At 47.1% G+C, this 255,820-nt stretch overlaps 1 protein-coding gene across 6 annotated transcripts; it reads right to left on the bottom strand.

Moving 5' to 3' along the window:
• Positions 1–12,325: 12,325 nt before the first annotated feature.
• On the bottom strand, positions 12,326–217,255 carry NTRK3 (neurotrophic receptor tyrosine kinase 3). Of its 6 annotated transcripts, XM_008491959.2 has the most exons (20): positions 216,997–217,244; positions 184,704–184,778; positions 183,525–183,596; positions 165,387–165,455; positions 158,144–158,301; positions 155,758–155,900; positions 155,007–155,148; positions 152,515–152,811; positions 149,137–149,160; positions 148,202–148,272; positions 146,305–146,407; positions 104,089–104,277; positions 51,252–51,382; positions 47,125–47,297; positions 43,095–43,338; positions 38,101–38,127; positions 37,800–37,806; positions 31,106–31,110; positions 15,363–15,521; positions 12,326–12,511 (listed from the first exon to the last, which is right to left on the bottom strand). In XM_008491959.2, the coding sequence occupies exons 1-20, from the start codon at positions 217,242–217,244 to the stop codon at positions 12,326–12,328; spliced, it is 2,523 nt and encodes an 840-aa protein (XP_008490181.1). The 6 variants fall into 6 exon arrangements, with proteins under 6 accessions (XP_008490181.1, XP_008490180.1, XP_008490182.1 ...); XM_008491958.2 differs by lacking the exons at positions 31,106–31,110; positions 37,800–37,806; positions 38,101–38,127 and adding an exon at positions 32,155–32,229; XM_008491960.2 differs by lacking the exons at positions 31,106–31,110; positions 37,800–37,806; positions 38,101–38,127.
• Positions 217,256–255,820: the final 38,565 nt, after the last annotated feature.

The raw sequence follows: 255,820 nt of genomic DNA, 5'->3' as shown, positions 1-255,820 counted from the left end.
GCACAGTGCAGCCCCTATAAACATGATCCCAAACACAATCTGAAGGCCTCAAGATGGCCTTCACCCAAGCTTGTGCATCCTTAACCTTTACCTGAGGAATCCTTGCCTCTTTGCCTGATCCAGGAGACGCAGAAGGAGCTGCAGTACTCACTGTAGTGCTCAATGTCATTCCTTGGGCTGCACAAAATTCCTTTGTTTCTACTGAAATGACTTATGTAAAATAGTACTTTGCTGACAAGGGGGGGAGGGGAGGTATTAAGTGTAATTATTTATTTATTTTCATTCTGCTTTAAGCCTATCTATACGAAGCTCTCATGCAAGAAATTGCCTCCCCCTTTAGCTGAAAATTTGAAGGACACTTCTGAAAAACAAAACAAAAAAAGGCAATTCTCCTTCACACGGGGAATTGACTGAATGGGGGGAGGGGACGAGTAGGGGGAGGGCAGGTAACTAAACCAATCTAGCTTGCTTGTACGGAAACCGGGGCCATCAGACAGCAGAATAAACACAGCAACAATTAGGGTATTTGTAAGTGTTTGAAGCAGAAAAGGTGGGCCTGGGAGAAGCCCAGTGAGGCTGAAGGTTTGAAGAAACCTTTAGGACTCAGCTAGATGAGCACACCCCACTTTGTAGTAATTGTTTGCTCATATCCATCATTCTACCCTTACTGGGACTCTGTTCTGCCTCACCACAGCTCGTATCTGACTTTTGCTATGCGCATGATTGCCAGCTCCTCTCTGTGAATAAGTCCTTGCCCATTTCCTTCCTTTCCCTCTGTCCCACTGGGCTCCCTTGAAACCTTCTCATAGCACCATTTGGTCTCTGAGCTCTTTAATAAATCTTTGATATCCCCTGCAAGATCATTCTCTCTGGCTTACAGATGTCCCTAAACATCAGAAAACTGGCCTTATTTTTTCATTTTCAGTATTGTTACAAGTTTGAGGCCCTGTGTGTCAGGTGCTTCCCAGTTCCCATTGTGGGGGGGGTCCAGATGTCCCATAGTACTCACCGCCGATCACAGCTGGGAAGTATGTGGCAGATGGGATACTGAGGAAATGCTTCCAAGAAACATGTGTTGGGGTGGGAGGGAAAACCCCAGATTTCTGGCCTACTTTTCTTGCTTTAGGGGTTCAGGGGATGCTCAGCTCTAAGTTACGGGTGTATCTTCCTTAGCATGATCCAGGAAAACAAGCAGGATGAAATCCCAAGGATGCAGGCTGAGCAAGCTGAATACTGAAGTACCTGCCTTTTTTGTATGTGAGAGATGGCTTCTCCATTTGGAGCTTTCCTTTTGGTGCCTGCTCTCCCCTGCATGGCTCTTCATCTTTGGCTGACTCTTTTTTACTGACAACTCTCTATTATACAGCAATGTGGCTTTTTTTATGGATTGATATCACACTAACTTTCAGGGGCCACAGTGTCATTCATAAGCCTCCTTCTTAGAATTTTCCAAGAGATTTTTCTATTTACCCTTTACCAACAGTACATTCAGTGGACAGGTAAAGCTGAATCATATGGTGCTGCCAATAAAATAAATACTGTTTGCAAAGGGCTAGTAGCACAGTATTTCTCCATTTGTCACCTGTCTTGAATGAGAATATAGGAATGAATCCAAAGATAGTCCAAATTAGAAATGGAGCCTTCAGAGATGCAACACCAGTGCAGGAAGAAGTGGGGCAGAGAGTTTATTTATGGAGGAAAAAGGGTTCTCCCTCGCATGGGATTGATTGCTCTGTGGTTTAGACCATTCCCTCTCCAGAACTTGAAAGCACAAAACCACCTCAGGATTTCACATTAGGAAAAATGATGGCAGGAAAGAACGGAGACAGCTGTGCCCTGGCCAATGTGAACATAAGGTCCCTTGTTCCTCCCAAACTCGAGTGAGTTCTTCCCAAACTGGGATTCTTACCAAACTGGAGTTCCTCCCAAACTGAAGTTCCCAGTTCCTCCCCCGGCCCCTCACTCCCCGCACTCCCCGCACCCCGGGAGCTCCGGCCGGAGGCGGGGCGGGTGGCGCTGTCCGCGGTGCTGAGCGCAGGGCGGAGGCTCCCGCCCGCTCTCTGCGCCGAAATCTCCAGCTTCCTGCTGGCGGCTGCTTTCTTGTTCTTACTATGAAGAATATTCTTCTGAAGTGATTTACCCTCATAGCCACACTACTTGCACCGAATATGTGCTCTATTGAAAAAAAAAAAAAAAATAAAAAAGAAAAAAAAAAAAAAAGAGGAAACTTAAAAAAAGAAGTTTGTAGGCAGTTGGGAGGAGGGGGGAATGCCAGGCACTTGCTGCTGAGAAGCTGTTTTATCATCCAGGAGAATCTCGTCTCTTGCTTCCTCCCCCAAATTAGCTTCTTACCTTAATTTCTGTTTTTAAGAAAGCCATAAGCTAGGATTTGTTCTGTATTAGCAGAAGAAGGAGAAAAAGGAAATTAAAAGTGAGAGGAGGTTTGTAGGATCAAGAGCTGCCCCTGTCCTGATGGCAATGTTCTCGTTGTTCTTTGCTGCCGGGGTGAATATTCTGAGTCTATTCCCATGGACAGCAGTGGATTTGCTTGTATTCTAAATGAACCAATGGCTTTTCTAATGCAATATTTGGGGGGAGGGGATTCTGAGGGGGTTGCTTTTTGGTTTTGGTTTGTGTTTTTCTTCTTCTTTTGGAATTTCTCTTCTTCTAGCATTCTGTTCCTAACATCATAGTGATCCTGAGTGCCTCTCAGTATCCACAGTCTTTACTGACTTCAGACAAAGTTGTGGGTGTTCAGCCCCTTCGAGGTTTAGTCTGGTATTGCCCAAGAAAGTTTAGTTACACAGAAACAATAATTCAGTCCCTTGCTGATTATTTCTATTGTCTCAATCTAGCTACTTAAGAATGAGGCTGGACTCAAACAGATCAAAGCCTGAATCAATCCCAACCATCTCTCTAGCAATCAGAATAACCTGCTGGGAGCTGAGTAACAGCTGAATTCTTGGGGAGAGAAATTACAGACATAAAAACAAAATCAAATAGACTCCTTGTGCTCATTCAACATTTCAAGGCAAATTTATAGGTACTGCTGCCTGGCATCTCAAATACCTGAGTTTAAAAGGAAACTGGATCACTCCTGTTAAAGAAAACAGTTTTTCTGTTCTGTCACCTTCACTATCTTTGCCCTTGATGAAAAAGAGGGAGAAAAACACTGAGTTATCCACTCGCTCAGCCCCTGTCATCTCTCCTTTGAGCTGTCTGGATACCCCTGAGATGGATCTGTGAAGATAAGGAGATATGAAGGTCATGTGAAGGTCATTCCTCAGTACTGGGGTGGAAATGAGAGCTGGGCAGAAAGCTGCTCATGAAAAGTTGGGGGTTGCTGTATGAAGCTTGCAAGAACCTAGCAGATGAACAGGTGACCTTGTAGTCTAGGTCCTGGTTGAATACTTTCCTCAGACTGTATTCCTCTTCCCCTGCTCCCAAGTTTTGCTGTCACTGGAAAGAAAAGCTGTAAAGAAATCTAACAACTGATTAAAATCCCTACATAAGGGAGATAATTCCACTTTGTTTTGTCACTTCAGCATTCAAGAAGACATAAGACTTGGAAAGAGCATTTTTTAGATATTTAAGAGAGAGAATGTTCCTCCAAAAGGTTCACAATTGAAAAATGTATCAGCATTCATTAAGGAGAGGTGAGGCAGAGTGCCTATAGCTGCCAAGGCCAGTGCTCTTTAATGTTCTAGGAATTAAAACACCAAGCAGCTAATAGTATTTACCTTGGGAACAGTCATCAGTGAGCCTCGGGTGGGGAGGAGTGTAGGAACCGAGCTAAATCAGCAAATTCACCATCAGTCCAGAATCAGAATGAGCTAGAACTCCTCTATCACATGCCTGAGACTCAAGTGCTGTTAAATCTTTGTGACATAGACATCTAGGAACCCTTGTGGCTAGCAGAATGGCTGCTGAATGGTGAAATTAGATAACAGATTCTGGGCAGTGCAAACCCAGAAGACCTCAGAACTTGATCACAAAAGTCAGTTCTTGAGATTAGATTAAATCAAACCAGGCACTTAAGCAGAAGGGAGTCACACAATATTGCACAAAGCCAGATGCAGGAGGGCTCTTACAAAAAGCTCCACCTTCCTTTGTCCCCCAGTACACATATACACATAGTGCCACATACAGCAAAAAACTATCATGGTTATGTGTTTCCTGAAATATAGTTAGCAGGATAAATACACTTACAGAGAATTCTTCGTAAAGCAATAGCAGAATGAGTAGCAGTGCATCACTACCATGGGAAATAAAAAGAAAAGTAACCCAACTGCAATTCAACCAGAATCACTCCAAACCCCAAAGGTTGGCCTCTCTTTTTTTTCTTTTTTTTTTTTCTTTAATGTGTCTGACATTTTATGGCATCAATAATGCAAACAAAGAGGAAATCATATTTGCAGAACACTAATGCACGGATGTCTAAAGCGAAATACAATACTGATTACTTTTTAAATGAAGCCACCAGGTTTTGATGTGCTGTGGTGGTTAAATTGGTCCATCAAATTCCTTCCAAAGCAAATTCCAGTCCAAAGCAACAGCTTGACCTTCTCTGTAACCTTGGGTAGCCTTTTCAGCTGTATTCTGATTGAGGGTAGTAAATGTTAGTTTAAAGCAATCTTCCTGATGGGCCTGATTACAGAAATCCCAGGGGCACACAACCCCATCTGAATATGAAGGGAAACTATAGGCATGTCCTCTCTTCATAGGCCTGAGCTGTGGGTGAGAGGATGGGTGGGCTCCAAAAGAGATTTCGAAAAGTATTATTGAGATTTTGATCTTAGGGTTAGTGGCTAATGTGTTTGGCACCTGAGAGTGTGTTTGCCTAGAACTTGCTGCAAATGACTGCAAAGCAATGTCTGATTATGAAAATAAGTGTATGAAAAAAGTGTGGCAAAAACATACAAACAAAAAACCCAACCCTTCCCCTTCGAAGTGCATCTCAGAGATGCATCCTGAGAACCCCAGACAGGATTGTCTCTACCCACACAAGAATGAAGAAGTTGTGCTTCTGCCTGGGGACTCATGCTGCTCAACATACTCTTACAGTAAAAGCCCAAGGGGCTTGGGGTCTGGACTGTGCTTCCAGCTTTACAGAAGGGAGGCATTAAGTTCAGGAGCCAAGAGATTTCTTATGTGATGTCCTTTGACTGTGTGAATTTCTTTAATTCATGCAGTTTTGCTTGGGTAGACAGAGTTAACAGTGTGCTTGTGGGTAGGATTGGATGCCGTAGTCTCACACTAGGAGTTTGTCTGCCATTTAGTGCTGGATCATGTCTGGCCAGAGCATCATGTGTGGGGATTGTGTGTGTTGGAGATACACAGTGGAAGCAGCTAATTGCCACTGGATAACTGGTGTCTTTTAATTAGGGTTGTGTTGCTGGGTGGATACATGAAGGGAGCTGTTTGTCACTGGCAAAAAATGTCAGCCTTGTGATGTAAACCTCTTGGGGGACTTAGGAAAAAAACTCAGGCTGGAGCTACTGTCACTTTAGCACAGCAGAAAATCAGTTTCAGCAGAACTGGCCTGGATGAGGTTAGAGTCACGCTTTGCTGGGGTCAAAAAATGATAGCAGTGGCTCCCCGACCCTTTCTCCTGTGCAGGAGGGTGGGACACTGTGGGCTTCAGCTGGCATTTACAGGAGATACCCCACATGCATTACAATGAGCTTTGCTGTAAAATTCACTGCACAGAGGTTAATCTAGATGTCAACACTGTCTGACAGCAGTGAAATTACTCCGGGGCAGTGCTCCTTCTGAAGTCTTAATATAACAGTCAATTCCATCCTGCCTGCAGGAAATGAAAGTTTTCTGCTTTGTGTGCGGAATCATTCGGCGCCAATTTTCTCACTGTTTGAAGTCCAAACTGTTTTTGGTCTTGGGATTCACCTCACATTAAGACTTTCACTTCATTTAAAAATCTGCTGGTCGAGTCCTGAGAACTGCGAGGACAGGAGCTGTGCAGGGAGAAAAATAAAGAGGACAAGGGAGAAATCTTATCTCACCTCAAATGGTTTCACCAGCTCTGTGCTCTGAAAAGGGAGTGAATGCAAAAGCTCAGCTATCTAAGTATCAAGGAGCAAAGACTGGGGAGGTTGGAAGCCAACAGAGAGTGAGAGAAAGTCTGCAAGAAGACATTTGGACCTCCAAGAGGTATGATTTTCTTCAGAGAAGTATGTCAGTCCTTCCCTGCTGGGGCCTTGTCCTAAGAAGCCAGTTCAGCAGTTAAACACCCTCTCAGAACAACTGCTTGAGTTTTAGGATTAGTCACTTGTGCTGGGTGGGAGATCAGTTCCCATAGAGGACTCCTGAAAGTGTGAGGAAGTGATGGTTAGTTCTGTTGTGTCTCCTTTCCCCCTGGGGAGATGCTGAAATTATGGGACTAGAAGAAGGGAGGAGGAACAAGTCTACTTTAGACTGAAAGGAAAGTGTCAGATTGGGTCTGTGAGAAACTCAAGTCATGGAGGTAAGACCACCTCATTTAGCTCAGCTCTTGAAGAAAGCTGTAAGTTTGTGTCCTTCTTTCTCTTTGGTCTCTTATCTTGTTCTTCAGTTTTTCAAAGTTGCAAGCAATGGGACTTCTATCACTTCTCTCAGGGAGCCGTTCCTGGCTAAGTGTACTGGAAAGGAATAAGAGGCACAGGAGAAATGTTGTGCTCCTGCATTTCTCTTGGAGCAGTGACTGACATCTCTGCCTGTGTCATTTATGACACTGCCAGCCAGAACGGATGTTTTCAAAACATCTACTTTCTCCAGGCTTGGAAGTCAATATCCTTGCTTGCAAGGAGAGCAGCAAAGGAAAAAGATTTTTTTAGGACTTACAAGGTAGTTTAAGAAACATGGAATATGTATTGACTTAAGAGACACATGAGGGCAGGGCTGAGGAATGCACCTTAGAATTAAGCAAATTTGTCTACTCTTGGAAAGCAGTGCTGAGAAGGGAATTTTCTCTTTTTCTGTTCTTGGTACTCATTTGGAGACAGCACTGTTATGCCACGGCTCCAGGACACTCCTGTACATCAGAAAGCCACTCCAGCTGAATGGAGAACAAGCCTTTTGGGTTGTGCCAAAGCATGACCATGGCTACTGAGTCTCATAGCAGAAGAGTTGATGCCCATAGTCTTGCAGCTTTCAGAGCCACATACATATCACAGCCAGGATCTCATTTATTCAGCTTGCTTACCCTCACCACTGCCATACAACCAGAGAAAACACCTACAGCTGTTACAAAAACACAGGATATGAGATGTGGCTGTAGCAGTTCAACTGATTTCTGGTCAGATCAGGAAGCAAAAATGGGCAGAGGGTGAACCAGAAATTCAGCTACTTGCATTGCCTTTTCATTAACCATTGGGAGTCACAAAGGATGTCAGCACTCCCTGGGGGAGGAAAAATGAGAAAGATTTTTAAAAACTTCTTAAGATGGCAGTCCTGAACAAAAAAAATACTGTCTGTGCAGACTGGCACATGAATGTCTGCTCATTAAAGTGTTCAGAACCACCTCTGGTTTTGTGGGCTTGCAATGATCCAAGTCTGAATTCTTCAACCTGTATACTGAGCTCAGGGAAACTCATGAATTTGAGTTCTGGGAAATAAAAGCCTTTCACATGAAAGGAAACGGGTTATGTAGTATTGTACTTCTGCCTGTGCCCTTGAAAAAACATAAATTTTCAGGCCATCTTTTAGTTGCATTTTCTTATAGAAAAAAAATGACCAAAGAGCACAAACCCTGGCATTTTTTTTTCCTGCCTGGATAAATGGTCCCTTGTTTTATTGGTTTCTATTTCCTTTTTAAACTAGTACTTTTCCATCCTTCTAGCTAACTTTTCCTGAAGCTCCAGTATGTTGCTATGTTCTTTTGGTTTTGCTTCTTGCCACCGTGCCACTTAAAATTCTATGCCACACTCTCAAAACCAGTTTTGATTTCCCAACCCAAGACACTCACTTGCCTTCTAAAACTGGCCTTTCCCTTTCCTTGGTTTTTTATTTCCCCACACATTTTCTCACCTTGTTCCACCCACTCCTGGGGACAAGCAGGCAGCTCAAAGCTAATGATTTTAGTCAAGAAAGCAGCCTCTAAAGGCATTCCAGATTTTTCACATTGGTCTGTGCAGCACATGTTCCCAGAGGCACCTGCCTGCAATTCAGCATCCTGTGGACTCAAGGACATGCCCGAAATGAGCCAGCCCAGGCTCTTTTTCACCCCCAAAATACATTCCTTGAGGGACATTAAAAAGAAGACCAGATATACAAACTTTAGAGGAGATAAGGTGGTGGCCTTTCAGTCTTGCTCTCAGTTTTCAGCTTAGGCATGTGATTGCCAACTGTACCATGCACCAAAATATCACCTTCACCTCCAAGGAAACATCATTTCAGTGATGCTCTTGGGTGACTGAGTTGTTGCTAACAGTTATAAGTTTTAGGGATCAGGATGTAGCTGGGACAGGTAGGACCCCATGGCCCTTTCTCAGTAGTGCTCAGACCAACATTCCTCCCAGCTCCCTTTCACAAGCCTCTTGAGAAAAATGCTGATGCAGGAGGCTGGGTGGTGGGAATGTCTGCCTGGGCAAGCAGTCCTGGCTTGTCCCAGAGGTGGGTGAGACCTGTTGGTGCCCCCAGGCAGCAAGGATTGGTCTCTCCTCTCCACAGAGGCAGGACAATAGAAAGTCTCTCTCCTGGAAATGGAGAAAGAGCATGAACTTATGTCTCTTTGCCTCCATACAGTCCTCACACTCAGGTTTTATGAGAGTTTCCCTCCAAATCTGCTCTTCTTCCTCTCCTCATGTGCAGCAGGGCCACCCTACAGCCCATCTTCCTACAGGGAAGTGCACCATCACCTGTGCTGCTGGGCAGCTCTGCTTCTAGTCCAGACAAGGTTCTTCTGGAAATGTGGTCTCAGGGTGTTCACCAGGAACTCAGCAGAACTGTTTTCCCTCTTCCCCTTCAACACTGTAATGCCAAAAAAGGGATCCAGTGGCTTCCATCATGTCTCCATAAACAAAACAACCTCCTCCTCTCCCCCCAAGAAACCTCCATCCAGCACCAAGAGACCAAGAGGCATAAAGCAGCAGCAACAGCTGGGGAGACATGCAGCAGAACTGCAGCTTCTGCTCTTCAGAGCAATTGTTCACAATTAACTTTGACACAAGGACCTTTTTCCGAGGCAGTCACTGCACTTGGTAGGACTAACAGTAAAGTGGTCAGACAGCCTGAACCTTGGTCTCAGCCACTTCACATCTTCTGGGGACCCATGTTCTTGCCTTTCCTAGACCACTTATTCCTAACCATGTGGCACCAAGGCCTGACGTCATGCTGGGCTCCTGAGCTTGCTGTGCTGTTGTGACACAAAGAGGTGGCAAAAGGGACAGGGTGGTGGTGGTCTTGGGGAGGAGGGGAGGGAGGAGAGAAGGAAGGAAAGTAGGGTGTAGCTGTTGTGTGGAATGGTGACAGGGGAATAACCTCAACCATGGGAACGCAGTGTCTGTAGGTGATTTGATAGTGTAAACTCTTGTGACACTGGCCAAAGAGAAACGAGGGTGAGAGAGAAAGAGGTGGACAATCTGGCACAGTGCCTGGGAGCCACAAGAGCAAGAAGGTATTTGATGTAAGAGCCAGGTAGTCCCAGAGAAGGGTTTTCTTTTGGAAACACTGGACCATTAACAGCTGTCGTTTGTTCTCGCCACGCACAAAGCAGCCTGCCAAGGAAGCCAGGCCAGGGCTAGCAACCTTTCAACCAATCTTTTTCCCTTCCAAAGGAGTATGCATATAGGCAGATGAAGAAAACTAGATGCTCTCTCCCACAGGATTAAGATCTTGCTATTGAGAGGTGGCATGGCCCATGGTCCACTGTTGCTGTGTGCTGACTCCTGGTGCCAGGACACACTCTTGTCCCTGACCATGCCATCTTTGATATCCATGCTGTGAGCTGCTGGTGCCTGCTCAGTGGCAGCCTGTCCAGCCTCCATTGGCATGAATCTGTCCCACCATCTCTCTAACATACACAGAAATGTGACATCCTTACTCCCACATGGTTACTGTCACCCATCATCTCCAGCTTGCACTGTACTTTACACAAGCACGGAATAAAACCACAGCCACTGCTGCCACCACAAAACTCCTTGTAGCAGCGTCCCCTGCCCTTTTAAGCCCTAAGCCAGATCATCGGTGGGAGGCAGAGACTGGCAAGGGACAAGGGGGATGAGGAGAAGATGCAAAATCTTCCCCTTTCAGTAGCTGTCCATAACCAGGTCTCTGTCAGCCACTCATCTCCCCTTGCAGCCTGGCCATGAATGGTGCTCTGGCCATGGAGACAGAACCAAGATTGCTTCTCCATCTCCTTTTCTTCCATCTGCATTCCCTTCTAGGCAAGCACCACATCCGAGCAGGCTATTTTTGGGCTGCAGTCGTTGTCTTCTCAAAATTGCCTTGACAATGCCTGTGGCACCCACTCCCTGCCTCCTGAGAGCAGCTGCCAAGCTGAGGTTCCCCCTCATCCTCGATTAGCCACAGGAAAAAAAAGGACCCAGAAAGATTTTGCATTCTTAGACTGGTCTGGACAGATGGGTTTCAGCCTGTGACTCAGCTTTTCCCCAGGTCAGGATTATTTCCTGCTCGAGGGTGATGGGCTACAGGGAGGATGCTTCTGCCTCCCCCTCACTGTCCCTACCACCCCCTGTCACTGCCTTTATCCTCATTGAGATGCAAGGCTGGCCACTGCGGCCATCCACTGAGCTGTCTGCTCCTGAAGGCACCTTCCCCTCCTTCCCCCCCTTCTCCCAGGGCTGCCTGTGGAGCTATTCTTCAGCCTCTGCATTTCACAACAGCTCAAAGGCAGATGCATCAATCCTTTCAGGGGACAGAGACGTGAGGAGAATGGCAAGGGGGTTGCAGGCAGGTGTTGGTAGGTTCCCAGCCATCTTGCAAGCCTTGTCCCCCTCCCTGTCCCCTTCTAGCTTGTGCCTGAGGCTTGGACTGAGGAATGGGGAAGGGAGGAGGATGGGAAGGAAAAGTACTGGGATATGCTGACCCCACCAGGATGCAGGCATGTTCCCAGCCATCTGCACACTGCAGCTTTTCCCCCATCTGGGGGAGAGGGATCCAACCCTGCCCACTCAAGTTTTACACCAGGGACCAACTTGACCCTGATGCAAACAGTTGAGGGAGGGGGAACAACCCCATGGCTGCCAGCAAACGTGAAGGGTGAGAAGAGAAGGGAGAGGTGGGGATGGGAATTGTTCCTCTCAAAGTCACCGCCCGTACTGGGGGCTCTGGATGAACAGCACTACTGGCTCACACGCTGAAATTGGCTGGGGATGATCCATGACTGGGTCTCCAGGACCTCCCCCTTGACTCCCTCACACAGCTGCTCCCATCCTGCTGCTCTCCCATCCCTGGTGTGGGGCAGGGAGGTCCCCCCAGGAGGGAGGTCTGGGTCCAGCCGGGTCACCAACTGTGGGAGGGTGGCTGGTTCCTGGTGGATTTTTTACCCGTAGGTGCCACAATCCTTTGACTGTGTGTTTGAAAGCCTTGAGTCTATACATTTAAGAATCAGCAAATTAGAAAAATTGTCCTGAAATGTTGGAGGGAGGAAAAAGGCAGGAAGGCAGAGAGGGTTGGGGAAGGATGTAGAGGGAGGGAGAGAGGGATGGAGTTGGTAAAAGAGAGTTCATCCAGGGTCATTGCCCTGGATTTGTGCCCATCACCTGTGGGCTTGGAAGGAGGGAGGGAGGCAAGGGTGGAAAGGGAGGACTGATTTAGGACTGATTTCACACATTCAGTGCATATCATACAACCAGGGCAAGGCTTTCCTCCCAGGATGGCATGGCTGCCATAGCCAGTCTAGGGCCCTGCCCAGCAGCCCGAACCATATTCACAGCAGAGTTCCAATTCACTGCTTCCTTGCTCAGGGGAAAGATACCTTCTCCTTTCTTTTTTTTTATATTATATATATATATTTTGGTACTTTTTTCTCCCTTTTTTGTTTCTTTTTTTTTTTTTTTTTTTTAAAGTCTTAATAATTTTCTGTAACAGCAGCTTCTTTCCATATTGGTGTGGAAATTATATATAGAGAGATATCTATAAATATATATAAGCCAAACTGCCTTACAGGTGTTGTTCTGTGGGATTTTTCTTGTTTTACTTCTTGTTTTGTTTTGTTTGCTTTTTTTCAGTGTTGTATGTGTAGCAGGCACTTGAGTTTATATGAAGATGTTTGCTGGGGAGCTGAGGGACAAAGGTTTTGGGAGGGGATAGGGAAGGAAGGAGGGAAGGAAGGAAGGGAGGAGTGGGGACTTTCAACAGGTGGCCACTGCTAGCCAAGGATGTCCAGGTAGATTGGTGTGGCCTTGCCCAGAGCATGAAGAATCTTGTAGATCTCCTTGATGTTTAGCCTTTGCTGAGGTTCTCTCTGCCAGCAGCCCAACATGATGTCATAAACCTCCTTGGGGCAGACCCGAGGCCTTTCCAAAACTCGGCCTTGAGTAATGCACTCAATGACCTGAAAGAAAAAAAAGAAAAGAGACGCTGAAGACCACTTGGGATGGTTTGGAGGATGTCCTATCCCAGCCACTTCTTGGCTGTTGTGGGACCCTTAAGAGAAGGGGAGCACTTAGAAGCCAAGAGGCTGCAGAGCCCCAGGGCTAACCTGTTAATCATGATAATTTTAGAGTGGAAAGTTTGTCTCCAGCTGCAATCTTGCAGCTCCCCAAAACCTTCCCCACTTGACACCTAAATGCCTCAGTGCACACTCCAAACAGGAGGTCACAAGAATAATGAAATATTAATTTATTATGTCAGTTTTTCCTGCTAACTGAAGAAGGGAAAAAAGCCTTAAAATCCTTAAAGTAATGTTTCACACTGCTGAAATGATATTTTTCTCCCCTGAAAATCTAGTCATTGCAAACCCAGGAGAGTTCTCTAAGGGAGACTTTGGAGTATCTTTTTCTACCTCCATCTCCAAGGGCAGATTTGCCTCATTTTGACACAGAAAAGCAGCTGAAAGCATGAAATTTCATCTCAAATAACATCTGTGATGGAGAAAAAAAAAACTGCAGAGCTAACACTCTGTTCTGGGTCAGGTCAGTGCTGCTAATGAGAAATGCAAACCCTTGGACAGCCTTAAAGTCTCTTCAGAGGGATGCCAGTGGAAAGGACTCCCCTGGTTGTGCTGTGCTCACTGGAGGAATGGATGCAAAAGGAAGAGGGGTGTGAGTTGTCAGAGCTGCTATTGCTGTCTGGGCCCCTTGGTTGGAGATACTGAGTGCCAGCATTGCAGCGTGCCAGTGACCTGCCACACTTTGCAGATAAATACAGATCCTGAGCAGTGTGTTGGGGGAAGCCACCCAGCAAGGGTTGTTTGGAATTTATCATTTATGAATAGTAATGGGCCTGCCACACAGCTCAGTGGATACTTATTGCTTTGCTGTTTGCATATAACTACCAAGGGGAGAGATTAAGACCTGCTGAAAGCTGGGGGAGGAAGGGAGAGCCTGCAGAGGAGCCTGCATTGCCATAAAGCTGCTGGCAGTGTGACCTGTGGGAGTAACTGAGTTATGGTTTCTGCCAGGACATCCTGGACATGCACAGGAGCCCTGCGTTGAGACTTTTCCCTACAGGACAAAGGAAGGGCACAGACAGAAGTTAATGGACTGGCTGAGGCTTTCAGATGAGGTGGTGCCCTGCCTCATCCCTCTGCTCAGGCAAGGTCTCAAACAAAGCTGTTAAAAATGCTATGGGGATATGAGGCCATGTGGATGCCACGGGCAGGAGCAAGCATCCCACCCCCAACAAGGGCAGTGCTTGGCCAGCCTGGTGACTGCTCCAGCTCCTCTCCTGGCAGCAAAGCTCAGCACAGACTCATTTAACTTGACTCTCCATGGGGCTCTGCAGCCAGGCTGACACTGACATTTGCTCTGACACCTCAGCATCCAGGAGGTGGTGGAGTGTCAGTACCCTGTGATCACCCAGGTTCTGCCCACCCCTCCACAAATTGTGAAAAATGGGCCAGATGAGAGCTAATGTGGCTCCATCCCACCAGGAAAATGTGGTCTGGGATGTTCTTAAGCTCGCAGAATCAAGTGGATACAGCGACAGGAAAGGAAAAGATAGAAGAGTTTTCCATGGATGGTAGAAAAGCCAACACAGCTGTATCTGTGTAGATTTGATCCAGCCCTCCTCCCCCAAGCTTAGGGGTGACAGTTCTCAGTCCTATTGCCCTGACACGGAAACTGAGACAGAAAGCATGGGAGCAGCTGAGCTGTCACATTCCAGCATGCCTATCACCCATGTACAAGCTACATGTGTTCATTTATGTGTGTTTGTATTTACCCTCCCAGGGAAAAGCAAGAGCAGCTCATTAAGTTGCGTGACAAACAACTTCTGTCGCTGTCGATTCCATTGTTTGTGTCTCTAAAATGTTTGCGTGTGCTACTTTGGGATACACAGTCAGGCCCCATTGAGCACACGAATGGGCAAGTATTAAAGCTGTAAAGCAACACCTTGGATTTGCCATCTCTGCAACTCACTTAATTAAGGGATCTGTATCCAGAAAGCAGAAAATGCACATTTCTCATTATAAAAGGGGAAATTTCTGAAATCCATTAGATACACAGTAGGATAAAAATGTGCAAGGTTCCCACACACTGCTATGTCAATGCGTCTTGTTCCTCTTCTATAATACCCCCTGCTATTCTGAGCAAAAATCTTCCAATGCATTTCTGCTGATGTGCCTCAAACCTCAGCTCTGACACTGCTAATCCCAACCAGCCTTCCCTCAACATTTCTACAGCACAGCCCTGTACTGATGGGCTGCAACTTTTGCTATTCAAAATAAAAACGAGGACAAACTAACTCCTTGAGGCCCTCCCTCAGTGAATGGGGCAAATCATGTAACAGATATCTCTATGGAAAGAAGCCCCCCAGAAATGTGCTGTGTCCTATGTAACAGGATTCAAACACTGTCTCATATACTGAAGGCTTCAGTAAGAGCCTCAGCTATAAGGTGAGGAGAAGCAGAGCAGAAGAAATGTAGGGCATGGGAGTAACTTAGATCCCAGCAGTAATTTAGGTGTCCTCAGTTCTGGCAGCACCCCAAGAATTTATTGGATATGGCTGCTATGAAGGGATGTCAGGGCCTTAGAAGGGAGAGCCTGAGGATGTGCCAGTAGAGTACATGGCTTTGGCAGAATGCTTTTATTCCTTCATGCCTCAGTTTCCCCAGTTCTCAAACAGAGCTAATGACACTTCTCTCCTGATGAACCATCTAAGTACAAAGAGTTTTGCATGCAATCTGGAAAGAAGAGATGATAATAAGTACAGTTTCCAGCTGAGGGGTCTCAGCACTGTTGTACCTCTGTATTTGAGAGCTGAAACCAGGGCTGCTTCCCATAGGTGAAGATCTCCCAGAGGATCACCCCAAAGCTCCAGACGTCACTCTCTGTTGTGAACTTCCTGTACATGATGCTCTCGGGAGGCATCCAGCGGATAGGCAGCATGGTGTGTCCTCCAACCTGGGTGAGGGCAAAGGCAGAAGGAAATCTGAGTGATGAGGAAGGAGTCAGCCCTGTCGTGATGTGGACAAACTCAGGGCCTCCCTGTGAGCTACATCAACCAGGAGCTGCTCAGAGAATCTGGGCTGGCTACTGCCTCCCCGACCGCCCAGGGGCTCACCTGCCAATCCCACCTGATTAACATGACAGATAGGGAATGAAATGTATCAAAATAAATTATGTCCTCTCCTCCCAAAAGGGGCTTGGAAAGAAAGCAAATGACAAAATACCAAGAGCGTGTAGTCCAGCACTACAGCCTGATGAACCAGGAGGTAAGGCAAGAAACAGTGGTCAGCAAAGTATTGTGCTGAGTTCTGCAGGGCCTCAGCACTCTGAGAAATACAGCATGAGGTCTGTCCTTCTTCAGTAAGCTTTTTTAAAAGCCATGCACAGGCATCTGCACATCACCTAGTTGCATGAAAGATTCTGTGCTCATAAAACACTGCTACAGGCCTTTTCAAAGAATTCTTTGAATATGTAAATGACTGCAGGACTGTACTGCAATAAGGCAGTCTGGTTTTAAAGAACAGGCTCTTAGAGGCAGGGGATGCCCAGTATTTAATGGAAAGCCATCCCCTTTGGAGAGCTTGGAAATGGAAGAGCCCATGGGCAAAGTCCCTTTGGGGTATTCTAAGCCAGGGAAAGTCTTCCTTAGTCAGGTTCTAACTAGGGCATGTGAATCCAGAAGGTACACAGCAGGTTTGCTGGATACATGCTGTTTGACAGCAGGTGGATTTACCTTTGGATTCACTGCAGATTTCTAAACAAGTGTCTCTGAGCAGGACAAGTTTTCCTCTGTTCTATTCTTCTAGATCAAAAGCACCATCTGTGGGGAAATAGCTAATTGATAAGACAAGCTGGTGCTGGAAGCAGGATGGCTGTGACTCTCCAGCCATTTACCCACTCATTTCTGCAGTGGGTAAAGTGTCCAAGGTTTTACTGATGATGAGAAAGTGAGCACTGCAACTGAATCAAACAGGCAAAAATCTCTCTGGTTTTATGAGGGAAGAAGGCATCTGGTATTTGGGTTTCCAGTGTATGTATGGCTATCTAAAATAATGAGATTGTTGCACTGGCTTGGATGAAAATGTTTCTTGTACAAACAGAAGCTCTCCTCTTAGCCTCCAGTTTTCCCAGGCTGCCACAGGTTTCTTTGCCTGATCAAACAGAGCGAGTGCAGGGAAGGGTCAGTACAGAGCCACCCTGCTTGGAAGCAAGAGGGACAGTGCAGGGGAGGTGTGTTGGAATAGGGTGTGAAATGGGTATGATGCTTTGCAGGCTTTCTGCAGGGAGGGTGTGGGTCAGGCTTCTCTGGGATTTGACAGAATTTGGACAACTGGGCTTTCGGTGTTGTCCTCTGAGGTCAGCAAACCAGCACTTTTTCCTACTCTGAAACAGCCTCTTCCTACAAGAAAGTGAAGGGATTTGAGGGTCTCAGTAGCATCTTCCTTTCCTAAGTGCAGAGGTGCTCAGAACTGTGATGCATGAAGATAAAAAGATCATTGCAGCTCTACACCTCCTGTTTGGAAAGAGCTTGACTGGCCTGTTCTCAGTTTGCTGCTCTGAAATCCCAAGAATGTTTTTTTATAATGGAAATAGAAATATGCTTTTCTTTCTTTGTTCCTTTGAAAGCCTGGCTGCAATTTTAGCTCTTTCCTGCATTCCCAGCTTTTACAAGTTGTGTTCACAAGCTCTTGTGAAGGGCTCTGAGGAAATGTTATCGACAGAACAGGGCATACATCAAACTTAATTGCTACAAAAACTGCTTTGTGCTAATGCTTTTTTTGTTCTCCTTTAAGTAGCACTAACTCTTTAGTTTTTCAGCAAGCTTAACATGATTACTTATTGCAAAGCACTCTACAATATCCAGAATCTTGCAGGATTATTTGAGATTACATATTGAGCATTCTTAAGGCCCTTTTGAACAGGTTTTATGACAGTTCAGAGACTATGAACCAAGTCCTTAGATTACACAAACAGTATTACAATAATTTTGGTTGAATGGGAGGGCCCTGATTTACACCTTTTGAGAAACTGGACCAGAAGACAGAACACAATAGCCAGTAGTCCCAACTCAGTTCTTTGGTGTCCTCTAGACACATCCTGGTGAAGAACTGCCAGTCAAGTGACATACACAGTCATTTGTATGACTTGTCAGAAAGCCATCCTCTCAGCTCTGTATGACATGTGAGACACATATTTTACTAAAATCTGATAATAATCAATAATCAAACTGATTTTTGGAGTAAAAGACACAACAAATATAACCCCGAAATGTGTGGATCAAAAAATATGGCTCAGCTATGCTCATAAATAAGGAGGTGTTTTTTGCAGGGGTATTCTTTGCATCTCAAACAAGATGCCACATTTTTGACAGGAAATGTGAAGTCTTACACTCACTAGGTAGCTATAATCAGAACAAGCATCAATTAAACTACCATAAAACCACTCCAATGTCTAGCTTAGCACATAAGGCTGACTATTACATTTTTAAGCATCACCTTTGACTATCCATTCTATGGTCCCAAACTGCTCCCCTTGCAAACTGATTAGGATTAAAATTCCCATTTAACAGATGAGAAAACAGATGCAGGAAGGCAGGGAAAGGCCTGAAGCTGTGTGGCAAGTGAGCATTAGGTTGAGCCTTCCTGTCTACTCTTTTATTTGCTGATGTAGCAAAATTATTTAGAGCTGAGTGTAGAGGGATTCTGCTACTGATGCCATAGGAAGCTGAGTGTGTCCAGGGTGACAGAAATCCTTTGCATAACATGTAGTGGCCGTGGTTTGTGCTGCACGAGCATCAACTTGGACGTGATTCCAACTGCTACACACTTCTTTTACAGGAGCAGCTGTTGCCAAAAGCTTAAAAGCAAAATGATGCTATTAAATCAGGCTAAAATAAGAGGCGGCTTTTTTTATTTTTTCTTTTGCAAAGCTAGTTCACATGGCATGTCCTTGGCTCTGGGAAGAATCGTTATCATGTCTTAAGAGAGAAGATGAAAGAAAGTTTCAGCCCCTGTTTACTCACAGCTGGGCCTGGCAGGTTTCAGATATAAGTGGCCAGGCAGGACTGATGCTTGTCAGGACCATGCTACTTCTGAGACTTTTCTAAGACAGTCATCTTCCCACCCCACCCTCCTCTCTTCCCTTTGGGATCCAGGGATGGGGGAGCCCAGCTGTCATGAGGTTCATCTTCTACAGCCTCCTAGGGGTGATATGTCCTCAAAGAGCAGCACTGCAACATCTTCCCTGGAAACACTCCACAACCTGGAAGAGGGATTTGCATTCAAGCAAATAAGAGAAGTAAATCCTCTTCTGTTCCTCCTTTTAAATCCTATGATGCTGCCAAACTTACCCTTTCTCCTTGTTATTTAAATGCTTCATAGACCTGCAGACTGGCCTCTTTATCCCACTGCCATGGCTGTCTGGGTTTGCTTGACATTTTTAGTTGTAACTGTTTCTCTCTATACCAACTCCCCACACCCACCCTGGCATCTTACTCCAGCTGCTTTGCTCTTTTCGTTTGCAGCACTGTCCTGGTAATAAATAGAGCAATCACTGCATATCCTCTGAGCAGCTGAAGTTTCCTTCCTCAGTCTCCCTTTCAGGATCACAGTATCACCTACTTGTTTCTATCCCTTTCTAATGGATACTGCCAAGTTGTGGCCTGCTCTAGAGCCACGTTTCTGGTGCTCCAGGGTACCTGGCCTCTGCTCTGAACCCTCATTACACATCCAAGCCCATAGACTTGCAAGATAACCAGACACTCCCTTTGAACAGCTTATTGCTTATTAGATATGAACCTCAGGGAGCTGGGGGAGGTTTGTGAAAGGCCACCATTAATGACCATTAGGGAGAGAGATAATTACTTAATGCTAGTACAGCACTTTGACGATGTAAAGCTATATAAGTGCTACGTACAAGTAGTATTATAAGGCTCAAGGTTTGTCTGCTACCAAGGAAAGCTGATGTCTGGGGGAAAAAAATTCTTCTTGTCCCAGCTTTCTGAATGACGTCCAGCTGATTAGGAAGGGAACAGATGACTTGTTATCCCCAGTGAGTGCAACAGCAAAGCAGCAGGTAATGGAGCAGCAGTGTTCAGTGAACACTGCAATATGCCCACAGTCTGGGCCACTAACAGAGATAGATACCATGAAAATCAAAATCAGAGGAGGGCTAAAAAGCCTCATGAGAACTCTGGACTGGTGAGAATCTAGATCCCAGCATGTTGAAGCCAGTTCTTGATGAGCAGCTCTGTTTTCCCCTTCCTGGCCCACATCCTAGCTCCAGGGCTGTAGCCCAAAGTAGCATTCAGAGAGGAGCTACTGAGCCATCCCCTCCATCCTCACATCTGAAGGTAGCTTCATGGATCTCAACTAAAAATGAAGTTTGGTCTCTGGAATACTCTAAGGCTGCTTTATTTTCCCTTTTGGGCAGTTTCCTTCCCAACTTTGAAATCAGTTAAATAAAACAATGCTTTTGTTTTCCTTGGTCTTTTGACATTTGCTTTCCAAGATCATTTGACATCTTTCATCCTGTTCCCTGCATCCTGACATATGGAATATACAAGGCAGTATGGCAGGAGGTTTTGCTCCTGACTTGGGAAAGTCACAAGAACCACTGTAGATGTCTTCATATGGTGCAGCATTATTTGAACTTCCTCCTGCCTGCAGGAAGCTGAGACATCTGCGTTTGTACAGGATGATGGAGCAGTAGTGGAGACCTTGGCACTGTTTCTCTCCAGAAAAATTCACCCAACACTCAATCCACAGGACCTGGTGATAAAACACATTCTCTGATTGCTGTCCCTACCCCTGCTGCTGTAGGTAGGGATGACCTGGGATCTTCTTTAATTGCAGACCTGGCTGTCATCCCAGCCAGAACATATGTCCTTTAGACCTCAGCTCTTAGAGGTGGGTGATCCCTGTAAGATACTGAGCTCTGAGTCTTTCCCCAGCAGCCAGATGTATGTCCCCATCAGAACATATTAATTCCTGCTGTGGGCAGGATGTGTTATTCAGCAGTTCTGGACAGCTTTGTATGAATAAGAGCTGCAGGTGGTTGGGTCACCCGAAAGAACACAAGGACCAAAAAAACCACAAAAAACAAAAAACAGGAAAGCAGGAAAAGCTTCTCTGTTTGGATAAGTTGAGCTTGTTTGGCTAACAAAACTGCAGTAAGCATCTTTGTGACTTGAAGTGTGTCAGATCAGGCTGGGGCATGTGAAGGTGGCTTCTCAGGGGCAAGGCAAAGAGCAGTACATGCTCGTAGCTGAGTCTCCAGGAGGAGACATTCCTTCCTTGCCTTCAGTGCTGGATCCAGCAGCACAAAGAATCATCTCTCTACAAGATGTGTCAGTATTTTGTCTGTGGGAGTCCTGACAGATTCCTGGGCACCTTTTGCAAAGCAGAGGGATTAACTCTGACATACCAGACAGAGTTGAGCTTTGCTGCACATTAGCTGTCCTGTTCTTCATAGTTTTAATCATCACTGTACTAGTCTCCTAAGTACCCAAGCAGTTTACATCAGAGGTAGCTGAATTTAAGTGCAAGCTGTGACTGGATGTTATTCCCAAGTATTGTATCTGTAATTTCCTTTCAGCTTTCCCAGAAAACAGTGTGGCAGCTATATTCGAGACTGCACCATTGCCTGAATTACTCAAGAAATCTCCAAGGTGTCCTCCTGCCTGAAAGGCATCATGCATTATGGCCTTACCACCCCCAGGCTGAGCTTCTTCCAAAGTGATTCAAAAGCCATCACTGCAAACTCAGGGTAGCCCTATCCTTGCCTTCAGGTCTTGTGCCTTTGCTGTCCCTGCTGTTACAGCCAGTGCTGAATGTCAGCTTAAAGCCAGTCAGCAAAACCCAAAACACTTCTGACAAATATTTTTGTTTCACATGACTTCTTGTGTCTTCACCACACAGCACATCAGGTGTGTCTGCTCCACTTTCAGGGCATGGCAGGTCCTCTCCTACTCCTCACTCTCTGCACCTAACCATTGCTGCAGGCTCTGGCAGTGGCTGAAGACATTTCACAGCAGTTTACAGGGAATCACAGAGAGGTTTTGGAGCTTTTACAGAATACGAAAAGCAACAAGTAGCCGTTTCTTCTACTTGCATGCAGGGTGTCCCACCCTTCTCCAAAGCAGGGGGATGCAGATCACCTGCTGCCAGAAAAGAGGATGAGAAAAGGAAGCAAATGTCCTTGTCGTAAGGTGATGTTAAGGAGCCAGATGGACCTGCTCAGGAGCAGGAAAGATTGACCAGGCAGGGTTAATGTGAAACTGAGAAGGGGGTGAGTCCTTCCTGCTGTCAGTAGGACTGTTTGGCAAGGGACTGTTTGTTCCCCCCCAGGTGCACATACTGTGTTAAAGCACAAGTCTAAAAATAAAGCCTGCCATTGACATTGTTTTTCCTTACTTCATTTAACAATCTCGTTGCTTTATGACCTCTCATTCTGGATCACGTTGAATCGAGTGGTGTGATTTGCAAGCAGGGACTATGGCCTTTCTTCCCTCTTCCCCTCATCTCTGCTCCACTGAGTATGCTTTAATCCCACGGTTTTCAGCATTCCTAATGAGCCATTAGCTAGCTGCCAATTACTTATGCAAATGAGGGGGGCCAGACATGGAAGGGGGGCTATAGCTAGAGGTAAATTCTGCTACCACCAAACGGCCTGAGATAAATCACTGCTGCTCTAAGAGCTGCCTGTACCCAAGAGCCCTCTCGGTTATGTTATCTGCCACCTAAAAATGCCAGAGGTAGTGCAGAGGATGGCTACGAAAAGGGAAACAGAGGGGTAATTGCATATATATTTTTAATTATGTTTGCCAATAATCTACTAACTCAAAGCAGCAGCACCCCACTGCTTGGAATGGGCTGCACAACCAGCCTGCACGGGAACAAAGGCCAGTTTCTCACTGTCATATAAGTGCTCCAAAAAACATTGATTTCTAACACCAGAACATAAACTATGAGAAATCCCACCCATGGATCACGCAGCTGGGGAGATGTGGGAGTAGAGCAGCTGTAGTTCACAAAGCTCCTAGCAAAGAGATCAGAAAAGCCACCACCAGGTCCTAAAACCCTGTCCTAACAGTTGCTGCTAGAGTTTTTCCAGGTGAAGGAGAGGGGACTGGCCTTCTGATCCCTTGGCCCACTGTCTGAAAGCTTTTTTGGTCCATAACAACAAGACAGCACATGGATCTCAGCAGAGGAAAGTGATAGCACTGGGGAAGGATGTGGGAGACTCAGTGGCTTCCCAGGATTCTGATTGCTTGGGTGTGGGTTGGCATCTTTGAAGAGGCGTGTGTGCAGAAGGTGGCCTCTATGGTCTTCTGAATAATAGCCACAGCATAAGCATCACACCTGGGCTGTTCAAAAGCTACCAACTGAGCTGCCTTTCTCCTGGTAACTGCACAGATGACAGAAGTGGCTGAGAAGGACATTAAACCTATTCAAACTACAGCCATCAGAGAGCTTATCAGGCGCTGTATGGATTTACCAATTTGTCTCCACCAGGCTGGAGACTTTTATACCACACCACACTTTTTTACAACTGGCCTGCTCAGAGATATGCAATACCCATGAAGCAGCACAGCTGCCTGCTGGTTCCAGCCTCTAAGAGGATCTGTAGTGTGCAAAAACTGCATATGCCAACAGTCCAGGACTGATCTGCACTATCATTTTGCAGTGAGTTGGTAATACTACAAGAAGTGTTTAACAGCTCAAAAGCTAATCAGATGGAGGCCAAGTTAAACCATCATGATGCACGAAAGGCATCCATCAGGATTCTGCTCTTTTGGCAATGCAGAGAATGAAAATCAGTTCAGTTTCTGGCTTCAAAAAAAACCTAGGAAGCTTTGCCCAATAAATCTTAAGCTGATGATGGCAAAGTCTCCAAATGGCCTGAGAAATGCAGCTTAGGAAATAGAACCAACAATGCACTTGCATGTGCAACCACTCCATGCTAAAATGCTTTCAGATTGCTATCTCATAATCTGCCTTTCAATCGTCCCTCTCTCTCTGTCCTGACAGTGACTGCCTCTGGGTACCCAATAAGGCTCTGTCTTTGTCTGCAGCCAGAGCCATTGCTGACTGAGGACTACACATGATTTAGATAAGGCTCCATTACTTAACTTCTGGATGCTGGATAATCAGTTCAACTGCCTTGGCATTAATCATAATAATATTCAAAATTTATTAGGCTAGATTGTTTGGAAATTCATTTCTTGTTAACGTCAGATTCACTGAGCATAGGCTTGGCAGGGTATAGTCAGACATTTAATAAAACTCAGGGCACAGGAACTTTCTTTAAAATCCCTTTCTGGATGTGCAGCTGGATCGTGATCTGGCAGCTCACGCCTGGTTTGTCATCTGTGACTCTTGCTAAGGAGCAGTGACACTGTGAGACGCTACCTCTTGGCTGATCGAGGGGCACCTGTAGAAATAGATAGCTGAGTACAGAGTTTTAAGGGGATGGGAGTGGTTAGATGCTCAGATCTGCACACACAAATCTTAATAGGATCTTTTTATATCTGCAAACTTGGAAGGCAACCCAGAGACTTTTATGCACAATCATGGTATAGAAGTATAAAAATGGAAAGTCTTTGTAAAATGGAAATCAACTCCTTGCTTTCCTGAAAACTCAGAGTATTTTAAGTTAGAGGATGGGGCCTTAGTGCTTTACCAAGATGAAAAACTTTTAGCTATAAAATAGCTGGATGGTTCCTTCTAGCCACTTTCCTTCAGGCCAATCGAGGACGGGTCCCAAAGGTGTGCTTCTTAATGCTTTATTTGGCCTCTTTAAGCATTTTGGGTGATAGTGCTTTCCTTCAGGTACAAGTTCTCACCCTCTAGTTGAACAGTGGTTTCTCAGCAGGAACACATCACAGAAATTCAGAGCAACTTCAGAAGATGCATACGATTTCTCTCCTAATGAAGGCAGTGCAAGCACAGATGGCATCTCAGACAAACACACTGCAAGCCGTGTTAAAATAAAGAGCTCATCATCGGAGGCTGCAGTGTCACACCTACTAATGATGTGATTAAACTCATCAGTGCCGGTGGGAAAGCTGTGCTGGCTCTGGCTCTGCTGAGTGGAGAGCTGCATTTCACAGCAGAGGCAAACCCCACACCCACCCACCCCACCCTCAATGAGTTAGGACACTGCAGAGACACGGTGATTATATGATGCTAATTGCTAAAGTTCCCCAGACCTAAAATAGGGGAGGTTGCCCTGGAAATGCCCTTCCCATCCCTGTCAAAAGGTGGTGTGGCACGCAGAGGAAAAGCTGCAGATGGTGACAAGAGCCGAAGAGGGACAGGCAGAGGAGAAGAAGGTGACAGCACCCATCTGAGCATGGCTGTGATGGGGGAGCAGCAGCAGCAGCAGCTCTGGGAGGTGGCAGAACTAAAACCAGCCATAGTCTCTAGTGGTGGCACATGAAGAAGGTGAGGCTGAATTCAGGCTGCAGGATTTTGCTGGAAAACAAGCTGACTTGGAAAATTTGAAGGGATCAAGCATTGAATCCTCTTCTACTCTACTTTTTTTTTCTACCTGAGTCTCTCTGTGCATTGAAGTTTCCTCCATTCTGGATGCCCTTGAGTAGGACAGAGTTGCTGGAGTCCCATGCATTTTAACCACTGTGTTAAAATTCTTCCTCCCTACTCATTTTAGCCAGGAGCGTAAATAAATAAGCAAGAGCACAAACACAGGAACTGGGTTCCCAGATGCCATTAGAGCCCTCAAGCACTAAGTGGCCACTGCAGATATCACTGAATGTCTTCTGGTCCCCTTCCTGCATCTGGCTACATGCTTCACCCGTGAGTCCTGCTGGGACCATTTCACAAACCCAGCACTTGGTAGCACACATCTGACTGGGTCTTTTTGCCATAATATGGGAGTGCTTCTAGATGGTCAGCTCTCTAAACTGGGCCAGTTTTCCTAGATGAGTCTCTAGACACCAGCTCTCCATTAGGGTTAGCCACAAGAGGAAGGACGGAAGGAGCAAGCGAGTCTAAAGAAACCACTAATGTTCTGCAGAGTCTGAGGGGATAAATGACCCCTGTAGACATATGCTGAACAGACAGGGCAGTCTTCAATTATGTCATTGCTGGAGCATTTAGTTCAAGGAGAAACGTGACTACAAACACTGGCCTTAAAGCCTTGGCTGGCTTTGCTGCCTCTGGATAAGCCTCTCTAGTCCAAGAGTGTGAGCTATGTGTATGCAGCAAGCACAGGCAGGGACATGCATGTCTGTCTATGAAGCAGTTTTACAGTCCAAAGAGTAGAGCTGGAAAAAAAAACCTTATTAAATTCCGTTCTGCCCTCTTTCCTTTGCCAGGGCCCTAAAGGATTTGTTAAGGTACTGATGGGTGCCAATCCAGCCATCCCAGAGGGCCACCCACGTCCTCCCTCAGGAAAACACAAGCAAATCTTGCCTACACGCTGGAAATTTCTTGCTTGCCAGTCTGATTTTCCCCAGCCTCATCCTCACAGTATTAGCCCTGCACTAACTTCTGTGTACTTCTCTCAATGTTTTCTAACCTTCAGGCTCAAAATTTTGTAAATATTTGCAATCAGGCCGCACATCTCCCCACTCTGGTCATTCTTTAGAGAAACTATTTATATATGGTTCTTTCTACCTTCAGCAATCAATTGCTTCACACTGGCTTTGTTTCTGCTGCACCTCTCCAGAAGCTGTCAACCTATACTCTTCGTGGGGGTGAGCTGGGGACATGTGGGTGTGCAATAAAGAACTATTTAAAATAATGATTGCTGTAGAGGTACACGCTTTAACTTGGGTTATTTACACCAATGGCTTCAGGAAAGAATTTGTTGCACTGGCACAATGAAAGCCACAAGCTTGCTGGGGAGTTGTCACCCCACAAGGGACTGTGCTTGATTTGATGAGGACAGGGTTTATAAAGACAAAATGCAACGTGGCCTGGGTGGGCACAATCTCAGTTTACAGTAGTATTTGCTGTATATTGATCAGAACCAGTTCGGTGCTTTATTAGCCACCTGAGAGGTGCAGTGAGCTGCTACTGGAACTTGTGCTTGATAATCAAAGGCATTTGTCATTCTCCGAAATGCTCCATGAGTAGGTGTTTGATTTGGGTGTGTGTCAAAAACAGGGGGTGGCAATCTGGAGCAAGAGGCAGGGAGGCAGCAGGCACGGGCAGGGTGTCCTGCCCACCTCTCCTCCTGACTCCCGGGCTATCCTCAGTGTGGCATCCCCCATGGAGACAGCATCCCATGGGCAGGAGCCAGGAGCCAGGCAGCTCTGAGGCTCAGCAGAGTTCTCCACCCCTGGCAAAGCTCTCACTGATGAAGCTTGAAGAGCTGAAGCCATTGCTGCTGTTCACTCCCCAGCTACCTGGCACTTGTAGCTGCCTCAAAGCCCTCTTTTCTGTTTTGGCTGCCTTGCATAGTTTAGACAAACTGCCCTACTTTTTTCCCCTTCCTCTCACTGACAGGTACAGCTGACCTTGCTGCCCTCTCATTGCACCTCCCCCAGCTTGAATTTTAAACAAATGAACAGCTTTAAATGCACCTAATAAGATTTCACTCTGCACTTTGCTGCCATCCCTCTGCTTCTCTGACACCGGGAAGAAGAGTGGTTTGGAAACCTATTGTGGATTTCCCTGGGTTGGAGGACTAATTACATGGTAACTGGTGACCTTGTAAGTACAGGGTAATCTGCTCTGTAATGCCAGGGTAAATTATCCCAGTACTTCTGTCTTTTCCACTGCAGCGATGAAAATACAGCCAGTTAAATGATAATTAATCTTTGAACCACTTGACACTTGCCTAAGCCAGTGGAGAGTAATCAAAGAGGCAAGGGACCGGCTCAGGAGCCACTGCTCTGGGAGTGTCTGGTGTCATCTGGCCAAAGCAGGGGCCACTTTGTCACCCATCTGCTCTGGGTGTCAGCTGCCTGGGGAAGCAGTCATGGGCTGCTTTCTCAGAGCTGGATGCAGCTGCCTCCTGCCTGGCCTGCCTTAGGCATTGGTTATTCTGAGGGACCCATCCAGAGTCAACTGCCAGAGGGAGAGGGCACCAGGGGGATTTGCATGCTGGAGGGAACAGGAACCCAACCTTAGCAGGATGGGGCCAGAGGCTCAGAGTGGCTCATCTGTGATAGGGGTCAGTTGTCTAGAGCCCTTCCTTGCCCTCACTGTGAGGGAAGTGCATGAGAACAGCACCAACACCTTCTTCTGAAACCATATAAACCAGCCAGGCACAGCCCCAGGCATTCACCCTGCAAAACTCCAGGAAAACCAGCCAGGAGATCCACTTTCTCCCTCCCCATGCTATGGGATGCACTTTGTTCCCTCCCACACTAACAGCCTCTTGCCCCAGGGCTGGGGGCTTCCTGTCTGATCCCTGGTACCTTTATGGCAAAGAAATATATTTGCACACCTATATTTTAGACCTGCTGACATCATTCTCTCTAGAGAGCTTTTTATAATAAACATGGTAATGATTTTCAGAATATCGACTAAAATATTTTAATTTGCTAGTAACATTAAGGTGGGCACGCTCAAACTCTCATGACATTCAAATAGTGCTTAAAAAGAGGGATGGTTGGGGGAGGAGAAAGGGGAAGGGGTTCTGAGTGTATTTCTACTCCAGGCATGAGCACTGAAATAGAAAGTCAAAATCCCACACACTGGTACCAAAATCAGCTCTGACACCTCCCCTCCACGCCTGTTTCACTTGAATACCTGCCAAGTTAAATAAGCAAACATGGGATTTTGGTGTCCTAGTTGCAAACCTGCTTTTGTCAAGTGATCCCTCCTCCTCAGTCACTCAGTCTGATTATACTGTGTGGCAGGGACCTTATCTAGGTAAGCATGACTCCTTGTGCCCTCTATGGGCTGGGTCACAACTAATGGATGCTCCATCACAGCAGTTTTCCACCTCTGCCTATACTCATCTGTTTCTTCCCACCCCACTTCTTCATTGTGCTCTCTGATTAAATAACTGGACAGGACTGTAAAGCAAGCAAGTCATGGACCTAAAGCATCCCATCATTTCCATGGCATGCAACATCCACTGTGTGCCAGAAGGAAGGCTGCTGAGCCAGTCCCTCTCCTCTGGCTGGGTGCCAATTGCACAGCTTGCAGTGAATAAGACTGCAGTGAATAAACCAGGGACATTTTGGGAAAGGAAAGTTGCTCTTGTAGCTCTATGGTCTGATATGGCTGATAGCCCTTGTGCTTCATTTCCCACCCTGTAAAATGGGGCAGGGTAACTCTCTGACTTCTCAGAGATGCTGTGCAGGTAATGGCTTGTACAGGAAAGTAATAAATGGCATGGAAAAGCCTGCCAAGAGAGGGAAAAATAGTAAAATGTTTAGTTCTATCTGGCAAGAGACTGAGGGCTACACACAGCATATTATGGAGAAGTTCCTTTATTCTGTGAGCACTTTCTCCTTGTACCTCAACTGGATCATGGAAGATTAACAGCAGGTGATGATGTAAAGTCTGTACTACAAGGCAGAGGCAAGCATGAGCTCAGGCCTCCCCATTATCATTACCTGACCTTGCATGGTTCCTTTTGCAAGCTCAGCATATTTTTTTGGATATGATTTCTGGGTGGTTATTTTAAGAAAACTGTGTTAAATTCCTTGCTTCTGTGCCAGATACCTGCTGTTTAGCCAACGGGCCATGACTAAGCATAGACTGGAAATTAGAAACATCTACAAGTTAAAGCAATGAGATTTTGGGACTGTCTTCCCTTAGGAGAACATTTAATAGTGGTGCTTGATTATGAAAAGGATAAATCTGATGTGATTGATGTAACAGGGAATAGGATTTGATAAACCAGGGAGTCTCTTCCAGCTCTCCCTAATTATAATGAATTTATTTTTTAAGGATGGGGAGAGATGCAGTGCTCTCCTGATGGGGAAGCTGCTGATGTTTAGAGGGTCTCCAACCCCAGAATTAACCACCTCCCACAACAGAGAAGGTGGACCAGGTCTCTCTCCTGGATCTTCCCAACCTGAACATAATAAGCAGAGGGGTACAAGGATCCCATCTACTTCCCTCTTTACATTTTCCAGCTACTGAGGACTTCCAAAATTCATGCTCCTTGAACCAGTATCACAAATGTCTCAGCTCACAGGTTTCCTGTGTATTCCTAAGGCACTTACCTGTCTGCCAACACCATAATGACTGAGTCCCTTGCAATCATTTTTTTTTCAAGTGAATCTCCTCAATGAAGATGAGCAGAGTTCACCTTTTAATAATGGGAAACTGAGGCACGGAAGGACCAACTGAATTTCCTATGGTCATGAAAGACATTGGTAGCATAGAAGAGACCTACGGCCCAGTCCAAGGCTGGGATCTCACTGCTGGACTCTTCTTTTCAATACACCTAACTGAGCTCTCCCTTTCAGAAGAGTAATATCAAGAGCAGAAAGTGTTTTTCAGTTCCGTCTGGAATTCCCATTTGTCAAACCAAGGGGGCTGAGCTTAGGGTTTCTGAGGGCACAGTGCAAGGTTTTTTCAGAAGAGATGCAAGGGGAAAGTGGTTATGTTCCCTTTTTCCCTCTGAGTAGTTTTAATTCTTTAATTCCTACTTGCTAATAAGATAAAAGGCTGTGATTTCTGCAGGAGCAATTGGTGCAGGATAAGCTAAGAGAGTTTACTAATTAGTAGGCTTTCAGGGCTGGGAAAAAAATAGTAAAAAGAAGCAACACAGTTGTAGACGATAGCTATAAATATGACTCAAGCATTATTATCTACCATGACATTTTAGCCAAGGGGAAGCTGTCATGTTAGTGCTGGACATGGCACTTTGATAGTGAATAAAAATTATAGGTGAGAGGGCAATGCTTTCTCTCCAAAATGTGGCTATTCACAGACATGTGCTACATTTCTCCAGGCCTGATCCTGAAAATAATACCAGGTATGGCACTTCTGTGTGTGAGTGCTCCTCTGCCTTCCCCAGGGGTTGCTTGGAGCAGGGAGTGCTAAGCCCAGTGGTAAATGGTAGCAGGATCAGAGTCATAATGTGCCAAGTATTGAATAGAGCTATAAAGAAGTCACATATTATTATGTCACATTGCAAAGGTCAACCCCAGTATTTGTTCTGTCATAAGGACATGATTGAAAGGCAAAAAAACAGTGTCATGGCACAGGGGAGAACCATTTTTCAAAAACTGCCTTTGGGGCTGAGGGTACAAAATGACATCAGTGCTTCTAACTAAACTCCCATCCACACCCTGCAACTCAATTTTGGCTAAGAAAGGCATATACATAACAAAAATCACCTCTCAGTGACACCTCTGCTTATCTGTTGACAATATCCCCTGTAAAATCAGGGATATCTAAACTCACATTCCCGTGTGATTCTGGGAACAGTCAGGGACTGCCAGAGCTCTGCTCTGTCCACAGAACCCGGGAGGGCTTTGTAAGATCCACTCAGCTGATTTACACCAGGTTGCTGTGGCTGTAGAAGGAGTGGTGGGGAGGCTGGGGGGAGGCTGGGCTGCAGAACAGCTTTTCCCTCAACACCTGGCCAGGAGCACACACCTCACCTAGCAGTGGCACAGGGTGGGTAATTGGACCCAGATAAATAATCCTAAACACAAATACTTTGGAAATATTGATGCCCATTTCTCTGAGCTTGCCATCACAGGGAAGCTATTGAGAAGTGTGGAAGCCACCATTTTCCTGCTTTAACTTATGAGGGATCATTACTGCTCTGCACAGACAGTATCTTTGGGTGGATTAACTCGATCCATTTCTAAAACAGACTCAACCAAAGGCTGCCCGACCTTCTGGATCAAGCATTTCCTTGTGTGAACATCCCTACACTGAAGCTCCAGCATGCAGTGAGCACAACAGGACATTGGTGCCTGTGGAAGGAAGGGAAGGGTGAGCAGAGGTGACACCAGCCCTCCACTGGCTCACACAGCTTCCATCAGCCACCAGCTTGGACGACCCAAACTCCTTTGTGCTGCCAGAGCATCAAATCTGCATCCACCTCTCACTGCCTCCGTGCCAGACAAAGAGGGGAGGAAGAGAGGGGAAGTGAGGGGTGACATCTCTTCTGCTGCAGCTGCAAGCACCCAACCTGTCAGACACCCAGGCTGTGTCCAGACTAGCAGACAAAAGGCTCCAGGGCTGGCATGTGACAGTCCAACTGTTCAAATGGTCTGGTTTTAGTCCACGCTAATTTGGCAGCATCCAAGCAACTGGTGAGAGGACAAACAACTTGAGTACAGTTCCCAGCAAACAAAGCAAATGCCACCCTGCTTGGAGTCTGGCATGGAGCTTCAAGGGCACAAACCACCCTGTGCCCATTGCCATCAGAGCCAGGGGACAGCCCACACTGCCCACTAGTGCAGACACAGCCTGACCACCCATGGGGGAGGACAGTGCTAAGGACTTTTACATCCACCCCGCGTTATCTCAGCATCCAGCCAAGCCCCAGAGAGCTGCTACGGGAGGAACATGTACAGTTTCCATCACACACCAGAGCCCCTTGGCTGCCAAACTCACTCCACCCGCCCTAGTCCCAGAGCTGCTCGACCCCAGGTCTCCATTTCCAGCTGCCCCAGGGGTCGGGATCCACTCACTGTTGCAGCTGCCGGCGGTGCCAGTCTCTGTCGCTGCCACGCTGCGCTGAACTGGCCCTTCGGACGCGGCCCTTCCTGACAGTGAATGGGTGAAAAGAAGGGAAGGAGACAAACAAAAAAGAAGGGAAGGGTGAGAGAGGGAAGGGAGGGATGGGATGGGGGGATGAAGCAAGGGGACAAGAAGGGAAAGGGTGTGTCTTTAACCCAACCATAGGTCTTTCACTGGCTGCAACATCCCAACGCTGCACAACCCCTGCTGCGAGGGCACGGGGCGGGTGAGACCCCCTGGCCCTGGTCACCATCACCTTGCTGCCCACACCGGGGTAGAGAGAGGGTGAGGGGCAAGGATTATTGCTCAGTGAGAGTCAAGGGGAGCTCTGGCCTCTTGAAACTCCTCCTTGGACTAAGAAGCCACATCCCCTAGGGGACATGGTGTCCCTCTTTGGGCAGGAGTAAGTTTTAGGAGGCTCGAGCCATTCCTCTGTATCTGGTGCTTAAGCATCTTGCCCATCGCCAGCCCTCCTAGGCATAGTGCAGGGACTCATCTGCCTCTACCAGCAGAACAAGACCTAGGCCTGATGTCTTCACTCAACCAGGCTTGGGCTAACCAGAATTAAGGGCATCATTGGCCAAATGTTCCAGTAAAGAACCTGGTACACCACCCTACACTCCTCCAAAAGTGTTTATCCTATCAGTACTGTTATAGGCTAGGAGAGGAAGGAAAAAACCTGATCCCACAGCTTCTTATCACCAACAAACCTGCCAGCACTGGTAAAACTGAAGCTCGGGAGGGGAAAAAGGAAGGGACATGATGGAGCAGAAAACACATCAGTAGGTTTTCCAGTGTATCAAAGCAGAAAAGATTTAGTGAATGGAAGAGAGGAGAAGGGATAGGAATCTCAGTGTGAAAATCAGGAGTGGAAGCAGAAGGTCTGCTGTCTTTCCAGTAATGTGTTTGTGTTCCCATCAGGAAAGGAGACAAAATCCCAAGATGACAGAGCAGCTGGTGAGCATTGTGGTTTGGGGTGGGGGACACTTCTGGTATTGCTATGGAGGAGCTCAAGCTGACAGCTGCCCAGGGAATACCAAAAGTACAGCCTGAGGGTGTGTCCAGACTGTCATCACCCTGGGCGTTGTCCCACCCTGCACCAGAGGTGAAAATGGAGCTGCTAAATGGAGCTGACAGCTCATTCTGCTTGGGGAATTGCCCCATGAATGACTGACTCATCTCCCTTCCAAAACCCCCCCAAAACAAAAAAAAAACAAACAAAAAAAACCAAAACCAAAACAAAACAAAACAAAAAAAAACCCACAAAAAAAAAAACGAGGTAGGAAATGGGTGGGGGAAAGGTTTAGAAAATTGTTTCATGATGGTTGGTTAAATTGCCTTTGCATTACAGTGTTACAGCTAGGGAAAAAGGAAAGAGCTATCTATGCCATAAAGCAGCATCCTAAAGCCAGCTGTGGCAGAGGTATGGACATTGGAAAGAAGCAGAGCAAATGAAGTCATCCAGCAACGGGAAAAAAACATCAATATAATATAGTGCAGAACAAAGCAAATTCTACCTCAAATGCAGAGCTGAAAGAGAAACATCTTCCTCTGTCAGATCTATTAGCATGCATTTATTCCTATAACAAATGTCTAACCCAGAGAGTAACCCAAACCTGATTTATTCTTCCATCTAAGTAAATATGAAGAGGCAGCTGAATCTGACTGTAAAAACCACTGATCTCATATCTTTTCCTTGTATGTATTGGAAAAAAAATAGGAGTGGAGTTGCTGCCTTGCTGCCAGGGGACGCTGGCAAAACATTTGAGCTATAGATACTGTATCTTGTCACTAATGACTGCAGGGAACTAAAAGGGATTTGGATTTTTTTAATGCTTCACATTAATTGATAATTTGGTCTCAGAATCCACAGTGGAACACAGGATTTGGTATATTGGATCAGTCTAGTGGCCCATAAAATCTGGCGTCTTGCCTCAGTGACACTCAGGAAAATTATTATCCCATGTCTTTCCTTATAAGATTGCTGGCCATTTCTGTAAGGCCATACAATTGTAACAGAGGAAAGGTCTCCTGGCCTTCACAGGAATCCTCTTTAACACCCCATTACACCCAAAAGCTGTATTGCACTTTTTTTTTTTTTTTTTTTTTTTTTTTTTTTTTTTTTAATGCAAGAAGAAACTCTAACTACAAGAAGGTGAACTTGTGTTTTCAGAGGGTAAATGAGAACACGACTGGGGCCAGAGGCTGGGGGGGAGATGCCTTGAACTGAGCAGAACAATATTGATTAGGCAGTGTAAAGATTTCCTTCCCTAATTCCTCTAGCAGTCTTATGTGTGGCCTGCATAATTGGATGGGGTAGAGAAAGGAGGAATCACTTAAGCATCCAAAGTTCAACACACACCAAGAAAGATTCCTGTTTTGTGTGTGTGTGTGTGTGTAATTTTGTGTATCTTTGCCCCTTGATTGTACATTGAACGTCCTCTCTTTCACTGCCTAGCCCTAAACAGCCTGTTTATTACACAGCTGCTTGCAAGTAGACGCTTTCTCCATCCAGCTGGCGTGGAGAAGGAGCACACTGTGGCTGTGAGAGAAACCAGACTATGAAACAGGGTGGGATCAGGAGGAGAAAGCCTGTGGAAACTCTGACTATGCAGGAATCAGCAAGCAAAAAGAAAGACAATGGTTTCTTTCCACACAAACATCTCAGTTATGGAGGACAACGAAGACATTTGCATCTCAATTTTTCTAGGGAGGTCTTCAGTTCATTTTGAAGTAAGACGTAATTCCTCAATGCTCCCCCTGAACTGGCTTATACTGTCTCTCCCTCCAGTTCTTTTCTTGATCATATTGAGGGCTGGGGATGCTCCCCACCTTTCCTGACCAATTTGTGAACTCATTGCTGTCCCCATGGTAAAGGAAAGCTGAGATCATGGTCCTGCAGATCCGCTGGCCAGCTGGGATGCAGTGAGGAAATGAATCTAACTACACAGAGAAGGTGGGAGAGGGTTTTACACATCCAAGTCTCCTTCGACTGTAAGTGGAAGAGCTCCTTCTAAAGGATGAAGAGTTCATTTCCATATGCTCAGGACCACACACTCTCTCTCTGGTCCACCTGGGGATACAATGACAAAGCTTGCTGGCAAATTGGTCTCCACCTTCTGCTCTAGCTACAGTTTAAATCAGGCCACCAAAGGACTGAAAAAAAAAACCAAACTATTGAACAATGGGTGAGGCTCACCCTTTCTGGATCTGTTGGCTGTACCCAGGGAGCACTGAAAATGGAAGAGTCCTGCTTTCCCTAGTTAAGTTTTATGGGAAGAGAATAGCTTTGAAGGAAAGGGCCCTGGAATCCCTGTGGGAGAATTGCTGCCTCCAGTTTTCACAGCAGAGTTGGCCGGGTGTGGGTAGTTTTGCTCTGTTGAGGAACAATCCCAGCTTTCTGAACTGAACTGAATCCTGAATTCCTGGGAATGGTGTCCCTACCCCTCAGCTGGGTCCAACATTTGACAGATCACTCCCAGTACTCTCCCCAGCTCCCAGTAAAGCAGAGATTAGCCTGGACATCTTTTTAGAGAGGTCAAAGCCCAGTCAGCTGGAACACTGACCACAGCCAGAGATGCAAAGGGGAGAATATGAAAATAGAAGAGCCTACAGCCATCTGTCCCAGAGTATCTTCTGGTGCTCAATAAACAGTGGCACAGGGATTCCCTGAAACAAGGGAGCTATTTTGTGACTGATAGGCTCTGAGACATTATTTTGCTTTTACAAATCTGTTCAATTACTTTTTCAACCCATCTCAGCTTTTGGCACCTACCATCTCCTGAGAAAAGGAGTCCCAACATTTTACTACCCATTGTAACATCTCCATCGGATCTGAACCTGCCACAAACAACTGCAGGTCTTTTAGGTCGAACAATAAATAATTCCTTTCTATTTGATTACATCTATGATCTCTGCAAATGGAAGGCCAGGAGTTAAAAAACTAAACTGAAGCCAAACTGAAAGGTTTTGAACTCCCAGCTCTCCAAAGCTCAGTCCAATGGTTGGGAGAAAGCAAAAGCCTCAGATGACACGGCTGGGATTGGGGTTACATAGGAACTGGGTGAATATTGAGACTGTAAGACAAGCTGTGCCAAATGACTTGCAATGCAGCAACAAAGCATCCCAAGCAGGAGAAGAGGTGAGCATGGGGGTCAAGTACCATAGCAGGGAGTTTTTATTTCCCAAAAAACAAACTGCTCTTTTGTTGTGTCTGTGCTTGAAAGAAGATGTCACCAGATTGGAAGAGCTTTCCACCTGCCACATCCATCTCATTATTGAAATGAAATAAATGGCAACAGCATGAAAACAGCAACTCAAGCAGGATAAAGACAGGTAGACAGTGAGGAAAAGGGGAGGGAGGAACAGGGTGTGGGTGGAGGTCTTGGCAGGGTGGAGAATTAGGGCAATTACCATTTCTGAGAAAATGCCAGAAATACAACACAACCTAATTTCCTCAATTAATTCCTCAGCACTTGAGCTTCTTTATGTGAAGGGCTCTTAATGTTTCAACAGGAAGAAGGGGAGAAAAAAAACCCCTCAATATTTGTTTTTCACTCAGTGTAGAAATGGGGAAATGTTGAGGAAAAACGACTGGTTAAAACATAAGATGATGCTCTTACATCTTCCTTTCAGGAGCTAAGAAGCTATGCCACCAATTCAATTTGCAGAGGTTTTTATGGGAGTCACAGAGATATCAAAGACCAGCACGTTCATATCACACTGACTTTTCCTGCACACAGAACACACCAGGACAGGCAGAGACACTTAATCCATGTACCCACATCGAGCGGTTCCCTCCCCTCCCCTCTTTCCAGACCTACACAAGTTAGGGGGAAATTGTTTCTTTTGCCCCCAAACCACCAGTCAGAGCAGTTGTGAGGCACCAAGGCATGAGCTGTCCACACTTCATGGGACATGAAGGTGTCATCTAGAGGGAACAATGAAAATAAATAACATATTAGGGATTGGGGTGATGGGTCACACGGGGTAAACAGATGTAGAGAAGGGGGTGTAATTCTTTCACCATCAGACATGGCTTCTGCATATAGAAAGACCATGGCTCTGCCTGGTTGGCCCGCCTGTGTCAGTACTAGGGGTCTCCAACTTACATCTCCAGGTCACTATGAGACTATTTTGCCCTTACTAATGTAGGCATGAAAAAACAAGATATGTTCTTCAGGATCCCACTTAATACAGGAGAAAATTACGATAATTTTTACTTCTAAGTCATTTTCTTGGTGGAACATACATTTTCAGATATGAAACCTGCCCAACACCCAAGCAGAAGGGATGTAGAGAGAGTAGCACCTTGTGGTGCTCATCTCAGAGAAGAGGTAGAAGGGACAAAGGGCAATGTTCAACTTGCTCAGCATCTGCACAGCACTTAGATGCTGGAAATGGTGCTGATGTTGGAAGCTGAACACAGCACACATGTTGTACCATCTACCCAAGACATCCCACAACAGGCAGCCTGGCCAGGGACCGAGTTTGTGTCTTCCACCCACCCACACTGAAATGGAGCCTGAGCCCATGATGAGGGTGCACAGAGCCTGGCTTGCTCTCTGTCTGGAGCTGACTACTCCTGCCAGCATACACCAGACCTACTGTGTAACCTGAGAATGGCAGCTTTTTTGCCCTCAAAGTGAGTCTGTACCATAGCCTGGAAAAAAAATCAAAGTGAGTTTTCCTTCCCTCTGCTTGTTGGGCAGATGGTGCAGTGCCGAAGCACGCTCATTGCAGGGCTCCATCCTGGGCAACAATTTCCCTCTGCTAGGATCAATCTTCCATGCTATAAAGACACCACATGAACTGGACAGCACAGCAACAAAGAGAGCATCAGGGGACACCAAAGGGGGTGCTGCACAGCTGAAAGATATACCCGGGCATTAAGGAACACAAAAACTGCTGGTGGGAGAGAACAGCTAAACCTCTGCAGTGAGGTGAAAGCTGGTGAGAACAGAGCACCATTCAATTATGGTGTGATCATTTAAGGACCTTCTATCTAGGAGAGTGTGGCTCAGACTAAATCTACTTCCAATATAGGGTTTGTCTATTCCTCTTATCTACCATGCTTAATGAGCCTCCACAGGACCATGACCCAGGCAGCTGCTGAACTATTTCTTGTGTAGAAACTTCACTGGAAAAATAACTACTTGTACCCAGGAGAAAAAAAAAACCAATTTTGAACTCTGGAGAAGAACTAAAGTAAGAGACTTTCTAGATGGCAGATGGTCATAAGAAAGTAACCTGAAAACAGGTACTGAAAATTATAAGGAATGTGGCGTTTTTGCAAGTCATGTTAAAGAAAGAGAATAAAGAAAATGTTTACATAGTAAACCTTCATACTTTAGAGGAGGAGGCATCTGTCAGAGGGATCCTAGACTTTTTAAAGAGCACTGACCTAAAGCCAAAGTCATAAAAGTCATAGCAGAAATGTTCTCTTGGCTCCGGTGGTCTAAGGATGTGAGAGAGAAGGCTGATGGGAAGAGAAATTAATCTTTTATTAAACTAACTGATACTACTGAAGGGGAAAAAAAAAAAAAGGAAGATCAGAGAGGGCCAATGTATATAAAATTCATTCTCTTTTCCTCTCCAACAATATTGTATGTTCTAATAAAAGATATTACTTCTTCCTGCAAACCTTCTCTCTCCCAAATCCAAACAATGCTCCAGAGTGGCTCACAGAAGCAGGGACCATATTTTTGTTATTATGTTTAGTTCTGTGTTGCTAGAAATAGAAATATATTTTCAGAGCCCTTTGCAAATCCTACATGTGCCTTTTTTTTGACAAGCAGGTGTCCTCTGTGATGAAATGTGACTCAGGACAGCCTTCTGGAAAAGGATGGAGCTCTATCACCTAGATGTTTCAAGCACAGCCCAGGACTGGGGGCAGGATTCTGGCAGGGTAGGATATAGAAGCCCTGGTCAGAGGGATGTTAAGACATGAGGTTTAATGCCTACATAAATCTATCCTCTTCTCCACATGTGTCTTCATTACTGGGTTCCCACCCAGTGTCAAGACATTACCTTGGAAATTATTAAGGACTTCTAACTTTAAGACTTTTTTTCTTCCAAAGATGAAGAAATCCTGCCCTTTCCTGAGGAAGATGCCCATGATTCTGTTTTGCAGTTGAATTAAGCGTTTTGGGGAAAGAAAAGAAAACTATCTGGATTTTAGTGGAGCACAGGATAGTTCAGTGCCACAGAGGGGCTTCAGGAGCAGCTCCCCCAGTTTGCTGGCTGAGAGTCAGGGGTCTTAGGGCCAATCCCAGTGACCCCCCCACCCGGCTCTGGAAAAACACACCAGTCACAGTGACAGCTTCCACCTCCCTGGGAAGCACTGGGCAGGCAACATGTGCCCAACTTACTGCAGTCTCCATGGCACACTCAGCTTGGCTGAGGCACAACATTCCTGACATGCAGCGTCCCACCACCTGCTGTCACAGTCCTGAGTCATACCTTAAAAAAAATTAAATCACCTACTCACAGGTTTGGGGTTTTTTTTTTTTCCTTTTTTTTTTTTTTTTTTTTTAAAGCAAACAGCAAGGAAAACAAAATCAGCCCAAATCTTTTCCCTCCAGTATGGATATATCCCATCCTGCCTTCCCACAGAGACCCACACCAAAGACTGCAGAGCACATTACACAACACATCACAGAAATGCATCTTCAGTATCCTCGCCTTTACTCTTCACACAGAAATTGGGCTTCTTCTCCACACTCCCTCCTCTTTCCAATGAGATGCTGTTTCACCTCTTCCCCACCACCCATAGCTCTATAACCATCCTCTCTCTGTCCTGTCTTTTTGACAGAAGGGTTAAGGGCAACAGCTGACAGGACCCCTGTGTGATGCACAAGGAAAAGGACAAATCTGTCTTCAGGCAGAACATGGAGAGCCTCTTGGAGAGGGGAAACAAACCTCTCTGATGCTTTTGTTATCCAAATGTTTGTTTTCTGTATCCAAATGTGTAACAGGAAATTAAGCAGTTCACCTTTGTTAAAGCACTTCTTGCATCCCACAAACGCAGGAGCCAGATGGTGTTCTTTCTTTGTTTTAAAAGATTAAAAATGGGAAAGAAAGGAAATGGCTAGGAGCTAATCCTCAGCCTGGAACACGCTCACAACTCCACGTGCCCAATTATCTGTGCTCATGGGGGCTGAGCAAACACGGGGACCCAGCAGACTGAAGTGAGTCAGCTTGCAAAGAGCTCCAGACCTGTTATTTGGTGTCAGCTTTGAGGTGGAAACCTTCACTATGCTCCCAGAAAATGACAAATTACAGTATTCTCCCTGGGCTGCAGCTTGAACACACCAAGCACTATTTCCTAGAAACCACCTGCAGTAGAACTCTGCCAGGTCTTACCACCAGGAATGTCAACAGGGATGTCACTGAGGGAGAGCTGCTGTGCACAGACACTGAGAATCAGACTTGGGCATTTCACCAAGCACATTGTAGATGTGACCAGGGACAGCACAAAAAGGTTTCGACATTCAACTCTTCAGCTACAACTCCACCTTCCATAGGTGAGACCCAGGAGCAGTTTGGTTCTCACACTTGGGCCCATTTGCTCTCTGCATCCAGTAAAAAATCCTCACTTAGGGTGGAATTTATGATAGGTGTGAGCACTCAAAAGGATTGTCTCAGGAGCCTTGAAGAGCCAGCCCTTATCAGGTTTCTTCTCATATGCCAGGGAAAGTGGCTGTAGCTGAAGGAGGGATGAAGGACATTGGGTTCCTGGATTTCCACCAATCCTCCTGGATTTTTGCTGGGGGCAAATATATGGCCTGAAAAAATATATGGCCTGGATGGGCTTCCCAGCTAAGCCACTGAATCCTGCTTTTGCCTTGGGGAAATCACATAAATGCACTGCCCCTCCACCACCAATGTAAATATGGGCAATCAGGACCTTATCTTGCTAGGTCTCCTCTTCGGATAGTAACAGAGCACAGGTCTCTGTGCATGCAGAGCATGGACTTACTGATCAAGAGTTTTAGAAGTAGCAAAAGTCATTGAAACAATGAAAGGAAAACCAAATAAGAACAAAAGGCTGTACTGGTCTGATGCTCAACTCTTGCTCTAGTCAACAAGTGGTAATTAGTTATTGCTTTGGTCATGTATGACACTTTGTGTTAGCAGAGAAAAGTCCCCAGTGACACTGCATGAGATAGCATGGAGCAACCCTCAGCAAAGCATTTTGAGCAGACAGGATGAGGTCTACAGGACACCACCACAGAGAAGACAAAAAATCTCACAGCTGTGAACTGGCCCATGGAGATCTTCTCAATTCATGTTTTTTGGGAGCCCTCCCAGCTTTTGCGTGGCAATAGCAACAAATTCTCCCTTTGCAGAGAGCTCTCAGGAACAGAAGCTCAGCTGGGATTGTCTCCAGCGATGTGGCACTGACTGTTTTTCACAGAATCATGGAAGGGTTTGGGTTGGAAGGGACCTTCAAGATCATCCAGTTCCACCCCCCCTGCAAGGGCAGGGACACCTCCCACTCAGCCAGGTTTGAGGTGGATCTAACACAGCTGAAGGAAAGGAGCCAGACAAGAATGTGGGTTAATACACAGGATTCTTACCATCCTCCCTTGGGCTCTTCTCTTCCCTACTCACTACTTACTGAAACTTCTGCAGTGCTGGGACCATAGGCACATCTCAGCCCTCATCACTGCCCATGTTTTTCCAACTCAAGCTTTTGTGCTACACTGTGAAGATTGGTTCCTTCACTATTAATTAAACATAGTAATAAGCCAATGTCCTGGGCTGGGAGAGGTGATATCTCTCAGCAGGAATCCAATCACTTTTTTCCTCCTGCCCAACACACTAACTCCACTTGGCACATAAACAAAACCTTCTGAATCAGATCAAGACCATACATTAACCCTTTCTCAGACAGCTGATAGAAATCATCCTCAAAGCCAAACATCCATGTTGTAACCAGAAATAAAGCAACAACACTCCAAGCCTCAGGCTAGAAACCACTGTTCCACAGCCTAAAAATCCCATCCCTGCTGGTGGGCAGCCCAGCCACAAAGGCCAACTCCAGTGTCCTTCAAACTCTACACATCACAGCTTCTCCTGCAGCTAAGGAAGGGTGAGAAACACACTGTCCCCTGCAGGGAAGCTGTCAGCCCAGGCAGACAGGGCAGTGCAGACAGGTACAGAGGGAGCGTGGGAGACAAGGGGACAGTGTGAGCACAAATCACAGAAGCAAAGACTGCAGAGGCACTCCTGACTCACTGAGCCTGTCCCCAGAGATGAGTGCAGGATTAGCCTCAGCACTAAACCCAGGCGTTTTTATCTAGTTGCTTCCTGAACTTCTTTAATAACAGGCCCTCAGCAACCTACCTCTGGCAAATTATTCCATTGTCTAAATGATGACCCTGCTGGAAAAAGAAATGTTTTGAGGTCAAACTTAAATTGCCTATTATTTTCTATTCCATATTTTATGCACTTATCAGTCAGTCTTTCCATTGCCTTTTCTCTAGGTCTCTGTATTAAGTTTCTTTAATCTAATAGCAGAGGTCATAGCCTGTAGTTTTTGTCATCTCTTTGGATTACCTTTAATTTAACAAGGTCTTCAACAAAGAGGGAGAAAAAATAGGAAGGAAGGCAGAATGGGATGACTTCAGAGCCACCCCAAAGCATGTGACTGTGTACTGGGGTATCACAGAGAACTCTGCATGTAGGCATCTGCATGGATGTCTGAACTACAAGCATACCTAGGGCTGAAAAGGAATGAGGACAGTGGCTCAGGGATGCCTGATGGGCACCTTTTTTCAGTAAGGGAACAACCAAGCAAGTGAGCCCAAGAGCTCCAAAATCAGAATTAATGTAACATTTCCTAGTCTCCCTTTGCTGCGAGCATCTGCAGCTGGAGCTGCCTTACCCTGTAGTAATCAGTGCTGTAGACATCTCTTGACATCCCAAAGTCTCCAATCTTCACCAGCAGGTTGGCTCCAACCAAGCAGTTCCTGGTGGCCAGGTCTCTATGGACAAAATGCTGGGAGGCAAGGTACACCATTCCAGAGGCGATCTGGCTGGCGATGTGGAGCATCTGGGATAGCCCTAGCTCCCCTTTGGCTTGTCGAGGCTGCCCATCCACGAGGATCATAGCATCTGGGCCATGTGCCCTATAGGGAGGAAGAAGCAAAAAGCACAGAGTTGGGTCTCAGAAGTGACCAGGAGATAGGAATCCCACACGGATGCTGCTCCTGCTGGAGTGGGGACTCGACCTCAGTTCTGCACTATGAGGATGTACACACAGTTCCAGTGGAAAGAAAAAAAAAAAAACAAAAAAAGCTTTAAGAGGATAAGAGGTTGGGGAAAAATTTATTTGGTGTGTGTCATACAGCCTTCTGTGACCTCTACTTGTCTGCAAGCAACCTCTTACGGACACAGATGGAGATGGAGTGTCAGGACAGAAGGACCGCTGGCTTGATGCAACATGGATATTCTTCTCTGGCAAGACCTGTGCAAAACTAATGAGCCTCCAGATATTTACATGTTCATTCCAATTAATTCTTACACCTTGGAAGCCTTCTGAGGGGTAGAAATATTGCCCCCTCTTCTTTCACAGCCATCATATACTTGCTACCTAGTCTCTTTATTAATCCCAAACAGCCTCCTCTATTCCTTCCAAACATCATAATCACCAAACAGCTTCCTCCTGTTCCATACCAATACAGCCAGAGATCACAAAAAATGTTTCAGAGGAACTCCAGCAACTTCATCCCTGGATAATATCTTTTATCCTTAAGCTATCCCCATGGTGACACTGTGAAGTGTGAAGGTATGAGAAGAGGTGCAAAGATTAGACCTGGATGTCAGCAGATGCAGAGAATATCTTGGGCAACAAAAGGAAATCTATTGCTGAACCAAGTGCCCTGTAAATGCAGAACTTAAGGTTATTCTCATTCCTGTCCTGTCTCCTTTTAGTCCCTCTCTTGCTGTGTACCAAAAGCTTGTCTTTGCCATGCTACCTCTATGATGTCTCTTCCTCTGGAAGAGCTCACCCTGTGGGAGCCTGTATGAAGGTGGAATAACAAAAGCCCTCATATTTAGGGAAAACAAGAGATTTCACTGTGACCTTCTTCCTTCTGACTAAGATAACAATGCAGTGTTTTCTCCCAGGCCTTCATACTGTTCTCTTTGAAATGATTCTTGGCATTTCACCCCTGTCATCAGCAGTAACCCCATGGAGAGCTGTCAAATTGAAATCGCAAGTATAGAGTTTTCCCTCCTTCTTGACGTGAGACTGAACAACTCACAACAACATCCAAACTGTTTCTCTCCTTTGTCTCTGTTCCCCAATTGCTTTGTTGGGCTTCGGGTGTACCAAGGGATTTGCATCCAGATATTTGGGGATCAAACAATAATTTTTCAAATGCCCTTGTCTTCAGCTACCTTCTGCTGCCCTGCCACTGGGAACATGGCTATAAAGATCCCTTCCTGGTTGAAAAGACAGAGGGAAGAGGAGAGGAACTCTAGAAATCAGCACTGACAAGCCAGGATTGGTTTCTGGGAGCCAGGAGTGGGTGATGCTGTGGTGTGTGTGGGATGAGCTGGCTGGGAGCAGGCAGCAGGTCTGGGGCTGCTGAAGGCATCTTGGAGGCTTGTGGGCATGGTTGGGAACAGCAGCCCACTGGAAGAAAAGCTGAGGGTAAGGAGGGGGCTGCAGAAAGATGTAGCTGCAGAAATGACTGCTTAATGTCTTATTTCAACAACCCACAGACAGGTTTACCCCAGGAAATTACCTGGTGGTGACAACAGATGTCAACAGAAGGTAAAGCTGAGCCAAGACTGAGCAGGTTACTAAAAACAGCAAAGGAGGACAAACAAGAGCTTCCAAAACTGTGCTGGACAGTTTGTACCAGTCATACCTTGCAGTTACACCATATTTAGCTGCAGCTGATACCTGTTGTCATCAAAGGTAAATATTCCTACATAAAAAGTGAAGGCTCAGGCACTGCCATTAGCACTGCATCTCCTGAAACACCATGTCAGCCCAAGGCAGGGTTCCACACCTGTAGGCAGAGGACCCACTGCTGCTGGGAGATGGCTGAGCCCCTGCAAGGCAGGAGAGGGTCCCAGGGTAACCAAGGCTGCTCCCCTTTGACTGTGGGTTTGAGGACCTTAATAAAGCTAGAGTAGTCCTTGTAGTAGTATTAGTAGTACCATTTGTAGTAGTACTACTTGTAGTAGTCCCTAAAACTTGTCCTACCCAGGCAAGTATGTCATAGAATCGTAGGATGGTTTGGGTTGGAAGAGATCTTAAAGATCATTTAATTCCAGAGCCTGAGACAGAGCCTGACCTTTAAAAACATACTCAAACTATCTACAACTATGCCAAAATGAGGAAGGAAACAAATGTAGGGATGTTTCCAGCTCAGGCACTGCCCTGCAAATGTCCAGGGAACTAAAAGACAGGTTGGCATTGTTTGGCAGTGGTAAGTAACCTTCTGAGTCACTCCTCATAGCTCTCCTGGTGTAGGTGATTACTTAGGAATGAAAACCTCAGAGAAGGACCTGTGTTTCCTAGTCAGGCACTGACTATGATGGTGGAAAAATAATCACCAAGTGTATCCCAAACCCAGATCTAGACCTGCTGTGCTCAAGCTTCTTGTTCCTGCTGCAATCATGTTCTCACTTGGCAGCCAAAGCAGGAAAATATCAAGGGTCCAATTTTCTAAATAAAACTCCTAATTATTTCAAGAGGTAAGTACCACTCCACTTGCACGCAGGTTTCAGAGCATAATTTCTCTATCAGGAGAGAACAGCACCACAAACATCCTCCCACAGTTCCTCCCTGCCCCTCACCACTGGCAGATTCAGGGCACACAAAGCTCTGCCTCATGCTGATGAAAGGGATGGATGACAGGGGGAGGCCTCCAGCAATCTGCATCTCTCTAGAGACAGGGAAGACAACTATGGCCCTTTCTGAGGCCTCTGCTTGAGGCCTCACCACCTTGAGTAGTGTGGTGCCACAGGGCAGGAGATTTTGTACCTCAGGCAGCACCTCTGTTTGATAAAGCTTAGGGAAAAAGAACCAGGGATGGATTCCACTGGCACTTCCTGAAGCCTCTCCAACATTTCTCCAGTCTTTTCTGTTTATAGGAAGGAGAACTAGAGATCAGTAAATGGCCAGGATACCAATCAGAGCAAGGACTCCAGCAAGTGTCTCAAAGGAGTAGTTTGCTTTTGGTGCAGTTGAACCAGGAGTAGGGTGACACGGGTGGGGAGTGAAGGCCTTTCCCTTCAGCAGGACATGGCTGTGGAGGTGGAAGGGACTCAGAGCCACTGACAGCCATGGCATCACATCCTTCTGTCCCTGCAGGGCAGAGAGGGATGCAGCCATGATTCCTGCAGCTTCAGGTTTGCTGGTGTGGGAGAAGAGTCTGTTTTCCATAGCTCACAGGGACCACCCCGGGGACTACTTCAGAGAAAGTGTTGGGTTAATAAAGCATCAAATCTGATGAGGGCCATCATCTCTGACATCTCTGACAAATCTGGCATGGTCTTCAGCTCTGCCAGGGGAGGTTTAGGTTAGATATTAGGAAAAAAATTCTTTACAGAGAGCATGAGTAGGCATTGGAATGGGCTGCCCAAAGTGTTGGTGGATTCTCCATTGCTGGAGGTTTTCAAAAAGAGACTGAATGTGGCACTCAGTGCCATGGTCTGGGAACCAGAGTGGTAGTGGATAAAGGGTTGGACTTGATGATCTCAGAGGTCCTTTCCAGCCTGGCTAATTCTGTGATCTCCTACAAGCTGTCCTTGGAACAATCATTTCTCACAATCCAATCCCACCCACCAGAATCTGCAGGGCAGTGGTGTCACTGGTGCACCTTGGGGCCACACTAAACCACACCGAGCCTGTGGAGCAGCTGTGCAGCATCTCCCATGCCCTCCTTCTCATTTACCTCAGAAACTTGTTCAGGTCCCCATGCTTCATGTACTCAAAGACCATGATGAGTGGGTCCCCATCCCCACAGACACCATAGAACTTGACAATGTGCTCGTGCTGCAGGTTGGTGAGCAGCTCTGCCTCCCGCTGGAAATCCTTGCGGGCTGCCAAGGTGGGGTCCTTCAGTGCCTGAAAGAAGAAGGCAGAAACACACACAGGGTGGGCTCATGTGGAACAAATGGGTTGCAGAACTGCAGAGGAGCTGACAAGTGAGGGAGGGAAGGGAGAGGAATCCCTGCCACTAGAACAGTTGCACTGGGAGGACTGGAAGTAGGTACTGGTGGCACCACCTCAACATTTTCTTCATGTAGGTACCAGCCCACTCGGTTTCCCAGCTCATTTCCCAGGCAGCAGCAAACATGTTTCAGAGGGCAATAGCTTCCAATTATTCCCAGCTTGGGCAGGATTTGTACTGGTGACCTAGGGGTGAATGGCTTCATATCTCATTATTATTAAATTCCTGAGCCAGCCAGTCCTCGCTATATGCCTTTTATTTTGAAATAGCTGACTGCACTGCCTTTATTCAGAAGATGGATCTACTTGGCTGTGCAGTTATTGTGCGGATTTTTCAAACTGCCTCTGAAGAAGGACACTGTCAAGTCTTTTCTCATAATTTTTCAAATCATGTTCTTATTCCCTGCTGTTTATAACAACTCCCTTGGCAGACTGATGCCAAAATCGGTATCCTTATTGAGAATATCTCCTCTTCCACATTGCCATTGCAGGGTAACTTGCAGGTTCCTGGCTGTGTGGACCAGCTCAACGTTGCAGGGTTGCTCAGAGATGTTTCTGTGGGTTCAGCTGGTGATTGGGAAGGATTCCCCAGGGCTTGAATCTGGATTGTCTGTGCATCATTGTGCAGTTGCACCAGAGAGCTGGTGTGAGAGCAGCGTGTGGGCATGCCAGGGTCTGAAGGGAGAGCACTTTGTCAAGAAGTTCAAGCCCAGAATAGTAACCAAGATGGGCATGAGAATCAGCATGGTCTTTGCAAAGATTTAAGAAAATGAAAAGAAAATTCTGGTTTTGAGTTGTAGGGTCTTGGTTATATTCCCTCTATCCATGCCAGGGTTGTTCAGTAACAGCCTTTTTCAGTACCTGCTTTAAAGATGCAGTCAAACAGGAGTGGAAAAGGATTCAAGGTGACTTGTTCCAGTTACCTCCAGATTCAATCTAATGCATACCAGACCCCCTCAGTGGTGGGGACACTGGGTAGCCCCTGCTGCCCCCTTATCCCTATGCCCTGAACCTCCCCTTGCTGGCAGAAGTGACATCAAACGGTGCAGTCTCCAATTTATGTGCAAAAAGGGATGTTCCAAGGATGAGAAAGTTGTGCATAGAGCAGACTGCAAATGCACCCTGGGCTGGTCCGTGGCCTTGCTGGGTACAGCACTGAGCCCTCCAGAGTAGCTGCTTGATTTCACCCAATCCTTAGGACACTGCCTCTTCTCCTTCTTCTACCCCCAAACTCCTAGTCACATAGCATAAATTTATTTTAATTCTATGTCTTCTGGGATAGCTTGACTAGAGATATTTAGATGGATGCTAGTTACACTGTGCAGATGGCAAAGCATCCATCCTTATCTCAGTCACTCAATTAATTTTAGTCATTTAATATCTTCATAATGTTGATGCTACCATGGTTTTGCCCTGGAAAACACGTACCACCCCACCACTCTTTTCTCCCTCTCTTCCTGTAGTTGCCTCTAATATTTGAAGCATCAATGAGTTTCAGTTTCCTTTCCTCCACAATTATTAAAGGAAATTAAAATTAGGTAAAATAATTACTAAGATTGCATAGGCAGGCATTTATAAATGGGGAAAACAGGAGCTAGAAGTAGTAGAGCAGAGAAAGACGATGAGGAACCAAGGAAGAAAAGAGATGTCTCACCAAAACCACTGGAATGCCTCTCCTAAGAAGGTTTGAGGTGGACTGTGTTCCTCCATCACATGATTCTTAAGTGATGCCTGGCAAGTCACTCAACATCTGCACTCTGCAGGTGCTGGCAAGAAGTGTCACTTGTCCCAACATTACCTGGGAAATCTCCACTCCTGCAGCATCAGGGCTAGGGCTGCACAAGCACCACGTGTTGGCTGCATCAGCAGGACTCAGCCTGGGTCTGGTACCTGCTGCCCCCGGGGCTGCAAAGGCAGGGCAGTAACTCCATCTTCCACCTAAGTGCATCCTTTTCAGCTTGGTTTCCTTGCTCTCCACTTGCCCTCTGCAAAATGGGGATGTGATCCAACCCAGCAGCTCACTGGGAGGCTGTGAAAATGAGAGCACTCACATCTGAGGAGCTCTCAGCCACAGGAGTGAACATCACAGTGGAGCAGTCCATAGAGGAATGAAAAATATGCACTTGGAGGCTGTGCCCTGGATAGCAGCCCCTCCAGCATTTCTAGCATTTGACTTTTTAACCTCAACACTCTCCTGCTGAATACGGGTTTTGTGCATTTCTGAGGATGTTTTTAGAAGCAAGCTGAATAAAACAAGAAGCTTGTCCATGCCATCACATCAAAACTCAGCTTATCTGCAGGGCTGCAACCTTTAGATGGGCTGAAAATCTGAGTCCATTTAAGTGAGGGAGTAACACAGCCACTTTCCTTGGCCCTGGGAGGGAGCAGAGCAGAGGCAGGCTCTGGACCGTGGACTCAGCTGCCCTGAGCAGTGTGTCCTGCTGCCTCCCTGCAGTGTGTCCCGCTGCTTCCCTGCAGTGTGTCCTGCTGCTTCCCTGAGCTGCAGGGACCAGGGAGGCAGCTCCCAGCCTCTGTCAGGAGCAGTAGATCTTCAGGAAATGCTGCCAAATCTCAACTTAATAGAGAAAAGCTTTTTTTTTTTTTTTTTTTTTTTTTTCTTCCAGCATCTCCTAACCCCTCCTCAGAGTTATAATGTGACCCAAATTAGAGGGATTTTTCCTTGCCCCTCCCAGAGCTGGCAAGAAGCCAGATTCCCAAGCCCTGCTCCAAAGCTGTGTGATCTTGCAGGATGAAAGGCACTCTGGAGATGTAAGCTCATCATAGCAATTAACAGAAACAAGTTGGGATGCTGTTTCTGCCTACATGCAAATGAAACTCAGCAGAGACTTGAGAGCCAGGATGGGATAAGGGGATAGCTGACACTGATAGGCAGGAACCAGCCATGTAATCAGGCAATTAATCATATGGGTAGCTGGGCTACCTCATCTTTAACTAATCTCAGAGGTGAAAGGTGCAATCTTGCAGTTCACTTAAGAGCATAAGGGGACAAATGAGCTGAAAAAAAAAACAGGCTTGAACTGCCAATGATTAGCACAACTCTCTAGTAAATGCATGCCTCCAGCATCCTAGAGAGCTGGAACCATCCTCCCTGTGGAGTGCTGTTTCAAAAGCAGATCTTCTTCCAAGGAGTTAGGAAGCAGCAATTAACTCCCAGGGCTCAGACTAAGTGTAGCTGCCAGGGGAACACAGTTTGGTACTGAGTGGACTCCTCTGCCCAGAGCTGTTGATGGGGCACAGCTCACGACAACCCTCACAAGGACAAGACCAGCCCAGCACAAGCCAAGCTGAACTTGTGTTGGCTGAAAATCACTGGAAGTGCAGCCATCAGTGGCTAGGCAGGAGCTGAGTGGAGTTGAGCTGGTTCCTTTGCCCATCTTGCAGCAAGTTGATCCCAACAAATTGGTTTCTCATACTTGGCTTTGAAATGCTCATTTTTTGATGAGGATTTTTTTTTTTTTTTTTTTTTTCCCAGCTTCTGTCTGTTTCACAGAGAAAATCCAGGAAGAGAAAGGCTCCACTCCCTCATGGACCACACTGCCATGGCTGCAGGGGATTGAGCTTACAGCTTCCAGACCAGTTTCTCTTCCCTGTCTCCTGGATGCATCGTCAGGAAAAGAGGCTTTGGCACTGGTGAGAATAGACGCCCTTGAAGCAAAACACTGAAACTCTGTGTGACTAAGTGGATTTACCATGCTCTTCAGTATCAGATAAAATCTCTGCCCCTGTCCCCCAGCCCTCCCCTGCTTCCCTTTCCCATGCAGGCTCACCCAGGCTGGCTTTGCTGGCCAGTCCTTGCCCTGCTCTCTGCCATTCACCCTTGGGATTTACCTTCACTGCCACCAGCATTTTGTCATTGGTGGGGCTGAGGTTGTAACACTCGGCCAAGAACACCTTCCCAAAGGCACCTTCTCCCAGCTCCCTCTTCAAAACGATGTCTCTCCTCTTAATATGCTGGACATCTGTTGGAGGGAGGGGAGGAAGAGGGAGAGGGTTGAGGGAAGAATGAATCAGGGTTAATTCAGGGAATGGAAAACAACTAATTCAATTTTCTAGCAAGCTGCAAAGGATCTGAAATTGCTTTGCAAAAGTATCTACAGGGATCTTTTTACCCACGGAATGCAGCCATCTCTGGGATGGAGCTGGTCTCATGCAAAACATCTGCAAGGAAAGTATTTGATGTTCATAGTGTTTTCACTGCAAGCTCATGCCAAGCTTGTTCTCAGGAAGAGGAAACTTCAGGGTAAAATCTGCTACAAAGACGTGAGTCTCTTTGGAATGATCCTGGAAATTACCCATCTCTTGTGAGGCACAGCAAAGGTCACATACTCCCAGTGCCAGGCCAGGCAAGATTGTTGAATTTTACATATTAATCAGGATCAGTTTAAACCCAAACATGGACAGATTTTGAGGCTGAACCTTGGCAAGTCAAAGCACACCCAAGGAGAAGAAGAAAACTGAGCCCTATGCACCTAAGGGCACAAGCAGGAGCTGGCTGGACCAAGTGCTGCTTCTCAACAAGACCCTTACCCTGCAGCCATCCCCTGCACAAGTCTTCCTTCAGAAACAAGGTCATCCCTGGATAAAGTCACTGGCACAACAGACAAACTCAAGCCATTAGTTTCAATGTTCCTTTCCACTGACATTTAGGATGGAGAGGACTGACAGAGAACAGCAGCTGAGGTTTCAGCAAGAATGAAAGAGCAATAGCTGTTAATTTAACCACGGTACAGAGCCTATGAATATTGGACTGCTCAGGTAACAGGATCATTCTTAAGGGCTTGATCTACCCAGGTTCTAAGCATCTACAGAGGTGATTACCAGGATCTCCACAAATGCTGGGACATGACTAAGTGTCACTGGTTGCTGGGAGGCATTGGGTGTCTCTTTTGGAGGACACTAGGGCACAGGTATTTGCTGCCAAAGCTGTAAGCAGGTTTCAGCTATCACAGCACCTGTACAGCTCCTCTGGCAATACAAAGAGGCTTTTTTTTTTTTTTTTTTTTAATGACTGGAATGAACTTTGGACACTCAGCTACCACAGCATTGTCTGGAGGCACAGTCCCCCAAACTGGAGCACTGTGGTAGCACAGAGCACCCCCTGCTTCTCCGGAGCTTGGTGAGCAAAAGCTGATGCTCTCCTCAAGCAGAGGCATTAGATGGGACAGTGCTCTCTTCCCACCCCTCCCCTGGGGCCTTCATAACTTGTCCCTGCATCTGTTTGCTCACAAACTGGACTGCTCTTGAATCTTTTCCATCTCTTCCATGTGCCACAGGAGTTGTACAGGTAAGCACCCTTCAGTTCAGTTGCATTTCCCTTGGGACACTGCAGATGCAGCAAGTGGAGATGACAAACACCTGGCTTCAAACTGGCCCCAGGGAAGCTTCACTAACAGCAATCACAATCTGCCACCACCTCTTACCACCCAGACACCAGCGTAGGCATTTGTATTAACCCAAGAAAGAATATGCACCGTAACACAGGAACCACTTAATGCATCAAAAAGCCAATGGATTAAAAGGCTAACATCCTAATGGCTTTCATACAATTAAGTTTTTTTAATTAGAAGCTCACAGGCAGCCTTAAGGAGCTGCTGTCTCTGGCCCTGTTGCTTGTTTGGGAAGATGGATGCTACAAGATAGGATAAGCAATGGGCCTTGTAATGAACAACACCTCTACAGAGAATGCCTGTTGACCTTTTCATTAATTGTTCAATAGACTGAAAACTGTTAGTTACCAATATTAATAAAATTAGTGGCATTAAGGCATGGGATGGCAAACACATCCAAAATGACCTGGGTTTTAAATCTGCAGTGACAGCCAAGGAGAACAAATCACACGTGGACTTTGCCTTCTCCACCTGGTTTAGTTGAGTGTTTAAGGAGTACCTTGAGAAATCTGAACTATTATGCATTGAAATGTTAAGTGATGCACTTGGGTGACGAAAGTCCTAATCTAAGAAAAGCTCAAATGGCACCAATTTACTTAGTAAAGTAGAGAAAAAGGGGTTTTTTTCCTCTTTCTCTTGGCAAGCATCTCCATAGCACTCATCACTACAGGACCTAGGATTTGCTGGATTGACAAACCACATATTTACATTCCTGGCCTCCTGAATAGCAGCAGTCTAAGAAAGCTGTGAGGAAATGATCTTGTATTAAGAGGAGCCCAAGGGTATTTTAAAAAACTCAGAATCCCAACAGAAATGTAGCAATTGCAATATGATTGCCCGATTTGATGTGAGATAAAGCTAAAAGGAAACTGTCTCAGGATAACTAATGATACTATTTGAGATTACTTACACTTCTGTTGAGTAAGCAGAAACATCATGAGAACTGAAGCAAACCTCTCTTTCTGAATTCCCCAGGGTTTTGCCCAAAATTTTCAGCTCCCAATTTTTACTCCCAACAACATCTTAATAAATGATCTGACATTTCTGAGAGCCAGCATCCAGACTGTGTAATTATGCCTGCATTATTAAAATAATACCCCATCTGTCTTCAAGACCAGATTTCATAGCAAGTTGTTTGGGTCACCTGAGAAGCTTTAGGGAAAAATTATGTGAAGAATTTAAGGAGATATTGTGGCCAACAGAGTTGAACTGAGGGAGGAGCAATCCTTTTGAAGTAGTGGACTCATGCAGCACTGCTGGATTTCAAGTAAACACAGATAGTCATTAAAAAAAAAAAAGTTCATGAAATTAAGCAGTCTGACAACAACTGGACAATCTTAATGCAGAGTAAGAAAAGTACTTTTGCTGATAGCAATTTCTCTCAACCTCAAATGGCCATAAATTTTGCCTCATGGTATTTAAGGCACAAATGGAATACTAAGTGAGTTATAATAAATTGCTTTTTCACATGCTTTAGGCTTAAAATACTGAAGTTTACATCAAATTCTCCCATTCACAGGGAGATCAGCATTACGATTAATTCCACATTACTATTAAATATGGGTTTGAACATAAAGAAATGACAAACCTCTCTGGAACTGTGGGATGGCTGTGTTATTGTGCTAACCTTGCATCTTTTGGCTCGTCTGCCCTGGCTGTAACTCATCAGGAAGGCCGAGTAGCCATGAAAGATGCTGTGCTGCAAGGGCACCTGGGAGGTTCATCTCCATAAATCTGTTTACCTCCTCCTGGAGAAAGCCAAGCCCTGTCTGATAAACAGCTGGTGTTTATTTGTTTTAGGAGGCAGTGGTGTGCTAATCTGTCTTGGCTGTGCTGCCTTCAGCCCCTCTGACAAGGTGTATGCAAACTGCCTTCCCGTAAGTACCAGTCTTTTTATTTCCTTCCCCCTGTACCATTAACTTATAAAAACAAGCCAACAAGATAATTCAAAAGAAGCAGCTATGCAGGAGCCACAATAAGACCAGACAGGAAAATAACCTGACTTGACAGTATGATGGGAAGCCATTCAAGGCCACGCTGTACCTACAGGAAGGATGTGAGCACACAAGATTGAAGTCATTCCAGTTTTAAATGAAACATCTTGCAAACCTTGTTATAGGATTACCACGTTGCTGTATGACACAGAAGGAGAGTTGGGCAGATACCCCACCTTCCTTCTTGTCCATCAAGATGTAACACATAGAGAATGTGTTTCAAGCTCTTGCCTCTGCTGTTGCTGCGAGTAACACATGAACCACATCAGAAAACACTTGACCTGGTTGGAAATGCCCTATAACCTCAGTTCAGTGATGGTTAACATAGAGCTAAGCAAGAGTTTCAGCAAGAGGGTAAGCCTGGGACACTGCACTCACCTTTACAAATTGCCTCCAGAGCAAAAAGCTTTCCTTTTCTCTGGAAGAATCAAGGCAGAAGGGTTGCAGCTTTGCATCTGTGATAGGATCTTACCTAACCTCCTCTGAACCTTTTGCAGGATGGCTGACCTGATCTGTGCTTAAAGTGCACTCAGTCAGAAAAGTGGCTGTCTAAAGCCAGCAGCTTCTTCCTCCTGGTGTTTGCTTCCCTGTGTCCCTTAGTCATGTCTGCTCCTCTCCCCAATACAAGCATAATCTCCTTTGCTAACCTCTCACCCATGTGATACAGGGCAAGGAGAGGGAACAAAACTAATTCTGCTTTCCTCCAGTATCCTATGTATGCTGTGTCCTAATGGGTCACTTCTGCAGGGGCTCCTGGGATGGAGCCTGAAAAAGCCAGAACTTTTTCATTTAAATCACTGAATTATTTGTTGCCCATCTTTTACACCCATATTGCAGAATCTCTTTTGCTTGTGACAGGGTCAAGGCAAAAAGACTCCAGTTCAACCTCCAAATCCCAAGTAGTGAATACAGAGCTCGTAACAGAATGCAACAAAAACAGCCTTCTAATAACCATCACATTTCAATCACACGAGCAGGAATCAGGAAGTTGCATGGGTACAGCTCATGAATCTAATTTTCCAATTATTGCCTCACTTCCAAATCAGTCCTGGGGGTCAGGTGAGGAAGAGGTGGGTTCAATGACACTGTAAATTTTCTCTTTCAGATTCCCATCACAGCCAGCATCCTTAAAACCATGCTTTGATAATACTCTTGAAGCCTGGAGGCATATGATGAAGTGTTTGGGCACAGATGACTACAGAGGGAGGTAAATGAACAAATCAGACTCCAAAGAGAGTAAACCATGAGCAGTGCCAGCACTTAAGTTACAGCAAAATGCAAAACTATTTCTTAAGCTGGAAGTACATTTACACCAGATCTGAAATCCAAACTTCTTCAAATTTTTTTCAAACTCCTGAGCAGCAGTCTATCTGGTTTCTGCATTTCTAGTGGGTTTCCTGTCCTTGGACTCTTAATTCATGAACAAGATGTAGAGCCCTGGCAAAACAGAACAAATCTATAGAAATTTTTCCTTTTACTTTTGCCACCCTCTTTATCAGCAGCTTTCTCTTTAGCCTAGAAAAGGTCAATATCACTTTTCTATCAGTTTCTTTTCCACTTGTTGCCCTGTGTTCCCTAGAGGTGGGTCCTTTCCAGCATGTGTCCAACACCAGCCCTTCCCTCCCTCAGTTTTGTCACTTCATGTGATTTTTTTTTTCTTCTTCTTCTTCTCTATTTCTTTTCCCTCTTGCTGTTCAATCCCTGTTTTTAAACTGACTTCTTCTAGACATGTTTTTAGGTTGTCCTGATTTGAGTCTGATCCCGGGCTCTTTGGTAAAGGTCTTGATTTTCAAAAGCTTCTAAAGCCTCATTTGCATCAACAGCACTTAATAAATTATAACAACAATGGCATTTTTTCCATAGCAGCTGAGTCATTTTCTGTAACAACTAATTTATGCCAAAGAGTTCTCTTTTTTCTTTATACTTAAGTTGTCCATGAAAAAGTAGCAAAGTTCTCAGTCAATATGATTTGTTCACTTCTTTCTTGACTTACTGCTAAAATAATTCTTATGAACAAAATGTTCATAGCTCCCCTGCTCTGTGACCACTAAAATAAAACAAACAAAACTTGCAATTTACACTTGAAAATCTTGTCATTAATAGATGTAACTACCAACAGAGTGCCTTTCATGTCAGGCAGTCGATTGCAACCTGGATATCAACCAGACATGTCAGTGAGTTACCTGATGTACCTGATCAGAGCAAAGTGTGCAGATCAGGTAAGAACAGATAAAAAAATTCTTTCTGCTGGAGGGCTGATAAGTCATGCTCTCACAGATCTGTCTCACAGGGAGAGGAGATAATGCATAGGCCAGCTGCATGGAGTCTGAGGCTCCCTCCTGGCCTGGTGCAAATCCATCAAAATCAATGAAAGGTATTGATTTCAATTACAGACTGCTGTGAAGTACACGTAAACAAAGGGAGAATCAGTCCCATATAATCTGAAAAAAAATGGAGACATAAACAGCCTCCAAGTAGGAAGCCTTCTAGTTCTGGGGGCTTCTCTCTCAGTTCTGACATGAGCCACCTCTGGGAAAAGGTCTGGATAGTCACTTCAACAGCTGGGCCCTGTGACCTGATGCTGGTTCTTTACCAAGTTCCTCTGACAAGGCACCCTTCAAGGACTCAGCTTTCAGAGCTGTGACTATAAACATCAAGCAGTTCAGACAGTCCTTTCAAACAGACCTCAAATCATGAAGATTTTTGTAAAGCACCTCTGTATCTCTGAACTTTGTGGAGCCCTTGAATGAGCCACCTGGATTCCAACACATGGATGCACCAAGGCCCTTCCCACCTACTTCCCACCTCACTCAGGCCTTTCTCTTCAAGCTGGGGTCAGTATTTCAATTTCACTAATTCTGCACGACACTTCTAATAGCCTTTAGTGTGTATGTCCACACAAAAAAATGGAGGGAGACTTTCTCATGCCTCATCCATCTCTCCTTTGGCCTCGATGGAAAGCCCCTGAAATGCAAAGGATTATCTCCCTTTTAGTGTGTTGCCCTCTCTTTGCATCCTTTCAGAGGCTTTTCAGTCTCCAACATACCAATATACAGCATTGCCTTCAGAGCCTCTCTTCAGACTGCTTTTCATGTCTTGAATCTTATCAAAATGCTGGCAACTTGCTCCCAGGAAGCCCCTGGTGCCTGAGTACATTATCAAACAGTTGTGATCATACTCATTCAAAAAGACCTTAAAAGACAATGACTTTATGTTTCTGCAGTTCCTAGCATTTTCTAACCATTTCCTTCATTCCCTGGGAGCAGCTGCAAGGCCTGAGTGCAGGTCCCAGATATGAAGGAAGCATCACTGCCCAGTTGACCCCGCAGACCCTGAGCAAATGCAGTACATGCTGCTAACTCAACCTTGGTAAAAATTGCAGGCCTTGACCTGTTTAGCAGGATAATCTGGGCTATAAAAATATATCCAGGAATACAAATCTACACCAGGAGCTGACACTCAGTGTAATCAAGCTCAAGAAAACATAAGAGCAACCTCTGCAACGTCCACCCCTGCCAAGCATACCTCCAGAAATGAGGACACCAGCAGCTCCTCTGGCTTTTGCTGTTGTAAAAGCAGGTGGTGAGGAAGGAAGGCCGGACCCAAAGGGTTGCCTTTCACTCACCAGTTAACACCAGAGAACTGCTTTTCTGCAAACCAGCCCTTGAGCTCCACAGAGCACTTTGATGAGCAGCAATGGAGCGAAGGGATTAGCACTCCTGAGCTGCTGGAACTTGAGCTGCTCCATCTCTGCTGCAGCACCAGCTCCAGGGTCAAGCACACAGCAGCCACCAGAGCTATAGGTAGGTGTAAAGGAAGGAAGAACATGTTCCTGCAAAGCTTAAAAGCAAACCAAATCAAATTCTCATTTTCTTAATAAAAATTTCCGGAAAATAACCACGTTAGAACATTCTTGGCACCACCCCACAAATGCTTTTTAAGCAAAAACTACTGTCCCACCTTGAAACCACCTGATGCTCTTGAAAAACAAACCATGATTTCAAGCTCTTCTATCCATTTCAGTCCCATAAATCTGAGTAGTAACCACTTCATAGTTATTTTATGAAGAGAGCAACGTACAGTGTCCCATTGCTGCTGAGTGCTGCAGCCTCAGCTGGGACACACAGCACTGCATAGTCCTGTGGCAGCACAGCCATCCTGAGGACATCTGAAAGAAAAAGAGCTGCAGGCTCCTGCACATCACCCCTAGCACAGGTTTGACAAGAAAAAGAACCAAAGAAAAAAAAAAACATCTAAGACATCTGAGCCTTGTCCAGCAGCAAGCTCTTGCTAACTTTAAGACAGCATCCATCTCCTCCTCCTTCTGCAGATTTGCAACTTAGCAAAATTAATCAAGCAAGAGCACATTATAACAACAGGAACTTTCCTTGATCCACCAAGGTAAATCACTTCATGTATGTTCTTGTCAATGGCTTTAGTACAGAGCCCTGGTAGACTTCTCAAAAGATATCCAATGCTCCCAAATATCCCTGCAGCTGCTGGGCTTGGGGTTAGGGAGCAGACACACAGCTGAAAACAGGTTCCCAGTTGTGCCTCAACCCAGATTCTGCCTTGGCCCAACCCACTTGTGCCCAAGGCACATATCAAGCTCAGGACAGACACCCTGGTCCCCCCTGCTGCTGTCACCTCTGCAGAGCCTGGGTGCAGGTTCACCAACTCCTCCTCAGCTGGCTCCCAAGGGAACACAAACCACTACTGTTGGGACAAAAACTTATTATTAACATTCCCAACAAAAGACATAAAAACAGACCAGTGATTCCCATTGTCTGCTGAATCTTCTCAAATAATTCCTGGGTGACACTAGGCTGCAAAACCAAACTACCTGTCTGCTTTCAGCAGTCTCTCCTTAGGCATCCAGCACCAAATTTGCATCCCAAGGGGATACTCTGGCTCTGTCTTTTGTACACAAGGATTAACTACTCAACTGAGCTCTGCTGAGAAAGGAGAGTAAGCTCATCAGGAAGCAGACAGAGGAGGGATGGAGTGGGCTGCAGAGGTCTTTGCATTGGGTGAAATGCTCCAGAGCCCCACGACAATATATCACAAAAGGGACCTTACCAAGCATAGTGCTCAGCCACTCCCTGGTACACTTCATCAGCTCTTGGAAACAGGGACTGGGATTCTTGGCAGGGTGGGAGGAAAAGGGAAAGAGAGAGGGGGAGTCTTTCTGGTGAACGTGTTTTCCTTCCACCAGCCAGGCCCCTAAGTCCCCTGCTGCCAAAGCACTCAGAATAAAACATTAATTCAATACCACACATTTAATTACACATTATTTGAAAGTGAATTTATTTAACAGAGGAAAATAGTCTTCAGAGAGCGTCTGCCTCCCTCAGACTCATGCGTCTGCAGGGAAGGGGCTTGGAGAGGAGATAGGAGGAATAATGGTGTGTTTTACATCAGCAACCAGTGCAGTTCAGTTCATCCCTTCAAAAGGAGAGATTTAAAGAGATAGAGTTGCGTTTTGCAGGAACTTACCAGCTGATCTGATTTTCCAGCTAGTTTTCACTTGATTGCAAAGCTCTGCTGCAGACAGATATCGCTTGTCATTCTTTTTTCTTATTTTTCCAAGGGAAGGGAGGGATTACTGGGGAAGGGATGGAGGAAGGTTGGCTGCCCCTCGAGGGACCATGCAGTAGTCAGATTCCGGGCTTAAGGCTTTAACAAGGCAGTAATCAGACACTTAACAGCATCCTCATTGCCCAGATGGATAAGCAAAAGAAAGCTGTAAGAGACCAGGTCTCAACAGCAGCCTCACAGCTTTGAGACCATCTCCCACCAGGAGGAGGGAGGCTTACCTTCTGCGCCTGAGGTCTCAGAGGCTCTTTACTACTGGTTTCCTCAGCCTGGGAGTTCACTGCCACATGACACTGCTTTAGGCAGCATCAAGCTTCAAATTTCTCCAAAGCTCCACTGTAGAGAGATGGGGACCCACTCCATTGCCTGGCACAGGCAGCAGTCCCTGCTCACCTCTGTGTCAATCATGCTAAGATGCCACCTCATAAAATCACATCATAGGATCATAGAATGGTTTGGGTTTGGAAGGGACCTTAAAGATCTTCTAGTTCCGACCCTCCTGCATGGTCAGGGACACCTCCCACTAGACCAGTTTGCTCCAGGCCCTGGCTGTGAACATTTTCAGCAATGAGGCATCCACAAGTTCTCTGGGCAACCTGTGCCACTGCCTCACCATCCTCACAGTGAAGAATTTCTTCCTAATGCCTATTAAAGCTACCCTTTTCCAGTTTAAAGCCATTACCCCTTGTCCTATCACTACACATCCTTCTAAAAGTCCTTCCCCAGCTTTCTTGTAGACCCCCTTCAGGTACTGGAAGGTCACTCAAAGGTCCTTTGTACAGTGGAGTTTATTCTCGGTGAACTCAGCCTCAGCTTTCCCCTTTGCTGTCCTCAACAAATTGCAGGTTTTGGCACCCCTGCAATGACACCACAGGAGGATATCACTCAGGGCTGGGTTAATTGGCTCATGCCAACATATAAGCCTTTCTCCAAACCCTCATCCCTGTGCTGGGTCTTCCTCCCACTCCTTAATTTGAGAGCAGCACCAAAATCATCTTCATTTTTGCAACAGCTGTGATTAGACTGCAATATCAAGACAGGCAGGCACAAAAGGTGCCATACATCACCCCTGCTAGCACCCAGTGCTCTCTCCAGTGGGTAACAGGAGAGTACCCCAGTTAGTACTTACCCCACAGCAGGGATGTACATCTCTGACCAATCTTTGTTGGGTGCATCAGCCAGATCCTGCTGGTGCCAATCTGGTTCCAGCAGTCAACCTCAGAACCACCCTGCAGTTTGCTTGCACATTCAGGTAGATGCTGCAGCCCAGGTCAGATCAGGTTACAGCATTAAGCTTTTTCTCACAGTTTTGAGGATTTAGGGTGTTTTTAATAGTACTGTTTCAATACTCTTCAGTCTCTGGCCTGATCCATGTTTTGAAGGATCTAGCCACAGGCACATGCTGCTTCCATAGTTCAGCTCTGTTGTCTAACAGCTTCACTTCTGATTTTAATGTGCCCCCACCATAAATGCCAAAAATTCCCAGGTATATTGAATATCTTCTCAGGACTATGTGACTATTAGAAGGGTGGCAGGAAAGAAAGAGAAATGCTTTGGAAATGGTTTGAGTGCCAACACACAGCTGTGGTGCCTAGTGCAGAACCCACTCTGAACATAGTAAGAACTGGCCCCAAAACTGGGTGCAAAATAAAAAAGTATTTTTAGAAGGAGCTGAGTTCCCACCAGATGTAGAAGTGTGGAAAGACTTCCAGAAAATTCCGCTGTCACAGAATTTCTGGACTGTCTCAAAGCAGGAAATTTGGTGAGAAGGCTTGGTCTTCTATATTTTCCAGTGAGAGCTCCATGGAAGCTGGAAATGTTTCTGATTATTGCCAGCCTCACCACTGTCCCAAAGAAAAAGCACAATTTTGGACAAAACATAGTATTTTCTGCTCTTTTTTTTCTTTTGCTCCTGGGGTCTCTGGGTACCTATGTCTTTTCTTGCCTCACGCCAAGCATTCTCCCATCAATTTCTTTTGTTGGTCATTAAACAAGTGGCTAATGCAGCCAAACTTATGGAACAAGAAAATTCCAGAAGCGAGGCCATATGGAGTGAAAACATGAGGTGTTGAAAGACAGATCTCAGGCTCAAGTCATGATTTCATTAGAAAGCCTCTCCAATTTGCCCTATTTCCATCTCTCCCTTTCCTTCCCGCCCCCTCCAACTCCCATCCTCACAGGACCAACACAGGAGGTATGCTTACATCTATGGCTTGATGAGGTGTTCCCTTGGACTCATGTTTTCCTAACACCTCAAAGGGACCTTGTTCCATCTTAGTTTCTGCCTGAAGTTTCCTTGGCTTTTTCCCTACTTCTTCTGTCCGCACAACCCCAACCCTTTTTCCATCTTGCCAGCTTCTCCTGCAGAAGAAAGCCCCTGAAGGACGAGTAACACGAGACAGCTCTGCCTGCTGGGTTCTAAAATTACTGTGGTTTGGGTGATTTCAGCTATTGTTATGAGGAATAGAATTATACAGAGATGAATAAAGAGAAGGACGGATCCTACAAGTGAATTACCTAATCTGATGGGGAGAGCAGCTGGTTCTTGCTTAGCTCTCAAGGTCTGTGTGGAGCTGGAGCTTCCTGTAGTCCTTTGGTCTATGTCTGAGTCAGTCACAGGCAGGATGCAATAAGTTTTGGACTGGTGCTCTTGTGATGCATCCCATAAAGAGAAATCCACCTCTCACCTCAGGTCTCTCTTTCTGCTGAAATGGGCATGGTAAGAGCAGGGTGGCTCTAAGAAAGAAAAAGGAGTCTACTGGTACACTGAATCCATCCTACAGAAGACCTCTGAAGGGCAGTGTTTGGCAATGAATTAACTCCAGAGCTGCTCCACAGAGGGATCTAACGCTGGCTGAGCAGAGGCAGAGGTGCCAACACCATCTTCCCCTCCTTGTTAGAAATGGAGTGCTTTGTGGAGTGAGAGGACAACCAGAAAAAGTACTCCAAGGCTTTGGAAAATCTCTCATCATCAGAACTTCAGGACTATTTAAGGAATCTCTTGTTAGGACATTGCCCTTCCTTCCCTGCTGGAACTGCTTTCTCATATCCTCCCCACGTCCTGCCTTTATTACGATTATAAAGGAGAATCCGTCTTGGTTTATTGCCTCTGACACTCCCAGTATGGGGAGAGTAATAAAACTCTGTATTTTTGTCCATTTTGACCAGTCTGTCATCTTTCAGCAATGTCTCATGTCATTATGAGCCAGATGGTAGGGGTGAGTTTTCACAGAAAAACATCAGAAACTTCATTGCACACAAGAAGGTAAAAAAACCAAAAGATCTTACAGTTTTCTCCTGTGGCAAAACATTAATGTCTGCACTTGGGGAAAAATACCCAGTTAATTTTTCTTAAGGGCCCTGGTGAGACTCAAGAAAATCCTCTGCAGTGCTGGTAGCCTCAGAAGACATGATTAATTGCAGATGGTGAAAAGGTGCATGTTCAGCTTAAACCAAACTCTGTGTGAGGACTGGATGATTGCTAAATTGGTATTCAAGACTCATGGGGAAGGCAAACTACAATGATCTTCAGCAACAAAACTGAGATTGTATATTTATATCTACATATATAGATATACATTTACATATATATCTTATATATGGTTTAGCAGCTTCAATTTAAATTTGTATACTGATGTGAATAAGAACATCCTGCTAATGGAAAGGACCAAAATAAGCAAGATTGATGAGAAAGGAGGGAAAGGAAAATAATGTTTTGTAGTTAGCTCAGAATGCTAAAGCATGAAGAAGCATCTCCCAAAGCTGCCAATAGCAATTTGTAGATGAATACATATGTGTGCCACTGCAAAGCACACAGCAGGGAATAATGGTGGAAAGCTCTCTGATACACAATTAGCTGCTTCTCCACACCAGGGTGTGGGTCTCATTTAGGGTGGGTCTCATTTACTCAGAAAATGTCTTGAACAGGAGTATATACGTTGCTTTCCTGAATTCTCTCAATTGGAGAGCCCTCATCAGATATTGGGATGGTAACATGGAAAAATCAGAGGTCAGTAAATCCTGTTTCATTACTGCAATCTGAGCCTGGAAAATTACTCCAAATTCAGCTTGTATTTTAAAGGTCTCCTTGATGTCTTTTCTTTATCAATCAGAGTTTAGATCAAGTCACTTAACCTTTTCCCAGGACAAATATTTTTAAAGCAGGTAATGGGCAAACCTACCCAGATCAATATCTGAGTGAAAATGAGCACCTGAAGTTCAAAACTTCAAACTTCTTGCCGTTGCACAACCTGGCCATGATTCACCACTAACACAGCTCACATCAAGTCATCTGAGGTCTTCAGACTAGAAACTGGACTTGTAGAGAAAGCAGACAAAATTTAGAAACAATGAAGGAAAAAAATAATTACCAAGCTGGTCAAAATCACATCTTCATTTCTGGAAGGAGTTTAATGAAGGAAAAGATTCTCATGCTGTCCAGTTTGCTTCGTTTATCCTTTCTTCACAGATTGCACTGTGTGTTTGTTGCAATAATTGCAGTCTCCCCGTGCCATGTCTCCTCTGGTCTGGGTGCTCCCAGTATTGCAGGAGGGTTCAAGGGGGCCTCATTCACACTCCAGTTCTCTTCTGTTGCTTCAGGTTCCTCTCTGAAACACCTCCCAAGTCAGGAGAGGCACTGGGAACATTTGGGACCTCGGCCTTTGGCAGCACTGGTGAAAAATGACCCATGTCCATGGTGTTATAGCAGGAATGACTCTGACTCCTGCTTTTCAGTGTCTCCTTGTGGCTTGTTAGCAGACATTACAAAGAACACAGATGAATTAGGACTGACCTCCAGGACACATCACTTTCAACCCTTTCCAATTGGAAACACTTTTAGCAAGAGCTCCTTTGTGTCTCATACTCTTAGGGCTCTTACTTTAAATCCTACACCACTGCTTCTACCTCCAGTCATTAATCTCTGGTGCTGGTCCTTGTCAAATACTTGCTGAAAATCTCAGTGTAGTATATCCACTGAATTTCCCTTATATGTAGTGGCAGTCAGCTCCTCAGGGAACACCAGTGGACTAGTTGAGTGTGACCTCCCACTCCTTCAAGCCACATAAGTTTGGCCTTCATGGAGCCTTGACTCAATGATTCTTTTCCAGGTTTCTCCCACAACACCCCTTAAATTGTAAGAAGATTTAAAAGAATTTCTCAAAACAAACACTGAACTTACTGGTCTGTCTCTTGTCCCTGTTGTGTGAATCACCTTCCAAGTTTCATCTATCTGCCCCATTTTAGGCAAGCAATTGAAAATATCAGCAAAGAGCCTGGAAAATCATGTGTATGCCCACAGTTGTGTATGTTATGCGATGTACCTGTAGAGGATGCTCACCTTGTCTTTTGCCCTTCAGTAGCTGGCCACTGATATGGGAATATCTTTTTCTTCATCCTCTGTAAAGCTGGATGCAACTTTGGCAGATGAAAAAATATTTAATAATCCGTCTCTCCTCTTATCACTGATACAAGCTGACTTTTGTTCTCTGTCGCCAGTCTGTGTTCTCCATATATCACTCTCAAGATAAGCATTTTTTCCTCTGTATCCTCAACACCAGCTCACTGTTCTCAGAACTCTAAACCCCTCCTTGCTCTGAGGCCAGCTTCATTGACTCTCAGAGATACTTATGTGCAAAACAACCCTGTCTGAAATACTCCTTCAGCATCCCTTATGGAAGCTGCTTTCCATTCCCTTTTATTTTTTTTTTCCTTTTTCTCCTTTTTCCTCCTGCTTTCTTTTTCCTTCTCTCTCCTTTCACAGTGATACTTCAAGCAGTGCCCCATCACAGTCTCTATTTCTTCCTTAGCCAGCCTGGCTTATGTCTCTCCTTTCACCCCTTCTTTTATTGTCTTTATTTTTACTAGACTGAATCATAGAATCATAGAATCATAGAATTGGCTGGGTTGGAAGGGACCTCAGAGATCATCGAGTGCAACCCTTGAACCACCGTTGCGGTTGCTAGACCATGGCACTGAGTGCCACATCCAGTCTCTTTTTAAATAGCTCCAGGGACGGAGAATCCACTACTTCCCTGGGCAGCCCATTCCAATGCCTGATCACTCTCTCCGTAAAGAAATTCTTTCTAATATCTAACCTAAATTTCCCCTGGCACAACTTAAGACCATGCCCTCTTGTCTTGTTGAAAGTCGTCTGGCAAAAGACTGGCTACACCTGGCTACACCCACCTGGCTACACCCTCCTTTCAAGTAGTTGTAGACAGCGATGAGGTCTCCCCTGAGCCTCCTCTTCTCCAGGCTGAACAGCCCCAGCTCTCTCAGCCTCTCCTCATAGGGTCTGTGTTCGAGTCCCTTCACCAGCCTGGTTGCCCTCCTCTGGACCTGCTCCAGGACCTTGATATCCTTCCTGAACTGGGGGGCCCAGAACTGGACACAGTACTCGAGGTGTGGCCTCAGCAGGGCTGAGTATAGGGGCAGAAGGGCTGAGTATAGGGGCAGAATGTTTAGCTCAGCCTTCCCAATTGTATCTTAAAGACCTGTATTAACACCTAGCCAGTTTTCTTCAACTCATTTTGCATTCCCTGCAAGCCTGCTCCCTGAAAGGCCAGTGGTTTTGTACCAGCTGCCCTTTCTGCAGACCCTCCTCAGCACTCCAGCTCTGCAGGGAATGTAATCACAGCATCCTAGAGGCTCTTCAGTTTCAAGTGTATTTATTACTGCTGCTCAATTTCCTTTAATCTGTCGTTTCTCCTTCTCCTCCCCCCCCAACTCCTGCCTTCTTTTCACTGAACTGTAAGTGAACTGAAGAAGGATTCCACCTCTGACCCTCTGGCCCTCCCAGCTCATCCCTGCCCTGACTCAGGTTGGGTGATTTGGCCATTGATTATCACTCGTTACCCTTGGGGCTTAACGAATGCACTGGGTCCTGTACAAACAAGTGGAAATGTCACAGACAGCACCATCCCACTGGTGACCCCTCGGGACTAATTGAAGAAGAGAAGACAGCATTTCATGCACAAATTGCCTGTATCATCAGCACCAAGATGGAAATAAAGAGTGGGAAACTCTCACAGGCCTGTCTGAGAGAAGGAAACCTTAATGACAGAGAGTGCCCCTGTCTGCCAGAGTCTTGTGAAAACAGCTTAATTTGGGGGAGTTGAACCATGTTTTTATGTAGAAGATGAATGTCCCTGTGGTGACAAGGTTGAGTCTAAAGCCTCAAACATCTCTTTAAAATGAGCTGAAACATACAGAGAAGCTCCAGCTGACGTGAAAGACACCAGAGTGCCTGCCTGTACATTAAGCTGTGTGAGCACACACACACCTTGAGGTTTAATTGGTGTATTAATGTATTAAAGCACTGACACAAACAAACAGGGACTGCTTTCATAAGCTACAAAATCCTTACATACAATTGTAATTAGCTGGGTTTGTTAAACCACTTAATAAGCCATAAATAGTATGTGCCTGATGCCCCCATGCCTTGGCTCATTTTGAAAGACAGGCAAGTGCTCAAACATGAAATCAGTTCAGTTCTTTGATGAACCCTTAAGAAACATCAGTTCAAGTTCCCCACTTGCCTCAGTTTCCCTTCCTGAAAAGGGCCTCCCAGCCACAGCCTTAGCCACAGCAAGTCTGACTGATCACTGACTGCAAAAGTGCTCTAAAAACCTTCCAGAAGGACAGGTACAGAAAAAGGGAAGCAAGGCAGTGGGATAAGACACTGTAGACAGCATTTCTCAGAAGATTCCAAAGCTGTACAGACTAACTGCAGATTCATAGGAGTCCATTCTTCTTTGCCATCCTGTCCTCCCAACTCACTACACAACAGTTTCAGAGGAGCAACCTCACCCCTCAGCCTCAAGTGGAAGGGGATGGGGGGAAATGCATCTCCCTGTACTTACCTGGGTTAATTATCTGGGCTCCAAACCTGGAACCTGCTGGAATGGTGAGTGTACAAAGCTCCCTGAGGAGATGCCTGATATGGTGAGAAAAGGGGAAGAGGTTTTCACATCCTCACTCCATGACCTGACAGCTCCCAGGCTGCATCTGGTGATTTCCAAGGAAAGGTGGGAAGGGAATGCACTGGGAGCATCAGGAAGAAAGCACCATGTCAAACACAGGGAGGGTTTACCTTCTGAAATATTAGGCTTCTTTCCTTGCATTCTTCTTTTGGGTATTCTGGGGAGGAAATACCTGAAACTGGAACCAGGTGACTGAGCAGAATCAAGAATTCAGCAGTGTCTGAGCTTCCAGAATGTCAGTTTAGATGGAGTATGGAAAGAGGAATACACTCATATACAACATGGGTGCTACCTCAACTTTCACCAGCTCATGGAGTCAACCACAGTAGCAAGAGCCAGGAAACCACCCAAATCATAAACCAAAAAGCTTTCTGTCTAAGGATTATGCTGTGATCACCTTTTCTTCACTCCTTGAGCGGTCCCAGGAAAAGGAAAAGTCAGCACAAACACAACCAGAGCAGGTGAAGACATCTCTAAGGTTACGCAGTATCTCTGAATGAGGAACAGGCACCCAGTGCCTCAGTTTTATCCCAAATTCCAGCTTACACCCACAATGCCATCACCAATCCACACACTCCCATGCAGTCCAGCTGGCTATTCCAGTACCCCCTGAACTCTCCCCAGCACATCCCCACGCACACCACCAGCTTTCAGAAACCAGGCAGAGAAGCTCCCTTGAACACCTCCTCCACTCAAATCCACCACGGGCACTTGCAGCTCTGCAGTTATGCCTAGATCCCAACTAGATTTTTCTTTTCATCTTTGTTCTGCCTACAATTCTAGTGCTGAACACCAGGTCTGCTGCCTTGGAGCTTCCTCCAAATGCTGCATTCATCCATTTTTAAAGGTGACCTTCCAACTTTAAAGGAAGTTAGCAAGTCTCACTGTCTTCATTTGCCCTCTCCTTCTTTTCAAGTTTGCTCCTTATTATGAATTAAAAAGGGGCCTGAAAAGTTTCTCTATTAAAAAATAAATAGAAACAGCATGTTTTCAAACAATTTCTCTCCCAGTTTTTGCAGCAGCTTTCTTGGGTGTCATGGTGCTTGTTTGCTGCAAACTATCTGCTGCCAGCTCTGATGGTAGAACCTGCCTGGGGATTTGGATGCTACCCCTATGGGCATCTGCCATCCCCACCCCACCAGTGGCTTCCCTCTCCCCTCCTGTTGTCACTGCTGTTTGGCAAAGCAGTGCCCTGAAATGTTCAGAGTGAAAAATAATCTTTGAAGGAGAGCAGGGGTGGAAGTGGATTTGTTTTCAGCTTGGATCATAGTAAATTCCCAGGTTAGACTGTGGCCTCATAAGCTCTTGTGCTGACACAAATGAAGAGCAGCAAATAAATGAAGTTCTCTTTATCTCACCTTGTTGCCAAAGCAGCCTCTTACAAGCCCTGGGGCAATGGAGAGGGAAGGTGTCTCCAGCCCTTAGCAATAATATTATTATTCTTGCCAATGAATTGGTCAGAGTAATTAAAAAGGCATTAACAGAGCAACATGATAGTTTCCTGCTGCTGTGGTACAACATTTTGCTATTTAATCAAGATAGTCAGGCCCTCGATTTTTACAGCAATACAACAGAACTAAGAAAGGAAAGTAGGATTCTATAAAATGAAAGCTCAACTTCAGCCCTTCTTTTAAATTACAAAATAAAACAAGCAAACAAGCCACAAAGTAAAACCAACCAACCTCTCTTCCACAAGTGTTTTTGCTTTTTTGGCTGAGTTCTGGTGCTATTCAGGCTACTTACACTGAATATTTCCTTTTGCCAAGAGGTCAGAAGACCCCAAACCAATGCCATGCAGCCATGCTCTTGATCAGCATCATCCCCTGTCCCAGAATCACAGACATTTTGTGTGCTGTGGACATTTGGATGCCATGAGCCAGTCTGACATCCACAAACTCATTTCATGCTGACCACCAAGTGACCACAAACAAGCAGGAGCTCTTATTCAAAGCTGGCACAAGCCTGGAAGTGCCAGGCTCAGTCAGAAAGCAGCCAGCCTCTCTTTACAAACCATTCAATTACATTTCCCCTGCAGCTGTTTGCCAGACCCAATGACAACCCTTCAACCCTGCTCAACCCCAGAGAATACCTAAGACTCCTCCAGCCAAGCCAAGCTGCCTGTGTCAGTCCCAGCAGCTCTGCTGTGCTCTCACAGTCTCACTAGGACATAGCCTTTACTCCTTTAAAAGACAGACATCAAGATGCAAAGCAAGGCAAGCAGCTGATTAGGTTCTTGCTAAAATTATCTGGTGAAAGTTAGAGAGTATTTCAGATTTTTAGGAGAAAGGAGAGCTTCCCAAAGCAAGGCAGAATCATGAAGAGAAGGTGCTACCAGGTCAAATTTAGTACAATAAATAATGGAAGGTTCCTTGCCTCATACCCTCGACTTTTCCTTAGTTCTGATGCTTGGTTTCATCTTTGGGCTATGAATGATTCATGGAGCCTTAAAATATATATAATCTATATCTCCTAGAACAAAGAGTCTTTTTTCAGGGTGTTGTGAGGGAGCAAGGAGCAGCATGTGTGCTGCCTGCACTTGGGCTGGAATGTCCCTTGGGGAAGGATCCTTGTGGCTCCCTGCTTCTTTCCAGATCCAGAAGCTATTCTCAGTTTGAAGCTGAGCTCTGCAGAGTACCCCAGCTCAGTCTCTGTGACACAGAGATGTGCTTGCTGTTGAGGGGCTGAAGAATTGGCTTCTTTAATCATGCCCAGGACCAGCTAAGAGCCAGGCTCTTCTCATTCACTCTTGGCAGCCAGAGTGTACAAATACCACCAGGCACTGTGAGGGATTTAAATAATTTATGCACAATTACAGATGAGGAAGATGCAGCAAAAACTTACCTGCATGTCACTGCCTTATCTACTGAAGACTTTACCATCCCGACTTCCAGATCTGCCAAGGGCAGCAGATCACATTTAATGATTGTTTCTTCCCTTGGAAATCCAACACCACCTTTCCACCATCAATATTTCATTCCTACTGTGCATATAAACACAAACATACACACAGCCCTCCAACTGTGAACAGCAAACATCTACTTACTTTTCCAGGCAAGAACATCTTTTCAGGTAATTCCGAGGATGTTTTGTCAAAGTAACATCCTTCCCAACTGAAGAGACAGCCTCCTCCTTTGGCAAGAACTTAAGCACAGGCCTGGATAAGATCTGGTGAAATCTCCAAGCCCGTGAAAATCCATCTTTAGTCAGAAGGAAGCTCAGAGCAAGAGAGGGAGAGGTCTCAGACAGGGAAGGCTTGGCAGCAAAATCCTCCATGGCTTGTGTCCAGCAAGCTATGGGCTGCTTCCCTCCCCATGCTGGCAGACCAACATCCCAGGTAGCAGCAAACCTGAGCTTCATGGTGCCATAAACCAGTGGCACAGACATGCCCCAAAAGGCTGAACCATCCCTTCAAAGGATCACCCAACTCTGTGCAGCTGATTTGCTTTCAGTGGAGATCCAAGTTCCAGTCTATGCTGTGTCTACAGCTCCTGAGCACCACATTTCCTTTCTCCTTGGAATCTTAGAGATCTTCTTCCTCAGAAGGGAAAATGTCAGTCCTTACCCATTTGAGTAGTGTACCTGATGAAATCTTTTATGCTCAAGCATCTTCTTTATTTCCTAAGGGTGACTCTGGGTTTTGGCAAGAATATTCTCTTTCTCTTGTAAGTCTGCTATTGATACCAAACTGCCCATTTTCTTTGAGGTTCAGGCCAGCACCACTGAATCCAGGGAAGGCAATCTGGCACAAGATTAGATGCTTCATGCATTACAGTCATGCAGAGGAGCTTAAGGCCCTAAAAAGAATAGTACCCAACTCCCAGGAGTCCCCTCTGAGGTTAACAGGATTAAACTGAACTTTCAGTCCAGTCGCAGGACAGCATTTTCATCCAAGATGCACTGTTGAGAATTTGCTGCCTTCTTCTGAAGCCGTGGCTACAGATCTTCTGTTGAGATTGAGTGCCAAGTGTTTCATGTGGCTGCAAAAGAGGCAATCCATCTGAAATCCATGCTCTGCTGGCACCAGACAGAAGAGGTAAGGCACATCTGAGCCTTTTTTTTGCTTGTTGCCCACAAAAATGAGAGACTAGAGCTACCCCAAGCAGCCCCCCATCTTTCTAAAGGAACCAAGAGTCATGCCAAGCACCTCCCACACTTCTACCAAACCTGTTGGCACTCCATCTGCCAGCCCTGGCCTGGGTTGTCAAAGAGGAGTGATGGTGGGGGTTAACCTCAGTCTCCAGCAATACTTGGCTCTTCTGATTTTCATCTTTCACATGGTGCCAGAGCTGCAGCACTTCCAGAAGAGCCTTGCTAGTTCCTGAGCAGGGGCTGACAGATTCTCACTGATACTGTCTGATGCAGTCAGTTATCCTTTTTATGCATTTAGAGCAGATCCATCAAAATAATTCCTGCTAGAGGTCTGAATTTGGCATATTACACACAATAGATCCCTGGAAGGAGAGAAAAAAATGCCACTTACCTGTCTTTAAGCGGGTCCTTTCTCAGTCGCTTGCAACGTCTGAGCACTGTGAGATGTGATGGCTTTGGGGGACGTGTACCTCTGGAGTTGTTCTAGCAGCACTGAGCATATGACTGGAGCTTAAACACTCTTAAACTTGCAACCCCCTCTGGCACCACTTGATGAACAAATGTGGTTCAGGAAACACAAAACAAGCCTGCAGCCACCTTCAGCAGCCTCCGGCGGGGCTGAATCAGGCACTACCAAGCAAGAAGTGACTGTGCACAGCTGCTCCTGTCATCCCTGTGTATTGCTTGGTACTGATGCAGCAAACCCAAAATACTCTTTTGAGACAGAATATCCCTTAAATTACCAGGTAACAAGGCCCCATGAGAAAATCTAAGCAGAAATACAAACTCTTTGACCTGGCAAGATGAGCTCACCTTGGTGATGGTTGAAATGTGCATACTACATTATCATGATGGCACCTTATGTACCTGCTATTGGTATCAGAAGCTGAATACCCACAGGACCAGGCTCTGGGCACATGTAGAACATCAATTTGCAAGACCATGAGCTCCTCTCGTGTACCAAATGTTGCATTACATACCATCACCTCAGCCCTCTAGTTTATGGACTGCAAGTATCTATCTCCCCATTATCATAATAAACATCCCGGGCACATCTCTGACTCACTTAAGATAATGATGACCTGGCCATGATTAACTTATTCAGACATCTTGCCAGTTTACTGAGCTTAATGCAACTCTGGTCTGGCTCTTTCTGACTTCTCAGAAAAGAGGATGACCTCCAGCAGTGGCTGCACTGCAACCAATGGATGGAGACCCACACACACAGGCTTCTCCTAAAATTCAGGCTGGAGCCATGAAGGCTACTTGCTCCAAAAACAAGCTCTACTCCTGAAGCTTGGGGGACAGCAGTTTGTCTTGACTGTAAGAGACCTGATGGGGTGGTACCAGTCCCAAGATATGAAACAGAAACAAGGGTGTTAAGCACAAACCCAAATTACAGATTACTGAAGAGCATCTCTGCATATTAGATTGCTGGCTGCACATCTGAAGCATTCACTCGCTCAACCTGAGAGCAAAAGCAGCACCAGTCAGCCAGTCACACAACATGAATATTTGAAGCAAGCCTCGGCAGAAAAAGACCAAATAGTCTGAAATCACAGGCAAATCCTTACAAAAAGTCAACTCATCTGCAAGAATTGGGCACAGGTCACAAATGACTCACTAACAGCAGAGCAAATCATTTAACCAGGGCTTGGAACGAATCGTTGCTTTGCAAAGCACAATCAAAATTTATATTCCTGCTGATTAGTCAGAGTTACACTCACAAGTTGAAAATTTATATTAAAGTTCAAATATAATAGTCTCATTCTTGCACTCTTGCTTTAAGGCTGGAAAGACCGCCAGCTTCACTTAGAGAGGAAATCATCCCACATTTTTTACTGGGGCTGGGAGCATGGGTTGAGATTTATTTTAGTTCTTAACTTGACAGACTCAAAGACTGAACTCCATCTCAGTGCTGTTAACACACTCTTGTTGATTTTCTGTACTGATTGCAGTAAGACACCACATCTCTGGAAACTAGTTACCAAACACCAATAAGGAAGACAGAAAAATGACCTCTAAAACTCCAATGATGCATTCAAGGAGCTGAAATTCAGAACTGAAGAAGGATGTCAGAAGCTGACACAACCAAAGCGAGCTCCCAGCAGAAGCAGAAAGGTGCTGGATCTGCACCCCTAAGCCACCTGTGTCTTTCTTGCATGTCAGTTTACAATAAAGACAAAGAAAGCCCCATTAGACAAATTAACTTGTTTTAAACATAGGGTTTCTTATGGTGTTTTTTAGGCGTCAAGGCAAAGCAGTATCTGTGTGGTCCCCTGTGGTGTGTACATGGGGTAGGATGTCCTAGAGCCTGCAGTGCACTCCTGTGGCACAAGAAGCTCAGGACACCAGAGATGGAGCCTGCCACTGATGCTCTGCAACATCAAACTATGTGCTGGCACCACCAAGGACCTTATCTGTCATGAGGACAGTGTGAGGGGAACATCAGAGAAACCACAAAAGATGCAAGCAAAGCAGAATGCACCACAACAGCAGAGGAAGATTCATCACTTCACCAAGTAAAGCACCTTTTCCAACTCGGTGTGTGCTGGTCTCCTGACACACTCTATGTGCATTCCCACTGCTTGTTAATTTTTTCTGTCAGTTGATCAGGGTCTGCCAGTCCTGGTAAATACACAGCTAATGAGGCCTCTTTGGCTCATTGCATAAACCACACCAGAAGTACTTCAAAACATTTAGCAAAAATGAAGACACCTGGCATTGATTTCCTGCATGTTCTCTTTCTGCTGCTACTCCAAACCTGTGGTTTTTAGCTCTGTCATTGTGTCGAGGCCTCTTTATCCTCTGCTAATGACAGGGCTTAACCCTGAGAATCTGTAGCTTGTGCTGGGTACAAATTAGAGCAGAAGAGCTTCTGCAGCTTTCTGAAAAAGCAGAAGCACCTTTCTCTGACTGTCCACAGCTCCTGGGACTTTTGCCCCACCACCCTGGTCACAGACACAGGCTGGACAGGCCAAAGACATGGTGCCAGAGAAATCTCCCACCTTCAAAGAAGCTCCAGCTTCTTGAGAAGGGCTGTCTCTGGAAAAGCACATCTAAATAAACAAGAGAGCAGTAAAACCATCAAGACATCCTGTACAACTTGGATAAGCACCTCTAGAGACTCAGGATACCCCAGCTGTGACCTACAACATCACACACAACAAACACCAGTGGCAAGTCCAGTCCTAAGCTCCCATCAGGCCACATTTCCATCATGCAAAGAGGTTTCATGCCAGAATCATAATGCACCCATCACACTCACTCCAGGCATGAACTAAAAGAAATGTAACTCCATCTTTTTAGAGTCAAAATACAAGGAAACACAACTTTCTTTGCTTGTTCACATGCAGGCTCCACACCATACAAGAGCCAAGAAGGCAGGGTTGTGATTCTCAGGAGGAGCTGATACATACCACTGCCTGCACCCTCCCAAACCAGAACTACAAAGCTCCCTCTCTAACAAGCTCTGTACACAGCTCAAGATTAATTTGAAACCAGTGATGCAGGGGAAAGCAGGGAAGCAGCAGCAACTCAAGGTCCAGTTGCCTCAAAGAGCACAGGGCCTTCATATGGGTAGTTCAGGCAACAGAGTCAACCAAGAAGCAAGCACAAAGAGAAACAAGTGCCCAACCCCTCTCCAATCTATGTCAGACCCCATGGGCATAGTTCCCAAGCTAGCTCCTTGGGAACTGGAAGCATCAAAACCATTGTGGGAACTCACATGTAAGGAATGAGTTGCCCCGAAATGCAAAGAAAAATGAACTAAGACTGACCACACCAGCAGCCTGAGTGATTAGCTCATCAAACCCCTGCTTGCAAAGTGTCTGGGCTGTGAAACCTGACAACAGACCTTGGAATAAAGTGGAGGAAAATGCAGAGCTTCCAGCACCTGTGCTTGTTTCCCACACCTCAGAAAGGAAAGGGAAATAGAGATGAAATCCAATGCAGCCCAGTTGCCCATCCAGAGTGTAAGGTTATATGTCAGGAGACAATCATTTGTCTCAAGGATCACAGATGTGCCTGGAAAGGATCCTGTGAGCTGCAGCCCTCAATCAGTTCTAGCAGCATACTCATTAGAAGGGAATAGCATGCAGAAATTCACTCATAGCATCATTTGGAGACATTTGTTTGAAAGACATGCCAGGAAGTTATAGGAACAGAAGGATACTGGAAAACATGTTTCTATTTTGCTCATCTAAACTCTCACCAGGTTTTCAAAGAGGGTTCCAGCACCATCCACCAATTTCAGCTCAAACACACCCCCAGCCTTATGCCCACAGTCACCTGCAGGCTGGCACAACAGCTTTAGGTCACGTAAATAACATCTCCCTTTAAAGATACTGAGACAGAGCCATTACAACATGCTGAGACCCCCACAAGCTGCAGTGTGGCTCCTTTCTCCTCCTGGAGTAACCAACCATCCTTACGTGAACTCCTAATGCGTAAACTGAGGGCAGCACTCGCTGGTACCCCACCACCACTACATCACACACATCCTCACTAGCTTAATAGGAGGCTAATTGTCTCTGATGAAGGGCCAACAGTCCAACACCCAACAGGAGAGCAATTTGCACAGGCAAGCAGAGACACCTGCAACAACAGCATGGTTTGAAACAAGAGCACTGCAGCTAGAACAATCTTTCAGTGTCAAGCTCCCCGAGAGGTAAGGCTCCTAATAAAATTCCTCCCATTAAGAAACTTAGAAACTTGTCTTGGCAAATCGTGACACCATTTCCCAGCAGCACTACCTTATCCCTGAGAATATGACCATGCAGAGCTACAAAAAACAACAGGTTATCAACAGAGATCAGCAGCAGCTAAGCTCTCAGGCAAGAAAAGGTCCTTGTGCCTGATGAAAGTGACAGAAGCAAGGGCTACACCTGAGCAACATTCACGTTACAACTGTAAATCCCACCCTCTGCACCCCCACTGAAGAAGCAAACAAACCAGACTCCCCACACATGGACAATCTCAGGAAGAAGTGGACTATAGGATGTGTCATTCGGAATGTTTATTTATTTTGTCTTCAAAGAAGAGACCTGATGCAGCTGTTTCGTTAGAAAATAAAGTGTTTATTAAGAAACTAGACATTGAACACCCCTATAGTCTCTGTGAAAAGGGACCGTCCCATTTCCCATTAGCACAGGATGATAGTTATGGCAAGATAAGAATGCTCAAAGATGGAGGAGTCTCATTGACATAAAATGAGGTAATGATTTACAATAATTAAAAATAAAATAAAATTAAAAAAAAATAACAAAACATCCTTAGACTTGCTACTTAAAGCCACCAATTGCAAACGGCCATGACTGGTTTTTGTTTTCAGCAGTGAGGAACCAGAGACTTTAATTGGTGTTAAACAAATTGAGACATCGATCACAGTGGGGAGAACTGCTTTAAATTATGCTGTACGGTCCAGAGGTTGTCTTCTAAGCAGAGATGGACCTGAGCTGTAAAATTCAACCCTTCCTCTGCTAGGGTGTTTGGATATAGGCTTCTGGTCCAGGCCCACGGCTGTATCTCTACGAGTGATACACACAGTTGAGAGCAGAGTCCCCTGAACAGTGCTAGGGAGAGGAGACAGTTCAGACAGACAAGACATCCCCAGGTCAGGTGGGTGACTTCCAGGAGATGGGGAAACTCAGTTCAGACAAGCACCCAGTGATTCACACCCTTGGTGAAGCTCCTCCTCCCTCTTTGAATCTGCAGAATTGAGGTGTCAACAACACATGGCCGCAGGTCCTCTCCGGCAGTGCATCTCTTGCATTTCCAGCTCCGATGTGGGCAGGAAACATTGTTGGGAGTTTTGGTCATGGTTTCTGAAGCCATCCAACCTGAGCCAGGCCTCCTCAGCCTAAGACAGATGCCCCCTTAAGGCATGTCTGTTAACTTAGAGCAATCTGCTGCCGTTTCTCCTGTACTCTTCTATTGCACTTTACCTTTTTATGTGAGTGAACCAGGAGAAGAAGCAAGAGAATGGAATATTCCCAAGGACACCCCATGGGAAAACTGATAATAAAACCTCCCGGCAACCTCCAGGGTGGTTCATGCAGGTCACTCGTAAAGGTAGGATGAAGAAGAACATCCCATTCTGAGGCTTCTACCCAGTTCTGATGATGGGGGACTATGACTCTTTCCAGTGGCAGTGACCCTTCAGGGCTGGTGATTGAGAGACATCCCTGGTGAGATATCATCATCTTGGGCCACCGAGAAGGCAAGCAGAGCTGAGTGGCTGGTAAGCAAGCTCCTGGTTCAATACTCCTCTCAAAAAAGGATCTGGCCACACCTGAAACTTTTGGAAGGTTTTTTTTTCCTCTAGAGAAAAATCTACCTTGCTTATTGGTTATGACAGACATGCGTGAGCAAACCTGCATTTCCCGTACACGTGATGTCCAGAGTCCAAGGAAAGCCCTGCAAGTTGCCACAAGGGCAGCTGGCTTCTCTTGAGGACAGGATCAAAGGGTTTACTTTTCCATCTGAGAGGTTTTGGATGAAGTAAGACAAAAGTGGGATGAGAGAGGGGGAGAGAATACGAATATCGGCCAGAGACCAGGATCAATACTCCTGTTTATGCCAGAGAAGAAGCAACAGAATACTTATTCTTCCTCCCCTTTAGTCAGTCCGCCTCGAGCTGATGGTTCTGGGTATGTGACTGGGTTACAATCAATCGCTAGCTGGGTGGGAATACAGGGGAGAGCTAAAGGGGGCTGGAAAAGGCCCAGCAACTGGGACCTGTGTGCATCTGATATGCTTTTCCACTTTGCTTCCTGCTCTAGTCCTGTCAAGGACACGGAGCCTCCTGAGCTATGGATTCTCCATCCATGCAGGAAGTCCAGGCAACGCCTCAGATAAAGCTCATCATTCAAGCAGCAGGGAGAGACCAGAGGACAACAATGATATAGTCAGATCCAACAAGCCGCTCTAACACACACAGACACACAAACAAAAAAGCCTCCTAGAATATGTGCACTTCAAAGATAACCACATTCTCTTCCTGTCAAGAGAAGAAAAATCTTTTTCTTTTCTTTTCTTTTTTTTTTTTTTCCTTTTCTTTCCATTATTATTCCTTCCAACATTATTTTCTGTGCAAGAACTGGGAGCGGGGCTGCCTTTGTTCTTACCAAAAGTCTTCATTCTGCTTTAGTTTCTTCCAGGCTCATCTCTCTCTGGGAGACCTCCCATGGTGCTGCCACGTAAGAGGTGATGGTGGCATTCACTGGGTGTTGCGAAGACACAAGCTTACAAGGAAAACTCCAAGCAGGGAGGACATGACTAAAGATGTCAGTTTGGTTGGCTTGGTTGGTTTTGTTTTGTTTTGTGTTTTTATTTTAAAGCAAAAGTACAATTATTAACTCTGTTATTAGGATGACTCCTTTCAATTGGGTTTTAATTCTCTTTATTTGCTCTCATTGCTGCTGTTGTGCCTTGCAGGAATATTTAACGAACACAGCGACCATTGGAGGAAAAGAACAACCCTGTTATCTGGTGACAGAAAACCACAGTTTCGGTTGGCTTTAAGGTGTGTACAGGCAGGGCTGTAGAGTCCTATTAGGAGGAGACCTCAATCCATACAGACCACGCTTACTGCTTCCCACCATTTTGAGGGCACAGCCTATAAACTTGACATCAGAACAGGGACTTTTAAGGAGTTTTTAAAAGCCATGACGTCCTTTGCTGAAATAAACACTGACATCCTCAACATAAATGCCTTGGTTAAGAGGTTTGGAATGTCCAGGGAGGCTTATTGGATTCAACATAATTTCTCTGAAACCTAAAGGGGGAAAAAAAACAGAAAAAAGAAAAAAGCAAAATAAAGTAAACGAAAAAACAAAAAAGAGCAAAACTAGAAAAAAAGAGAGAGATATTGACACACATGTAATTATTAAAAAAGAACCAAATGAATAACCAGCAAACGGCTGCCATTAAATTAAAGCCAAAACACCCTCTCCAGGCAGGGTAACCTCACTCTACCATAAAGAACAGGCAAGCTTTTCGTGTGGTGCGTGCAGGCACAAGTGCTCCAAGGACAAGGGGCATGCAAACAGTCTGGATGTACAACAGGGAACAGCTTCCAGAGGTTCCCACTGACCAGGGATGGAAAAGTCCTAATTCCTGCCTAGTCCATCTTTCACCTGGGGAGGGAGTGAGGAAAATAGAGAAATCTTCCTATGTCTACTTTTCTCTCAGGATTTATTTAGTCTGGCTTAACATTTCTGAAGCCAAGGTGTGCTGTTGCTGGGCTGGGGAGACCTGGACTCTCATAACCCCATAGACTTCCTTAGCTCCAGCTGTCCCTCCTACACTGACTCCTGAATGCTAGAAGCATCTTCTCCTTTAACAACCCCACCTTTTTTCAAAGCCATTTTACTAGACGAAATATTTCTGATTTGCCAGAAATATTGGCCAAATGAAAAGGAAAACTAAGTGGAAGAGAAAACATAGACATGCTCCTTCCTTCAGTCCCAATGAACTTACTGGGATAACAGGACATTTCCAAGGGCTGTATTAACCTTATCTGTAAAATGCCCCAGTAATGCTAATAACTACTAGCCTGTATCTAATATAAAAATGATTAGCTATTAATTACTGTAACTGAACATTATTCTCTGAAGCTAAATAAATGCAAATATTCAGAACTTGTCAGAGAACAGATCTCTGGAAGGAGAGAGCAAACCTGTAGTGGAGCACTGGATGGGAGCTCCAGGAGGGAATCCTGCTGAGACATCCAGTCCCACAACCCTCTCCTCAAGGTCTGACTGAAGGAGAGCACTTTCTGGTTCACTGTTAGGACACATCCTGATGTTTAGCCTAGATTGCCCTTTCTTCCTGACGTGAACCCCTTTATTCTGTGATAATTCCTGTCACATTATTTGCAGCTAAGGACATGCACTTGTCTTCAGGTGTCAGCTCCTCATTTTGTACCATACTTTCTCAGACACCCATTTGTGTCTGCATTTCTACAACTGAGGCTGTCCCAGTGAAATGGAGAAAGATTGCAGGGATAAGCATAGGTCATGGAAGGCAGCTGCTAAGATTGCAGTGACGTTGCTCTTAGCTCAGAGCAAATGTGGACATAAAAGGCCTCTACACCAGCTTCCCAAAATCCCCAATACAGATCCACCAAGTTGACATAACCAAGACATGCATGGCAGGATCCTGAGGATTGTTTTAATGTCTCAGCTTCTCATAGGCCCAAAAGGGTTTCCCAAGAATGTTATTAGGATGGATTGGCTACACTGTTGCTCTAAGATCTGGAAAATACTCCTTCTCCTCATACTGCCACAGGATTATCAATACATCAGGTAAATTAGCCCAAGTCTCGAGCAGTCTGGAGCATCTTGGATGCCCTTGTGAACTGAAAGGTGCTCTCCTCTAAGCTACAAACAGAAATTTTCTTATCTTGAAAATACATCAGCCAGATTCTTTTTCCCCCCTTTTTCTTCTATTTTTTTTTCTTTTTATCTATTTTCATTTCTTCCCTGCACTATCTTATTCTGTCTGCTCATGAAACGCATGCCTCTTTTGATAAACATGAGGATGCAGACAAACCTGCCTGTTTGGTTTGGAACTGTTTAAATCCGTTTGGGGGAAAACTATCTGCTATTCTCAGTGGCCCCAAAGACCTGATCCCCATGGGAGAGTAGGCCAGGCTCAGCTTCAGTTCACGTGTCATAAACAAAATTCATAGGGAAATTCCAAGTGCTAAAGTATCATCAGTGGTGAGAAAGAGCCCAGCTCGACTCTCAGGGCCAAAGCAGAGCTTAAAGTGCTGATACTTGGAAAAATGTATGTAAACTATATCCATTTCTTATCAGTCACTGGGAGACAAATAAACGTGGCATCCCTGAACATCGCTATTTATCGTGTTTTGGTCTCTGTAATATAAATATATTTTATAGCCACCAAAGGATAGCTGGGAAAGTCTATACACAACAATACCAAGTATCTCCAAGGAGCACTCCTGTCTGCTTCATTTTCTTTGCAGTTCTTAGCTCTGCTAATTTAAAGCAATTCCACTTCTGCCAGACCACATCCAACAGACCCAAAACCCCACCAGGGACACATAGGCTCAGCAAAGGGACATCTGAGACTCCAGGCTGGGGAGGCCGAGGGCTTTGCTCTTTGTTTTCAGTGCTATTCTCTGCACCAGCTGCAGATGTCCCCACTGACAGCAGGGTCTTTGCAGAGCAGGACTGCAGCAGGGCTCACCCGTAGCTGACAATCTGTCACTACTGAGGGATGATGAGGGATGTGGCAGGAGGACAGCCTGTGCTTGTGAAGCTTAGGGGCTGGACCACTGATTTGGGAAAAAAATGTGGCAGAGGTGATTTTGGCATCCTCTCCTTCTGATTTATTAAAGTTCCCCAAAAATCTGAAAAAAAACAAACCCAAACTTCTTCCCTGACTGTTTCTCTCTCTCTCCTCACTACTGTCTCCCACATTGTGCTGCTACCTTCAACCCCATTCTCTTGTATGGAGCAGAAACCAACAAGGCTTTTGCTAGGTTTATGTCTTTGCTGTCAGAAGTGAGATGGATGATGTTCACTGAGATGTCCAGGGTTAAAATGGGTGAATCTCAACAGGTTCAGAGTTTGGATGCTGCTAGGGCAATTGTCATCATTCTACCATCAAAGCTATTAACAGCTGAAAAAAATAGCTTGGAGATGTCTTAAAGAAAAGTGTTCACCTTCTTAGAAGGAGTTGGGGAAATCTTAAAAACAATTCCTTTGTGAAGCTTCACATTTTTCAGTGTCAGCTGGAAAATGGAAGGAAAAATACTATCTTTGATGTTGGTTGTAGACTTGGAGGGAAACTCTTATATACAAGGCTGAAAATAGTAAGGAGATAAAAAAAACCCACTGTGTAGATTTAAAGCAAAAACATCTCCAGAGACCTACAAAACTGACAAGGGTCTGACAGATTAAACTTTGTGCTTTTCCCTGTTCTAGTGAGGCATTTTAAAATCAAAACATGATATTGTCTCTACTAATAGCCATGGTATGGTAGTGGGATAAATGTATGGAGAGTGTTGGAGAACAGGGAAGGAGGAATGAGCTCAGATTTGCTGTGCAGCTCTAACAGCTTGAGATGGGGAGGGGGCAGATGAGGCATTGCTCTAAGCAGGCTGGAAGGACGTGGCAATGAAAGGACAAGAAGGCAGCCTAACCACGCAATCAGCTTTTGTCCTCAACCTTGGCCATCCACTTAGTCCTCCAGAGCTGTCTTGTGTTTCCCAACACCCTGGGGCCAGTGGATCTCAGCCACTCTGCCCATGCATGTATCTCATTCAGCCTACAGGCTGCGAGGAACACCCTGACTCCACTGAGAGTGAGCAAGGCTGAGGAGACAAAGCAGATAATTTCACTCTGCCCTCACTGTTTGCCTCCCAGTAAAACTGCAACAAACCAAACACATCATGCTTCTAGGGCTTTTGAGATCTGAAGCTGCTCCAAGTCATATGAAAAGAGGAGCAAGGAATGTGACATGGGGAGGGATCGACGCAGAAAACGATGCACTCACTACTCAAGGCAGCCCCATCTACCACAGCAGGAGCCCAGCTCTGAACCCCAGGGATGGAAACTGCTTCTAAACCAGCAGCCTATATTGCTGTGGGAATGGACAATAAAAGCAATGGGATGCCAGGTAACACCTGGCAAAAATGGGTTAAACAAAAATAGCAAATTAGGGGTAACCAGCTGGCCAAACATAGCACTGCCATCCACACAGCCCACGTTAGGCTCCAGAGCTTTGATCTCCCTTCTGTGTTAAAGCAGAGTTTATGATATAAAGGAAAAGCAACAGGAGACTCCAACAACAGTGCACATTTTATCTTTCTCTATGCACAGATATGAAGTATGAATAGCATCAAAGAAAGCATGAAAACCATCAAGCCTGGCCCACATCCAGAGCAAAGGAAACAGCCATCCATCTAGTCAAAGCCAGGACAGATATGTCTATATCTAAGGGGAAAGCAACACAGCAATCCAGGTTTCTTGTCACGGATGGGTTCATCTGCAGGGCTATGATATAAACCCCTTTTTTTCCTCTTCCCTCCAACACAGCAGGGTGAGATCCAACCCAGTCTGAAGCCTCACTTGCCACAACAAAGCTCAGCAGAAGCACACTGTGAGGTTCTCCCTGATGCTCTCAGATGAAGATGAGCACATCATCTCTATCATCCAAGGTAAAGTCAAAAGGGCCTGGCCCTCCCCTCATTAACACCAGCACAACACTGTTGACTACAACAGAGAACCACAAGCAAATTCAGCCCACAGATGAATTTCACGCTGATACACAAACTTCAAGCAGATATTCATGTAGATAACAGCTCATTAAAGATTCATAGAAAGGCTCTGAGTGCTACAGAAAAGTTTATGGTTCTTCATTTTCATGGGAACAAGGTCTTTCTCCCCCTCCACAGCAGCTCACCTTGTATCTTTGTTCATTTCCATGGTTTAAGTTCAGGCATTAGAGTTTCCTACTTCAGTCAACGAGAGTTGAGATGTGACTCAAAACTTCTTGGGAATGCGCTAGATATATTTCTAGCTACAGTTTGTGGCATCTTCATCTTCTCCACAAGCCAAAAATCACAAATAGGGGATTCCAGCATTGCTTGAGTTTTTGAGGGCAGGAAAGGGAAGAGATGGGCTGAGAGCAGCACAAGCAAGTGGGTCTAGAAGATTCTACTTCCACACAAATTTCTCTCATGCTTTACTAGAGCAGAGGAAGGGGTAGGAGAACACCACAGGAACTCAAAAGCTGAGCAATGTTTCTTGAGAAAAGGGCAGTGTTCATTTTTCCAGGCAGTGAACTCTTTAAGGCTGTGTAAGATTCATTAAGCCTTTGGTCGGAAGAATTCCAGTATCCATTGCATTTCTACTGTTGCCGCTGTTACTGTGGGCCATGTCCATATTAGCTGGGATTAGAAGTTTGTTTTCTCTGGAACTCCTTCATGGATGGAGTAGTTCCAAGATACTAAATGATGTAGCCTGATAGCTCAGGAGGCAGAGCTCCAAGATTCCCCATTGATCCCCCTTAGGAAAAGCCCCAGAGTAGGAAAACACTTACCAGGGTATAAAATGAAAAATAAGAAGGAAAAAAAAAAACAACCCACCCCAAAACATACCTATTTGAGACCATGGACAAAATGAAAAGGCTATTTTCAGGTCTTGAGATGCCTTGTGATTTGAGTCAAAGTTATCCTCCCTGTTCAGAGGCAGAGCCAATGCTTTTCTCCAGACTGCACTGAGGTACAGCTATTTAAAGCCACTTGGAGGCCCACTGCATGGTGGAAAACAGCCAGATCAGTTGGGCCTCATCAGTTTTGTTTTCATTAGATTGAAGCCAGAGTATGTGGAATTATTTGTAAGAGGACCAGGGAAGGGGGAAGGAGTGGGTACCTAGCAGTTTCACCCACTAAGTACTGAGTCTCTGCCTCATTTAAATCATGCTGGTCAGAAAGGAGGTACCTGAGCAAAGAGGGTGGCTTGATTTGGACCTTGCAACACCCACATCTGTGCCAGGGTGCATGGTAAAACTCTTGGTCAGACATTAAAACAATCTTCCCAAATTTTTTTCAAAATGACTGAGATTTTGGGGATAGCTGACATCCTGGGCTACTGCCTGCCTCTGTCCTGCTGTGTGCTTGCACCACAATGTCCAGGAGCCTTCTCCTCAGCAATTCTCACTGCCTGGAGCAACACCCACATCTTCCCACCTCCACAACTCCCCATTTCTCACCACTGTGCATTCTGCCTGCCTCTGCACTCCAACAAAACCTGCAGGACCTGACACAAAAGATCTCATCCCAACAAGTAATTAACCATTTTCATCCCCTTGGTTTTTAAATGTATTCTTTTGTCAATTTTAAAAATTTATGGAGGTTTGGGGTTTCTTTTTTTTTTTTTTTTTTTTTTTTTTTTTTTTTTTATTTGTTGTTGTTTTGTGGTTGGGCTTTTTTTGTTGTTGTTGTTTGTTTTGTTATTTTCAGCAGCCTTCAGAGGGTTGCCAATTTAAGCACTCTGCCCAATGTTACAGGAGCTTCTCACTTCCACTTTGCCTGACAGGTATCTGCATCCCTCTGCCACCGCCTCTGCTCCCCAGCCGCTTCAGATAGCAAGAGTTCCCTCTAAGCATTTTACACTGAGTTACTGAAACCACTGACTAATCTGCTCAGAAATTAACATCCACTGAGAACGAATCTAGTTGGCCTCATGTTCCTTAATTGCTGATTAATTCCAATTATGGTACAGCTGATCCACCAGTACCACAGATCACCACATCAAAGAACCAACCAGCAAAGGAAACCTGTAAGTTAGAAGAGAAACAGCCCTGTTGCAAACTTCTTTTCAGCCTGAAAGTGCTTCATAAACATTCATTTGTTATGCTTTGCTCATTCCCTGGGGAGGCAGGAGCTGGTCCATTCCTTATGCAGATGGCAAAATGGTGGCATGAGCAGGACCATGGTTTCTCCAAGGTCCCTGGAGGAACCGATGCAAATCATGGGGACTCAAGAGGGTATAGCCCCAGTTCCCAGGCTCCCATCCTCTCCAGGAGCAATGGGGTTAAGAAGGGGACTGAAGCAATTGGTGAAGCCAGAGGGCCAAGATATGAAAGCAGACACCAAAGGAGGCACACAGGATGGATAGGAAAGCACACAACTGCTGTGTCTGGGACCTTCCCTGCCCAGGCAGTGCTAACAATGCTCTGCTGCTCTTCGGAAGAGCTGATCAAGGCCCAGGATAAACACTTGTAGCTCCAATCTCTTTATTCTGACATCTGCTCCAGCAATACCTTATGTCATCTAGAAAGGCCACAGCTGCCCTCCAGGAAGCCCAGGAGCAGTACAAGCCTGAAAACCTGAAGTCTTGGTAGCTGCATCCTGTGGGGAAATGTGATTTAGTGGAGTTTACAAGCTGAGGAGCACAGGAGAGCTCCACAGGCAAGGAGGCACTGAGCACTACATGGGAGTTGTAAATGGGAACAGGAAGAGCTGAGGGCAAAAACAGAGAGAGAGCAGTGGGAAGCCTTAAGGAATGAGGTTTTGTTGATTTATTTTTTTTTTTTTTTTTTTAGGATGTTGGGATGCTGCATTGCCTGGAATCACTGTCCTTCACCTGTGTCTTTCCAGTACTCCTATTCTGCTGATTGTTTTGGAAATGAAGGCTGCCACCATATCTCTTCTTCTCTTGATAACTGCCCCACTAGATGGTTCTCAAAATAAGTTGCCTTCTGCCCAAAAATATTTCAGAAGAATGTAATTAATCTTCCCAGGGGAGAGCTCCTGCCTTCAGATTTTGTTTTGAGACCATGCTTTCTTACCTGCCTGTGTGTGGCAAGCTCTAAAACACACGCCCCAAGGCATAGGGAGGGCTGTGCTTTCCCCAAGAGGGAGGAGACAGCAAGCAGAGGAGCACAGCACTTCAATCTTATTTCACACCACATAATTCTACAGAAGCCTTTGTGTCTCTTTGCCCCACTTATGCCTTTCGCATGTGCTGATCAAAAATCAGGAGAGCTGAGGGGCAAAGAAGGAGGCTGAGCTTCCAGGCCTCTGGATGGGGAGGCACTGCAACATGGAATCATACAGGAACACAGTTGCCCAAAACCCATTTTTCCTCTGCTAGAGGATTTCAGCCTTGAGAAGAAGAATTTTAAAATTAAGTTCTTTCTTCTTCTCCACTGTCTACTATCAAAAGTCTTGCCTGCACCCACAGCCAGGTGTCCTCCTCTATGTATGCTGCTCCTTGAAGCAAGAGCTGCCCACACCAGGGCAAAACCCTGCAAAAACATACACTTCTAATGGCATTTTCAGTTTTGTACATGGAACTAGATATAAGAGATCACAGTCCACAGCTATAAATTCAACCTCAGTGTCAAAAAACCACCCTCGCACAGAGGAAACCGAGCTGAGAAGCAGCCGAAGTGCCAGCAGAAAGCTGGGAGAGCACGCACACAACCTGCTGCGTGTGGGACACGTGGGATAGCCAGTGGGGAAGCATGTGAGAGAAAAGCAGAGAGTGATGCTGCAGCACAGAGCACGTGGCAGGAGCAGGGGAGCGATGGAGAGGGGCTGGAGAGTGCATGAGCGCACACGTGTGGGGCTGGGAGAGCAACGCTGCTGAGCGTTTCCTCTCACTTTACATTATGGGTTTAATGGCTTTTAACAGGAGACTTTGTAAGTGATCAGGAATTGGAACAAAAGGAGCTGGGGGAATAATTATTCTAACCAGGGGAGCTAAAGAACATGGCAAAATCGCGTGCTGAGCAATCATGCTAATTAAACACACCCAGAAGAATCGGGATAGAAATGCCAAATGGTTTTCACTTGGCTGCCCTGATCCACTAACGGCCTCCTCACTTTGGCTTCCCCCAGCTGTGGGAAGGATGGCTCTGGGTGACTCAGTTTGTAGCAATGAAGGATGGAGCTAAACAAGTTACACAGAGGGATCAGTCCCCCCGGGAGTGGGCTGAAGCGATGCTTGGCCTGCCAGAGTGAACAGTGGCTGTTTTGCACCTGTAGCCTGGGAGGGACTAAATGCCTCCACAGCCTTCAGCTGAACAGCAAGGATCCAAACACACTTCCCAGAAAGCAGAACAGCTGCTGGCAACTACCAGCATGAGGCTAAACACATCCCCCAGCCACAAACCAGGTCCTTTCAGGCTGGTCAGCCCTGCTGCATGATTGCCTCTGCAATTAGCGGTGTTACTCACTGTGCTGCACCCTTGCCTGCACAGCTTTGAGCATCCACTCATGTTGGTGCAGGGGCTTTTAAAGGTAAGGACATTTTCTATGCAGTGAGCAGTGTCCTGATCCTCTACTTCTTAAAATGCCAGCTGGGGTTCATGCAGTGATAGAATCAAAAAAGCAAGAACACTGAAACATTTGCAAATTTTCACCCATAAAAAGCAAAGACTAGGAAAATGTCCACATTGTAGGGAAAAGAAATTGACACAATATTGCTCCAACAGACTAGAGGAGTTACAGATCCTAATAAAAGCTCCCATGCACTCAGCCTGGCATAAGGCCCATGACAGACTACTCATGGAGCTGCTGAGCCTCGACCTCTCAGGGATGTCAGGAGAAAATCTTCCTTGGACATTGCTGAGGCCCAGCAGGGCATTATATGGGTGCAGAAAACACAATTAACAGAAGATACACAGTGGTGAAATCACATGCTGAGTACAAGGAAGTCTCTCTCTGTCCTTTCCAACCTCTAGGAAAAGGTCCACCTCCAGCAACTGCTTGGGATGAGAATCCTTTTCTCTCCAGCAGTGCAGACCTGGGTTTTGTTGCACCAGTTGCCTGCACTGGCACAGAGTGAGAGCTGCACCTAGGGGAGGTGGGACAGCAGAAAAGCAAATAACCACTGCCATCAAGTAACAGCTTTGTATTTAAAAAGCAATGGTTTGTTTGTTAATCAACAGGTCCATTAACACAGAGCAAACGCCTCTCTAATGGATACCCACAGGATCACAGGCTGAACTATTTGTGTGCAGCATCTTTTGATTGATTCAACCTAAAGATCATCAAGTAAATGAGAGAGGATGTAATATTTCTGCAGGAAACATTCCACAGCAGATACATTGATTGTGACACTCAGCCAGCTGCTGTGTGCCAGTCTCTTCTTAAAGAGACTTTATATGTGATTCTCTGATTAAATATTTTGATACTGAGAAAAAATCAGAAGCATTGCCTCAACCAAGCCAGGCACTTGACCCATGGAGACCTGGTACCCTGCCAAGGAGGATGGCATGAGTGGCTGATGTCCAACCTGTCCCCCTCTTCCTGCCCTCAAGGCTCACAATCCTGTTCCCTTGGTCCTTGCCTGGTAGCACAAATCCCTGCCACTCTGCTGCCTGGCCTCTTCCCACCCACCCCTGAATCTTTGACCGAAGCCAAGGGAGCCTGTTTGGTGGCACACCAGGAACAGATCTGTTGACTCATTTATTCAACTCCTACTTGCAGCTAAAGCTGCAAAATCATGATCCATTTTGTCTGCCAGTGCCTCCCTGACTCCTTTTCTATCACCACAACAAATCCATTTTTAATCCAAAGGCCACTGAATGGGAGAGGAGGAGGCAAGGCTGAAAATAAGGAATACCCTGAGAACAAAGGAAGAAAAGTTGAGGACCCATAAGAAAAAATGCTAAGGAAACCATCCACTGAATAACTTGCCACACGTCTCTCCCAGCCAGCAGAGATGGCCCAGGAGCCAGAGCTCAGGGCTTGCTGCAGTCTTCAGTTTGCAAAGGAGATTCTTTTCTCCACAGACCAAACACTGGCCTGACACCTCCTTTATGAGCTGTTGAAGAAAACACCATTTTCTGCATGAATTCTACAAAAACACAGGGACACTTCCAGTTTACAAGCAAGCCCTGCCACAGCTCACCACACTGCAGCCTTGGAGCTGTCAAAGCCACCCTGAACGAGACCAGTGAGGCCAGGAGACCTGGGCTGCTGCCATCACCACATGATTATTTCACATGCAAATGAGGCAGACAAATTGAGACCAGACCCTCCTGTTCCCCTCTGAGCTACTCATAAATAACACAAGTGTGAGGCAGGTGAGAGGAGTCTCTGAGGCGGGTGAAGCACAGAGGTACAAAGGACCAAACATCCAATTGGAGACAAAAGGAGAAAGCTGAACACTCACCCAGGTCCCAGAGAGACACAGCTAACCCTTCCCTCTTGGAGATAAGCTCCATCAAGAGGGCATCCAGCCTGTTGGAATAATGACTCCTCGAGGCAAATCCGAGGTGTCAGCAGCTACAAATGAGGGTCTTTCTCTGCTGTAGCTTCCATCCTGTCTCCCCTCCAGTACCAGCAGGAAAAATCAAATAACAAAAAGAGCCTGCAGGTCCCATTAAGGCTGAACTACATGTGGCATCGCAGCCTCAGAGCCAGGCAACAAGGTAAGAGAGCTGCAGGTATAAGCTTGGCCATGGATGTTGGGCTCCTGCCCCCATATCATTTCTTTTCAAAGAAGATAAAATCAAGTTTGTATCGACTACTGAGAAAACAAGACAACATTATACAGGACACAACCCTCCACAATCAAATTAGGGCATTGCAACACCATAACCAGCATGGAATATGTAGCCCTGATAGCATATAGGATCAAGAAGAATGATTTTATGCAGCAAACATTAGAAGACAAAAGGAAAATGAATCATACCAGGACATCAAGCAAAACCAGAGTGTGAGGTAAGTTTGGGGCAGCAGAAACAAGCAGTAGCTTTATCTTGAGGCTTCCCTCCCAAGACCATCCTGTATCTCCAAATCAAGCTGGCCTCCCACTTCTCAGAACTGGTCATTAAATACATGGCAAATGTTGGGAAAAATCTTTGTCATTTCCTGCAAAGCCTCCTGGCTTCCCCATCCCTGGAGCTCTGACAGTTTCCAAAAGTGTAAAGCCACTGTTCATAGAGCAGGTTTCCATCCATGGCCCTCCCCATGTCAGCAAAATACCCAAAGCCACATGCTCAAGGTGCTGACTTCAGGCGGGCTGAGATCTGTTTAGATAGGGGACTTAGTGTCCTACTTTTGCTATAAGTCACCACTTCTGTGTCTATATATAACTTGCACACAGATCATCAGAAAATAAAACCCAAACACACTGTTGAGCTCTGCAGACTTTTGCCATCATGGTTTGTCATGCAGCTCTCCTTCCAATCCTCTCCCCCAGATCACATCTCTCAAACATCTCCTGTCCACGCCCCCCTTCATCAGCATATCCCTAAACAAGTCACCTCCCATCCCAGCTCTCATCACCCATGCAATCACCAGCCAAGACAAATCCATAAATCTCCTTCAACCCAAAAATCTATAAGAAGGAAGGGAGGTTTGCAGTGGCCCAAGTGCACCTGCTGGTAGGTACTTACGGTGATGTGGAAGTCACCACATGTGGTGGAAATGTGAAGGTGGGTTAGTATTAGCTGTAGCAGCATCACTGGTCATGATTACACCAGGACTGGATGCAGAGCCTGGGCCCTGCATGGGCTGGGAGGTGAGAACTTCCACCCAGACAGGACAAAACCCAGCTCAGTACAACTTCCCAGTGCCTGTTTAACTTAATCAAATGTAGAAATACACAGCCAATACATCCATCCTACTACATGCAGGAAGGAGGACACAAACCTTCCTAAAACCTTTGACTTCTCTAGTGGTCTGTGGCAGTGGGTTCCCAACTGCGTAATGAGCACATTAACTTCAGATAAGCTGATTCTCCAGAGATGAAGAGATGAAAAAGAATAATCGAAGTAAACTGTGATAGAGTTTTTGATTAAGCAGCTGATGATCAATAAAAGTTATCTGCAGGGCAGGGAGTGTTAATGAGCTACCATTCACACAGCAAAGGAACATCTGAGCCCAGGCTCCCCACTCCACACAGCCCAAAGGAGCAGGGCTCCTCCAGGACTGACAACACAAGAATATGGGCTACCAGGGCCTCAGGTGTCCCCTGCCCTCATTCTTGTTAAAAGGGCAATGGTGGAAAAAAGAAAAGAAATCACCTTAAAGGGGAACGTGGCTAGAAATAGAGGAATGAAAAATATTAACAGCCTGACTCGAGGCTTGAGATGCTATGTCTGAGAGCAGAAAAAAAGTAAATTGAAAATGCCTTCATAACCTGCTCAGAGAGCTCCAGGAATTTAAAGAGGCCTCAGAGCCCTGCAGCTATAACACAGCATCAAGCCTGGAGCAAGAAGGACCAACCAGGTGGGCTACCAGCCCCCTGCAAGCAACCAGTGGCTGAAGACACAAACACCCACAAGCACACCCCACAGCTACTATCCCTCTGCCCCTTCCCCCACAGTGATGTCATTGCAAAAAAGCATTAGGTGTTAAATTTTAATACTTATTAATATCTTAAATTCATCCCCAAAGATTCTGAGGCATTAAAGAGTGGACTTTATAGAGACTTTCTCATACTGATGTAGCCACCTGTTTAATAGCAAAGCTGTGCATGGGTTTCAGAAAGCAAGTGGAAAGGAGAGCTTCAAATTAAAGCTACAGAGAAGAGACAAGACTCACATCATCAGAGACATAGCATATCATTACCTCTGCCTGAATTTAGCTATTTTACTGTAACTAATCATTTTACTTTTCCAGAAATGTCCAGAGAACTGTTAGTGACCGCAGGGAGCTGCTACAATCTCTGTATTACATTTCCTCCCAAAGTTGCCTCCTCTGACAGCCCAGCCCAGCCCAGCCTGCCTACAAAAGGGATTTGTTTTCCCAAAACTCACTTAGCTCCCCCAGTCCTTGGAGGGTCTAGGGAAAGCTGAGAAAAAATCAGCAGACAGGATACTCTTTCTGGAGTGTCCCACAGGGAACAGAGAGGATGAACAGCACATTAGGATTTTTTTCCCCCAATTTCTCAAATTCTCACGGAACTGGGGTTTGCAATTGCCCTCTGCAGAGACCGTGTCAAGACAGATCATTAATACTGCTTGACGCTGAGGATCTTTTGTATTAAAAAAAAAGCACTGCAATTACTTAGTTCAAATAACTGTATTATTCATAAGATCCATATCTATCATGGATACGGTATTTACGCTGCTATGGGGAAATGTAATAAATAAGGCAATAAGAGCTTCCTTCCTCCAGGTCAAGATGAAAGTCTGCATCTTGGAGAGCAGAGCTTTCCATGGGCAGTGAGGTTCATATCCCAGTCTCCCCGCTCAATTCCTTCAGCCAGGAACTAAAGCCAAGGTAAAATAAAAATCTTCCTCTGAGCCCAGCACTCGGGCTCCAACCAACTTCAGCTCCAACCAAACAGGCCAGGAGGCAATGCCCAAGTGGAATGAGGCTGGAGGAGCTCCTAGGAGGTGGGCAAGGAAACATCTCTTCAGAATTAGTCAAGAGAGCCAAGCAGAAACATATTAAGACTATAGCATAGCCTCCATAAAGATGAAAGGAGAGAGTTTGATCTAAACTACCCAGTAAGGAACAGAAAAAACTCAGAATTGTCATTTTGTGGGATCATACTACACAGCTGACAGCTCCAAGAACTTGTTCATCTAAACACCTGACTCCAAAAGTCTGGCTATGAAAGGACTTCAGGTGGCAAATCATAAACACACAACACGGTCCAATGGGCTGAACATGGGCCAAACTGCTAGCTGTCAGCAACCTGGTGTGACCTTGAGTAAATTGATGCCTTTCCAGCTGCCTCTCCTCATCCAAAAAATAGAGATGAAGATGCTTGGCAGCCCCTTGATGGGTTGGAAGGAGAAATGAGTCTTTCTAGGAAATCATGGAGGTACAAGATGCCAGGTTACTTCTTCGTGTTAAGAAGAAGATAAAATATTTCCCATCCCTCAAATATTCAACTGCCTGCTGTGCTCTCAGTAAGGTTCCACTGACATTTGGGCTTTGCTGGGATTTGGCATGAGAACAGGACAGTCCCACCCCATCTCTGGAAGTTTCCCAGAATTTATTTTTAGCACAGTCCTCAGCATGAACATTTCTGTTGGTTTTGTATGGACTCATGCTGATCTCCGACTCTGAGCTAGCTGCACCAGTAGCCAGGACCATCAGGGGAACAGACAGCACAATCTCCCCACCCTGAACAAGGTGTCTAACACGGGGCAGACCCAAAGCATCCTCTTTTCCTCCCACATGTAGGATGGAAGCTTTGGGCAGCCACCTGAGATGGTAGCCAGTTCTCCTGCTGTCTAGGAGAAATTAACTTATCCTAGTAAGTCAAGAGAGGTTCTCCTCCCCCTCTATTCTGCATTGGTGAGGCCGCACCTGGAGTATTGTGTCCAGTTCTGGGCCCCTCAGTTCAAGAAGGACAGGGAAGTGCTTGAAAGAGTCCAGCGCAGAGCTACTAAGATGATTAAGGGAGTGGAACATCTCCCTTATGAGGAAAGGCTGAGGGAGCTGGGTCTCTTTAGTTTGGAGAAAAGGAGACTGAGGGGTGACCTCATCAATGTTTTCAAATATGTAAGGGGTGAGTGTCAGGGAGATGGAGTTAGGCTTTTCTCAGTGATGACCAGTGATAGGACAAGGGGTAATGGGTGTAAATTGGAGCATAGGAGGTTCAAGTTGAATATTCGAAAAAATTTTTTTACTGTAAGGGTGACAGAGCCCTGGAACAGGCTGCCCAGGGGGGTCGTGGAGTCTCCTTCACTGGAGACATTCAAAACCCGCTTGGACACGTTCCTATGTGATGTACTCTAGGTGGCCCTGCTCTGGCAGGGGGGGTTGGACTAGATGATCTTTCGAGGTCCCTTCTAACCCCTAGGATTCTATGATTCTATGATTCTAAAGCATGACACACCAAACAGGGCCCTAAGCTGGCCTTAAAGGACCTTTCAAAATCATGAAGCCCTTTGCCAAGCTCTTCACATCTTTTTGGGGTTGGATTGTGAACTCAGTAGCCCACCTGAGAGAAGACTTGAATATGAGGCTGCAACTTTCTGGTATACCAAGACCTCAGGTATGGCTTGAAGCATGAGGTCCTTTGCTTTTGTAAGCACCTAATGGCCACCATCTCCCCTTGCACAATGCTGCACATCAGTTACAGTGCAGAGCTGTAAAATGACTGATACTTCTAATACAAAGGGGCTGTCATTTATTTATTAGCTGGCGACAGGCCCTGCAGTCCAGGATGGATGCATTATAAATCAACTGCATTTCTAATCATTAAAAATTCATTCAATTCATAATGTAGGACACTCGTAATTTCCTTATTAGTGTTGAGTGTGAAGGATTTTTCTTTCTCCTCCCTTGGTTTTATTTTGCTTCTTTGCTTTCCCAGTGATCTTGATCATCTGAGGATTACTTGGGCTTAATCCTGCAAGAAGGAGGCGGAGGGGTGGGAAGGGCTGAGGGAAGACAAGGGCTCAAGTAATTTTGTTCCAGTGTTTTCTTCTAATTGCAAATTTGCCATATATACTTAGGAGACTGAGCTGCTTTGTCTCCCAGTCACACCTACAGGAGCCAGAGAAACTGCTCATCCTGAATTTAAGAGATGCTTGTAGAGAAAAAAAATAACAGGTCCCTTTTCTCTCACAAATAGGAAAAAAAGGAGATACTGTGATGGGACAGGGAAGGATGATGTAAAACCTGTTAAGCTGTATTACCAGGATAAGAACTGTCCAAACATTATAAAACAGTACATTTCCAATAGATAAAATACATATATGATATATATACACACACACACAAATAGGTAGGCATAGTAACCTTCCTAATAGTGCTCCAATTCATTGAGGAAAAATAGGTTAGTAGGGCTGAAAGGTGTGAAACTTTTGCAGACCCACAACTGTGACAAAGAACCACAAGCACTGCTGAAGGTTCAGCCACAAATAGGAACTTGGAACCAACATCAGGGAAAGCTGAGTCTATACAAAGCTCTAAGTCACGGCTCAGTTTGAAAGCTGCATCCCATACTGACCACGCTTGACTGCAGACAGCAGGACAGCCCCATCCCTGATGCACATGCAGAAATTTTCATCCTTTCACTGAGTTTCAGTTTATTCCTGTCTCTGAAATGGAAGTACCCAGGTGGGGCCAGGAAGTGTGTGGGGAGGGGAGGGAACAGATTTAAGCAGGGTTCAGCATTAGGTAACTTGCAGTCTGTTTAGGAATGAGCATCCAGGAATCTAAAAATGGATTATGCAATAAACCCTGCTTTAATGGGAGACAAGCCTGGGCATTGAGAGCACTTCTAACATGCTGTGAATTCAATGTACTTTTCACCTCAAGATGCTTGCATACAAATCTTACATCAGCTACACATGGGAATGGGTTTGCTGAGTTCTCAGCCACTGTTCACTTCAGTAAATCAGGCCACATTCAACAAGGCATTGAGTTTGCACTTAACCATGGTGTCAGACAGGAGCTTCAGGCCAGGGCTTCAAGAGCACACCTGCAGAAGTGGTGCTTCCCTTAGCAGCAGCATCTTCCTTCCTCCCACCAACCCCACTGGAAGTAAACCCAATCTTTCCCTATGCCCACCAGAGCAAGACAGCCAGAAGGATGCTGAGCTGGTCTGAAGTGTTCAGCAACCAAGAATGACAAATTCTGCATTTTTGTTATATTACACATGAAGCAATTGAGCTTCACTGGTCTGCACTGTTCTGCCTGGGAGGCACCAGCCACCACCTCCTGCACACACCATCTCCCCCAAGCCAGTCACCACGCTAGGTTGGGACACAAAACCCCCCTTTGACATGAGAGGCTCTTTAGGCAGAATATTTTTTTAACATGGGCCTTTCGCCAGCTTTCAGGACAGAATGGAGTATTTTGGGCTGTCTAGCCCCAAAACAGCACTCAAGATAGTTTTTTATTTTTCAGCCTCTACTGACATACAGTTCCTCTGCTAGATCCTGGGCTGGACTTCTTGTCCCACAGGACAGTGCTACTAATAATGTTCTAATAAATGCAGTCATGCAAAACTGTTCCAACTCCTGAACAATAGCAGCTCTTTTAAATTAGGAATTGTAATTTAATCGGACAAAGCACAAACAACAAGATCCTGCCATCTTCTAACCAGAGACACAGCTCCTGTCTGATCATGAATCCCCACGCACTTCTGAGAGCTAGATTTGAAACATGGAAGCCAGCGGTTAGACTAAAAAAATTCCAACACAAAGTCCTTGCAAACTCTGGAAGCCCCCCCATGGCCAGGTACCATGGGCACATCTCCCTCATCCCAGGAATGCAGAGGTTCCTCAGCCTCCAGACCCTTCCCCAGCAGCCCAGCACCAGGAGCTACATTAGACTCACTAAAAACAAGACAAAGGTTTTATTGATGGCCTAAAGAAACCAGTACCACAACTCTATCCACATGCACCAGCTATTTTTAAGGTGACCCACAGCAAAATTTCACACAAACAATAAGGGGGATGCTCGTGAACCCCCTTCCTTACCCTGACACCAGGGCTGCCTCAGGCTATGCACTGTGTCACTACCCTGCAGTGATGAAGGGATGAAGCCAAGGGCATGAGGAGCATTGGCTGGTGGACAGAGCCCTCCTTTCTTCTGGCAGGGACATTTTCCTCAGGTTTAAGAGCACAGTGGGGTCAAGAGCACTACTAAGTGCAACGGGATATGGAGAAGCACAAGTACTTGGACGTGAAGTCACTAATGTAGGGAATGACAGCTGCTTTATGGGGCAAGAGGATGAGAAGGTGATGCTGGGCACAAGGAAAGTTCAGTTCTGCTCCAGCACGGGGACAGGAGCAGTAATTTTAGTCACTTACACTTTTCTGTAGAGAACTACAACATCTGCTCTGGAAGCAGCCAGCCAGAGCCTGTAGGGTTTCCTCAACATCCAAATCTTTTGCAGGATGTTCACATCAGCACTTGGAGCTCAGAGGAGTTTCTATGAGAGGCAACCACAAGCCAGAAGGAAGGGAAAACTGGAGACAGAAGGACATTGGGGGGACCTCCAACACCTTCCACCTGCTAGCAGCTGAGCATTGAGGTCAGGGCTTTTTGCACAGATTCAAGACACAAACCCAGGCTTTGCTAGGACAGAGGAGACACAGAATGGAGTAGTAAGCCACACATAAATGGTACTCACATATCCTCATTAAATCCCCTAAAAGGATCTCATATGGGTTGACTCAGAAGGACGAGACTGTAAGGCAGAGAGAAGCCCCAGTGCAGACGAGTGTAAATCCACAAGTTCCTAATAAGTAAAGGGCACTGGGTACTGCTGGAGAAGAGTTGGGAGCTTTTGATTAGAGAAGAGTAAAAGAGAACTTCAGAGAAACAGCCGAGATCTGTGGGAGGGACTGAGGCCTGTAGAGGTGGGCACTAGGCAGCAGAGTGATGCTGTCACTGCTCACTGGGCTCCACATTTACATTGCCTGAAAATAATATTTGACACTTCTTCCCCTTATGCCTGGGGGAAGGGGAAAAAAAAAGAAAATTTTCTCTTCTCCACTACTAACAGCTTTACTTTTTTTACTTTTTTTCTTTAGCCAAATAGAATTGCAAGCGTTTATGGCTTTATTTTTATGCTGTTGTTGTTTCTGGCAAAAATCAGAATATAAAATGACCAAAAATAGAAATGCTGCATACTTTTTAGCTTCCCATGGCCAGGATGAACAAAACACATCAGACAAATAAAAAGAATCTACAGTGGCAAGGATATTTATCCTTCCCATCGTTTTTTTTAAGACCTATTAGAAACAGAGGTAAGGAAATCTATTTGTTAAAAAATGATTTTTGAAATGACCACAATGTTCCTGTTAAACTGCACTGCAATACAAGATAAAGACAATGTACTGAGAGAAAGAGTGCTGATGGCACTTTTATTGTGTGATTTGCCTTGGTTTTTTTCAAAGTACTTCTTTTTAGCCGATTACCATGTATTTACAGTTAGTGTAATTATATCTAATTACTTAATTAGCATGAATACATGTAATTACTAACTTCAAATATGTAATTATGTCAGGGCAGCCTGTAATAAATGCGGTTGAAAAAAAAAAACCCTCATTAGGACTCTATGGAAGGATGACTGCTCCACCCATGTGGAGAACGCATCCCAGTCCCCAGGCTGTGCCAGTCCTGGAAAACACAGCCAGCTCCAGGCATGTCTGGCAACATCCTCCACCAAAATCAAACCACTTCCCCCAACGTCTATCTTCACAGTGCTGGTGGGAACTGATCATCCACTGATGGGAGGCAGAAGGGGAATCTGCCCCCCCAAATGAATCTTTTATACAGGGGGTTGGATTTTTTTTTTTTCTCTGATTTGTGTCATTCTTGAGAAAACCTTTTTGGTCAGAGAAGAAATAGAAGGGAACAGAGCAACTGCAAAACTGTACTGTGACATTTGAATCAAGATTGAGAGATCATATCCAGGAACTAATCTCCAACTGATGCATTGTGCTGATAATAAATTACTACTATTAAAGTAAAACAATTTTCAAAAATGTTTCTTCTGAAACATTACCAGTCTTTCACCACAAAAACCTTCAGCTACTCATAATTACCCAATCTGCAAATTTGAATCCTGAATATCAGGAGATGGAGCTAAGGTTAAAAGTTGCTGTTACTGACAAGAAGCCTAAGTATGAAAATGATGTCCCTACCAAGAGCATCATGAACTTATTTCAAGCTGATGGACTCTTTTTTTCCACTAATCAGGAACTGTCCCTTATAAAAAGGTGATTTTTCCTCCCCATGACTGATAGCCATTTCCTGGACCTAAGTAAGGGTAGACTGGATCATGTTTTGTATTACTAAAACCCCTAACCACAGGTGGAAGTCATCTGGTCCTACACTTTATCTCTTCATCACACATTCTGTCCACAGTGCTTGCTCCAGAACAAATCCCATTCTTCTCATCTGTTTATTTCCAAATACAGAGAGAGAGGTGCAAACGTGGCAGAACCTGTGACTTCCTCCTGATGACATCCGCCAAGCAGATATGCCACTTGGTTTCTCTTCCATGTGCAAAAGATCAGGAGAAAAAGACTTTGTCAGCTTATTATTCTGAAATTTATTTCTTGGTGGACTGTCTTCATTGCCAAGCCCTTCACTTAACCCTCCAGGTAGGGCTGAGGGTGGCTGAAACACAGATTGGTTGCAAACTCTAGTGCTGCCCAGCGTGCCAGGGAAAAAATGGAAATGCCCAGTGCAAAAATGGGGAGAACATCTTAAAGACTTGATGCTTCCTTACAACAAAACAGGGTGATGATGCTGTTTCTTCCATGACTCTTTGAGAAGCTCTCAGCCAGGAAGGGAAAGAGGACCCTGAGCCAAGCTTGTCCCTCCGGCTTCTCTAAATCAGGCAGCAGCAGGAAGGGTGTAGGAGACAAGTGCAAAAATCCCTGAAAGTCAGAAGTGAGAGCTAACTCCTGCACCCTGCATCCCATCGACGAGAGGAAAGCACAACCAGGAACACCTCTCTTATCTTCTTGAGGACACATCCATGAGAAGAGCCCACAGGACAACATTGCCCAGCATGTGCCAGAGAGCCTGCAGCTCCACAGGAACTGCTCTCCATATTTCAGCTACAATTCCATTATGTGGAGCTAAGTGGCTGGGAATAAACATCCGTCATCCCTGCGTGATAAGCAATGCTTGCTGGTATAGAGGGTGACAGAAATCTATATCACATCAATGTACTATTAATACTGCATTAAGCACATAGAGTTTGCTCTCCTCATTGCAGCACCGTAATGGGTATCGGCATGTCCTCAGCCCAGGCAGCATCCAAGAGCACAGGGATGCTCACCAGAGGAAGGAAGGGGAAAAGCTTCAAGATGGAGAGAGAAATTGCTCGATGAAGATCTACAAGTGACAGCAAATGAAGACATGTTTGTGTCCAAGTTCTGCACAGGGGGAAAAAAACCCCTCCAGCATGAGAGCCAAGGGAAGTATGGGCACAACAAATATTCTTCAGCTCAAGTTATAGTTGAGCAGAACACATCCCATCAAACAAACCCCTTACAGCAAAAGGTCCCTAAAGCACAGTTAATTTAAAAAGTGAATTATGAAACTTTCCAGCCTCGAGCAAAGCCACCAGTGAAGTCAGAAGTTTCACCCAAGTGAAGTCCTGGGAACTAAAATACAAGGCACACCAAATCCAACCCTGCTGGAGGTTGTGAAGCCCAGGTTTTGCCCCATGACTGAAAGCAAATTGAAAACATAGAAGAGCTTTCAGCCTTCCATCATCCAGCTGTGCTTTGCCTTTTGTCAGCACCCACAGGGAACGTGGGGTTTGGGGTTCAGCCCTGTTGCCTTGCAGCTCTGGGGTACCACAGAACTCAGAATTAGAGATTTGCTGTGGATTTCCAAGCCACTTGTCACTAGTGCTGCATTTCTCCCCTGTGGCTCCTTCCACAAGAGACATGGCTCCAGATACCACCCCCAAGCATCTCTGTGAACTCTTCAGATCCTAATCAAATAGCCAGGTGAGGCCAAATCTGGCTGCGAGTGACTTTCCCTGCAACCCACAAGCACTGACAAGCCCCACAGGGCAAAGGCTCCGAGCACAACTTAATCCTTTGAGGTTTAAGCTCTGCCACAGCACAGCTGCACCAGCACCCACCCGTGGAAATGGTCAGAACACAGATGAAAGAGATTGAGAAAAGGGGAAAAAAAAATAAAGCTGGGAAGCCCCACCCCAAGCCATCAGGAGTTTGTAAATCAGTTTGAGATGAGGTTCTATAAGAAATGTAAAATGTATAATTAATGGCACAGAAAAACCACACTACATTCAGCTTCTCCGTTCCCGCCTAATCACCACCCTCCTCCTCCCCTCTCTACAAACAGACTCGATTTAGCACATTAAAATGAAAATCAAAGGGATGTTGGGCAATGTTCATTGAGTACGCCCCAGAGCTCCAGCAAGAGAAGCAGTGACAGCAGCTCAGACACCTGCTCTCACAGTGCTCCAAGGGACTGTCCCAGGGACACTTCCATGGGAACGGTGGCTGTGGCTCCCCTTCCCCTGACCAGAGGGGTGGTGGCCAATGGGCAGTGTGCTCCTGCCCAGCTGACAGAGTTTCTGCAGGTTGGGAGAGCAATCTCCTCCCTGTTTCCATGGACTGAGATGTCCCCTACGCTCATGAGTCAGCAGCAGCTAAGGAAGGAGCAGAGGTGACTCCAGTGCAGCACTCCCTGCTTCTGGCTGGACCACACAGATAGCACAAGGTTGCTACAATCCCCACAAAGTTGGGGTTTCTCCCTCCTTCCCTCCCACCCACCCCCCCCCCCTTTTTTTTTTCCAAAATTTTTATTTTATCCAGTTCTCCCTGGAACCAAGACACACCAAAAGGATGAGCAACAACAGGAAGGGAATGGTATCTGAACCTCCTGCATTGCTCAGCTCATATGTCAGGGCTGGTGAGAAGCCTGGGAGAGTTCAACTACAGGCTGTGAGCCACATGCTGGACAGGCCTGCACCTCCCAGAAAAGCATCCTTTACCCAATGCTTTTCTTTTACCCTCAGCATTCATGGACACAATACAGAGAGGACCAATTGATCACCATCTGCTAGTCTACTGAGCCCAGTTCACAGCCTGGATCTATTATAAGGAAGATGCAAAACCTTTACAGAAGCCCATGGAAACAAGACATCCAGTATCTAAGCCTTTATCTCCAGTTCTTCATCTCCATGCATCTGTCCCATGTACAGCAACATCCTGAGCTCCTCCCTGGCCTGGTGAGGATCCAAGGAGGCAGCCACATACTGGGAAACTGCTGGAGGAGAAAGGGGAGGCAGGTCCTTTCCCCAGACAGTCAGGGGTCATGTTTGTCCCCATGCTCCTGGATGGCTCTTGCTTAGACCTGGGATCTCATGCTCAGAGCCAATGAGGCAGAGCCCAGCCACTTTCATGACACTTTCAGGTAAGGGGAGGGGGGGGGGGAAGGTGACTGGTGGGTGGCAAAGGGAGGGTGAAGGGAGGTGAAGGTGAGGGTGGAAAGCCTTCTCTGGAAGCATCTACATGTATGTTGTGATTTCTGAGACCTGAGATTCATTATGGTTTCTGGACCATACCAAGACTCACTCTCCTCAAAAACCTCCTTCTCTTCTTCCCCATCTTCTTAAACTCTTCTTCCTCACCCTCCTTCCCTTGCCCCTCCCAGCCCATCCCCTGGTTCCCACGGGGTGTTCCATCCGGATCGGGCACTCACACGTGTCTGGCTTGTGGCAGTTGTGACCTTGTCGGAAGTACTGGGGGTTCTCGATGACAGGAATTCGGGTCATGCCGATCACCACCGTGTCTGGGCCAGCATCCAGGGACGAGGGTGTCGTGATGCCATGGTTGATGTGGTGGAGGGGACTGGCTGAATCTTCCTCTCCGCTGATCACTGCCACAGGACCTGCAAACACCAGACACATCTGTCAGGCACAACAAGGGAGACACAACCTCATCACTTGGGTAGGGATCACTGTGGGTTGGCAGTGGATCCCGGGACAGGATCCCTGTCCTAGCACCCCTGGCAGCTGGCCCATCCCCAGGCAGCTCACAGGGCAAGGAAGACACCTCAAGATTTCTTCCCTAGTTTTTGGGTACTAAGCTGACAATGCTGCAGGTGACCCCACAGCAGAGATGAGCACTGCACACAGCTGCACACAGTCCCCTCCCAGGGCTGTCACAAGGTAGAGCAGTCACTGTGGTGCCTGTATACCCTTTCATCAGCAGCCTGGCTGAATACATAACTGAGCTTAGACTGGAGAAACATCACTCCCAAAGAAAATATATTTTACCCCAAACAGATATTCATTTTATTTCTCTTGCCCAATGGGTCTGCCCATCCGGTTCCATCTCCTCCAGTTTCACTCAAGCACACACATGGAAACCTTCAGACAGACTGATACCTGCAGGGACTGTAAGATGCCACAGATGGCAACATCCCCCCTTACCCCAAAAAGCTCACAACACATTCAGACAGGCAAGGAAATGAGGCACAGTAGACACCCATCCAAGATGGGAGTAATGGGACTCTCTGACCCTTCCACAGTCTCTCTGGAATTTATTATTTGCTCTCACAGGGACAAGGACTCTCTGCACTGACCCCTCATGCAAGAGAGCCAAGGTCTGCTTCCCACACAGAGCTATTTCACAAGATTCAGGTGTTCCTTAATTTTTGGCTTAAGCTTTATTTTATTTTTAGACTTTCTAACTTCAGCATTTGCTACCAGCTGCCAAAGCCTAAGACCGCAGCAGACATAAGGCCCTAATCCATTACTACTCACTTACATCTTCCCTTCCCCATCCTAGGGTCCAACCTGCCAGTCAACATCACAACCTCTATCATGAGCCAAAACCCTTTCATCCACACTTCATTGTGGATTCATGCTATGTAAATACAGGATCCTGAGGAGCTAAGCAATATGGGGACTACACTGCCACATTCCATGAGGACCTCCCCTGGATATTCACATGGGAAGAATAACCAAACTCAACTAGAGATATTCTTTCTCTCCTGTACAGATGTTACCAGGGGCCATCAGAAACTCATGAAAAAATGTGCAGAGACACAGCATTGAGGCTCCAAACCTACTCAGAGAAACCTGTTTTCTACCTACGTTGCATAGAAAATACCTCTCTCCCATTGGTAATATACCTCTAATTGTACAGTTACTGTATTACTTAGCACTAGCAAAAAAAGAGGAGAGTTTTCAAGACATTTTACTCTCCAGACCTTCTGGGAGGACAGGGTGAACACTGGCTCTGTGCAGTCATTCTGCCTGCATTAATATAGTCTAAAGGCTGCTCATTTTTGGAGCTTCAAGAATCGTTCTTCCAGGAGGGACATAATAAAGTTATTGTGTAATTAGCAGCATCCTAGTAGCTGTGACAGGTGTTTTAGTCACAAGGAAAAAAAAAAATTCTCCATTATTGTGAATTCTTTCTGGCAGGTTCTGGCTTTTTTTTTTACGTTACTCTCTGGCCCCATGTGACATCCAGCTTTTGAGACACAAAAGCAAAATTCAGCTCTTGCCGCAAGATGCCTCTGTTGGGACATGATATTCCTCCAAACACAAAAAGCAAACAGGCAATTTCATTTTGAATGACTTTTGTTCTTTTATGATGACAAGTCTTTGCATGCAAACCAGGAGGACTAGGATTTGCATGGTGCTCACATCCTTTTGGCTGTACCCTGAGCTGCTGGCTGGTCCGGCTGTGGTAGGAAGAGGAGACCTCTGCATTTCAAAATGCAGTTCACAAAACAAGTCATAAAGATATCAGCTGGTATAGACTGGTATAAATAATCTGAAGAGGGACCATAAAGATTGCTCTTGCAGTGGAGTGGTGGGAGAGGCTGTTGAGGGCCTATTGGTTTTCCTAAGCATCCAAGGCATTGCTTTAAAGGAAGGTACCTAATCAGTGAGATGTAAAAGGCCTCTCTAGGGAATGATATGAAGTGTTTGCTGTCCTCTACTTTGAGAGCAAAAATCCCACCTCTGTAACAATGAGCAAAGTAGACATCTTCTACAGCATTAGTACTGGAGGGAGATGGTTGGTTTCAGGTTGGATGGAGCTTTGAGCATACTACTTGCTGTAGTAGATGGTGTTCCTGCCCAAGGTAGAGGGGTTGGAACTAGGTGATGTTTAAGGTGATATTTAAACTAGGCTATGATTCTGTAACCAACCATGGGATATATTCCTATGGCTGGCACAGACACTACTGGGGACTTCTCAGGGGCTCACAAAGCCATGCCAGCAAAAAGCCCCTTCCTGTCATCACACAGCACTTCCTCAATATTAAGAAACGTGGGTGACAGCAACGTCCCTCTGGCACAAACAGGTTAGAAGGACACGGCTACACCTAGAAGTGTAGGTCACAACCAAGAAGGTCAGGCACTTGTGAAACTAAGCACAGCAAGCATCCCTTCCCCCAGGTTGTGATGGCAGTTTCCTTGGCAACAAACAGATCCAGAGCCTGACCTTTATGCCCCGCAGGTTGTTTTCTGAACCTCATTTTTTAGGAGGACTTTATACATGTGTTATCCCAAATTTCATCCCCCAAACCTGCTTCAGATTCCTTGTGTAAGAGGCAACCATGTCTCATTTGATATACAGCTGTGCTCCCATACCCTAACAAACTGTGAGTCCTGTAAACAGATTCAGCCTCTTGGTCACCCAGCCCAAGATGATGCTGCCCAGTCTAGAAGTTTACAAGATCTACCAATCCTCAAAAGCCTTGGAGCCAAACTGTGATTCTCCATGACCATCTCAATACCTTCACGTTTCTGCACAAGTCAAAAACCCAAAGAATTCTCAAGGCAGCTGCAGCCTTGACAGCACAGGGTCAGTACACTACATATATTCCACACTTGCTATAATCAAGGGTCAGTTTACTGCCTCAGAATGATTTTCCAGGTCTTGAAAAAAAAACAAACAGAGAAGCATATTCTCCAGAGTTTGAAGGAACACACCCAACGCATGCAGTGCACTGGCTTTCAAGCTTTCAGAAAAGTTTTTGATGACAGCCACTGAGCTGGCAGGGATTGTAACATCATGGGCCAATTCATCCCAGTATCATTCACAGGGGATTAGAGACTTGATTTCCAGTTGAGGACTTCAAATTTCTCCTATTAACTTTTGAGGTGGAGAGGGAGGTAGTGAAATCTGGACGTTAAGCCCTACAACAGTCAAGTCTCTGTATCACTGTCATTCTTTCATTCCCATCTCCTCTGGTAGGCCACGGTGGAGATTCAGGTCCCTCTAACTATCAGCCAATCTGTCACCCCACAACCCTGAGACAAACTTTAAAATCATCACTGATATCAAGCAGTCACTGATCACTTTTATAGGTTTGACTATTGCTCTGACACTCAACATATGTACTGCCATTATCAGCTCCTGGGAATAAAGCAGCTACCTAGACTTCAACTTTTTTAATCTATCCTGGCAATTGCATGTATTTTTTTGCTGTTGAGTGGATAAACAGTTTAAGTTTCTGGTCTGTAATGCTGATGAATGACTTGCTTTGGAAGAATTCTCACCAGCTTCAGCAGTGTGTTTTCCAGGTAAGGTTAGAGGAAAAAGTGGACTAAAAATCTGTAATCTCTTTTTTTTTTAAGATTTAGGTTTACCTTCCACCTGCCAGAGAAACAGGCAGAGGGGAATGGAAAAGAAGCCAGGTTTGTACTATAGAAATGCAGACTAATAGTCCAGGGTAGCCTGGGGTAACTCATGTTATACCATCCTTTGATCTTAAAAGACAACATAAAATATTTTTGAGCACCTCTGAAACTTAAAATCTAAACAGTAGCTGGTTCTCTAAATAACTCTGCCTGTGCTATGGACAAACATACTGGGGATATTAGCTATTTGTTAATACTTTAAGAAACCTTTGTTCAGAGCATTAAATGTGTCATATCTGTACTCTGAAGGGCTTTATATGGTTCTTCTTCCATCCAAGCAGACAGCAGCATCCACACTGCCCACAAGGACAGAGTTCAGCTGTTCTCCATGCTAAGCCCATGCAGTTCTCCTGCCAGGGAAGCAATGTCAGCAGCAGTGATGGAGCCACAGAGCTGCAGGGAAAGGCTGGAGAGATATAAAAGATGCCCCAGGGCTACCTCTGGGTGAAGAGGTACTCCAGCCCCTGCTCCAGCCCAGCAGTACAGATGCTGTCATCCTTCCCCTTTGCAATGCCAGCAGGAGAGTCACCTCTGATGACCAGAAAATGCCCTCACCAAAGAGCACTGAGGCAGCTTGGAAACGTTGCTTTTGGAAACACTGCAAGGAGGTCCCTTCCATCACTCATCTCCTCTACAGCCAACTCCTCTTTCCCAAGAAAGATGCCTCATTAATACACCACCATCCTCAGCTTCATCTCTACCCTCTTTTCTCCTGGTCAGGCTGTGCTCCATCCATTCCAGCAATGTTCCAGCTCTTGCTTTACATCCATCCTGATCCTATTATCTCTGTGTTTGCAGTATATTGCCCCAAAATCTCTGTTTTGCAGAAAATATCCCATCGTTCTCTATTCAGCACCCTTCTCTGCAGCTAAACTGGAGTTGTGATTGGTGTTTTTCTTTATCTCCTTGTTTATCTGAAAGCTCTGTGAAATAGGATACACCTTTTAGTCCATGTCTGTGGATCACCTGGTTCATTCACAGTGTTACATGGACATCTTGTTACTTAAGAAAAATAAAGTAAGTAATAATAAATAGCTCAGGGAGCTCCTATTTGCATGATCATATCATATAATGGTAAATTATTTATCAAGGCTAAGAGCTATACTTTCTGAGAAAACATAGGCTCAGGAATATAGGGTACTTTAAAAATAATCACATATTAGAGAAGATAAGATAATAGTCACTTCATACACATCTGTAACATAATGAATGCTCCAAGGAAGAAAGGTGAAGAAACAACAAAAACTCCAGCTTGCTATTACAGTAACCCCTCTAAAGCAACAAAAATGATTGAAAGTGTAGCAAACATGACCTCCAAGGGAAAACTGACAGAATTATGCTTTGTGTGGTGAGAAGAGTGAAGGGACACGTGATAACAGCCTTCAAATATGTAAAAGGTTGCAGCAAAGAGAAATATAATAGCTGTTCTCTATGTCCACTGGGGATAACACATGAAATAATAGGTTTAAATTGCACTGAGGGAGATTAGGGTTTGAATGTTTTCACTAATGCCTAGCAGCACAGATGGTTGAGCACTGGACCAGATAACTCAGGGATGCTGTGGGGGCTCAGCCACAGCCAAGCTGGGGAGGGAAATGTTAAAGAAACTTCTTTCAAGGATGGTTTAGCTACAGAGCCTGACTCAGAACCCCCCAAGGCTACAGCACTTTTCACCAAACAGCCCAAAGCAAAGAGGCTCTTCCCTGTTTGCTACTTCCAAACTAACTCCAAATAGGGATCACACCAGCACTGCAGATCAGGTTTGGGCAGCATCTGATGGCAACACTGTGGATGCAGCACTGGAACAGGATGGAGATGTGGTCTCTCCAATGTGGTTTCAGAAAGGACAAATCCACTCAGAGAGTTGGGGTTGTTCAGCCTGGAGAAGAGAAGGCTGTGGGGAGAACTTATGGTGCCCTTCCAGTACCTGAAGGGGAACCTACAAGAAAGCTGGAGATAGACTTTTTGCAAGAGCATGTAGTGATAGGACAAAGGGGAATGGTTTTAAGCTCAAGGAGGGTAAATTTAGATTAGATATTTGGAAGAAATTCTTTACTGTGCGGGTGGCAAGGCCAAGTTGCCCAGAGAAGTTGTGACTGTCCCACCACTGGAAGTGTTCCAGGTAGGATGGGGCTTTGAGCAACCTGGTCTAGTGCGAGGTGTCCCTGCCAATACAGGGGGTTGAAATTAGACAATATTTAAAGTCCCTTACTACCCAAACAATACCATGATCCACATCCCAGGCCACATGCTAAGGACAGAAACCAAGTTTGCTGAAAGGGGAGCAATGAGGCGAGTGCTCAGGGCTGTGGGACAATCCCCCTCCCACCACCTATGCCTCTGGGAGCTTTCACTCAGAGCATAATTTTTTGATCAAAAATGATCACTGCAAGAGCTAATTGTGCCATCCACATTTGTCTGTGTAATATAAAGGAGCCATATAATTAACCTACTTAATTAGGAACTGTATATGACCCATAACTGGGAAAAAAAAATGTGCTCCTAGTAAAGTGGGTCATCATGCATTGTATAGCAAGTGCTGAAGCAAACCTCATTAAACTCTTATGTATATTATATATAAAATCCCCTCCTCCTCTTGACTTCAAAACTCTGTTAGAGCTTCTGTATTTCCCTGATTTTAATCTTAAATGCTGTTCTTCAAAGGGTAATATCACCTACTTGCAAGAAGATAATTCCAAGGCAGGATCTCTCAGCCTAGCTTTACAACTCTGAGTGATACATGAACACATGCACGTTTATTTTTAATGCAGAGAGAAAACTAACCCCAAACTTCAGCTTGTCAAGAAAACAAACAAAAATGTTTTTAAAAAATCCCAACCTTTTGCTGGAGCTGAAATCAAACCATCCCCCAGGGCTGATCTCTGCACCAGCAAGGAAGAAAACTGAAGCTCATAAAACAATAAGCAAAAGCACAACCAATACAATTAAAAATCTAGCCATGCTCAGAGCAAGATTGCATTTACTGTCTCATAAAGAGAGCCTCATCCTGTCAGGCAAACAAAAGGAAATCAATTTCTTAATTTTTATTGGCAGATGTGGGCACGGGGCCAAGCCAGAGCTGGGTGCCTACACAGAACATGTGTGGAGCCAGCCTGCCATGGGCTCCAGCCTGTCCCCTGCCCTCTTGCAGTGGGAAACAGCCACTTCTCCTCATCCCCAGGGCTGCCAAGCCCAGGCACGGAGTGGTTCAGCATGTTGTGCCTCTTCCCCTCAGCCAGAGCAGATCCCTCAGCTTGTACTCAGTGCTGGGCTTTAACCAGAGACATTCCCCCTCTAATTCCAGTTGTGTGCTTGCTTTGCCAACACTACCCCGATCTACCACCTCAGTCAGGTCCAAGCAGGTTCTCTCCCACCTACAGCTCAGTTCTGTCTCTCTGCCCCAAATTCATTCTGGATTCTCCCCACATCCTTGTACAACCCTTACAAAATGCTGTGGGAGATGGAGGACATCACTGGAGAAGCTTGCCCAACCAGCATGGTTCTTGCTTGAACATCTCTGTGACTGGGTGCAGAGCCTGCAAAGGTGCCAACTCCTCCTCTGCCATGGCCCACGGGGTGCAAACTCTACCATCAGATTCTTGGGGAAACAGCATATACAAAAAGTCCATCTTCTTGAGCTTTGCATTCAAATAAAGACTCCAAGAACATAAATCTAAGCCCTCAAAGGCAACCTACTCCAAACCCTTAGTCTCAAGCCCCACCAGAAGCAAAGGGGAAAATGGCCAAGCAGCCATCCAGGGGTGTGGAGCCCTGACCATCTTGAGGAGGTGAAGATGCCACTGATCTTTGGAGTGGAGAGGAGCAAGGGGAAGACCTGGGGGCCCTGCACCCATTGCTACTCAGGTTGGGCACGTGGCTCTTCCCCCACCCTGCTGTCACTTTCCACCCTCTTCTAAATTGCAGATACATTACCATATAAAAAAGGGCTGTCAGATCCACTGTCAGTGGGTGATCTTCAAAGCACTTTCCTTCCTGATGAAACTACCCTGCCAGAATGCTGCTCTTTACAAAAGACCCTTTCCCTCTTTGCATACTGACATTTCCTTCTCTCTCTGATTTTTTCAGGTGTTTGCAGGGGGAGAAGGCAGCTCTCACTGCAAAAGGGCAGAGGGACCACAGCAGCCTTGTGCATCCTTGCCCATCCCAGCCTTCAGCCACCCTAGTAGTCCCATTATGGAGCATCACTCCAACCTCATCGGAGGTAGAAGATATCCCCAAACCTCTCCCATTCCTCCCTTGTCCTTTCCTTCTCCTCCTTTCTCAGGTTTATTTATTGAGTTTAGACACGAATTCTATAAGCACTCACACTCAGGAATGGAAACATTAAGATCAAATCGTATAAAATATAAAGTCAATGCATATGACAGCACAAACACATAAATCCAGCAGAACAAGCAACAGAAAATGCTTACAGTAAAAAAGACGAGACAATCTGATAATTAAAAAGGGAAGGGATCTGACAAGCCAGGGCCATGCATGACAGCAAAGCCAGCCAGCACTCATGGGAAGGCAAAGCAGGAATTTTAACATCCAGACTTAAAGCTCCTGGCTCAGCAGTACCAAATCTCTTCAACACAGAAAGCACATAACCAGGAAAGGGACTGCAAATAGGACATGGCAACAACCAGGAAAACATTTTGGAACCTGCAATATGAGGATCTGTTGACTTTTCAAGTTATTGACAAAGCCCACATCTTCCACAGGGGATAGATACAGCAGGGAGGAAGATGGCATTTCATCTGGTGGTGCCAGCACTGGCATTGAGACCAAACCCAATCACCTTTTACCATTCCATCTCCCCCAGCCTCATCCTATTTTCAGGTCACAAGCTGAATTTTCCCACTGCCAGGCATGCATGCTTCCCAAGGGAAGTGAGGAGCCAGCTGGGGTCCAACACATCCATCCCTGCAAGATGGCATCTTGGCATGGCAAAGCCAGCACCAGCAGCCTCCACCACAAAGAAACACAGGAGAAAAAGCCAGAATGAGATGGGGTGAGCAACTGAAGGATGGGAAGCTGTTGGGTACCAGACACATAATAAGACAGCAACACAAAGCCCTCACTGCTTTACTTCCCCATCGTTCCCATCCATATTTATGGAATAGGCTCCATTTGAAGCCAAAACCTCATTTTCTTCCCCCAGGTATTCATACTCTCACTGCACCTAGACCCCAGCTCCAGAGCTGGGCACTATCCTGCCTGCCCCAAGTCCTTCATTTTGCCTTTTTTTTCCCCCATCTTTCCTTTTGACTAGAGATTTGCATCTTGTTTTTTTTTCCCAAACCAAGCCCCCACTCTGTCATCTTGGGCACACCCTGAACTCCAGAGAGGTTCAGGCTTTGCAAGGTGAGAGGCAGGGAGAGGCTTCAGTGGCACCTATTAATCTCTTGTTTCTCTCACTCCTATCACAGACACACCATAAAAATGATATAAGCTTTTCATTCAAAGGGAGTGGGGAAGAGCACGGGGCCGATTGATTTCCAGTATGTCTGCTCTTTACCTCCAGGTATAAATACAACAGCAAAATCAATCGGAATAACATCATATCAACTTTCTAATCTCTTCTGCTCACAAGACAGGTTTTATATACTGTGGTCTTTCCTATAGCTTGTATACAGGAGGCCCCAGCACCTTCACACCTCCCAGCCTGCCAGTGTGCATCCAGTTTCTTGCTCCCAGCCCCTACAGTGGAAAGCTCTGGGATCTGTAGATTCAAACCAGCCCTTTTCCTACTCCATACACAGAGATGACTCCCAAAGGAGGGCACCTCTTCCTGTGAGAACACCCTTGCTGAGCACTGGGTCACATCAGCTCTTGCTAAAAGGGAGATGCTCATTTCCTCACAAACCCTTCTCCAGTTGTGGTTTGCTGAGGGCTGACGGGCATCCACTCATCCTCAGATCTTCTGTCAAGCACACTGAGGGAGAAAGCCCCACTGACACTGGCAAGGCAACAGCATCATCTGTGTTCCTCACACCCTCAGGACTCCATAAGGGGTCCCCTCACACCCAGGGGTTCACATGTGGCCCTGATGGCATTTCATCTCATGAGCATCCAGCACCCAGGGACCCAGTGACCCCACACAAATTCCCAAACTCAGAGCAGGGCTGCCTGCTCAGCACTGAGCACACGTTTCCTTTCTGCATTTCCAATTTATCATCAGCCCAAGGCTTTTATCCCTTCCTGTTGGCCTCCAGCCACCACAGAGTGTGTGACTGTGACAAACTGATAAACATTCTTCCCCAAGTCCTTGCTCAAGTGAACATGCAAACACAGCAGGAGGCTGGAGAAAGGGCTGCCTGGCGAGGAGTCAAGAGGTCAATCTTCTGCAAACTCCAGCTCAGCACTGAGGTGATGCTCTCCTTCACTCAAACCAGACCTTGACTCAACAGCTGCAATATGGAGAGGAAAGCAGAGATGGTTCAAGACATGCCTCAGTCTTACCCTTAATTTAGCCAGCAGAGAACCCACACATGGTGAGCACTAAGGCTGCAGCAACTTCAGAGCTGTGGTCTGAGCTGGGTTCAAGCTTTGGGACATTTAGTACAAAGAGGCCACAGTGATGTCTCAGCAAGGAGCTTCACTGGCAGCTCCACCACCGGCATGTCCAGCCTGCTGCTGGATTGTTGACCTCAGCCAAGAGCACGATGCTGCAGGAACCTGTGTCTGTGCTGCGAAATACCCCAAACAGTAAGAACCAGTGAAGCTCAGAGGCCACAGCTGAAACCACAACTGCCTTCCTGCCTCTGTGTTTCCCTGCAGTGCAAGCTTGTAGCACACACATCCCACTGCTCAGGACCCTTGCTCACTAAGGGCAAATGTGGGCCATGTTCCTCATTATCTCCTTGCCCGGGTCCCTCATCCACCTCCATCCCCCACCACTTCCCTGCCCATGCTTTGGCTGCTGCAAGATCAGTCTTGGGTCATCTTGATCTACTTGGAAAGCTTAGCAGCCATGAAAGCAAACTGCTCGTCCTCTGGCTCCAATCTCTTACTGAAATTAGTGCCAATGGAAGTGTCACTATCAATTTCATAATGTTATTGGATGGATGGAAAACTGGGCCAAGTCCCATATTCCTGACGGGCCATCAAAGGGGTGGGGATTATGGGTAAGGAGACAGGCAGCCCTGGCAGGAAAGGCAAAGGCTCCAGATCAATTAGCCTGACAGGGCTATCTTCCAGCCACATCACTCCGTGCTGACACCAGCCCCTTCTCCTCAGAGCCCAGCTGCCCCAGTCCTGAGGTTTATTTTCCCCAGCAGTAACCAGAGCCTCTTTGAGCCCTGATCACTGTGCGTCCCTTTTCCAAATATCCAATTTATGAGACTCCCGAGACACTGAGGGATTTTGCTGTCATTACAGGACATTAATTTTCAGGCCTTCTTATTTTGGTTTAATATTCTGTCAAGATAAAAAAAAAATATCACACATTAAAAAAAAAATTAATAAATGTCTTGCTCTGTGCATTGCTCAGAGGTTTCAAATGGAAGGAGTGCTCTAAATGTAAAATACCTGGCACAACACATGGTTTCTCTTTGCTCTGTGTTTTTCTTCTTGGGTTTTTTTTTTTTCAAGATCCTGCTAAACTAAGGTTCTAACTAAACTGGTCAGTACCACCATCTGGTTCCCATGCAGTAATTAATAGTGCTGGTAATTTTTCTAACAAAAATAGGTTTTGCTTGTTGCTTTTTTTTGATCAACTTTTGACCTTTTTGGTTTTAAATAGAACTTTAAAGAAAAAATATCAAGCAGCCATTGAGGCTGCAGACACCAATGAACTGGGTTCACTTCCAGCAGACATCCCATGTGCCCAGTCCCTACCAGCAAATGAGTGACTGCATTGTCTCAGGGTGCAAATTCATAGAACCAAATTTAAAATCAGACCCATTATGTTTACTTTGAAGCCACAAGATAAATCCTTACATGGTCAAAAAATAATAAAAGATCCTTGCAACCAGAGTCTGGCTCAGTTCATGCATGAGAGCAATGAAAATTTAAAACTTCTGCCTCTCAGAAAGTCAATTTTTTTTTTTTCCTCCCCAGCCCTCCTTGAGATGATCTCCAGCAGTGATATCAGTCTCTCAGATTTATTCTATCCCAAGATAAATAGTGTGTTGCTTACAGAATCAAAATATATTTACTTGTATAATGGTTTAAATCCTGAATCTACTCCTGCAATATTATGAGACTTTTCTGGAATATGAAGTCCATGTCAGAAATATCCACAAACAAATAAACAAATCCTTCTTCCTTCATGCTGAGCAATTGCAAAAGGAAGCAGGGCCAGGGCTTGGGCAGCCCTAGTGCTCCCTCCAGCCCATGATGGTCACATCAATAACAGTGCTGGAGGTGTCAAGCTTTGCTGCAAATCCAGGGATCAACATTTTTTAAAGAGAAAATCATGAAAGAAATGAGGTTCTGCAGGTTTTCAATGGCCTGTTGTAGACTTACAGGGTAAGAGGGAAGCCCTTGACATTCTCAATGAAGAACTTACTGGAAAGGGACCAATTATTTTTGGATCAACTGATACCAACTGCAGCATGGAAACGCTGTTGTCACACCTCACTCCAAAATTTAGAGTCTTTGGTCATAAAGGTAGTGGTTTTGCTTGAAAGTCACAGAAGTGGCCCCTAGAGAAAGGCTCTGAAATCACAGCTTTCTGGGAGCTGACAGCTCATTTGCAATGAGTATCAGCATCACCGTCTTGCTGGGACCCTCATCAAGTTTCAGAGGGGTCCTGTGAACAGGGAGATAAAACAAGCAGAGGATAACAGGTTGGGAGATGTGAAGGGGGACAGAAAACAACATCTCACTTGGAGAACCCGCTGCATTGCTGATCCACCAGCCCAAACAACCCCTTTAATAAATTAGAAAGCTATTCATTGAAATGGCTTCCTCTGTCCCCACGCTGCCAGTTAATCTGTAATTCAGATAGATCAGTTAGAAGGCAAGAGTCCAGCATATAAAATGATTAATTCCTCCAAGGCCTGAGGAAATTTCCCTTTCTAAACAGCTCAGCATCCTCCCCTCCCCACCGGTGAGCTCCATGCACGGACGAGGCTCCCACCGGAGGTCAGCGGCAATGCCGTTTGCATTTCAATGCCCGCGCTACCAAACGCATCGCCTGTCACCGCCTCGCTGGGTGACGGTCCCAGGCGGGGGGCTCTGTCACAGCCCTTGCAAGGAGTTTACTTTGAACACCCTCCCCCCAGCACCCCCCTCCCCCAAAGCACCTTCCCCCTCTGCAAGTCCTCCAGCACCCAGCTAGAAGCGCTCAGACACTCGCCACCCGGTCAGCCAGACACGGAAGGTTTTTGAGATGAGAGTTTTTATGCAGTAAGAGGATAAATTGTCAGATAAAGCAGGCTGGCTTGCAGAAATGCAGCATCTACTGATTCCAGCTGAGAAATGAGCAGCTGGGGCCCAAACTCAAGTGTGGAGGTTGAAACGCATCGCATATCACAGCTCCCCCGTGGGAATGACCCTCGGCTCCACCTCTCTCCTTCACAGCATCAGGAGCTAACCAGGGAGCTGGGCTCTGCCTGGAAGACACCAGTGAAGGAGCCATACAAGGATAATATCTTCAGAAAATGAATGGTGGGAGTGAAGCAGGCAGGTATGCTACAGCTGGTAGCCAGGGAATGGGGGCAAGCTGCATGAAGCTCTGTGTAAGACCAGAGACAACTGAAAATGGTGCCAGCCTTGGGACCTGCAGAATCAAAACTAAATTTGTCCTATAGCCCAGGAGAGAGGCACTAAGAAGGGGGCAGTCTTACTAAGAAGTATTTGTGAAAGGATGCAGGACAATGGGCATCAAAACGGTTGTCCCAGGCGTGGCTGACACAGGCAATGGCCTGACAATATGAAGGGACATTAAGGCAGGATCTTCAGACTGTCTTTTTTTTTTTATTTATTCTGTTGGTTCTTGCAGCTTCAGCTGCCAGCTTTTAAAGCATGAGAGTGTAAGAGCCATCACCAGCCAAATCCCTGTCTTCTTACATGTATTTCACATCCTACCCCCAAGCTACTTCATCAGCAACCTGAAGGCAGGTGGGAGGAGGGAAGCTGCCTGGCATTTGCATGTGAGCCACGAGAGCAGACAAAGATGGGGTGTTCAGCATTTGCCTCCATGACTAAGCACTGTCTTTCCTTTCCCCCACACCTCTTGACCCCAAAACACAGCCCTTGCTTGATGGCTTTGTAGCTCACGACAAGAGACACGAAAACACATCCCTGCTGGGAAGCCAGACCTAAAGATGTGTGGAGGTCGTGCAGCTTCTCCATCTGCACTGTCAAGAGAGAGGGAAGGAGAGTGTGGGATAAACAGCATCCTCACCCACAGCGTGGTGACGAGTTAAAAACAAAGGCGGGGGGGGAAACAAAACAAAAAACAAAAGAAAATAAGAAGAAAGCTTGCACAAGGCTGGTGGCTTGGCCATTGGGAGCAGCACGAGTCTGCTGAGCATCAGGCCAAGCACCTCTTGCACAAAGCTTATTTCAGGCTGCCAGAGCATCCTGCAGCAGACCCTACCAAAGCCATTCCTGAATTCCCCTGCCTGGAGGCATCTATGGGACTGGTAGCACCCTACGCACCACAGTTTGAGTGTGCAGAGCTGCAGCAGGAAAGAAGCACAAGGCAGGGAGAGCTGCAGTCACAGAGGCACCTGGACCACAACCAAGCCCTTTCTAGAAGCAGCTATCAAGCCTCTGCAGAAGTAGTGGAACGGAGCCACTTTTCATCCTACCTCTCAAGGAAATCATCACTGTTACACAGACACATTTATGTCTCCAGAGCCTTTTAACTACAGCTCTTTAGGGCTGAGTGGGTTGACATAAGTCTATTTACAGGGGGGAGATGGCTTGGCTGGGCAGGGACAACTGTCACCAACTCAGTGGCTGGGGAGGGATCACAAAACAAGATTGCCAATGGGGGAAGTCCTAGGCAATGCCAAAGAAGCATCTCCTGGGAGATCCATTCACAGTCCCATAGTACGAAAACATCCAGGCCAATTTCTCATCTAGTTCTTCTAGAAGTTCCTTTCAGAGAAAATTAAAATAGCAACGTATGGGGGCAGTATGTTTTCCTTTGGTTTTGTGCTCCACCCATCGAGGGGACCACCACTCCAAGAAGGATGGCTGCACGTGCACGTCAGCCACAGCAGGGCAATGCAGATCAGCATAAGGCTGTCTCGTCCCCAACACCCCCAACTCTCCAGGTATCCCCTAAGCAATGCCAGGATCCAAGCATGGGGCAAACAAAAGCACAGGAACACAGCTTGGCCATCGGTCCCTTGGACACCTTGCCAAGTCCGTGTCCAGAGCAGAAGGAGGCAGGAAGCTCTTACCATGGGACCCTTGAATGGCATCACAGAGCCCTCTCTGAGCTTGGCAGAGTCAGCTGCGGGGCTGCTATATCATATCTGCCATCTGCTTGTTTGCCTTCTAATCCTCTTCTCCTTCTGGCTATGCTCAGAGGCTCCTACCTGTTCTCCGAAAGCTTTGCTCTGTTCTCAGTAAACAAACCACAGGCAGGGATGAGAGTGGGGAGGGGGAAGACAGGGGATGGTGGGGGAGGAGAGGAGGGAGAATCAAAATTTAATTAAAGATACTTTTGCTTCAGGGCCTCTGAAAATTACAAACTCATAAATCTCTTAGTAAATGCCCTGAGCGGTTGCTATGCCAGGCCGCCTACCAGTCCCATCAGGAGGGCCATAAAGCACACAGCTCACCGGCTCCCTCCCTCCCTCCATCTCTACCCTGCAACATCAGGCAACCTTGAGCAGCCTGTCAGGCCCATGACAAGTGTTTCTGCAACCAGGAGCCATCAATCTGCAGCCCTGTTAGTGGTGTGGTGCAGGGAGCTGCTCGTTTCATTTGTAGTCGTGGCACCACAAAAGGTGGGAGAAGGGTGGGTTAGGGGGAGGTAAGTCATGGCAAGATGGGACCAGAAGACCCTCAAGACATATCCCTGGAAACACTGAGTACTGCCAAAGCATATTTGTTAGTGAGAATGGCCAAAGAGCAGACATAAACCAAGATATAGATCCAGAGGGACTTCTGCTGGCTGGGTCCCACCTGAGAGCCCTACAGAGAAAAACCATCCCCTGATTATTCTGCAATGAATCAGCCCATATTTTCCTCTGTGGCTGAGGTGGATCTTCACCAGAGAATGCATCCATGCTGTCCAGCCCCAATGTACTTCTCACAAGGATGACACATAAAGACAGCCAGCATCTTCCACCTAACAGCAGCAAAAACAAGCTGCTTCACCATGCTTGGCATTCGGCACGCAGTGAGGAACAGACTGAACGTCCAGCACGTGGGGGTGTTGTACAGCTCTGCTATATTTAACAGAGCTCTTGGTACAGTCTCTGGTAGTGCTATGAAACAACACATCTTTGCCAGTATCCTGCCATGGGAAGGCTTGGGAAGGAGGAATCTGGGGTATTTTTCACCTTTTACTCACAACTGGTCACAATTTTGAAGGTGGGAGTAAAGTCTGTTCTTGGTAGCTTGGTCAAGTCTTGAACTTTTTCTTCTAACAAGCAGGTGGTTGGTAAAATGGTAACAAAATCTTGCTGACTTTCCTTTAAAGTGGGCATCAGTGGGTGAGGATGGAAAGTTTTTTTGCACAAGAAGAGACTGATATATAATAAAACCATTTGCTGAGCTAACTTCTTGGCTAAATTGCAACCAGAAAAACAGAGGTAAAGAGAAGCTTTCAGAACCACTCACACCACCACAGGTTACACTTTGAACCAAACGAGCTATTGGCCCATCTGGTATCACGTTTTCATAAGATCGAGTAAAGTGGGAAAGACCAGTGTTGGTTGTACCTGGAAACAAGATAGAGTAAAAAATTCCTTGCTAGAAAGGAGAAAAAACTGCTTTGAAAAAGCATCACCCACACCAACCTTTACCATTTCTAGAACCAAGCTGAATGGCCAGGTCTTTCTAGGAAATCACAAAAATCTCACATTGCTCCATTTAAGCAATTACTACACTTGTGCTTCAGGTGATGAATAGATGCATAAAAGGTGAAAACTGAGGCAGGCAAATATGTAACAGGAAAGCTTTGGGAGCCAGCCAGTTCCCCAGACCTTCTCAGCCAAGATCTCCACAGTCTGGTTTGAAGCACCCAGGGCAAATATAGACTAATGGAATCAAATTCTGAACAGCCTATAGAAGGAAGGGTGTCAACAGTCCATTCGTTTTGCATTTCTAGACCATCTGCTAAAGAATGAAACCCTGCTAGGCAGAGAAGGCAGCACAACAGCTGCCATCACCATCCTGCAGGTACCCAAATTCTGGAGGCACAGCTCAGCTCCCCTCATCCTGATGGATCAAGAACACATATGAGCAGAATGGGAGACAGGTACAAGTCGGGCTGTTTTCACAAATGGATTTTCCTGACTTAATATTAAGCTCTCTCTTCCAAGGCTGCTCTCCAAATTGGAGATGCAATGCTTGAAAAGCTAAAGAGCATGGAGAGTAGAAATCAAGCCTTCCTGATAAAAAGTATCAGCTCACCATGCAAATGACTGCTCTGCCAGGAGCATCAGAGTAGGGGACAAACAGTTCTGAGCAGCACCAGGGCAACATTACCAGTGTTCATCACTCTCCTGTTCTACAAGAGCATCCTGATATCATCCATACCTACAGACTGTTGTACCCCCATCTATCTACATAATTATTTACAGTATCCATTTTTGCACAAGGATTTATCTACAGCACTTATTTATCTAAGCAGGGCCTCCTTGTTCTATTTATCTTTCTACAAAGCTGCAATATTTGTGTCTCTTAAGACAACAGCCCTCCATTTTTCCCAAAATTTCCCAAAATAGGGCAGTTCCCAGGGGACAGGGCTCCTTCCTCCTGTGTCCTCACTGCAGTTCAGGGGGGGTGGCATGGAGGTGGTGGGATGGGATGGAGAGGAGGTGTGTACCCAGAGGGCAGCAGTGGCTGGGGGAAGGTGGGCAGGGAAGGAGGACACATCCCTGCGTGCACAAGGTTGCACGTGACAGCAGCCAGGCAGGGTTCAAGCTTAGACATGTGGAATATGCTGCCATGGGGTATTTCTTTTTTGCTGTAAGCCGGGATGGCAGCTGACCCAGCTTTCTCCTTCTACCTGCCTAGTTGAATCTCTCTCTTTCCACGGCAACTCCACATGCAGAAACACACAAACCTGGTAGTGCTGTGCTCTCGCCCACACTCGGATGACTTTGCTGGGGATGACCATGCCTGGTACCTCTCAAGGTTGAGCCCCTGCTTTTTCCTACAGGCATGCTCACAGCTCATATCCTCACTGCTCCTTAAGCAGGCAGCAAGGGCAGCAAGGGCAGACCCTTGCAGAGTCAGCAGCAGAGAACAGCCCCCTCAGCAGCATGAGCAATGAGCCCCCTCAGATCCCACCGAGGAAGGAGGTGGTGCTCAGACTTCTGCATCCCTCATGCTCCTTTACCTGTGGCATTGCCTTCTGCTTTTTTCCCCTTGAAGAGTGAAAAAAAAGGCAAACAAGAGCTTATAAATTATCAATTCTTGATTGATTCTGCTGAGAAAAGCACATAAAACAACAACACAACAGAGAAGAAGGAGAATAATTTAGCATTTCTAGTGGGGAATGGTGATGCTGCTGAGACAGCTTTAGGTAAGTAGAGCACTCCTGAGCCACCCAGCAGGATCTCTCCACTCCAGTCTCTTACTCCTGCCTTTCAAAAACAGACTAGCAAAGCCATAACCTTTTTGCAGCAGTGGTCTTAAACCACAGAACACCATATTTTCACTAGCAGGATGGTCCCCTTCCAACTCAGTCATCTGGCAGTACATACACCTGAAGGCAGCTCCATGCACAGAGGCTTCCACCAACAAGATCCCAGACAGAGGGTCCAGGAGTAACCCACAACCTGGGAGCCTACCCAGAGCAGAGCATATCTTCTGCATAAAAAAACTACAATTTCCACCCCAAAAGCTGCATCACAAGCTAGGTGAAGCTATTAAGAACAGGTGTTAAAGCAATCTGCATTAATTAGTTGGGTTATGGTTGGACTCCATGATCTTAAAGGTCTTTCCCAACCAGAAAGACACTCTGAACAACTTGACACTGCAAATGGTTCATGCTGCTGCAGTTTCCCCATTCACACATAGCTCCATCCTAGCAGAAAGTTTGGAGCTCTTTTCCATCTGTAGAATCCTTAAAAAAAAAAAAAAAAAGTTCTGCCAAGCATTCACAGCTCTAGAGATTCTCTGGCGTCACATGCAAACTTTCTTATCTGAGTCTGTGTGGGAAATGCCAGTCTTTCCCCAAAAATTAGATACAGCAGCACCTCCCTGTCTACTAAAAGGCTGCACATGTCATGGTTCAACTGTTTCATCGAGACTAAAAGTAATACTATGCAACATTACTTAGCCATACATGCATCTTTTATCTTCTGTTTATGGAATTAGTATGATATTGTACCTAACATACTTTCCAAAGTAGCTGATAAAACCACCCAGGGATTAACTATCTGAAAATTCAGAGGCAGGAAAGAACAAAACAAACCACCCCACATCCCTCAAAGAGCTGATATCTGCAGACTGAGACATCCAGAGCTCTGCAGACCACCAGCTGAAACCCAGGGCTAGACCAGAAGCTAAATGTGCAGTACAGAAGCAATTCCCTGTGTCTTAAGCCAGACAGACACCACATACGGGTACAGCAGCAACAGGATTGGGTTTGATGTGTTTGGGGGGGTTTCTAGATACATTCACTTCTTCCCATTCTTTCTATTCTGTAGCCTTTGACCACAGGAGCCCACTGCACTAAGAGATACGCCAGCCTGGTAGCTGGATCCAGAACTCAGGGGAATATGACTTGGCAAAGATGTTTGTGTATGTCTGTCTCAGCATTAGATTTCAAACTGTCTCGAGTCTTTACTTTGGTTTGATTCTGAATAAATGAGCATTTTCCACGCTGTATAAACCTGCTTTGCTTCTCTTCCTGACTTTTACACAAAGCGGTTTCATTTTTGTCCACACAGCAAAAAAATAAATAAAAAGAATATATCTGTATTATTTAGAAATACAGAAGATGCTGAGGAGGTGGTGGCTCATGGATGAGAAAATATATTCCTTTGCTGCTGTAGTAATGATCTGATTAAGATCCAATCCTACCACATCCTTCATGTGCTAAGTCATCTTTACAGAGCTGAAGTTGCCTGAGGGTGAGGGATGGAGGGAGGGGGGCAGGAGTGGGGGGGCTCTGGTACAATGCGGCACCACCAGGATTGTGCATTTGCCCTCTGGTCACCTCAAAACCAGAGAAAATTTCCTCAGGCACTGAAGCACCTTTTGGGGGAATTTTGGCAGCTATGTCTTTTTAAAACTACAGTTTCATCCCTCCAAAATAATTTATGTGCATATTTGGATCCTCTGCGTGAGCTGGAAATCCATCCATCCTTTTTCGGTCTGTTATTTTTCCCTCTCCCCCAGACTTACCACCTTCCTTGCAAAGCTGCCTTTCATCTCTCTCTTGCTCCAGTTTCCAAGCTGCGTAGGAAACCAAAAAAGTGTGCCAGAGCTGCTCCATCAAGCCTTATTCTGCCTGCTTCTGGCTACATCTTCCATATATAGTCAGAATATCCATTTTTCCTTTTTCCCCTTTTCAGCAGTTAATTTCCTCTGATTCAGCTGACATTCTCAGCCCAGACAAACTGCTGGGGAACTTCCCACCATTAGCTGCCCTCCTCCAGGCTTCACACATGCCATGATTTAGCACAGGCTCCTTCTAAAGCAGTCCAAAACCCAGCTGAGCCCCTCACACAGGAACGCCTGCACACATGTGCCAATCTCAGAATGAGCCATGGTACAAGGTCCAAAGGTGCCACCCCAGAGCTGCCTAATCCCTCTCTTCCAGGAATGACAGATGGACAGAGCATCAATTCGCTGCCTGCCTGGGGGAACCAGTGCTGACCTGGGAGGCTCTGGCTGTAACAGAGGTTCTGCACCTTCAAAGGGCTCAGCAACCCACGCTAGATCCAGGAGGGAACTCATCACACCTGCCAGAGTGATGCCAAATGGGTTCAGAAGAGGTTCCAGAGATTTTCAACAGCAGCAAGTCCATAGGCACAACCTGCAATCCTGTACTGACCTCTACCCATACAGCTTCCCCAAAAATATCTCTCCTCCCAGTCTGCAGCACAGCAGACACCACAGACACCAGCAGAGAACAGTCCCTTCTCCTTGTGCAATTAGGAGCATCCCTCATCCACAGACAGGGTGTGCAACTGATGCCATTGCTGCTGGTGTGCACACTCCCTTTACCACTACAAAAAATAAATCCTGGTGTTTTTTTTCCACCTGTCTTCTTTCTTTTAGTGACTTTTTTTTTTTTTTTTTTTGACAAAGGAAATATAGTCCTAAAGATGATGCAAGGACATTGGAGGTAGAGCAAAGGAGATCAAAGATTCCAATTTACTCACTTCCATTCCTTCTAGAAGCTGAAGATCAGACAGCAGTAAAGCAGTAATAAATAATAAAGATTAAAAGGTAAATAAAGGGAATTTTATTCCTAATACAGAGACTCAGAGAGTGATTAACCTACAAAAAAAAAATCCCACACACAGAACCCTGCCTTGTTGACACCTAAGAGGAAGTTTCTGCAGCTCTCAGACGAGAACAAATCACTGCCCATGCCACAGCAGCATCACCAGTGCCCAAAACCCAGAGACCTTTGCAGATTCCACTCTGCTTCCACTACAAATGGGTAACAAGAAGGAGAGGAAGGCTTGAAGCCTGGATCAGCTGCAGAGTGAGGGGCACAGCTCAGGTCCCTTAAACCCCTACCACCCACATCTGCTCAGCCATGGGACTTCCCTGGCCACAAACCTCAATCCCATGCGGCTCCTATGCTGTTGACCCCCATGGATATGGGTTACCATGAGAACCCCATCCCTTCCTAACCCCACCACGGCAGGGTAGGACTAACATCATACAAGTTCAAAATGAACCCCAAATGGACCATTAATCTGTTCCTGAAAGTCAGGACCTGGGATATAGGACCAAAACCCCAGGCTAGTTTGCAGACGTAAGCAAGTCCAAGCTAACACAGCAGAGCATGGCTGTAATTTGTCACACACCACCCAGAACACAGCTTGCACAGCCAAAATGAGTGGGCTTTTTATAGACAATGACATAGAGGAAACAAGCTCGTGCCCAAGTGACTTCACAGCCAGAGATGACCATCTGCAGCCCACCCCAGTCTGTGCTGTACCTTGGTAATCTTGGAGGGTTGCACTTAATGCCATGTACCGGAAAACAGCATATTCCCTCTGTACAGTCCAGTCTCCTTTATCAGAGTCATTTGATTCCAGCACATGTAAAAGCTGATTCAAATATCATGCCCACAGAGTTACACCAGGGGAGTGCAGGGAAGGGCTGCACGAGGCTCTCACAGCAAAGGCTGTTGGCTGGGAAGCCTCCAAAAACCTGCAAGAGCTGCTTGTGTTCTCCATCAACACAGAAATAAATCATTGCCCGGTCCCCTTATCCAAACACCATCTTCCTTACTTTCTTCCACTCAGCAGTTTAAACTCAGACAAATTCCTTAGTTTTGGTTACGTTTATGGATAACACACACATTGTGGAGCCATGAAACAAAAAGCAATCTTAGTTGTTAAATGTGCTTTCTGTGTCCATTGCAACTGAAGGCACGAGAAAAACAAATTCACTAGGACTTAGCTGGTGCATACTACAGCTTTGTTTCCGACCACAAAACATTCCTCAAACACAATGGCCAAAAAAGTACTGTTGCTTTTTAAATTTTGCATTTCCCAAGGGTACACATTGGGTTATTGCGTGAAGGGATGAGCAGGGAAACCTTTTGTTCCTGTCTGGGGATTCATTTGGCTGCATTTCTTTTCTCATCATAAGTTACATTTATACTTGTATTTTATTAAAGCAGCCAGAAGCCTTTGGGAATGGATGCCCAAGAATAACATTAAAAAAAATTAGAATGAAATTAAAAAAAAAAAAAAAACAACAACCAAAAAAACCCCAACAAAACAGCAGGGTGAGGATTGCTGCCTTCTGCATGTGGATTTTTGTCCAGACTTGAGAAAAGGCTCGGGCTGGTCATCCCAAACCCTTCATCTTCACCACAAGCAATCTCCAAATAGGTATCCCAACTTCCCACTGACCTTCTTCTCCAGAGACAGTGGATCTGCCATCCTCACACCTCTCAGACCTGCCCCATGGCAGCAGTGAGACAGCTCGAGTCCTCACACCTGGCTCAGCCTGCCTGTGGGCAGCATATTGTGCTCATGCACACAGAAAAAGCTGCTTCAATGAGCTCAGATGCTCCTTTTAACAAAGCAATGGGAAAAAAAACCAAACAACCCTCTCATGCTGCTGATCACAACTGAACACAGCTCCCTCCCTCCTCCTGCCCCCTTAGCAAATCACTGGGATATTGTCACTAATTATCAGGATCAACAAGTAAAATTGTGCAATTTGCTACAGACACACTGGAGAACAACAGGAAAAATAGGGCTTGGCACAAGGAGGAGAGGGAATCTTAGACAATCCTTTGGGGTAATCCTTTGGCAACCCCACGGGTGCCAGGTCCCAGAGCTTGAGGGGGTCCCACTGGCAACGTTGTTGTGTTTGCATTTCAGAGTGTTTGCTTTTCTTTTTTGCTTTTTTTTTTTTTTCTGTCTGATGTTTACTTCAAGCATCACACTCTGAGGGCTTATAAAGAGGATTAAGTGGTGAGGAGGTCTCACAGAGTTAGGAGGAATTAATCAAGCGGTAATCAGAAAGGAAATTAATCTGAAGAGTTAATTAATCAGCCAAGGCAGGGAAACTGCAGCCAGTCGTCCCTATCACACCTTTCAGGTTGCTATTTCATAAACCAGCACGGCAGCAGGGAAGTAAGAAGGCAGTCTGGGGTGGGAGGGATGCCCAGCCACCCCTCCACACTTCCTAAGTAGACATCAGAAACCCAAGTCCCTCAGGTTTCCATACCCCTCATGCCACCACGCAGACCTTGGTGAGCTCATCTCCACTGAAGCACTGCAGGGTGAGCTCCCATCATCTGCCAGCCACAGCCCAGCTCAGAAGGGCTGAGACATCCAATTCAGAGAGCCTTCCAGGCTCCTCTTTTTCTTTGGAAAAGGGATCTATATATGCAGCACACAGGTTTTTGATTGTTTAATTGATTCTATACATCCCATGTTCTCCTTCCAGCATCCTAAACAGTCTTTTTACTTCTGCATTGTTCAGCTCTTCTAAATATGCACCACTGGGAATCACTTCCCCTTCACTCTGGTCTAGCTGCATTTTATATACTTAGCTTTTCTTTTTTTCTTAATCTTTTCTTACAATACATTCCCTGCAGAACCTTAATCATTTTAGTTGCTCTTCTCTGAATTCCTTCCAAAAGGCGTCAGGCAGAATGTTTTGCAAATTTGCTCTCATCCCTTCCAGACTGCATTTTGACTAACTCCTGTTTCTCTTAGGACGAGACATATCCCCCTCAGGCTCATGGATTGGGGATGCTCAACCTTCATTACAGCCTCAAGCAATCCGGGGGGAAAAAGCTCCCCAACTCACAAGGGCTGCAACACGATGCATCTTTGAACTTACAAAAACCTAGGCCAGTCTGTAAAGACATCTGAAATCTCATTAACTTCACTATTATTATTATTATTATTATTATTATTATTAGATTCTTTTTATGCCCAGAATGGCCTGGATGTGGACAGCAGCTTCTATTGTCTGTTTTATAGACTGTAAGCAAAGACTCATTTCTGCAAGCCCAGCGTGTGTGTGGGATTACCCAGCAGCCCCAAATCAGCTCCTTCAGACCCTGTTCTTCAGAGAGCAGCAGGTCCCATCCCTTCACATGGCCACCCTGTGGTCACCGAGAGGTGCTCACTGGGGTTGCTGCCCTCTGGGAGATGGCAACTCAACCCCAAGCCAGCTCTGCTTGGAAAGGTTGTGTTATATCGGAGAACAACGGGATCTTCCTGAGCATCAGCAGCCCAGAACACACCATGGTGATTAAGGTAACAGTAGAAAGACCAAGTTTCACCTCTCTGAACCAGGGTCACCTCTGTGGTTAAAGGGGAGGAAGACACTTCCATCTGCCATGTCTCAGCAGCACAAGCAGGATGAGCTGGTGGTGATGCCACTGCCAGAGGATTTGGGAGATGAAGGAAGAAGGCGTTGCAAGAAATCATCAGCATTACATATCAGATTAGATACACAACCTTCTCCAATTCAGACTGTGAAAATAAAAGGGGAAAAGCTGCAGTTCACAAGAAAGGACCTGTGGAGCTGAGAGGTGGCCAGGGGGGTTACAGTACCCAGAGGTGATGAATGACTGGAGAGAAACCAGCTGCAGTGAGGATGCTGGTGTAGGCTAGCTAGTCACTGTCAAGTGATGTTCTCCCTCAGTAGAAGGTGCTGAAAAGCAGCTACAACGGCCTCAGAGGAGAACACATCCCCTCCACAGCTCCAAAAGCCTTGTAAGCCCTTGAAGCATTTATTCACATTGTCATCCCATTCCCTTCACATCAGTTACATTTCCAAGGAAGATTGGGAAGGGTTGTCTTCTCACCTTGAGCAAATGCCACTCTCACACTGCAGTCTCCCTCATCACCCCAGGCTGTCCCTCCCCCTAAATCATGAACTCCTCTTCTTTTGTATTTGATGTATTAAAGGCTATTTGCACACATAGAAAGAAAAGTGACCTCAGAAAAACAGGGAAAAGGCAAAACCTTACTGCTATTGCCTGTAACATGGTTAAGCTCTGTTGAATCCAGAGAGAACACTGAGTTGCTCCCAACACACAAACATTTCTGGATATCCTGACCCAGAGGAGAAGCTCCCCATGGATGCTTTTATACAGGGAAAACCCTGCTCTCCTTCTACCCCCCTGCATTGCCTGTCTGTAAACTGCTGCATCCCTTTCATTGTAACTCACTTCCACCATGACTGCCAATTACAAAAAAATTATTTTAATATTTTATAGCCTGCCAAGCTGCACAGCACTGACCACCAACAGGTAGCCAAAATGCTAGTCCTGATCTGGAAATCTCTCCATTCAGAGCCAGGACTCCAGACACCTCAACAATCAATGCATCTCAGTGTGGTACCCCAAGAACAGAGATAAAAGAGATGCTGCTGCTCTTCTCCACACTAATAATGCCACAAAGAGGGCACATTAGCAGACAGCAGCTCCTTCCTTTGAAATCTCCATCCTCTCTTGGCTCCAACAGAGACTAACGAGTGATGATCTAGTCCCTAAGGGGTTGCCAACTGTGTAGTGACTTTTAGGGTTGCAATGCTTTTTATTTTGGCTTTTCAGGTGGCAGTTCAAAGGAGAAGGCATTAACCCCTTGCACAGCATCTGATCCAACTGCAGGAGGATCCAATAGCATCACCTGCAACACATCCCTGGGTCATGTGGAGCTGTAGAAAAATAGATAAACCACCCCAGGATAAACTGAAAGAATAAACACTGTTCACATAAACAAAAATGCCTAAGGTCAGATATAAATATGCGCAGAGAAGCACACACCCTCTCAGACGATGTTATCAAGTGCATTATTCCCCAAATCCCTGCAGAGCAGCAGACCATCTCCAAGGTCATATTAGCATGGATGTAATGTAATCCCATTACCCAGACTCCTTTCTCCCTCAGTTTCTATGTTGATGTTTGCTCTCTTAATTTTAAACACCAGCCGCGTATCTTGTGGCCCAGCCTGGGACTGTTTTGCTCAACTGGCAGTAAACACATGACTTCATTCATTCATTCTCCAGAAAAAAAACACCAAAAAACACAACAACTTAATAATAAAGAAAAAAATTTAAAGCTTTTCCTGCATGAAATCCATGCTTTTGCCAGCCCGGTGATTGACACAGGGCATGCTGAAAGCTGCCGTAACTAACTTGGGCTCGGGGAAAAAGCAGAGCACGCAGAGCAGCAAGTGGAAAATCCGTACATGCTGCTCCTGCAGGGAGAAAAACAGCCAAGTGGCACGTAAGGCAGCTGCCAGAAGCACAGCAGGGCAGCCACCCCAGTGCAAGGATGCAGCTCAGGGCTTGTGCTAAAGGGTGTTTGCTGATTCCCCAGGAGAGGGATGGTGGCATTGAGAGGAAAGCCAGAGCCGGTGCTTAGCACCAGGGGGAGGTGGGGAGGGTGAAGCAGCCAGCAAGGCAAGGTCCTCAGAGGGAGGATGGAGAGCAGCATGAGCAGTGGCCACTGTCTGCCCCATGACCATCAGCACTGGTCCACACAAGTCCTCTGTCTGCAGAGAAATCTTTAAAAGTTGAGCCTCTGAGGTGAGAGCATGTGAAACCTGTAGGAAATCTGGCACCATTTCTCCGGTCCAAGCCCTAAATGCTGGACACCACCCCTTCTCCATTCTCCGAAAACTTTCCTAACCCATCTACAAATCTTCTTGAAGTTCAAGCCATTAATCTTTGGCTCCTGTATGTTTTTATAATCTTTTTTTTTTCTTGTTGCTGACTGCAGAACGCTGTAATAATGCATCCTCCTTCATACCTCACCTCTTCTAGCTGACACAATAACAAAAATGTTTAATAATAACAACCTCCAACAAAGAGAAAAGCTAAAGAAAATGGGAAAAACATCTCATTGGCAGATGCTAAAAGAGACCTACCAAGAACATGCATCTCAAAAGACACTGTACTTACACTTAGACTTCTCCCCAGATCCCCAACATGCCAGCTTGTGGCAAGCCCATGCTAAACAAAGGCCATGAGGATGGTCAACATGCCTGCCTGCTCTTCAAAGAAGATGCTGAAGATGCTATTTAAGGATGCTTTTCCTCTAAGCATCCACCAGAAGCTTTCATCTTTGGGTCTCCCAGCCTTTAACCAAGTCTGATGGATGCCCCTGTCCCTGAGGCTCACTCTGCAGTCAGTGCTGAGAGAGATGCAGCTCCAAATGCTTCTGCATCTGTCTAATGAGGAACCCATCACTCCTGGATGGCTGTGGAGGGAGTCTGTGGTGATTAGTCTCATTAAGCCTCTGCAAAAGCTACTCCAACATCAAACTGATGAACTATCTAAGGCAGACTTGTTAGCAGAGGGTAAATGAAAAAAACAGCCTTGGCATATTCAGTCTAGAAGGCATCGTTTCTGTTTGGATGGCCCTTAACCCTTCTATGCTCTGGATGGCTCATTTGGCTGCTGGTCACACCATCCCTGTCCTGGTCTTCTCATCAAGATCATACAAACTTATCTGTCCTGAGTTACTGTGATTAAAGCCCTTCTTCTGTAGCTAATGAAACAGTTTATTAAGTATCATCCCTTGCTCCCATCATATATACCTCAGCACTTGTTAGACATTAAACCCAGGATTGGAAAATTATGTTAGAGAAATTTCAGTAGGATTTTGTTAATTCCCTTTGCTACTCCCATGCTTAGAAAAATGCTGGCACACATGTCCTTCTCAACAAGTAGCAACTAATGAAATTATCCACCAGCTGCTTATTTAGTAAAGCTCAGCTGATCTAGACAGAGAAGTCTCCCCAAAAAAGGCAGCAAGGCTTGGAACTGCTGTCATAGCTGGTGAAGGCTGGAGCAGAGGTGCATCACTAGGTCCTGAACTCCTCCAGAAGAGCTGGCACAGCATCCCCCTGCCTCCTAGCCCACCTTTCCCACGGCTGCAGCACAAGGCACAACCACAGCAAAAGCTTAATCTGTGCATTTGTGATATGCCCCAGAAACAGGGACAACACCCCTCCCCAACAGATGAGGATGCCTCATTTCTTTATCCTCTAGGAGTCAATATTTACCAGAAAAACTTTCCTCAACCTACAACTTTCAGGAAATTACAGCTTAAAATCCTGAAGACTTCCTTTGGTCCCTCCACACTTTTGACTCCCTGCACATCAACAGCTGCAGCACAAGGTAGGAACACAGGAAACACTGCCTGATGTGCTCCTGCTCATCCAGAAGGCACACAGGAGTGTGCACACCAATTTCCAGGCACTGATGAGTTAAAATTCAAATCTTCAGTCCTGTAGTAATATCCAGGAAGGTGCCAAGATACTTTTGTTGAAGCTTATCTGAACACGATGGAGACATGAGGTTAATAATCTCAAGCTTCCACGCAGTTTCCCCTGCTCTGCACGAGCTTTGGCTCCAGAAAGATGGGTTTGTGTATTTTGTTTTGGTTTTATTCCTACCCGAGTGAAACAGTTGTTTGTACCTCATCAATAATTTAAACTGACAGAGCTGTACTGGACTCTATATTAACCAAACCTCTTTGTCAAGGCAACATCCTTCAGTAGAAAGCTTCAAGGACTGCAATGTGTTCAGCAGAGCCATATCCATGGGTTACCCATTTCCCATCCCTACCCTCCTTACCAGAGAAATGAAATAAATCAAGATTCAGCCACCAACTTTTCATCTCCCACACCTCTAACCAAAATGGAAATGCTTGCTTGCAGCCTCCTCCTGCCTTCCCCATTCACACCCCAAAAATAAGATGCAAGCGCTGCCTTCCCTCCTCCTCTCTACCGCTCAAGACACACCAGCACGCTTAGGAAATCATTAACACAAACTCTAGCCAAGATTATTTATCCTTAAAGAGTCTGCCTGACAGCAAATCTCCCTCCAGCCACTCCGGGGCTCTGCAACTCAGTGCAGATAAATAGGCACTTACCACCAGCTACTAACAACTTCATAAAGCATCTCCCTACTTTTATTCCCCAGCAAAGCCTGCATGCAAGTGCATACACACACTTGTGTTCTGTGTGCACCAAGCACTCAGAGAGGGAACTTTCCCCCTTCCCTGCCTGCTTTGGCAAGGGTGACATGAAGCACTAGGTTGTCAAATTAGAGGCTGTGGCATCCCTCATCCTTCCACATCCTGATGTCTTCTCATCATCCAACTGGAAACTCCACAACGCCTTTGTATGTGAGAAAGCATCATGCTGCCCAAAACACACTCTAGGGGGTGCTGGTACAGGGGCTATAAAGCTATCAGAAAAGATGTGTGCCACAAAAGAGAGCTGGGAGCTCCCAAAGCATGCAGGGCTTTGGACAGCACTGGTGGCTCAAAGGAAAAGACTTTGAAATGGCTCCTGAGAAAGGTTTGTAACTGCTGAGTTCAAGAGTAAAGAGTTTTCCCCTAAGAATGGAGGATATTACAGGACCTGTAAGTTAGCATGAATCTGCACAAAAGCCTGTTGGCTTTAAGAACCAAGTATGGGTAATGTATAAATAAATAAATAAAATAAAGGTAAAGCCTGATCCAGTGAAAACATAGGTTCTTGCTATTGGTTGGAAATGAGTATTTATACTCAAGGCACACTGCCTCCCCCTGTCTATATCCAGGAGGGTTTCCAAAGGCTGGTAACCAGAGCCCTTTCCAAAGGCTGGTAAGCAGAGTAACCACGAATCTGAACCAAGGTACCTTTTGGAAAAAAGAGAGCTTACACAGTTTGCAGAAAACTAGTGTAAAACTAGGTTTTTTTTCAGAAAGTTAGTTTTCTGCAAACTGTTTAGAAGCAGGTAATTAAAAGACAGTTTTCATCTCATCCAAATAATAAATTATTTAAAAAAAAATGACTGAGGCATCTGGCAAGCATTCACAAGCTTGATTGTACATGTTAGTAAAAGACTCAATCAACAGAATCTGATAGTACAGCTCCTCTTTTAACAAAAAAGCAGAACCTCATTCCTTTTTGGCAGATGAACAAAAATCCTGCCCACAACTAGTCCCCACACCACCATCTGAAACCCCAGCAAAGCTCTGGCAGGAGCACACCCAAGTGAGATGCCTTCTGCTGAAGCATCCCTAAACCTAATGCAAATTTTAGCTTTCTGTTGGGATGTAGCTAGGAGGAAGCAACTCATTTTGGTGTGACTTGATCACAGCAAGTTCAGTAGAACCTAAATCAATGCCTTCAATGAGACATATCTAAAGGTAGGAAGGTGCCCTGCTTTACCCTTAGAACTTCAGTTTTAATATGCCAGGGTGGAATCCATGTACTGTGCTGATGAGGGGATTTGGCACACGCTGACATCCCATTAACTCCCATCATGCTAATAGACAGCAGAAGCCAAGAAGCATTACTTGAAATCTTTAAGCAGAGAGAATAAGCCCAAATCACTCCTAAATACACCAGTAGCACAATAAACTTAGAAAAGAAACATAGTGAAAACCATATGCTTCGTTATTAAGAACTAAATAATAATGTAAAAAGGAGGAAAAAAACCCCAAAAATCCAGCTGTCCTGCAACAGAGGAATGGCAGGGGATTTCTGCAAACACCCAGAAGTGAAATCAGGCTGTATCTTATTTCAGTTTCTAACATGACACTTGAAAGGGAGCTTGAGAGCAAACAGGAGAAAGGAGAATTAATACTCTTAAAAAAATAACAGAGAGAAAGAGAAAATGAAATAATGATCAAAACAGCTAAAGCAAAGCCTGAAAAATTCAGCAAAATTTCCTCTCTTCGTCTCACAAACCAAAGGGACAGACCTGCAGCAGTCTACACCAGGATACACATAGCAAAAGCACTCAGCAGCCCAAAAGGCATGAAGTCTCATTACCAGATGCTGCTACCAATTTAATTCTGAGCAGAGAAACTTGTCAAAAAGGCAGATGTACTGTAAATCTGTAAAGACACTTCCCTTTATATATACATACGTGGACACAACTTTCATTTGTTCTCTTCTCTGAGGTGGAGAAGAAATTAATAAGGTTAACTTTAAACTTATAGAAAAAAAAATCAAAGGAAATATTAAGAAAAAAATTACTTAAGAGTCCAAATGATAGTGGAATCCAAAGGATGGAGCAGTTGGTCTATAAAAACAAATCATGCTCAACTACCTTCCATGCCTTATTTTCCCTTGATTGGATTACAAAATTAGTCAGTGCAGACCATAATGCATTCGGGCTTAGGAAAATATTTGATAGTGTCTCAGAAAACAACTTCAGTGAAAAATTAATTCAAACTGGCTTGTATATGAGCATTGTCATACAACAGTATTAATGACAAGAATGAATTTGATTTACACAACTCTTCCGTGCTAGTGCCAGTCTGGGTAGCACATATGTAAGCTGGAGACAAACACCACAAGAACTGGTGTTAAGGCTGGGCTTATTTATTAATTATTTGGAAACAAAACAAACTCACTGAATTAGCCAAGCTGTTGACATGTGTCTGCTCTGGGGAGACAGGGCAGGACTGGAGTAACTTTGAAAGCCACCATTGCTATAGTGGCTCAGTGATTGAGCAGAATTGGTTCCTTCCTCTGCAACCTTCTTGTGTATCAAGTGGCACCAAAAGCACAAAGTCATAGGGACAGTGAATCCCTCAGCTGGCAAACATGGGCAGAAATAAGAAAACCAAGATGCAAACACCAAAAAAAGGAAAGAAAAACAAGTTTTAGAAATAAATCACCAATTTAGTTGGAGGCAGAAGCCTGGAAAACAGTGGTGACAACTGGCTGCAAACAGGTTATGAACCTGTGAGGGAGCAGACCCATGCCCTGCTCAGGGAGGGGATGTCCCATGTGAGTGCTGGGGGACCAAAGCTGGAGAACCCCCCAGTCCTTCCAGAAATAGGGCCAAGAGCCTCCCGCACACAGGGATGAGCACAGGAATTTACCTAAAACCCAACTGAAAAAAGTCAGAGAAATAAATTAAGAAATTAATAAGGATAAATATTGATCCTAGGCTACTTCAAGTTATGTTACCACAAAATTGTGGGCTTTCTCTTTCTGATATAAAAAATATCAGACATCTCTCCTTTATAAAAAAAATATAACAAAGCTTAAGAGGTAGGACCATTCTAATTATTACCCCCAGCATCAATCAGAAAAAGAGCACATCATTGCTATGAGCAGTTTGGATGAGGACATGCTTTGCTTCTTTGCACAGATTATGCCCCTGATGATTTTGAGGAACTCTGGCTCTGGTTTCATCTTCTCAAAGCAGAACTGAAGCTGGAGCCCAGTGAATGCATGGCAGCCCCTGGGCCAGGAGCATCCCTGGATGCTTTGAGAAGGTGCTGAGGGGTCCTGAGCAAGAGTCAAGCAGACACAGCCAGCAGCTCCAACAGAGCCTGGCAGGAGAAAAGGCAGAAATCAGCCCATCAGGATGTGGCTCCACATTCGCAATCCACATGACAAGCCCAAGGGCAGCAGAGGCTTTACCTGCCTCCCCAAGTGTCGGCTCCACTTAGTGTAATGATTATTAAGCCCTGTCAGCAGATATGAAACCGATGGACACAGCTCCATGGAAAAGCACTTCAGAAGCTGCCGAGACGCCCCTGCTCACAGGTTTTTCGTTATCCATCTGGAAAATTGCAGATGTCACAAGAGCTTTTAGAGCATCAAGATGAAATCGTTTTGTCAGCAACAAGAGGGCCAGTTCTGCCCTGCCCTGCTCCCAGCAGCTGTCTCAGCACCTCAGGCTTCTACACAGGCAACCAGTGGTCCAGGAGGATGTGGATGTCACTGGGAGCACACTGCCTGCCCCAGAGCTATCGTGGCACTGGCATCTTGGCCTCTGCCACATGAATGTTACTCTGAAGAAAAATCAGGGTAAAGGAAAACAATATTTTTCCCTTCATACTATTTCACAGCCCTCTGTCTGACCCTTGACTGGGTTTGGTTGGCTGATTGCTGGGGAATAGAAATCTGCTCTGAGACAGAGTGAAGATGGAGATGCAGGCTCACTGGCAAGAGCTCCTCCTATAGCTGGTTCAGGTGGAAAGAGAAGCAAGACAACAGGTTGTTAATCCCAAATCCAAGCAGACTCATGAATTTTCTCTGCCATTATTTTGTAGCATTTCACCCTCTGTGGTTTTTGAAGTTGTTGCACTGCTTTGGCTTGGGTGTCATCAAAGGCAGATGTAGCAAAACCACATTCCCATGGACCACACTTCTCAGCAGGGCTCAGATCAAAAATGGCTTTTTCCTTTTCTCTGAGGAAAAGCTTCACTGGTCACGAAGAAAGATCAGAGGCTACCCAGCAGAGCCACAAAGCCACCCCAGCACCAGGCAGTGTAGGATGGTAGGCTACAGCATAAAGGTCCTGATGTGAAAATTCCAGAACACGCTTGTAACTCCTGCAGATATTTGACCAAGGTAAAGTAAATTATAAGGAAAAACTTTTCTGCAGCTAGCAGGTTCTGACAGATACAGGGAGCAAAGAGGTTCTGAAACACAGAAGATAGCCATGAGCATCAGCTCCATGCCCTTCTCATGCCACAAGCCTTTGAGCAGTGGAGAGATCCTGCAATACATTCCGAGTTTGGAGCAGAACATGTAGAAGGCTGATGACTGGGCTGGGCTGAGTTTTCCTGGGTGCACTGAGCACCATTCCCAGCATGAATCTCATTCATTTGGTGACTCTCCATACACCCTAATGGCAGCAGGGCCTCAAACACAAAACCCAGCAGGAGACCTGTGGCCAGCTGATGTGACCACAGGCAATGAGATGTCCTGGGTCTCTTTCCTGAACCACAAGCCAGTTTCAGGCAACGGAGCATCCTCTGTCCTCCATCACCAGACAGGGCCACAGCACCAACTTAAGATCATAGTCCCAAACAGAAACTGGATTATAGCCCTGCCCCTTACACACAAAATAGGAGAATCCGAATGTGATTTATTCCTCCTGTGCACAAAACACTACCCAGCCACCTTTGTATACAGGCCTTATCTTCTGGTCCATTGACTTTTAATAGCATAGTTGTAGACTGAAATGAGATGCCTGAGCATCACATGAGGTTCTGCACCGCTCCTACCTTCATCAACACTAGTGCTGAATTTGGAGTTTCTTGAGGCTGTGCAGGACACAGGCAAGCTTGTTATTGCACCACAAGAAATAGAGGTTGGAGACAGAACAAGTCCATTAGACCGTCAAATGCTCCACTGCTCCCTACAATTTGCTTCCCCAGTGCTCTCACCAGCTGAGGCTTGAACAGCCCAGGTGACAGTCCCTGTTCACTCCCTTATTCTGCAGCCTCCAAATTTCTAGGCATTCCCTCAGATGCATTCAGCCCAGGTTCAAAACTAAGCAGCAACATTTTCTTCTTCTTCTAAATTTGCCATCACAGATCCCAAACACTTCTCCTGTTGTTTAAATCAGTTACCTGTGCCTTGACCAAGGGCAGAGCTCTCCTGTTTCAGAGCTTAAGGACAGAGTGCCAGATCTCAGCAGCCCTGGATAAGCACAGCATAAATGAACAATCCTATAGCAAGTCACAAGGAGTAAGAGGTGATGAACTCACCAGGGACATCCTCCCAGAGGACCATTTATCAGCATTAACAGTAGCAAAACCTTTTTCAAAGAGTAATTGGACAACTGCGGTACAGACAAACTACAATTAAAATATTAATTAAAGCCCTTTGCTTCTTTCCACACTGCCCTGCACCTTATTAATGCCACGTCAAATTTGACACTCAGTTGTGTGGTTGTTGGTCACCTTCAGAGAGCTGCAGGAGAGTGCACAGAATGTGAAGCTTGTGGAGGTGATTTCCCTTCACCAGTTTAGTCACATTGGCTAAAAAAATGAGCTGCTGCACAGGGTAATTCTTATGGGCATAAACAGAATTATTCTGGCTCTATGCTGTCAACTCAGTCTTTTGCTAAAGCAAAGCCACCAGATGGAGAGACACCATCAGACCACACAGTATACACAGGTTGGAGCCCCAGAGGTAATGAACGAGGAGGAAGGAGCATCACTGCAGTGGAAAGGAGTCCCCTGAAGACTGGCATTGTCTGCATGGTCCTCAGGGGAGGCTGCTCAGGGGACAGAGCCTGGGCAATCTCACAGCTGTGGAAGAGAGGTGTGCAAGAGGATGGGTGAGAAATAGAGGCAGCTCAGTTGCTCCTGAACGGTGAGTGGATGAAGACAACTTCATGCAGGGGAACCAACTGCAACTCATTCTCACCCTCTCCCTCCGCAAAGCTCTGCCCACCACATATGCAAAGGCAGAAGCCAGCACAACCACTTGTTAATGCTTGGCTGGTGGAAAAGCTAACACATTGAGCATAAAATGGGGACAAGTCCAAAAAAAGTTTTCTTAGAAAAATAAAATAAAACCTCAGCATCTTTCCACCACCTCAGCTGGTAGAGTTCACACCACACCACATAACAAACAAAGTGAGGGTCACTCACACAGCTTTTGACACCACAATGTGAGAACCACTTGTGACAGCCAGTGATGAGATCCTTGCTAACAGAGCTGCCCCAGGCAAACACTGGCCATGCCCAGGGGCTCCAGCAGGGCCTGTGCACCCAGCTGGTGACCAGAGCGAATGTGAGCACCCATGAGCAAGGGAGGTCATGCACAGGGAGAAAAAGCCTGCAGGAACATGGTGTGAAGGAAGCCTGGGGCTTCTCAGGTCACCTGAAAACTACTGATCTGGCTTTTTTATAACTGCTTTTAGTAGCTTCCTAAAAGCAGACATGTTGGTTTTGTAAAAGCAACTGAAATAGATAATGGCTGGTCAGTGCACTTTATGTTGCCTGTATTAATAAACTATTAATACTTCTGGGAATAAGAAAAAAAATTCTAGATCTAAATAAATCCTGATCTTCTGCTAACCATATATTTCTCCAGCCAAAGGTGGCTCCTTGCTCCTTCAGGCAACAAGAAGTGACAGCATCACCCCATCTTTCAAAGCCTTCACCAGACTAAAACCCTGTGGGACCTGAGGACAAGGGGTGTGAGCATTAAGTGCACGCATGAGAGCAGATCTGCCTTCATGGAGAGGAGAGACAGAAGCAGGTGGCCTGTCACAGAACTCCAGGAGGGAGGTGGCATCTCTCAAAGGTTTGCCAGGGAGCCCAGGGCTGTGTAGCTACACAACAGCGTGGCCTTGCTGCCCCCACACTGGTTATGACTGGATGCTTAGCAGAGAGTGAGGTGCTTATCAGTTTGAAGAGCTTTATGCTTTATCACCTTGAAAGCACTAAATAAATAAATAAATAGCACAGCTTGCACTTCAGCAGAGCACGAACAGGCATTTATAGAAAGAAGCCCCAGTGAAACCATATGCCCTTTCAATACACCTCCCAGGCAAATAAAACCAACTAATAGCAAGCAGGCAAAGTGTATCAAGGGGTTTTTCAAACAAACAGAAGGATCCCAACAAGGAAAACCCCCCAGCTCCAGCAGCCCCACAGAGTCACTCTGCCCATACATCTGGGGGGCTCAGCCCCTCGGCACCGCTGGGCTGGGGGCACCACACACCTGGGCTCAAAGAGAGCAACAGCAACCATTTCTCCTCCCCAGTTCCTTAGCACAGCTCACTGTACATCCCCCAGCCACTGTGGTTAGCTGTGCCTTCTGTGTCAGACTGTTTCCCATGCCAGGCTGAGTGTATTACTTCTCTCTATTTCTTTTTTCCTGCTCCTGCTACATGTCAGGCTCCCAGAAGAATGAAATGAAAGGGTTCTGATCACAGATTTCTCCTGAGCAACTAACTCATAATGTGCAAGCTCTCCAAGCTGAAGCTGCAGCATGTTTCTTCATCCCTATACAGCTGCAAACAAATAATCAGGGAAAAACAACCAGTGCATGATTATACCCAAACCTGGCCAAGGCAACATGGATCAGAATTAAGCCCCATCTGAAAGGTAGGTCATGGCTCTTGTGTATATTATTCCCTCCCCCAAAGCTGCAGCAATAATTGCATGATGAAGGTGGAAAGCAAAAAAAAAAAAAAAAAAAAAAAGAGAGAGAAACAAAATGAAACAACAAATCAACAAAAGCAAAAAGCCAGGCACCCAAGATATCTTTGCAGGAGCTGGTCCTCTTGAATCAGAACCCTGGAATTGTTCTGCAATCGACTCAGTGGACAGTTACCATCTGTTTATGGAAAAAAATGTTAATAACCCCCAATCATAATCAAATAGGCAACCACTTTACTTTAAGTACCTATTAACTAATGCTAAATTACAATGAAACAGCTCTGCAAGTACTTCTGACATCCACATGCACATCAGCAGTGCCAGCACTTTGATCGGGGCTATTAGAACAAACACCAAATGAACTGATAGTGACGCGATGCCTCAAACAGTACAGAAAGCGTGGGCTGTATTTATTTACTGTTCTTTCATTTCTCCCCCACCTCCTTGTTGCTTTTGCCTATTCAGAAAGAAAATATGTATATGGCCTGTGTACAGATGTAGGCACCACCCACCACCACCGTGAACGTCTGGTCCCCTGTGTTTTGCTTTGCTGTCCAAGGCTGAGTTTCCGTATGGATTCTTCAGTGCCCAGAAAGGCTTGAGGCACTGCCATCAGTGGGGCATCACCCAAATGGTCATATTCTGCTTAGCCTCCTTGTCCCCATGATGCCTGTAACGGCATCCCTAAGTCCTTCCCCTATCTCCTTTGGGAGGAACTGGGAGGCAGATACAAAAGCTGCTGCAGGGAGAGGGAAAACCAGGCAAGGCAGGAGAGCCGTACGCACACGCTCGCACACATGCAGATAGGATGCACGAGCACAAGCCTTATTTCTTTAGGAAATCAGATTAAAAAGCAATTGACTCTTTGCCAACTGTAACCAAGCCTGAACCATTAGCTGGCACCGTCTCCACCCAAGGAAGAAAACCTCATTTAGAAAATGCAAGTTTTTAATCTCAGAGCCTGGAAAATAGTTCATCTCAGCAGAACAAGTGGTCTTGCCTCTGGAATTTGTCTAGCATCTTTCTCCCTCTACATCTGCAAACTCAATTCTTTCTGATTTTTGTTTTATTTTTTTTAATATATATTTTGCAGCACCAGGAGTACATCACACAAATATGCATGAGGACATGTTCTTTATCCCTAGGCCCTTGCAAATGTAACAGAAAACAAGCAGAAGGAGCATATATTTCAGTCCATCAACCTTAGCATTTACAAGACCTCCATCACTGTGCCATCCAAATATTTTGTTAGCCCCAGGACTTTTCTATGTCGTTACTGTTGGTTTATGAAATTTCCTTTTTGTTAGTCCCAGGACTTGCGTGTGGCCTTTTTATTATATTATGAAATTTCATTTCCTGTCACCTGCTGGGATTAAACTTTGATGGGAAGATGTAGGTTTATGAGACTTGTGGTGACAAGCCTGACCCCACAAGGTGAGGTGTAAAACCCTCCACTTTCAGCAGGTGGTCAGGAAATGTGGGACACTGAGTTTGGAGACAGAGCAAGAGACAGCTGAGCAGGGGATGCTGGGCTCCTTGCTTCCACATGATCTATCCCCACCTCCAAGCCCCACTCCCTTGGGACACAGTGACACACCAAAGTGTCCTGACTTCCAATTCCTTGCTGTGTTAGATCCTGTTCTTTTTCCCACACTAATGCAAGGCTTTAAAAACCATCTCACCTCCCCCTCTGGATCCACCACCCTTCAGCAAATGGCTGCAGCCTATGTCTGTGACCTGAATGCTTCTCAGTTTTTTTATTTACTTTTTCTGGCGGTTTCCCCCACTGCTGATCCCCCAGCCCCTCATCAGCTGCTTCAGCCCACCCTGATATGACATCCAACCTTATCAGCCCAAGCCCACCTCTCTCTCTCTCTCTAGGAGACCATCTGCTTAATGCTAAAAGACACCGAAGAAAAAAAGATATTCTCAGAGAGACTCACGAGGTGCTTTGGGTAACGTGTCCAACACGAGCACACAATGTTCTGCATCCGTGACAAAAACAACAGGAAAAACCTGCTCCTGCAGGCTTGCCAAGCTGGGATTTCAACAACAAGTGGCAACATATCAGCTGGCGATGAACAGCTCCTGATTCAGGGAATGATGCACTTTCCCAAAAAGGCTCAGAGTCTGGATTTTTTTCTTAGTAAATAATAACATGCTAGGTGCCATACAAGGTGGCTCCTGCCCAAGAATCAACTCATAATGATGGACCCAGAGGAAAGTGCAGGCTAAAGGAGATTTGGAAGTGGTTGCCAGCTGTACTTGCCTCAGTATCAGAATAATGCCAGACTTGAACATGAGCCCCTGGAAGAGCAGCTCAGGACCACTTAAGACCCTAAAGTAACCAAAGAGAGAGTAAAGCTCTGGACTCATGCACCTGCTGAGCAGCAAGGAGGGAGAGTTTAGAAACTGCATTTTGCAATGAATGGAGGGGATTGTGACACTTCTTGTGAGGTGACAAATGGATCAGCTATAGCTGGCAGGGCAGACCATAGCCAGGGTACCACAAACCATCCCAGCCACAGCAGGTGAAGGGAAGAGTTGCCTTTGTGCTGTGGGTGAAGGTGGTGAAGGGTTTGGTAGCAAGCCTGGTGACACAAGCCCAAGGTACAAAGCCTGGTGGCATGGCAGTTGACAGTGGTATTATGGCAAAAGAAAAAAGTGTAGGCAGAAGAGACACAGGATGCTCAAAGTAAGTGCAGCCAGGTATAGGGAGACTGTCCACAGGCAGGAGGATCTGCAGCCTCCAACTGGAAGCAAAGCTTAAGCAGTGTGAGTGGACTACCCACAGTGGTGCCTATGACACTCCTGATCCATTAAAGAGCTTTGTCCCTGGTTTTAAAGATGTATTCAATTTCTGTTAACTCTATCTCTCCATGCAATGGCATTAATAAAGCTTTCAGAAACTTCACAGAGTTGTGGTCTCATATTAGAATTGGAAGAAATACAGCATGATGAGGAGGGATGCTGGCTTTTCTGGCTAAACATTTTTACATCCAAAAAAACCCCCAAACCTTCATGCACATAGGCCCATCACAGCACCCCTGTGGTTTCTGGGAATGCAGAATATCTGCTGACACACTTATCCAAAAACCTCTGAACACATACACACATCTGTTCACCAAGACTGGTTACCCACACAAGGTTCACTCCTCTTTAATTCTTCCATTAGGGTCAGAAGTTACTTTTCCTTTTTAGATTTCTATCTCTAAGCTCCATCAGTGGCAAATGCCCAAGCATTTCCAAAGTGTTCTGACAAATCCCTCCAGAAGGCATGTAACATCATCCCAGTTTTACAGATGGGGAAATTAAAGCAGAGACAGAGGTTAAGACAGCTAATTGCCTGTGGACACTAAGTGAATCAGTAGAAGAGCTGGGAATTGATCCCAGGAACCATGTCTTCCATTCCTCTACTCCACCCACCAGTCAGTACACCCTACCAGATGGTTTTTATCATTGGACATATGGACTAAATATTGCTAAGTTGGTGTAGATTTGCTATTTAATTAAATGTCCCCTCTTCCATCTCCATAGGATGCACAGGGCAAACTCCAGCCAGAATCCCATCTGGACACACTCAGGAAGTATCTAACTAAAGCAAATAAAACCCCAGGCAAGCACTAGAAACCTTTCCAAACCTATCAACCTGCCCTGCAACATAGACCCCAGCAAGACCAGGAAACAGGCTGCAAGTCAGAAGCCTTGGAAAGAGCTCATATTTGTCAAAGCCTGGCTTCAAACAGTGCTTGCATGAGCCACCAATTAGGCTGGGAACTACTTTGTCATGTGAAGGTTCTTCCTTGAGTCTTCACTGGGCACCACCAACGCTGCCCAACTGGAGATACCAGCAGAGTCACAAAAAGCAGATGGCACAGAGTCATCTACTTTTTTTCTGGCATTAGCTCTACCACATCACAGGGCTGGTGTTGATAAGACTGAGAGACCAATTCTGTCTGGCAAACAGACACATTCTCACTTTCCAATCACTACCAAGGACATTTGAAATTGCTCCTGAAGTGGTTATTCATGATGCAGAGGAGTAAACTTTCCAATAGAGAGGTAGAAGAAAGAGACCTTCAACATCACTGAAGGACGGGTCAGTAATTGCTTAGAGATTTATAGCACCTGCCTTTCCAACAAACCCAAACCAGTTTCACATCCTCCTCTTCCTTCTTCACACCCTGTGCTCTGCACCCAGCATGACGCAAGGGGAAACCCACGTATCATCAGCTCCCCAAAACCAGATTTCATCCAAGAACATGCTCTTGGAGTACAACACCCTCAATGCATGAACAAAAGGAGCAGGTTCAGAGCTCCTCTGGAATGCAGTTGTGTACAGACAAGGAAAACACAGCAGAAGCAGGTACCAGGGAGAACCACCAGCCTGTGTATCTCTGTTACTCTCTCAACAGAAGGGAGTTGGACAACGTTCTCTTTAGGAGGCTTTGCACTGATGCTGACAATGTAAGAATAAAGCCACAACACCTTCCCTTGTGTGTTATAAGAGCCGGGCAATTCTGCAAGGTGCCTCCTGACACAAGAAAGTGACTGCACATACCTTTCATCCCAAACTTGGACCGTCGGCCATACTTGTTGATCATAATAAAGAGGACGACCAAGAGGACACAAGCAAAAGCTGCCAGGCCAACTGCTATGGAAACCTGAAAGGAAAAAGCCTTAGAGTCAAGACATAGGAACTTAGGAGTCTAGACTGGAAATACAGCACCTCCTTGCCCAGTTAACCTTCCTCTAGGCCCATACCTTCTGCTGCACAGCACAGGTATCAGCTGTGGAGGAAAAAAGAAGCAAAACCAAAGGGCTCTGCACAGTTTGGAAGCATCGCAGGCTGTTTGCAGGGCTGGGAGGTTTAGGATCTCCTTGTCAGCAATGCTGTTCTGACACCAGCTCTCTCCAGCCCTTAGCTCCAAACATCTGCAGGAAAGAACAACCACTACATCAAAGCCTGGGCTCTCCCTTCACTGCATCACATCACAAGTCTCCATTTCTGACATCACCACTGTGCCATGATGTCACAGCACTAAACCTACACTAACCTTAGCGGGAAAGACACACGAGCAGTACAAAATATTTTAGAAAGAGCAACAGTCCCCATCCCAAAATCCTTCAGGACACAAAGAATAAGGGACAACACACCACAAAATGGAAACAGAAGAAAATAAGTAGAAATGAGGGGGTTTTTGGGTTTTGGCTGGTTTTTTGTTTGGTTGGTTTGGTTTTGGTTTAAAAAAAAAATTTGGTTTTCCTAAAGCCTCTAAAGGTTTCCTATTTACTGGGATTTTTAGTAATAAATATTTATACCACAACAGTGTCCAGAATCCTTCACTGGAACTGTGGTTCCACCGTGTCAGTGAACAAGCAGAGGAAAGAAAACCTCCTTGCCCTGAAGGCTTTACAATCCCAGGCTTATTTTAATATTTATGAATATTTATTCCTTCAAGTCTTTGCTCGAGATATTTTTATTGCATTGATGTAAACAACAATTTCTTTGGCATTTGTCCAATTGTTCTCCTCTACTGGGTCTTGTGATGCATTTAGACTTCGCTTCCTTTTACAAAACTGCATTCTGCTATAATAGAAAATACATCATTTAACCAAGAAAAAGTAATTTCATTTTGCAACCCTTTTCCCTGCCCTTTATACATTAGCTACAATATTTCTAAATTTTTTATTTCACCACACTCTATTTTCATCCCCCAGCTTGTTTTCTGTGCTTTATATTTAATAATCATGGCACATTATTACTCCAGTCTCACTGCTCAAAGTAATCACTTCAGTTATAGGATATTTTCTGTTGGATGAGAACTGAAACCAATGTGGATTGAGTTCTGTTCATTCTGTTAACACCTGGTGGGTTTCCAGATCTTAAAACTGTCACAGAATTAGTGTAACTGTATAGCATGCTATTTTTTCCCACAAATATTTAGACACACATTTTATTTTTCTACCTGGATTCTGCAGAAGAAAGACAATCTTGAGATCTGATAAGCTGCAGGCTTTCATTCCCTGTTTCATTTTTGGCACGTCCTGCAGAGCAGGAGAGAGGGCAAACTGGCATTGACAGAAATGAACTAAGCTAAATCTGAATCTTCTTACAGAGCAAAACTTAACACCTCAATAACAGACTGAAAACCACAATTGCTTGTTTGTGTGTTCTGCAGGTGCTACTTTCTCAGAGTGAGAATTTCTGACCCTGCCAGCAGCAACTTCACAGGATGCCTTATCTTCAAAGAGCTCCCTGGTTCCACACTGCAGACCCGAGAGGATCATGTCAGTGTTTTACTTGCCTGACACAAGCCTTAAAATCCTCCTGATTTTTGTCTCGAGTCATAAAGGAAGAGATTTTCCTTGAAAACATCACAGAAATGTAAATACTGAGCCATGGACAACAAGAAACGTATGCAAAACAGTTCTGCAGAGAAGAGGGCAGGACTCACCCCAAAAGTGTCCTCCTCTGGTTTGTGGGTCACAGTGATGGGTGGGGTGGGACTCACTTCATAATCACCGACTGAAACCAAAACACCAAAGACAGAAGATTCAATGTGGCTCCCACAGGACTCCAAGGCATCAGCACATCCCCAGTGGCAGGGCCTGACCTGATGAGCTCCACTTCACCCCTAACAGAGGCTGCAACTTTCAATTTCAAAATGAACCAAAATCAGTCATCAAAGAGTTCCCTGTGCACATCAGCAGAGAAAACAAAGACCAGGACAACGCTGATGTGACTCCAACCTTACAAACAAGAAACATTTTGGTGGTCTATGGTAGGGACTTCCAACCTGAGCCTTCTCCCAGAATTTTCAGAAGTCTATTGGGCAAAGTAGGACTGAATGATGAGATTGACTCCAGAAGAACTTGATGCAAAGAAACAACTTCTTGGATGTTTTTCGGAGGGAAAAAATAGGAAAAATAAAGATTCTGTTGAGCAAACACTACAGATGATGGGTCTTGCTTCTGACCTCAATCCACAATAAGGAACACATAAATGGGCCATGACACACAACTGCTTTGTGGACTGGACAGGTTGCATCTACATAAGACTCCACTACACCACAACCAACCAGTTAGAGTTTCAGTGATATTTATCTCCAGCTTTGCCATTTAAGACCTCAAACACTGTCACTTCCACTATAAAACCTTCTTCAGGATCCCACTAGAGGGAAATTAACATCTCCTGGGATCTACAGATTGCCTTGTTGATCGAAAGCTCCCTATCCATGTTGCTCGTGCATGGGGAAAGCCAGGACTTTAGACAACTTTCCTCAGATTGCTTTTTGCTTCCTGATTTTTCCTCCAGGACCACATAAGTCACAGAAGGGCACTGGGGAAAAAACCAAAACACACAGTATGAAAAGGGCAAGAGGACACTTACTTGAAACAAAGTTGTCCGTACTCTCTGTGGAAAGGACAAAGAGAGAAGTAACACAGTTAGCAGCACAGCAGAGGAAAAGTTCTCATTCCCAGTCCACCTCAGACATGCTCCACCACCCCAAAAGGAAACCAAAAGTTCTCATCTTTTGTCTTTTTGGGCAACTGTAACTAAAAATTGCAGCAGATGTACCAGCAGGACATTCCTGAGGTCAGGATGCACAGGTGCACCTGCGTGGGGCTGACCCAGCAGAGGGATGCTGCTGCCAGAACAGAGAACAATCAGCAGCACTGTGTGTCTGGAGACTTTTAACTGCTTGTTAAACAACCTTTCAGCAGGTGAGCAAAGCTCAACAGATACATGGGCTCAGCAGGACAGGGGTGGAGAAAGTCCTGTGAGGACAAAGACAAGCTCCCAGGAAAGACAGTCCACCCTGGGGCAGGGATTTAGAGATGTCCTCTGAGCTCCCTCCACAGTCTACTGAACCACTCATCAACTCCAACAGCATCTGGACTGGATATGGAGGCTTCAGCTGTCCCAGAGCTGCCTCTTGCCCAAGACAATCCCTGCTGTCAGCCTCCTGACTGCTCCAGTCTATTCATTAAAACTCCTCCAGCTTCCAAAGGTGGCCGAGGCCCCAGAGGATGATGTCTAAAGCTCTCTGTGACACTCAGTTTACATAGCATGAGAACAACGTCAGCTTTCAATTCACTCGCCCATGTCAGAAACTGAGCCCAATATTAACTGGAGTTTACACAGCTTTGCTGGCAGAGGGCTCTTGGAAGGATGCTGAAGCCTTCACGGGTGAGGTTTGGAAGGGAAGTGAAAAAACAACCCCCGGGTGACAAACACAGCTTTCCAAACCAAGGGAAAAAACCTGAAAAAATATTTTTGTTTCAAGTCAACTAGAAGGGTAACTTTCCTTGGCTTTTTCTAGCAAGAGACAAGGAAAAAAAAAAAAAAAAAGGAAGAAATATTTCATTTGGAGACTTTTTTTTTTCCTATTAATGTGGACAGACTCTAGCTGTAAATCTCTTGCTGCTTCTCTACTTTACTCTGTCCATTTTTTCCTTGCTGGACTAAGCAAATTTAACAGAAACCCACAAAAAGCTTTTCCCACTAAAGTCTATTTTTTGAAGCAAAAAAAATAGCTGAGGAATTTCAGCCAACTTAAGTTCTGTGAGTTCTGCAGAACACTCAAAGAATTGAACACTCATCAAGGAGGCGAGGAAGGTACATCAGGCTTTGGGGATTAAATAAGGAGATGGTAGCCTATGGTACAGATGCCAGTAATGACAGGAAATGAGATTTTTATCAGGAGATGACACATATCTGTCCTGGGATACATTTCCCCAGCTCCTTGAGCCACAGCATCACAGAGAAGCGGGATATGGCTCAGGGCATATCTCTCAGCTCCCATCCAGCTTCCTCTCAATGGCACCTTTCTCCTCTCAGCCTAGGAAGCACAGTCTGTGACCATACCAATAAGAGGTTACACACCAGAGATTTCTAAAATGTGGTCACAAGTCCTTTTCTATGCTGATAGGAAGTCTTCCAGGCTACAATTCCATTAATTAAGCCTAACAATCTCATCCTGGGTAGTGACAGCAAAACCCTTGCACGTGTGAATAGCTATAGGCAATAAACATCCTGAATGAACCACACTGGGGAACCTTCAATTTGTGGCATTTTCTAGAGGAATCTACCTTCCAATGGGGAATTGTAAATGTCAGCTGCATTGAGTGTTAATGTCAGCTTTGGCAGTGGACAGAACAACGAACTTCAAGGAAAGTAAATTACATCCTGCATTGGGCTGACAGGGTCTGCCAGGGTGAGGGACAGCTTGGGACTTCCGATCAGAAGAAATAAAAGAAATGGGTGAGTTCCTGCTCAGAGATGGTTCAGGGTCTCTAAATACTCCACACCAACACTACATATAAGGTGTGGGTGAAGGTGCACTCAATATTTTACATACATTTCACACAATCCCATTTTTCCAAAGCCTCTGACATGAGAGGCTCTTCAAACACCAAGGTGCTTTCCCACAACACAGATCCATTTCCAAAATCAGCTCCCTGGAGCAGCAGATCTGTCCCCTTTTTCTGGAGGTTCAGCACTTGCTTAAGACCTGTCTCCATTTCACAGATATGGAAATTGAGTCACAAAGGTGGAACCTGAGAAAGATGAGACTGCAAACCTGCACCTCTCCTCACCCACCTACATTTGATAAGCTGCTCTTCTGCCCTGACAGAAGGAAACATAAATAGGTCAGATAGTCAAACAAGGCATCATCCTTGAAGCCAGAATACAAATTTTCTTCTCCCGTCCATATTAGCTCATTTGTTCAATTGTCAGATCTTCAAGGCAGGGATCTGGGCTTGCATTTACGATATTTGACCTGCAGGAAAGCTCTGTGTGCATATATGGTGTGATATAAATAATAAATGAGAGTAATGCTGGTATTTTTCTATATTTAGCAAATGCCGTATTTTGTTGAATTTTCTTGGGCTGCAGGGGCCAATTTAGAGCTGCCACTTTCTCATGGCATCATTCCTGAAAGCAGCAACATGCACAGATCTTAACTCCATGATGACCAGAGAGGTGTTGCAATGACAGAGGAAACCAAGACCCTCCATGTTCCTATGGAGCAGAGAGGTCACCATAAAAGTCTCTCCTGCACTCAGAGCTGGATCATCATGTCTTCAAATGTTTGTTTTCTGGTTTGGTGTTTTATTTTGGGTTTGGGTTGGTTTTGGTTTTTGCATTTAAGCCCTAATCACTGGAGAGTACAATGGGGAATTCCAAACAGTCAGTTAAGAAATCCCAGCAAACTGATGCAAAGCAATTAATTGAGCTGTCGCATCTTTTGTAGACCTATCATCCTGGAATTGCACATGTCATCTTTGGAGAGAAAACAACCCTGCTGCTGCTGCATCCAGCTATAATTGCTTCACAGATGCAAGCTAGAATTAAAAAAGGGAAGAACTGCATCATTGTTATAGGCTTTCCTTTCTATAGCTTGTAACTAGCAATGATTGAGAGAACTGACTGAGAGAATACTTTCTGGGGCAAGCCAGACAATATCCAAAATAGCTGACCAAACTAACATCTTATTCCCACTGGAATACTGTAAAATCTTAAAAAAAACCCACAATACATTACACAACAAAAATACCTAAACCAGTTAGTCTGTGTCTCTCTACATTAAAGAGTTGTTACAACATCAAAGCACACTTAAGTAGGAGAATCATATTGTTCAGAAAAGGCCTCTTCACCTCTTCCAACCCAAAGTCCAGATTGGGTTGTCAAGGACTTGTGGTGGAGCCACAGTAAGACCTTTGGATTGCAAGCAACCCTAATGAGACAAACTGAATACCCTACCTGGAAAGGGCTTTTCAAGGAAGTGTCCTTTGATGGTTTGGTTGGCTGAGCCCAGTTGGTTGGTGGCCACAATCGTGTAGTTGCCATTGTTGTAGTGAGTGGGTTTGTTGAAGAGCAGACAACCCTCAGACACTTCCCCTTGTTGGTAAAACTCCATGTGGATGATCTCTGTCTCCCGGAGGACCTGGCCATTGTGCAGCCAGTGAAGGGTGGGAGCTGGGTTCCCATGCACTGCAAATGCAATGCAGTGCTCCAGGTGTAGCACTGGCTCCTCCAGGGTTAGGATGCGAGGGGGATCTAGCAGAGAGAAACATGGCAGGCTCACAGCACACCTCCACCCACATCGTGTCTCTGTGCACCATGGAAATTCAGATTATTGAAAACACAACCTCCAAAATTCTTTGTTCTATTCTTCCCATGGATGCCTGCAAACAAGCAGCTTTAAAGCACAAGAACTGTTGTTCTACACTCCTCAGAAGAAGGATCTGAACCACAGCCAGATCTCCTGGGTTTCCAAACAGGGGTAATAATTAACAACAGGGATGGTCTTTTCACCAGCTCAGAAAAAAATTAAGCTTGGAGTTGCCTGGTCCACACACAACTGCTGCTCTCCTTCCCTCAAGGGATGATGGGGAGGCTGCCTGTCCCCATTACAGAGGATGCTGATGCAGCACTGCTATGCTACACATGTGCAAGGTGCCTGTGGGACCACTCCAGTCACACTGAGCAATTCTGGATTGCTTAGCCATGGAAGCAAACATCCCTCAGCGACTGCCTGTCCTTGGGGGTTTTGACTGGCTCAGTATCCCAAAGGAGTTCTCACTCGCCAAGCACCCTCCAGGGGTATTTTAATTAAAGGGAGCAGAGTGGGAGAGGGAAATGCAGATACTCCACCTGCAATTTATTGCATATGCATTGTCTTTCCCCTCAGGACACCCCAAGAATTCAAATGTTGCTCTGCCATCACTTCTGAAACCCCATTTACGACGCCTACACATAAGATCTCAAACCCCAAGGCTGGCAAGGTCTGAACAGAATTTTATGCAAAGACAAAGGACACAAAAAGATAGAGGTCTTCCCTAAAATCTGTTCCTGGTACCATCCAGCTGCAAAGACAAATCACAGGGCACCTACAGGGAGCAAAACAGTGTGCAACTTTCACCCACCTTTCAGAAAAAGATGGTGAATTTTTCAGATACTGAAAGTGGTAGAAAAAAACAAACAAACAAACAAAAAAAAAGGTGCAGATCTGCTTGGAGCTGAGCAAAATTCTCCCACCAGCACCCAGCTGCCCTAAGCCACTCAGCTGTGTCCCAGCTACCTCCTTTCACTTGCAAGTCTAGATTTGCATGTGGCTTGTTCACATCTTCCTGGCAAGGAGGATTCTACACAGGCAGCCACCTACACAGAAACCCAGATCTTTTCAATGTGAGATTACAGCCTGAGTGATTGGACTGGGCAAAAGAGCAGGGCTAGCAGAAGCTGTCAGCAGCTTAGAGGACTACAAGGGTGAAAATAGGTATTGGCATGGTGCTGTTTCAGGTGTGGAGGAAAAGATGCTAAAACACAGTGCAAAATACACCTGCCTGCTGACCAGTCACCTCTGAGCTAATGCAGACTTTAATTACCTCCATTCTTCAATTCATCAATAGTTTTAATTGGGAGGAAGATGAAAGTAGCAAAGTATCTGCTCTCTTCTTTCCAATCCCCTCTGACTCCTTGTCTTTACAGTAGCTCCTGCACTGCACTGGACATGCAACACATGTGGTTTCACCAAAATGATCCAGAACCTTGTGTGGATCTGTGCTCTACCTAGCAAGGTTGAGGGTGGGGGACAGATTTTCAAACTACAGAGTAAGGGCAAATATTACAGAGCAACACATAGTAAATCTCAGCTGCTTGAGAGCACAAAGCTGTGTAAACTTCCTCTTAAGGTCAGGTTTGTGTTAAGTGATATTAGAAAGCACAAAGAAAGTTTAGCTACTTGCAGTGAACAGTTGGAATTTGACACGTGCATTTACAGAGTGTTTGAAGTATAACTTTACAGGAACAGACCTGGGAGGAAGCATTAGCAGTCCTGAAATAAGGCAAGATTTACGCTGGTTTTAGCAAGGGTGATGTTTAACCTCTCTCGAGGCATTAGGGAGAGGAACTCTGGATTTGTAAATAGAGTTTTAGCTACTCTAAAGCTTTTCCTTTACTTTGCTGGATCTTCCAAGACATGGGTGGAGAGATGTCCACTATCTGTGTAGCACTGCTGCTCCTCCCCTGCACTAGTGCTCATTCCTGCATTATTGGAAGCAGCAGGAAAGCAAAAATACTGACACTTTAAAAAGCTGTGTGAGGATCCACCTCCTCTTCGTGCTCAGCTCCTAACTCTCATTCACAAAACCAGCATGTGACTGGTAGTGAGTGGCCATGCCACTCATCACATGGTTCCCAGGGCAGCCCTCCAGCCTCCCTGTGGTCAAGGTCTCTCCATTGCTACTTACAGTAGACGGTGAGCAGCACGCTGGCATTGCTCATCCCCACCACGTTCTCTGCAATGCAGGTAAGCAGGAACCCGTTGTCCTCACTGGTGACATTCACCAAGGTCAAATTGATGGCATGAACATTGGTCCAGTTGAGGTTGGTCTAAAAATCCCAGTGAGAAATACAGACAGAAATCAGTGTCCATTGGCTTCTCTCCTCCCTGCACCCAGAAGATGAGGATCCCAGTTTCCATATAAGATGCTAGGTCTCAAAAAAAATGAGGAAAACTAAGATCTGGATGAGGGAAGGTGTTTCCTCATCTGATTAAATACACCATATCCTATAAGAAGAACTATTGGGAGAGGTGAGCTGCAGGATTGTAGCACTGATGAACACAGCTTGCCTCTAGCAAAGCTTGTGTAGCTTGATTTCAGCTACAGCTGCTGCAGACACCTCTAAACAGGCAGTTTCATTAGAGAAGATATGAGTCAATTCAATTAGGGAGCACTGAAATATGAAGCTCTCTCAGCTTTACTTTCCAGCCATACAGAGAGGGAAGGTTCTGTGGGCTTCAGGCAGTTCCCAAGTTCTCATGTGGTTAGGGTATGGACTCAATTCTGCTTTGGACACCACCCTGTCACATTTCTCACAGTAGTCTCCACCATCTACCTGACCCTCTGCCCTGCATGCACAGACCCAGGGAATCCATGGCAGCTACCCCTGCCCTTGCCACATTGGGCATGGGCAGCCCTGTGGTCCCACAGCCCCTACCTGGTGGGTGTTGATGGAGTGGAGATCAGCCACTGTCCAGTCGACGTCGGGCAGCGGCGATCCTGAGCCATTGCAGGTGATGACAGCATTCTCCCCTTCCCGCACCGTCAGGTTCACATGGCTCACACTGATCTCGGGGAGGTCTAGGAGAGCCAGACACCAAGGCACTCAGGGTGTACACACGTGTACCCAGATCCTGTTGAGCTGTTCCCCAAAACCCGCTTCTTGCACCTCAGGATAAGGAGCAGGCACTGCCTTGCTCTACCAAGTGAAGGATGATGCATGGAGAGAAGGGAAAGCATGGATGCTGGAGATCTGGCAGCACAACAGAGCCTCTCATCACACTCAAATTCAAATTTGTGTCTAGTTCTGGATGCCCTTCCTTTCACACCACTCCCTTTCCCCATCTCTTCTGTTCCTACAAAAGCTGCTCTCCAGGGCAGTCACCTGGGACAGGAGAGCTGCATGTGCTGGGAGAGGATCCAAAGTGTTCCCACCTCCAGGGACAAAGAACAGAGAGCCAAGCACTCTGGGCAAGGATAGCATCCCTCTAATTTATAACAATCAAGGGAAGATGACCAAGGATGTGTCCTCATATTAACTGCAGCTCTCTAATAAAAGGTGCCCTTGTTCTTCCTTAGTGGTGGCACAGAGTCGCTGATTTATGGTGGCTCAGATTTACACCCCTTCCTTACATGTTGCCATAGGTACCGAGTATCCTTGCAACACAATAAAAAACATTGCTGGTTTCAAACAGCCTTCTTGCATAGGAGAGGCTTTCTGGACTCATTGTGGTAGCAAACTGGGTAGGCAGGGCATGGGGGAACTGGTCAGTGGTCCCCCCCCATCATAGGCCAGCAGCATCCATTACAAGCAACCCATAGCCATGGATGGGGATACACATCCTGTCATTATCCTCAGGGAGTGACACCAGGAGGGAAGAAATATTGCACTGATTTGGGGGGATGCCAGAAGGAAGGAGGCAGCAGTCAAGGCCTGAGAAGGTTGCACAAGTGCAGGAATTAGCAGAGAGGGAGATGGGAGATGGGAGAGACACAGACAGTCTATCCAGGTTGAGCTGATACCAAACATGACCACATCAAACCATGCCAGCCCTCAGCAACAAAGGGCAAAGACAAATGGGATGTTGTTACAACATCCGTTGAGTCATCTTAATGCCTCAACCAAAAGACTCTTCTTTGGAGGCAAATAGATCAATGCCCTTCCAAGGGACTGTGAGGTCACAGAAGGTACCCACCCTGCACATCATCATGTTTGTGTTCCCAAACCCTGCTGTCACTTTCAGTCTAATACCAATATTGATAGAGTCACCTTCTACTGTCCCTGATCCCTAGATTTGTTTTTTTTCCCCTCTAATCCATGCAGATTATTTGTCCCATGTGGGGAGGAAATTACAGCACACTCTCAAATCTTTTTCGTTCATCCACATGCAAGCACCCTTTGGCCAATTTCCAGAGCTTAATAAAGGGATATCATGAATTTAGGGGAAAAAAAAACCAAAGAAAAAGAAAAGAAAAAAGTCAATCAGATGAGCATGCTGCTTTTCTACTACTACAACAAACAAACCCAAATTCTTAGAACAGAGGAAGATTATGAGAAAAAGAAAACCTCTGGTTTTCCCCCATTTTTTCCTCCTTTTTTCAGCCCATGACTTTGACAGCTGCTTATGTATAGACAGTTTAATTGCTGTGCTGAAGGTACCTCCTTCCTCTTGCTCTGCAAGGGATGCTTTCTAGTAAAGGCAATAGCAGAGCAAAAGCTGACACTGAACAAGCAGCTGATGTGTGAGGAAGATGAAGGTAAAGGGATAACTATTAAACATGCCTCCTGTTGCTCCTGGGGCCACTGGACTCTTTTAAAACATCAGCAGGAAGCAGAAAGAGATAAAGTCACTCCTGCCTCTTCCCTACAGTCATGGGTTTTCAATTGAAAAAAATAAAACTAAAGAAAATGAACACAGATGTGTATTTTTTAAGAATAACTATGAAATATAAGGTAGCAGCATCTTTTAACAAGATGCTATTTCTAGGAGTAGTTAGACAGAGAAAGAACATGGAACATATCAAGACATCAAACATATCACACACACATTGGCAGCTGTGAAATCCTTCCCAGCATTTCAGTGAGGGCAATGCCCAAAATCACCCAGTGCCTTCATTCATACAGTAACAACAGCCCCACATTAACCCAGATTATCTGGTTTTAATCCACCAACTACCCCCCATCAGCATCAACCATCTTGTTCTTGACCTCATTGTGGGATCATGCAAGCACCAGGTTCCCCAACCAGAGTTGCCAGATAGGACAGGGGTCCCTCCCAGCAGCCCCATGGCCTCCCCTACATCAAGCCCTGGCTGCACCTTACCACACTGGGTGATGTTCATCTCCTGTAAAGGGATGATGGCAGCATCCATGTTCATGCAGTAGAGCTCCTGGTACTGCATGTTCGCCTCACCCTTCTCCTGCCAGAGCTGGATCCAGCGGATGTCACAGCTGCAGTTAAAAAGGTTCCTCTCTAGTCTCCTATGGGCAGACAGAGCATGAGAAAGGACAGTGAGGTGGGGAAGGATAACTAAATCCATTACCTGGCCCTAGGCTCCCCAAGGAGGACAACCACCATGCAGGTGCAAGGGGCCCTTTTGAGCTAAGGGAGAATCTCTTCTACATTATTTGCCTGGGGTGTTCCGGCACACGTTCATGACTCTCCTGACTCCAGAGAGACCAAAGTTACACATCCATGTGCTCAGTCTCCTTCATGCAGGCACACAAGGTTTTACATCTCCCAGGGCATCATGCAGATGCACATAACATCTCTCACCACAGGCTCTGCACACCTGCAGCTCAGTTCCACAGCAGTGCTGTCCAGACAGCCAAAACACCCAGCCCTCAGCAAAGGAGCAAGCAGCTCTCACTGCCCTAAAATATTGATTCACATCTACAAATAACACTTCGGTGGGGTCCGAGACCCTGCTGGGCCAAGCACACCTCCAGCCCCCATAAGTGCTTGGAGAAGCTGGAAGCTTTTCTCCTGAGCATCTTAGATGAACAGAGTCTCCTGGTGACCCAGGACACGAACTCATGCACAGGGCATAGTGCACTTTAATCGACCCAAACAGCACCACACTGAGACCCTGCTGACCTAGCAGGGAGAAATGGGGGAAAAAAGCACTGCCTTTAATGTACTTCATTTAAAACACACTTACACAGAGTTTATATACCAGGAATGTTTATTATAATTGATTTTCCAACCTATTAACTATTTCATTTACATTTTTAAAGCCCTGCAGCAGCTCTCTGTGGAAATTGGAAGTGCAAGGATGGCAGGTCCCAGCAAGGAGGAGAGCCCAGTGCTCTGCCAGGGAAGACCAAGTTAGCAGCATGGGTTGCAACAATAACTTAAGCAAAATAGGACAGAGTTTGAACAAATGAAATATTTCCCCACATAACTGTGAAGCAAAGAAAGCGGGGAGCAGAGGAGACAGAAGTGTAAAATGTGAGTTCAGTCACCCCAAAGCAGAAAGGCATCTCCAAATGTCAAACTATTGCTTCATGTGACATCTAGATCCCCTGTCATTCAGGAGGAAACTGGTTTTCTGGTCTGTTCCACATGTTACTGCAAAATTCATGCTTGCTTTTACAAAATTAATTCCCCCAACTAACAGGATTTGGAAGCAACCTTCCAAACGTGCAGCTGCTGCTTCATCCATCCAGTACTGCAAAAGGAGGAGGAGGAGAAAGGATCTCCTGGTAACACTCAGGAGTGTTAAGCCTGAATCCTAACAATGCCACTTTGAGTCTTCTCATAGAAGATGCCATCTGACTTTTTTTTTTTATTTTTAATAAGAACAAACACTGGGTTCAGCTTCACTGTGTGGCTTTTCATTAGTTCATTCCTTTCCCATTAAAAGCACCTAAACCTTTATGAGACAGGTACAAGGCTCAGATAAGTGACTCAAAGGCCAAAGCACTAAATTTAACAGACCAGAGCAGATTAGCTTCAATGATTGGTGGAGCTCAAATGACAAGGCATTCCCTGCACACTACAGCAGCTACTGCCTGTGCCTCACCCAAGGCTTTGCATCCTCTTCAGTGTGGCCATGAATCCACATTCTCTTCAGGCTTCTTCCAAGGTCACTGCTTCCAGCAGGGCACAGGTAAGAGCCATGGGCTCAGCTGACAGCAGATCAGGTAACCAGAGTTGTACCCTTGGAGCTGTCAGGGAGCTCAGAGGCAATGGGGGAGAAATTCTGCTCTAATGCAAATAACATCACAAGAGGAGGCTGCTGGGGAGAGCTGCTGCCCCAAGCACTTCAAAGCAGCTCCATAATAAGGAATAGAGAGCAGCATTCCTGGCCCATTGCTAATTCATGAAGGCCCATGAATAACCCAGGAGCAGTGGGCTTCAGGGCAGAACTTACCCATAACTTGCCCCAACATCAATGATGTAACTCACTCTAATCAAGACCCCCAAGGGGCTATTGCACAAATTAACTCCCATCACTGGCTAGATATGTCGAGTGCTACCAGCAGCTGGCATGGCAGTGTGGGTAGAAGGGGCATGGGTTTGTGCTCCCATTTTTTAGAATATGCACTGCAAAAGCACTTGACACATGGGAGATGCCCTCGACATCTCCCATCACAGCAGGAAGGACAGAAACAAAGAAAGGCACAGCAGGGCAACCAAGAAACCTTTGCTGCTGTCATGTGCTTAACGGGGACAGCAGCACTGAAGTAAGAGTTATGGCAAGCAGCTCCTTCTCACCAGACTCATCTGGCACCAGTTACTCCTGGAAAGGACCAGTGAACCCAAAGGGCATTTTTTGATGATAAACTTTAGCTTGGAGATGTTTCCAAAGCATTGCTTTTGGTTGCAGGTGCTCGGGAGCTGCTCACACTCCTACACTGTCTGAAGGCCTCAATAAAAGCAAAAATTCCTGTGAGAAATAGGAAGTATCAGAGCTACAAGTGACCTGTGTTCATTCTGCACAAGCAGAGCTACTCTCTGCACCTAGGAGATGGCTCAAAAAGGGACCAGATGTGCACATGAGCCAGAGCCATCCACTAGCCCCAAGCAAAGCACAGGCTTGCAGCACATTGTGCTCCAGGCACAGCCCCTTCAGGAAGCAGGAACACTGCAGGTCTTGTGTTTGGGACAGAGAAAATCTAGGACAGTTCTGTCCTGCAGTGTCATTTGAGGAGACAACAACAGAGCCAGAACCCTGGAACTATGCAGCCACCAGGTCAACTCTGCAGAGCCAGTGATGCTGCAAGCACCTGGTTGAGCCCAGCTTTGCAGAAAGCCATCATACCCATTGCCTTCAAAAGCTGCTTGGACAGCCTACACCAGAGTGGACCAGTGCAGGGGAGGGATGCCATCAGCGTCACTGTACATACTGGGACAAACAAGATTTGACACACAGAGGTTTTTTTCAGGCTAGGTGGTGAAACGAGACATGCGCCCAGTCCCACACCTCCCCTCTCATCAGCTAAAACAAAGCTGTCTGCAGCTAAACCCTCTCAGAGGGCAGTGGAGATCCTTGCCACACACTTTTTCTGTCTGTTTTCATTCCCATAAAGCTGCTGCCAAGGCTTCATACACTTGCAATTAAACCACTCCTACCTAGGGACTAAGACTGCTTTCCTAAGCTTGAGAACCAAAGAGTGCCCAGTGAAGAAAGAACAAAACCTATTTTTGTTTTTTTTCTTTCTATTTATTTCCCAGAACCAGGGCTTCTCCTGGGGGTCCAGCCAGAACTATTATTTCCAAACATGTTCCAGAAAGGGATGGGACAAAAAAGGGAAGAACTCAGACAGGGAGCACTTCGTGGCACCTGACAGGTGGACTGGCTAATGCAGAGAGTGGGCAAGTGCCCACTGTATGGCTACCACTCTGTGACTGCTGGCAGCAATGAGTTTTTAAGCAAGAGGCACAGGTGGTGTTAAGTTGAGCAGTTGTGCTCTTCCCATCCCCATCAAAACCTCTCACTGTAGTACTGTGGAAATCCACTGCAGGGCAAGCTGGCAGGGACTGCTGGTATTAGAAATGCTGATGGGCTGGGCAGAGAGGCAAGATGTTCGGGACTACAAGGTTTTATACAACCAAAGATGTAATTGGATCCAGAGTCTTAGGTCTTTCTGGGAAGGGATTTCTTGAAATGTCAGCCCTAAGCTCTCTGAGGACGTGACAAAGGAAGCCAAGGACATGACAGAGGAAACCAGCTGTGACTTCTGGATAAGAAAGGTTTTAAGTCAAATGTTTATGAGCTCTTGCATGTGTTGGATGCTTCCTTGCACACACTCAGCTTCAGACTTAGGAGAGTTGTGCACACATTAGCCCAAGCCCTGCTGGTCAAGGTCAGCCCATCCTGTGAGAATTAAGGCTGGAGTTACTGGAAACCATTCCAAGATTTGCTTCTGGCCAGGAGAAAGAAGAAAAAAAAAATAATACTAAAATAATACTCTTTGGAACTGTGCCTCATTTTTGCCATCCTTTCTTCAGTGAGTCAGCAGGGGAAAAGCTTAGCTCAGCTGAACAAGAAAAGAAACTGCTTTAAAACAATCCCATCTTGCCCATCCTGCGATGCCTTGAGCAGTTTTCAAGTCCCAAATTTCCACCCACCTGCCTGCTCTCATAGTGTGGCATAATCTTCCCATTAGTCTTCTCCTCATTCCTCCTTCGTGTCCACCATGAGTGGCTATCTCAGGTCTCATGTTCCCTGGCAACCTCCATGTCACATCAGTTGTAGTTTCTCCCTTCCCAAAACTCCCCTGGAGACCACCCTTCCATCACTTTCCTTCCTGTATGCTCTGCTGCTCCATTTTAACACATTCCAAGCCATGGTTTTGCCTTGGATGACTGTCCTCCCTCTCAATCCATGTCTGCCTGGTAGCACCAGAGCACTGGCACTCAACACAAGGTGCCTGTGCTTAACCACTGCCTGGACCCACTTGTCCCACCAACCCTCCCTGCAGACCTAAGTCTTTCAAGACGAGCAGACTCTCAATGGCATCTGTGTGTCCCTGAAGTCTTCTGGCCTCTTCAGTTGTGCACAAGTGCTGCTGTTCAGCCTTCCTGGGGTCTGCTACCTCTGCACCAGTTGCTGCTGCTCACTGCCTTGTTCCTTTATGGAAAGTTTTGGCTCAAGTTCAAGTCCTTAGATGATGTCAGTCTGCAACTACCTCCCTAGTTTTCACAAGTGTTTCACAATCACTTTATATGGGTCATGTATTCTGTCTTCATCCCAGATTTTGGAAGCCTCCTTGAAGCTCAGTGTGCCAAAAAACTGTCTTCTACTCACCCATCCTCTGCATTTCTAAAAAAAATACAGTATTTCCCACTTCTGTGCATCCATAACTAATTGCTCCCTACCTTTTCTTTTCCTCATCAACAGGTTCCATCCCATCACTCAGGACCATGACTACCCTACAGTAGACAATGTATGCCTTTAATTCCCAATATCTTCATGTGAATGACTATTCAGAGCCCATACATCAGGCTTCACCTCCATGATGTCTTCTCTCAAACAAATCCAAAGTTCAGCAGGACCATTTTTTACAGTCCAAAGGACCATACTGCAGGCACATAGCCCTGTCCCATTTACACTGACGTCCCAGGGAATAACAGCTAAAACATCCCACTTCTGTCATGCTTTGGGGAAGAGCATCACCATGTTATTCTGGTACTGAGTATCCTACCTGTGTCCTGGAATACTGAGGGACCTCTTGAGAAGGAGCCCAGAGAGGAACATTTGTCAGGAAACACCAGTGACAAATCAATTCTTCAGAAAGAATAAACTTGACCAGGCTTTTACTCCAGCAAGCCAGGCCCTGTAGCTACACATATCTGTAAGTATAAGCTGATCACCAGAGCTGAAACCAGGAGGTGGCTTGCAAGACCCCTTTCACAACATGGTGACAGGAGAGGTCCAGCCAAAGGCTTCAGCTCCATGCAGTGCCAAGCCCCCCATGAGACACCACAGACCCCACATCACATCAGTGTTGCTTTCCCACCCTATCACTATCAACCAGTCTTGGGCTGCATATTTCTACCCACATTTTCCCTCTGCATTGCTATTTCCTCTCACGTTTCTCTCTGCATTATTGCTTTCATCAACTGGGGCTCGTTATATCCAAAAAAACCACTCTGAGCACAGCTCCAACTGGAGCCAAGTAATTCAGCTCCTTCCTGTCTGCCAGGATGCAGAGCACTGGCCCCAGGTGACTTTGCTGACACCAACCAAAGCCACCCCAAGCACACCAGCTTCCCTGTCAGGATCCCCACAAGAGGACAGCCCAGCTGTGTTCTCCATCGGGGGGGATAAGTGCACTTTGCTGCCCAAAGAGCAGCAGCTCAATTCCCTTTATGCTTGGCATTGGTCTTTTGAGTTTGACTTGAGCTGGCAAACCTAGGACACGTCTGAAGGAAGAAAATATGACCAAATGAAACAAAGCCACATAAAAACAGGCCTCATTGGATGTATTCCCACTAATCTGCAGGCTCATGATTACCCCAGGCCCTGCCAGTGCCTCTAGCTGAGGACTGCAGCCCCATTGGCTCCTCCACTCTTGGGTCTCTCTTGGGTAACAACCATCAATCTGAGTTTTGCCAGACGGTGCAATGACAATAAGTAAAGGTCTAAGAATACAAATGACTCATGCTATTAAACTCGAAACCTGAGCCAGGCTTGAAAAATACTTAGAGCTGTAATCAGCAAGGACACAAATTCCAAATTCAGCTTTTTAACTCTGCAAGCCAGATTCCTCATTGGAAGGGCGTTTCTCTGTTTTCTAATATCACTATTAGTATTTTTCATTTAACAATTTGACAGAAATAAAATACACTGCAGTAACATGGGTGATAACACACTTACTCCCACTTGAAAGACTGTCTTTATTCTTTCATAAGTCACTTCTAGCTTACAGCTCTATTGATCATCACTGAGAATGAATGGAGCTTCCCAAGATCCTCTGGGACAAATCCTACATATATATTTTTTTTTCATACTCACCAAACAAATATTTATAAAATTCAACAAAACAGGTCATCAGGGCAATGCTGCATTGATTTCATGTCCACTTATTCTTCAAGCACAACACTGAACTCTCTATCAATAATTCAGAAAGCTGAAGGCCACCAGTACCCCAGGAGGGACACTACCTCATCTCCCACATAGGAGCTGGAAGGCACCTCAATTGCTAGAGACCAAAGGAGTCACTTGCTTAAAAAGCAGGGGTGCCTTATAAAGCATGTCCATGAGCCAAGGAGTCAGCCAGCCCTACCCTGTAATAGATGAGGATCAAGTATTTGAGAAGATTCACTCAAAATCTGACCTACTAAGTATTTCTGGAGTGTTCCCAGTTAGTCAAGCATTTACTACTCCAAGCATGGCTTGTTCATCATCCCGACATTAATTAGCCAGCTGCTGAGAAGTTAAAAGAGAAGCAGTTCTGCTCTGATGCTCCCGTACCCATGGAAGCCTCTGAAGGAGGGTGCTGCCCACTGGAGTTCTAGGTAATTATTCACAGGCTTCAGAATATCTCTATTTTGAAATTGTTCCTTCACTCAGCCTCCCCTCTTCTCCCAGGAGGTACCTCCAGGTGGGACTTACAGTTCAAAGAGTCGCAGGGTCTGGAAGAGTTGCCATGACAGAGTGGTGAGCCGGTTCCCAGAGAGGTCTCTGAAAATTAACAAGGAAAAAAAAAAAAAAAGATGTTATGGTAAATAACTCCTCCTGCCAATGCCCTACCACCTCCCCTGAGCTCATCGTCCTCCTTTACTGTCAAAGCAGTCTAGGACCCAAGTTTAGATTTCATAATGAGAGATTTTAATGAGGATGAACTCAACTGGAAGTTTCTCTTTTCACTTATTTTTTTTCCCAAGGGGGAATAGGGTTTAAATCATGCCATTTTAAGAAGAAAAAAAAAGAAATCTAGAGTAAGATTTGTCCGATTCTTTCCCATCAATCTGGAGCTCAACCAACCATGACTAGAAAGAACAAGTCTAATTTCATACCTTGAACAAGAAATTAAGCACAAACATCTCGCTAAAAATAGTAACAGTCAGATTAAAATGACAGTCTGATGATTACCCCAGGTGTTACTGTGTGATCTGCAGTAGCTGTGTGTTGTCTGCACCCAGGGGTACCACTGCTACAGCAGACAACAGCTCCCCTTCCCTCGCTCCATCTGCCCAAACTTGCAAAAACACAAATCTCATCTACCTGGGAGAGCTTTGCAACCCAGCAGACATTACCTCTGCATCTGAAAGCCAGAGAGGATAAAAGAAGATAAAAACAACCAGAGTACTACTAAAAGCAAAAGAGAAGAAATGTGTTTGAGGCAGACTAAGCAGCGAGAAGACAGAAAAAGAGAAAAGCTGTGGGTGAGAAGATGGTCATGAAATCACTTCCCATAGTGGGCAGAGAGAGCCATCAACTCAGGGACCAGAGCATGGGAGGAGCAGAGGGATGGGTGGTCACAACCTCGAACAGAAACCCAAATCCTCCCACATCTATGCTGGCCTCCAGAAACCTCAGAAGGTGCTGCCTTTCATCCTTTGCTGAACATAGACCTGTCCCTGTCCCTCCTTCCTCACCCTCTGCAAGATACTCAGGCTGCAGATGCCCTCCTGACTCAGCCCTGCTGGCCGGAAAGAGCCACAAAGGGCCAGAGGTATGGACCACCTGGAGGTACATTGAACTCTCATCAGGCCAAAGAGGATGTACAGGACAAGGTGACACAGAGGTGACAGCAGACAGCCCAGCCCACAGTCCCCATCTGATTTGCAGAAATTTGCTGCAACTAAGACAGCAAATCCCAGAATGTCTCTGGCCAGTGCAGGTCTGATTTGGGATGGAAGAATCATTTGTCACTTTATGTCAGCTAAGGAAACATGTTGGGTAAGCACAGGGAGGACACTGCCCAGCTGTTCAGGGACCTACAAGGGAAAAGCCACCCTGGTCCTGCTCCACCTGCCACCAAACGATGCTGGGAAGCCCAAAGCCCTGCAATTGTGAGCTGGGAAGCTGCTGCAGCTCATGCAGCAAACCATTGTCCCAAAGGTTCTCTGCTCACAAGGCTGGCAAAAGAACAAGCCCAAACGATGGCACAGAGCCGAATCATTAAATTCTGGCTCTGCTTCACATCAGACTATCCTGCTGTGGAAACCACAGCAAACCACAGGTGCCTCATTTCACATGACTGAGATCCCACCATTCCTATGGCTGCAGACAAACTGCCTCAGATAAAGTTTAGAAAAGCAGCAAAAATAGCAGGTGAAACTAAGCAGGGAGGAAAAAAAAAATAAATCACAGGACTCCCTCTTTAATCCACCCTGGAGCACTGAGCACCTGGAAACTTTGCAAACACAGATGAAAAGTAGGAGGGGAAGAAGCAGCTCTCTGCTACCAAGAAGTGAGACAGCAAACTCCCTCCCCCCAGCCCAGGGAGAAGAGGGAAGTATAAAGGGAGATGCATGAGAGACAGCAAGATGTGGGAGAGAGCAGAGATGCAGAGGAGGGAGTGAATCTTGCTGGAATGTCCTTTCTCAAAGGTCATGTTTTGCTACATTAGGCAGAAATGTCAAGAGAAAATTGGATTCTGAAAGAGAAGAGAAAAAACAACAGGCTTTCCACGCAAATAAGGGAATCAAAAATAGCATGATCGTGTTATTACAATTTAGGACACAGAGATAGAGAAAGGAAGCATCCTCACTAAATGCAAGGAGCTTTGCAAGCCAGATGTGTTCGGCTTCTCATCTCCTGCAGCCCCTGGAAACCAACTCCTACATTCTCTTCAACAAACCACAGTAAGTAGTAGGCAAAGAGGGGATGGGCCTTCACTTGCAGCCAGCTGGCAGAAGACACTGCTCTCAAAGGGCAAAGTAGGTGTCTGATATGACATGACCATTGACTTCTGCAGGGCTGGCCAGGGAGGACATGCACCAACAGCTCCATTTCAGACTGGCCAGGACACACACAGGGAGGAATGTGTTTGTCATTGAAAACAGACAGCTTGGACACTTTAAAATGTCAGAAAAGTCCTTGCAATGGACCCTTGGGAAGGTCTCTGCTCTCCGCAGAGAGACACACATAAACACACATTAAAAATACACCATTACAGTCACAAAGCCAAATGCTCCAAAGGTCAGAGATGCTAGGACTGGGTTTCCACATGCAAATGGTACATCTACCAACTTTGTCACAAAAGATATGGAGCTCCTATGGAGGAACCTCACTGCACAGCACTGATTTCTCTCCAGAACAGATCCATCCATGCTCTGGATGGGGCAGGTTTCCCAGGGAAGACAGTCTATGATTGTGCTATTAGAAACAGCATTGCAGTACATGCACACCAGGAGATAAAAAATTACAGCTCCACGGGTGAACAGAGTTCCTGCACTTTCTAATACCTGTTGGGCACTCACGAGGTTCCCCCTGTGCTTGAACCTTGGCTGCACTCACTGAATTTCCAAGTAGAACCTAAACGGGGACGATTGGAGAAAAATCAAGGCCCTCTCCAGCTGCCTGTTTTGGCCTGTTCCAAGGCCAAAAAGCCTGTTGTCAGCTCTAGATCCCCAGTGTTTGCAGCAACCTGAACTCCTCTCATCCTGCTCTGCCTGTGGTTGGGCAGTACCAGGTCTCTCCTCTCCAACCCATTTCCATTCCATCATACCCAGCTGCTTCCCCCCAGCATACTGAATCACATTACTCCCTGGCTCACCAGGCACTCCCAAATACTTCTCAGCCCTGACTTCCCTATCTATGCCCAAATTTCCTGCCTTTACATCCCTCCCATGTCTCAACAAGAGCTGCTGCTCCTCATCTCCCCTATATGCAAACATCCTTTGCAAAATTTCTCCCCTCCAACAGAATCAGGGATCGTTATGCCGACATAAGGAGACATCCCAGAGCCAAACCCAGCCTTCCAAGCAAAACCTGACCTTTGACAAAGTTTCTTCCCTTCCTCAAAAGGAGAGTGAGGGTGCTCTGTAACAGAAGCATCACCTGTATTTTCTAGCTTGAGCAAAACAGCATGTTTCCCTTCCACCATTTCAAACATTGGAGAAGGTTTTTATTTGAAACTATAAATAAATAAGTTTGGGTTTGTTGTTTTTTGTTTTTTTTTTAAATAATTCATCCAAGAGCAGACCCCCCATGCAGAAAACTTCAGCCTGAGCAAATAAGCTTGGCATAGCCATAGGAGAGTGCAAGCAATCCTGTAGCAGAGCATACCAGACAATCTTTGTAACAGCCCATGCATCAGCTCCACCTGTAATAAAATGCTGCCCATCAAGGAAACACGGGAGGAGGGAAGCAGAATGCCTTTCCTGCCTATTTCACAGCAGCAAACAAGAGTGTGTGTCTCTCTCAGGACAGACCTGCCATCAGCACTTCTGAAGCACATTCAAACTGCTGCTATGCCATGGGACATTTTCTCCATCACTCACAAGCTGGTATTTTCCACAGAAAGAGTCTTTAGAACTAGCTGCCAGCAGCTTTTTTGCCTCCTGAGCAAGTTTCAAAGGAAGAAGATTTGGAAGAGGGGGTTGGATGGAACCTCACCTGGACCAGGTTCAGCAGAGGACACAACCTGGTCATGACTCAGGTTCAAGAGCACTTTCTCTGCTCCTACAGCAGCAACCATGCTTCTAAAAGCTCCTGCTTTTCAGCTGGTTCATCACAACATATCCCCACCAGCAACCTCACATACAGCTCAGGCAGGATGGTATCACTGAGTGACAGCAAAGCCCCAGTCTTGCTCTCTTCTACCATCCATCCATCCATCCATCCATCCTCCTTCCTGTGCTTGACAAGAGGTGAGTGAACGTGGGAAAAGAGGATCCACGCAGCCCAGAACAAGTTGGACTGTAGTGCAAATGGAGACAACATGTTCCCTCTCCCTTCAATTACCCAGCAGCCAAAAGTATTTCCACTATTAAAGCCATTTTTATTCAGCTAAATTAAGCCAGATGCCTCATCAATGACAACAAGCAGGAGCTCCTGTAATTAAACTGTGAGCTATATTATGCTGTTCAGCCCAATGCAATGGCAGAAATGCTGCTGCTGGGGAGGGACCCTCCGTGCTTATCCCTCCTCCACACATCTCCATCCTCCACTCACCCTTGTTTCCATCCTGACACATTTACTTCTGCATGGGAGAAGTTTTTCACACGTTTTAATAACACTGTGTCACTCTGAAAATGCTGATCGGGGGAGGATTAACTGCACTGAGCAGCTGGGGCTGAGGGAGCACAAGCGACTGCCTGGCAGAAATGAGACAGGAGCTGCGTGTCCTCAGCTGCAGCCCCAAGTGCTGGATATGCCAGTGGCACCACGTGGCTTGGTATCTCCTGGGCTCTGGGCACAGTGGGTGCTTCCCATCACCTCATAGCTCACTTGGGGCTCAGGTGGGTGTTGGTGGCCACAGGAGAGGGCAATGTGGGCACCCTCACAACGCTGCTGGAGGTGTAGGGGTAGCTCCATCCAGAATTCATTTCTTCAGCAAGTCAGCTGCTAAAGCTTTGGGTTTGAACCAGCAAAACATTGGAAAGTCACTCTGGGGCTTGCTTGTCCCTGCCAGATAACGCCAATGACCTCTAAAAGCGATGTTACACTCCTCATCACCCGCCCTGCCCTCCCCTTTCCCCTCCCTCCTTTTCCTGTTTAGTAAGCAGCTTAGCTCATTAAGGGAAAAAATGTACTGTCCTCCCTTAATTAATGTGCTAAAATTACCCCAGCAAGTCCCAGAAGCTGTGGCAGAACAGGCCTCCCCACAAATCAGGTTCTGCAATATTAGACTCAACTGAAATCTCCGATAGCTCAGCACAAAGCCCAGCAGGATGCTCTTGAGATCCAAAAGCACCAGGAGGTGCCAAGCACACTCAAGCCTGGCACATCCAGAACACAAGAGACAGCAGAACAAGTGATGGTGTTAAATTGGTCAGCCTGAGGGTTCATAGTTGCCAGCAGTCCTTCCTGTTTGTCCTCCTTGTCCAGGCTCAGCATCAGATGTGTATTCATGCTATGGAGGATTAAGTTTACAAAGGTCCTAAGCCATGGTCTAGCATTACCTACAGTCCAGTTCTGCTCTTCAAGCAACCTGTTAGCAACACCAGGTATTATTGACCCCCAACCCAGCAGAATCAAAAAGCCTCCAAGGTTCAGTCTTCCTCTATGATTTTGGACAGCATAACTAACACCTATCTCAGGTCCACAAGTACTATCCTGTGCCTTACAGTCAAAACTTGCAACAATTCCCCAAAACCTGCATTAGAGAGGAGCACAAAACCATCACTGGTGGCACAAGAGAAGAGACCCTGCCACCCCAGCACCCACCCACCAGCCCTGGAGATGCGATGCCAGAGGAGGAACCACCACCACCGCTCTGTATTTCCCAGTTGCACAATCTTCATTCGTAAAATCTCAACTGTCACTGAAGGAGGTGGAAGGGGCTGGTCCCCTGCATTGTTCTTTCAACAGCAGCATTACAAAATCAGGAGTTGCAAAGCAAGTGGGAAGGCGTAAGGCACCAGGACTCCATCACAGGGCTCCCGCAGCCAGTGCCAGACACACATCTGCCCCACGCCTCTCCTCCCACAGCCTTTGCCAAGGCAGCAAGCCATCTCCTGCTGCTGCCTCCAGCCCAGCCCAGCCCCAAACACTGTAAAGGACATTTTTAAAGGCCATCACCAACTCCATGACACTTCCCACACCCTCCAAGTCATTTCTTCTGAGGCATCTCCCAGCTGCATGAAGCTTTGTTTGGAGACAAATCACCCTTCGGAGTTTATTGCTGCTCATAGTTTTGGTTCAGCACAAAGGTACAGATGGGAAGCTGTCACCAGATGTGGGTAATAATGTCCTTTGTGCTTCAAGGCAGGTCAGATGCAGGGATCTGAGACTCTGGACTCCTCTTCCTTGTTTTGTGCATTTTTCCACTGCTCTTCTCCAAAGACATCTGGGCTCTCAGAGGACTCGCAGAAAGGTTAAAAGCTGGGTCAGCCTTCCAGTTGCATTGCCTTTGCCTGCCAGCTTCCCTGCAGGGCAGAGTCCAGCAGCATCCATGGAACACGACAGTCTTCTACTCAAAAAAAAGAGAAAATCAACCTGCAACAGGCAAGAGTCCTTCTCCACAGCTGCCCTCCTGCAGCTGAGATGTCCACAGGGCTGCTCTGCCCCCACCCCATCTCTTCTGTCCAAAACTGTAGTAATTTTAGATCCATTAGGCCTGGAATTTAACTGCACACTGGGTTTTTCTCCTGCTTCAGCACACAGAAATAACACTGGAGATGTGTGCCCAGCCCCACTATTTGCACCTCAAGTACTGTGTTAAGTTCTGGCCTCCCCCCACTTAAAAGGACACTGAGTTGCTGAAGAAGAACAACCAAAAGCTGGTGAAAGGTCTGGGGAACGAGTCTTGTGATGAGAGGCTGAGGGAACTGTATTTGTTTAGCTTGGAGGAGGCTGAAGGGACACTTTATCTCTCTCTGCAGCTACCTGAAAGGAGGTTGTAGTGAAGTGGTTGTAGTGAAGTGGTTGTTGGCCTCTTCTCCCAAATAAATAACAATAGGACTGGAGGAAATGGCCTGAAGTTGTGCCAGTGAAGGTTTAAACTGGGTATTAGTAGAAAGTGGTTATTATTGGAAGAGTAGTCAGGCACTGGAGCAGTCTGCCAAGGGAAGTAGTGGAGTCACAATCCTTCGAGGTGTTCAAAACCATGTAGTTGTGGCAGCACTTCAAGACATGCTCTAGTAGCAATGGTGGGGTTTTCTTCCTGGGCTGATGGTTGGACTCAGTGATCTTAGAAGCCTTTTCCAACACTGACAACTCTGTGACTGACTCTGTGATTGAGAACAAGAGTCATCAGTTGACAGCTCCAGCAAGAGGCTAGGTTTACCCTGCCTGTTTGCAGCAAATTGCATGTTTCTTGGAGCTAGGAGCAGAGAACAACCAGGGAACACCTCCTACTCATAGGTTTCCAGCAGACCCAGAGAGAACCTGGCCACTGTGCAAGCAGAGAGAGCTCTGTGCTTCAGCAAGGCACACCTGAGGAGATGGTGCAGGAGGGACAAATGTCCCCAGAGGGCATTTCCTAACATCTCCAAATACAGGGTGACACCAGCTCCCAAACACATGCCCTCCCAGACTGCTACATGTTTTCTCCCCACAATTCCCCCTTGAATACACTGAAGTAGCAAGGACAGGCATTCAGGAAGTACCACTCCAGCTGGGACATCACCCCTAAATGCACTGGGAGAGCTGAATACAGGATAGGGTGTAGTCCTCCTGAATTAAAGGTGTACTCTCAGCTGATACAGGGCTCCTGCATCACATTTGTGTTGGTAAAAGAAATGACCCTCTACTACTGAAGAAAGGCCAAGAAATCACTGAATCTTGAATAATCTCCAACCCTGCTCTTGAATTGTGCCTAAGTTTCAATTTGCCTGCCTCGAGAAAGGGTGCCAGAGGCTGGGATGGTACTGAGGGTTCTGTAGAGCCTCTGAAGAAAGGAAAGGGCACAAATATGAATGTATGTATATACACACACATACACACGTATGTGTGTACATATATATATATCTATATATACCTCCTAGCAATAGCAAAACAACAGGGCATAAGGCAGGCTAAGCTCTCGGCAGACACTGCTAAATGGTTTCCAATTAATTAACTGATTACATGATAGAACAGAAGGGGATTCAACTGAGTGCTGTTGACCTTTAAGAATAATTAATATCATCAGGATCGCAAAACTCGTCCAAGAAAAATAATTAGGAAGATTCTAATATTGCCTCCAAAGCCACAGTGAGAGGAGAGGAAGGTTCTGGTTAATTCAGAGGCAGTTTCCAAGTATTTGCCAGTAAAACCATTCCTTCTTTATACTTGCTTCCCCTCACAGAGCTCCCACACACACATGCTTCTTCCCTAACCCAGTCAATGCTCCCTTCTCCTCTCCAGGTCCATTTTACTCATCACCTTTTCTACATCCCACCAGTTCCTGCTCCATTTCAATCTTCTTCCCTAGTGACTCCCTCCTCCAATCCTTTCTTGCAACCCTCTGCCTCCATACTGGGCCCTGTCCCTCCCACAGCTGCATCCCATCCTCTGTTTATCTTTGACCAGCCCCAGGCTCTGATCTCTGCCTTCTTGCACCTCAGGAAAGAGCCCTGGTCCTTCCATGTGACATGGATCCACTTTTTATTTCCAATCACCCCTGGCAACTTCACAGGCTGACACAAGGTGAGTGCTACACATAATCCCAAAAAAGCCCTTCCCTGCTTTTCCTCAGAAGTCAAATCCATCACAGGTTGGCCTGGGAAGCAGATGCAAGAGATGCAGCAGGAGAAAGTGAAAGATGAGGAACTTGTGGCTCTTTTTTCTCATTACCCCTCACCAAACACATGAATACTCCCACCTCACTACACTTCCCTTGCTTTTCCTCTCCCAGTTCACTTGGCCCACAGGTCCTGTGTGGGAGAGGGGCTGGAAAGCTGCTGAGCCAAGCAGGAACTGCAGTGGTGAACTTTGCAGGGAAGATCACTTGAACACATTGGAAGGGATCTTGCATGAGCAGCCAACATTTCTTGTGAGTTAAGCATAAAACAAAAAAACAAAAAAAAAAATCCACACCAAAACCCACATCCTTGGAATGAAATCCACCTTTGCAGAGAATAAATAAATTTCCTCTGCTGCTTATTACCATTAAAACTTCTATGACTTGACACTTCACTGAATTATAGATAAAAGGAAAAATGTTCTTCCTGGGCTGGGAAAAGCAGGCTGCTGCCAAAGAGTGGTGTTTACACCAGCAAATGAAAAGAGAGCCCACAGCACTCACCCAGCCTTGGGCTACCTGCACCCACAGCACAAGGGCCCAGGAGCAGAGGACAATGGGCTGGCATGGGAGGCACATGTTTGGGAAAAGAGGGAGTCTTTTAGCTCTTCCAAAAACCACAAGAGTGATCTGGACATGGTAGTTACATGTTTCCTGCTCCTCTCTAATATACGTTGTACATGTACAGAAGCATCTCCCCCCAACCCTTCGTCCTCAAAGACTGGTCAGTATGAGGAGTAATTTCAAATGAACAGACTAATCACCGTGAAGCACTGAGTGCTTCAGACTGCAGCAGGAATTCCTTCATTATTCTGAGACCCACAAATTACCCACAATTATCAACATGCACAACTGGATACAACAAACATTTAGCCAAAGCCCATGGGTTGCGGGCACAGTGAGGCTGGATGACAGTTCTCCCAGAACTACTCATGTGAGAAACCCACAGACAGCAGTGGGTAGTGGTGTCACAAGATGACTCCATTCATGCTGCAGAACAAAGTCAGTGCCAGGAGCCACCGCAGTTCAGAAAGTTTATATTGCAACTGTCAGGCAGGCATCTCACCAGGTTGGCTTCAGAGCAGGAGAAATGGAAAAAAAATACCGGTGCAGCTGGCAGTGGAACCAGGCTGACCATCCCTCAAGTGTGGGCTCATGCCTGATGGCTTCATCCATCTTGCACATGCAGCCAGCCAGTGCTCCACTCACTGCCCCCGGGGTGCTCAGCTGGGGCTGGAAGGAGAACGAGGTTATTCCAAGAGGCAGGTGGGGAAGCCAAGCTGCAGGTTGGGGCTGAGCAAAAGGCAGGCAAGTGGAGGCCTCAGTGCAGGGAGGGAGGCTGGGCCAGAGGCCAGGCTGCAAGCAGAGAAAGCCAAAGAGCCTGGACAAGGCTAGAGGCCAGAGCTCACGCTGTGGGCAGGGGGGCTGGGGCTGCTTCTTGGTTGCTGTTAGCAAAGGCAGGAGGTGTGAGAACTGGGCTGGAGGCAGAGGGGCCTGGAAATGTTGAGGATGGGAGGCAGTGAGACCCAGTCACAGGCAGTACAGCCTGGTCTGGGTTGGAGGCTGGGAAGAAGGGAAGCACAGCTGGAAGCGGGAAGATGCACATCTGGATTGGAAGACAGAAGGCAAAGGCTGCAGAAAGGGCAGAGCAGGCAGGCAGGGAGGCCAGGACCACGGACCGGCAGGGCAGGGACCGGGGCGGTGCGGGGCAGCGCAGGGACCGTCCCTGTCCGTGGTGCTGAAGCGCGGGGCGCAGGGTGCCGGCATCATCGGAGCTGCCTGGGGAGCTCCCGGGAAAGTCCGGGCATGAGACATCATCAGACATGAAAACACAGCCAGCCACCAGCAGGCCTACAGACATGGTTTCCCATCGGTCCTGGGGAAGACAAACCTCTGGCTCGGCTCTTACTGGCAGGCTTGTAATTACCCCACAGTCTCCTGGAGCTGACATAATTCACAGCTCACCACTTGACAAATGCAAATGAAGGGAGGGGGTTGGTGGGAAACTCCAGCCCCTTGCCCGGTTTTCTAATAAAATTTAATAATTCCAATAAAACACACAAGCGCCTAACTTCTGACATTTAAATTCTTGCCTAGTCACACACCATCGTGAATTAATGTCCCATCAGTCATGCCCTGTCGTATCTTATTGCTCAAATAACATATGATTTTAATGTTTCCATTTTTCTGCCCTGGTGCTTATTGCTCATATATCAAAAAGGGAAAATCAACTCTGCAATCATACTGTTGGTAAACCAGTATCATGGAAAGAAAAATCCCAGGTGAGATAACTTGGGCATTCACAGCTTTCACTCATTCTGCCATGATTGTTTGCTCTCTCCTCCAGCAACTTTCAAGCAGGTTTCCATGTCCTCATGTCCCTCCAGGGAAAGGGTCCTTCTCCCTGTGCAGCACACCTCTCACACTGGCATATGCAGGTAAGATGTGTGGCACCACATCTAACCAACTGAGAGCAAATAAAAGGACAGCCAGAGGCTGTTTCTGGAGTACCACCATGCTTCAGTAACCTCAGAAGCCTGGGAACAAGATCCAGTCCTTGTCATGCCCAAATCCCCAGAAATCAGCTCATTCTGCACTGCTGGGGATCTTGGATACATGATGAGGTTTAACCAAGACACGACTACTCATCACATCTGAGAGGAAAGTTTGACCTCTTTTTGAAGGGAAGATCACAAAACATCCACCAGGCTGCTGTTGCACAGCAATGACTATGTAACATAGGAGACCCCAAAAACTTGTCTGAAGTTCACATTTTACTCTAATCCTGAAAAAAAAACTTGTAAAAAGACACTCGCACACACACCCCCTCAGGAACAGCCTCATTCAGAACATCCCCAGCACTATCTGCAGCCTTTTTTAAAGAGGGGGGGGGGGGGGTGAAAAGCTAGGACCTTTGCAAAAACACAGTTGTCTATTTCACAGGTCTGCCAAAAGACCATTTATCAAACTTCAGAAAGGGGAAAAAATCTCATAGGCACACAATGCAGCTGGAAAGAACATCTCAGTGTTTCAAAGGAAGGAAGGAGAGACAAAGTCACAGCAAAATCCTATGAGCCCAGGTACCAGAGTGACAGGCATAATATAAGAATCTGAGCAGGCAACAAATATTTGTGATGGCATTATCATGTCATCTTACATTGCAACAGCATCCCACAATTGAAGGCCAGACTTTGCTAGAAACCATACAAGGTGTTATGCTGCAAATAGATCAAATAAAAGCAGAGAAAATAAATATTATTCCAGGTTTTCAGATGAGGAAATGATGCAGGACAAGTCTTGTTGCAAGATGCATGGTGACTGAGTTGGAAAGATTTTTTTTTCTCTCCTCAGGCCCCGCTACAGTACATCAGTCACAACCTCACAGATCCACCTCCCACCACAGTACAATAAACCCTTTCCACAGGCAAGTGAAGCAACCTGCAGCCACAAATTAGTCACCCAGCCCTCTGAATACAGGTCAAATTATTTCAACCCAGCCTGAAGGGAAGCCACAGTCCTACAAGCAAACTGGTTCCTCCTCTGGCCTCGTGCACAATGACTGGTAAAATACAGGACCTAGCTCTGCTGCTGCAGGAAAAAAAAAAAAAAAAAAAAAAAAAAAAAAGGAATAACTGCCCCCAACTGCTTATCAGTCACCTGTGGAAACAACTGGGAATAAACATGTCATCAACCCACTGCTGTTGATTAGCATATCAGCAAGAACCTGCACTACATCAGCTTCCAGGGGGGCCGAACAGGCACGTTGATGGAAGCAGAGATGTTATTGCTGTTTATTTTAGTGACTGCACTATAAGCATGCCCAGCATTTTACAGAAAAACCAGAGACACAGGGGGGAAATGCCTCCCTGAGTAAATCACAGCATAGATGTTTGCTCCTAGAAGGACCTGGAGCAGGAATATCTTTAAAGTACAAATGGGAATCAAAGTGTACCCAGGCTGATTCCCAAGTTAGGGACAGCAAAGGAAAATTGACCTAACAAAAATTAAAGGCTGTTTACATCTTCCTCAAACTTTTATTTTGTCTGTCTTTATGGAGATATTCAGTACCTATTTAGACCTTTCCAAAAGCAAAATAAAATAAGCTATCAAGGAGATGGTTTAGGTAAATGCCTTTTAGTTTACCCTCCCAGAAAGCAAGGAGCTTACATATAGTCATATACTGTGCCCCAGCTGATACACATGGACTTATTAGGCTGCACTGCCTTGAGAGCATGGATGGCAAATCAAGAGCAATTAACACATGACAGATTGGGTTAGGAGGAGACTGCCAGGATGGGGATGACAGCAGTGCAGTGATGAAAGGACAAAGCAGGGAAACATCATCAAGAAGGAGGAGAAAGGGTAATAGGACAGCCAGAATCAAGCAGAGGGTTGCACAGTCACAGGACCTAAAGCTGGTTGCAGGAATAGTGCAAAAAAGAGAGAGTTTAACCCTGCTTTGTGTAGAAGAATGGCTCTTCAATGCAAGGCAATATATCATTAAATACAAAGCAGGGAAAAATGACCCTCAAGCCATGACTGAGAGGGAGCAGTGTTATACTTACAATAATTCAGCCTCTAATATTTTGTTTATTTCTTTATTTAGCGTAAGAACTGGATCAAGCTCCCAGACACAGAGAAAAACAGGTGAACTTTGCCAGCCTTGCAAGATGGTTGCCTCCAGCCCTTCAAAAGCACACAGGCCTCATTTGCTGGAGGGCTTTGAGTGCTGTCCTGAAACATCACTATAAAGGGCAGAGAGCAACTCAACAACCTTGTGCTGCCTCAGCTATCTCAATTTTCAGGGCATGCAGCACAGTTTCTTTCCTGTCAAAGCCTAAAACCATAACACATCTCTGGGAGCCCCCCTGTCAAAGCTACAAACTACATCCAGTACCAGGGTACCAGTTCATTTCACAGTGCACAACTGCCATGAACCCAGCCCCAGACACCAAAACCAACCTCATCCTCAGAAAACAACACAGAAGAGGTTCTGACAGGCTCCAAATTACCCACAGCTCAGGTGTGAAAACAAGCCCATAAATCCACCAGCTCAGTCTTTCACCAAGCAAAGCAGGTCCCTACACACTCCTGCCAGCACCTTGCACATCTTCCCAAATCTTCATTTTTTGGAAGGAAAAGACTGAAAGGATCACAAAGACAAAATGCTTGTGGAGGAGAAGGTGATCTAATCATACCATATTTAAAAAAAAAACAGCTGCACTCAGCACAAAGAACTTCAGAGTCTCAGTCTTTAAGACCCTTGAGTGAAGACTCGAAGAGAAAACTTGATCCTCAACCCCATCTTACTCTGGAAGGCAGCACTGAGAGAGAGCTCTTTGACAGGAGCTGTATCTTGGCCAGCCCTCAAACCCATTTCAAGCATGTCTAAACCTCCAGAAGACAGTTTAAGAAGAGCCTCTGAATGCAGACAGAAACAGCAATTATTATTTTTCTAAAGAGAAATCTGACTACTTAAGCCTTATTTAAAAGTGTGCTGTCTCAATAATTACACAGCCTTAATTTGTTTTCTTTATTACACAATAAATAAGGTGTGCACAATTACCCTCCACAAACACAAGGCAGTGCCTCCCAACTGGCTGGCTCAGTACATAGCTGCCCAGGAAAGCATTTAGAGAACCTGCTACCCAGTAAAATGGACTTGAGCACTGCAAATGTCAACTTGTCCAGTTCTAGGTGACCTGCTGAGAGCCCTCCTACATGTACAGCTGTACAGTCCCCACAGCCAGTGAAGGTTGGATGCTTTGGCCAGCAGTAAACAGGTCCTGTCCTCACTAGTTCCTGGTGCAATGTGAAGCCAAACTCTCCTGTGGACTTCCCAGTGACTAATGAGGAACGTGATAATGTTGCACAAGGCACTTCAACAACCTCTCTTTACTATTCCTCTTCCTATTTTCATGATATATGTAGAAATTTGACATCCTCACAACCTGTCATCTTTTATCAGATTCAAATAAATTGGCCAAAGCATTCCAGTATTATTAGAAGGACAGAGAGAGAGAGATCATGCAAGATTTTTTCCTCAACAAGCTCTGCTAAACACAGTGACATAGTAAATCTGTATTCAGATGGTTCATGCATCCCAAATTTCGGAACCGTATCATCCTAAAGTTTGCTTGTACCTCCTTCAAGCCAAAAACTGAGTTCTTCTGTCAACACCAAACATTTCCTACATTCACGTGCATGACCTGCTAGAACTAACTTCCATAAATCTTGGCTACAAGAGCTCAGTTTTCCATACCCTAGATGTGCTGGTCCCTGCATCCAGTGCCTGGTGTGCTCCAGGACTACCCCCTTTATTAGCCAATGGGATGCCAAAGCTGCACAGAAATAGGACCAGAAACCCATCAGGGCAATTTTGCCTAGTGAGAAGACCTCCAGTGAGGGCACATGATGACACTGGATGATATCCAGGTCAGATCAGAGCCCTAAATCTCCTGATTCAAAGAGAAGGCAGAGGGATACAAAGCTATTTCTAAATTCACACCTCTGGCTCCCCATCACCCACTGCTTCTCCACTGATTAGGTTGACCTCAAGGCCTTTACATCTATACAGATAATTTCAAACCTTAAAGGACAGGCATGATCCTGCCAGGTTGTACTTCAGAGCACTTTGAGGGTCTATTACCCAAGCATGAATGCTGAAAAAGAGCCTTCATGAGCTTCTCACCTTTCCTCTCTGACTCTGTAATGGGGAAGGGGGTATAAAAACAAGTCAAATCTCATCCAGAACCATTACCTTAAGCAAACCCCCACAAACTTCAGCTCCTGCAATTAGAGCCAGGATAAGTGATCTGCCTGTGATTGCACAGCTGGAATCTGAAGACAAGTGTGTGGCACAGAGGAAGGGCCAGAAATAGAAGCTGCTGGGAGAAGGCAAAGCTATCTGGACCATCTGAGAGGAGGAATCCTTGATGAGAGGCACTGGGGAAAAAATTCACTTCAGCAGAAGGACAGGAATTAACCCTGGATGGGCTCGGGAAGGGGTAAAAAACAGATTTTTCATTCTCTCAATTTGTATAGGAACTTCATGTGGAAAGATGCCTGGTGTTGCTCAGACCCAGCTTGAAGCATCCTGCAGAGATCCAGCCCAGGGTTCTCACCACCCTGTGCCAGCCCTCCCTGGCCGTGAAACCTCCCTGATGTTTATTAGACACATTTGCCATCTTATTGACTCAACTTGCAAGCATCCAGACAGCCAGTAAAGGAGAAGAAAAACCAGGGAGGCACCAACATCATGTAGCAATAATCCAACAAGCCTTAAGCAAACCATCCCATGGTCCCCAGCCCTGCACCCATCCACCTGCAGCTGACCCTGCTGCAGGGGTATTGGGACAGCCTGGCTCACTCCTGTCACTCCTGTACCTTGGTTATGGCAGCTCAAGACTTCCAGCAGGGTGACATTTCCATTAATCCCTTTATCCCTGGCTCCTACGTGCAGTGGCTGCAGAAAATGCCAGCCTTTGGGCAAGCCAAGCTCTCTGAGAGGCAGAGGGCATTGCCAGGCTGTGCAAAGCCTGGGGAGCTACCACAATTCCCCCTGAGAGGGAGAGAGAACCTAAAAAAACCAACCAAACAAAAAAATAAAACAACAAAACCAGCAGCACCATGGCCCAAAATCCTCTGGGGAGCAGGAGGCAGCCACCACCCCTGCAAGCACTAGGTTTCCATCTGCTATGGGGGGCATCCACCTTGCAAATGTCCATGCTGCCAGGTCCCAGGAACAGCATCAAAACCCACTGGCAAACACCAATCAAATAATATACTCACTTGCCTCAAGCTTCAAAAGGCAAGGAAAAAAAAAAAAAAAAAAAAAAAAAAGATGTTAAGAATGTGATCAATCTTGCACGGCCCAAGCAGTAAACAAACACATATTTCATCACCACATACCAATCTTAACTCTTGACACAAGATTGATGTGAGGCTTCTTTTTTTTCCAATTTCAAAAGTAATCTCAAAAGACAAAACCAAACACTTTTGGAAGAAGCAGCAACAATTGCATATGTATACATTAACAACACATTCAGCCTCAAAATGAGCATTCATGGCCTTCTGAGCTCCGGCAACATTCAGCTAATTTCATCAGGAATGTTACTCGTTTTATCTGCTAGATATGTAAATGGCTACTACACAAGTGGAAAACTCTCCTCCCCACCTCCCATTAAAAAAAAATTAGTTGGGAGAGGTATTCAGAGAGAAGCTTCCCAGTAACAAACAACTCCAGAAAACACAAAACAAACATTACAAATCAAAATAACAGAGGGCAGAAATCAGGAAAATCCCAGTGGTCAGCATTGAGCATTTATGACAAAACAGCACTTCCTCAGACTCAAAAAGGCTCCGTGGTCCTTAACTATTCATGCCCTTTGGTACTGCAGATCTCCTATTTAGCAAGTACTTTACCGTCACTTAGCAACTATAACTGGTTCTCCAAAAAGGAAGCTTTTGGGGTTTTTCAGTTCACATCATCTCAGAGCAGACATCAAAAGACAAATCTATCTTGCTCTGCAGGTCACATCTGTCTCTCTCCAGCAGGAACATGCCCATATCAAGGGACATAGACAAACCCATGCACACTACGTCTGTTTTTCATGGAAGAAGCCACTCAGCATTGGTTTCCCAAAAAAGCAGGGATATATACACTCTCCCATCCAGCCCATCACCTTGTGCCCAAGGCCGGGGCCTCTCACCAGCCATTTTTCATCTTTTATATCTAACAAGGGCTGAGAGGTATTTGATCTCAGACACAGACACTGCTGGTCTAAAATTCAGGCTTTGCTTTATCACCTTGGGAAAAATAAATACATACCCAGAAATGTGTGCCCTTGACCTCAAGGATGGAGGAATTCCCTGGAAGACTCTACCTGGTGGATAAAAATGCCCCAGCAGCTGGACATTTACAGAATGCCCCATGACAACAGACCTCCAGTTTCTCTGGAGGCATAGATTTTCCTGTGCCAGCTTAAGAAGTCAGTAGTTGGGATCAGAGCCAACAGTCCCACACCCCAGGATTTGTGCTGGAAAAGCACCTTTTGGTTGCTGTGTGCTGGGGCACACAGATGCCTCCCAGACTCTGCAGAAAGGGAAATGTGCACTGGCCCCCCGAGGCTGCTAATGAAACAAGCCCTTGGTAGAGCAGTGATCAAAGCCAGGCCAGGTAGTAGACACCAAAACCCATCAGCTGCCCAGCAGGAGCTCACCCCATCTTGCATTGGGGCCACTGCACTACCCTGTGCCTTCACATTCTGTTCTCCTTCTCCCCCCCACGACCATCACCTCTCTGTCCCTTTTCCCATCAGCATCCTCCTGCTCTTCCATTGCTCTGTCCCACTTTGGGGAATCCCCTTTCCATAGAGAGCAGGAGAAAAGGTGGCAGAGCCAGCAGCACTCACATGTAACGCAGGTGAGGGTTCTTGGCAAAGGCGCGGGGCTGGATGTTTCGTAGTCCTGAGTTCCTGATTGTCCTGCAAAGAGAAGCAGAAAGGCAGCAATTTGAGTCAAGATGGAGTCACTGCTCTAAAACCCTCTGCTCAGCACCTGAAGTGAGATGGGAGAACCTCAACATTCCCTCTAGAAAGCACATATCTCCCTGTAGAGCCCCAACGAGTTACCAGCAAAGAGGAAATGAAGCTTTGCAGCTTCCTCTGATACAGTGACAGCACAGAGCAGCTGCTGGGTGAAACTCTCCCCCCACATCCATCAAGGCTTGTTGGGGGGTGGCTGGAGCATCTCCTGCTCCTCTCCATCATCACAAGCAGCACTGCCTGTTCCCACAGCAAACCTAACCCCCAGCACCACCAGCCCCCCTCCCTCCAACTCGAGAAAACCCTTCTGCTTTCAGCTCTGATAAGGAGTGGTGAGTATTGGTTCCCCACTGCTCAGCCCATGGGTAAGCTGCACCTAGTCTAAAATTCCCACTCAAATACATTAGAGGAGTCTCCAATTGACCCTGAGGAACACTACATCTCACACAAGCAGCACCTATAGCAACCCCAGCTCCAGGAGGATGCAGGAGGGAGAATTAAAAGACTATGTGGCATCCTAGCTCGGGCAAGCTTCCCAAGGGCCTGGCATGTCCCTTCAGTTTCAAGGACCTCAGTTACACCTTCATGATGCACAAAATTGACCTCTCCTGGTGCTCAGAGGGTTGTGCCAGGAGATGGGATTCCCTTATCATGCAGCACCACTGTGATGGTAACTGCAGTGAGGACCAACAGTCCAGCACTGAGGGGTGAGTGGAGACAGCTGGAATTACACATTGTGAGGCTGAAATGAGAAAAACACACCGAGCCCAAAACCACAACAGCAGGGGAGAAGAGAGGTCAGGGATGATGTGTGTTGACAGAGCTGCCAGGAGCTAGCAATCTTCCTTCTCACAGACCCACCAAGGTCCAAAAAGCACTTCAGAACCATTCTACAGTTTCACAGCAAAATACAGCAGAGTCTGTAGCTAAAACAGGCTACAAACACTAGGGTGTGGAGACTGTGGATGGAGGGAAGCCACAGGTCTTTGCTCAAAGGAAGGGGCTGCCCAGTGCTGTTCTCCTCCCCAGTTTTCAATGCATACTCACAGCCTCTGCAGTCCTGTGTACAGCTCCATGTCAACAGCATTCAGTGTCTGCAAGTTCTTCCAGTTCTCTATGTGTCTGTGGAGAAAAAAGCAAAGGGTCAGCTGTGGCACAGCCAGGTGATTGCTCTGCCCATGCTGGGGACAGCACATAGAGAGAGCATGTGACATCCTGCTACTCAGACATCTTCTCACCTTCCATCAGCCAAAATCTTCTTGCACCATGTCTGGGGATTGGACCTGCTCAGGCTTCAGCATCCAAACCCTCAGACACAGAGGGCACACACCACACTGCCAAAACAAGCAGTCTCTAATGCTGGTTTTTACTCTGTTTTCCCAGTGTTTTAGGAAAAAAAAAATAAAACATGAACATGCAACCAATCCACTGAACAACTTTGGCCAAGTTATTTTCTGCACCTCACTGTGCACATCAGTAACACAAGGACACAACCCGAGACGGTTTATGCAAAAGAAGTGAAAGCAAATAAAACCTTACAACAAAAACTTCAGGCCTAAATAGAAAGAATAAAGTCATGTTTATCCCATCCCTTACAGGGGTGGACAAAGAGGGCCCTGGTCTTGGCTGGCTGGAAGTGCTGCCAGCAGGAGTGCACCAAACCTGATTTGGAAACTGTGCCTTTATTATGAATTCCTCAGTCGCTCAGGGCTCTCCGGCAGGTATGTTACAGAGAACAAAAACAGAAATAGATCTGTCACTGTGGGATCATTATTCAATAAATATTAGAGCCAGGGGAAAGTGACAGATGGACAGCCTCAGAGAACAGGGTTCCCTCTTAGCAGCACAGGAGTGATGCTGGTGGCAGCGTGGTCAGCTTAGTGTGGCCACAGTCCCCTGCTAACAAGATGCAACCCTTTGTAGTGGGGAAGGAGCTCAGTCCTCATCCCCAAGGCAGCTCTCAAACAGCTCAGGTTCTCACCCAGACTGAGCTCAGACACCTTCCCCTCAGAAAGCACCAACATTTTCAAGATGGTCTCAAAGTGAACGGGCTGGGAGAAAGATCTGGCTGTTCCCCTCAGACCTGCTTTGAAGTTTATGAACACGTGCACCCCAGCTCACATCTGCCCCAATGAAATAATTGGCTTTGGGCTCAGCCCTGGAAAGGGAAACATTTCCAAGTGATGCAGGGTTGGGGTGATATGCCAATGGTGAGAAACATCCCTCTACGACAAGAAGGTTGCAGTGGCCTAGAGGGTAAGTGGGAGAAAGACCTTTGACCACTTCCAGAGCAGTCACAGGAGCTGTATGATCTTCCTCCAGCACTCACTATGCCTTGTGCTTGCACAAGAACAGATGAATTAGCGTGACAGTGTAATATGGACTTATTTGAGCCATATCCTAAATAGCATCTGGCTCAAGAAAAAAAATAATACAAAAACTGGACTAAAACTAAGCATATTTTTCTGCTCTCACCATGCAGATCCAAGAAAAGCAGAGACCACCTCTGCTTTCCACATGTTCCATAATTGCCTGCCTGCCCTGAGGGGTTGGCCTAAGGACAGAGCACAAGCTCCCAACCAGCTGCCACATGACAGTTTAAGTTACAGCTCTTCCTCAATGACCTGCTCATCAGTTTGGATCACCTGTGTCCCAGACAGAACAAGGAAGAGGACATTATCACAGACATTTTATACTCCCTGCCAACATCTAAGGCTATCCCTTCTGGACTTGGAGACATCAGTCAAAAGGTCCAACAGCTTGAAAGCTTTCTGAGACAGGGCAGGACTGCGAGCTCAGGTCCTGGGTCACAAGATTGCAGGGATGAGCAAGGTGAGAAACACAAGCTGAAGCTTCCTACAACCCAAATGAGAGGGTCCTTCAAAAGAAGGAAGAAACAAGGGAAGAAGTAGGAATGGGATGATGTGAGTTTACCACCAGGGCATGCTGGAGCTACAGCATCTGAGCAATGACCTTTGTCAAGGGATGGAGCAGCCCTGAGCCAGCAGCTATGGAGCAACCACAGCTGGGAAGGAGGCGGCGGCCAGATTGGCTCTTGTTTTATTGATTGTATTTGCTAAAAAAAGTCAAGGTTATTTTTGACTTGACACTCAAAGCCATGTGGGCAGCATTCTAGAAGAGGCAAAAGAAAAAAACATTTTTGTTCCCAGTGACACATACAGCCATGACTTCTTTATAACTCAGTACTGTGGGACAGGGGGCTTGCACCTCCCTCCTCCCTCCAGTCATGGCCAAGCCCTCCCAAAAGAAACATTACACAACCATACATACAACTTCACAACTTGTGTCCCAGCCTCCCAAAGAAAGCCCATGAGCTTCCCGAGCCAGATATGCTTTGGTATGTTATTTAACTTAGACACATAACACCCATAAAGGGAGAGACAAGAGAAGCAACAGTGGAAACAAACACATACACACACACTTACATACAGGATAATCCCCCAACCCAGCAGCTGCTTTACGTGGAGTGCAAACCAGGGAAATAGCATCATCTTGAATTAGGCACACAGGTCAGCAAGGGACTTGGGACTCCTTTAAGCTACAGTGACACTTCCCATCTCAGGGACCTCTAGAAACAGCTCATCCTCTTTTTTCTCTAATTTTTCAACTTAGCAGGAGCTGCACCTTTGCTCCTAGAAGTGGCAAATCAGTCTCGGTTCACAGGCACCCTGAAGATACACCAGGAAAATAATTTTCTTTTGCTCTCTATTGCTTTGGAAAGAATAGTATAACTTTGTGCTGGCTGGGTTCACCCAAATCCACTTTAAAAACAAAACAGAAATGCATCTTATTCTGAAAGCTTAAGCAGTCAAGCTGTGACTGCAAAATTGGCAGCGGTTGCACAGGAAAGCAAACCAACCAAGCAAAGAAACTCCACCTCTAAAACTTATGTCCCTCTTCGCATCCTTCAGTATCTCAACTAGATCTCCCTCTTTTCCTTCCAGAATTTTGCTTGCTCTAGACATCTTATATCCTTCCAATAGCTGCCAAAGACTGAGACCTTCCCTTCTCTTCCTCGGTTCATCGACCTGGCAGGAACACGGGTGCTGAGTTCCCACCAAATACAGATGGGACAATTCCCAGCCCTGCCCTGGTCTCTGCAGTGAGCCTTTGAGGGATGAATTACAGTGGGTGGGTTACTCCCTTCTCCCTGCAAACATCCCTAAATATGTATTGCTGGGGCATTCCTCAGTTATTACTAAGGTAAGCTGCTCTTCTGTAAGACTCAACAGCTTCAATCCCAACACCATACTTGACAAATCCTGAAGTTCACACCATATACACATCCACCCGGACTCATTTCCAACTTCTAATTGAGACCATATGAGATGCTAACACAGATGAGATTGCTCACTTTTTCTTTCTTTTTTTTTTTTTTTTTTAATTTTTTGGAAGGGAAGATGGTGGGAAGGGGATGTTTGTTTAAATACTCACTTCTCTCTCATACTACTTGTCTGTTTGGAGGGTCTCACTGGTCCAGGTCTCCTTGCACTGCAGAGGTGCCTCTGTACCCTGCCTTTCACAGATTGATCAAAGTCCACCTTGGGAGTGCTCTGCCCACCCAACTCGCACTGAAATGCTGAAGGAGAAATTTCCTGCTCTTCTCATTTCTTACCAGCAAGCATTTCACATTCCTTTTCTCTTGTGTCAAAACTGTCTTTGCTTAAGCAGCTCTTTTTCTTTCCCAGAATTTCCTCCTCCTTTCTTCACAAGCAAAAGCCAGACATCATTCATAAGCTACACGAGGCCAGCTCTTCTAAGGCACTGTGTCTGTACCAAGCAGTGAAGTGCCAGGCAAATTGTCTCAAGTGCCCTGAAGAGATACTAACTCACATCTCAGAAGTGATTCAGCTCTATTGCTCAGGCAGAGGCCTGCTGGTGAGGTTATTTTCCTTTTGGTTTCAGACCCAACACAACTGGCACATACTCTTGGTGAACCAGGGAAGAAGGACCATTGTGATAGAAAATGGCTCTCTCTTTTCTTCACCAGCATATTTACATCCCTTTTCTTGAATAAGAGTGACCAAATCCACAGAGCAGTCTCCACCCATATGTGTTCATCCCACTTTGCATTTCATTCTCTCTTGGTTTTGCTACTGCAGCTCTTCCCCTTGTCCACCCTCACCCCACTTTGTGTTCCCATTGCCTGTGCCAGGAGCAAAGCCCATGAGCTTGCTCCCTCCTTTTGTGGCAGTGTCCTCAATGAAAGCAGGACTCAGTATCACCTCCAAGGAACCTCAGTTATCTCCTCTTTTCACACTTCCCACCACCACTTCTCCATTTTCCAGCTGTTCACCAACAACAACTGAACTAGACTGTGTCTTCTCCAGAAAAACAAGCCACTAAAGATGTAAGGAAGCACCATATTAATCTCTTAGCACTGTCATCTCTCTGCTGATGAAATCAGTTTCCAAAGAAAGATGAGAGTCAGGTTGAACAAATGCTAACCCTGCACCCTATCTCAGCCTCCCTATACCTACAACCATGCCCTCACAACTTGTTGAAAGCCTTGTAGACCCCTGAAGTCAGACCAATGATCAACCTACAGCTCGCATACTGTGTCTCAGCTAGCACCAAGCTTGTGGAGCCCTGTTTGCCAGCTCTGCAGATCACGAGCATCACGTCTTGCTCACAGATGCCATGGCATTGTGTGAAACTAGTAAGGTGGCAGGTTTCCTTGTCCCCACATCACACAGACAGATCTGGGATCTTGTTGGTGGCCATATAGTCACCAGGTAACAGCATTTAGGTTCCCGCTGGTCTCTGGAAATGCCAGGACCTTGCTGGAAGGGGACCAGTAGCCCCTGACCCTATGAGAAAGGCAGTTCCTTTCATTCCCAAAAGGACACCATACAGGGTGGTGTTTGACACCACAGGCTTGGAACCACCTTCTTGGAACCACACAGCAAGCCTGTGCAGCTCTGTGTTCCCCCTCCAACCCAGGGCCAGTGCAGCAAGGGAGACCAGAATACCCACTGGGATTTAAACACAGCCAGGCTCATTTTCTCTCACACTCAAGAGGCAGAGGTGAGAAACAGCCTCTTACACCAATTTACCAAATGATTAGCTTGAGGCTACTTAATGTGTCTGGCCTTCCTTCACCCTCCTCATACAACAAGGATAATATTTATCTAATTTCTCTCAGGTTTTCAAGCACTGCGGTCAATAGCTAAAAAAGGACACTTGATAAGCACCACGTATTATGTAGCATGTGTACACTCCTGCTACCTAAATATATATTGAGCCCAGACCAGGGGAGAGTGACTTTTCATCAGGATGCCATCAGCTCCATTCACTGCCAGAGCAGATGACACGTCCTTGTTAGGATGACACACTGTGCAAGTGCCACCCTTGGGTTTGGATGCTGGGCAGCAAATAAATTGCACTCCAGCAAGCAGGCAGCACCCTGACACACACACAGCTCTATCATTCTACATATATATATGTAGGAAAGGCAAGCAGAGCACTTGACTCCTCACTCTCGTAGGGCAACAGGAAAATTGATTTGTCATCCAGGCATACTGTACCTTGTGATGCAGGCAGAACTGTTAGCTTTCAATTACCTGACACATTTAGCATGACAAGCAAACCTCCTGGCATGTCAGCTCCAGACCATGCAAATATGAATTTGCCTGCATGGGGAAATAGGTGGAAGATTTCTCTTAAAACCTTTGACCAGTAAGATCTGCATCTTCCTAGCAGAAGTGCTGCAGGTCATAGAATCCTAGAATTGTTTTGGCTGGCAAAGGTCTTTAAGATCAGCTCCAACTTTTAAACCAGTACTGCCAAGTCCACCACTAAACTACATCCCTCAGCATCCCATCTACACATATTTCAAATTCCTCCAGAGATAGTGACTCCACACTTCCCTAGGCAGCCTGTTCCAGTGCCTGGCAACTCTTTCAGTGAAGAAACACTTCCTAATATCCAACCTAAATCTCCACTGACACAACTTGAAGTCATTAAATGTTGATGGAAAGCCCTGGACACTGGGAAACTCATGGGGCAGGTCCCACATCCCAGGACAAAGCACAGTGTGGACTGCCTGCTCCTTTTATCCATCCCTCACAACCCACACAGGACAGAGGAAACCATTAAGGAATCAGCCATCTTTCACAATATTATAAGGCACTTATCACATACATTTAATAACCAGAGGCATGAAGGACTTGATTCCTTCAATATGGAAGTTATAAAAGTGAATTGGTAACTGAGCATTAAAGGCAAGTGCACCTGAATAAAGACTTATGAGGGCAATATTTCTCCCATTTAAACTGTGGGCTTCCCCTTCCCAAAAGCACAGGGAAAAGTCACCCAGCAGCAGCAGCAAACTTGGAATCATCAAGGACAATTTGAGGTCAGTGGGAAAAGGAGAGGTGGGAGGAGAGAGAGAGAGCATAACTGCAGCTTTGCAGAAACAATTATGAGCAAAACCCCATAGTCTAATTGTGATCTGTGAAGGTAAGGATCATAAACTACACCACTGCAACACACTTCCTTTGGCACTAGGAGATCTGCTCCCCTGGCAGAGGCCACACAGGGATATGTGTAGGCTACAAAAGGGATGTACACACTCCCCATCCCATGGACCCAGCCACATCCAACCTGGAAAGTCTGGACAACAGAAAATGCCCCGGTCCATCACTGGCTGGGCAGGTGGGGGAACGATACAGCCATGTACCAGCCACTGCAGTGTGGGTTTCTTCAGGAAGACTGTCAAGACACCAATAGCTACACACCATGAGAAACTCATAGAATATTTAGAAGAACATTGTCCTTCAGGACATCTTTCACATGTGCCCGGACAAGCTTCACACTGACCTCAACAGCACCTGCCTGGCCCCAGGCTGGCCAGGAGCTGCCACAAGGTGCAGAAGTGCTGCTACAGCTGCACTGTAGGTCCTCTAAGCAGACTGACAGATAAACACACCCGACTGGGGAAGATACCTTGAGAAACAGCTTTCAGCTCTGCTAAAACAGACTTCTTTTTTTCCAGGCACTGCCATTAAGTACAGCTGCCTGGCCCCCATAGGATATTTAAGAGCTGTACCTAAAGGAGAGAGGGGAAGTGCCTGTCTGTAAAAAACAGACAGCAGTGCCAGCACCACCAGGATGTCACCCTTCACTTTTGTCCCTGAGGACACAAGACCCTCTGAGGCACAGGGTGCCTGTGTTTCATTTCCCCTCTTATCATCTCTGCAACCTCCAGCTCACCCCAGGGCAGCAGCCACATCCCACACCAGCTCTGCCTGGTGACTTACAGAGCAGAGAGCATCCCTTCCAGGGACAATGTGTCAGTACTACTAGAGGACAGCAGGCATCCTGGACCCAGCATGGACAGCTTGCTGCAGCACAGGGGAGCAGTGTGTTCCTGTCACTGTACACAATATCCAAGGTTTTTCAGTGCAGAAAAAGCCCAGTCACTCACTTTCAGAGAAAGAAAAGGTTCAAATGAGATGGCAGAGCTGAAGCAGTGCTGTGGGAAGCAAATACTCTCCATAATATCCCATCACTGGTTCCTCAGCTAGTGCTAAGAGAAACCAGCACTGGGGTCCCAAGCAAGAACCAAGGTATCCAAAATCACTTCAGAGCTGAAGAAAGCTTAATTTTTAGAGATGAGCAACAGTGCCAAAGCTTCAGGAAGAAGTTCTCAGGGGCTGAAACATCTCCTGCATGGGGACCAGGGTTGGGGGAATGGTGACCCTAAAGCCCTCTCTGTACGAGCTGGGCTCATGGTTCAGCCCTGGCTTCTTGTCTTCCACCTCAGCACACCCCAGCTGCTCCAGGTTCTGTCCCCATCTCTTTCTTATTTATTATCTGTCATGATCTGACATTTGCACAGTCTTAGACACCACCCAGAATCAGAGACTACAAGACAAGAGAAGCATTTTTGTGCCACAGACATAAGTACACAAATGCAACTGCCTTGGAGTGAAGTATCAGCTTGAATGAATGTTCACCCCACACCTGCAGCATCAGCTGTAGCTTGGTCTCCTTTTCCTCTAGATATCAGACTCAAAAGCAATGTAATTTCCTCAAAAGGGGATTTCTTTCATGGCAGAACAACCTACGAAACCAGTTCTCTGTTCCTGGAGAGGTGCTTCCCATCATTAGACATTGATCTGGGGTATGTTGAACAGAGGCTCCCACACAGGACCACTAATACCAACCTGCATGTGTCTGACCACACCACATCTCTGAAAGAGCCATGCAGCAGGCTGGAATGAGAGGGAAACCCAAAAGGAGAGAATAAAAATCCCTCTGGGAGTTTTGTACTGAGCACAGACTCCAAGGTGAGGCAGTGCCCTTTGCTTCACAGGGTGCAGGAGACCAGAAGAGCTGCCCCTTTACAGGCAACTGCCATTCCAAAGGGAAGGATGCTTTTACCCCTAGGGTTTCATAAACAGTGAGAGCCAGAAATGCGAAGTGTTTTGTGGTCTTTAAAGATCAAACAGCATTCTACAGAGGAAGCATCACCTTGGTCAAAAACAGCTTCAGCAGTCATAGCCTGCCTTATTAAACCCTCCCTGCAACTTCAAGCTGGAGGTCAGATTTTCTCATATTCCCATCCCCGAACAGGTCCAGGGCTCTTCAGAAATTAAAAAGTATATCTATATATATCTATAAGTTCATGCAGGCAGAATTGCCAAGCTCTGCTCCAAAGGCAGCTGTGTTTCTCTCCCAGAGAGCACAGTGCCTACACAAATTTTCAAGACAAGGAGATGTAGAGGATTTGCTGGAGTTCAGCTTGGCAGGGATACCTCTTGGTACTGAGTAGTGCCAAAGAGAGCGTGGTGGAAAAGAGCCCCACAAAAGGGCACAGGTGATGGGCAAGATGAGGTCCTGATAAACTGCATTATCTCAGCTAGGACTGGAAGGGGAGCACAGCCAGCCACATGTGTGCTTTGCACTTCATGCTGTGCTTGAAGACAGGAAAATGGATGGAGGAGGAAAAGGAGAAAATAAAGTCTCCCACAACCTGGCTGTTACTGTGATACACAGCACTAGGAATGAGGATGAAGGAGGGAGAGTCCAGCGAGAGTGGACACAAGAGCTGGGCATGGGGCTGCACAAATACTGTGGCAGGAGGGGGCTGAGGTCCTCAATCTGGACCTGCTGCCTTTCCTGGCCCTGCCCACTGCCACCCACCACCCAAACCCACAGACATGTTTTCTAAAACCACAGCCTCCACAGGAGTCTAAATTCGGGAGCTTTTTACATCCACACCAGCTTCATCTCAAATCCTGTTTCAGCACATTTTTTGGGCAGTGCCTCCCACTGCTCCCGTGCCTGGGTCCCAAAAACAGCTCAGAACCAGAGCTCAGAGCCACAAACTGCAAGTGCCAGAAGTCCCTCTGCTTCTGCAGGGTCACAGCTTGTTAGCAGCCAAATCCAGCACCCTACCTCAGTCCTACATCCCATTTTATCCTCCTCTGCTCCCACGCAGCTTCGCCACCCTGTAGCACAGCTCATCCCATTCTCAGCTTTCCCACACACCCCAAACACCAGGAAAGCCTCTGGCCCAGCAAGGGGAGGGAACAGCCAACCTTCCTCGGACCCAGACCCTGCTTGCACGAAGTGTTTGTTTTCCCAAACAGCTCCCAGGGAGCCTGAACTTTGATCCTCTAGCATTTTGGCTCCTTAGATGTTTATGGAGCTCGGAGGAGCGGGCAGCAATGCCCAGCTGGGCTGGCTGCAGGCCAGGCTCCCAGCCGCTCCCCTCGGGATAACCACAGGCAGAGCAGCTCCAACCTGCAAGGAAATCTGCTGGAGACCCCTTATCTCCATGGCTCAGAAGGTCTTTCTGCTCACCATAAAGCCAAAGGACCAGGGAAGCTCTCCACAGTTTATTTTACGCCAGGTCCTTGTATCTGTAGTGCAAATAAATCCCTGTCTATCCTCCCCAGCAGCTTCACCAGCACCCACCAGAAGAGCCCAGTTCTACCTCCCCACACTTTTTTTTCCCCTTTCCCCCCCCCCCCCCCCCCCTCAAGCTTTTCCGAGACACCAGCTTGCTCCTACTGCAGGGTGTAAGAGCTGAAGAATCACTCGGGAGCAGGGCAGAGGCACCAAGACACAGTGACTGGGAGCTGGAGGCTTCCCAGGACAGCAGATATTTTGTGGCAACTCAGCAGTTCAGAAAAGGAAAAGCCACCCAGCAAACCTATAAACATGACAGGCAGAAGGAGGCAGGGAAGGGAAGAAAAGCGAGCAGGGAGGGAGCAGACACTTTAAAAGCTCCAATGCTCTACTTTTTCATACAAATGTGGAAAAAAGCCCTGCAAAAATGTTATAAAAGATGCTCTGACAGCCAGAAATGCTGCTAACCAGTCTGGTTGTTGTGTTTGAGTCGATCCAGCCACACAAATAGCAGTCCTAGGGATGGTTTGTCCCAAATCACAGCTCAGTTTGCTGTTTCTCCAGATAAAGGTACAAAGTGGATTACAGGGAAGTTTTTGCTCACCCGACACTTCAACAGAGAGCACTCCAACACCAGCAACCCCAACCAAGCCCCTGCCCTTTGCTCCCCACGGATGACACCTTCACCAGGGCCAAAGATGGGGTGAAATCCTCGTGCTCACACTCTCCAAACACGCTGCTCCTGATACGTGCTGGCTGTCAAATATGTTTTGCTTTACACCAGGAGCAAGGCAGGAGCACCCACCCTGAGGTTCTACAACCTAGCAAACACATGGCAACTCATTAACCCAGCACTGGCATCCCCACCCAGTGCTAGCAGGAGGTCAGCACACCATTTTTAGATGCTCTTCATCACCAGGGCCTGAGGTTTAAAGCCACAGCAGTGACAAGTGATGGACATCCAGCCCACACCTGTGTCCTCTCCATAGTCCCAGGCCACATCCCTTCATACCATACACAACCACAGACATGAGCCTGATAACCTGGTGGCTCCTGAAAAAAAGCTTCCTCTTTCAGAAGCAGTCCCAAGGGGCTGGTGTTACACTGACAGGTAGAAAATCTCACAGAAGCATTTGAGGGATCCGGAGGTCCTGCTCAGCTGTGATTGCAGGAAGGCAGCAAGTGAGGCTGCACCTCCTGACAGTGCCTGCCCTTTCTCCACTTGAGCTGCAGATAAGATTTAATGGGACACATGTTTTTTTGGCACCATTTAGGGTCACAGAACAATTTCAAATCCAGTGAAAAGACCACTGGACAAATGCTTCCTTGGAGATTTTGTTGTTGTTGAATTTTTTTTTCTTTTCAGAGAATCACTCAAACATTGTTTCTGCTCCTGGCCAGCTGGAGAGGCAGGAGGGTCTCAGCATCAGACCAACCTCAGAGCAAAATACACCAGCCCAGAGGGTTATCAGTGAAGGGAAGCTCATTCTGCACAAAGAATACAGACATTGTCTGCTGCCAGCCCCAGCAGCTCTCTGGGGAGCAGGCTGGCTCACTCACAGCCTGCAGCAGCTGGGGACCAAGACCTCGTGCCACGTGCCAGGCTGGGGCTTACCAGGGATGGCAGCTGGAGGGGGACAGCTCTACTGGATGCCTTCTCCCTCTGTGGATATTGTGATGGGACAGAGGAGGGCTGTCTTCTTTCCCACCCTCCAATGCAACCAGGAAGGTTGGGACCAGGTGTCACCAACCCACATGGTTGGTATCAGCCCATCAAAATGTCTTCACCCACAGGTTCCCTGCACCAGCCTTGCACTGAGCTTGCAGGATGCCCACCAGTCCTCAAGACACATTTGGTCTCACCAGGCTGCCAGCAGACCTGTCCAAAGCCTCACTTTGGCAGCCCCCAACTCCAAACCCACATAAGACCACAGATAACCCCCACCAGCACTGGGTGAAGCCACTCTCCAGTCCCTCCTGCTGCAATGCCAAGGCTGACGTTCAGCCTCTGGGCCAGCACACACAGCAACACTGTGCCAGGCTTGTGCTTCTCTAAGCTTTCTGCCCCCAAATCATCATGTACAGCCCTTCGAGCTGTTTCCCTGGCTCCCAGCAAGGGCAGAAAATCAAGGAGAAGGAAGCAGGATGAGGGCAGAGGGAAAGACAGAGACAAAGCTGTGCTGGGATGCTCAAGGGCAGACGCTTCAGGTCCTTCTCGTGGGACTGTGGACCCTTGGGGAAAACAGGGGCAAGTGAAAGGCATTCCTAACTCCCACCAGTGCTAACACAGCACCAGAGGAATCACCTCACAGTGAACAGTGAGCATAGCAATGCCACCAGCTTGGGACATCAACCTCTGCATGCTCCCCAGGAGCCACAGCACACACCAACCCCCTACAGCATGGCCCCTTCCCAGCCCAGCTGCCTCACAAGGGCAATCCCAGCCCTCCCCAGCTCCTCCTGCCATATTCCAGGTGACAAGACCATCAGGGTTGCCTGCAGACATCCTGGCCACAAGGTCCCCCACAAATACACCCACCCAGAAGACCCCTCCTGGGTCAGGGCAAGACAGAGTCCCCTGGAGACCCCACGCAGAGATCAACAGCTTCTGCTCGTGCCAGTTTTCAGCTGGGTTGGTTTTGATTTTTCACATCTTTCCCCTATCTCCCCTGTGAAAAAAAGCCTGCAGTTGCTATGGAAATACTCTCATCAGTATGGGTGGAGAGTCACAGTACCAGCCCAAAATCCCTGTGGCTCCCAGTTGACACCAGTGCCTAGGATTTGGCAGCACTGGAGATTACCCCAAGCTGCACCCCTGGGCTTAAAGCAGCACTAGGCACTCAGAGGTGAGCAAGAACCCACCTGGGAATCAAAGGACCTGCAGTTCATCAAGAAAAAAATAATCAAGTCATCTTCATGCTGGCTAAAGGATGAAAGGGTTATAAACAGCAAAAAGACAGTCTCCCCCCAAGTACTATCCTTGCTCTGAGTAGGAGGTGGCCATACACAAGGGTAGCAGGAACAGACCCAAGATTTGTCACCGGTCTTGCCACCAGTTCAAAGCTCCCCTCCAGGGAAGCCACTGCCCCCCTCTCCGTACTCCCACCTGCAGTCTAATAAGCAAGCAGGGTGAACACAGCAAGTGCTGTGAAGAGGTTGGAAAGCTGAGGGAGTATCTTTCCCAAAAAGATTCCACAAGTAGATTGGACGATGCTGGGTGTCCTGATGGACCCAGTGAGTGCCCCTCTCCCACCCGAGAGCTGTGGCTGCAGACCAGGCAGCTTTTTACACTCTGAGCAGATTCCTTGTGGAAAACACTGGCAGGGGAAGGATCATCCTTTACTATGAGAGGTTAGAGCAAGGTCCCCAGGCACTGGAGATCAGCCAAGTGGGAAGAGCGGTTCTCAGTGCAGATGGAGGAGCTACCACCATGCTGGCAGAGGTAGCATCTATCATCAGGTGGTGTGTCCATCACCCCGAGGCATTTGGGAGAGAGGACATGACACCCTGTGAACAGCATGGAGCATAACCAGGGCTTGCACGCCACCTCCTGCCTCCAGCCATGCTGAGTGGCTGTATTCTAGCTGCTGGTGTCCATCACCTTGTCACCAGCTGCATCCCATGACAAACAACAGCTCCCCAAGCAGTGACAGCAGGAGACTCTCCCAGCTGCAGGATTCAAACACTGCCACTACCGAGGGCTGTCCCCAGCCATCCCCAACAGAGATCACTTCACAAATGGCAATTTAATCCCGATACATCCTCCTGCCACAGCAATGAGCTTCTGAGCTCTGTGGTGGATAGTCAATCACCAGACCCTTGTCAGCACTCATCCTGGACCACCACGCGTGAAACTCCTCTCACAGCATCACTGCATGCCTGGCAAGGAGCCTGCTACAGATGTTTCCCCACCATTTGTCTCCTAGAGCAGAGATTCTCCTACATTCAATGTTGTTAGCACTGTGCAAATCTCACCAGGCTTCACCATCCTCCTCCCTGAGCCTTACATGAAGTGGCTGGGGCTGTCACACAGAACATCCCACCTTCTGCTCCCCCCATCCTGCCTGCAAAGAACATGGGCAACACCACCACAGCCCCCTGAGGCACTACAGAGCATCCATTGGGATGCTACGTTACTGGTGCCAGGCTGGAGCTGAGCACAGCACAGAGCATTGCTGGACCCTGCCAGTCCTTACAGGTGCACAAACCTAATTAAGGGTATAAATAACAATCTGCATCATCAAGCTGCAAGGGCTACATCTGCAGTCTTGCCAGATCCCAAATGCTTTCCCCAAAGGATGCACTCAAGAGAAAAGCACAAGCTTGAGCTGTTACTGAGCCATCCAGGCTTGGTCAGAGATAATGCAAACAGAAGCCTGCACTCCAGCAACTGTCCCTTCCCATCCAGGTTTAGCAGATTCAAGACCTAAAGCACAAAGCAGAAGCCAAAATCCTTCTCAGCTCCACCATTTTGTCCCATACCCAGGGAACACAAAAATCTCTTTTGCTCCCTGCTGGTAGAAATCTCATTACAGCAGCCCACATTTTACTCCACAGTTCTGGGGAGCTGTTTTTAGAAGCTGCATGCAAGGCCACCTGCAAAGCAAAGGGTCTCTCTGCAAGAGCAACAGAGAGGCCTGAATTGGCCCCACTTCGACCAGGGACAGCAAATCTAAGCTTGAGCTGTGGGTGCAGCCAGCCACCAATGACACTGCGACACTGTCACCTCCATCTCACGATGCTACACCAACAAAAGCTCCACTGGTGAGCATCACTATCCCTCATGCACCATCTCCAAAGGCCTGGGTGATGATAGCCCATGCTCCCATAGTCCTTTTCCCCTCATGACCAAAAGCCACCCTCAGGAATGAAGGAGGGACCATACCATGCAGAACACTCAACCACATACAAAGAAAACAACTCAGCCCTCAACACACAGCAAGCTTTTCAAGATGTCCTAAGATGCACATCTCCCAACATCCACCTTTTTAGTGTCTTTGCCCCAGTCCAAGCACATCCCCATCAAAACCTCAGCCTCAAGGATACTTCAGCAAGGCTGGGTCAACCCTAGGGATGCTGCTACCATATGAATAATGCTAGCAGATGGCATCAGAAGAATTTTGGGGCTGGTTCCAGGGGAGGGCACACTAGTGGCTGCCTGGGTATACCCACAGCACCCCAAGATGCCCAGGGTTGAGAGCCACCAGCTGTGCCCAGGACCTGCATAGCAGCACAGTGCCTCAAATAAAAACTCCCCACAGCCAAGACAGAGAATAAGATTACAACAAATATAAACTAATGATACAGCTGTCAAGACAGATTAGACTGCACAGAGTAAGAAATTGCAGGGCTGTTTAGTCACAACAATACAAGATTAATTTATCAATACAGCTTATATGGCACTGGAGAGATAGCAAATTGAATAAGTGAATCTTTTCCACACCTTGCCCAAGGAGAGTGTCTCAGACCCAATGGGTGCATAGGTCTGGATGCCTGTGAGGATCCACAGACTGGGATCAACCCAGTGGGACTGGATTGATACAGCCCAGGGAGGTCTGCACACCCATCCCAAGAGTGGGGAACGGGCACCCATAGACGGCTCTGCACCCACATGTTCCAAAAGGTGCCCAACCCTTCTGCAGTACGAGGCTGAAAAGGGACACTAATGCATCAAGACCTCCAGCAGCTGCTTCTGCAGCAGGCAAGAAATTCCCAGATCCCCTCCCACAAGCAGCTCCAAGTCCAGTGTTACAGGACTCAAGCCATCCGTGTCACCTCACCTGTAAGCTCTGTCCCAGTTTCAGCATGGGTGTGTTTTGGCACACACCACAATCAGATCCATGATTCTAACACATGCAGAAATATGCACAGCCACCTCCACCCATCAGGGGCCAAGCCCTGGCAGACACGAGCAAGCTTGAAAAACTGAGCACATCTCTCAAGGGTGCTCAAAAAAAGCAAGATTCCAGCCAGAAGGTCCTTGGGAGAGGCTTCCCTATTCATCCCGCGGCTTCTGCCCAAAGACTACAACATCCCCAGCAGGGCCATATAATTTCAGATCTCTCATACTTTCCCATCTGCGAGTTAAAAATGTGCAAGTAAATAAATAGCTGCAGTGATAATGAGCCAAGGTTTCGATCTGTGAAGGTGAGAGCACAGCAGCAGCCGCTGATACGAAGGAAGCGCCCGTTTCTATAAATATTGAAATCCGGTAATTATCATCATTAGAACTAGTTGTGATTTAGCCTTAGCTCAATCCCAACAAGTAAGAATGGCATTTATTTGCCACAATTAGAACAGCTAAAAATACCTCCCAAACCTTGCCTGGTTCAGCCCCATCCTACCGCCACTCCTCCCACCCCCAGCAGCCTTGGGATAACAGCAATGCAAAGGGGAAATACTTGAAGGATCATGGTGGTGGTGAGGACACCCTGTGATCCCCCAGAGAGACCAGGACACCAACAAAAGGCCACCCCATGTTCTAGAAGCCCTTGGCAGCCTGGCTCCATGGATTTCTCCTTAACTCTGGTTCAGCCCAGGTAACTCCTGCTCCACCAGCCTGGCTCACCAGTGCAATACAGGGTAAAGCACTGTCTCCATTAGCAAGCTGCCTTTCTTGTACTGAAAGTTTCTTTGGATCTGAATCAAAATGCACAGAATTTTTTTAAAAGCTGAAAGGAAAAGTCTGGCTCACCCAGCCATCCCACTGGCAGTGGGGGGCAATGGCCCAATGGCTCCCAACTGATCTAATAGAGCCATCCCTGATGGACATGTGTTTCCTCTCCTTGTGGGATCACAGTTGTGTCAAAAGCCTCCATACACTCAGCGTGTCTTCCAGACCCCCCAAAAATGCTAAGGGACTCCAAGAGCTCATTATGAGAGACAGACAGACACCTCCATGGATGAGATTGCTGGAAGACCTCATCCTTCCTGACCTCTACAGACAAGGCTCAACCTCTCATGTAACATTCTGCAAAGGGTATCAAGCTATCCTGCCCTACCTTAAATGTGACCAGGGGGACCACCATCCCTTCAGGAGATTTTAAACATTCTGGGGCTCAGCCATTCTCCCTCAGGGACACATCTGCACTCCAGCTGCCACCAGCAGTTTCCCAGCTTTTTCCCTGATGGTAAATAAATGCCTGCAGGCTACAGAGATATTGCAGAAGGCAGCTACAATCACTTCTTGGCTTCCTACCCAAGCCCACGACCCAGAAACATCCCCATCCACTGACCCACAGCACCCTGGGCCATCTCCTTCTGTTTGCTCTGAGATTCAAGATTTTCCCCAAGGAAACGTGCCCAGCTCCCCTGCTCAAGGATGTTCTTTCTGACAGTCACGGTGAATATTTTCCCCTGCTTATTCAATAATATCTGGAAAGGGCCGTGAAATGGGCAGCTCAGAGATTCTCAACTGCGCGGGGGCGAAGGCGCTGAGGTGACCGCTGCCAGGTCCCAACAACAGCTCCAACAAACATTCCCCCTGGCTCCAGAGGACACCACCTGCTCCTCCCCAAAATGCCTCCAGCCCTGGGACTTTCTCAACACTCTCCCCCCTGCCAGGGTAATCTGCCCCTCGGGTGGTAATCCTTCCCCCCCTTTGCTTGCTTCTGAACTCTCTCTACTTCATCAATATTCCTATAACAAGGAGCCTCAAACTGAAGTCACATTCCTGATTTTTTTTTTTTTTAATTTTGGGAGTTTTCTGCTGTTTTGGCTGGTTCTTTGGGGTGGTTTTTTTTTTTTTTTAATTAAAAAAAAAATCCAGTTTGTAGCTCTGCTCCCGCAGCTCCCTCTCCTCTCCCCAAACACAGCCCACTTCTATTTGCTTAGGGCCCTAAGCCAGTTTTCAATCCATTTGGCAACATCATACCCAAGGTAAACTGAACTAATTTTAAGAGTAAGATTTGGCGAGACACTATATCAAATGCTTTGCTAAATCCAAATATATTAGGATTTCCACGTCCTGCTCAGCCACTAATTTTGTGATTCCATCAAAAAGAAAAAGCAATCAGGTTTGTCTGGCAAGATTTATTCTTTCTAAATCCCTGCTGTTATTGCTCATGCTTTCCTTATCCTCTAGTGCTTCACTTTCTTAATACTTCAGGACTGGAAGCATTTGCTGGAAATGTATTTTTGCTGTTTATATGGATTTGGAAAAATCTGCCTCTGCTCTCCTCCACTGCCCCCTGCCTTCCCCACTGCCATTAGCATCCCTGTGCTGCTGCTGTACACATCTCCTCATCCATCCTCCCAAAACCAGAGCACAGCAGCATCATAACCTCAGTGTCAATACACAACTGGCCTCAGACACAATATACAGAAGAAAAGCTAATATAAAAAGGGGAAAAAAAACAACCAAACAAACAGGATGCTTGGCAGCAGGATGAAGGTCTAAAGGAAACATCCAGCTGGGTCAAGCCCAGGCCTGTAGCAGAGCACCTCCCATGTGAGCAGCTGATATTAACACCTATACCAGCCATTCTGGAGCATCTTCTCATTTTGGTCATCACCACCTTCCCTGCCAGACCCCCTCTCTCAGCTCCTCCATGCTGTCCCAGCGTCATCATAAAGGGGGGAAAAAACAGTATGGTCATCCTAGCAACTCAGGGCTAAGAATCAGGGCAGCAGCATCCAGCAGACACTCAGGTGATGGTTCTTCATTACCGCAAAGGAACCTCTGCTACCCACAGCTCAGGGAGCATGGCAAAGATAGCTACAGGGTGACCTTCACCACTTGAGGAATAAATGGAGATTTTCTCCTTACATCTCAGAAATGTGTTCTGGGGGGAGCAGCCCTCTCCAGGAGAGCTCCTGTGGGCTGCCAGAGGTCAGGCTCAGCCTCCAGCAGTACCTTCCAGTTTGCATCCAACTGGCTGCAGCTCAGGGGATGAAGATAACATCCAAGCCCTGGGTCTGCTTCAGCACAAGGATGACCCTCCCCATAGGGAGCTGAGGCAGAACATCCTCCATGAGCTCCTGCTGGCAAGTGAGTCCTGAGGGAGCTATCAGGAGGGATTAACACACCCCAGAGCAGCTGCCCTCCATCACCCCATCCCTGCATCTCCATCTCCCCCCTTCCCCCAGCCTCATCAGAGCTCTGCATTTACAGTGCAGGCAAAGCAAGGGGGGTGGCAGCAGAAAACTGATGGGGACAGAGGATTTAGTTTCAAGGGAGGTGGAGGGAAGCAGAGGGTGATTTACAGGCTCATCAGCAATTTACATAGCAGGTAGCACCAAGGAGGTGAGGATTTACAGGGGCAGGGGAGAAGGACTCCTTATGGGTGTTCAATAGGAAATTACAGTCTCCTTCCCCTGACCACTGTGACCCTGGGAGGGACAGCAGGAGCAGATGGATTTGCAACCAGCCTCCCCCTTGCTCAGCCTCTGTGACCCTCCCTGTCCTAGCATGGTTGCAGTTGGCTTCTGCTCAGCCGCAGCCCCCTCAGGGTCATTTCAGTGCATTCCTGCAATGCCACTGCCCCAGGGCAGCTCTCCAAGGCCCAGCTTAGTGGTCAGTCCCTGCAGAGAAGCTACAAATAGCAACTCCTCAGACTTATATCTCCTCCTCAGGCTGGAAGCCCTTCCTCCTGGCATGCCCCACAGCCCCTCCTCACCAGGGTCTGATCCAGCCCATCACTGGCAATGAGGCAGCACTTCTCCTGCTGCCAAGGCTCCTGCTGCTGGGATGGGGCTGCCAGGCTGGAGACAGGCAGGCAGGGGTCATGGTCTGCTGTCCCTCCACCCCAGGGGTGCCAGTACAGACACACACACGTCCTGTACCCAGCCTCCAGTCCGGTGTTCCAGCTGTTTCTGGCACCCAGCAGGAGCCAGGGTCTGGGGTCAGCCCAATGTGCAACCCTGAGCACATCACTTTGGGCGAGTCCTTTCCCCCTACCCTGGCATCTTCCCCCCGACCCCTGAGCTGCAGCAGTTCTGGTGGGGATGCACAAGTCATACACAGGTTGCAAATATGAGGGGTGGCAGCATGCCTGGGTGTCCAGCTGTCACCAATATACCAGCCCAGGCTCACACTAGCAGCATCCTTGAGCTGGCAGGTGCCAGAATGGGCATGGAGACATGCAGGTGACACCTGACCTTGTTAACACTGCCAGGGGTTCACCTCAAGGTTTGTACATAGAATAAATAAGAAAATACAGAGAAAAAAAATTGTCTCAGCACCTAGACTCTGGTTGCCCCTCTACCATGCTGTGATTCTCCCATCGGAGCATGGCACGCTGTGCAGGGCACTCAGAGAAGTGTGACAGGCACCACACAGCCCTCTGCCACCCCAAGAAGTGACAGGACCAGCTCGATTAAGCCAGGAAACTCTGCTCCCCCCCAGCCCCTTCCCTGCTGCTGTTCCTCATCACTGTATCACTGCACAGGCCAAGGGCTGCCCATGCAGAAGTGATCTTCACAACACATCATGATCTGGAGACCAAAATTTCAGCTGTGCCAGCAGGAAGGTGTCCCCAGATGACACACCAAGCCATGTCTTACATGCTCCTACACATACTGCACGAAGACACCAGGTCTGATTTGCAACCCAAAAGGGAGAGAAGTTGGTCCAAGAAGCAGCCAAGAATGGGGGAATTCACTCAGACATTTCATTTCAGTCCCATCCTCCAGACAAAATACACTCCCTATTTTTCACCAGATACCAGTAGGCCACATCTCAGCAAGTAGAGTCCCGGCAATGGACAAAGTTTCTGGGTTCCTGTGCCACTTCTAGAGGGAGGGAGGAAGATTAGGAGGGAGGGAGGGAAAGGGCTCCAAGCATTGACCGCAGACACCCACAAAAGCATCAAGAACTGCATGGCATAAACACTACCAAAAAAAAAAAAAAGTTACAAGCAGCCTACACAAGAGAGTAAGTTTCTCATTTTCAGCTTGAAGAGACAGCAGCTTTGCTTTGTGGATGGGTTTTAGGTCAGACTGGGCAATATCCCAACATGAGAGGACAGATATCACCATCCCATCCCTCGCAGGTGAGGACTCACTCCCAGCACAACTCGGCTGCTCCCACAGCTCCTCGGGGGCATGGCCCCAGGAGAGAAACACAGGCACACACCAATCCCTGGACACAATCCCAAGTGACCAGGTTCTAACAATGTAAAACTTCCAGAGAGGCACAACAGCAGTGTCCAAGTCTCACAAGGTCCCTCAACACAACCCTGTACATCTACACCCAAACCACAGCAACAGCAACAATGCTGTTGCCCCCACCTCTCTACCCCAAAGTTTGAATAAAGCTCAGGAGTATCTTTGCTTTTATAAATCTCTGCCTTTTAATGATGGCTTCAAGGCTGAGAGAAAAAAAGGCCCATTAAACTCACTGAATAAGTTAATGGTGCAGAGAGAATCCATTTCAAAGCCACCCCAGGCTATTTTCCTCTGGAGCTAAAGCCTGAATAAGCAAAAAGAAAAAATTAAAACTGTACAGTGCTTTGCCAATAAATAACCCCCAGTGTAATCTGCTGCCAGGCAGGCCTCCATTTGCAGAGATAATAGGATGCAGATCAGTTGCAAACCACCTCCCCTTGCAAGGACCACCACCTTTTGATTGCAATTAGCTGTGCCACAGCAAGAACCTTCATCTCCTGTCCCCTTCCACCTGCCCGGGCAGGAGGGGGATGGCACATCTTGCAGAGAATTACCTAAATCCAGCACTTGGCTCTGCAGTTCCCCAACAACCATACTCTACGCACACATTCCAGCTTCTCTGCCTCCTTCTCCCCATCCCTCCTGTCTGTTCATGCCCCTTCACCCTTGTCTACCCCTCCTTCTTCACCAGCAGCACCGTAGGTCAGTCCATCAACCAGAGCCCACACGCAGCTCCCCCTCCCCAAACGTTTACAACACAAGTGCATGTCCCAGAGAGGAGGGGAAAAAAATAAATAAAATCCCTGTTTGTAAATGTTGATCCCACTAGACGCAGTTTGTTTACTATTTAATATTTAAAGATGCTAATTAAGTCTCTGAATAAATAAATCTTTGTTACCCTTGCCTTTTGGAAGGCTGGGATCCATCCCCCAGGCCAGGGCAGCCTAGAGAACACTGGGTGCTGGGCAGCCTGCCCAGGGCTGGGGACAAAAAAAATGGTAAAGCTTGAGGATCCTGCTACCACCCCTCCTGGGAGAGAGAGCTTATCTGCAACATGGAGCAACACCAGGAAAAGCTCAGGCTGGAGACATTGGTGACCTTGGCCATTCAGACCCAGAGGAAAATCAAGGCAGTGCAAGGAGGATTCCCAGGTAGGGCTGCCCAGTGTGATGCCTCTTGGCCCCAAATTCTCAGCTGAAGCCAAGGAGCTTGTGCCTTGGTATCAGGGTATCAACCCACACCACCAAGCAGGCAGCCAGAGCTGCTCCATGCACCCACCTCCCACCCAGCCCAGAGCCAGGGCAGGAAACCCACACAGCTCCATACCTGAGAGCTTCCCAGCTTCAGGTCCTCTTCCCCAACCCACTGGCTGCAGCATCTTGTAAGGAGCACTGCAACTGTCTGCCTTCCTCACCCATCCTCACAGCTCTCTCTCCCACCTGCTACCTCTCCAGCCTCACCAGGCTCTGCCTCTCCCATATCCTCTCCAGCTGTGATGTGCACCTTGCTGTTAACCCCTTGGGTGCCAGACCCCACCAAGCTCCCTCACAGCCCAGCTATTTTGAGCCCTGCATCCACTCCTTGAGCTCATATTTTGTCCCAGTGCTTCTGAAGACACCATCCAGCCTCCCCCCTGACCTGAGGTGAGCAACACATGCCAAAGGGGCAACAAGCTGCTGCCATGACTCTGACCCAACTCTGCTGCTCTGCTCTCCCCACTGCTGAGCCTGGTACAGCCCACAAGATTGCTGGCAGTACAGATATATCCAGAGTCCATAAAAGGCTTAAACCAGGAAACTGTACCCAGTAACACTCAGCTTCTCTGAACTGGTATGAGAAGAGCCCCAGGAGGACAAGAACGCACTCTGTAAGCTGGGGAGCCAGGAACACACAGCATCCTTCATCTTGTGTCCCACTGAACTTTGTCTGCTCCCCAGGTTGCTCAGCAGCAGCCCCTAAGTGACTCAATGGCTTTCAGTTCACTTTCCCTGGGATGTATTTTGGCTGGAGAACACAGGGAAGGAAGGAGACAGCCAAAGCAAGGACCTATATCACTGCACCCAGCCATACCATGGAGGCAAAAAGTTGGGGGGACAAGATCTTTCCAGCTACACAAGTCACAGAGCTCCCCAGAGGTAATCCCATGTGAACTAGGATGGGCATGAGGGATACCCAAGCTGGTCTTGTCTGCTTGGATTAGAAGCAGGCAGGAGGAGGGCTGCGGTCCAGGAGAAGGATATGCAGCCCAAGGGAGCCATCTGCACAGCTGGATCCCAGACCAGAGAGCCAGGACTTGAGGTTCCGAGTCCAGGCCACTGAACAACGTTTCCATGGAGAGCATGGGATGGGGATGAGGTCAGAGATGCTCCAGGAGCAGAAGGAATGTCAGTGGCTGGAGGCATCTAGCTTTCTCCTGTGTGCCTTCATGTCCCAGCAGGGTCAGAAGTAAGAACCTGGCATCTCTGCAGCTCAGCTGAGCACTTATGTTCCTAATTTATCCTGGCAAAACCCTAAGCATGCAGGGCTCCCAGCAGCACCTGGATTCCCAGCCTCTCTTTGAGCCTTTCCACATTACCATTTCCTAGTTGGGACAGCCTGGGGAAGAGCTCAGGGCGATCTAGTCAAGGGACAGCCTTGCACAACCCAGGAGGATGCCAACTTCGCCATGGTCACTGCTGCTACCCACTTTTCAGTTCCCAAGGACCACATGGGGCAGTCAGCAAATGCACTGCTGCCCTGTCACCCCCTGGTACAACCAAGATGAGCACAGAGCTGCAGAAGAGCTGCAGGGAAGGGGCTGCCTGAGGGATGGCACTTGGGCTTAGCATCTCCCTGCATCCTGTCCTGGAGCCCTGGGATCCTAAGCCATTTAATTGTCACTGTAGCAAACACCAAGGTTGAAGACAACCACCCAAAGGCACCCACCTGTGCCATCACACTGCCTTGGGGATCCTTCCTGACCTCCCTGCTCCACTGCTGAGACCCTTGTTTTTAAATAAACACAGAGTTTTCCTTTTAGACAGATTGAATAAGGCAAAGGTGGAGGTGATGCCACATGCTGTGGGGCAGGTACAGGATGGGGACAGTCACTAACAAACACTGTTGTTATCTCCTACATCACAGCACTGGGTGGCAGCTGGATGCAAACTAGCTGCACGCATGGTTCTGGCTTCTCCTTTGGCTCTCCAACTGTTAGGTCACATGAAAATAAGCTAAAAATACAACAAGTAGTTTTCTGGTGCTACTCTTCCAGGAAAGCAAGAGCCAGGTCTCACACGGAGGACAGGAGCCTTAGTCCCACAGGGTCTGGAAACAGGATGGCACATGGAGGATGGAGATGCCCAAGGGCACTTGCAGCTGGGATGCACAGCCTTCCAACAGGAGTCCGGAGAGGTTTTTAATCTTTTTTTTTCCAAAAGAAATGAAGCCTATGGCACAAACAACATCATTGCTCTAACCCACACCCATCACCCCAACACACATCCACCTCAATGCCATGATGCTGGAGACCCATTTGCTGTTGCATTGTGGGACCACTGGGTGTCACAGCCCTTCCACCATGCTGGCTGCACATGGCAATCACTGGCAGGGAAATAATCAGCCCATCTTGGGCCCAGCTGCCAGGAAGAATGAGACATGCCTCAGGAGCTGTACATAGGGGATGCTGCGGGGTCAAAACCAGCTTCCTACTACTGCCAGCCACTTCCCCCCCATCTCTCACCAGGCTTTTCTCAGCCTTTCTCCCATGGGGAAGAGCACATGACCTCTGTAGCTCTTCAACCTCCATCCAACCTCCTGCATCAAAGCGTTAATCAGAGAAACAAAGAGCATCGAAGCCACCTGGAGGCATCCGGAGACAGCCTGTGCCCTCTTACCTCTACATCCAGGATTTTTCAGAGGACACTTCCCAAGGATGTTCAAAACAATAAGACAAATATAACAGCTCTGTTATCTCCTTTCTGTGCTTGGCTTCTCCTTAAATCCTGGCTGGTGCTGGGCTGAGGAGCCTCCATCCCTGCACTCTGCTGCTTGCAGCCCAGTTGCTCTGCTGCTCTGAGCCTCTATTTCCCCCTCATTAAAATGGGCAGAGCTGAAAGAAGCTTCCATACAGATAAGGCAGAGCCACAAGCCAGGTGCAGAGGGCAGCACACCAGCCTGGTCAGGCGCTGCTCCCCATGCACTTCAAACAGCCCAGAAATACTTCCCCAGAGCACCAGCACTCTAGTTGGGTCAACACCTTCCAAAAAGCTGCAAATGCCCTCATTTCACAGATGGGGTACATGGGGAAGTGCACCGAGTGTATCCTCCCACAGTAGCACAGAGGAGAAAGCCATGAGCCAGCACCCACCCAGATCCCATGGGACCTCCCAGCATGGGGCGGGTGCCCACCGAGGGACCAAGATACTGAGCTGGGGAGAAGGCAGGAGCCAACCAAGAGTAGGGATATGGCAGAAGTACACCCCGAACTCCTTTCCATCACGGCATGCACCTGAATGACACCATGAGAGCGATGATTTGACCCGCAGCCCCCGGGACCACCGGCTTCGGGCTCCATCCCCGTAGCGCCCGTGGCGGTGGGTGCGGAGCCGGGCTGTCCGCCGCTGCCGCTTGCCCTCTAGCGGCACAGTCACCAGAACCTGGGACCAGAGGAGAAAACGAGACGGGGCTGAGCCGATCCGAGGGTGCCCGGGGCTGAGGGGAGCTCCTGCTGCCCCAGGGCAGAGGTTGGGTTCATGGTTCCGGCACATCCACGGAGCTGCTGATGCACAAGCGCTCCCGCAGGAACAGCTCCTCCCCGGAGGAGCCCCACGCTGCTGGGAGATGAACTTGGGGACACGTGTGGTGCAGACATGGTTCTGCTGGTGGCCCATGGACTGTCGTCCAGAACCTGGAGCAATCAGACCTGCTGCTCCCCACCTCCTCACGTGGGGCACTAAGTGCCTGCAATACCCAACCACGAACTGCAGCCTCGTAACAAGAAACTCACCCTGCAGCACCCCCTCGGTGTGGGTTTTGCTGTGCACCCCTTGGTGCAGGGTGAAGAGTACAAGAAATTGGGGAAGAGCTGAGCCCAGATGCTGCTGTCAAACACGTCTGCTCAGAAAGCACCTACACAACCTGCCAAAATCCCACTGCAGGAAAACCAAAAGCTCAAAATTACTGCTATTGCACAGTGTCTAGTAAATAATAAACCAAGTTAGAAGCATCATTAACACTCACTTTTGGAAGCCTGGCAGGTTCAGGGCTTGATTCACTCCCTGATTGACTGCAGCCCCCCTTGGGTGGGATGCAAAAAATTCAACCATAAACTCACAGGCAACACCTAGCACGGGCACTGGATCGAGCAGGACAAGCCCCTGTGCCAGGGTAGCAGCAAGCAGCATTGCTGAGCACCACCTACCTGCAGGGCTCCCCAAGGGTGATCCCCAGGCCTGACTGGGGGTTGCATTCATGTACCAGCATTGCTGGGTGTATGAATGGTCACAGGCCTCTTGGAGATCCCAAGTATCCTCATGTCAAAGCATATGGAATTGTCACCCCCACAGGGGAGAGCTGATGTAGTAGTGCTGACCTAGTGAGCTTTCCCTAACCCAGCTCTACAAAAGCCCCTAGCCAGAGGCAATATATCTCTCAGCCTCCATGGGCAGACAGGAAGGTCTTTCCTCAGTCTCTTCCCCTCCATATGTTTCTCCTCCCCATGAAACACCTGAAGCATCCTGAAGCATCCCCATCTCACCCCTTGAATCTCAGAAAGACAGGTCAGCAGGCAGAGCTGACTTAGACCTCTCCAAACCCAAAAGAGATGTCAGATGTACCCTGAAGCCATCCAGGTTACCAGCTCCTCCTGTCCAGACAGCAGCTCAGGCCTCACAATCATCTCAGAAAAGTCCTGACAGTCACTAAAATTGTCTCATCCCTGGAGGGCCATCAGCAGAGCCAGGGTGTGCAGACATGGCTGGGGAGCACTTGGGGACCCCAGTGGGATCAGACACACAGAGGGGCAGAAACCAGCAGAATCTGGCATCAAAAGACACAACTCAGCAGGAATCTTGGATCCCAGACAAACCAGGGCTGTAACCCTCGTGTGCATGATGCCCTCTGCTCCAGTGTTAGTTCAGCTGCAACTGGGAAATCAGAGCTGAGACCTGGCTTTTGGTTAAATTCTCCAACCACCACCACATCTACTGCAGATCTTTCTGCTCTGTTCTCACACGTGACCTGGAGGGCTGAAAAAGTACTGGGGTCTCAGAAATCACCCATGCCAGGACAGTGTCTCCCTCTAGGGCCAGTCAGCAAGAAGAAAGGCCATGGGAGTAGGACGTGGAGCCAGCCCAGGTAATACAACCAGCTCTGGGTGCTCCTAGTGTAAGTTTAGCTACTCTGGTGCAAAGGGCAGCTCCCATCACGGACCCAATCCCCTGCTGATTGGGGGGGTTGATACAGGAACTGTCAGGAACAGTATTCTCAGGTTAAGATATCTCTAAAGCTTCAAGACCATACCTCAGCACACCTCCTTGTCCCAAACACTGCTGCACCCTCTTCTGTTTCCACAGCCTCATGCTGCACCCACCTCTCCATTCCTAGCAGCCCCTCTGCATAAGCCAAAGACCTTCAAAACAAAGGTAGATTGAATTAGGGACCTTCTGAATGGTCTCTGCAGCTGCCAAAGTCTCTGGGACCAGGAGATAGGAGAAAGAATGGGATGGGAGACTTTTGGAATGCAGAACCCTTTGTCCACAGATAGCAGCAGCTCACAAGACACACTGGGTTTGCTGTGACTAATTCATAGCAGGGGGAAAAGTTTGTGCCCTGCTGCCTGGAGCAGAGCAATCACCAGCTCGACCACCACAGCATTCCTGGCTCTTTGTGCCACCAAGGCAAGCTCTGCTCCATACAGCCCTTCCTGGACAATGCCAGCCCTTTCTTCCCTGCCTCCTCCCCAGATGTGGGTGCACACAGGCACAGCCGGGGCTGGCAGGGAAGGGGTGCTGCTGCTGCTGCTCCCTGCACCCCCTCACTCTCCCCCACGCCACGTGCTCCCAGCTCCCCCCGCAGCAAGCGGGGGCTGCACTGCTGCTCCCCCCCACGGCACCGGCTCTGACGCGGTGCTCCCACCCCCAGACAAGCCCACGGATGGAGCAGATGCTGCCGTGGGCTGGTGGGACAGCCCAGCAGGAAAGGATGGGGCTGTTCCTCTTATCCAGGGGAACAGGAAAGATACCTTCCTCTTGGCCCTGTGAGACCCCAAATCCTGCTTCCCCAGGGTGCTCCACAGCAACCCACCTCCTCTTGAGTTGCACCCAGTTCTCACCTGGTTGAAGGCAGCTATCAGCTGCACTAATAAACCCTGCAAACCCACCCTCTAGGGTATTTTATCCTAAGAAAACCCCTTCTCCCCTGGTGAGGTGGGGTAAAGGAGTGGGGCTCTATGTATCAGGGACATCTCCCTATCTTGAGAGAGCCCAGGGGTGACAACCACAGGCCACTGCCTCCTGCCTGTCAGCATCTCTGCAGTGCCATAGCAACAGCTGAGAAGTAGGGAGGCCCAGATGGCAAACTCCTCCGTCAGTCCTTCCCCACGCTCCGTGCCGGTACACGCAGGCGCTGCCCACGCTGCCAGAAGGGTAACTCCCCGGCCCGCCCCCCGCCCGGAGCATCCACCCGCCCCCTGACACACAGCTGCACAGGTCAGCACGGCCACCCCATGCCTTGGCCAAGCCCCCAGAGTGCCATGGATGGGGATCCAAAGTGGCTAATGTCCCAGCTGCTTGGTACTAGGGGGAGCAGAAACGGTTTTGTGCTGTAGGATCCCTGTGGCTGAAGTTTTCCCTGTGCATCTGGTCTTTTTCAAGAGGTGTTGCAAAAGATGAACCCCCCCCACATGCCATGAGGCTGGATTAGGGGAAGCTTGAGCATCCTCACAAGTCACACATGCCTGGGGACACAGTTAAGGACACCCAACTGCCCAGGGAAAAGCAATTGCATGAAGATACCTCAGCCCCATGGTCCTGCTCTCCCCAAATGTGGAGAGGGAAATCAAGCAGCACAACTATAAACTAGAGCCATCTCACCCAGGGTCCAAGCCAATCCCTCCACTAAACAGGACCCTTGGCAACTCTTGCAGTTATTTCTGTGTGCAGAGCTACATCCCCAGGGATGGGATCTGAAATTGGACATGTTTCTGGGAAAGCTGGGAAAGGGCATAGGGACAGCAGCCAACCCAGCCTCCTCCTCCTCCACCTCAGGACAAGAACCTCCTGGTCTTTCCCCACTTCACCATTAACCTGGCACCACCTGGATTCACACCAAGGGTATGTGCCACCATCTCCCCCATGTCCAGCTGGGGAGGAGCCACCCAGCCCTGTCTGAGGCTGCTCTGCTCTCCCTGAACAGAAGGAGGCTGGATGGGAAACCAGAAGCATCAGACGATGGAGCACAGGGCATTCATGTGAAGGGTGCAACAGGAGGCTCAAAGATGGGGTACCACACTGTGGGTACACCATGGAGGCCCTGTGGGCACTGCAGGCTGTGTCTCCTGTCCTCCTCCTGTCATCCTTGCCTCAGGGGTCTCATCATCCACTGAGATGTGAAATAATCCAAAGCTCCTAATGGCTTGGCCCCTGATATAGGGAATCTGCCTGAGTGGGGTGGGCTCAGGCATGGAGTGTGGGGGGAGGAAGATGGACAAGCTCATGAAGCCAGCTCACACAACTTTCTTTCTCCATCTTTCCAAATAGGCCCTCACAGCCTTCCACCAACAGCAGGATGGAGCAGAGATGACAACAACCACCACTCCACGGCCTGTGGGGAGGACCTGGCTGGAACACAGAGTCCCCAGGCTGCAGGGACAGGGCTAACCCTCCTCTAGTCACCCCCCAGCCTGGTGGGCAGAGGCACCTTTCCCTGTGAAGGAAGCCAAGCCCCCAGTGAGAGTGGCAAGCAGGGGGAAGCTTAGCTCAGCACCCAGCTGAATCAGCCCCACATGCTGGGAGTGATTCAGCGATGATCAGGCTGGGTTTTGATGCACCTCTGACCCCAGCACAGAAAACGGGCTGGCAAGGAGAGGCCTGATGTCAAGCCAGGAGGGTTCAGAACCCAACATCTCCCACACAAGGGTACAAACTCGGGTTAAACCCAGCTCCCAGCAGCAACTCCTTTGCTAGGAAGCAGCCCCACCATCCAAACCATCCCTCTGCTCCCAACAAGCATCCTCCACAAACCACTGCCACCTCCTCTGGAAGTGCAGACGCCTGGGGAAAGTTTTCACTTGTACTCAGTCTCAGCCTCTTATAGCATTTTGGGGTTCACCAGTCTTATGCCTTGACCCCAAAGCCCAGGGAGGGAAGCGTGAGGCTGGCAGTGATGCAGGGGGCAAGGGAACATGCCTTGCTCAGTGTGGAACAGAGATGTGTACAACCTCCAGCAAAAACAGGCATCTTCTCTTCCTTCCCCAACTTGAGAGAAGCCCCTCTCCAAAAAAGAAAACAACAAAAAACCAAAAACAACAACAGCAACAAAAATACCAACCAAAACACACGACATCTCTGGTTTTGGAGTTAATCTTTTTTCCCTAACCTCTCCTTGTTACTGACTGCTTACCAGCATTTTTCTACTTCAAAGCAGTAAAGACATTTTCTGGGCACAAAGCACTCACGTAGCACTACCTCTCGCAGCAGTTCAGATGGATGTGCGCATCTCACAACGCACGCTCGCTCAGGCTGGCTGCTTCCAAACCCTTCGCAGCCTTCCCAGCTGCTCCTCATTCCCCAAAGGGTTAAAACCAAACCACAACAAATGGCAAGCACAGAAAAATAACCACGAGTTTCTCTCCGACTTCTCCAGCATCACCCATATCCCTCCAGCATCACAGGGAACACTCCAGCACAGCAACGCAGGATAAATATGGGGCGGCTGAAAAGGGGCTTTGCTTTAGTTTTCCCCTTTACTTTCCCTATTTCTGCTGGGTTTGTGGAGTTTTGCTGGTAAGGTCCAGGGCTGGGGGTCCAGGTATCTGCTGAAAACCTACTTGGGCGTTGCATGAAGCTGTAAGGAACAGGGGAATGCATCTCCCATCATCTTTACCCAGCGAAGGTGACAAGCAGAGCTGCGAAAGAGGCACTGCAATTACTCCATGGCTCTGCTGCAATTGCACTGTGACCAAATAGAGCAGCCTCAGGAAGAGACCCAGCAAAGCCCTCTCCCTTCATGCAACTGTGCAATCAAGGCGAATAAATAAATAAATAAATAAATAAGCCTCCATTACTCATTTCAAACCCTGCTGCATTTAACTGCCAGAATAAAAAGATTCCACCTCTTCTCAACTCCCACTGGCAACTTGCTCTGGGGGCTACATTTCCCTAAATGCTCACATTTCAATTAGCATTAGAATAATGAAATGGCTCAGAGTTCATCTCACCCAAAAATGTACTGGAAAATAAAGAGATTGGAAGCGATGAGGATTTTTAAAAATTTTTCTTTTCCACACACACAGAGCATCAGATCTAGGAGAAAGGACTATATTCCTTTCTCGACTCCACGCTGATGAGATTAACATGGGCTTTGCTAACTGCCTCTCCAAACAAGGATAATGCAACTTCAAGTTGATTTTCCAGATAAACAAGCATGCAAACAAACGCAAAGTGCTCAACTAAAAATATCTCCCTGCTCCGACGCTTCTCTTCACTGCCACCACCCCGAGAGGGAAACACACAAATCCTATCGCAGCACCACAGAGAGTTGCAAAATTTTAACAATGCAAGTTAAATAAGCTACTTAAGACTGTCCTTTTTTTTTTTTATTCCTCCCTTTGAAAAGGCAAAACTGCAGATCCCCAGATACACTCAGCCAGAACAGGGAACATTTTCTGTTGTGGGAATTTAAAAAAAAAAAAAACAAAAAACAAAAAACACCACATTCTAATCGGATCCAAAGTGTCGAAAAAGAACAAGCAGCTCCGAACTTGCTTTTCTTGCCCAATTTGGGTATACATGGGGCTGTGTGTGACTGTGGCGCTGCTTCCCCCCCACACACACACTATTCCCTTGCAGAAGCGAAGAAGCAAACAGTTAAAGGAAGCAGCAGCTTTAGCATCTTTGCCTGCTGCTCTCTCTCCTGCGAAAGAATCAAATCTCATTGACTTTATTCCTCTTAAGGTTTGGCCAAACTGTTGCTGAGAGCTTTTTTAAAAAATATTTGGGGAATGGTATAAGGGGGAAAGCCGGATCTGCGTGCTCTGCACGGGAAGCAGGGCTGAGCCGTGCCAAGCAGCGCAGCAATGCCGAGGGCACCTGAGCCCTGCACAGGCAGCCCAGCCCGCACCCCGCCGGGAAAGCCCGGAGGGACCCCCACTTACATGGAAGTGATGTTCCTTGAGATGTCCGTGATATTGATGCTCGTGTTGCCATTGCTGCTGCCTGAATCCTGCCCTTCCAAGAGAGGGAAGAGGTTCCCATCATCCGGCTTCTTACAATTGATGTCTGTCTTGCTGCAAAGACAATTAGCAGGGCAAGCCAGCACCGAAAGCAGATAGTCTCCCCAAATGCTCCAGAGCAAAAATACCCTCCAGAAAGTGCACTTGGTAGGGCAAAGAGAGACATCCATCTCCGATTCCTGCTTCTAAAAAAGAGGAGGAGGAAAGGGGGGGATAGAGGGAGGGGAAGGGGGGAAAGGGGGAAGGAAACAAAGACAGAGGGGGGGGGGGAAGGGGGGGGAAAAAAAAAAAAAAAAAAAAAAGAAGAAGAAGAAAAAAAAAAACCAACAAAACCTCAAGCGATCAGATGCAAAAATCCTCTAGCAGATGAAATCATGCTGGCAGCTGGCTCGGAGAGGCTGTAATTCCCGCTACGGTAGCGGCAGCGGCAGCGGGCGGGGATGCATGCTGGCCCGGCCGCTGCTCCCCGCCAGCCGCTCCGGAGGATTGCAACGGGAGGCTGGGGAGGCAGCCGGGGAAATAAATAAATAAATAAATAACAAAAACGGTGCGAAAGTCACCAAGTCCCACCTACTGGGCAGAATTAAAATTGACACACCTGCAAAAAAAACACACAGAGGGAGAGGAGGAGGAGAAGAAGGAGTGGGGGGCGACCTCCCCTTCCCATCGCTTCCCTCCCCCGGCCTGGCCAGCCCTGCTGCGGCGGGCACAAAAAGCAGGGGGGGAGGAGGAGGAGGAGGAGTAGGAGGAAGGCTTGCAAAGCGAGCCGGGCTCTGCAATAAAAAGGATTCCCCACCCCCCTCCCTCTTAGCTAAAATCAATCTAGGAGAGGGGGGGGAAAGAGAGGGGAAAAACCCACCCCAGCACTGCTGGAGCCCCGGCTCAGCCCCGCCGGCAGAGGAAAAGTTGCAGCTGGGGTTAAATTTGTGCTGGGGCGGGGGGGGGAGCAGAGGGGCTCTGGCTCGGCTCCTGCTTTCTCAGGCTCTTTCGGCTTTTGAAGAAGGACGATGCTGCTTTTCTCTTGGTTGTTGGGTGGGTTCCCCCACTCGCCCCCCTCCCCCTGCAATCCGGACTCAAGGGTGGGAAGAAAGATTAAACTGAACTGGAAGAGAATAAAAACCAATGTGGATCACTGCGATTTTTTTTTTTTTCTCTAGAGGATCCTAGCGAGAGGTAGATCAAACGGCTGGGTGGGGGAAAAAAAAAAAAAAAAAAAAAAGAAAGCGACTGGAGAGCACCCAGGAAGGACTTTCTAGAAAAGACACAGACGCACACCCCCCTCCCTCTCCGAAATGCAACGGGGACTCAGCCGGCTGCCGGGAAGTGCAAAAAGCAGCACCCGGGGTCTGAGCTCCGGTCGTCTCTCCCCTGGCTTTCCCCTTCCCTCCTGCCGCAGATTCTGCAATCAGACATGCAAAAAAAAAAAAAAAAAAAAAAAAAAAATCCTGAAAGAGGAGGAAGACTGAAGTGTTGAAAAGGCTGAGCTCAGAGCGCCGAAATGGCATCAGGAGAGCAGTGAGTGCGAGCAGAACAGCAGAGCGAATTAAGATGCATGGTGCATTTTTGGCAAGCACAAACCCAAGCAGATCAGAGCTCTGCTTAATTTGCTCTGCTTTTCTACAGCGCTTTCCTACATGCCTTTCCCCCCCCCCCCCACCTCCCCAATAGTTTCATGTCTCTGCTCCTCCCCACAGAGACACAGTGATAAAGGAACAGGAAGGAACAGGGAGGCAGGAACACGGGTGAAAAGAGGAATTACGGGTGTAGGGCTCCAAATACTTCAAGGGTCTGCTTCATGCCAGGCAAAGGACTTTGCACAGGGAGTAGAGGCTAAAGGATCTCTGCACAGACTGAACCAAAACCTCTAGGTTTTGCTACTCACTCCAAATCATGTCACTACACAAGAAGTAATAGGATTTCAGGGAGGAAAAGAAAAAAAATCAACCCAAAAACTACAGGGATGTTTTTTAACAGCAATTCATGCACCCATACCCCTGAGTGGGGAACAAGGTGTCCCCGCTGTGCTCACAGGGACCCTGTCCCAGCAGTGGGGATGACACCAGAGAAACTCCTCACCTTTAAGCCTGGGATAGGTGATGAGGTGTGAGGGGCTGCGTGTCCCAGGAAATCCAAAGAATCACAGGATAATTCACGTTGGAAGAGACTACTAAAAGTCATCTAGTGCTGCTATCACAGGGGCTTCTGCAGTGTCAGGGATCCCCAGGAGAAGTGGTGGCACTTGTCTAGTGAACAGAGGGCTGATTTCTTCCTCAGCCCCACCTGCTTGCAAATTACTGAAGTAAAACACCTGGACCTGAAGAGGTCCCAGAAACACCTGGCACTGCTGGGAATAAGAGCATGGGGGGGTTGTTAGGTCCTCACCTTCATGAGAAGCAGCTGGCACCCCTCAGGCACCCCTATGGAGACTGAATGGGAAGGCACCAGTGGGGAAACTACCCAGACAGATTTCTTTATTCCCTGCCTCAGTTTCCCCAGCCATGACAGAGATACCATTCTTGTGGCTCAGCCCTGTGGCCAGACTGCAGAGATACTGATGGAGAGCACCATGTAAAAAATCCCTGCCCATGGGGAACACTGGGCACCTCACAGAGCCCAGCCAGCACAAGGGACATGGATGTCACACTACCCACAAAACGAGTGCCTGGGGTGAGACCAGGGCTTCCTTTACACTGGAGCTGGTGCAAGGTCACAGTCTCCTCATGGCACTGTGCCATAAGACGTGAAATCAGCGTAAGGCCATCTGCTTGCCCTGGTGTGTCACCACAGGGCTGGTCACAGGGTGGGGACATGTTCAGGGGGCACAAACCCATCACAGCACAGCAAGGCTGTCCTCTAGGAAGATCAGTGCTGGGACTTGGGGTAAACCACTGTCACCCGGGGTGACTGGGTGGCACCGTGTGGCACAGGGCTGCTCAAGCACCCTGAGCCCTCCTTGCCCACCCAGGTGCCAGTCCCTCCACCCCCTGTGGGCGTGGGGTCAGCCCTGCCTGGAGCAGAGCACAACTGCTACCAAAGCACAAACCCACTCAGGGAGACTTTCGGATCCTCCTCTGCAGTCCGAGGCAGTCACCTGCTTTGAACTCTCCTTGCAAAGGCAAGGTTTAAGCCCCCAAAAAGTTGGGGAGGTCTCAGGTCTGGTCTGCTGGGCTGGGGGGCACAGAAGCCCCTACAACATGCACACCCCGCTCTGCCACCCAGCGCCAGGCGCTTCAGCAGCTGATGAGGAGATTCTGTGCCAAGCCACGGCTTCCTCTGCCGCTAATAGATAAAGCCACCGCTCCCGAGGAAACGTGGTCGGGCCAAGCAGAGGAATGGGAGGAGCTGGAGCATCCAGCTGGGTGCCCAGAGGGTAGGCAGAAGGTGGACAGGAAAGAAAAGAAACCGTGAGGACTGGTCATGCCTCCCCGTTGCAGGCTGCCAGGGGGCGAGTTCGCTGGCAGAAGAGGCTGCAGCGACAGCAAAGTCCCTGCCACAGAGAGCACATGGGCCACCAACCTCCATCCAGCACCAGAGCTGGGCAGCTTCTGGTTCTGCTTCCCTCACTTGACCCCATCACCCCTCAGTGGCCCACGGACAAGCTGAGGATGATGCTCACTCAGCAAGGGTGTTGCTGCCTCTTGCACACCCAGACCCCAAAGGGGGCAGGGGTATTTGAGAGCTGCCAGTGATGGGAACACACCATCTCTGTCTCCATCCCTGCCTCCATCCCTCTCTTCTGTCCCTGTGGAAGAGGGAGGCAGGAGCAGGGCATGAGTGATGGGGCTGTCAGAGTGCAGAGATGGTATCTCAAGCAGGGGCCTTGCTGTTATTGCTGTGAGGGATGCTGGCAAATTGCTCTCTCAAGAAGCATCTCCATGAAGGATGAAATCAGTGCCTCCTGTGAGAACTCTGCCCCACAGGGGCTCAGGGCATGGGTTCCTTCTGGCCTATGTGAACCTCCAGAAATTCCATAGGATACACATGTTACACTAGGACAAGATTAAACTCCAGTTCCTCCTCCCCATTGCAGGTGCCCTGTGTACGGGGACACAAGTTGCCACCAAAACACCCAGCCCAGAAGAAGGAGTGGAGCTGGGAAGTGCCTAGGGGTACCTGGCCTTATACAGGGGTGAAGCCAGCTGGTTTGATTTTTTTTTTTTTTCTTTTTTTTTTTTCATTTCTGCTCTTCCCACCTACACAGCTGCCTTCAGCATTGTGCTCTTAGGCTGGCCATCCCTTGGGGACAATCTTTCCTCCTGCCACCCCATCTCCCAAGTAAAGGCTCCCCACTGCACCGCTTGCCTCCCCAGGGTTAGCAAACACCCCAGCCCTTTGGGGCATGACCAGAAAGAGAACCGTGGTCCAATATCTGCTCAGTCATCACAAGCTACGACGTCCACTCCTTCCTCTGATCTCCGTATTGATCCAGCAGCCCCGCGCTGAGCCATGCACCACCCCGCTCCCTATTACCAGAACAGCACTCGCTGCTCACTGAAAATGATGAGCTGACATTTTTCTATCCCCTCCCGCCCCCTCATCCAGAAGGATCTGCAAACCTTCCTTCAGCAGGACCATTTTGCACACCCCTGGAAATGCAGCCAGCCCCAGGGAGGGCAGAGATGCTGTTTGGCAGCATGAAGTGATGCCGGGCAGCAGCTGGGGGGGAGAGCTCTGGTGGGAGAGGCAGAGAGAAGGGTTTGATCCCCTGTGTTGGGAATTTGTCTGCAGGTTCACATGGCCCATTGCGGAGAGACCCAAAAAAGTGCAATTTTGGGAAAAGTCCAGCTTGCAGGGTAAATACCCAGCTTTTGGAGAGGAGGGCCAGGACTGGGTTGGGGTCACAGCATCACTGGCATGGGCATAAGGAGAAAAATATCAGCCCCAGCAGAGCCAAGAGGTGTTTGCCTCTCACCTAGCTGTGCAGCACACAAGCATCAGATGTATTTCTTGCTGAAGCAGAGCTCCTTGTTCCTACCACCCTGGGAAGAGCTTGGAATCAGCTTTTGATCCTACACAAGTCCTTGGGAGTAGGACAGGTCACATCCTGCACATGGATCAGCCTGACCCAGGGCACCTGCGGGGAGAGAGAGGGGCAAGGAGAGGGTGTGGGACAATCACATTTGGACAGTGACAATCAGCATGATGAAAAGTGAAGTTCTCAGCTGGAGGAAGTGGCTGGAGAGCAGCCAGAGAGCAAACTCCAACCTTGGGTTGTCCTTGCCTGTGCTGCAGACATGTGGGGACAAGAGCGGGATGAAACCATTCCAGCAGATGTCCTGTTCACAAACTCTCCAAGGCTGTAAAGAAACTGCAGGGAAAAGTGCAAATTCTAGCCAAGAATCATTTGCTTAAACAAACAGGAACAAAAAATTCAGGAGAAGACATAGTCAAGTAAGGTCTAAAGAAACAGCCCTGTCACAAAGATAACAAATATTGCTGTGCTTGTATTCATCGCTAGAGTCTGAACCAGTCTCCCACCTAGGCAGCTCCTGAATTAATGTGTCTGGCTAGGAAAAAGGTCTGGTCATGGCTGTAGTATCCAAGAGATGATCCAGGGAAGGTAATAGCAATAGTGGAAAAAAAAAAAAAAAAAAAAAAAAAAAAGCCTGAAATGAAGGTCTCGGAAAGCCCAAGGAATAGGAAGGAGAATAGTGTGGAGCAGATTATAGCCACTGTCAAGAAATCAAGGCAGTGCTTTGTGCTTTGATCTGCCAGTGATGCTCCCTGCAGAGCTGGTCCATCTCTCACCAAGAGGAAAGAGGAGCAATTCTGAGACCTGAGTGGGGAAGCTCTGGGAGGGACCAGGCTGCAAAGCCTGAGGGCAGCTGCTGGGAGAGGAGCTGGGGAGGGGGCTGCAAAGGACTCCCAGGAGGCACTGGAGATGGCCATGCTGCAGGCAGATAACGGGAATTAGAGGCCCAGCATTGTTCCTCTGATGCCCTGCCATCTGTACATCTCTCCAGGCATTTTACATGCTCAGAGCTTCTCCGTTGTGAGCACAAGTCAGGAGATTCCCAATGCGAGCAGTCAGACCATGCAGGCACAAACACAACCCTTGCCACAGCAAAGGAGAGAAAGTCTCTGTTGTAACTCATGTGATTTTCCCCAAATCAAGCCTGTGCTTTCAAAAGTCCCACATTCTTAAATCAGTCTCTAAATATGCAAGTGGAGCTTGTGGGACTGCAAGGAGTCAGAGAACCTGGAATATCCCACAACACAAGACCTTGGGGCAAGAAAAATGGCTTTGCATTTTAAACATAATTAAAATGAACCAAAATAACCCCCAAAACCCCAAACCTTCAGTGTCCCTGTCCACTGGCTGGGCACCCCCACCTGCAGCAGCATCCCTACCACACCAGAAACTGGTGGAGCTCACAGAAACTCAGGTTGCCACTAAGGTGCCAGGCAGGAAACTGAGCCAAAGGAATAGTGTCCGTGACACATGACTCATCAGAGAGACAACAACACTCATCTCAGGCCCCTACCAAGCCTCTAGGTTGAATCACAACTCACTGGAGAATCAATTTTCCTCCTCGCCCTGAGCTCTTCCCTGCACACATGCACTGAAACATGCTCCACAAAACCCCTGTGAGGAAATTAAATTGCTTTAGAAAAAGCTCCCCAGCCTGTTCATGCCTCCAAATCTCCCCCTGATCTTCCTTCCTGAGGGGCTCTGTTGACTTTAGGGAGAGGCACCAGAGCAGGGTTAAGCAGGGAAGAAACTAATATAACCAACTCTTTGTAAAATTATTTACCTTTTTTTTTTTTTTTTTTTTTTATGGTGCTGCTCTCCCATATAAATCTGGTGAAGGTTCTGTTATCTACATCAGGGTAGGGAAGGCAGCTTTTACCTGGGGTTTCGGGGCCCTGATGTAGCATCTCATGTGCTTTCCAGAGTTTTGTAGCATCTCGTGTGCTTTCCAAAACTCAGGAGGATGAGGGACTTACAGCTGCATCCTCAAAAGGGCATCCTTTAAAAAAAATCTCTGTTGCTTTTCTCATCCCAAGGATGAGGTGAGTCAAGAGCACTTAGAATGTTGTCCTGGTCCATCAGGAGAATCTTGGAATCCTGAATTATTTAAAATATTTCCCCATCCCATGATGGGCACAGGGGAGACGTCTGGTTCCACCCTCAACCCACCATGGAGGAAGAAATTACCATGCCAAATCCAAATGGACCATGACCCCCAAAGCCTGAGCTGAGCAAGCAGGACCCCAAAATGCTCTTTCCCAGCCACCTCACCCCATTCCAGAGAAAACCAAGCAAATGCAGGATGCTCCCTCTGGGCAGCTGCTGTCACCTGCATTTTCCTGCTTTAACACCTCTCCAGCATCACCTGGAAGCTGGAGCTCCAGGAGCAGAAGGTGACAGGCTGACAGTAACTCCAGGAGGAGGGCTGGGCCTCTGAGCCCTCCTCTCTGGGTGCTGCCACACTTGTTTCTTCACAGGGCTTTCCCAGGCATTAACAACCCTGCTAATGTGCAGCATCTGATCCCTCCCCGCCCAGGAACAGCAGCAGCTGGGGCTCAGGGGCATCATCGTGTTGTGATCCCATGTGCCAGTCTTCCGAGGCACAAGCTGGGAGCTGATACCACCTTAAAGGATGGGGCTTTGCTGTTGGAGAGAGCTACCACCTGGAGAGAAAGGCTTGGAGGGGAACTCAAGTTTTGGCAGGGAAGCCCTTCACTGTGCCCACAGGGCTGGGCTAGTGGGGCTTAACATGGGAGCCCTTGGGGCACATGGGTGTGTTGGTGGGGATGGAGAATGTTGTCCTCCTGCCAGGGCAAATGATCCCCAAGTCACCCCTCCAACACTGCCCTCAGCCCCTGTGAGCTGCAGAGGGAACTGAAGTCAGGAGCCTGGCGTGTGAGCTGTGGCAAGTGTCCTGCCAAAGTGTCTGCAATAAACAAATCAATAATTAAGGGAGGATGTACATTAGCCTTTGAACATACTCCAGGTAAAGCTTATTTTAGCCCTGCCAAGCAAAGTCTGTGGGGTGAGCAAAGCTGGGGGGGCTGCAGTAAAATGAGGTGTGGGTTAGGGATGAAGATGGAGGATCAGGAGGAGGAGAGTGAGATCATTCCTTTCCCAAAAGCAGCCTTGCAGACCTCACATTGCCCAAAGCTCAAGATGCCAAATAACTCACCAACCTCCTGTATAGCCAGTTCCAGACTTAAAGTCCCGGAGAGCATCCTACAGTGGGAAATGCTCTCTCAGGTCATTTTGGTTGGGGACAGGCACCAGCAGGTCAAGCTCTGCAGTTCCCATGCTCATCTGGAAAGCACAGCCAGAGTGGGGAAGATGGGGAGAACAACAGCAAAGCCTGAAGATGTCTGGGTAGCAGTGTCACGTTTTTCTCTGCACTGACACCTGTATCATCCTTGCCCTGCCACTTCTAATACCAACAGGGAAAAGCCAAAGCCCAAGATCTCACAGAGCAGATAAAGGTTTGTTGTCCCTAAAGGGGTAAGGCCCCCACATCTTTAGTCCCTTGCTGCTGAGCAATTCTCAGCATTGAGCAATCCCTCTTAGCACCCCACCCCTCTGAAAAGAGGCTCTCCCCATCCTTGCAGAGGAAGATCTGGCTGACATGATTTACGCCTACTGCATATCCGTGCTGGCTTGCCACAAGCCTCTGCATTTGGGCAAGTGCTGGAAACCACACAGGAGCATCAGCTAATGTGAAACACAACCCACAACCTTCTCGGTGGGATGAGGTCCCCAGGGCCCATCTTCCCATTTTCCCCCTCTCCTGGCCCAGCACCCACTCCCTGCCAGGCAAGGCTGTGGCTTGTGAGAGCCAAACACATCCACAGCTGATGGTGCAGCAGCATTAACCAGAGCCCTGCCAGCCCTGCTCCTCCTGGGATGCTGGGGAGGCTCTGGAAGAGCCCTGGGGAAGGATGGAAACAGACCTCTGCCAGCCTAAGGTGCTCAGCCACCCACTGCAGAGCCTCCAGGGGAGCTTGAGTTGGTCCAAACATCTCAAACACTGGGGAGTTTTCTTCCTCCAACAGAGAGCTTCTACTATGAAGAGCTATCAGTGAAACACTTGTGATGCAGTTGAGCTGAGTAAAATAAATAAAAGTGACTAATGACTGATTAATTATTAATGGATCGCTTTATTTTTGCAAATACCCAGAACACTGCACACAGCTGAAATGTGGAGATGGGCCCTACAGCTGAAATGACCAAGGCAGCTCTAAGTGACATCTGGTTCTTCCTTGTGCTGGGACAAGGAGCATGCAGATAGAGACCTCAGCTTCCCACAAAGGCAGAGGATGGGTTCAGACACCATCTCCACCAGCTGCTCATGTGCAGACTGTCCAAATGGAGCTTCTACAACTAAGACAGAGAAGCTGAGCCTCCAGACCACACTGTGTCAGTCTGACCTGTCTGTGTATAGATACTGCTGTGCTGGGCAGGCCAATTCAGTAGGAGTTGCTTCATCATGCTACAGGATCCCCTTGCCTCTCTCAGTGATATGCCAGAGACCTCTAACAAAGTTAAGATAAATATTTCCTCCTACAGCCCATTAACACTGTCTAGAGAGGAGTTCCTTCTCTCTCTGGTCCTGCCACAAGCCCACACCATTTCACTGGCCCCATCCTCATTCATTCCTCTTGGTGTATTTCTTTCCTGGTGCCATTTGTCCTCCCACCTGCAACACAAAGGGCTGCTGTGGTTTAGGTGGGTGAGATCTGCCAGGGAAAACAGAGCAGGATGTTGCACTGGGAAGAAGAGACACATTTTGTCATGAAATAATTCCTTCAGCACCATCTGGCTGTTTGCTCCATCCCCAAAATCCTGCTGGAGAGGGACATTCTAAACACAACTTTCTTTAGTCTTACTGAAACAGAGTAAGAACAGTTAACTCCATCCTAAATTTTTTTGGTTGTTTTTTTGGTAAGGAGGAATCCAAGAAGCACTGCAGCATCATGAGTGCACCAGCCCCAGCTCTGGAGGGCAAATAGAAAGCCACTGTCCTGTCTGCCATCTCTGGGTGGCCACAGCCACTGCCCAAGCCCAGAGAGGGATGCTGCTCGGTTAAGATCCTGGTTATTAGGAACTCAAAGGGAAAGGAATGAACAAGTGCCAAATGGTGAAGGATAAAATCAATATGGGGAGAGCTGTTATTTAAGCTTCTGAGCTCCAGGGTATTACAAATGTTGGAGAGCAATGAAATAAAAATGATACATAAAGTGACAACATCATCATGTCTGTATAACTGACACCCTTAGCAGCTGTTTGGTCTGAACAACAGAAGTAAATCCAAATCTGTGCCTGCTGCCTGGGGCTGTGTGGCACTCCTAAGGGGGCACTTTGTGATCTGGGAGAGAGGAAATTACAGGGTATTTTTGCCAACCAGATCATTTTTTATCTCCTTTGGTCACTTTGCCCTGGAAGCTTGAAGGATCACATAGTCAGCAGCCCATTCCATGGACATCAGCTCTTTAGAAGAGGTTGAGGCTTTGCTCAGATCGAAGAGACCCCATGGGGCACCTCAGAAGTTTCAGGGGTACAAGGTGGCAGTGGGGCTCCCTGTGCACATGAGCCAGGCTGCTGCTGTGGCCAGGACCTGCCCTCACAGGACACCAGTCCCTTGGCCAGCTGTGAGCCAAACTGCACTGTGTGGGCAATGCTGGGAAAGAGATCCTGCAAACCATGAGTGAAAACACTAGGCTGGTGTGCAGTCTCTCTTTTCCTTTTCTCTGAGGCTTTCTGACACCCTCTTATCACCCTTTAAAGCTTCCCCACACCAACACAAAGCAATAACATTTTTATTTCTCTCTATTGGTGGAAAATCGAGATAAATTTTTTCTAGCTTTTTCCTGCCACTCCATCATCTCTCCTCCTATTGACCAGACCCTAGAGGCCTCTCAGCTCTCACAACTCTGCCTGTAGTAAGATGCTCCCCTCTGCCAGCTCCCCCACACATCCTCCTGCCCATGCCAGCATGGGTACCACCACTGCTGGCAGAGCTGGTGGGTCCCTGGTGGTGGGTGCCCTCCGTCCCTCAGCAGCTGCTCAAGGCCAGACTGGGCACAGATGGGGAAGGAGCAATGAAACCCAGTGCTGGGTGCTTTGGGAGGCAGAGAGACACCTTGGAGTATGCAAAGCTTAAGTACTGGCTTGCGGGAGGATGCTGCAGCGAGGGGATTCCTACTGCCACCTTAGGGAAAGCAAAAGAAATGCTGAACCTGAGAGCGGGAAGCGATGTTGCTCACACCTTGATGAAGACCAGCTCCTGCCAAGCCAAGGCAGAAGTTTCACCTCTCCAGCAGGCTGGGGAGCCAGGGGAGAGCGAGGGTCTTATCCTTCTGCAGGCTGAGCTCGGAGGATGCTGCTGCATTAACCCAGCCCTGGGAAAGCATCCAGCCCAGCTCCAGGCAGAGGCTTTCAGCCCCAGCCATCCCAGCACCATGTCTGGTGGGTTTTCTGGAGGGAGAGGAGCAGCCTCTGGTTACCAGAGCAGCGTTTCACCTCCCGGAGGTGCTGGGGATGAGCTGCTGGGACGTGCTGGCAGAGAGCAAAACAGTGTCAGAGCCCAACCAGGCAGCCTGGCCGTGTGCCCAGCAGCACTGGGGTGGTGGGGACAAACCCAGCGGTGGCTGTGGCTGCAGTGGCCAAGATAGATGGGGACACGGAGGGGACAGATGCTCTTTTCTCCTTGCTCACCTTGTCGTGCTGCTCCTGAGCCTTAGGACACCTGGAACAGTTTCCAGCATTTCTCTGACTAAAGTGCATTCCCTGGGCTTTCCTCCCCTTCTCCCATCCCTGCAGCTCCAGCATGAGCTCATGGCCACTCAGATCCACCCGGTGGGGCTACAGTTTTCTTGTACCCTCCTGCCTGCACCCAGCTCCCAAGCAGCAGAAGAAGTGGGGAAGGAAAAAGTTATTTTTTGGACTGTGAGCTTTCTGAAGGAGAACTGGGACCAGTGCTGCTTCGGTAAGGGAGGTGGCTCAGTAGGGACAAAGCAGGGGGGCAGGGATGCAGGATGAGGGATGCTGACATCATCAGATGGGACGGGATAGGAGGGGATGATGGGATTTCATTCTTTTCACTTCCTCCCAAACCCTCATCCATAGCTCTTCTGGTGGTGCTCAGCTCCTGCACACAGCCCCAGCTGAAGATGCAACAGAGAGCATCTCTGTGGTGGGTGGTTACACTGCACTTCACCTACTGGAAATGTTGGGAGTAGGGAAGAAGAAGAAGAGGAAAAGAAATAGAAGAAAAAACAAACAAACAAACAAACAAAACCAGCTACTGGGCTCTGCCTGTTTTTTATGAAACTGACTTAATGGCAAGAAAACTGGGAAAATCAGGGCTTTTCCCATTCAGCTCTACACAGGCTCAGTTCCCAAAGCAGGGGAGCACTGGAGGCTGAGAGTGCAAGAACAAGGCAGGTGCATCTCCCCCTATAGACTCCCCAGAATCTTAACCTAGGAGCACCAAGGAAAGCCGAGAGAAACTTGCCAAACAGAAGCCTCCCTGTAAGCAGCAGGTTAAGTCAGGTTTCCTTGGATACAGGGAGCACTCCAGCTGTTTAGCAAATGGCCAAGAGAAAACTCCAACCTTGCTTTACAAAACAGGCAGGGATTGATGCCACCCTCTTCTGGCTGCTGAGGAGCTGGGAAGCGGATGCTCCATGGAGCTGAGTGCTGATCCCAGGCTGAGGGAACACCAGCTGTAGGGAGGGGGCTGATGCTCACGTGGCTGGCATGTAGGCAACATGGGGTTGGGCTCTTGTCCTGACTTGTTTTCAGGCTGCTCCTTCACAAAGAGCTCAACTCTGATGAGTGGATGAGGGCAGTCCAGCTTTAGTCCAGTGGATAATCCATCTGCACTAATAAGCAAGGTTCCTTATGGATAATTTTGTGTGAAGGAGGGTGTGCCTGAAGGTGCTGAGGGATGTTCTTATGTCTGCATTCTCAGCCCAAGCTGTGTCCCATGAGCAGGCATGCAGCATCTTGCAGTCTGCCCAGCTGCCTGGCAGGGAGCTGTGATGGGCAGCTGCATGCAAAAGAGACTCAGTAGAGATGTCCCTGCCTAGAGAGGTGGAAGGGTTTTTCCAAGTAATTAAGCAAACAGCAGGGGCTGGGAGAAGCCTTGTGTGGAGACAGGACATGAAGCTCCCTTCATCACAGAAAACGTGTTGCAAACACGAGATGGAAGAAAGAAGCTCATGCATAAGAGAAGGGAGCAAATCTCTGTCCTTCAAACTCACCCTACAAGCATGGCCTCCAAATTCAGAAGATGTCAAGAGACCCAAGTCCAGTGGTGAGGTGTTGAGACAGTGGTGGAAATCCTGAGAAAGGTCCCTTCATGTCTCTGTGTCTGTGGCAGCAGAGCAGAGCAAAGTAGGCTGGCTGAAGAAAGGGTAATGAAGTGCAAGGAGTGTCCTGTCTATTTGGTATGACACTTGCTTCTAGTTTAAACTGATTAATTTTTGGAGAGGGCTAAGCTGAGGCAATGACAGCCTGCATGGGAGATGAGAACAACTGTCCTAGAAATCAGTGGAGTGAAATTTGGCTGGCCTTCAAAACAAAGCCAGTGTGGCTACTTTAATTGGAGAGGGAATCATAGAATCAAGGACACGAAGTGCGTGTCCCTGCTAGATACTCAGTCACCACAGTCCAGCAATTCCCAGGATGGTGACAGAGAGCCCTGTTTGGGCTCCTCCAACCATTTTTCAATTCTGCTGCACCTTTCCCTTCACTTCGTCAAGTCACTGTTAGGCAAACACTCGAAGATGACACCGGCAGCAACACAAGGGAGAGCAAAGCTTCCACGTCAATGCACACGACTTGAGAATGCAAATAGCCTGGGACAGACAGTGCATAAGTATATATTATTAAGCAGCAATAAATGAGTGAATTTCCCGTACTCGCCTGGTGGGTAGGGGAGGGAGGATTCAGGAAAGACCCAGGGAACTGACAGCCTGAATTGTTCCCTTCCTGACTTCTTGCAATCAAGTGGCTCGTTTGGCCTAGGTGTTTGAAATGGATTCAGTTAAGATTCTTTGTGTATCTGAGTATAATAAAATAGGGACAAACAGAAGTAGTTGTCTCCTACCTTCCTTATGCCTTCTTGTTCCTCTCACAGTCTCCCATGAGAGGCCACGGCACACCTGATGGGTTCAAATGGGGCAGGGTTGAGGCTCAGCCAACACAGTTCTGGATAGTCCCAGATGTCCAAAACCCCACAACAAAGACATAGACAACAAGTTCCCATTCCTGTACTGACTCAGAGATCAGCCGAGATGCAGAGGTGGCCTGGAATGGATGGGTTGGGACAGGTGGAAGACTAATTGGGGAAAGTATTAACCAGTGGGCTCCCCAGTGACAGGTAGGCCCAAGCTGAACAGAGGAAACTAGATGGAAAAGGAAACACTTGGCTTCATTGTAGAAACCCAGGAGCAAACCATGCCTCTGAGGGGTGGGATGACACAGAGAATTCCAGTAGTGTCCTCCTGAAGACTGTCCTTGTGTGAAATGTCATCAAAATGCTCTCAGTACTAAAGTGGAAGAGGCAAAGGTACTCATCAGGCACAGAGACCCCATAAAGATCTGGGTTGAGTGCCATGGTTGCACATCCAGGCCTCTAGCAGCTGCAGTGGTGGAAGGAAGGATCAGATTCTTGGATCATCTTCTTGCAGGGTCCAACCACCACCTTAGAGCATCTCTCACTAACAGAGTCCAGTGTGCACACAGCAGAGGAACAAAGATCACATCATGTTGAAGGCAGGGCATGGGACCTTAGGAGTTAGATAGAGAGCACTGCATTTCTTCCCCAGAACTGGATGAAGAGTGTGTGGTTAGGAGCTTGGCCATCAATGAACCACAAAGCCTTTTAGCATCCATTATTTGCAACTGCTGCTGAGCAAACAAATGAGACCACATCAGTCATTGGGCCCATCCCCAGATGAAAGCTCTTCACATCAGCTGATGCTGATGCCTCCTCCCCAGGAAAGAATAGCTGACCCTGAGAGAGGGTGGTAAAAACCCACCTCCCTCCTCCATCTGTAGGCTTGTCAAGAACAGACACAATGGGGTAACACCTCTCACCCTCTCTATTAAGCCCTTTTCAAGAGGGTGACCATGGTCCTTGAAGGGTCACTGTGTGACACATCTTCCTCTCCATATCAGCTAAGTCCCACTCATGGGCAGGTTAGGAGACATGAGCATGTACCCATGAGACTTCTGTTCGTAACCAGCAGCATGGAACAACTGAGACCTTAGAGGCCAGATCCCCATGAGAATCCCTCCTTCACCCCACATCACCTGCCTGATGTACAGGAGGTCCAAGGCCAGGTATCAGCCCAATAGGGGCCAAAAAGTGGAGGGTTGCCTGGGCACCCAGGGGGATTTGGCTGGAATCCGAAAGGCTGGTTTCACTGAGCAGATCCTGGGCTCCCTTGGCAGAGCAGACAGCCAAGAGCCCTGCAGATGCCTCCTCCCAACCACAGACCTGCCCTGGCTCTGCAGTGAAGGCTCACGCTTTGCCACACACACAAAACCCCTGCATCCCTCCGCCTGCTTGCTTGTTTATCCCCAGGCTGCCAGCTTAACAGCCTGGTTTATTTATTTATTTTATTGGTCTGTCTTTCTCTTCTCCCCTCTTTTTTCCCTTTTGTCTTCTTTTTTTTTTTTTCTTTTTTTTTTTTTTTTTTTTTTTTTACGAGTTGTGTAGCACTTCTTGGTAAAGCACTTTAATCCATTTTAATGCCCCAGTTCTGCTCCTCAGTGACAGCCTGGTGGTTAGTCTAATGCGTCCTGCTCACCTCAGGGTTACTAATGAGGTCACGGCGAAGGCAATCTCCAAACTGAATAATTCACTAATCAGATGCTGCAGACTCCAGTGGTAAAATTTATTTCTGACACCTAAACAGCAAATGGGTTTGTGGACACACACGCTTGTGCACGTGCCCGCGTGCACGCTGCTTCTCTTTTTCTTGCTTCTGAGTGATTTCTGGTGAATTGGTGCCATGCCATGTGTTCAATGACAGAGCTCACCTCAAAGGAGACTGGCTGGTCCCAAGCTCAGGGCAAGGAGGAACTAGTCTGATGGGCAGGGGCACCAGGCAGCTCCATGGGATGGCTTATCAGTGTGATAAGACAAAGATTTGGGGACAAAGGCACTCCCCATGCCATGTGCAGAATTTATCTGCTGCCACTTTTCTCCTGGCCTTAGCCTTGGGGGAACTGCCTGGCCAGTGATCTGGAGGCTCTCACTGTTGGTTCAGCTACAGGGAGCTAAGAAGTCTTGAGGTTAAGGACTAGTTTTAGTCCTTTATATCTCTATATCTGGAAAATAGCAAAAACATGCACTGAATTGAAGCATCCAGCCTGTGGAGGGCTTGGTGCTGGCACTGCTGATCTCATACCCTGTCCTCTCTGGGACAAGACTTCAGATCTCTTCTGAGGTTTGCCACTTTGTATTATCCAAATAACATCACATGAGTTCCCTCCTGTCTCTTTCCTGTATTGGAAGCAATGTTCATTGCTTCTATGTGCTACCCCAAGCACCTCCAAGAAAGAAAATAGTAATAATCCAAATAATTAGTATTGCTAATAATAAAAGTCACAGGGAGTCATTAATAATAATTAACAGCCCCTATTCCTGCAGGAGGCAGCAGTCCAAGAAATTTTGCTTCTCTGTTGCTAAGGCAAAAAAGGGGTGACTCTTGTCATTACTTGGCTGGTGGCTCCTCAGCAGGAGGTGCACATTGGAAAAACCTTTCCTTTGCCTTGGACCTGATCCAAAACTGCCTCAGCAGACAACAAGTGCTGGAAAGACCATCAGGCTCCATCAGTGCCATTCATACCTGTCCTTTGCCAGAGAAGGGCCATGATTCTCCTGAAATTGATGGTCCTCCTCTTGATGGTTCTTCTGCAAGGAAGCAAAGGAAGTTCTGGAGATGTCTGAGTAGCAAATGGGTCTGCGGATGGGAAGTGCAGAGGCTAGAGGTGGCTAAGGTCTGTCTGAGAAGGATCTCATCAGGCACAGGAGGATGTGACACATCATACAGCTGGACTTGGGGGGGAGGGAGAGAGAGCAAAGAGCTTTTCCAGAGAAGAATACTTCCCTGTCAAAATTATAAGCTGAAGCTGTTCTGAGAAGGGGTGGTGAAGACACCAGGACACATGGAGAGAGCCATCCAGGAGTCTGGCTGAAGGAGGAATAGCTGCTGGACCTGGCTGCAACATTGCTGAAAACTTTGTCCCAGCCAAAATGCTTCTTGGAAACGGGCTGGTTCCCACAGCCAGGAAAGGTGAGAGGACACAAGGGAATGGGTCTGCAGATGGAGCATTAGGGATATGGGACTCTGAAATGTCCAGGAGGAAAAATAATTCAAGCAGGGAGAGGACTTGAATCTGTGCTCCTCAGCCAATACCCTGCACACTGACCCAGCCCTCAGCACCTTAAGAAGCTTTGGTTCTCCTCAGAAAAGAAACAAACACCAAAATCTGAGAGTGGTGAGCAAGGCAGCTGCCTTACCCCCTAGCCATCTCCAGCAACCACACAGCTCCCTGCTCACCTCTGACAGGGGCTGTAGAAATCAGCTTCCCTGGAGATCCAGAGGCTGATGTTAAACACAAAGCCCAAGCACACAGGCTGCAGGGGGGTGGAGATGTGGCCATCCAGGTCCTGTAGCCTGGCATTGAAACTCCACGTCCACACCATTTGATGAGCAGTGCTGAGGGCCATACCAGCAGCATGGGGGCCATGGGGGGTTTCAGAGACACAAAGGTCCCTGGGATTTACAAACTGGAGAGGAGAAATAGCAAATCCTGATGGAGCCAGAGCAGCTGCAGCCGGTGGGGTTCCCTGCCCCAGACACTCACAGCCCCAGCTGCTGAGTGGTCATGGAGGTTCCACCCCTCTGCCTTGGAGCTCCCACCCCCCTGCCTGGCAAGAAGGGTCGAGCAGGGGCCAGTGAGCTCATCCTCAACAGAAGCCACCCTTTGATGTCCAGCTGTTCCCCTGGGTCACAGATCACATATGGTCCAAACATGGAGCAAACCCTAAGATGCAATATGAGCAGGGGTTGAAATTCCCTTGGCTGCTTCCCCTCAGCAAGGCTGTCACACTGACCTCGTTGTGCAGTGGTGGTTCAGCAGTGCCTCTTTTTATGGCTGGGGATGAGGAAGCAGTAAATCCAGGTTCCAGGCTAACAACAGTGGGGAGCCAAAAATGTCCTGGTGATGAAATGTCTTGGCACAACCTGACAGGATGCCACCTTCCCTGAAAAAGGATCAACAGTGAACCAGCACAAGGGCCAGTTTGGCTCTGGGGAGGAGGGAAGTGTGCAGGGGACAACTGCAAGAGCAAAATAAGATGGGTACCAGCAAGAACAACAAGGCAGTGAAAGGGAAACATCAAGCCCTGGAGAATCCAGGAGAAACAACCCTCACCAACTGGAGCAGGGTACCAGGGGCCAAGAGAGCCTCCTCTGAGTGCCAGGCACTGCCAGGCTCCCTGCCCAACTGCTGAGCAAGATAATGTGATAAATGATTGCATTAGTCTGGACAGCTTCTCATTTTCCTCCAATCTGGCCTGTCTGCCCTCTTAGCACGGGGCTTCTGATAGCATTTCTCCCTTCACTGACTTCATTTTTCCTGTTAGGTTGTCAAGCTGTCAGGGGGAAAAAAAGAAGCATGGACAAGGCTGTTACTGCTGTGCTCCCAGAACATCCTGTGCCTCTGCTGTCCCTGCCCTCCCTGGACCATCCTGGGCAGTTTCCTTCCCACCTTCTGCTCCTTGGAGACCTTCCTGAGCAACACACACATCCCTCTTCAGCTCAGGAGACAGTGACCATGCCAAGGATGCCATAAGGTTTTGTAGATATTAAGGTTAGAATGGGTTTCATGGACACTGGCTGAAGAGTTACACTGTGATAACAGTTTTGATGGGGAAAGGCTCATGGCTGCTGTGTTGAGGTGCACAGACAATGCTTATGAGCCCTTCTCAGTGAAGCAGATGCTGCTTTCCTGGTTGATTGTTGGTGGAGGGAACCAAACTGATGGTGGGAACCAAGCCAACCTTGTTCTGGTACAGTTTTCTTCTTTTCTGCACAGCCTGCTTGACATTCCTGCTGCGAAGACAAAACGGGGAGCTTGGGGGAAAATTAGTTTTCATCAGAGTCTGCTGTGTAATGTTCAGCTTGGCATCCAGGCAGCCATCCAGCCTGGCACCCAGTAGCACCACAGTGCAGAGGTGGTAGATCCAGGGTCCTCTGGTCAAGACTGGGCACATGGTTAGGGTGAAATAAGCCCCATCATCTGGCACACCTCCAGTTCCTCCTGAGGCTTAGGTGGGATGCTGGAGGAGGAGGTGAGTGAGCTTGAGGCTTGACCTGATTTGGGGGAGAGGTACAGAGCCTGAGCTAAGTGCTTGGATCTCTCCTGGGTCCTTCAGCATAATAAGGTGAGGTTCAGATAATATTTTAGCTATGCTGCTCCCACACATGGAGGTTTTTTGAAAAATCCAAGTCTTGAGCTTGATTTCACAGAGAGAACACTGTGATGATAATATTTGCACCTTCTACACACAGCCAGCACAGGTGACATGCTGTGAAATCCTGGGGTGGAAGATGTCCCATAGCTGCATTCTTTTTCCCTGAGTGCAAGCAGCACTGGGAGCAATGCTGCTGGATCCAGCAGCATTTCTAGGATGTTTCCCTTCTCCCAAGCATTTTGCAAACATAAAACAACTCTCCTAACCCCCTGTGAGGGAGCTGGGGAAGTCAAGTTATTCCTAGTAACAGAGCACCTCTCATTTTCATTTAGAACAGAGCAAGGAGGGACTTTCATGTCTCCTTCCTCCTCCCCACCCCTGAACAGCATTCCTGCATGTTGATACAAGGGTTAACAGCCATTTGTAATCACATTAGAGAGGCAGTTTAATTCCAAGGAGGCCCATTCCCTGGACTTGCTTCCCTCCACTGCATCCCAATGAGCAGAACAAACAGGACCAGTTCCAAGGATCAGTCTAGGATAAGGGGAGTACATCCATGGCCTGGGAGCATGGTGGAGACTGTGGTCAGCATCCTGTTCCTCCAGTGGAAATCTTTACAGATGGGAAAAAGGGCAGGCTGACTTGGGATATTGGGTACCAGGGAGCAGGGGATGGCTGCAGCCAGGGCCATGTGGCCAAGTGCTGGAGGAGTTGGGTGACCTGGGATGGCATCATGTTGCTGTTGCTGCTCTGTGGGAAGTGCTGAGCTGAGTAAAAATGTGGGATTTGGGTTTTTCAACACTAGGGAGAAAGCCAGTTTGCCCTTGTGGGGTGGGATCACTTCTGGGAAGGACTGAGGCAGGGCAACAACTCCACTTGCCCATATTTCAGGCTTATTTAGGGTCTAGGCAAGAGGCCAGCATGTAGAAATTGGTTAAAAATGCTGATTTTTGATTCAAATCCCATCCCTGCACCCCCTCATTACACAGCCTGCTTAGCTATTTACCTGCTAGATGGGTCTTTTTATTGAACTTGTCAATATTTGCATTTGGGCCCTTTGAAGCAGCTGAAGCTTGGATGGAGTTGCAGAAATCAGACGGATCTGCAGAATTGCCACACACCTCATCTCTCCAGACTCGAGAGATGAAAAATAATCCAGCAGGAGAAAAATCTTAGCTGAAGCAAGGGGTCAGCTCAGGAGGAAGACACAGAGGCATGGAAGATGTCTGGGAGATTAATTACTACACATGGGCTTCCCAAGGAGCTGGTGCTTTGACAAGGCTTTGGCTTGAGATGGAGAGGCAGCCATGGGGTGCCCTGCTCCTGACACAAAGGGGTAGAACCCTCAGGGTGGAGTTTATAAACCCTGATGCAACCATGAGAAGGTGCAGCTCACGGGGCTGCAAAGCCTCTCAGCATTTCTAACCCAAGTTTCTGTCCCTTCACCCTTAACTGTCCCTACTGCCTTGCCCTGGCCACCCTGCTCCTTGTGCCACCCCTTTGGGGACTGCTTTCTGGGTTTGGTGCTCTCAGAAAGCATTAGGTTGGTGGCTGGGGAGGCTGGAGCATCAAGAAGGGGTCCCTCAGTCACCTGCACAAGGTCCCTGCTCATGCATAGGAGAAGAGAGGACTCCTGCAGAGACAGGATCTTGGAGTTCCTGGTGTATGGTTATTTTCAGGTATTTAATCTCTGGGAAAAGGAGATATCCATCACTGCAGGGACAGGCAAGGTGTCAGCCCGCTCTTTGCTGACAGTAATTGCTATTTCACTCCCCCTTGCTGGAGGGAAACTAAGGCTACCCCCTTGATGCCAAATCCCTGCCCCAAAAAGTCTCCTCTGCCTCTCTGGGACCAGCGTGGCAGGGTCAGGGTTGGGCTGGGAGCAGGACACACTCCCCAGCCTCCTTCCATACCTCCTGGCAAAGCTGGGCTGCCTTTCCATGGCACTCATTCCCTCTCCTTGCTGCAGTTCTGGAATATACCCTTGCCCAGCCCCTACAGAGACGTGGCCTTGGAGAGGACCTCATGATTCACAAAGTCCAGATCTGCTACTGATGAATGGCATCAGCCCCTAATCCATATCAGCCTCACCTCTTCATCCCTTCAGGTATAAAAGCTCCAGTGCTTTCCCTAGTTTTGTCTCCTTTTCTATCCCTCCAAATACCAGATCACCCAATGTGTAGGACTAAGCTTTAGGGAAAGAGTAACCAAGCACTAAAGGCATATATTCTGCTATAAATGGCAGAAAAGCAGCACAGGACTTTGCCTCCCTTCTGCAAACAATGTGGAAAAAGCAGGAGGTTGTGCTGAGACTCTCAAAAGCTCTGGAAGAAGACTACAGCTAAAAGGTTGCTTTGGGCTGAGCCACACCTATCAAGCCTCACATTTATAAGCAGATTATAAAACATCTTCAGGATCCTGGAGTGGATAGAGATGAACCCTAGGATCTCTTCTATTATTCCTCCTATCTCCTCAGCATCGATATTTTGCCAGAAGTAAGTAACTCAAAGAGCAAGCAGGAAAGTACAGGTTTGCTTCATGAGACATGGTGGAGGAGATGCAGGTCCTCATACTTGTTGCTATTGGAAAAGTTGACCTTGGGTCCTCTGACATAAACTGAGCCAAGCTCCACTGATCCAGCCTCCACTGAGCCTGGTGCAAGCAGCATGGAGAAGGTCAGAGCCATCTCCAGGAACTCAAAGCCAGTCCAATGCTTTGGCACCAAACCTGACTAAATGGTCCCCCCTTTAAATGTAGCTTCATCTTCCTAGAAGTCCTAATCTTTCATAAAAAGAACTTCTCTGTGAATTACTGGGAATGAGCCACATGAGACACCAGGTGGTCTCCTGAGAAACACTTAGACTAAACCTATGTTCTCCAGTGAGTCAGTAGCAAAGTAGGTGAGAGGGGAAAAAAAAAGCTTTTAGGAAAAAAAGTGACATGTTCTGAGAGAATGAAAAAAGTCCTGAGAACAGACATTTAATGGCATGATCAGTGGAATTTAAAAAAAAAAAAAAAAGACATGAAAGAACAGGATTGGTGCAATATTTTCTAATTCTGAATCACCACCCCTTTTGGGGCCTGTACACATGTACCGGGGGAGTCCACCAGAGCCCACTCATCCAACCAGCTAGACAGATCCAACACCAATATCTCCTTCCCCAGCCTTTTTCCATGGCATCCAACCCACAAACAGTGGGACTTCTCTCTGATGTCTCAATGAGAGAACACCAGTCAGTGGAGCAGCAATGGTTTCAGATGGCTTGCTTGTGCCATTCCCAAATAGTTACCTTCATGTAGACACTCTTTGTGGGAGAAGAGAGATTTCCCGTCCGGAATAATTACTGCGCTTGGAAGCACACTAATTAGCCTGGAACAAAGTGGCTCGAGTGTCCGCATGGGGAGCTATTGTGGAATAGCTTATTCTGTCAGAGCTATTCTGGGCAATTTCCTCTCACAAACAGGCCATGAGATTTAATTTTCCTTCTCTGTACATACAGATGAAAGGTCTGTGCTTACCAATCCCAACTGTCCCAGCTTTTCCTGCTAGAAAGCAACGGGTGCAAAATGTTGCTAGTTCTCCTTTCTTTGGGCCTCCCTAATTCCAGTATTTTTTTTTTTTTCTTTAAGGGGGGACACACAAATCAGGAAGATTTACACCACTAGGACTTTGGACCCTTTCCAGAGGCTGAGGTCTAACACAGCATAAATTAAGTCAAACAATGGCAAGTGAGGACAATGTTCTGAGCATCCCATGAATGCACCGAGGACTTACGCAATACATGTTTACCAGACAAAGGCAAAGACAGGGAGAAAAAAAAAAAAACAACAATGTCAAGTGGCTTCGTAAACAGAAGTACCCTCTCAGATTGCAGATTTTCAAGAAATGCATTATGCGTTTCATTAGTCTGTAATTAAATTCACCTTTCCCCAGCATGCAAGATGGCAATGAGAAACATCAGGAAGAGACTGGGGCAGCAGAGGGAAAAGAAAAACAAAACATGGGGTTGGAAGCTGGGAGGACACTGGGGATGTTTTGTGGAGCCTTTAACTCCCAGGTGCCCCAACAATTGGAAACATCAAGATTGACCCAACTAGCACAAATGCAGTCTTCTCACCTTGTTCTTTTAGCATCTTCTTGTCCTGATTAATTTTCTTCATCTTCCTTGACACGCAGTAGGTCTCACAGAGATGGAGAAGGAGAGCAGAGCAGAAACACCAGAGCAGCCTAAAAACACAAGAGCAGCTTCACAGCAAAGCAAGATAGAGATGAGAAGGACCAAAAGCAGCTGCTTTGGGAGACAAAGCAGAGGACTGGCTACAGCTGTGGGTCTGAAAAGGCTAAGGGAGATTGCCCCAGCCTGGTGTGACTGGGGACACCTGGGACATGGTGCATCAGGGCACTGCAAGGGACAGGGCAGGGAGTCAAGGGGCTTTGGAGAGCAGAGGATAAACCATCCACTTTCTGCTTGGTAAAAGCACCACCACTTTGTTTTCACTTGTGCCTGATTGTCTCAACATCTGTCCCACTTTATAACAGCTCCCTTATTTAAAATAAATCCCTGGTGGAAAAAAGACAGAAAGAAAAAAAATGAAAAAAGAAAAAAAGAAAAAAAAAAAACCAACTGCAATTTGTTCCTCCAAGCTGGGCTGCCTTTCTGGCCCTGATTTTATCAGAGTGGAGACAGGCTGTCCTTGCAGAATGATTTTACCATCTTGAAAATGATTACAGAACTGCACAATGCCTTCAGCTCACCATGTAATGATATTTTTATATTCTGTCTCGTTAGATCACCACCCAGGTTGAGGATGTTTTCAAACATTGTCTCTTCATGGTTGGCATACCGCAGTACCAGGAATAGAGTGACAAATTGGAGGGAGTTCAAGGGGCAGTGGCAATAATCAGAAATCTGATTTACAAGGAAATGTTAAGAAAGCTGAATCCATTTTGCTTGGCAAGAGTGGAGCATCCACCCACAAGGATCTGGAAGGGCAAGAGGCAGATGCTGGGAGAAGTGGTACCTGGTGGACAAGTAGAGGAAAAATTAATAATTTAAAAAGCACAGGTGTTTTCTCCAAAATATTTTGTTTTCAGGAGATCTGCCATGGATTCATGGAAGCATTACTGCTGCAGGGACCAGAAAACTCAACTGGAAACATTAGGAAAAAAATCAACCCCCTAGGGAATAGTTCTGCTTAGGCTGAGATGTAGATTACAAGACATCCTGGGTCCACTTCTCCAACCTCCCTCCTTCCTAAGGAGGCAAGCAGTGGCATCCAGCCATGAGTGGCCTGAGCTGCCACTGAACCTCTGCTCAGAAGGTGACAGGCTACAGAGCTCACTGTCACCCCCCAGAGACACCTGAGTCCCCTGTGCCCTGTCTCTGGGTGGGTCCCAGCACATGTCCAAATGAACTGACATTATCCCTGCAAATGGAGTTCATGGCACGTTGCACACTTGGATGATTTTTTTCTCCTATATAAATACATGTGCTAGAGCACAGCTCCACCCTGTGAACTGAGGGTGTGAGCAGCCTGTGATTAGAGGAGAACAAAATGCTGATTATGGGTTAATTAGCTAGGCTAATAAACTGCCTGTAGCTCAGTGTAGGAGAGGAGCTGTATTTCATTGTACAGAAAGTAGTAAAGAACATGGAGGGGAAGGAATGTTTTTCTTAGAAAGGCTGAAACTCAGACCCTGGGAAGGAAGGAGGGAGGGAGAGCAAGGGGTGCCCTGCATGGATGCAGAGGGATACCAGCAGATGACAGCAGGTGGAGGAGCAAACCTTGGACCCAGAGGGGGAGGAAAGTCAAAATCACATCTATGGGAAATGTTGCCTCCAGATGTGGTCTCCACATCATAGGTTGGGACCTGTCAGGGAGAGCATCTCAGTGAGACAGGGCTGGGGGTGCCACAGCAGAAACCAGTGTGAGGGGCAGGGCCTGGGGCTGAGCCCTTCTGGCACTGGAGCAATTACAGCAATTGGACCAAACTCAGCATGGGCAACAGTTTGTGTATGAGACCACAGGGAAGGGACAGTCCTGCCCAGGGGAAGGATTAAATCATCTACAATGCTTACACAAAACAGTTGTTTCCATTGCTCGTTTCTCTCTGAAACAGTTGTTTAGAGTTTATCTGAAGCAGCTTTTCTTTCTTATTCTCTTTCTTTGGTGGAGGAGAAGGAAACCCAAGTACCAACTCTTGCCTTCCTGGTGGTACTTCTGCTCTCAGATCTCCCCACAACAACCCAGTGCCCTGGAAAAAGCCAAGCTGGCTTCACCCAGCTCTTACCATGAAGCTGGCACCCAACCAGCCTGGCATCACGTTGGCCACAGCCCCATGGGCTTGCTTATCTCTAGCTCAGCAGATTGGTCCCCAGCTCATCTGTGGGCAATGCCCTTTTATACTTTCTCCCTGCCATGATATGAGCGTACGTGCAAGGCTCTGGCATAAAAATAACTCCCCTTTCATCACATTCCAGTATATTAATAATGACACTTAATAACTTCTGCTTAATAGCCTCCATATTTGTGTGGGAATCTGTGACACATGGACGACTGGACACGCTTTCTCAGTACACACAGCATGGTTGCCCCATATGTCATGCAGCTTAGGGAAAAAAAAAAAAAAAAGGAGAGGGACAAACAGCACTCTGGGGAAAAAATAGCAGATTGTAGTTGAATTTCATGTTGTTGATAAAAAATAGGGCTGGCAGCTCTGGAGATGAGGGTCTTCTAGTTCTACAGAGGATCTAAGCACAAGGCACTCATGGGTATGGCCAAATCCAAAGGGTTTGAGAGGAGTCCTCTTAGCATGCATTGCATCCTCATCCCTCCAAAACCACACTGCCCTTGCCCACTCAGCCCTAATGGTCCTGCTGAGAATTTTGTCACCTAAACTTTGCACAGGGTGTTTCAACCACTTAAATTTCCTTCCTGTACCATAAATAGGTGACACTGGATATCATGGTGATGGAAAAGGTGGTGGCAAGGAGAGAGGTTCAGATGTGATGATTCAAAGGATTTCCCACAAAATCTTTCTGATCAGGCATTTAACTGAGCTTTATTCCCTGACTCACAAAGATGCTGCTTAAAGTAGTGCAATTGCCTTTTTATTTTGCTGGTTATTATTCCTCACTGGAAAAAGGAGAAGGGGGGAAAAAAGCTATCACTCTGGATTTTTTATCAGGTTTCAGCCACTCTGTCTGATGTTCAATAAAAGAAAACCTATCTCTGTTAGACTTGAGTAGCCCTTAACAGAACAGTCATTGCCTGCAAGGTAACCTTTAAGAACCTTGCTGTCTCTTCAGTTAATGCAGGTAGAGGATGAACAGGAAGTTACAATCAGTTCTGTATGTTTGAAAAATGCAACTATTTCTCTTAAAATTCAACTGCCAGACACACAGGCTTTGATTGGTTTTGTTGATATTGTTGTTTTCAGTTTTTCTGAAGTCACAATCTCTCACCTTTCCCCCACCCAGCTCAGCCACCCGAGTCCCCAGGCAGACCACGGGCAGGCAGCAGGGCCACCCTGTGCTTTGGCGACCAACATCATGTCCCCTTCCCACCACTGATGCTTAGAGTGGGAAGCTTCTAAACTTTCCCTTTCAGCAGCTCCTTCAGGAGAGTGCAGAAGGAGCCAGGCCTCTTGGACAGCAAAGGGGGGCTGTCAGATGGGCTGGTGTTGCACCCCAAGCCCTTGGTGTCCCTCTTCTCACCATGATGGCAGCTTGTGCTGGGACATTTGTGAGACTAATGTCCTCTCTCTGGGTATGACTGTGGCAGCTTGGGGTGACAAACCATCCCCTGGTGCAACACATGCCACCAGATGGCAAATCTCACCCCACCAGGAGATTGAGATCTCTGTGTGCCTGCCCCTGGCAGATGCACCACACACTTTTCCTAGGGCTTGCCATGTCCATAAGCTCTACAACCTCATAAGCTCAACAACAATGTCCCACTACAACCTCCCCAGCAAGGTGACTTTGTAGCCAGGCTACAAATGGTCAGGGTTTGCCCAAGGCTTTATGGCAGAGCCATGGAATAGCCTTTGGAGGTCTCTGGCATAGCAGACACAGATGCCTCCAACCCAAGCCAAGAGAGATGGTCCCTGCAGTGCCATCATCCTTCAGGGTCCACCACCAGGCTCAGGAAGGATACTCAGGATACAGGGCTGTATAATGGCCAAGAAGGACACAAGCTGATCCCTCACTTCCTCCCTCCATACAGATCCATCCCCACTGTGCTCTGAGCCACACCAGTGGGGCAGAAGCCCCCATGGCTTTGCCAGTCTGGATCTAGGAAGAGGGATGGCAGAGTCCAGCCAGTGAATATACATGAAGAGGAAACCTGAGCCCTCCCCACATGACTCCTGCTATGGCTGCATCCTGTGTTAGGATGTTCAGGATTCAGGATACCCCCAGCACCTCCTGCCTAAGTGACAAGCAGCTGTCAGCAGCTTACGGGGGTCTCCAACTGCCTGCAAATTTCTGTATTAAAGCTGTAAGCACTCATGCCTCACTTGGGACCAATAAAACAGGATAGGGTAGAGGCTGTCGTGATAAATGGGGCATAAATCACACCTCCCCCTCCTCCTTCCCCCTCCCTGGGGGGAGGTGGTGCTGCCAGAGCCTTCACGAGCCTTGCTTCAACATGCTCAGACTGGTCCTCTTCTGCCTGTGCAGTCAATTAGAACTTCATCAGAAATCAATTTGCAAGGCCCAGCTGAGATGTACCTATAGATCAGGCGATGCCAAGTGATTATTACACTAATGGAATATTCCATTGATTAATTGAATATTTAAGTCCTGAAATGTAAGCCCACTGTCTTATCTGTGGCTTGTTACGGAGCTGAGCAGCAGAGATGTTGCATTAGCATGAGAAGCAAACCTTCAGACTCACTCTTTTGGGGGGAAAGCTCGTTCTGGTCACACAAGAAACATTTTTAACTTTTTTGGCAGACTCCTCAGCCACCCTGGGACACCCCTCTTTCCTGTAACAGCAAAAATAATGTCCTACCTTTTCTCATAGGGTGGGCTTGGATGCTTATCTTGACTTGGATGTTATGCAGAAACTGCAATATGGGTGACAGGTGAGAAGGTCCATGAGGAATAACAACCACACCTACAAAAAGCAGAAACAATAGCTAACCAAGTGCAGAAGATCCTCTTATCTCCATTGCCTGGACTCCTTCCCAGGGCTCTCCACCTGCCCTCTTTGGCCAGGCAGCACACCCACCTCAGCTCTGAAAAGCTCAGCCTTTCTCTGCTTGGATGATCCAGTCTGGTCTGGTGACAGCACTGCTCCTGTTCCCCAAAGCCCAGAGAGGAAATTTTCGGTGATTTATTTACAAGCAGATGTCAGGACTGCAGATCATAGCCAGCTGGTCAATAAGGCCATCCGAGGGTTTTCTGAGTTCCTCAAACCACAGCCCAAGCATTTCTCCACACCAGGAAAGCCCCAGGTGTTCAGAGGGCAAAGGTGGCCAGATGCCTCCTGCATTGGGCTTCCAGATTCGCCCCATGGAGAGGGCCAGGTTACTTGTTCAGTGAAACACCTGGTTAAGTGCTTTGTTGGATGAAGGCCATAATGACCCAGAGATAGAGAAACAAGAAAGAGATGGGGGAGAAGGGAGGAACAGGAGCAGTAATTCAAAGAGAGGTGGGCTGCAGCTGGAGTAATCATCACCAAAGGGCCCAGCCGTGGGTTCAGGAATATTATCCCTGAATGGTATGACATGGTTAACTCACAGGAGAGTTATTAACTGGATAAGCAAGAAGACTACAGTCCCCTGCAGAGAGCACCTGCTCCCATGCCAGGCAGTGAAGGTTTTCTTCCCCAGCTTCAAGAGCAGTGGCTGCCTGTGCCCAAACAGGAGTTGGCTGCTGGAACAATGTGCCATCCAATCCAGAAAGGTGACCTCCATGGCAGATATCCAAGGGACTGGAGATCATTTGTTTTCCTCCCAGAGAGGCTACGAGCATCCCCTTGAAGGTTTCTTCCAAGGAGGTAGTAGAGGCCACAACAGTGATCAAATATTTTCAGAGAAATCATTGGAATGAGTAGAACTGGATCCTCGTTCCCACCTGCTGCCTATCTGTGAGGGCTAAAGCAATGGCTGTCACACAACCAAGAATGGCAAGATGCACGCAGGCTTCCCGTTGTTCCCATCTTCCTTTCTCCCTGCACACAGCATCTGCCCTTCTTTCTGCCCGAGGCATTGGAAAAGACTCTGGAGCCAGCCATGCTGATGGGAGCACATGAAGAACAAGCAGCATACCTCACTTCTGGCTGGAGAAGATCAGGTGTCCCCTAGCATTTCAGGTTCACATCCCTCTTTGCACTGCCCTGGCCATCACTGGGGACCCTGGTCTCCACCATTGCCCCTAAAGTCTACTGGGATCTTTGGCCTGAGCTCTGGAAGTAGGAGCTGCTTACCCACTGTCTTGGGAAGCATTATTCTTTTCCTTTCTTTATGAATGTTGGTTTTTTTTCTGAACAGGAAGGTAAAAGTAAATGGAGAGGAAAAACAAGTATTGATGGCACAGCTAGAAGGGAGATGAGAACTTTTCATCTCACTGAGAGACCTGACCTTTCAGTGGTAGCTTCAAGAAACCTCAAGCAAATGTGCTTTGCTGGCATTTACTGCAGGTGAATCGTTGGGAGTTTTCATTCCCTCCCTCAGGAGATAACATCAAGGTGATTATTAACTTGAATGCTCTGGGTGTCTTGTAGAGCTGAGGAGTCTAGAAACCCCCAGCTGGTGAGATGGGAAACTGAAAAGATGCTTGAAGTCATTGCTCTCAGCTTTTTCTCAAGCAGCCAATCCCAACAAAACCCAGCATTTCTCCCACTCAGCAGACCTTCTTGCCCTCATGCCCAGACCTGCTAACAAGGCTGCAGTGGGACAGGGTCCTGGTGTGGCTTCCTGCACAACTCGTGATCTTCAAACCACACTTGAGTGCAAAACACAATGGACTCATAAAAGCAGCCTGGAAAGATGGGCCACAAATGAAACACGTTCCCCAGGGTTTGGGTTTGTGTCTGCAAAAGAGAAAAGAAAAGTTCATCTGCACTGGTGTAAAACCACACAGCTCCTCCTCTCCTATAGCAATGAGGAGTAAAATGTCCAGGCTGCCTTTCTTGGAGGAGAGGGCTGGGAGTCCCAGACACCCTGCTGATCCCAGGCACCAAGGGGGAACTGCAGAAAGGGCAACAAACAGGGTTGTGCTGTTGGTCAGGGAGAAACGAGATGCAAAATCATGAAGAACTCACCTGTCTGGACTTGACTCCCCTGAGCCTCTCCTCATCCAAAGGGATGCAGCAGGCCCATGGCAAAGGTGTTACAGCAGCAATGTCCAGACACACTCGGAGGGAGGTGTGCAGTCCATCCAGACACAGGCTTCCATCTCTCACTGTGCAAGGAGAAGAAATCCCTTTGGCCAGCCCTGAAACACAGCCCTGAGGCAGAGGGATGAGTAGAACTGATGATGGAGAACCCATCTTTAGACCTCACAGCAGGATGCAGGGCAGTGCAGCTGGTGCAAACAGGGAGCAGTGTCAAGATGGGGAGAGAGACAGCATGGATTGAGTAGGGTTTGCTGCCCCTCAGGCAGTGCACAGAGGTCAAATTCTGTCTCCATGGCCCCTGTCTCCCACAGAGCCTCCTGCCATCGGGCTCCTTCAGTGCCCATAAACACCGACTCCATCTTTCCCTCCCTCTGCAAAGAGTGCAAACATCATTGATTTTAGAATAAGAATCCTCAGGCCTCCCTGCAGAGGTGTTTTGCACAAAATCTGGGGTGGTTTTTCCATCCTGGCAGTCCTACAAACAGAGCAGCATACAGCTCTCCCTTCTCTGCCCTCCCTTGGCTGCTCACCCTCTCCCAGGTCAACTCCTCAAGCCGTAGGGACTCATTTATCCCTGGGTCATTCCAACCCCTCCCTTCCAGCCTTGCTTGGACAAAAAAGGGGGAGAGGAGGCAGAGACACAGTCCTACCACTGAAGTCTCACAACAGAGACCCAGAGACCCTCCTTCTGCCCTGGGGAACCTCAACTTCAAACCCAGAATACAGGAAGAAGAAATGGAGGCATCAAAACCATGGCATGAATCTCAGGGAGATTTCAGCCTGATAAATATTTCAGACTGACAACTATTCCTGTCCTTGAAAGTTCATTTATCAAAGTCTCAGCAAGGCATACACATCCTAGGACCATAAATACTGGGACCTATTTAACAATTTCTTTTCAGTGTGGCCAGTACCAGAAGCAAGGAAACCTGTTACAGATCAACCTGGATCCTTGCATAGTGCAGTGTAATTTATTGCCCCTGTAAAGGCTATATTCAAATATACTCCTGTTGTAATTACAGTCCCTGACTGTGTGGGGTGCATTTGTGAGCTGATTGTACCTTGTTTAGATACAACTCCACACAATGATGATGATTTAGAAATAACGGCAGAACTTAGCATGGCAGCAGCATAAACAGCCTTGGTCCTGCTCCTGTTCCTCTGCAAGCCTCAGAACCCTGACGAACTTGAGAGGGTGGATTTTGTGACGTATTTCATAGCTTTCTCCTTAAATTAACCCTAAATTTTTGGGTTGCCCAGATTCTGCCCACTTAATAGAGCTGAACTGTGATGGCATCTTGCTAAATGCCACAGTAGGAGGAAGCACAGAGACCTTCATTGCACCACACCCCTGTCAGCAATGGCTCACCTTGATGAAGGGGAAAACTGATCTGTTCCTTTCTGTCCCATGGATTAGTTTCATTCCCAGATCCTTACACCAGTCCTAGCCTGTGACATTCCAGTGCCAAGCAGCTGCCAAGCTTCTGGGTTCCCACCTCCAAACCACTCTACTCCACTCTACTTGTAGCCATCTTGTCTATGAGCTCTTTAAGCACAGCCTTTGCCTACCGGGTGCTCTTAAGCACATTTCATTCATGAATTAAGTCCCTGACAGCCCATATCTCTATGATCAATATGTTTGTTTATTAGCAGCAGCTGCTGTGTTTTAGCAAAACTGGAGGGCTCCAAGCAGGAGCAGAATGCTCTAACCGCAGATCAGGGCTTGGGATGGGGAGGAGAAGGACCTCCTGCTGGCAAATGGGAGCTGGGCTGGATAAGATTTCACACTAATGACCCTTTAATTGAAATCACTGCTCGGGACAGATTGCTCAGCTCTAGGATGTCGGCACTGATGGCTCCTGGTTTGGCCACTCCTGAGATGAGTCCATTAACTCAGTAGCAGTGAACAAAAGCAAGAGAGAGGAACAGCAAGGGGTCATCCATCCCCTGCTCTGCACATTCAAGGAAGCCCGAGTCAGCAGCTGGTGTAAATGGGAGGAGAGGGTGTGCAGCTTGATGGACCTTCTGCTCCATGGTGTCCGCTGGTCCAGGCTGGATGTCGCCTGTACTGTCTCACTGTCTGAGCAGGGTTGTCTCCATGTTGCTGATCTTCTGTTCCCAGGAAGAAGAGTCAGGACATCTGGGCCTCATCCCCAGCCCATGGTGTGACCTTAGCCTTCACTTTGCAGTCACTCCACCTTCCCTTCTCTCAGCCTCCATGTTGCAAGGCAGAAACATCTGTGTACCCCAACACATGCTAAGCAGGATAATGAACACAGCAGAGAAGAGCAGGAGCTGGAGAGAAGGAAACATCCTCTGTGCAGGTCTATGCCCTGCAAAATGAGAGATCCTTCCCCACTGGGCAGGCTCCAGATGAAGGGGTAGAACATGGCTTTCCTCCCCACAGAGGCCAGGGAGCTGTGACATGAAGCTCAGGATTAGCTCAAAGTCCTCCACAGCCACCAAGATGCTCCAAGGTATAGTTCCTGCTCTGTGCATCCACCTCATTCCCACCCAAGAGGGAACCTCCCCATCCCAGGGGACCCTTTGTATCACAGGGTTTATTATGTGACACAGAGTGCTAATGAAACCCTGAGCCTGTTAGACGTAAGCAGCTCTTCTGGGCCTGTTTTGCAAGTGGAAATGTTGATGTGTGTCTCTTGCAATGCAAAGAGATGTCTGAGTGCACAGAAAGGAGGGTTACGAACCTGCTTTGAATGCATTTATTATTCCCATTAATTACTATGCCTGCTAAAGAGGACCAGCTGTTCTAGGAGGCTGTGCTACCAATTTATCAGCAGAAGATTCCAACAGAAGTCGCAGAGAGTTTTCCTCTGAACTTGGGAGGATGGAAGACGGAGGTTTTTTAATTAGAATTTGTTATTAATGGGAATGTAGCAAATTAAAAATAGTCTCCCTCCCCCTTCCCTACTATATGAGTCTCTGATCTCAATTAGAAAGATCAGGGACTAACCACTGAATGGGAATTACTGAGATGAAAACTGATTGAAAGACAAAAAAAACGAAGACAGAGGCATCACAGGGAGAGGACAGAGATGGGGAACAGCAGGGCCAGGAAACAATGAGCAGAGGCTGATGGAGACTGCCAGCAGCTGCTGGGTGTCAGAGGCACAGCCAAACACTGGTAGCTTTCTGCTTCCCTCTGCAGTGAGGACACCCTCCCAGAGTTGCTGTTCACAGGGACTGTCCCATCTGGAGAGGTGGCAGCTCATCTCCCCACATCCAGCAGCATCACAGATGCCCTGAAGCTGCTGAGTTCTCAGCAAGAAATGGTCAGATTGGTCCTCAGGTCCTCCACCCTGGGACCTGTAACCCTACCAGCCAGGAGTGGAGCAGAGGTTTCAGGACCAGTCCCTGCCATGTCTGGTGGACAAGGAGGGGATCAAACAGCCCTGTGTGGTTTGGGGCAGGGGTCTGTGTTTCATTTGGTTTTTGTTAATCTGAGGCACACCAGGTGGTCAGGAGTCAAACCTGGGGTGATGCAAAGGGACTGCTGGCTCTGGCCAAACCCCATCCCCTGCATCCCACTGTTTGAAAAACTTGGTTAATGAGAACCTCATCTGCTCCTTTCTCTGGTCAGCTGTGGATTACAGCCCTGGTCTTCCTCCCAGAAAATAATCTATGCCATATTCTAGGGCAGGCAGGGACCTTAGGCTGAAATTACAGCCTTGCTTACTAATTGCTGCATGTTCTCTCTCCGTAGGTATATCATTGCCAGCAATTAGTGCAAAATCCTTTCCCACTCTTGTTAAGTTCCTGTGCTGCAGTTAAATACTCCCAGATCCCATTTAAATGATTTCAAATGCAATTCATTCTGGCTCGTTAAATAATTCCACAGCAGTGTTTGTCATCTTCTCTGTTTTCCAACAGCCAGTTTCTCCTAGAAAGAATATGATGACTGAAGAATAGAGTGGGGGGAAGGGAAGAGAGCTGAAAACTGAGAAATCTCAGGTCCATCATCTGCACTCACACTATCACTTTTTTTTTTTTTTTTTTTTTTTTTTTTTGCCCTTCTTCTCAGGCTGAGACTTCTGGTAGCTGGAATTTGAGATCTTCTAGCCCAGGAAGAACAGGTTGTGCCAGGGACCTGCCTTGTGCTTCCTGCTGGATTTTCCTGCATCAAGGGCTGTGGATAGGCAGGGATGGAGGTCAGTGAGACAGCAAGCAGCTCCTAAGGTGCAGCTCAGGTTGCCCTGAGGACAATTTGCCTTTTTCACATGTGTTTCTCCCACTTCCAAGTCTTATCCTTCCTTTCCCTATCTTCTTCTCTTTCCCTTCCTGCACCAGGCAGCTTCTGTCCCCACATCCCTGTGCTGTTGGTTCTGTGCCCCACAGCACTGCCCATCTCTCCTAGAAGATGTAATCTTTACCTTGCCTCCCATGTTAAGTGTTCATGGTGGTGGAAGGGGGTGGGCAGGATGGACTAAGCTCAGTGTTGCCACTCATCACCCTCTCCGTGACATGCCACAGCATTCATCTGTCACAAGCCACAGGACACAGTCACAGCCCTTTGACCAGGCTGTGTTCCCCCTGAAACGCAATCCTCATGGTGTCCTTCCTGACACAGCTGTATTACATCATCTTTTGGTTTCATCTCCTGGTGGCACTGCCAAGTCTCACACATACGCTGCACGCTTCCCAATGCTGGATATTTTCCTTAAAGCTCCAGTTCCTGGAGGCAAGTGATTCAGCAAGACTCTCAGCTTTCTGTTTATACTGAGAAAAAAATAAAATAAAATGAAAAAAAAAAAAGGAAAAAGTTCTCATTCCTGTGGCTGGAGGAAAAAATAAATAAAAGCTGTGAGTGGCATTTGAGTGCAACCTACTGGTTACAGAGCCAGAAGGCAAGTGGAAAAAAAACAGGGGATAATATCTTGTTTGAATTTGGAGGCCAAACTGGCAAGCTCTGAACATCTGGGGTCAGCAGTACAGCATCTGTGTTGCCCCTGCACCGGAGAGGAGGGAAAGGAGCTCAGCTCCTCTCCTTGGGCAGATCTCTGTGGCTCCACAGCTAGGGCTCTGCTCTCTATGAGGAGGGACACCATGGCAGGGAAGAGCTCCCAGCCTCCATCAGGAAAATCCAAACTCCCACTGCAGTCTGAGTAGCTTTTCATCCCCTCCTGCATCTACATGAAATGCTGCCTCTTGCTAAGTTTGATGGCTACCCTGTTCCCACCCAGAGACATTACCTGAAGTGACCACCATATGCAGCTTGATAAGTCAGTGGCTTTCAACCTGCAGCCCTCCAAGCCTGAGGGTCCAGCAATGACTCGCAGGGAGGCGTGAAAAGGTTGCAAAGAAAAGCAATTTCCTTTCTGCCATTCAATGCTCTGCAGTGGTGTTACTGCCGGGATTTCTGTAGTGGTCCTCGAGCTGATGGAGCTGAAAGCCACCAAGCTAAATGCATCACAGATCCTATGGGATGAAAGGTGGAGGAACAAGAGCAAGCACTGGCAACAGAAGGGCAGCTGCTGGACTGCCTGTCAGGGACAGAGGAGGTGGGCACATGGATGGAGGTTCAAAACATGACTTTGTGTGGGTTGCTGCAGGAATTCTTTTATACCAGGATGAGTTTCATGGAGTGCGGATGAACTTCTCAAGACACTTTGTTTCCAGGGTGGGAAACAAAACCTCAAAGCAGGATGCCACCTTATCCCTTGGCAGCCACGGTATTGCAAGGATGGTGCTGAAAAGCATTCTCTAAAATAAATGGCGCAATGTCAGGGAAATCTCTGCTTGAAAAATGTCTGTCCCCATCTGTTAAACAATATTCAGGTGCTCCTGCATTTATGCTTCCTCCAGATTTATGCAGCAATGGCTTTCGAAGGCAGATTGTCTATGAGAAGAACAGATGGAAGGAACAATCCTCCCATCCAAGTTTTGCACCAGAACTGAAGAAGTTTGTAATCTGGTCCTTGTTTACAGAACCAAAGTAAAGCCCCCTCTGGTCTGACTTGCAGAGTAGCTCAGGAACACGTGGCAAAGCCAAGACACGCCTGGTTTTATTTATTCTTTTTGTCTGGTTTCCCATCAGGGGCTGTTATGTGAATGCAACAATGCTGTTAGGGATGTTTTCCACATGGGCATCCACTGAGTTCAAAAACATGGGCCAAAGGTAACAGGGGCAGCCAAAATTTCCTTCTTCCCCATCAGTAAGGGAGAGATTTTTTCCAAGTGTCTGCACCAGCTTCCCAAGCCTCATGACCAACTGGGAAGCAGAGTCTCTCCACTACCCTGACCCTTTCATCAGCACAAAACTTGATGTAAAATGCAAAAAGTAATTTTGTGGAAGCAAAATAATACTCATTCATATCAGCATCTTAGCTGACATGTTTTCTGTTTTCTCCGATTTCTGTTTTCTGTATCTCCATCGATGTCCAAAGGAAAACAATATGATTGTTAATTACAAACTGTTTAGAATGCATGAAAGAAACCATTCAGAGCTAGAGCCAGAGGCAGGAAAGCTGAGAATACAACATGCACCAAACTGCTTTAAAGGGCAGAAAGTCCCGCTGCAATTAAAGCTGATGCAAGCATTGTAACAGACACAAGGTGGAAACATTACCTTGCTTCACTTCCCACTTATCTCTCCTCTGCCAACTGGGTTTTGCTTTGGACTAGGTAGAAAATGCTGAAATATCAAGGGAGTGCTTTGCATTTCAAAGAAGTTAATGCATAAGTGACAGTGTGATTCATCAGTCGTCTATCGATGTTTTGGTGTTCTGGGGTCCATGGATATACCAGCAGCCCTCACTGGAAGCTGCTCCCCTGTACTCATCTTCTGCTGGCAAATCAGAGGTGCACAGGATGGAAGAGACCAGCTGATGTCTGGCAACTCAACCTCTCTGGTAAATAAAATGGAGCTGGAGCTTAGTGCAACAGTTAATGCTCAGCACACTCTTGCTCTGGATGATCCTTTTAATCCCTTCATGATCCAGCCCACCATAGGGGAAACAATCCAAATAATACCAGGCAAGGGGGAGACAGGCTCAGGTGCAGGCCTGCACCACACACGTATGGAGACAACAAGTTCCCAGAGGAGGTCCAGGCACGTGGCACAAGGGCAGCTGGGAAGCAGCAGCTGACAGTAGAAGGATGCTCAGAATGTTCCTGGACCAGTCCCGGACATGATGTGATCTTCAACTGTACACTCACAGCTCACTTCCTGGCAGAAGGTCCCACTTGAGCATGATCACCCTTCTCCAAGCTCACCTGGAGGTGAGAAGATGTGGAGGATGGCAGCTCACAGCAGAACATCTCTGGAGCAGGAGAAGGGGGACAGTGGCTGGAGTATGGGTCGGAGAGTAAGAAGGAGAGGAAAGATGTAAAAGATTGGATTAGACTCCCAGTGCCAAATGTCCCTTTGCTCAACTCTACTCTACTCCCTTGGACCTCCCCTGACATGCTCTGAGCCCCACCACAGCTGCCTTTCTCTGCCCCTGCCCTGGTTTCTTGCCCACACTGGTAAATCAAACATCCCTGGGTGGCTTTGCTCTCTCCTCACCAGCCTATCTTCTCCAGCTTTATCCACCTGCCTGCAGGAAAAGTCCCAGCATCCTATCTACCAGGTATGCTAAAACCCCATCTCCAGGGTGCCCCAAAAAGGGACACTCAGAAATGTGTTGGCTCTATCAGAGGGAAACATTCCTGTGTCTCTGCCCCTGTCTCATCCTCATCCCTGTACCCGTGGCCTCATGTGTGACCCAGCCCCTTCCCTCTCAGGGGGCTACAATACCATCAAGGGGATTTCTCCCCTATAGGAATTGTGACAGCATCAGTACCCCCCCAAGAGCCCACCCCCAGCCATGGGCATAGCCTGACCCCAAACCCAGCTGGGCAATTATTTTGTTGCTGTCCCCCCCAGTTCCTTTTGCAAGGGATGGTCAGCAGTGACACAGTGGCTGTCCCCAGGG

Source organism: Calypte anna, chromosome 10 (genome assembly GCF_003957555.1).
Source record: "Calypte anna isolate BGI_N300 chromosome 10, bCalAnn1_v1.p, whole genome shotgun sequence".
In the NCBI taxonomy this organism is placed as follows: Eukaryota; Metazoa; Chordata; class Aves; order Apodiformes; family Trochilidae; genus Calypte; species Calypte anna.
This window is presented reverse-complemented; position numbering and strand designations above follow the sequence as displayed.

Coding starts and splice junctions, on each gene's coding strand:
- NTRK3 (XM_008491958.2), bottom strand. CDS start 217,244: ATGGATGTCTCTCTTTGCCCTACCAAGTGCACTTTCTGGAGGGTATTT. Junction 158,302..165,386: donor ACCCTGCGACTCTTTGAACT/GTAAGTCCCACC, acceptor GTCTGCCCATAG/GAGACTAGAGAGGAACCTTT. Junction 155,149..155,757: donor ACTCCATCAACACCCACCAG/GTAGGGGCTGTG, acceptor TGGGATTTTTAG/ACCAACCTCAACTGGACCAA.